Here is a 288,358-nt window from a genome sequence, read left to right on the forward strand (position 1 = left end):
AAGGCATTTGATATGGTTCCACATGGGGAATTATTAGCTAAATTGGAAAAGATGGGGATCAATATGAAAATTTAAAGATGGATAAGGAACTGGTTAAAGGGGAGACTACGATGGGTCATACTGAAAGGTGAACTATCAGGCTGAAGGGAGGTTACTAGTGGAGTTACTCAGGGATTGGTTTTGGGACCAATCTTATTTAATCTTTTTATTACTGACCTTGGCACAAAAAGTGGGAGTGTGCTAATAAAGTTTGTGGATGACACAAAGCTGGGAGGTATTGCCAATACAGAGAAGGACCGGGATATCATACAGGAAGATCTGGATGACCTTGTAAACTGAAGTAATAGTAATAGGATGCAATTTAATAGTGAAAAGTGCAAAGTCATGCATTTAGGGATTAATAACAAGAATAATGCATCAGTTGGAAGTAACAGAGGAGGAGAAGGACCTCAGAGTATTGGTTGATCACAGGATGACTATGAGCCGCAAATGTGATATGGCTGTGAAAAAAGCTAATGCGGTCTTGGGATGCATCAGGCGAGGTATTTCCAGTAGAGATAAGGAGGTGTTAGTACCATTATACAAGGCACTGGTGAGACCTCATCTGGAATATTGTGTGCAGTTCTGGTCTCCCACGTTTAAGAAGGATGAATTCAAACTGGAACAGGTACAGAGAAGGGCTACTAGGATGAGCCAAGAAATGGAAAACCTGTCTTATGAAAGGAGACTCAAAGATCTTGGCTTGTTTAGTCTAATCAAAAGAAGGCTGAGGGGAGATATGATTGCTCTCTATAAATATATCAAAGGAATAAATACCAGGGAGGGAGAGGAATTATTTAAGCTCATATCAATGTGGACACAAGAGCAAATGGATATAAACTGGGCACCAGGAAGTTTAGACTTGAAATTAGATGAAGGTTCCTAATCATCAGAGGAGTGAAGTTCTGGAACAGCCTTCCGAGGGGAGCAGTGGGGGCAAAAGACATATCTGGCTTCAAGACTGAGCTTGATAAGTTTATGGAGAGGATGGTATGATGGGATAGTCTAATTTTGGCAATTAATTGATCTTTGACTATTAGCAGTAAATATGCCCAATGGCCTGTGATGGGATGTTAGATGGGGTGGGATCTGAGTTACTGCAGAGAATTATTTTCTGGGTATCTGCCTCGTGAGTCTTGCCCACATGCTCAGGGTTTACTGATCGCCATATTAGAGGTCAGGAAGGAATTTTCCTCCAGGGCAGATTGGCAGAGGCCCTGGGGTTTTTTCACCTTCCTCTGCAGCATAGGGCACGGGGGTCACTTGCTGGAGGATTCTCTGCACCTTGAAGTCTTTAAACCATGATTTGAGGATTTCAATAGCTCAGACATAGGTTAGGGGTTTGAACCAGGAGTGGGTGGGTGAGATTCTGTGGCCTGCATTGTGCAGGAGGTCAGACTAGACAATCATAATGGTCTCTTCTGACCTTAAAGTCTATGATTCTATGTGGCGGGATACCCCACAGATCCCAGCGGCCGCAGGCTGTGGGGGCCCCTGGAGCTGCCAGTGGTAGGGGAACCCCGCAGCTCCTGGCCATTGTGGGTGATGGAAAACCCCCAGGGCTTCCAGCTGCCATGGGCAGCAGGGGAACTGCACAGCTCCCAGCTGCTGCAGGCAGCTCTTAGCCCCTGCGCAGCTGCCCCACTTCACTTGGGTCACGGCTTCCATTAATTTTTCTTTTTTGCCCAGGAGCTACCCGTGACTTTTACTAAAAATATCTGTGATAAAATCTTAGCCTTAATTATAAATTATTCCTTATGCCTTCTCTCTACTTTTCAACTTGTTGGATGGAAGTCATTAAAAAGTGTTTGCAATGAACCCCTATTGTGAACAAAGAAAGTGTCAGTCCCTGTCAATTTCTTCTGACTTTGAATAGTGATTATTGAGATCAGCTATTTGAATGTCAATCTTTTGTGCTCCAGACTGTCTGGTGCTGAGTACAGCAATACAGCCACAGCATGAAAGAAAACTGCCATTCCTCACTACATTAAAATCTGATTGATCCAAACATTCTGGGCTAGCAGCGAATTTGAATAGCCTAGCCTTTTTTTTCCCCACCTGATATCTATATACACAATAGATGGCTATTACTAATTCTTATTCTTTTTCCTTCTTTATTTATTACAGGCCTTGAAGCCCTGACTGAGACTGGAGCCCCACTATGCTATGTACTCTAAACACATAATAGACAATGTAGCCTGTGATACAGTATATACGTATGACGTATCCATGTTTGGAGAGCAAAATAAAATTAAAGAATTCAGTTCTGCTCCTGGCTTCATCTGTGTAAATCTGGAGTAATTCCAGTGATGCCAAAATGTATGTACAGGAGATACATGCGAGCAGAAAACTGTTGGGATGTGTTTTTCTGATCCACGATTTCCTTGCGTGTATTACGTTCAATATTCTGCTCACAGATCCTAATGACAGATCTTGACTATGATATTCTGCTCTCTGTACAAAAGAGCTTGTTTTTATCAAGTAAAATATCATAGTCAAGATCTTCCATGCAGATCTGAGAATAGCCTTTTGCCCTTAGGTACCATTATTCTACTAGATTCTTTGGGCTATTTGTTAATCAGAAAAAAATGGGAGAGAATTAGAGCATAGCCAGGTATCTAAGAGCCAACAACATTGGTATTTTTGTAATCAAATATACTGTGCAATAGTTATTACAGAAACTAATATTAATAATACCTCAGATATTCCCTTGCTGCAAGCTGTTTTAGAAACTGAGACCAATGGGAATTTGTTTCAAAAGTGTAGGGTTTTTGCTTCTGGCTTCATGCTTAACTGCTGGAGTCTAGTCAATGAACTGTTGGTTTCATGAAGTTTAAGATATATACTCGATGGAAAAATTAACAAGATTAAGGTGAAGCACTGATATATATTTTATTGATTTATGGTTCCCCCTTCACTCATTTTATCTGTACAATATCGAGATTACAGAATAACAGTTGAATTATTTTAGTGCCATGGGATTAAGACAGTCTTCTGGGATTCTAAATCTTGTGTGTGTTTAAACTAAATGATTTTTGTAGTAGATTAGTCCAATATATGTTAAAGTGTTAATAACAAATTGCACCTGTGGTAAAAGGGATAGCAGTATTTGTCTCATATGATCACTGCATGTTTTCTTATCTAGAATTTTTCCCTTATGTATCTGGATACTTATTAATCCTTTATCTACTTATTCATAATAAATTAACAAATAATTGAAAATATATCAAAGATTATATATACACATACAAAAAAAAATACTGACAAATACTGTAGCTCTGATGATTTATTGCATATTAATTAAGGCTGTCAAGCGATTAAAATAATTAATCGCAATTAATCGTGCTATTAAAAATAACAGAATACCATTTATTTAAATATTTTTGGATGTTTTCTACATTTTCAAATATATTGATTTCAATTACAACACAGAATACAAAGTATACAGTGCTCACTTGATTGATTACAAATATTTGCACTGTAAAAAACGAAATATTTTTCAATTCACCTAATACAAGTAATGTAGTGCAATCTCTTTATCATGAAAGTGCAATTTATATATATACTAATATATTTGAAAATGTAGAAAATCATCCAAAAATATTTAATAAATTTCAATTGGAATTCTATTATTTAACAGTGTGATTAAAATTTTAATTAATCATGATTAATTTTTTTAGTTAATCTCATGAGTTAATTGTGATTAATCAACAGCCCTAATATTAATTACATTTGAATGAGACATATGTTCTTATGTGTCACTTAACTCATGTCTGTTTTAATCTTATTGTATATTTGTTGTTTTAGTTGTAAATATAACAAAGTGGGGTTTTTTTTAAGTAAATAAATATCAAAAAGCCCACTGGAAGGCAGCCACAAAACCGTTGAAAAACCAGAAAAACAATTTATTCCAATTCACAGGCTGTTTGAGTCATTATTGTAATTAAGGGGCCAGTCTGGCAAAGCCCCACATTATATGAGAGAAATAGTATATATGGAAATACAGATATAGCTCAATTATTTCTTAAACTGGCTCTATTTTGAGAGAGTTTCAAGTAACTTCTCTATCAAGCTGAACTTTCAAAGATAAGCTGCTTGACTTAGGCCTAATTACTAAATATAAAGATTACTAAATTGTCTTGCTTGTGCAAATAATGAAGACATCTGGTCATAAGATGTTCAAATTTATCTTTCATCTTGCTGATGGATGAGTGGTTGGTTGTCTCTAGGTCTTTTCAAACAGTTAGTTATTTTTATAGGATTTTTGTTGAACTTTCCATAAACTGGTGATATAACGTCATCACAAGACCTTTTCTCCCAGATAAGGCCATGCCAGCTTCCTCAAAAAAGTATTTTGTGCTTTGTATATTTTGAGCATCACAAGTTTACAGTCTCTGCGGTATGCAAATACCAAATATGTTTTTAATTGCTGGCTTAAGCGAGACCCTTCCAAGTTGACACTAGCTAAGGATATTCTGATTTGAACCTGATTGGATCTGCATGGCTCCAGGGCAGGTCTCGCACACTAGTCAGCTAAAGGCCTTGCAAGATGGAGTAAATGAAGTTTGCAAATCATTAGAATCAAGAGTAAGGCCAGAAGCCTTGTCCTCTGAGTCCATGAGCCATCTGACATTTCAGAACTCTACGGCTCATCATCTCAAAGAGGGGAAGTTATGATATAAATGAATAAAATATGCCAGTTTTGGCCCAGTCTCTCTCTGCACCCAAAGGAAGTTTGGATTGTACACAGGAGCCTTTCTTGGTTATAGACTGGAAGAAGAGTCAGAGAATGCTTTGCTACATAAATTATATTTTCTATTGTGCAAAATAGCCACATACTCCCTCCAAAAAATCAACATTTTGGTGAGTTTTTCCTGCTGTATACTGAATTTGGAAGGCATACAGCTGGAGGGATAGATACCTTTCTAAAGACTATGCAAACCGGATGGTGCCATCTGGCTTTAAGACCAGTACAACAGGACTTTGCCAGCTGCTGCGGGACTCTTCAATGACCCCTAATTCCAACATCACATGGGCTTCTTGCTTCAGGGTCTCCCGCATGATTTTGGGGCATAGCTGTAAATTCTCCTGGACAAGTTGACCAGCTTCTGTTTGGATACAGTGTTGCATGAAGTGAGTCCACCCCAGGTGAGACACAAACACCATCAAGAAGGCTTTTATTAGCTTCTCACCTGGGCCCTCTGTTCCAGGCAAAGATGTTCTTCCATCTGTGTAGGGTTTGGGTCTGGTGAGATGGGCACTTGGGGTCCCAGCCCTGGCTCAGGGAGAGAAGGAGCAATAAATAAGCTCTCCCACTCCTTCCATAGCTTCAGAAGGTTAATATGATAGACCTATGTTAGCTTCCTCTTGTTGGGCTGTCTAATTTCATATTTTTCTGACTTAACTTGGTGGACTACTTTGTACGGTCTTTGCCATTTAGTGAGTCGCTTAGAAGTACCCGATTGTCTGGTTTGAATATGCCCATATGTGTCCCTTTGTTATAGGCTCACTCCTGGGTCTGCTGAGCACTGGCAAAGGACTCTAGGGTTTAGAGTCTCTCCTGGAGCTTCAGTGCGTACACCCAATAACAGTCTTCATCTTAGAAGTCTGTTATTCCCACATCTCATGGATGAGGTCAAGAATTCCCTGGGGTTGTCTCTCATATAACAGTTCAAATGGGGAGAATCCAGTAGTTGACTAGAGAACATCTCAAAACAGCAAATAACAGGAGAGCGATCATCTCATCTCAATGATGGGTGTCTTCAGAAATACATTTTTTAACCTTCCTTTTCAGGGTCTGGTTGAATCATTCAACCAGACCATCCATTTGCAGATGACAGACACACATACAGAGTTTTTATTTTTATCAAATCACACACCTCCTTCACTAACTAACATAAAGTTGGTGACTTGATCAGTGAGGATCTCCTTAGTTACCCTTAATCCAACAAAGACTTTTAGAAGTACTGCTGCAACAGTCTTTGCATTGGTGGTGTGCGGTGGGATTGCCTCAGGATAATAGAGGGCATAATCAACTATCACTATCACTAATATCCAGCTACACTTTTTTCTAAGTGCCCAATGAGGTCCATCCCGATTCTTTCAAACAATATGCCTACTACAGGGAATGGACCAGAGGAGCTTTTTGTCACTCCTTTAGATCCTACTGTTAGCTTGAAAATGGGCTAATCACAAGTCCGTTCCCCCACCATCTGCATCTGTTCAACGGTGTTTAAATTAGTGATATAAAACTTAACAATTGGATAGGGTGCAAACAAACGGGATTTATTGAACAGACAGGTAAGCAAATAATATACTAAGCAAGGATCCCAACCAAAATGTGAACAACAATGAAACCACAGAACAGCTCAGTTCTTAACATATATAATGTGGGCATAAAGCCCAGAGCCCCCAAAACCTTTTACATACATTAGGGAAAATGACCAGAACAATAAAGGATTATTACAATACCATATCTCATAGGATGAGAAGACACACTGATGCCGAAGGGAACGAGGAGTAGAACCACAGGACATGGTATCAGGAACACAGGACACTAGAACACGTGAGGATGTTACACAGGTAAGTGGCCAGTCTTTGTATCTTCTTTCTTTGATACTGGACACACTGTCCTGAGTGTAATATATGGGCTGATGGAATTATTGATGTGTGCAAGTAGACGTAGGTAGGGAACCAGATGGAATAAGATGGCATACCACGAGTCCGGGTCTGCTCTGGGGCTAGCAGCTGTGCATGTGGGCAACTGACTGCAACTTTGACGGACAGCACTGAGGGATGGGTGAACGCCCTTAAGTAATCTTCTGTTGCCAGGCAGATTACTGGTCACCTAACCTTCTCCTTTCTTGCTTTTTTGGGGGAAAAGGTGCCAAACGCTCCATGAAGGAGGGTACTCAGTATGGAGGCCAACAACAACCTGGTGAAAACAAAATGGCCAAAGAGGAGATAACATGGTAAAATAAAAATCTCCCTAATACTACGAGTTGGCATTCAGGGCAGGAGCTGATGAAGTCTTTAACTTCTTGGTGAAACCCAGGCCATAAAAAGCAATCCAGATTCCTGGCCAAGCTCTTCTGGTGACTGAAGTGACCTGCAGACGAGATAATCTGAGCCAGTCACATAACCTCGCACCTGTGAGGCTGAGAAACAAGGAGTTCTGACCGAACTTCACCCATCAGTCAATCTCTCTAGCTGCTACAGTCTCTCTGCTCAAAATGGCAGTACTACTCGTTTGGGGATCAATCACCTCCCCATTAAGCACCGACAGTTAGTCATAAGCTCAGCTCAAAGTCTGTCTTCCCTCTGATCCTTGATGAAGTCAGTTCCTCTAGTTATAATGTCCCTCTCCTGTAGGAGGCCACCATTGCTTCATTGTTAGGTGGCTCTTCTGGGGAAGCTGCCCCTTGGCCGAATCCTCCCTTCTCAAGGGTCTAGCTCCTCATCTACCCCTGCTAACATGACAGGTTTCAAGATCCCATCTTCCAAGGCCCCTCAGTTACTCCTTCTGGTGCTGGTTTAAATACTTAGAACGTCAGAGAAATGCTCCCAATCCCAACCCATGATAATGGGATAGGCTAGTGTCGAGGCTAGCCCCAGTACAAGAGACTTCATGTTTTCCCCTACAGTCAACTGCATGCATACACTAGAATAATATTCAATGTCTCTCTGAATATACTGTAGAAACACAGTCTCCTCAGTGGCCTCAGGGTTTGGGACCAAGTTGTTCTGGACCAGGATCTGCCCACATCTGGAATGCACCAGGCCATCACCTCTGTCTGTTTATCTGACCAAGGACTGTCACTTTAGCTGGGTTTGCTTATGGGTGTGGCTGTCTATCATTCACACCTGTCCATAACCACACTCCATATAGGGGCACTCATGATACTGATGACCTGGACACCCACATGAAAAGAAACCCCCCACTGCTGGCTGAGTGGGCATCAGCCCTGAGCCTAATGTTTTAGGTAGCCCTTTCCTCTGTGGCTCGTCAGCTTTCCCCCTCTCCTCCCGGCTTTCCTGTGGAGGAGCCTGCAGGAGTCCCAGGGGCTTTTGTCTGGGCTGGGGCCTGAGATGGTGAGGTTTCTCAACAAGGGCCAGTCCAGGTCCCGCAGCCTGCTGGACCTCTTAGAGGGCTTGTGCTTCTGAGACCACACTGTCTGACTGCCATTTCCCCAAGTTTGGTTCTTCCTTGGAATCTAGGAGCCTCCTTGGCCTCCAGCAGTTGCTCATGTGATGCTGCCACTGTCATTTCAGCAACTCCTTTTCCATCAGCCAGACAGCATCAGCTAGGGATTCTGGCTGGTGTTTATGCACCCAGTCCATATCCCTAGCAGAAGTATGTGGGCAAACTGCTCTGCCATGATGAGCTCAGCCACCTTGACTCCAGTCCAAATCTCCAACTCCAAATCTCCAACTCCAGGTCTCTTAATTTCTGGGTGACCATGTGGTGCTGGGCTCCCTGGGGATATTTCTCCCAATGGAGAATTTATTGCAAGGCCTCCTCTGTGATGTCAAAGTAATTGAGCATAGCAGCTTTCACTTGGGCATAGTCTTGAGCAGACTCTACACCTCAGTATACAGCCTGTGTTGGCCCTGTCAGGTAAGAAGTCAACAGGATGGCCCAGTGGTCAGGTGCCATCGCCACTCAGTCAAACATTACCAGGAAAGCCTCTGGGTCATCCTCAGGGCCCATCTTTTGAGTTTCACTGGCACAGGCTGGACCACCAGGCCAGGTCTACAGTCCCTGAAAAGGAAACCCTGGGGAGAACCTGAGACCATCAGAGCCTTTACTGCTGTTCTTGTTGTTGTGCCCTAAATCCCAAACTAGCAGTTGCTGCTGGACAGCTGTTTTCCTTGTGAGTTGCTGCTGCTGGGCTGCCTATTGCTGCTGGTGGTCCTTAGTAATCTACTTAAGAAGATGCTCTTGACTGTTTTACCAGCCCATGCCTTTAGGGTCAGTCAGTCCTCTGCCTTCTCCAGGGTTGGGAAGGATGCCTGCATTCTCCACCAGTTGTGAAGCGATTGACTCACCACTGGCACCTCCTTGTGGCTGGGCATCACACAGTAGCTCTCTCCCCTTTTAAGCTCCTCCTCCAGCCTGTGTATGACTTGTAGTTGTGGCAGGGAAGAGCTGCCTGAGCCAAGAGCAGCCCCTTACCTCCTTGTTGTCCAGAGTGGGGTTTATATACCCCATCATGCCCTACTCATAAACACTTATGAGATCAGAAGGAAAATTTTAAAATTTCATCTGACTTCTCAGATTTAATCACATCACAGAGTCATAGACTTTAAGGTCAGAAGGGACCATTATGATCGTCTAGTCTGACCTCCTGCACAACGCAGGCCACAGAAACTCACCTACCCACTCCTGTAATAAACCCCTATGTCTGAGCTATTGGAGTCCTCAAATCATGGTTTAAAGACTTCAAGGTGCAGAGAATCCTCCAGCAAGTGACCCCCATGCCCTACGCTGCAGAGGAAGGCGAAAAACCCCCAGGGTCTCTGCCAATCTGCCCTGGAGGAAAATTCCTTCCCGACCTCTAATATGGCGATCAGCTAAACCCTGAGCATGTGGGTAAGACTCACCAGCCAGACAACCAGGAATGAATTCTCTGAACTAACTCAGATCCCACTCCATCTAACATCCCATCACAGGGCATTGGGGATATTTACCGCTAATAGTCAAAGATCAATTAATTGCCAAAATTAGGCTATCCCATTATACCATCCCCTCCATATCAAGCTCAGTCTTGAAGTCAGATATGTCTTTTGCCCCCACTGCTCCCCTCGGAAGGCTGTTCCAGAACTTCACTCCTCTGATGATTAGGAACCTTCATCTAATTTCAAGTCTAAACTTCCTGGTGCCCAGTTTATATCCATTTGCTCTTGTGTCCACATTGATATGAGCTTAAATAATTCCTCTCCCTCTCTGGTATTTATCCCTCTGATATATTTATAGAGAGCAATCATATCTCCCCTCAGCCTTCTTTTGATTAGACTAAACAAGCCAAGCTCTTTGAGTCTCCTTTCATAAGACAGGTTTTCCATTTCTTGGCTCATCCTAGTAGCCCTTCTCTGTACCTGTTCCAGTTTTAATTCATCCTTCTTAAACGTGGGAGACCAGAACTGCACACAGTATTCCGGATGAGGTCTCACCAGTGCCTTGTATAACGGTACTAACACCTCCTTATCACTACTGGAAATACCTTGCCTGATGCATCCCAAGACCGCATTAGCTTCTTTCACAGCCATATCACATTTGCGGCTCATTGTCATCCTGTGATCAACCAATACTCTGAGGTCCTTCTCCTCCTCTGTTACTTCCAACTGATGAGTCCCAGTTTATAACAAAAATTCTTATTAATCCGTAAATGCATGACTTTGCACTTTTCACTAGTAAATTGCATCCTATTACTATTACTCCAGTTCACAAGGTCATCCAGATCTTCCTGTATGATATCCCGGTCCTTCTCTGTATTAGCAATACCTCCCAGCTTTGTATCATCCACAAACTTTATTAGCACACTCCCACTTTTTGTGCTAAGGTCAGTAATAAAAAGATTAAATAAGATTGGTCTCAAAACCGATCCCTGCAGAACTCCACTAGTAACCTCCCTCCAGCCTGACAGTTCACCTTTCAGTACGACCCGTTGTAGTCTCCCCTTTAACCAGTTCCTTATCCACCTTTCAATTTTCATACTAATCCAACTCTTTTCCAATTTAACTAATAATTCCCCATGTGGAACCGTATCAAATGCCTAGAAACTGAGGTAAATTAGATCCACTGAGTTTCCTTTGTCTAAAAAAATCTGTTACCTTCTCAAAGAAGGAGATCAGGTTTGTTTGGCATGATGTACCTTTTGTAAAACCATGTTGTATTTTGTCCCAATTACCATTGACCTCAATGTCCTTAACTACTTTCTCCTTCAAAAATTTTTCTAAGACCTTGCATAATACAGATGTCAAACTTACAGACCTGTACTTACCCGGATCACTTTTCCCCCCCTTTTCTTAAAAACAGGAACTATATTAGCAATTCTCCAGTCATATGGTACAACCCCTGAGTTTACAGATTCATTAAAAATTCTTGCTAATGGGCTTGCAATTTCATATGCCAGTTCCTTTAATATTCTTGGATGAAGATTATCTGGACTCTCCGATTTAGTCCCATTAAACTGTTCGAGTTTGGCTTCTACCTCGGATGTGGTAATATCTACCTCCATTTCCTCATTCCCATTTGTCAGCCCGCCATTATCCCTAAGCTCCTCATTAGCCTCATTAAAGACTGAGGCAAAGTATTTGTTTAGCTATTGAGCCATGCCTAGATGATCCTTAACCTCCACTCCATCCTCAGTGTTTAGCGGTCCCACTTCTTTGTTTTTTTCTTAATTATATGGCTATAGAACCTTTTACTATTGGTTTTAATTCCCTTTGCAAGGTCCAACTCTACATGGACTTTTGCCTTTCTCACTTTATCCCCACATGTTCTGACCTCAGAAAGGTAGCTTTCCTTGCTGATCCCTCGCATCTTCCACTCCTTGTAGGCTTTCTGCTTTTTTCTTAATCACCTCTGTGAGATGCTTGCTCATCCAGCTTGGTCTACAACTCCTGCCTATGCATTTTTCCCCTTTCTTGGGACGCAGGCTTCTGATAGTTTCTGCAACTATGACTTGAAGTAATTCCAGGCCTCCTCTGCCTTTAGATCCACAAGTTCTTAAGTTCAATCCACTTCCCATCTTTAGAAAGGAAAAATAATAAATGTGTTGACTACTAAGTACTTTACTTGGACTGGGCTTAGAATTTGTCTTGGCAATAGCACTATACTAAGCTTAAATTGGAATTCCACTGAGAAGTATTTAGAACATTTATAGGCTCATGATTACAGTTACTGGTATTATCTTTTCTCATCTTTTTTTCTTTTCATTTATGTAATGGTTTTGGATGTCTCTGGTATTGATTTTTAAGTTAGTGAAAAATGAAACTATTAATATAATTGTGCTGTATGATACACTGTGCGCTATCACGCCTCTTTAAAATCTAATAAAAAGACTTTTAAAAATGCAAACAACCAGAAAATGTGCTCTGAGAAAGGCTTGATATTGCAAAAACTCTCTTCATTATTTTCCAAAAACCTATTAGAAGAGAATATCTAACTGGCCATAGAGGTATCACTTTTTAAACTCCAAGGTGAACCTCATTAAATATTTTAAAAAGGCTTTTCTTTTATGAATCACTTAGGCCTAATCCAACTCTCATTAAAATCAGTCTATGTTTTTTAAGTGGGATCAAGCCCAGGTAGCGGTGTACATCTATTAGTGTCCTACCAACTCTGATCATTTTAACAACTGTTTTGTCATGTTAGTGCATGTAGTAGCAAAAAACTAATCCAGGTCACTCCAGACACAGAAGATAGCATCAGTCTCCATAGAGAAAAATATAAAATTGCTTACAGCAAAGAGAGTTATTTGAGCTAGAAAGATTCACTGCTTACGGAGCAAATGTTATAAATAGCACAAAATAATATAGCAGATGTAGCCTACAACAATCTAATCATGTAGTAACAAAAAGATAAAAATGTCTCAAGAGGATGAGTGATGAAGAAATGTGCACAACTTAGTCATTGTTAAAAGGAATAAAAGATTATCAGAACACAGAATTTAGATGTTTAAAAACAAAGTGAGATCTAGAATATCTCCTCAAACTCTATACAGTTATGTCAGAAATGATTTGGTGGATACCATCAAAAGCAGAGCAAGTAGAAAGAGACAAGAAATTATTATGCCTTTGCAATATTCTCTGAAAAAACTATAAGTCACTGGTAGTGAAGCAGTTTGTTAGGAATGAGAAAAGACTTCCTTTTCAATTGAAGCACAACTTTAATGCCAGACTATGTTCTTCTATGCCAGACTAGTAATAGACAGGACTCAGGGATACAAGAACCCCCTGTGACGGGTCCCTCCCAGGGTGCCACCTGGAACTGAGGTACAGCTGAGCCCTCTGTCTCACCAATCTGGGTTCCCTCTTGCACTATGATGTTGTGACAAGCTACAAATCCTTCCAAGCAAGCACCCATCACACCAACATCCACAGGCAGGGACCACATCCAGCTGTGTTCATGAATGCTCTGGCCAGCCACTCATGAACCCACAATAGAGAAGCTACAGCCAAAGTACTCCCAGCTTCCCATTCTAACACCCCAGAGCAGTACCGTCCTCTCCTGGTCAAAATCCAACTGGTATGAATGTATTACCCAGTCTGCTACTTTTACAAAGGAAAGTGAACGTGCACCAACTCTGGTTCATGAGCTGAGATTTATCTCCTTTGTACTTCCAACAACACACAGTGTTTTAGGTAAAATGTAAAATAGATTTATTAATGTAAGCAGAGTCAGGATGAGCCCCACCCTGACATCTGGTGGTAAATTATGGGGAGTGCGGAAATAAGTTTAAAGTGTTGCATTGGTATTTCAGTTATTTGCATCAGCACTCCCACTCCACTTAGCATACCGCAAAGCAGCATGGGATGGTTATTTTCACAGCTGTGGGAGCCCCAATTTCATTGTTATTGAGGCAGGAGCAATAAAATGTTGTCACCCCGATTAAGTGAATGAGGAACTACAAAACTGTCTTATGATAGAGGGTTTCATTATCAATTAAATAGCACTTGCTAGACAAGGGACATGGGTTCCAAAACCCAGTCGAGAGAGAGAGGGGCTGGGGACAGATATCTGTACAGGGTGGTGCAGGCTTCTTGTGTGAGCCAGAAGCACCAGTTCCACCTGTGCCTCTCTCCACTGTGGAATGTCAGAGTTAATTTTTGATTCCCTTAAGAATCTAGATACAGGTTACTGAGCTGAACTCACTGGCACTGGGGCTCCCCTACTATGAGCTGGAATCACTAAAGAGCTGAAATCACTGAAGAGCTGGACTTGCTGAGCTGAGAGCACTGAGTACTGTGCTTATGAGTGGGGGAGCCTGAAGCAATACCGTGGAGCAGAGCAGCTGGCAGAGCGGAGTGGAGCAGTTTGTGCCGCCCTGGGTGAGTGGAGCCAAGCAGCTCGCGAGGACGGCCGGAGCAGATCACAGGACAGCTGGTGGACCAGAGCAGCTGGCAGAGCGGAGCAGCCCACAGAGCCAGCGGAGCTGAGCGTTTGCGGGGACGACTGGTGGAAGCAGAACCCCACGAAGAGGCAGGGCAGTTGGCCCCGAACCACGTAAGGTGCCCCTTTTCTACCCAGGCTGGGGAGGGGGACCTCTGCAAAGAGACTCTTGCACCCTGGGGCTGCACTGACCCAGGACAGAGACTTTTGGATTGTGGGACTTTGGGACTGTGGGTGATTTGGGGGGTTGCTGGACTCAAGGGCCCAGAAAGAAGGACACGGCCCAATTTGCTGGGGTGGGTCTTTGCTCACGGTTTGACCTATGAACTCTAGCTGAGGTATTTTCCAAATTTAATGCTTGTTGTTGTTTATCTTATGTAATTAAACCTTTTCTGCTACACCAAGAGTCTGTGCTTGCGAGAGGGGAAGTATTGCCTCCTTGAGGTGCCCAGGGGTGTGTGTAAGATTTCCCCAGGTCACTGGGTGGGGGCTCGAGCTGGTTTGCATTACGTTGTGGGGAAGGGACCCCTAGGTATTGAACCTGGCCCTTGCTGCTATCGTTTCAGCCTGGCAGAGGGGTTACATTAACAACAGAAAGATACCTTTTAAGTGATTATAAGTAGTAGCAAACAAATCAAAGTACATTACCTAGTAAATAAACAAAACTGCAAACTAAGCCTAAGATACCAGAAAGACTGGATATGAATTAGCAATTTCTCACCTTGGCTGATGATACAAGCAGTCCACCAAGTTTCCATACATAGGCTAGAAATCAGTTTGGCCTGGGACTAGCACTCCCCACCACACCCCTGCTCACCCAGTTAAGTATTTTTCCTCCGGTACTTTCAGGTGTGTTGTTGTAGAGAGAGTGAGGCATAGTCATGATGTCATTTCTGCCTTTTATATCTTCTTCCAACTTGCTGGAAAGCTCTTTTGCTATGATCTGGGTCAAACAGCATTCTTTGGTGCTATCTCTGAGAGGTTTCTATTGTACACAGTTCCTGGGGTAATCCTTGTGCTTGTGTGAATTCCCTCAATAAGCCATTAACATTGTTTGACCTTTTTATTGTTGTACCTGAAAGGCTGCTTGTGGGTGTTCTCAACCTCACAATATGTTTTAGTAGCACATACATAGCCAAACTTCATAACTTCATATACAATGATAGCACATACAGTTCAATGAGATATTAAAGTCTAGCAGATCAAGAATTTTAGAATGATACCTCACAAGGCACACTCTGTACAAAACATATCATAATTATATGACAGTGGTGAATATAGAGGTACCAGGGTGTCACAACCCCATTACCTTCATTGCTGGAAACCATGAACTGCTGATTGGCCAAAAGCAAAATATTTGTGTCAGCCCTAAGTGGCAGAGTTCTAAAGATTCTAATCTTTAAAGGCAGAATACTTGTGGTACCATTAGAAAAGACAAAATACATGCATTTGGGACACTGGGAGTAGAAAATTGTAAGCATAGGGCCAGAGTTCTGCTGTTTTGGCCTTGTGTGAATTCACAAATTGAAAAAGAAGCACTAACTAGTGTGTCCACTAGTACTGCATGTCAAACTCTAAAAAGCTCATGATCCTTCATAATATGCCATTTCACCTCTGAGGTCATTTTCATAATAGATCATAAATACTATATGCTCAAAGTGAGCTAGTCAATTTTCTACTGAAATCAGTGGTGTTACAATAGTGACAACCTGTGTAAGCAATAGCACAATCAGGCCCAGTATTATGAAATGGAGAGACTAAGAAACATAAAAACTTCCATGTAATAGGTAAGCAATGATGGGTAATTCAACATGGAATATATGAGGAGCTGATATCCAACAATACACAAAAATTCCACCAGTTTGAATATAGTGGTGATTTTCTGTCACACAATTTATAGTTCCTGTATCTACAATCAAATGGGCAAACAGAAAAACACAGTCATTGTTCGTCTGACGAAGAGGGTATTCACCCACGAAAGCTTATGCTTCAATACGTCTGTTAATCTATAAGGTGCCACAGGACTCTTTGTCGATTTTTAGTCATTGTAAAACACCTTCTAGAAAAAAATCAAGTGGAGCAGACTCGGACTTCTCTTTGGTTGAGTGCAACAATATACTTATTACCAGGATGGGATCACCTGCTCCATTACTAATGTGTTATCATTCATTTGTATTTCATTTTGCATTTCATAGGTCAGAAGTTACCAGTCCTCCACAGCTCAAGAAACAGCTTAAAGCTAAACAGGTCAGCTAGTCCAGATCTCACAAAAGGATGTAATCAAAGACATTATCTCATTTTGCAGGAATGGACTGTGGTAGTGTTATGAAAGTTAAATAACAATTATTATTTGTTCCATTAGTCTTCGTAACTGAAAGTCTACCTGTCAGCAGGGGCTGACCCACAAAATTTTTATTCTTCAGAGATACTCACTGAGAACTGCCCTCTTTCAAAATTGGTACTATCTCCCATTTTTTCTCAAAGGCACTAAGGTTATAGGCCAGAGCTGGGCAAACTTTTTGGCCCGAGGGCCACATTGAGGTAGCGAAATGGCATGGAGGGACAGGTAGGGAAGGCTGTGCCTCCCCAAACAGCCTGGCCCCCACTCCCTATCAGCCTCTTCCCACTTCCCCCCCCGACTGCCCTCCTCCGAGCCCTCAACCCATCCAACCTCCCCTACTCCTTGTCCCCTGACCACCTCCTCCTGGGACTGCCCCCTGGGACTCCCACGCCTATCCAACCCCTCCGTTCCCTGTCCTGACACTCCCCCCCCAGAACCTTCACCGCATCCAACTGCCCCTGCTCCCTGTCCCCTGACTGCCCCACAGGACCCCTTATCCAACCCCACCACTCCCCACCCCCTTACCATGCTGTTCAGAGCAGCAGGACTGGATTATTGGAAAGCCTGGGAGGTGGGCGGGCGCAAGCCACGCAGCCCAGCAGGAGTAGCATGCCAGAGTGTTCTCTGTGCGGCAGCGTGGCTGTGGGGAAGGGGGGACAGCCGGGGAGGGGCCGGGGGCTAGCCTCCCCATCCCGGAGCTCAAGGGCCAGGCAGGACGGTCCCACGGGCCGGATGTGGCTCACAGGCCATAGTTTGCCCACCTCTGTTATGAGCTATTCTTAGAAAATATGGCCACTTCTTCTTACTGTTCCCAGTAGGCTGCCCTGAGAGAAGTAGGTGGCCTCCTTTGCTGCAGGGAGCAGAGGGATACCGTGACAAGCAGTATATATGTATAAGTATATATAGAGGGGTGGTAGATGATTCCTGCACAGGTGTGCACAGGGTCAGGGGGAAGCTGGAGGTTGTTGGTGTGTGTATAGTGTACAGCCACAGGATAGGGAATATGGGGGGGAAGGGTGCAGGTCAAAGGGGAAAAGATAGCAGTGTGGGTTAAAAGGTAAAAGGCAAGGGTATGTGTGCAGGGCAGAGGGGAACTGGAGGGGGTCTGAGTGGGCAGGACAGGGATGCATACTGGTGTCTGTGCAGGGCAAGGTTGAATTGGAGCGGATGTGTGAATGTGCAGACAGGGCAGGAAGGATCTGGAGGGTACCTGTGTTCAGAGTAGGGTGGGGAGATCTAGAGCAGGGGTGTGTGTGTAAGACAGGTGCTGGTATGTGTGAGCATTCAGGGCAGGGAGGGGCAGTAGAGTGTCTGAATGCATGGGGCAGGGCAGATCTGCTGGGGGTGTGTAGGGCGTGGCTGGGTACTGGTCGGTGGGAGTGAGGATGCAGTGCAGGGAGGACATGGAGGGGTGTAGCGCAGGGCTGGAGGCAGGGCAGGGAAGGTCTGGAGGGGTGCAGGGTAGGACTGGGGACAGGGCAGAGACGGTCTGCAGGGACATGGCAGGACTGGGTACTGAGGGTGCAGGGCAGGGCTTGGTACTGTGGGGGCAGGGAGGATTTGGAGCAGGTGTAGGGAGGACAGGGAGGGTCTGGAGAGGTGCAGACCAGGGCTGGGTACTGTGGGGGCAGGATAGGGAGGATCTGGAGAGAGCATAGGACAGGGAGGGCGTGGAGGGGGGCAGGGCAGACCAGGGCTGGGTACTGAGGGTGCAGGGCAGGGAGGATCTGGAGAGCATAGGGAGGGTCTGGAGGGGGGCAGGGCAGACCAGGGCTGGGTACTGAGGGTGCAGGGTGAGGGCAGAGAGGATTTGGAGAGAGCGTAGGGAGGATCTGGAAGGGAGCAGACCAGGGCTGGGTACTGTGGGGGCAGGGTAGACCAGGGCAGAGAGGATTTGGAGAGAGCATAGGGAGGACAGGGAGGGTGGCAGGGCAGACCAGGGCTGGGTACTGGGGGGGCAGGGCGGGTCTGGCGGGGGGCAGGGCAGGGCTAGGTACTGAGGGGACACAGCAGGAGCTACAGTGAGCCCAGTGGCGCTAGGCTCTGCAAGTAGCTGCGGGTCCAGGGCCGTGACGCAGCGGCAGCCACCTTGAACCGCCGACCACACCCGTGTCGGGATGCCAACGTATCACGAACGTAGCTGTGGCTGCGGAGCTCTTGGGAGCGCCGAGGAGGAGGCCGCACTCAACAGCGGGGAGGGGCACTAAGAGGCGACGGCCGCGGAGCAGAAGAACCCGGATGACAACAGCAACATTGGCACGTTCGCCGCCCTTGGTTGCGCGGTGACGTCACGCATAGCTTGTCGCGGGACGTCCAGCCAATGGGCGGAGGAAGCGGAGAATTTCGAACTAGGAAGATTCCGGAAGCGAGGAAGGAGCCAACGGTCTAAGCGCCGGAGTCCGTTAAGGTCAGGTTCGGAGATAAACGAGAGCGCGCGAGCGACCGAGAAGCGGCGGCCGCTTGCACAGGCTGCGGGCCGGGGTCAGTGGCGCTGCTGCGCGGCCCGAGCTGCCCAGTATGCGGGGGAAGGGCCGGTGGATGGGGCCCGATGGGGGAGGGGACTCACTTCCTGTCACCCCAGGGGCAGGCCGAAGCTCTAGTCTCCGCCCGGGCCGTGTAGGGCCCGTGGGGGAGGCGGGTTGGCGGGCGGGTTAAACTCGGCCCGGGCGCGGGGACAGGCCGTGATGGGCGCTTGCGGCGTGCGCCAGTTGTCTCGGGTTTGGTCTCTTCCAGAGCTGCCCCGAGAAGGGAGGGGTCACACGCTCCGAGCTGCTCTTAGATCAGGGGTCTCAAACTCAAACGGCCACCAGTACATTGACCTGAGGGCTGCATTACTGACACCTCCCCGCCGTCCTGCCCTGTCGGCCCCGCCCCCACTCCATCCCCTTCCATGAGGCCCCTGCCCCCCCTCCAACCCCTTCCCCGAAATCCCCACCCCAACTCTGCCCCCTCCCTGCCCCCCAGGGGCGGGTGCAGGAGGGGTGTGGCAGGGGCTCAGGGCAGGGAGTTGCGGTGTGGGGTGCAGGAGGGATGAGGGGTGCAGCAGAGGGCTCAGGGCAGTGGGTTGGGGTGCAGGAGGGGTGTGGCAGGTGGTCTGGGTGCAGAGTGCAGCAAGGGGCTCAGGGCAGGGGGTTGGGGTGCAGGAAGGGTGTAGCAGGTGGTCTGGGTGCAGGGTGCGGCAAGGGGCTCAGGGTAGGGGGTTGGGGTGCAGGAAGGGTGTAGCAGGTGGTCAGGGCGCAGCAGAGGGCTCAGGGCAGTGGGTTGGGGTGCAGGAAGGGTGTAGCAGGTGGTCTGGGTGCAGGGTGCGGCAAGGGGCTCAGGGCAGGGGGTTGGGGTGCAGGAAGGGTGTAGCAGGTGGTCAGGGTGCAGCAGAGGGCTCAGGGCAGGGGGTTGGGGTGCAGGAAAGGTGTAGCAGGTGGTCTGGGTGCAGGGTGCGGCAAGGGGCTCAGGGCAGGGGGTTGGGGTGCAGGAAGGGTGTAGCAGGTGGTCTGGGTGCAGGGTGCGGCAAGGGGCTCAGGGCAGGGGGTTCGGCTGTGGGAAGGGTTCGGGGGGCGGGCTCTGGCCCAGCGCACACCAGGGGCAGGGCAGGCTCCCTGCCTGCCTCCCCCACACCGCTCTGGGAAGTGGCTTGAATGTGGGGGAGCTGAGGCACAGGTGTGTGGCTGTTGCTTCAGGCTCCGCCCCCAGCATCTCCCATTGGCTGGGAACGGGGAACCGTGGCCAATGGGAGCTGCTTGGGGGTGGTGCCTAAAGTAACATCAACATACACCCCTGTGCCTCTCCTCTCCCGGGTTCTGTCTGCTTCCTGGAGTGGCCTGGGGGCAGGGCAGGCAGGTAGGGAGCCTGCTGTGCCCCTGGTGAGCGTCGGGCTGGAGCCACTGTAGGTAAACGCTGGGGGAGCTGCGAGGAGCTCGCGGGCCGCAGAAAATACAGCCCGCGTGTTTGAGACCCCTGTCTCAGATACATGGGGGCTGCTTCATGGGGACTCCAGGCTCCTCTTTCACTTTGGGGGTGGATATCCGGGGCGCTGTGCACTGAGCCCGGCTCTGACTAGCCCAAGCCCCCTCTTATCACGCACTTGAACTAGTTTGCCCTCATTTTTTAAATAAGAAAGTAAAGGTTTTTCTTCTCTCTCCCAAGACCATCACAAAATATGCTCAGTTTCACTGATCATAAGCACACTCCTCCTTTCAGTGCACAGAGCCATATGCTGCTTTTTCAGTTTTACCTTATCACTCTCTTTTAAGGGTACATCTACACTGGAAGAAAAAGACAAAACCTTGCCACAGCAGTGAGTCTAGAGCCCAGGTCAACAGGCTTGGGTTTGCACTCTGGCGCTAAAAATAGCAATGTTCCAGCTCTGGCCTCAGACCCATTCACTTTGCTGGGTTTTGGAGGCCAAGCAGGAACATCTACACTGCTATTTTTAATGCCAAAGTCTGTAGACCCAGTCTCTGAAGCTGACAGCCAGTGGGATTTTTTCAATATAAATGTACCCCTAGGGTACCCTTGAGGGGGGAGAGTCTCAGTCCTGAACATTTACACTGCAATTAAACAACCCCTTAGCACAATGGTCTCCAAACTTTTTACATTGTGCTTCGCCCTTACCTGTAATGTGATCTGTCTGCGTCCCCCACCCCCAGGAGCTTCAGTCAGGAGCCAGGGCTCACAGCAGGTCTGCCTCCTGAGGCTGGGGCCGGGACTCACGGCTGGAGGCTGAGGTTGGGGCTGTGGCTGGGAGCAGGGCCGCAGTCAGGTGCAGAGCCTAAGCCCAGAGCCAGAGGCTGGGGGCGAGGCTGGGAGTGGAACTATGGCCAGGAGCTGGAGGCAGAGCAGGGCTGGGAGATGCCCCCTCCCCACCTCCTGTGAGGGCTGGCCTGGGTCCTCAGGCCCCCTTCCTATCTCCTCCGAATGTTCCTCTGTGCTCCCACAGTTTGCGGACCACTGCCTTAGCCTGAGCCCCATGAACCTGAATTTAGCTGACCTGGACCAGCTGCAGGTGTTTAATTGCAGCATAGACATACCTTTAGAGTCTGGGGAAGAACACTCATGAGTAGAGAGGGGCAAAGCTTTTGGAACAAATAATTTATTTGATTAAAAGTGCTGTTTCAGTTGCCCCAGTACTATCCATGACTTTGATACTAATAGTTTGGACACCCCCACCCCAATTTTTTTTATTGATTGAGGGGTGGTTAGAATCAGAGGAGGAGTCTGGCCAGAGGAGGAAATGCTGTCTCCTATCACTTTTAGCCCCATGGTTAGGGAAACTCATCCAGTATGTGGGAGACCAAGATTTGTTTCCCCCTCTCCCTGATGTGAAGTAGGAACATGAACATGGGCCTCACAACTTTCAGGTGAATGTTCTAACCACCAGACTATCCTCATACTCTAATTCAATGGCTATTCAAGTCATCACTACTGCCTCCTCCTCTATTGTGAATCTAGCCCTTTAAAAATGCACAGAAATAAAATGTTTCAGGTTGAATAAAATGCTTAGTTCAATCAGGAATTACTTTGTCAATTTACCAAAAATTTTGGAATTTTTCAGTTTTGGTTCAACCCAAACTGATTTTTTTTTCAACTTTTCTGACCTGTCAGTTAACTGAAAAATCATTTATTTGAAGAGCTGTACTCTTGAGCTCCCCCAGAGCAGTTCATGAAAAATGTAATGGACCATCAACAAAATAGTAAAGTTGACTGTACACAACTGAGAAAGTAAATAAGGAAGTGTTATTTACTCCTTTTCGTAACACAAGAACTAGGGGACACCAAATGAAATTAATAGGCAGCAGGTTTAAAACAAACAAAAGGAAGTATTTTTTCACACAACATACAGTCAACCTGTGGAGCTCCTTGCCAGAGGATGTTGTGAAGGCCAAGACTATAACAGAGTTCCAAAAAAAGAACTAGATACAGTAACTCCTCACTTAACGTTGTAGTTATGTTCCTGAAAAATGCAACTTTAAGCGAAATGATGTTAAGCAAATCCAATTTTCCCATAAGAATTAATGTAAGTGGGGGGGTGTCATAAACAGATAGTTAAGGGTTAATATCTCTTTCACCTGTAAAGGGTTAACAAGCTCAGTGAACCTGGCTGACACCTGACCAAAGGACCAATCAGGGGACAAGATACTTTCAAATCTCGGTGGAGGGAAGTCTTTGTTTGTGCTTTTTGTGTTCTTGTCCGTTCTCTCTTGGATCTAAGAGGGGCCAGACGTGCAGCCAGGTTTCTCCAATCTTTCTGAAACAGTTTCTCATGTGCCAGATAGTAAGTACTAGCTAGAAGGCGGATTAGTCTTTTGTTTGTTTTCTTTATTGCAAATGTGTATTTTGCTGGAAGGATATTTTACCTCTGTTTGCTGTAACTTATATTTTGGCCAGGGGGGAAGGGAGTCCCTCTAGTTTATATATAAGCTGAACCCTATAAACATTTTTCCATCCTGATTTTACAGAGATAAATTTTACTTTTTCTTTCTTTAATTAAAAGCTTTTCTTTTTAAGAACCTGATTGATTTTTTCCCTTGTTTGAGACCCCAGGGGATTAGTCTGACTCACCAGGGATAGGTGGGGGGAAAAGAGGAGGGGAAGGTGAATCCCTCTTTGTTTTAGATCCAAGGAGTCTGAATCAGTGTAGTCTCTCCAGACGACCAAGGGAGGGGGAATGGTTAATTTCTCCTTGTGTTAAGATCCAAGGAGTTTGGATCTGTGTTCCCCAGGGAAGGTTTTGGGGAAACAGGGAGTGTGCCAGACACTGGAATTTCTGGCTGGTGGCAGCGCTATCAGATCTAAGCTAGGATTTAAGCATAGAAGGGTACATGCAGGTCCCCACTTTTGGACGCTAAAGTTCAAAGTGGGGAATAAACCTATGACAGGGGGTCAGGTTCCAGGGAAATTTTTTTCACCAGACAAAAGACTATATTATATATACATACACACACAGTATAAGTTTTAAACAAACAATTTAATACTGGTACACAGTGATGATGATTGTGAAGCTTGGTTGAGGTGGAGGAGTCAGGGTGGGATATTTCCCAGTGAATGCCTTACTGCTAAATGATGAACTAGCAATTTGCTGAGCCCTCGAAGGTTAACTCTCACACTCTACAAGGCAGCAGGAATGGAGGGAGGGGAGACAGCATCACAGACAGGGACATGCACCGTGTGTGTGAGAGAGAGATGCGCGTTTTCCCTTTAAGTATGCTGACCCTACTCCTAAGAACACTGCCTTATTAATTAGATCAGCTTGCTGAGATTGCAGCTGCTGCCAGCAAGCTCCCTCTGTCCTGAGCCCTGTCGTGTGTCCCCCCTGCTCTATGGAAGATGGTGTAAGTGGGGTGCAGGAGTAGGGGGGAGGGGGGACACCCTGACATTAGCCCCACTCGTTCTCCCTCCTCTGCACAGCAAGCAGGAGTCTCGGGGAGCAGCTCCAAGGCAGAGGGCAGGAGTAGCACATGGCAGTGGTGGGACGGACAGCTGAACTGCCGGCAATTGATAGCCTGCTGGGTAGCTGCTGCACAGGGAACTTAGGGGGGCGGGGGGCTGCCAGTCCACCCTGTTTCCAAGCCCCCACCAGCTAGCTGCAACGGGCTGCTCTTCCTGCAAGCAGTGGACAAAGCAGGTGGCTGCCAAACGATGTTAGAAGGGAGCATCACACAACTTTAAACGAGCATGTTCCCTAATTAATCAGCAATGAAACAATGTTAACCAGGATGACTTTAAGTGAGGAGTTACTGTATATTCATGGAGGATAGGTCCATCAATGGCTATTGGCCGGGATGGTGTCCCTAGCGTCTGTTTGCCAGAAGCTGGGAATGGATGACAGAAGATGGATCACTTGATGATTACCTGTTCTGTTTGTTCCCTCTGGGGCACCTGGCATTGGCCACTGTTGGAAAACGGGATACTGGGCTAGATGGACCTTGGGTCTGACCCAGTATGGCCGTTCTTATTGCTGTCAAATGCGAAAAGTGTAAAAAACAAACCAACAACAAGCATCAAAAAACCTCTATTACTCTCAGGCATTATTTGTAGCAATAGTAGGCACAACATTTTCAGATGGAAAGTTCTAGTTCAATCAAGCAACTGATAATGAAGCTAAAAGTCACTGTTTTTCAAGAATCTCCTAACGTCTGCTAACTATATTTAGATCTTAATAACAGTGCTAAATCTCACATCTTATAAATATAGCTGTGTCTGTGGTGAGGAATCTATTATCTGAACTCATTTGTAAAACTGGTTCAGCTAGAATGGATTTTTTCGTAGTGCAGGAGGTCATATAAACCGCTGCTTGCAAGTACATATTCTGAACTATTTAAATCGGTTCTTTGTATTTACCTTTCCTTAGGTAGAACATGGGTGGAGAAAAATGCTTGAAAAGGTCCTTTAAGGACAGTCTGGATGATATAAAAGAACGAATGAAAGAGAAAAGAAATCAAAAATGGGCAAAGTTGGGTAAAACAAACCAGGTCTTGCCTATAAAATGCAAAATAGCAAGTAAGATACTTTACTATTTTGTTTCACATTTTTTCCATAAGCTTGGTTTTTATCATTTCTAAGTATTGTTTATTTTCTTACAGCCAACAGTTCGGTGCAACTGAAAAGCTTGCAAGCAAACAATCGAGCACTAGCTCTAGCTTTGCAAGAGGAAAAAGCCAAAATGAAAGAAGCCCAAGATATCATTCTGCATTTAAAGAAAGAGTATCAGTCTCTGAAGTTTCAGATATTTGTTTTACAAAGAAAACTTAGCTCACAGCAAGCGAAAGAACCTGTTGAGGTATTTTCATTGCAATGACATCTTTCTATTCTAGTAAGAAATAGGTTGAACTTTGAAAGGCTGAATTGTGCCCACTGTGAAGGACTCTAGTTAAAATCAGTTGGAACCACATTTATTTATTAGATAGAATCTGGCTCCAAAGTGTGTACATCTGTGAAAGGATTTCAAAAACTAAGGTCAGGATTTTCAAAAATAGGTGCCTGAAATTAGGCTCATAAATCCTTATTTAGGCACCTATATAAATGGCCTGACTTTTTCAGAAGTGCTTAGCACCCTGCAACTCCAATTAAAGGTAACCCGTCCTTTTGATATTTCTCTCTCCTCTCTTTCCACACTTTGATACGTTGTTTATCACCACCCGTTTATGGTTACTTGGCTAACTTTCAATCCATGAGCTGGTTTTATACATCTAACTCAATTTGAATGAGTTATCAAAAACTATTGTTAAGGTTAAGATTTTGTCTCTGTTATTTTTAGTAAAAGTCATGGACAAGTTGCGGGCAATAAACAAAAATTCATGGATGCCCGTGACCTTCTGTGACTTTTACTAAAAATAACCCATGGGGGCTGACAGCTCCAGCCACAGCAGCTGGTGGCCATAGCAGGGGCTGAAATGGAAGACGTCTATGACTAAATTGTATCCTTAGCCATTGTAATTAGAAAACTTGTGACAAAACAGTTCAATTGGAAAACACTGATTCCTTGAACACAAAAGGTTTGCAAATATGGTACAGTATCAGTGAACTTTCATCAAATCACAGGCAGAGTTCCAATGGAACCCAGCTTAGCGGGATGGGGTCTGTGGCAGTCCTGTCATGTGGACTGCCCCTGGGTTTCTAGAGGATCCACAGCTCCAGGTCAGCCTTGCCATGCAGACTATCCAAGGGTCATGGACCTAAAGACTTCCAGGATCTGTGGCTCCAACGGAACCCCACCAATGTGGGCTGCCCCACGGTTGGGGACCTCAAGTTTCCAGGGTCCAAAGCTCTAGGGCAGCATGCCATGCCAGGATTTCAAGGCTACCTGTGATGGAGCTTGGATGTCCTGGGACTGGCTTCCATGGTCCACAGCTCTGGGACTGCTGTGGCATGTGGACTGCTCTGGCCAGGCAGCCCCACCACTTCCAAATTCTCTAGCTGGCCCAGGAATCTGGAAACCCTGGACTTCATGGTAGGGCTGCCCCAGAGCAGCAGACTCTGGGAGATGTTGACTGAAACTGTTCTTGGTAGTTTTACCAGCAAGGTGAAAACAACAAGAATCATGTCAATTTCAGGCAGCAGACCCTGGGTTCCAGGAACATACTCTGTTTCAGAAACACCATATGTATTGGTGTTTCTAAAATGAAATATTTTCTTAAATTTCTAGTTTGTGGATATTTCAAAAAAGAAAATTTTGTTCCAAAGAAAACCAGAAAAAAACAATTAAAAATTTCTACATTTCTCCCAAACCAGAAATTCACTTTCAGCCAGCTCTAATTGGTATAATGGTTTCAGGTATTTCTTAACTGTCTAAATATCTTTACTTTTCTGTTTTCCCCCTACCCTTTTAATACTATTCAACTTCATACATATTTATAAAAGTCTTTTTTACTTAACTTAGCACCGGCATTAATAGAGCAAGTCAGGACAAGTTTTCCCCCTGTGAAAAATTTTTGATTTTGGGTTTTTAGTGAAAATACTGTGAAACTAATTTTTTTGCATGAAAAAAATTTACTCTTCTTCTGCAAGCTGTAACTGATTCTCTGCTGTTTGGTTATTTTCTCTTTTCTTTGTATAGCATAGTACGCGCAGTACACTTAAAAAAGAGAGAAGTAACCTAATAGTACAAGAGAGAGTGCTACATTGCTTATTTTGAACGAATTAGAGTGAAATTGTTTGCTCTTCTCCTTCCATTAGACCAGATTGTCGATCTTGAGCAAGATTGTTTCTAAAGTTGCTCAAAACCTACTCGATACAGCTGATCTTCTTGGTCCAGCTCAGGATTTGTGTTCCACTGATCTTGTAAGTCCGGCCTGTATTTTTCTTAGATTTGCATGTCTTTTTGTGCATTGTAGTTTTATGGTTCTTGGATAGGTTTTTTAAAAGTGACTTTGCATAAGTCCCATTAGCTTTCAAGGGGACCTGTGTTCCTAAGTCACTTTTGGTGCTTACAAAAATCCCACCCTTTATTATTAATTCAACACCCACAGGATATTAGGTGTTTTTTAGACAGATAAGCTAGACAGTCATTGCCCTGCGGCGCTTACAGTGTAATTGTAGATATGAGGCAGAACTTATCATCTACAAACAAAATAATAATTCTTAACCCTTTATCAGCCCTTTTCACTTGTAGATCTCAAAATCCTTTGCAAAGAGAAACAGTGCAGAGGATAAGGTGATATGGAAGTACAGTAAATAAAGATATGTAATTACTTAAGACTGATATATGCATATTTTAATACATATTCAGTGTGTTTTTCTCCCTTTAGCCCATTTTAAGATAGATTTTGCCAAATACTTAAATCCTATTATCCAAGAGGATACGAACAGCTATTAAAAATGGATGGCAAGGTGTTATGACTATTTTTTACAAGTTTATAGAACTACAACCTATTACAATAACATAGCAGTCAAGATCTTATTCCCACATTTTCAGTTTGACATTTCTAAAATTGGTATGTGGAGGGATACTGCACATCTCTTTGGATTCTAGGTTTTTCTAAATCTTCATTCTCAGAAAATTTTCTCTTGTTAGGTAAATTTTAAACTTTCAGCTAAATTTTCCAAGTGAGATGCAGCATGTATGCTACAAATCCTTGGTTTTATATGTGCATGCATAGATATTAATCTGATTTCCAGTTTCAGAAAAAGTATATAGGCACAGACTATATGCACACTATTTTTTTTTCCCCTCACGGGTGCCTGTCTCCAACTTTGAAAACTTGCCCATCTGAATTTGCATTTTTTAACAGTTTAGTTTCTTTTTTATGACAAATTCTTCATCACTTTCCCTCCACAAACATCCTAAAGGCATGATCTGTTTAAAAAATCTAGTGCCACATTTGGCCCATCATGTTTGTAGCTTTCCTGTTGTCAAAAATCTGGAAGGAAAAGCATTGAAATCAGTCATCATTTGTTCTAATTACATCTCTACCCCGATATAACACGGATTCGGATATAATGCGGTAAAGCAGCGCTCCGGGGGGGCGGGGCTGCGCACTCCAGCGGATCAAAGCAAGTTCGATATAATGCGGTTTCACCTATAACGCGGTAAGATTTTTTTGGCTCCTGAGGATAGCGTTATATCAGGGTAGAGGTATACTTGATTACTAAAATACCATTTAACATTAAACTGTTTGTTGTTTAAAAATATACACTTCTAGGGTGACAGCTTGTATAACAAGCTTTAACAAAGGCGGTTTGTAAAAGATGGCACAATATTAAACCAAATTTATAATCAAAAAGAAAATTCTGTCTTAAAAGAACACAAACATAATTTTTTCAGAATTAATTTTGATATTCTAGTGTCATTTAAATCATGTATCCTAATTTTTTTAAAAGTTCTTATAAAAAAAATTAAAGGCTTCTCTGTTTTAAGTCTGAGTTTTTTTCAACAAGAGAAAAACAGTGAAACTAGTTATCCACAAGAAGCTGTCAAATGTGCAAAGCAAGGAAACTGAAAATTCTATGCTCACGTCTATCAATTATAGTAATGTGTGTTACATTTAACTATATGTACAACATTTTCAGGCAGAAATGTGATTTTTTTCAAGGTCGAGGTGTCCCTTTAACTCATAGGTCTGCTAGAGTTTTGTAACAATCTATATATTACCACTTCATCACAGTATGATTTGTTCTAGCTACAGAACAAGAGGATGTGTCCCTCAATTCTTGAAGACGATGACTCCAGTATTTTAAGACAAGCTGGTTCTCTGTAAGTGCTTTTTTTTTAATGCATTAATTTTTATCTTTGTAAAGCCTACTATAGTAACTACTTAATCAGCATCCTTCTGTTTGCTCATGAAATAATGATGAGGGATAAGCAGTGATGTTTGACAGAATATATCTGTACATTGCCATTAATGTCTGTTTTGAAGCAAAATCTTGGTTTTTGGAGTCCTGTTTGTATGTTTGGCCAATGAAAATGTCACTTTTTTGTGGGGGTGGAGAGTCTTTCCAGGATGCTCAGTGGATTTTCTCTTCAAAAACCATCTGCCCCAAATTTTCCCATTTCCACCCCCAAAAATCCAGATCTGAGGAAAACTACTCCTGGAACATCTAGAAGCATTTGCTCTACTCAACACTTAGCTCTTGGGAGACGGTCTTCTGCTTCTAAATGTACTCAATATCTGTTGTCCCAGGGCATGACATGAGCTCAGAAACTCTACCTGAATCCCTGCATAGCAACATAATGTACTACTAGTAGACCAGTTCATAATTACATCTTTATTACATTTCAGCACAGCTCCTTTCTCCTTCATCCACAAAAAATAGTTTCAATTTAAAAAATTGTTCAGTAGACATAGTAGTGTGCAAAGATGCAGCAGTCAGGTTTTCAAGAGCAATCTGAAATGTTTACAAATAGACTTTAGAATGAAGTTACCCACAATCCTGTACATATCACCAAGTTAGCACTCGAACTCCAGTCACCGCTCTTCCAGAAACATTTTCTAGAGATAAAGATACATTTTGCCAGTGTTAGTCATTGTAAAAAACTAATCACTTTTATAAGTAGATAAATTCTCGTATTGGTAGTAGAATACGATGGTAGAAATGGACTTAAAACTTTCAAGTTAAAGAATGTGCAAGAGTTTAATTTTAAATTTAAAGACATACCTCCTTGATGTAATTCTCAAATGAGAGGGCTGGTGTTTCATACAGAATTGCGGTGGGAAATACTTTTCCAGATTATTACAAAATATTTTTGTAGCAGGAATTAAGGGGAGGAAGCTGCTAAAATAATCAAATAAAATTAATTATCTTAAAATGTATGATTAATATATAAACTCCAACTCTTGTTCCTAGGGGACTTCCTACACATGTTCTTGTTGCAGATGCTAGCCTAGAAGGCGAAATGCTTGGAAATGAAATAGAGAATAATACTGATACAAACAATGCATCTTATTCTATGTCAGATGCCTGGCAGACCTTTAAAAATACCACTTCAGTTAAGAAAATGGCAACAAACACAGGTAACTAAACCTAGGTTTAAACTAGCGATGGTTCTTCCTCCTAAAATTGAAGTAGCAGATGAAAGTCACTTTCAAAAAAGTAAGGATTTTGAAAGTGATTCCTTAAACCATCATCTTTCTTTTCCTGCTTCTGATTTTCTCTTGCAAAATTCTGACCCTGATTGGGTACAGTTAAACTGGTATGCTGCTCAGGTCATATACAGTAACTCCTTGCTTAACATTGTAGTTATGTTCCTGAAAAATGCTACTTTAAGCAAAACGATGTTAAGTGAATCCAATTTCCCCATAGGAATTAATGTAAATGGGGGGGGAGGGGGTTCGGTTCCAAGGAAACTTTTTTCACCAGACAAAAGGCATTATATACATAGAGAGTATAAGTTTTAAACAGTTTTGAACAAACAATACTGTACACAGCAGTGATGATTGTGAAGCATGGTTGAGGTGGTGGAGTAAGAGGGTGGGATATTTCCCAGGGAATGCCTTCCTGCTAAATGATGAACTAGCACTCGGCTGAGCCCTCAAGGGTTAACACGTTCTTGTTAATGTAGCCTCATACTCTACAAGGCAGCAGGTGAGAGGAAACATAATAGATGTACAGCAGTGGCTGCAAACACTTCCCTACAGAAACTGAATGTGGTGATGAACCCACATTATCCCACTTGAGCGCACCACTCCCTGTTCCGGATGGTGCATGCACAGCTGCACAGGCACTGACCTTCCAAAGTGGTGCGTGTGTGTGTGTGTGTGTGTGTGACAGAGATGCGTGTTGCCCCTTTAAGTACGCTGCCCTTTAAAGTAGATCCAGCAAGTTCAGACACAGCAGCAGCTTCCAGCAAGCTCCCTCCATCCTGAGCCCTGTCATGTGTATCTCCCTGCCCCCACCTCCCCCCCCGGCACTCTGTGGACATGGGGTACAAGAGCGGGAGGAGGTGGACACCCTGACATCAGCACCCCTCTCCCCCCCACACTCTGCACAGCAAGCAGGAGGCTCCCTTGAGCAGCTCCAAAGCAGAGGGCAGGAGCAGCACACAGCAGTGGGGGGAGGGACGCCTGAACTGTGGCAATTTGATAGCTTGCTGGGCGGGAGTCCAGCCACACACCTAATTACAGGGAATTTAGGGGAGCTGATGGGGGCGGGGGGCTGCCGGCCCACCCTGGTTCTAAGCCCCCATGAGGACAGGCTGCTCTTCAGGAGAATCCTGCAAGCCATGGACAAAGCAGGTGGCCGAATGACTTATAAGGAAGCATTGCACAACTTTGAACAAGTCTGTTCTCTAATAGATCAGCAATGTAACAATGAAACAACATTATCCAGGATGACGTTAAGTGAGGAGATGCTGTGTATGGCAGGTTGGCAATTTTAAATAAAGTAAGACAATTAGTTTTCAGTATTGTCAACAACATTTTAAAATTCCTGCAACTAGACAGTAAAAAGCAGCAAATCACCAAAGGATTTTCCAAATTACCTTTTAAAAAATTCTTTCTGAGGTGGTGACCATCCCAATTTACAGCGTGTGCCTCCGTGGGAGGGTCTCACCACACATGTTAAAGCAAGGGTTATAACGCTTCTGTATGCACTCTTAACTAGAGCTTTCTCTCTTCCTCCATCACAAAAGCATATGTTAGATATACACAAATGCAGCATGCTTTCTGAAGGTAAAATGGGAAGTAACTACTTAAATACCTTCAATGTAGGATTCTGACTTCTAAAAATTTTGCAGAACTCCCCAACCCTAAAGGTTTTTTTCTGCTCATACGAGCAGTGATAGCATTTTGGAGTACGAGCCAACCTAGCCAGCAGTAGTGGTTATGTGTCCTTGGACTTCTAACTATGAACCATTGAATGTTCCAGTCAGTCCATGGTTGGCTTAACCCTGCCCAATCATCAAACATTTGACTGAAAAATATTATACTCAAAGGGAGTACCAAGAAACTTAACATGCAGATATAGTACCACCGGAAAAATGAAAGGCCACCAAACTCAGAGGTTCTGTGATAATCTTACAAGATGTTCTGAGAGAAGCAGAATAGCAGGTTAAGTATTTTCCCTTCTTTCAAGATTCCATATGTACAAAATTCTCATTCCTGGAGCGTGTAGAATCAGGGATGTCCTAATGTAAAAACCTAGTGATAACTGGTGAAAAGGACCTCAAAATGAAGGTAAATGCCAGGAAAGGACAATTCTTTTAAACAAAAGGGGAGGGATCAGAAGGCAGCATCTCTTAAACAACTGGGGTGTTCTGAGACACTAACTTTCACTACCTACTGAATGATTTGAAAGAATAAACTAACATACAGGCTAAGGGTTTTTTCGTTAGCATATAAACATAATTGTTAAAATGCAAACATTAAAAAAACAACCCTGACCTGACAAACAGGCATGAGCTGCTCCAAAAGCCCTCAGGAGGCAAAGTACTGAGTGAAAGCTATTTGTATCTTCCAAGACAAAACTAATTTTTCCTCACATGCTTGGAAAAAACCTCAGTAAGTCCAAGTCCAGCTATGAATTACGTTTTTTGAGGCTGTGTTCAAGGGATTACTTTGATTGTCCTTATGTCATGGGTCATACTTGCCTGTAGAAAATTCTAGATTGTTCATCTTTGTTAAAAGCCTAAAATTGCCAACAAATTAAACACCTCCAGGTCCAACAACATTTAATTTGACATGTATTATCTTCTTTATTCAGAAGGACAAATATCTGATTTTCATCTGGACAACCTAGAGGCCAATCTGGAAGATACTCTTTTAGATGACGAGGATAGGCAAGTTGGTAATATCTTACCAAAAACTGTATCTACTGGGCGTCGCTGTTCAAACAGGAAAATTCATGTGCATAATCTAGACCATTCAGAAAGGGCTTATTTGACCAGAGAATTTTGTAAACAGGATGAAACTAGACTTGAGAGAAGTCTAGAGAAAGGTAATATAGAAAATATAGAGCCAAATCTTTCTCAATTGAATGAAAACAAGATAAACATGAAGCCAATGTTGGATCAGGCAGATACATTGACTGAATTGAACTGCTCAGTTGCAGAACCTAAACTTAAACAAATTCAGCCTAAAAGCAGAGAAGACTCTCAAACAAAAAGAGAGAAAGTACAAAAAGGAAAATTGGAAGGAAGTAAAAAGACTTCCAGAACAAGATCAAAAAGAGACAGAAGCCAGGAGGAACAAACTTCCAAAGTGAAACTGGATTTATCAGTTGGCTCCAATAACGCTTATGATTTTCAGTTTGAGGAGAATGTCCATATCACACCTTTCCGACAAAACAAGATGAATGATTGTGACCGTGATGTGGATGAAAGAAAGGATACATCTGAATCCGAAACACACAGCAGTGAAGGAAGTGATTCAGAAGAGAATTCTGATGACAGCCTGTATGTGCCTTACAGGTGTCAATCAAAATACAGGAAGAGTTCACATTGCAAAAATGATGGAAGTCCAGTCCATACAAGACCACGCTCTAAAAGACCTGTGGTGTACCAGCAACAGAAAACCGGTAATGAAAAAGAGACTAAGCATACTACATCAAATGAAAAATCTCTCAGTAAGTGATCTTTTTGGAAAGCATCTTCCAATTTTTTTTTTCTATTTAATAGTGATTTTAGTCAATTAAACAAGCTAAATTTTTTAAAGCATTTAAAACTATTAAGTTACTGAAATAAATTTCATATGATGTATTTTTGTAAATGTCAACATTTTTCCCATGGGATAAGTTGTAGTTTTAATGTGCATTTCTTAATTTCCTTTTAAACTGAGTTAATGCATTTCTCGATGGCACTTAATTTTCCCCAAATGAAATGTATTTGAAGGCGTTTTGGGGATGAGGAAAATCAGGAGGCAATATTTTTTTTATAGAAAATTAAGACCATAACAGGATGCCATCAGCTTCTAAAAAATCACACTACTTTCTTTACCTACTGTTGTTACTATAATAGAGTAATTACAGTATTTTTCAATTAAGGAGAGCAGTAGCTCTGGTTTCACTTAAATGTGCATGTTGTTTTCTGTTTAAAAGAGGACTTGACTAAGTGCTAAAATCCACTTGCTTACCTGGATTCTCTTGAAATTTACTCTGCCTCATGTGGGTGCAGGGTAGGGTTAGTGGTCCAAATTTGAAGTCATTTGAGCAAGGGGTTCCTGAGATACAGGATCCTCTCCCCCTTTTTAAAGCATTTTTTAAAATCACCCTGGTTCTAATATTTTTTGCACACACACAGGGCTCCTCAAACTATGGCTCTAATCCTAGTTTAGCCACTCAGGATTTATCTCAGTTATTGCATGGCACGCACTGTCCTTTGGATGCGTTATTCTGAAGTTATTTAAAGTTAGGCTAGGAATTTTGAATTGGAGTGTGATTAGTGCGAAACAAAGAGAATGAAACATGCATGTGCAGGCAGACTAAACCTTTACCACCAATCAAAAAATTTCCAGGCAAATTATTGTCACAGTAATTGGGTGGCTCAAGAAGACATGCTGTGATCATTGAACCACAGCTATACCCAAGCACTGAGAGCCCTACCCATGGCAGCCTTTAGAGAATGTGGGTTGTGTATGTTCCTTGCTCACTGCCTCATTCTGCAGGGGCTCCTTTTGGAAATTTTTCCATGAGACCAAAATTTCTGGTTTGAGTGATATTTTAAAGTGCCACGTGTGGACTGTGATTATACTTTAGAAGTATTGTCAAGGAAATTAGCATTAATTAAATTGAGGTAATATGAAAGATTACAATAAGCAGTTAGCATAATGTAATCATCCTGGCCAGTGGACCTGAGTGTGATCAAAGGAAAGCAGCTGCAGGATTGCTTGGTAAAGAGGGTCCTGATACACAGCTCCTCTAATATGAACAGCTCATAACATTTCCAGATTCTCTTAAGATTTTTGGTGCAGATCTAGGGAATATGGGGGGTTCTGGAGAAAGTAAGAACATGTTGAAGGGGAAATGGAGCGAGTGTAGGGAGGGAAAGTGGATCAGGAGGAGCGGGGCTGTGGCGTTAAGGGAAGATGGGATAAGTGGGGATGGATGGTAGGGAAGGGGATTAAGAGGTTGGTCTTGGGCTGGAGGGGGAACAATGGGGATACAAAGGATTATGTTGTTGGCATGTTGGGGCATCTCTCAGGGACAGTGGAGTTAGGATTATGTTTCAGGGGTGGTATTTACTTTAACTTTGTATTTCCTTGCTTTCAGAATGTAGATGACTTGAGGTTTGGGACAGGCACAAGGCGCTACTAAGCAATCTTGAGTCTGCATTAAGGAAATTTTGGGGCACTTTGTTTTTTGTTTGTTTACTTTGTTTGACAGTATTGTCAAACTCAAATTGACAGGGAGATTCCAGAGTAGGGTATAGTAGCTGAAATTCCTTTTTTAAAATTGACTACACTAAATTTAGTGTCCCCTTTTACTCACTTCAGCTCCCCTTATAACAGTTAATCTAAATGCATGAAAAAATTTATTCTAATTTTATACATAAACAATATGTAATCTTTTACATACTTTACTGATGTAGGGGGATATGTGTACTGTCAAATTTTCCATATAAAAAACGATAAAGTGCACAACCCAGTGGGGGTTCTAAAAATCTGTTTAAAATTGCAGGCACTGTTGAAAATATTCCAGTGGATAGTACCTCCATGATCAGGAAAATTAACATTCAGTCAAACACTGTGATGAAAGTAGATGAAGTAAAATCATATTCTCTTCTATGTGCTATGGATACAGTACCAAAAGTAGATAAGAATTCTTCCTCTGGAAATATATATTGCGATTTTGCTAAAGGTACTTTTGTTTGTTTGGGTTTTATTTGTTTGTTGCTTGCTGCTTGCCATCTTTGACTAGTTTATGTCACAGTAGCACTCTGGTCACTGACTCCATTGAGTTAGGTGCTGTACAATCACAAAACAAAAATCTCTGGAGTTCCATTATTCTTTTTTAAAGGCAATGCTCTTGAACACCCCCACATCAGTTAGTAGTTGGTTCTGTGAGATCAAACTGAAGTTCTAAAACCCCTGATGTTGATTTTTAACAAATCGTTGCTTACTGTGGAAGTTCCAGAAGACTGGAAACAGGCAAACGTGTCAATATTTAAAAAAAATTAAAGGGATGACCTGGGTAGGTTAACCTGACATTGATCCTGGGCAAAGTCATGGAAAGGCTAATATGGAATGCAGTTAGTAAAGAATGGTAGCATAAATAATGCCAAGCAACATTGTGAGACAGGGCTTGTTTTCCATTTTCAATGAGTTTACAAGCTTGTTGATACCTTTATCTTTGATATAATATACTTAAGACTTCTGAAAGCCATTTTATATAGTCCTGTGTGACATTCTGATTAAAAATTAGTACTATATACAAAATCAGGTAATCTATATTAACTACTAGGTCTCAAAATGTAATTGTAACTGGCAAATCATCATCCAAAGGGAGCATTGCTAATAGTTTTCCGTGGCAATCTGTTATTGGCCCACTATCGTTCAATGTCTGTATGGATGATCTGAAAGAAGAATAAGACCATTGGTGGTAAAATTTGCAGATGACACACAAGTTGGTGGAGTGGTAAATAATGAGGGGGGCGGGTCAATTATGCAGAGTGATCTCGATTGCTTGGTAAGGTGGGCTCATTTGAACATGTGTTAATACCACCAAATGCAAGGTTATCCATCTAGGAAAAGAGACTAGGTCACACTTATGATGGGAAACTATATCCTAGAATGCAGTGACCCTGATAAGCATTTAGGGGTCATGTGATAGCCAGAAGAACATGAGCTTCCAGTGCAATGCTGTAGTTAAGAAGGCTACTGTGATCTTTAGTTGTTCAAGCAGGGACATATCAAGTAGAATGAGAGAAAGGTGGTATTATTTCTTAATATGGAATTAATGAGACCAACACTGGAATCCTGGGTTCAATTTTGGTGTCCACACTTCCAAAATGATGTTTAAAAACTGGAAAGGATTGAGAAAAGAGTTAAAAATTATTAGAGGTCTGGAAAACATGACTTACACTGAAAGACTTTAAGCTTTATCTGTTTAATATATCCAACAGAAGGTTGAAGTGACCTGTTCACTGTCTATAAGTACCTACTGCGGGGAAGAAGTTTCAGATAGATGGTTCTTTAATCTATCAGAAGAAGGCATAACAAGAGCCTACGGTTGGAAGCTGCAGCTAGACAAATTCAAATTAGAAATAAGGGTGAAGTTTTAATAGGATAACTGAATTGGAATAGGCCCTTCCAAATTCATGGCCATGAAAAAACATGTCACAGATCATGAAATCAAGCTATTAGAGGGGAGCCAGCCAGGAGCGCCAACTGTTCACTGGGCTTCAGCTGCTAGTCCACCAGGCTGGGGAGGGACAGGACGACTTCTTCCCCTGCACAGCTGCTCTCTGGGGGGAGAGATCAAACCCACCTCTAGGTATCTCCCCCCAGCTGCAAGAAGCTCCGTGGCTGCTGCCAGCTATGAAGGTTCCCAGCAGCACGGGGCAGATCAGACCCACCTACACCTTCAGAAATCTCCCCAGCTGCAGGAAGCTCCGTGGCTGCTGCCTTCAGAGCTGGACTCTGAAAGCAGCACAGCCCCAAAACTTGTGCAGCCAGGGGAGGTACCCAAAGGTGGGTCTGATCTTTCCCCACTCACCCCCCGAGAGTAGCTGTGCAGGGGAAGAGGAAGTCCTGTCTCTCCCCAGCTCAGCTGGGACTAGCAGCTAGGAGCCACCAGCAGGGGTGCTCCCAGCAGCACAGGGGAGATCAGGCTTATCCCACCTCCGAGAATTTCCCTCGGCTGCAGGAAACTCCATGGCTGCTGCCTTCAGAGCCCAACAGCGCAGAAGTGAGGGTGGTAATACCATGACCCTCTACATCAGTTTTGTGACCCCCTTTTGGGTTGGGAATCCCACAGTTACAACACTGTGAAATTTCAAATATAAACATCCAAAAATGTGAAATTGGCCAATTTTAAAACCCGCAGACCATGAAGTGGATCAAATTGGACTGTGAATTTGGTAGAGCCCTAGTGATAATGGTGGATGCTTTATACTTATGAGTTTTAAAGCAAGACTGGATACATTTTTTAAAGATATGGCATACCTCTTTATAAAGCAAAATTTCTAGTTTAACAAATATAAAGGTAACAAAGTGGGGTTTTAAAAATAAATGGCTATAAAGCTTGCATCATCAGTGAGGACCATGTACCTGCATATATTTGCACAGGGTTGGAGAAGCCTGTGGCGCTTGTAAACTCCAGACACATCTTAATTTTTGGTTGCTTTTTTTATAAGAATCTTTTCTGTGGAATTCTTTAGCTTTTCATAATTTGCCAAAGGCAGTATTCTGTGACAAGAATACACATAGCTGCTATACATAAATCACTCCTAGCTTTAGACCAATGCCTGGCAATATCAATCACAGAACACTGGAGCCTTTACTTTTCTAGGACAGTGATTAAAATGCAGCTCAGGTCAGTTGTGACCAAAAGTCATAGCTTTAGATGACTCTTGGAAGCTGGTGACACAAGTGGGTGTTGTCAGTTGAGTTTAGTGCAGCGTTTCTCAAACTGGGGTCTGTGGACCCCTGGGGGTCCCTGGGCCCTGCTGATCATCTTCTCCCCCTCCCTCCCAGCTCCTCCTGCACATTAAAAGTCCAGCAGCGTAGCGAGGCTAAGGCATGCTTCCTACCTGCCCTGGCTCCCTGCTGCTCCCAGAAGGGGCCAGCATGTCCTTGCAGCCCTCGGGGGGGAGGCAGTTCTTGCTTGCTGCCCCTGCCCCAAGCGCTGACTCCACAGTTCCCATTGGCCGGAAACTTTGGCCAATGGGAACTGCGGGAGCAGTGCCTGCAGGCAGGGGCAGCTCGCAGAGACCCCCTGACCCCCCCCCCACACTGCCTAGGAGCCACTGCCAGAGGGATGGGCCGGTCGCTTTCAGGAGCCTCCTGAGGTAAACGCCCAGCCGGAGCCTGCACCCCTGCCCCAGCCCAGAGCCTGAACCTAAACTCCCTCCCAGAGCCCTCACCCATCCTGTACCCAGACTCCCTCTCAGAGCCCACATCCCCTCCCATACCCAAACTCCTTCCCAGAGCCTGAACCCCAAACCCTGCCTGGTGAAAGTGAGTGAGGGTGGGGGAGAATGAGTGGTGGAAGGAGAGGGGATGGAGTGGGGCCTCAGGGAAGGCGGCGGGGAAGGGGAGAGTGAGGAGGCTTGGGGGTCCCTGAACATTTTTAAATCAAAATGGGGGGCCTGAAGTTCTAAAGTTTGAGAATCATTGGTTTAATTGATAGATGTCCCCAGAACTAACATGGTTTACTAGCAGCTAAGGCTAAGGTTTGAATGGGCATGGAAATGAAATTGCTCTCGGTTTTCCTTTAAAGGTAGTTCATCCTGGACAAGGTTTGAAGCACTTTGTGATGTTGGCAAGTTGGAACTTTGCTGCTCTCAAAGCAGAAGTTTTTCTTGAGAACAGATTAATTTGGTCTGCCCCACACGCATTCTGATTTACGGAATAAATCCCTTTATTAGACAAAACTACATTGATTTTTTTCTCCCCCGGGAAAACTTTTGATCCTTGTCTCAATAAGTACTGTGTTAATTAGTTTAAAACAAATAACAGGTAGCATAGCAATGCAAAAAAGTATCCATTCAATTCTTTCAGCAGGGAAACCTGAGGCTTCTCAAACATCTCGTCTTCATCTCTGTGATGTCACCAACATCTCTTCATCATCTGGTACAAAAAGTAGAATCTCTCATCCATTTTTAAGTATTGATGAAAAACCAGGAATTCCCAGCCACAAACGCAGGTGTACTATTAATGTGAATTACAAGGAACCAAGTATCAGCAGGTTAGTATCTTATTTTATTGTCCCAGTTCAATGTACTAAAATTTTTGTACAAGAAGGTAGATTTAGGATTTAATTTGATTGGAAATAAAGGCTTTGGTGAGAACTTTAGTAATTTGAATTGCTCAAGTAAGATTGTTAAATGTAACTTTTTAAGCTGAAAACTACATTGTGTTACAGCTAAAGCTGTGCAAGAATAACTTTTTTCTAAATTAATTTGACAGGAAGCTCAGAAGAGGAGATCCGTTTACGGATATGTGTTTTCTGAACTCTCCAATTTTCAAGCAGAAAAAAGATCCTAAACACAGTTCTGTTAAAAAGGAATCTCTGTCCCAATACAATGAGGCATTTGTTGGATGTCGTTGAGAAGCCCTTTTGCACCCCCTTGTGGAGCTCTGTGGCAAAGAACATTTGGTAAACAAATTTGCTATGTAACTTGACACTTATCAAAATGTCACATTACAGTTATGCCATAAGAATGTCTTGCTCAGTCTCTGTCCTGTGTACCAGGGAAATCTAACTATATTTGAGTAAGCAGTGATAACTATAGACTATTTTAAATTTAGATTCCATGGGAATTTCAATAGGGCTCAGATGAATACTTTAAGATCATGAATTTAATAGAGTAAGGAGTAACTGTTACTGTGCTTGTTTGTTATAAAAGCAGTCTTGCTACCCAGCAAGTGTTTCTATTTAAACTCTTTGATTCCTGAACTCCACTGTGAAGTCCATTATCTGAAGGCATGTTGAGAATCTCTGGTGTAAAAAGATAAGCACTGTGTGAATTATTTGACTGATTACTAGATTTGTCAGTCCCTTCTTATTGTAACCCCTCACTTGATGTAGCTGAATTATAGTAAATTTTGGGATTAGATTACAATTTTAAGTGAGCAAGTTTGTATAGCTATCTTGTTACTTACACAAACCTGTAGTCTACTAATGTTGAAATGTATAATAAAACTTTTAGATTTTATAAAGTCTTGTAGAGAACTTACATTCTAACTGCAATGGTTTCAGTCTAAGGGCAGGTCTACACTATGGGGAAAAGTCAAATTAAACTATGCAATTTGAGTTACGGTAGTAGCGTAACTCAAGTCATCGTAGCTTAGATCTACTTACTGCGGGGTCGATGAGAGAAACTCATTCCGGAGGAGTACTAGAGTCAATGGGAGAGTGATCAGCGGTCAATTTAGCAGGTCTTCACTAGACCCACTAAATCAACCCCTGGTGGATCGATCACTGCAGCGTCGATCCCACTGGTAGTGGAGACAAACCCTAAGTAAGGTTATGTCCGCACTACAGTTTGTCAGCATAATTTACGTTGCTCAGGGGGGTGAATAAATACCTCCCAGAACAACATAACTTACACTGACATAGCGCTGTTTACAATGTCAGTGAGAGAGCTTCTCCTGCCGACGTAGCTTCTGCTGCTCGTGGGGGCTGGAGAAGTTAAGCTGATGGGACAGCTTTCTCCTGGTGGCTTACAGCAGCTATATTAGAGAGCTTACAGAGGCACAGCTGCATCATGGCAGCTGGCACCGCTGTAAATTCTCTACTGTAGCTGTGCCCTGGCTTAGAGGTGGTAAAGAAAATGTTAAAGCTTCTTGCTCTGACTCCAGCTGTTGGCATTTTAAGTTCCATGTGAAAGAAGTAGAGTTAGTATATAGCTAAACTGTGCAAGTCAAACCAAAAATACCAGATAAGCTATATGAGTAACAATGTATCCTGAAGCAGTCTTCAGGTGCAATTTTTTTCCAATATTAAGCTCTATTTACATAGTCTAAAGAATAGTAAAACAATAGATATGAAAGTTGATAGGTAACACATGATTTTTAACCAAGCTGTAACACAGTTCAGCACAACTTGCACAGATGAGAGTAAACTGTAGTAGTCCATTTTGGCAGCTGCCATTGGTGGGAGCTAAAAGGAGGTTCCTTGCTTAGGAGGAATTTTTTTTTTTCTTAAATTTTAAATCGAGATGTAGACTGTGCAAAGCTTTTCTCATTATGCAGCTCCTGGGTTACCTATTGTTGGTTTTTTTTCTCCTGCAAAAGTTGCTGTTTTCCTTTTAATAGGGTTTTACAGAAAAATCTAGCCGAACAGAAACGTACTTTCCGACCTGCTCATTTCACTTTACTAAAAATTTGCAGCTGTCACTTTCTCCCAATACAGCTGTAGTTGGAAAGCTGCCACTAGCCAGGCAGAGGGATGGTCTTCCTCATCATGGAATTCTGATACCATAGGGGCAGGGTATTCACTTTTAAAAAGTTTGTCTGCCAAATCCACCAAGGAGGATGGGGCTAGTAGAACTTGAGACGTCTCACATTAAGTGGGCAAAGTATACACCAAGTATTAATTTTTAATGTGGAACTATGTGTATGTGAAAGCAATAGCAACTGAATTAAAACATCTATTCTAAGATATCTTTTGAATATAGGACCAGCTCTTGTAAATTTTCATTACTGGAGTAAGAAGCCCAGTTCTGCCCACACCCAGGATTGCCACTGTTTCTCTATAGGATTGTAGGGAGTTAAGCAGAATATGCTCATAGCCCCTACAGACGGATTTTTTATTTGTAAAAGGGATGCCTTTAGTTGGAGAAGATACAGTAAATGTAGACTTAGTAACTAAATAGCCAGCTTTTGGAGAGGCTTCTGGGTTCAATAGACATTAGAATTTGTAATCTAGCATCTTAGTGAGAAGCGGACCAAATAATGAAAAACTGTCACCCAGCATCTCCAACAATTCTTGACATAGCCACAGGACTTCCCATTTCTTAGAGGAATAGTTCTGATTGTCCACAGACAAGTCAGTCAGGGAAACAGTGAGCCAGGGATGCTTTCTCAAGCTGCCATCTCCATCCCATCTTTTTCATCAAATCATCCAGTTCCAATAACCCCATAAAACAATCTGATACAAACAGAAATCTCTCATCTTCTGGATAGGGGAGTGATAACATTGTCAGAAGAAAGGTTTTCAGGGCTTTCCTCCATCTTCATTGTACAGAAGTGCATGGGGGTTGGGAATATCAGAGCCATTTTTGACCCCCCAAGTCTCAATAAGTGGATGAAGAATATGAAGCATAGCTGGAGCCCCTGACCTTTACCATGCCATCCCCAGTACTAGACCTTCTCTACCTCAGTGGATGCATATTCTCAGCTGACAGTACCACCTTAGACTTATGACAATCACCTACAGCAGGAAACTATCACTACTGAACATTCCCATTTAGCCGGTCCTTGGCCCCTAGGATTTTTTACAGAGGTGATGGTGGTAGTAATAGCAAGACTCAGGTTCCAGGGAATTACCGGTAACCTGAACCCCTTCCTGGATGACATCTTGATCAGAGCTCAATCGCAGTCAATGGCGCACAGGGCCACATATCAGATGTTCAATCTCCTCCAGGTTCAGCTTCATCATGAGTGCAAAGAAAAGTTCTCTGGTTCCATCCAGTAATTTATTTTCTTTCTCCAGAACTGTAGGAACCATACCATAGTCCTATGTCTACAACTGCTAGGACTCCTGGTGTCATGCACTGGGATCATTCATGAGCATAATCACACATCAGAAGTCTTCAAGGCTTCACACCAAAGGTGTAGGACCACTCCCCAGAACACATGAAAGATCAAGTACGGGTTCCAGCACAGATGTTCAACTCTTTACAATGGCAGTCAGCCTACGACAAAGACATGTCCATCTGCTGTCAAGATTCTATAGTCCAATTTCTCGCAAAGAACATCAGCCTGGAGGGCAGCACAGAACCAAACAGCCCAGGGTCTCAGAAACAAGGAAGAAAGCGTTCACAGCATAAACCTCCCAGAGCTGACATAGTTCAAAGTAGGCCTGCAAAGGTTCCAGCCCACCTTAAGGAGAACCACATGCTGGTTCAAGCAGACAAGATGACTGCAGTCACATTTACTGAGTCAAGGGGAACAAGAAGTCCCACATCACATGCAGAAACAATGGCAATAATGAGGTGGGCAGAACAGTTCCTCTTTTCCCCCACTGAGCAATCCATATTATAGCAGAACTGAACCAAAAGCAGACTTGCTCAGCTGACACAGGGTCTGCAACTCAGAGTGGTGCCTGAAGGAGGAGGTGTTCAAGCTCATTGTTCAGACATTGTCTCCCTTCAACCGATCTAATTGGGAATCATATGAACACTAAGAGGCCAAAATACTTCACAAGGGCAGCAGACTCCAGCTGCATGATGACAGATGCCATATTGCACAGTTGGCTGCAGAGCCTACTTCACAAGTTTCTACCCTTTCCCGTACTGAGGAAGGTGGTTGAGAAAAAATGAGAACGGGCGATAGTGATAACTGACAACTCCCCATTGGTCGAGGAGACTGGCTCTCGGAATGGATAGAGCTGATATTGGAGCCCCAGTGGAAACAGGACATCCTTTCTCAAGGTCCTTTTCATCTGGACCCAAAGCGGCTTCAGCTAAGCCTGAATATTGAGAGGGAACCACTAGTGACTAGAAGGTCTTAGTCTGTCCTTCATAGTCATTAAGATATTTCTTTTGTCTAGGAGAATATAGATACTAAAAGTGTATTCCTCTGTCTGGTCCAGATTCAACAACTGGTGCCAAGAGCACAGTGCAAATTCCAGAAATCCATAATTCCAACCATTCTGGGTTTTCTCCAAGAAGGCTTAGACAAATGCCTTCAGCCCAGTACCATTATTTGTCAGGTGTCTGTTAGTAGTGTGCAATTGCAGGATCCTCTGTCTTGCTGGCAATCCACATCTAGCCAGATTCCTTCAAGCAGTCCAATTCTAGATCATCAATCAGATCACTCTTCCCAAAATGGGACCTTCCACTAGTTTTAAAGGTTCTGACAAGTCATCTCTTGGAGCCTCTGACTTCAGTGTTGGCCTATTTATCCATTGAGATTTGTTTCTTCATAGCCGTCATGTCCACCAAGCAAGTGGCAGCCTTATCTAGACAGGAGCCTTACTGCGTGATCCATGAGGACAAGGTGGTGCTCAGGACACCAGAATCCTTTCTTCCTAAAACATATACTTCCTTCGTTCTATCCAAAACCATAACATCCAATTGAAAAGGAGTGGCATATCTTAGAGGTCAGAAGAGTGTTGAACTCTCTCTCTCAGTTGTACAGAATCCACAAGATCAGGCTCCCTGGTTGTATCCTTTCACCTGAAATGCCAGGGAATCAGAACTTCCAAGTTCTCTGTTGCTAGGTGGACTATCTATTGTGAAAGCCTACAGATCATTAGAGGCTCCTGTCCCAGAAGGGATCAAGGCATGCTCCAAGACATTCTGAGCAACCTCATAGCTGAAACAAGCAAGTGTGTCACCATTGGAAATTTGCAAAGTGGCCACTTGGTCTACAGCTAACCTCTTCTTTAAGCACAAGATTGATCTTCTGTCTTCAGCAGAGGACCTGCAGGAAGGTGCTGCAGTTGCTGGCCCAGAGATAAGCGAGCTCACAAAAAGAGTTTTTTTCTTTTCTGACAAACTTTTGCTTCATAACCCTCCCTACATTTGTTCACTCACTTGTACCAGATACCCAGAATTGGGGGAGATGCTGGACTGCAGCATGGAAAATCTCTTTTCTGCTAGCAGTCTCTCCCACAATTCTATCCTCCCTGGATGGCTCATGAGTCAGGTATTAAGTGGAGTAGTTATCATGTGACTGTCTTCCTTGGTCTAATGTATAGAGTCATTTTGTTATCTCTGGAATATTTGTTAAGGATGTTATGCAAATTTTGCAGCTTGGTAATAACTCATGTGGCTAAAAGCAGGAGTGGGGGGGAGGGGTGACCAGACCATGCCATTCCAAAACACTGATCTGTCTCTGTGAGCTGCAGAGAGGGGAAAGCAACCCAGATGTCCAGAATTGAGGGAGATGCTGCTAGCAGAAAGGAAATCATGTATAAGTTTTCCATTCCTATGCATGGAGCAGGTAGGATTCACTGCAGGCAAGAGTCTGAACTTGGCCTTACTCTTTGCTCTGTTGCATCATTTCCAAAATTACCCAGATGATTGGTTAGGCTAGTCCTGAAAGGCACCTGCTTGCTCACTGGCTAATCTACTAAATTAAGTGCAGTGTAGATGTTTAGGTTTGAGCTGGAGACACCACCATTAAACACACCCTTAGCCTGAGCCAGCTGGCACAGGCCAGCTGTGGGTTTTTAATGGCAGTATAGGCATAACCTAAAGGGCTGACAGAGCTACAACTTACACACAGTGGCAGACAAAGTGTCACATAAGGGCAAGGCTAATTAGTTTCAACTCTCAACAGTGTGATTGTTTTGCTTTGGAAGTTATGCCTGTGTTTATCCATAATCTGCAGCTTGCACAGAGCACAGCAGAAGGATTGTACCTACCACCATCTGCTGCTTCACAGGTGGTGTCCAAGTGGAAGAGAATTAAAATCCAAAAACTAGGTACTCTAGTATCTAGACAAGGGATTTAACTGGACACACATCAAAAGCCAGGAGCTAATGAAGACAGCAAATGGCTCTTGCGAGGGCAAAAAATATCATGAACCACACAAGAGCAGATACCCAAGTAAAAATAATATAGACTGTCAACTTCACTAAACAGCTAAAGCCAATAAAGATTTATTCAAACCATTACAGGCACTTGTAGCATGAATGTTTCAGCTTGAATAGTGCATATACTGTATTTGCAGACTTATTGGAATTTTCATCGCTCTTCATGAAGAAGAGCCCAACTCTGCAGATTTTACACTTCAAATTAATTCATTGGCCTGCAGTGTTAACTTTAGAGCAGCTACCACAGTGCAACTTGGTAGATAAATGAATTGCATAGCTGGGCCTTGTAAATCTCTGTTCAATACAAGAAAATATAAACCACTTCAGTGTGTTTTTTTTAAATGTGAGAACTAATAAAATATTGTCTTCAAAGCAGTCATCTATTGAAATAAGAGACCAAAATAATTAGGTTTTATATATATGTGTGTGTGTGTGTGTATATAATTTAAAACTATTCTGTACCAGTACAATATATTAATTTTACAAATGTAAAATTTATCAGCTGTTAAAGCATTTGCAAAACCACACATCCTACTGTAGCTTTATTGCACAATATCTATGAAAATATTAATTTTTAAATTAGAAAACAAATGCTTTCAATATAGAAGAGACAATCTGATTTAAAGACAGTAAGAAAATCTACTCAGAAAATAACAAACTTTCACAGGATACCAAGCTCAACCAGGTGCATCTGTAGGCCCAGTTTACAATATAATTTATAGTCAGTAATGGATACTTTAATACAGTTCTAGTATTGTACCTTTATAGTTACAAATCTAAATGTAATTCAGACTGGTTTCAGATATTAAGCATTGAGGCAATTCTAATGTTAACATTTTGAATACCTTTAGTACCACAATAGCTACTTCCAACTAATTTCAGGCATCTACTTGTTGAATAGAATTGTGATTTAACACTGCACAGGTATTTTGCAAGAATATGTTTCGTCACAACTCAGTTATTTTCAACCTGATAACTACTGCACTTTACCATGTAATATCTGTACATATAAAAACACCAAGTTAAAGCTGAGGCTTCACAAAACCAGTTTATAAATTTAAATTATAAAATTAATGTCAAGTGACAATTTCTTTTTTGGCCTGTATTAATCTCTCTCTCTCTCTGTTAGAAAGGTCAGAGTACCTCCTATATGTAGTGTAAGCAGTAGTACACAGAAGTGCTTGATTTGATACCTAATGATGTATTAACATGAGCTGTGTAACTTTTTAAATATACTCCTGGGTCTAAATATTCTAAATATCATAATTAATAAAATGTTTACAGTAGAACTTGGTAGAAAATCTACTTTACCACATCGGCAAATACATAAACTAGAGGCGGTGATATGGTAACATTTTTGTATGTACTTAAGGAACAGTCTTCATGATCTGTGTCCGGAACTAAAGAAGTATCAATTAAATGACCAGGAAATGGAACGATTCACTGAAGTACATCAAAAACATCCCTACTAAAGTAAAGTATGTAACTATAGTATATGCCTACCACAATTTTTGAGTTATTTGGGGAACTTATGTCCTGCATAAGCAAAGTCAATATGATTTTTTTTTAAATAGTGGTTATGAAATCACAAATTATTTGCAAGTAGATATTTATCAAAAACAAAATCCATAGAAAAGTTTCCATCTATGTAGGATTTTTTCCTAAAGATTCAAAGCACTTCCTTTCCAGAATAAGTTGCTTTTCTCTCATAGTGTCTCAAGTAGCTGACTGTTTCTTTTAAAAAATAATATATATATATATATAAAGGACTCTACAATGAAACGTAGAGACAAAACATATTTCAGTGCCTCTTAAATTGTAATTTTCCCTTAATGTTTTTTTATTACTGGAAAAAAAATAAAACTTCTTCAAATATATACTGCATTAGATAAGCTAAAACATTCATTGTATGGGAATTTCTGATTCCAAATCCCCAAACATGTGCAAATTCCCATATGAAAGTTTTGGAGATATCCAATAAAAAGCCTATTCTTGACCATACCTGCAAATATGTATGCAAAAGAAGTTTTAAAGTAATGTTAAATACATTATAAAGCTTCATTTTAATAAAATAAACATTTTCTGTAACTTCAGTATAATACGTTTGCAAAACTGAAAGGGTTTTTAAAAGTGCTAGTTAAAATACACATAGGTTTTTTTGAACATACATGTATTAAGTCCCAAATCTACATGAAGGTGAATAGCATACTGTGCCTATAAGTTAGGCATACTGATTCGCTGAAAAACAACTGTCACTTGTCAATTAATCCAGCTTCTTTAATTTTTGTGTAGAAGAATTTCTCCAATATATTGGCACATTTGTAGTATTCACTCTCAGGGGGGTTGTACTCTCTGCAATTTGTAAAGACCCGCTGCAAGTCTGCCATGAATAATTTCTTAGACACGTAGTACCTATTCTTGAGTCGTTCACTCATGGTTTTCAGATCTGTACAGGAAAAAAAAGATTAGCAATCTGATTCCTATAATACTAAAGACAGAGTGCTTCGGATACACAATCTTTGCCATCAACTCATTTTTTTAAATGGAAAATTACTAATTCTTAATTACTTTTATTCCCTTAGGGCCTGATCCTGCTCTCACTGAAGTCAATAGCAAAACTGAACAGTAGTGCAGGATCAAGCCCTATGTCACATAAGCATCTTTTCCGCTAACAATGAATGCAATTCTGCATCACCTAAAATGTCTCAATTTAAAGGTTAAGGCATACTTGCTGTTCTCCTGATACTCTTGTTTGTCTCTATAAGGCTCTGATCCTATAAGGCGTTGAGTCTCCTCAACCTCAGAAGTTGAGCTCACCACCTTGAAGGATGAGTCCCTAGAGCAGGGGTCGGCAACCGGTGGCTCGCGGCTCGCCAGGGTAAGCACCCTGGCGGGCTGGCCCGGTTTATCTGCCGCGTCGGCAAGTTCGGCCGATCGCGGCTCCTACTGGCCGCGGTTCGCGGTCCCAGGCCAATGCGGGAGGCAGGAAGCCGCGGCCAGAACATCCCTCGGCTCGCGCCGCTTCCTGCCTCCCGCATTGGCCTGGGACCGCGAACCGCGGCCAGTGGGAGCCGCGATCGGCCGAACTTGCCGACGCGGCAGATAAACAAACCGGGCCGGCCCGCCAGGGTCCTTACCCTGGCGAGCCGCGAGCCACCGGTTGCCGACCCCTGCCCTAGAGTATGTGAATAAAAAGTTCAAACTGTCATGTAATTTCTAGCTATCTGCATTAACAAAAACAGCATCAGGTTAATCAACATATGCCATTCAGTTTGAATACAGCAAAGAATGCACATCTCTCTATTACATATGGTAAGTAAAAGTGCATGAAAGTAATATACTGTGCACAGAGTAAATCACTAACACTATTTTAATTAAGAGGAAAACCAAGTAAAATATATAGGGTTTTTATGAAACAAGATTTCTGTTTTTCAGCAATCTAATCAAGTGTATTTTACTGTCTACTGTTCAGCAGCTTTGAAACAAAGTGATGAAAGTCCTCCACTATTTTTGCTCACAAAACACATCAATGAACTCAACACACATCTAGACCTTACAATCCATAGTTCTGCACTAGGTCTTGTTAAAACCTTGTTTCTATTTTGGAGGTGCTAGTACTGGATATAAAAATCCTGAGGTAGTGACATGCTTTCTATGTGCATTGGCATAACCAGATAGCCAGAATGCTTTTCTAGTTCACAGCTATATCATAGCAGTGCTGGAGCCCAGGCTCTAGAAACATGAAAGAAAAAAATATATATTTTAATAAAATATTTAATCAGTGCACCAGAAAAATCTTACTCATTGCCAAGGACAACACATAATCCACTGCTCGCAGTGGAGATGCTGACACATTCACTGTAAAGCCATGAGATCCCTAAAGAAGAATGCACAGCTCCAAAAATGACATTCGTGACTCCGTTACAGTGGAGTGATAGAATCAGACCCTGCAGAAATAAAGATACTATGAGCTTTTTTCACCCATCCTTCTGCCATTGATCTGCCAAAAAAGATGATTCCCCAGACAAGAGACAAACCCTCCATAAATTACAACTAACATGAAATTTTTTCAGAAAAGAAGAATAGGTACGCTGAGTACCCAAAAATAGCCTGGAAATCTTAGCTGCATAATTCTGCCATTTGCTAGTCTTGTTGCACAGCATTCTACAAAAGAAAACAGCTAACAGACACTCATGCTTCCACCTATGAATAGCAATGAGGCAAAAAACTCAGTAACAGCTATTATAAAGGCAAAGGCTTATCCACTTCCTGTCATTTTGTACCTCCAACAATCTGGAACACTCTGCATTTATCTAGCACCTAACAACTGTGGGCTCTCTGTCCTGTGCTCATTTTGGGGGCCAATTCTTGAGATCCCGACTCAGTTCTCACAAAGGCAGGCTCCTACTGACTTTAGCAGGATGTAAATCAACCATACAGGTAAGTAAACTATTTGTCTCTCTGACAGTAATCCACTTTCGTCTCCGTTTTTACCATTGTTTTCTTCATTAAATGAGTAAATCTGATCAAAAATCATTAATTAATGGACATCTTCCATATATTAAAAATGGGTAAAGTCATTAAAACACTGGTTCTTTATCTGAGTATACAGTCAACATTTTCATCCCAATTCCTCAGAGGGTTTTTTTCCTCCCAATTAGGTATAACAGCATTTGTACAGTCTGCGTGTAACAAACACAAAGCAACCACTGAGCTGTTTCGTGTCTCTTTCTGGAGCAATCCACAAATAACTAAAGCACACATCGGTTTAGGGAGAAGTTTCAAAATGTTGCTAAACTTGATTTGTAAACTCCTTGTTCTGTATGTTTTATTTAGTTGAATATAATGACATATCCACTTAAATAAAACATATAAATCAAAGAGAAAAGAGAGAGAGGAATAAAAATTCCTGACACAGACTTCCTGGCTGCAAAAGAATCTCTGCTGAATCTCTATTTTAATTTTTACAAAATGCATTATTAAATCAATGGCACAAACATGTATTTAGATTGTAGAAAAAATTAATGTAGACACGTGTGAACAATACACACACACACCCCCTACACAAATTAGGTGTACCTTTCAGATTTCTGTCAAATTGCTATTTTGCCATAGTTCTGCCTATGTCAAAACAGAGCTGCATAGCATTTTAAAGTTCCAGCTAGATCCCCAAAGGCCCTTAAATCTAGTTTGTGAAGGAAGACCATGAATGTTATTGGCAGTGGGGAAAATACCAGTAGGATGATGTCAGACCTCAGCTTTCTACTACTGGAAAGAAACTCACATAAGGAAAAACCACTTTCTTAGTGGCAAATGTAGCGTAAGAAAAAAGAGAAAAACAGCCACTAGAATGTGTAAGTCATTGATTCTAGAAGCCAAAGCCACTGTCAAAAGTAATAAAACATCAGATACTGTGCACAATAAGTAGGAATATGCAAAAATGTAACACAAAAGTATGCCACTATGTTCGTTACACCAAACTGAGGACATTTCATCATGTAAACGGGTACGTGAGGGTGGGAAGGGAACTGAAGCATGAAAGCAATGTGTTACCACCACAGGAGTTTGGAGTAGTGTTAGGGCTCTTTTCTGGGCCTTGAATGAGGTACACGTCTTTGGAGAAATGAAGGGAACACCATGTTTCTTACATGGAATATTGGCAGCACTGAACCTTGAGTTCACAAAAACTAGGAATCGTGTAGTATACGCCAGCTGCATACAAGTCAAGCCCTTCCCACCCTGGAGACTCAGACCTTGTCAGACAAAAGTTGAACTGATTTATCAGTAAACGTGTTTAGAAACCGATTTAGTTAGATTAATGTAATCCTCTTCTGAGGGCACTCTTAAATCAGATTAAGAGTACCCTCTATCGATTTAGCTAAAGTTGATTGCTTGCTGACATTAGCTTAGGTTATGTCTACACTTAAACCATTACAGAAGAACAGCTGCAGCAGTGCTGTGTAGCCACTCACATCAGCAAACAGTGGGGTTCTCCTGTCACTGTTGTTAATCCACCTTCCCGAGAGGTGGCAGCTGGGTGAACGAAAGAATACTTCAGTTGACCTAGCGCTGTCTACACTGGGAGTTAGGTTGGCTTAACTACATTGCTCAGGGCTGTGTATTATTCACACCCGAGTGACGTAGTTAGGTCGACTTAACTTTTTTGTGTGGACCTGGCCTAAGACTACATATGACACTCTTAAGCCAATTTAAGAGGATCTAACACATGGCCTTGCACTGATGTAGCTAAATCTGTCTAAACTGATTTAGTTGAATCAGCGCAACTTGTGTGTGCAGGCCTGGCCATAGCACTGTGAAATGTAGGCCTCAAGCTAATTTCATGCTCAGCTCACATGGGGATGATTTGTACCTTTAGGATTCAGACTGATTTGGGGAAAAATATAAATGGTATTAATTCTACAAAGGATGCATATAGAAAAAGATTAACAGGTTGTACCAGTTTAACCATAATGTTCTTCTTTTATGGACTCAAACAGCATAATCTAGCTCCAACAGTTGTGTAGACTCTTCCCATTCATCTGACAGGGAAGTTATAATCAAAGCCTAGCTATGGCCAGCAAAACTAGAAGTGTCTTCCATTTAATCATGCACCCTGGACTACCATAGGTGAACAGGAAAAAAAAAATCACATGAACTAAGAAGGCACCATTTAGACATGATAAAGTTTAGAAAAATAAGTAGCTGCAAAAGCACTCGGAATATCAGTGGAAACCAGATAAACCCAGGCTACTTATCTATCTTTGGGACTACTTTCAGAGAAAATCTGCCTTTGGATGTAGTCAGAAAACCTATGGCTATACACCCATAAAATGTGTTGCAATTTAGGCTGCACAGGAACTTTTCAAAAATAAAACATTATGGGTGTTTTATGTTTGATAACGCAAGGACGGAGAAATCTGGCAAAACACATTCATCCCACACAAGAAAAACACAAAGCTGAGGGCTGTTTATCTTTTATCATTGTTGATATGTTCGATCACATGATTTTTTTTAAAGTGTCAGATATTGGCAGTCAGGAGGAGGACAATACAATGTGCAGGCTCATAAATCAAAAACTCTGAGCTTTCGGTTGTTTGGTGTTGGATGATCTAGTTGAGAAGATAAACTTATCTTCACCTTAAAATGAAGGCTGACACAGATTGTTTATTTTAGCCACAGCATGGAACATTTTAAAAAATGAAGGATAATATTTATATTTGGGGCTTGCCAATCCAGGCAGTAAGTGTTCTTTATAATCATAAAACTGTTCTGAGTAAATGGTAGCCTAAACTCTGTGCACAAAGCAGGTTCTTAATATTCAGCCATATGGCAATATGGCATTCTTTTTGTTCACTGGTAGAGAAGAGAAAATGAAATACCTTTGCTTTAAGAGGATACTGGAAGGTGATTATTATTTTATTGAAACACATATACTTCCTATATGGCAAGGATTAGTTACGTACAATAATCATTAAGGCAGATTGGTGGGTATGCTCCTAGTAACTAATTGAGGACCCCACAGAAAAGCTAGGTATTGCCATCTCTACTCTTTAGAATGACCACACCACACCTTAAGCGTGTGGTGGCAGGGGCATTGTCTGGCTTTCTGGGGGAAGCACTATACCTTTTTAAGGGCAGAGGCATGCTGCAGATTCAGAGCAGGTTAGCCTGGGCACGCTGACTCATCCCCCGCAGGTGACCAGAAGAGGGGGGAGAGTACATAGATGCAAGGCAACCAGGAAAAGCTCTCTTTTATCTGGATCAGGCAGAGCAGCACCCACCCTCCCAGCCATAAAAGTGGTGAAATACCAAGTTTGGTTAGGATCTATTGTGAGCAGGGGAGGGCTGGGAAAGAATTTTTTCCTCACCTCCAGACTGGCCAAGACAGAGTGTGTGTGTGGGGGGAGGTCACTTTCCCCACAGCACATTTTTGGGGGGGAGGGGAGGCTTAGGGTTGAAGCGAGCATAGAACAGGAGTTAGGCTGTGATGTTGCAATTCATTCTGTAAGCTTGGGGCGAATGTCCAGGGCACATACTCTGCAGGGAGGGAATACAGTGATCAGATCTATGGTTTGCTAAAGGATTTGAAGGAGGTGTTTGTTAAAGGAGCGGAAACGGGGGTGGAGCAGAAGGGAAGGAGCCCATGATTGTCATGGCAGGGAGCCAACACCTCCAACCCTTATAGCCCACTTTAACCCTCATTCGAGGTGGGAGGATGGTAAGGACCGAGCAGCCAGTTGGCTGGGGACCAGTATGAAAGGTGGGGGGTCTGACGGAAGCCCTCCTCCCCCACCCTATGTAGATATTAAAATGGTCATAGAGTTACCTGCACTGTACACTTTTATTTGCTGGGTGCACCTAGCCACTTAATAATAAAGTTGCAGCCTAAATTAAACCACATCCAGCGTTTCCTGTCCTTTCGGTGTAGCCGAACAGAGGGCTTTCTATGCCCTACAGACTGATTCACAGAGATACCAAGTGGTCTCAATGAAGTTGTGTTCTGTTCTCCGATCACAAGAGAAAATGCCATGACTGGAAGCAGTAAGAGAGGGAGGAACGATTGGTAAGGCATTGAATGCAGGGTTTGATTCAGTTGGAATCAACTGAATTTGCTTAGTTGTAAATCACTATCTATGATTTACAGCATAGCAGCCAAAGGCAGAGTAAAAATTCAATTTTTTTCTCATTAACAGTTGTGTTGCAATAGAAGCATGAACGATAGCTGGGCCACAACAAATGCACACACTAATTTTCAAGATCTCAAAATAAAAATGTTGTAAGACTGGTTATGATAATTAGCACATGTGCTGAGCTTAAACTGAAACAAGCACTTGATTTAAATTACAAGTTAAATGAGTGAGGAGGAGGGGCGGACAGGAGGGCAGGACATAGTTGGGGCCAAGTCAAGAGACTGTCACTCTGTTGCCCTCCCTGCTGACCAGAAAGTGCCAGGGGGGGAGGGGGATATTTATACCCAGCCAGTCGCAGAGAAGCCGGTGGGTTGGGTTTTTTGCCTTCCCCACAGCAGGTCTGGGACCCAGTAGGGCACAGGAGGTAGGTTATAATGTTGCAACCTGGTACATAAAACTTGCAGCAGATGTCCAGTGCAGGTAATCAGAATCGAAGGGACACAGTTACTGGATAAAATGGACTAGAAAAGGGTTTGAAGGAAAGCATCCCTTAAGGGAGCTGAGGAAGGGGGTTTGAGGCTCCTTTGTCTTGCATGTCTTGACCTCCCTCCTTTCATAACTCCCTTTCACCTCAGGTGAGGGGAGAGTGGAGAGATCCCAGCAGCATGATGCCTGGGACCAGACTGGGTATTATGTGGAAGCGACTAAGGAAAGAATGAGTGCACTGTACAATTTACTGCTGGGTATTCCCAGATATTTCAAAGTTTTGGCCTAATGGAACCACACCCATCGCTTCCTGTCTGTCTTCCAGCACAGCCAGGCAAAAGGACTAGCCTTCTGAGTCACTTAGGTGAGTCTAGAAATTTTGTCTCTGGGTTTTTTAACAAGTTAGATAGAAATATACAACAAAATATGCAATGGCAAATTACCCTTCATGTGAGATCATATCTTCACAGGTTTCTTAACCCATACAGTCAGCTAAAAGGTGCTGGGATAGACCCGGTTAAGAGGTTGCTGGGATCCTCTCAGGTACTGTAATATTTTGTGTTTTCTTACAGGAGTACATAATATAGATGCTTCACTGAGGTTACAAGCTATTCATACATTTCAACTGATAGCAATATATTTTTGCCACTGCTGAGTTGCAAACTATCGCACTGCAAGCTATACATTAGAAAATGTTTGTAACAATAAATCTTGATGATTATACTTGTCTCACATGTCTCCAGCTAGAGAGATCTTTAAGTTTATACTTTAAAAATGTTAATGGCATTACCCATGGGAAACCTTATAACTTCATAATATCCAGGAGCTTCTGTTCTCTTCACAGGTTCCATGAAGGGCCAAGCGCTTTGATGGCTCTTTGGTAAAGAAAAAAGTAAGGTATCTAATATGGAAACTCCATATTGGAAATCATTTCAAAATCTTTAAAGTAGGTAAACTAAAACTAATACCCACCTTCACCTGCTGCAGGATGGTTTTTAATGTGCTGTAAAGCTGATCTGGATCTTTGGGTTCTTTACTTGAAAGAAAATATTAACAAAGAAGATAAGCTTTATCTCTTATGTTCATTTTCTACAATGCTACACCTTACATCAGAGCAACTCACAAATTTAAAACATTTTATCATTAATGGAAAAATAAGACCCAAGAGCTATTCTACAACAGATTCCTTATCTCAGTTTTGTGATAGATGGAAAGAAATATTTCAAAGTTACTCAGTTTAGAGACGTTTGTTCTCAAAGGATTCCCTTTGTCCAAGCAGTACTTACCCTCTCTCTTTTCCACTTGGTTTCCAGCCAGTCTCTCCTGCACACCAACAAAAATAAACATTACATAAGAACTACTTCAGGTTGAAAGTTAATATGAATCTAAAAAGTTAATAAAATTATAGTACTCCTTCAATAAAAAGCTTTCTGAAGACTAATCCTAATAAAACTACAGCACTCTAGCTCCCACCCCATCTAATTTCCTACATACCATACTCGAGTATACTGTAACATGCTCTACAAGAAATGCACTGCTTTTTAAAAACTCTTTACCATCTTTTATCATTACATCCAGCCTCTTCTATGTAAAGAAAATAGATGTAAAAATGATTCAACACAATAATTTCCTATGGACATAAAATATATTACACAGACAACTGAAAAAATAATTGGTTGTAGCTTTGTTGTGCCCTGATTCAAATAAGTATCTTTTTAACACAGAACTGTACTGCGGTCTAGGATTGTAGACGTAAGATGGACTCAGAGGGAAAATGCCATCTGCACTGTGAAGCAAAACAAAGGGGGCAGAATTAAATAAATGTCTGTAGAGAAGCATTACAGTAGAATACCTTAGGGAAGTCTCTAAGCCAGAAGTGAATAATGGTACTAGAAACAGATCCAGCCTGTCTTATATCAGATTAACAAACCTAGATAATTGAATCCTATTAAAAAGACAATACTTGGCAAACTCAAATTTCTCTAATCTGTTTTGATGTAGCTCCGCATTAATAAAGAGAGGTTGGTACATACTAATTCCAGGAATGCTTTCTATAGGAATCTGTCGTACTCCATCTTTGAAGCAGGAAAGGCCAGGATAGACTTTTCGAATCTGCGCTTGTTTTCTTTCGATCAGCTTTTTAATGATCTGTAATAATATTGCAGAAAAGGTGGGGGAGACAGTTTTAGTTTTGATAGTCAAGGAAAGTAGTTGACTGGCTCAAAGGCAAAGTGGTAGGACATTAAAGAAAACTGTGGCAGTGAGAAACATAACAGGACCCTGATCTCACAGAGTCCCATTGAAATCAGTGAGCATTTTGAGTGCATAAAGAACACAGGATTGACCCCATCAACAAATGTTTTACTAAATGAGAATACTGTTTATACTCCAGTTTTTAGAAAAACCTGTTCCATTTCAAAATCTCAAACTGTGGAAGGTGCTTCTATGTTAATGAGAGCTGCCATTTTATTCATGTCCTCCCCTCCCCGCAAGGAAGTCCAGACTGATTATATAGATTGAGATACAAATTCAGTTCAAAATCTGAATGCATAAAAAGTCAGAAACTGACCCAATTGGAAGATAAATTCTATTATTTTCCCTTTGGTTACCTCAGTTCTAAGTAATTTGGTTTTCTGCTCTTGATGTACATTAAAATGCTTAGCTACGCTTTTTCTCTCAAACATGTCATTGTCAAGATGACTGCTTCCTGTTTAATTGGTCTTTTATACATTTAGGACACTTAATATTGGTTATTTACTTATCTTTTTAATTAGTTGGAAATCACAATATCTTTTACATTACAATAGTTTTCCTTTAATAATGGGGGGGAAGAGAATTTTCTTCAAAAACAAAACCACCAGCACCACCCTCCCTTCCCCCGGGATTTCTAAAGACTCATCCTTCACTACTTTTCTCTCAAAAAAATTCAAATTTTTGACACACCTGATAAAATGGCAAAGAACTACAGTACGGGCTACACCAGAGGCTTAGACCACCAGCATGTTGCAAAAGCCAAGTTAGAAGGAAGTGGTGATATCCTCACACTCCACCCACAATCCCAGAATTACTGGATGTTACAGAAGAAATGAATGGTGGAATAGTTAATGTTGACATTTAAGTCATGTTAATTAGACTTCAAAGACAACAAGTCATCAAGGTGATTTGGGATTTTTCATACCTCCCAGAACTATTGTTTTTCGTTTATTTACAGACTACGCCAGACAGCAGTGTGTTGGTTCACATTCAGAACCTTCTTCTTTGCAGCCACAGGAGTATAACCCAATTCTTTAAATGGATGCTTAAATTCTGTACAAGCTGATAGAACTAGAAAAATCTGGATATGGAGCATTTCAAACTATTTCAAACTGAGACACTTCAACTTCCTTTGAAACATTTTAAACAAAGGTGAGTAGTGAAAAACACACAAAACAACTAAGCAACCAGACCTGGGGTAAAATTTTCAAAAGAACTTAAATGACGCAAGTGTCTAAGTCACCTTTGAAAATAGGCTTAAGGGTGATTAACGGCTTGTCTACACACAAAAGTTGTATGCTTTAACAATACTGGTATAGATAAAGTAGTACAACTCCTGTAGTATGGCTACAATTATACCAGTATGAAGGTGCTTATACTGGAATAGTTTATTCCCATGTAGGAAGGGGAATAAACTATTCTGGCAGAAGGCATCTTTATACCATTGTAACTGCACTCACACCAGAGATGTTCAAGCATAACTACTCTGGGGGGGAAAAAGATCACACCTCTATCAGAAATCAGTACAAAATCTGTGTGCAGATCAGGTCACTTTTGAAAATGGTATTTAGGAGCTTTTGAAAATTTTATCCTTGGGCTCAATTTTCTGAGGGCAGGAAAAAAAGCATATAACCTACAGACACCTAAATTGAGAAGAAATCAGAAATTTCATCTGGCTGCCTGATTAGCTCAAAAATGTGTTTTGCAAGACACCGCATATATGTCAAATTCAAGCTGCCCTGAGATTCTGAAAGTTAGCTACTGCGCAGAAGAACTTTTTGCTCAGAAGGGCAAAACATGAGAGAAATCTAAATAGATACGGGTAGTTCAATGTCACGAAATATACTACCACAACCAGATGGGATGACTACAGTTATTCACATTATCTTTCCTTAAACTTAAATACACACATAAAGGAAGAAACAACGGTAAGAAAAAAACTATGATGTTTTCATGATTTAGATCTTAAATTTCCATTCATTTTGATCTATTATAGCTATATTACAAGCTTTAGTACTTGAAGAATCCCCAAATTAGCTATTAAGTACATATGAAACTTTAGTCAATTTTAGATTCTCGGACATCATTTAGAAACCAATGTGCTCAGAAAGACTGGATTTTTTACAAAAAGTTGTTTTACTTGGCATCAACTGTAGAAAGTAAAAGGAAGTGAGACAGAATGTGTGTGAGATTTAACACACACAGGCATCAGGAGAGATTTAAAAAAAAATTAAGGCTAGAATCAGTTGTTTTGACTCTCTGTTCTCTAAGAACAGACTGCATCTTCCATTCAGCTTTTAAAATAATTCTGCCTTTGAGGTAATGCAATTAATAGCAACTGGAACTTGGAAGGCTAATATGGGAAACAGCTTCTGTCAAATAGAGCAGGCTGTTGTTCAGTCAGGATGTTCTCCTTTTAAAAGGAAATGGCTACTTGACACAAAGGCTATTTTACAAAATAAAATTGAAATCACAAGATCTGACTCCATCACAGAAGGATCCAGTAGCATTGTGCTTTTTAAAGAAACGTATTTGTGAACATTTCTGTTTCATCAGCTACCCAGCTGGACCACATTTCAGAAAAGCATTTAAGCAAGTGCTTAACTGTCACTTTAATGTTAAAATGTTTTGTTGGACCAGGATCTTTGTGTGAAAAAATTGTGAACTAGTTAAAGGATATAAGTAAGAACTTTCCACTCAAAGTTACCATTAATGAATGCTGCAATAATGATTACGTAAAACATTTGAAAAATAATTAAAGCAACCCCACAACATTTCACACACCTGCTCACCTAGAATGAGTAATTTCATTTTGTGACATCAGTAATATATCAATAATTTTTTCAATGTTAACTGTAGGAAAGGAGAATTTATGCCTGAGAGATGGTAAATTTATGATAATTTTAAGGCCAGAATAAAATATAGGTTTTAATTAATTTTAAAAATGGCTTGTGTGATATTTTGAATACCAGATATGGGCATGAAAGGGGATAGATGTCTGAGTGCTGACTAAAGTGTTCTAGAAATATTTATATAAGCCATTTTAAATGTGTAGGGTTTTTAAAAACTGTGTTAATATTAAACTATCAGAGGGGTAGCCATGTTAGTCTGGGTGCATGCATGCATCCGACGAAGTGGGTATTCACCCACGAAAGCTCGTGCTCCAATACGTCTGTTAGTCTATAAAGTGCCACAGGACTCTTTGCTGCTGTTAATATTAAACAATATTTCGTTATTTACCTCTTTTTGTTTTTTAATTATGACAGAAAATTCAGTGTAGGGAATCCTTGGATTTAATTCACATCCCATTAGAGTGGCTCCTTCATAATCCTTGATATAGCCAACATATTTTGCTTTTGGTACTTTAATATCTTTGGAGAAACCCTAAGAAATGATAAACTCAAATTGATACAATGCAATTTTCTTTTTACATTCACATTACTTGAAAAACCAATTATGAATTACAATCAGATTCATTACATTGTCAAAAATATAAAGAAAGACTACAGACCATGGCCCTAGTTAGAAGATAAGTAGCTTTACACACGAGTAGTCAGTTACTCACGTGCAGGATCATGGCCCATATCAGGAGTAGAAACTAAACTCCAAAATGTAACCAGTTATGTTGTGGGGGAGACGGAGAGACAGTTTTATATTCAAAGTAAGATGTTTATAGATGAGTATGAAGGCAACTTTCAACTCTATTTCAACATTACATTAAAGGGTCTCAATCCTGCAGTCACTAGTCAGGCAAGGCTTCTGCTGAAGTCAATGAAAGTTTTCCCTAAGTAAGGCTGCTGCATTGTGCCCCAAAAGAACAAAACCAATCAGCTAACCTCTTTCCCCCCCTTAAAAATCAAGTGCAAAAAATAAATAAAAAACAAAATATAAAACCAAAGAAAGTTCCAGAGATTACAGCATACAGATCTCATAAAATCTGCATGTACTGGGGACAGAACACCCCACCACACCCACACATACTATAGGTGGGCAACCCCCACAATTCTCTGATGAAACAACGAGGGGGAAGTTTTCCTCCCCTTTGGCCACTTCCTTATGGATTTTCTTAGACTAGCGGAATCTGACTTATTTTGTTTTTGTTTAAATTTGCCAATATAGGGCCCCAATTCTGCATTTGAATCTGTTATCACAGACCCTCACACTCACATGGATTCACACTGAAGTTAACAGAACTCTGTATGGGTCCATGGTAGCAGACCCAAAACAGGACTGGTGCTTCAGTGCTGAACTGACCTCTTATTTAGTATCTATTTTAAAGAAGGATCAAAGTAAGATTAAAACACAAAGTCACCATACACTAGACTAAAATTTTCTGCTGGCATAACTCACTGATTTCAGTATGATTTGTGAGCACAAAAGAGATACAAAGTAGGCGCTAAATCTATTTCTGTTCAGTGTGGTAAGAATACTGTATTCCCACATACATCTGTCCTACCTCAAACTCCTTCTAAAAATAGTGGTTTATTAAGAGCATGGAACTGGTAACAGCTTTTTAACATACAATTAGGAAATCAGAAAGTCTGAATTTATCTTAAAAAAAATGTCACAGCTGAACTTGGTTAACACTTAATTGAGAGTATTATGTAATCTGCAAATATATTCAAATTTTTCCTTCAAAATACACTGTTCTATAAAGATAGTACCTTAACTTTGGCTAACACAGAACATATTTTGTACATTAAAATAAAAAAGACACTACACATTTTACACAGCTGCTAATACATTTTACTTAGGCCACACCTATACTAGCACTTATGTTGGCAAAATGTTTGTTACTCAGGGGATGCAAAAAAACCACTGCAGAGTGCCACAAGTTTTGCCAGCGTAAGTGCTCGTGTGCACAGGGATATGTCGGCAGCAGAAGCTCTCCCGCCAACACAGCTGCCACCACTTGTTGAGCTGGTTTTATAATGTCAATGGGAGAGCTCTCTGCCGTCAGCATAACGCAGCTACCCAAATCCTCTTACAGCTGTGTTGCTGTAAGCTTGTAACTGTAGACATGGCCGTAGTGTTTCTACATTTCAATGTCTTACACTGGCTGAAGACTTTTCTTGGGCTGACTTACTTGTTTCTTGAAGTAGCCAATTGCATATTCGTCTGCATACGTGAGGAAGTTGAGAATGTTATGTTTGATGTGATACTCTTTCAGATGATTCATTAGGTGAGTTCCATAACCCTATGTGGAAACAGTTAAGGAAATTCATCTCATGAGGAAAACCTTTTTGGTGTTACATGTATTACAAGCTATGGAGGGAGGGCTGTTCTTTGAAGGGAGTATTTCTCCAGAGCTGTACTCAAGGTTCGTAATTTAGACAGGATTAGCAAAGACTGAACTATTTAAAATACTTGGAAGGTCACATATGGGACCCAATGGAAGACACAGAATGTCATAGCTTCTAGTTATTGGTTCACTTTTGATCTAAAAGAAACAACCTCAACTCTCTTGGGGAGTAGAGTGTTGATCTAGAGGTAATTTTTTCAGGTAGTTGTAATTCAAGGTGAATATATCTCTATATATTGTATTTAAGTTAAATATCAAGTATACAGAGTCACAACCTTGGGGACTAACAAAGCTAAAGGTGTTCAGATGCTACAATGATGTATCTGAGAAACAGATTCTTCCTTAAGACTTACTTTGGTCATGTCACTTACAAAACACTTTGTAATGGCTAGGCAGTTGATGTACTAAGAATGCTCTTTATTACGGTAATCATGATTGTTTCGTTGTTACCTTGTCCTCTTACCCCTCTGCATGTTCGTTTTACCCACCTGTTTTTCATCACATGCTAAGATTGTGGGCTCTTTGGGGCAGGTGCCATCTTTTTATTATATGTGCAAAGCACCTGGCCCAGTGGAGGCCTGATCTCTGATTGGGGTCTCTAGGGACTACCACAATATAAATTAATAAATAATGAATAAAGATGTCCCCTGACTCCAGTCTCATTCAAAAATAGAAGAGAATTATGCAATAATGTAGCTAAAAGTGAATAATCCTACAGAAAATAAATATGCTCATTTACATTTCCAAAATGTCCTATTATTTTTCGCCTGTGATGAAAAGGAATTGATACACACTAAACCCACTAATGAGACAGAGTATTTTATGCTAACTGCACACAATGTAACTGAATTAATCATTCCTGCTTATGTTGCAATTATTGAGGCAATGGATAAAAAACTGGAGTATTTTAAAAAATGTCTGGGAAACATATCGGGGGTCTCCTTATTTCATTGGAAGATTGGGAGACTTCTTATGCTTTGACACAAGATAGAGCAATAAATTACAAAATGGAAAGTACAACATTACTTACGATTCACTATCTTTAATAGCCTCTGGCAAATGGCAACAAAATTATATCAGGAATAAATAAATACTGGAAACTGAATACAGAATACTTAATGATGACACATGCTTGAAAAGCCTGTCACTGTGGGGTGTAATACCTGTGCATCAACTTATTCTCAGTGGTTACCTTTTAAAAGTTTGGGGCCCTTTTACAGACTTCACATTTAAAATTACAACCTCAGATTATGTCCTAAATTGCATATTTCTGAAATTTAAGTAAACTACTAAGATACTTGTTTCACCCTTCCAAGAGTACGACAGGTATCAAATACATGATTTGACAACTGACGGACTGTTGAGGGGTCCCAAAAGTTCTTTAGAATTCTCCAATGTGCTCACCATAAAGGGATTTTCAGTGTTCAAATTCTAAATTCACAAGGGTTTAATTTAAATAGGAGAAACCATGATAAAAATGTAATGAAAAATCATTTTTACCTAAAAACTTGAGATGTAAGTGCTAGTCAAGCTTATTTCTCTGTAGCAGAGCAATCCAAACAGTAAGTTAGAGACTATGGGTATGTCTACACTGAAATTAGACACCCGCAACTGGCCCATGCCAGCTGACTCCGGCTTGCAAGGCTCAGGCTAAGGTGTTGTTTAACCACAGTGCAGACATTCAGACTCTGTCTGCAGCCCAAGCTCTGGGACCCTCTCACCTTGCTGGGTCCTAGAGCTCAGGCTGAAGCTTGAGCCCGAACATCTACACCACAATTAAACAGCCCCTTCACCCAAGCCAGCTGGCATGGGCCAGCCATGGATTTTTAAATGCAGTGTAGACATACACTATGACATTTTCAGTGCCCATGATTCTCTGGTCACAAGTTTAGTGACCCATTGCAAGAATTGTAAATTATTTTTTCTGACAGCCAACAAAAAGTCACATCTGAGGCTTTAAGGAATTTTTTTAAAGTAATTCTGATAATGACGGTGGCAATTACATATACCTGGAACATTCTGTCCTAGAGATGATTTTTAATTTAGCTATCTTATTTTATATAAATTTATTTCTTCATTTATTCAAATTTTATTCATTCTCATAAAAACTTCTGCAGCTGAATATTCATACAGAGAAATTAAGACATGCAAGCTACAATACACATTTTGTACATGGATGTCACATGCAGCTACTTCAAAACTGTTTCAACTTTCAAAAGCTAAATTAAAAAACTAATGTCCTCCATTTTACTTAGTCCAGCTATCTGAGAGTTTATAAAGATAGCCTCTTCTTGCTGAAAAGCACTTCCTAAGATCCATTTGTAAACATTTTCTGAGTTAGCTGCTGGCGGTGGCCACCTTCCACAGAAAGGAACACGGGAAGCCCAGTTTTCAGATGTAGTTATCTCAAATGTATATGTATGTTAACAGGCAGCCAGGAGTGTAAAATTGATACTTGTGCACCAAAGTGCTCATGCATGTATTGTTTAAGCAGCTACTTTTGACAGATGGCCTTTGTTAGTTTTATTTGATTGTTTATTTTTTTAAAGGATACCCCAGCAGAACTGTTACACAAAGTGTGTCAGCACAACTTTGTACTAAAACAGCAAAAGCCATTACACAGCGAACACACATTTTTCTAATTATTTAGTCTTAGAAATATACATGTCTGGACTGTTATATTTTATTGTTCAAATCTGCTGAAATGCTGGATGAATGCCCTTGTGACAGACCGCCAGCTAAGAGAGTGAGTGAATCTCACTCTCTAAATCTGGAGTTCAGTGAATCTAAGACTGAGGGAAGATACTTAAGGCCGTAAAAGCATTCAACTCCCACTCTGCTATTCCTCCACCCTGGCTCTTTGTTTCCAAGAGCCTGAATGCAGCACATAACTTCTGCCAACTCTGTGATGTGAACTCCAAATTAGTTTCATTCTCATCTATAACCACAGTTGACTGAATATACAGCTACAGCACCATCTAAAGGCAAGAGGTTGAAATCAAACAGCCATAATTTTGATTCACCTGAAATCCTCTGTTAAAAGGAAATCTGGTTCTGTACTTTTACACTCTTCATTCTTTAAGCAGAGAGGTTCATTCTTCAGGCATTTTAGGTCAATATAGCTTTGGTGCTCGGGGGCATCAAAAATTACTCCTGAGCTCCATAGCTGTGTTGACCTAACCCCGGTACAGACATAGCTAGGTCGATAGACGAATGCTTCCATCAATCTAGCTACTGTCGTTTGGGGAGGTGGAGTTTCTATGGCAATGGAAACTCCCCTTCTATCGCACTAGGAAGCATCTACACTATGGGTGCCACAGCAGCATAGTTATGGCATCCTAGCTGTGCCTCTATAATGCCCATAGTGTAGACATGGCCTAACATTTAAATACCCTTCAAGTACACACTAGTAGAGTTATACAGCCAGATGCAAGAATATGCCCACTTTTAAAAATTGTATTGTTAATTGAAGTGATTTAAGGCTGTGGTTCATAGCATTACTGCCTCACAAGCAGAATGCCCATTTTCATTCAACTATGAATGTTAAAATAAGCTGATATAAGGCCAGTCAGTGAAGACTACAGAGTAAAGAGCCCAATAATGGGAGCCAACAGATTAGTGTGTTGATGGAAGATGTTTTTAATTATTCTGAAGGGGGTGGCCCTCAGATCTATAACATTTTTAGGCAGTTGAATTGCTTTGTGTGTTAAATATATTGCCAAGTATGCCTGAACAGGAAAGGGAAGTGAGAAGACGGTGATTATGACTATGATCCATTAGTGAGTTCTGGCCCCACAGAACTCAAATAGACTTAATCAACTGTACAATAAATCCACTTCTAACATTCTCTTTACCTTGACTTGTTCATTAGAAGTCACAGCACAGAAAACAATCTCCGTAAATCCTTGAGATGGGAACATCCGGAAACAGATACCACCAATCACACGACCATCTTTTATTAATGCAAGGGTCTTGTGTTTTCTGAATGCATAAAATAATGACAGCCTTAATTCATGGGCATAGCACAGGTGCCATCTTTCCCTCAGAAATTTATTCTTTGCTTTCCAAAAGCAATTATAAATGTCTTCGTTAAACCAATTGCTTGTATTTATAGAACAGTTGCTGATTTAACTAACATCATGTTCTGCATCTACTATAAAAAGCCTCAAAGAGTTTTCTTGCCTTTGTCACTATAAGTTATACAGTTATGTTGCATTTCTTATCATGACTTTACCCTGGCTAAATAAGAGACTGAATGTCCTGAAGCTCTGTTAGCCTTTATTACCAGATGCCTGATTCCCTGTGTGCATTCTACATAGCTTAAGTGATCAATTTCCAGCATAGGTCATCAGGCAGTCAATTATTATAGGTATTTCTAAGCACCTATTCTCAAAAGCATGCAAAAACCAGACAAAATATCCATTTCAGCAGCACTTACACCATGTGCTAGCAGTTAAAAGGACAAGACTGCCATCAGTAAACCCTTCCTAGCTGTTTATGGCAAGGTTCACGAATTTTATTGCAAGGTCTGGGAAAATCTGCACTGCATCCATTCCCCGCACTAGCCAATAACCAGTGCTATTAATCTTTAACTTATATGACAGCAAAAATAAAGATTATTTCCAGATTTCTCACACCTTCTGAGGATATCTATATTCAGTAAATTTGGAAAGTAGCAACTGATATATTTGCCAGGCTCAATCTCTGTTTGAAATAATAAAGCAAGCATAGAACAGACATGCTTTCTGTCCTTTTTGTCCTGTAAATTGATCCTTTCCTCTCTATCTACCGCACATTACAGACTCTCATACATCAGAAAGAAGATACTAACGGATCAAAGACCAGGCGTGTAATGTACTCCTTTGGCATTCTGGGTAGCTGATGGGAGAATACATTCTGTAAGCCAACTAGCCACATCATAATCTTTTTGTTTGGCTTCTGGTTCAGGGAATTTCCAACTACATGAAATTCAATCACTCCCCGGCGCTCCTCTAGTCTTGCTGCTTCATCCCGGGCTGAATGTGCTGACAGAAAGTTAGTCTGTGTCATGCAAGAGGGGAACAAAAATACATTTGAGAGAGTCTGCGGAGATATTGTCTTAATTTCACATCTATCAACAGGACAATCATGAAATGTTCTAAATCTCCCATTCATCCTTTTTCAAACAGAGCTGCCTCTGTGTATTAAATAAAAAGTGACTCTGCCAAATAAGCCTGACAGAGTTTTGATTTTATTACTTTCCATGATTACACAGCTATCTTAAGAATTTGAAAACAACATTTCATTTCCTTCTAATTTTGCTTCTAAAATCTGGCACTTGTGTGTCTATATCTGAATAGAGTGGACATTAATACAGCCAATTTGTTTAGCAACTTCTACTTGTATAACACCTTACCATGCCCAAATGTTTTTGCTTTTACATTGGCATCTACTATGGAAGTCTGAAAATAGTATCTGTTAATTGCTACTCTAGCAATATTGGAAAAAATACTTTTTGTGGGTCCTATTAAAATTGTGGCTATATTTTGTGTTTAAATTTTTAGCTTTATCATGGTGAATTAAATGAACAGGTAATGAAAGCTCATCACAGTTACTCATAGTAAACAAGCCTGAGGTACTCCCAACCACCTATCCTTTAGAATGTGATAAAAAGAAAAGAAAAAAAGGTTAAAGATAGTTGTTGGATACTAAAATATTTCTAATGCTGTCTGGGAAAAGCCACATACTTGTTTGCATAGTTAGTTGGAACTAACACACTACAGAAATAGGATTGTCACCAATTATAGTGGTGCCCACAGTAACTTTTATTTTGCACTTGACCAGACTTCCATGCATTGTTTGCTTTCCAGAGCAAAGTTTAGCTGCTGAGCATCCAGTCACTGCCAGGCCCTGCGTCCTGATTGTCCCAACATTCACAATGAACATACCCATTAATCAGATTACAAAATTTGGGTAAGAACCTTGTAAAAGCTCCAAATCTTCTGCAGCCTCTGGCTGAAACTTGGCAAATATGAAAGACTGGCAAAACATAATCAGGAGGAGAGTGAAGAGAAGGAAGAGCTGGCAATGCAAACCAAAAATGTGTGCAATGTTGTGGTGTGTATGCTAATGTAGAAAATGGGTAGAATGCAATTCAGTCTCCCGTGCCCCCCCTCAGTTAAGGAAAAAGCTATAGGAGAAAAAGCAAAGAAGTTGTTTCATTTTTAAGCCTCAGCACATCTACATATTCACTAAAGAAAAATCGGCCCTGCTGTGATTGCAGAAGTTTCAAATCTGAATCTAATATTCTGCTACAATATTTGTACCAACTTCACCCATGTCTTAAAGTAACAAGAGAAAATATGAAACATCTGCAATTAACAATGAAGTATTATAGAACTGCCCTGTAGTAAAGTACCTTGTAAAACAAGCTGTGAGCAATCTGAGTAGCTGAAGCATTTCTTTGCTACCACCGGTACCAAAGTGTCTTTGTAAATGGTACATATTATATAACAGAAGATTTTTTTTGACTATTTATTGTTCTGTCAAATGCCTTTCACTTGAGAAACAGACCAAATATTTTCCTTCATTTTAAGTAAAGAGAAACAAGGCACGATAATTATAATGGATCCTTAAATTCTAGTAGTTTATATTATCCTATTTGCGTTGTAATGGTTACAAAAGTGAACCATCAATACTGCCAGGTCTACATTTCTCACCTCTGGCCCCAGCATCGCAGCTGGATCGGTAATTGTTGACATCACTTCATTGATCAATTCAATAGGAATATCTCCTACAACTCTGGGCCTTTTTGAATCTTCCTGAGAATAAGGTTCAGTGTTCTTTCTCTTCTCTCCTACACAGTCAAATCAGAACAAAAAGAAAGGATAATTTAAAGGCCAAACAGGTTGCCCCAGACACAGAACATATTCCATTTATAAGACAAAAGCAGCAAGAAATTAGCCTAGTGAATGCTGCAGTGGATCAGAGCAAGCACAAGTAGGCAGTTAATCACTTTCCTAATGTAACTGATGTCTGTAAATGAACTAGGATTTGAGGTGTTTTTTCAGCAATGCCAGAAGTGAATTTTACAATTCACAGTACTGACATGTGATCAATCTTTATGTTAACAAATCCGTACTAGGCATGAATCCATTGCTCAGAGCCCTAGGAAATCACTACAAGTCTTGCTAAAAAACCACACTATACACTTAAGTTGCAACTGAGCTACCACTGAACTAATGCAGGCAGCTCACATTCCCAAGATTTAAAAAATTAAAGACAAAGTTGGTTAGAGGGGGGTACCTGAGAAAAGAAACATTTATTTATTAAAAGCTGAAAAGTTTAGGATGAAAGAAAGCTCTATAAATGCAGAAAAATTATCAACAGAGATAGCACAGCAATGTACTGCCAAGGTGCAGGTCAGAGTTTGAATCTCAGACTCTATTCCTTGTTCAGTATGGACGGGGAACCACTACCCTAGTGCTCGCTCCTGGCTCTGCTGCTGGCAGCCAGGGAGCAGGGCAGGGCAAGCTGCTGGGCAGCCAACCAGCACCCCGGCATCCACACCGCAGAGAGCCAGGAGCCTGAGCAGGCCGGGCAGCTTCCAACACAGGCTCCTGGCAGGATCCAGCGTCCAATTCATTAGCTCCTGGAAGGAGCCGACTGTTTTCAAACTGGGCATGCCCCACAGTTTGAAAACCTGTGCGTTAAATAGATGGCAGAAATCGGGGGGGGGAGGGAGGAGGAGGGTGCCACATGACCCCATATGCTCCCTTGCGCATCACCGCTAGGGGCCGCAAATATGCTTGCTCACCCCAGTGCTAAAATGCCTAGTTATGGCTCTGAGTAATACTCACCTCAGGATGCCACTTTTACAAATAAAAGCACACAGCACTGAAAACAATTCTCTCTCCGCAAACCTGTCCCATAATGATTAAATCTCTTCCCACTGCTATTTAACATGTAATTATGGTATGAGGAGTGACTAAAAATGGCACCTTCTCTAACTCAACCTAGCTCCTCACTGCATTGCTTTACTGACCAAAACAAATTTTCACTCTAGTCTGCACTAGAGACAATATAGCTATTTAAGACAGAGCTGGATTCTTTTCTCACTTATGTACCATCCACAAATCTGGCAGCTAAATTCCAGCTGCATAATCTATTACTTGTGTAACAGACAGGAAGAAAAGAGCTTAGCTTTCAGGTCCCATGCTGCATTTGCAAGGCTGGCATTTAAAAAATAAACATATTTTGATTTGCAGTATTAACTGCTTAAATATGAAAGTCCTTGAGAGGATACCCCAACGATGTCAGTTTAATAACTGCTTGTTTGCCTTTATCTGCACTTTAATCTTCTCCTATTGTTGTTGGCAGCATGTTGTGTGTCTAAGCACTATGGGACTAGGTTATGAATCATCAACTTAGACCATGTTCTTGCTTTAGTTGGTCTGCATTCTAACATTAGTCCCAGATTTTGGTGCTTATATATAATTTCATTTTTTTTAAACCTAGAAATAGAAAAAATGTCACTGGTATGTTTGTTTATATCAAATTATCAGATGTAAACATTGCCTTTATGCTGGAATGTCAGCACTGACTTGAGGACATACATACATTTGCTTGCACTATTTTATCTCCATAAATTCACATTAAAACCATTTTGCCTCTCATCATCACAATATCCTCCTCAGAGATTTGTATTGCCATCATCTTGAAATCACATCAACCTCACAGACTTGCACTAACACTGTTATGTGCATTTGGGGATGACAAGAAACCCCAATAAAGTGAATGGTGAATTAGCACAATCACAGAAAAGTTCTGAAACGCTGCTCACGCTGAGGAGCCAATAGTTAGGGCCCTACCAAATTCATGGCCATGAAAAACGCATCACGGACCGTGAAATCTGGTCTCCCCCCATGAAATCTGGTGTTTTGTGTCCTTTCACCCTATACTCAGGGCCGGCTTTAGGCCGATTCGCCCGATTCTCTGGAATCGGGCCCCGTACCTAAGAGGGCCCCGCACCAGCACCTTTTTAATTTTTACTCACCCGGCGGCGCTCTGGGTCTTTGGTGGCATTTCGGCAGCGGGTCCTTGAGTACCGCCGAAGACCCAGAGCGAGTGAAGGACCTGCTGCTGAAGGGCCGCCAAAGACCCGGAATGCCGCCGGGTGAGTACAAATCGGGCCCTGCACTTGCTAGAGCCGGCCCTGCCTACACTGTACAGATTTCACGGGGGAGACCAGCATTTCTCAAATTGGGGGTCCTGGCCCAAAAGGGAGGTTAGAAGGTTATTTTAGGGGGGTAATAGTATTGCCACTCTCACTTCTGCGCTGCCTTCAGAGCTGGGCGGCCAGACAGCAACGGCTGTTAACTGGGTGCCCAGCTCTGAAGGCAGCGCTCCGCCAGCAGCAGCACAGAAGTAAGGGTGGCAATACTATATCATGCCATCCTTACTTCTGCACTGCAGCCTGCAAAGCTGGGCGGCCAGAGAGTGGCAAATGCTGACTGAGGGCCCAGCTCTGCACATAGCAGTGCAGTAAGGGTGGCAATACCATACCATGCCATCCTTAATTCTGCTCTGCTGCTGGCAGCAGCTCTGCCTTCATAGCTGGGCTCTTGGCCAGTAGCCGTCGCTCTCCAGCTGCCCTGCTCTGAAGGCTGCACCACCACAGTGCAGAAGTAAGGGTAGCAGTAACACAACCATCCCTACAATAACCCTGTGGCGCACACACACACACCCCACTCCTTTTTGGGTCAGGACCCCTACAATTACAACACTATGAAATTTCAGATTTAAATAGCTGAAATCATGACATTTATGATTTTTAAAATCCTATGACCGTGAAATTGACCAGAATGGATTGTGACTTTGGTAGGGCCCTACCAATACTACATATTTTTGCCATTTTCCTCAAAACATCAAAAGTTCACTAAATCCATTTCCCTTTAAAAAATTAACTCAAGTAATTTTATCCAAAACTTGATATAAAACTGAAGCTAGTTCTGTCTTACATATTGTGATATCTTAGAACTAAATATCCACTATTGATGTTTTTTAACTCATTGTGGGAACAAAAGTGCAGCTGGTCTGACAGTATATATATCATATTTCAACCATATGTAACTTTAAGAAACCAAGATATTAAAACTCCCAATCAAACTACAATAGAAACAACACTGGTGTTAATTATAGACTGAGATGTAATGTAGTAAAGGCAGACTGAAGACTGTTTTTAAGAATGAGTTAAATGCTGAATCTCCCAAATAGTATGGGGCAGAGATTATCCACTATATGACTAATTATAAATTTATCTTTTATTTGTGTTTGGAAGCCAGAGGACTGTGACCTCTCTGCTATGATGCCCCAATAAACATCACACTGAGATGTTACAGCTTTCAAGTAAACACTCTGGAGCACAAAGACAACATATGAAGGGAAGGGGTCTGGGTTAAGATTTTTTTTATTGCGTTGCAAATATTTTTGGTGGTTGTTTTTTTAATTGTCTCATTTTGTAACCCAAATAGCTTACGCTGATACATGCTGGAGCACAGCAGTGGAATGGAAGCCAGTAACATGACTTCAAAGGACTTTAAACTACAAGAAAAAAGCAAGTTCATAAACAGTTATGTGCTGATATCCCTCTGCTTCCTACTACTTGGAACATTACGCATGTGACCCTAAAACTGCCTCATTTTTTCAAAAAAGATTTTGGGGTCACCTTTGATTTTTTTCTTCTGGATAAACATGGGAGTTTTAAATCATATCTGTAAACAAAACAATGGTCTAGTAAATAACTGAGAGCTTGAACTAAATTGGGCATCATTTTGCTTTCCATTAGAGTAGATATATGCCCCAGAGTTCAACATGTGGTGAATGCTATGCTATAATTTGTCTACATTAGAAAGGACACCGATTCTTTAAAGTTGACTTGTTTTCTCCCATCCCCCAAGGAACAAGATCCCCCAAGGAGATTTCAGCTATGCCACAGCTATTAAAAACAAAGAAAACTATAGGTTTGACACAACATAAAACCATGTTGTGATAATTAGGCTGAACAGAAAACAAGATTAACTTCCTTTCAAGTTACCTAGAGCTGGATCATGGCAAGAAGAAACTTTGCAAGCAGGACTCATACTTCCGCTGTTGGGCTGTTCTAGAGATGAAGGACTTGCACTATACGAAACAGACCTTGCCACAGGGGGAGGACTGATAACTGCAACAATATAAAAGAGAAAGAATGTTCAAGACGTTAGAATTTACCACAACGCTGACTGGAAGAACAAACAAACAACTTCAAAGAGTTACACTGGTAGCGAGTATCCAATGGGTTTTCAACAGCACTCCATGTTAGGTAGTACAATCAAAACCCAGGGTAAAGAATGCTATTTGTATATATTTTTAGAAAGGGTTTTTTATTCTGATTTCTTTTATTGTATTTTAAAATTTGATACGGCACAGCAAGACACATTCCGTGGTGAGCAGATGGGGATTTACGAACTATATTTTCTAAAAGCTTCCAGGTAACAAATATAGCTCTAATACCTTTACATTGTATTACAGAGCTAATTTTACTCCACTGCCAATGTCAGGCTTTATTCCTCTGCAGTGTTGTGCACATGCTAGTAAAAATGGGCTTCCTCAACATACCTACCTAGCTAGCTGGCATTCTGCCATGTCAAGAAACGATTAGCAGCTAGTTCTCAAGGGTCTTCTAGGAAAAGATGTATGATTTCACTGAAGTGCACTCCACTTATACTACTTGGTCTTGCCTCAGCGCGTGGGGCTGGACTTGATGACTTGTTGACATCCCTTCCAGCCCTACATTGCTATGATTCTATGAACATGCTACCCAAACCAAATCCAATGAAAATGACTCTTGTGGCACCACTTAAAGCTATACAATTATTTTTCAAAACAAAACCCCCACACTTCTCCACCCCTTCTAAAATATATTTAATGCCACATGCTCAGATTTGTTTAGTGCCACTAATCATTTTCTGACAAGGAGGTTCCTTGGAAACTGGGCACATGCAGTCTCTCTCTTTGTAAACCCTTACTGTTATGTCCTCAAAAGCAACAGGCCCCCTTTTAATTGTTTTCTGAAGCATTCACATGGGAAGAACCTGGCTACTTTGACACCTGAGGAGTATAGGTCAAAATTTGAAGTTTACTGAAGATTAGCTGATGAAATGGCCTCTATAATCAAGATACATTTAGTGCTCTCTTATACTGTTCATAAACAGGATGGATTAGGTGAGGATGGGGGACAGCTTCGTCTAATTTTACTTGACACTTTAACAGTTTGCCTATTTTTACAGATATATTTTTCAACATGTGTCTTCCACCCCAACCTCGCAATGCCCATATATGATTGGATACTAGTTAGAAACTAGGAATTACTCAAAGTTACATGCCTGTCCCAATAGAAGGGTCCCTAATCTGTAGTAAGAGCCCCATTATCAGACACACACAATGCTTCCCCAGTTGACAGTCAGGAAAATCTACATCAGATGCTTCAATATCCCCAACCCTAACTTTGGTAGTCTAGTAGATAGACAGACTACTGAGCAGTATGAATGGATTTTAAATATTCTACAAACAGATACATCTTTTCCAGATTCCCCTGGAAATTTATAAGTGCTGCTTCTTTGATATAGCCATGAGTAGACTTCTGGGGAGCCGTGACTAGGAGAAAGCATTCCTCTGAACTGAGCTGATGAACAGCTGGTATAGGGCAGGATGTGTCAATGGACACCAGGCAATGCTTGAGGGAGCTCTAAAAAAACAAGACAGCTAAAGTACGTATTACAGCAACAAGATATAAAATGTTCTGAGGTAAGACACCAGTTGTATGCCTTTGCAGCGGAGAGTATTTCATCATTCCATGAGGAACCAGAGAGACTGCTTCCTGTGTACATCTGGACATGGACTGATATTCAGGCTACTGGTTTCAGCAGAAGCTGCCATATAAATCTGCATTTCCAGTACTGCCTGCTTACAATTACACCATTTTCTCTCAGTGGAAGATTTTGCAGCTGTATTGTGTTCTTTATACAGTCTCTCCCTGACCCTGTCCTAAATTCAGTTTACCTGTTTGGATTCCTAGCTGGCCAGTTCGAGAAGAGGAAACCATGAAATCCTGATCCCAAATAGGAGAATTCTGACTATACACCTCTTCCTCTAGCATGGATAGAAACCTAGATGTAGAAATATAGAGGCAATATTAAACACCAAAGAATTACTACTACCCAAAGGAAGATAGGCCTTCCTTCAGAATAATCATTTAAAACTCTCATTAAAATCTTTTGAATACAGAATGAAGAAACTGGAGAAGCTAGTGATTCTACAACTGAACATTGATGGATGGTTTTTTAATTTTTTTTTAATAAAATACCCATGATGAACATGTAAAACCTGAGGTTATATACCTTAACTAGATGCTAATGTTTCCTCTACTAAAACTTTTTTCAATCACAGGTGGCATACTACATTTACATAGCTAGCACAAGTGAGGGCATTAATAGGACAGCTGTGTGTTGACAAGCAAGAGTGTGTTGGTCTTATGCAACTGCAAGAAATTTATTTCTTATTAATTCTGAAAAATCTAGTATTTAGCATGAGTTTGCATTCTTACTTTCATGTTCATGCACAAAAATCCCAATAGCACTAGCCACTTACATCGGTTTTATGAAAACACTTCCATGTAACTGTGTAATTGCACCTAGTGCTTATATGGCATTTTAAAAATTAGTCTGTATGTTTAGAAAAAATGAATTTACTTTACACTCTTTTATTAAATGTCTCACAAGCATAACACGCCATGTTACACATCAGAACATCCAGCATGTCTTCATAGGACCACTACATCAATTCCCTTTCATAGCTCAGACAGCTGCACACCCTCTAGATAGGTCTACATTGAAGCTGGGCCGTGTAATTCCTAGCTCTTTTACACATACATGCAGAAGTTCTGACTGAACTAGCGTGCTAAAAATGGCAGTGAGATGACAATGGCACAGGCTAGACACCAGATTATGTAGCAAGTATCTCAGACAGCACTGTACTCAGGTGGCTGGCTTTAGCTGTTACCCATGCCTCCATGGCCACATTGTAACTTTTAGAGAGAGAGAGAGAGAGAGAGAGAGAGAGAGAGCGCGGGTGTGTGTGTGTGCGCGTGCGCCCACCCGCACACCCCCATCCTAGGAACAACAACGCCCCCTGCAGTGCAGTCATATCCTGAGGAACACGGAAGGGTTTTTAGAGGCCAGAAGCTTGACACCACACCATTTTACTCTCTAGACAAATCATTATTTATGTGAATTGTCCAACTGAAATCAAATGTGATCATTTGAGTGAGAAATCAGTTAAACTGACTCAGGATCCAGGGGTGAATTTCCCTGAGGCTTTAAAGGTCAAACCAGTAACCTAGGCAGTTTCAAAAGAGGATTTAAAGGAGTTGCAGGTGCTGTCCCAAGGTCCCCCTGCCACATTTTGTGGTTTTACCACCTCATTTTTTGTTTGTAAATGTTTTTCTCTGCCATATCCCGGTGTGAGAGACCTCACAAAACAATAGAGAAACTGACTTTGCAGGAGATTCAGTGATATTGACTATGTAAAGTGCTGCCAAGGGCACTAAGAAAAAAGGCTGTAGATGAGATTGTTAGTCCATGTCTTTCCTTCTTCAACCTCAACTACTCTCATCTCCCTATAACCCCCTATAACCACAGCAAGTACAAGATTTCAGAAGGTCTTTGGGGGTAAATGCAGCTAGACTGTTAATAGGTTTTAATGCTGGAAGACCATCTGATTGTATTAGTTTAAAACCCAAACCACCTTCCCCATCTCCCCTCCCCCCCCACACACACACACATATAGATATACATATGTACACAGTCCCAGACACTAGGCAGTGGACACAGACACACACACACAAACACCACTCAGTTCCCAAGTGATATCTCACTGAAATAAGAACCTAGATCTTCATGGCCAATTCAGTTCCCAGCTCTGCTTTCCCACCTCCTTTCCCATATCTGTGGCTCAGTTTCTCCACTGTAAAATAGGCGGATAATGAGACTAATTACCTTTGCACAGTGCTTTGCAAGTTCCAGATCAATAGCTGCTATAGAAGCACTGAGTATTAAAGGCTACTTATCCCTCCTGAAACCTCAGTCCAGTTTTAATCCTTATTATGGTCCTTCCTTTTTTCAGTAATAACAACAAACATTAATATTAATTCTAATGTATAACTATTATTTGTATTACATTAGCATCTGGAGGCCCCAAGTGATATCAGGATCCGCTGCGCTAGGTGCTGCACATACACATAATAAGAAACAGTCCCTGCTCCCAAGAGTTTATAAGCTAAATAGACAAGAGAGATGCGGGGGGGGAGAGACACAGAGGCCCAGAAAGGGAAAGTGACTGGCCCAAGATCACACAGCAAGTCAGAAGCAGAGCCAGAAACAGAACCCAGGAATTCTGGGAAGAAGATTGAGAAGTGACTTGATCGTGGTGTTTTAATGCCTGGATTGGATTTAAATAGCAGGTACATAAGGCTCTTTAACACAACAAGAACCAATGGCTGGACGCTGAAGCCAGACAAATTCCCATTAGAAATAAGGCCCACATTTTTAACAATGTGGGTGAATAACCATTGGAACAAAGCCCCAAGAGCTGTGATGGATTCACCATCTCTTGATGTCTTCAAATCCAGACTGGATGCCTTTCCGGACAATGTGCTTTGGTCAAACACGAATTATGGGGTTCAATCTAAGGATAACTGGGAGAAATTTAATGGCCTGTGCTACACAGGAGAGCAGGGTAGACAATCTAATGAGCGCTTCTGGCTTTAAAAAAAATAAACAAAAAACAAAAGTGATAAATCTATGAGTAAGGACTGCTCAAAAAGGGTTTGCAGGACTGAATTTTATACATACTACATTTATACACATATACGCCACATGGAGAGTCAACTGATATCCACTATAATTGAAAATGGCTATATAACGTTTTAAGCAGTTGAGACACCCCTCTGCCCTCAACCTTTTTCAGTCACACTGACAGTGAGCATAGCAACAAGTTAAAGTCTAGTTCAGGCTGTTTATAGGTGTCAGAAATATTGTATGTACATGCCCAGTACACAATGGTCCTTGTACTCCCCTCATTGCCTAGACACCCACAGATATAACATGTGTATACTTACATTGTGTCAAAAGGACTTTAAACTTGTACCACAGAAAATACTTCTGAATTAACCCTCCTAATTTTTTTTTTTAAATACTACAATTTTATCTTGGTTAAGAAAGCAATAACCTCTGGGTACATCTACACTGCAATAAGAAACCCATGGCGCTGAGTCTCAGAGCCTGAGTCAGCAGACTCTTGCTCGTGGGGCTCAGGCTGCAGAGCTAAAAATAGCAGTGTAGACATTTGGGCTGGGGCCCAAGGCTCTGAGACTCATCCCCTCACAGGGTCTCAGAGCCTGGACTTCAGCACAAGCCTGAATGTCTACACTGCCATTTTATAGCCCCACAGCCCAAGCCCTGGGATTCTCACAAGAAATTTTTTGGTGGCCTCAGAGTGCAGCTGGTGGCCACTCTGACAATTTTTTCCTAAAATACTTAATTAAGTTTAGGAAAAACAAAGAAATATGCACAGATACATGTCCAAATCATTGTAATTTATTTATGTAGGGCTTTTTCGCAGACAATAATAAAAATAATGTACAGTTTTCTCTGTTCTTTATTGGACCTAACCAGAATAGAAACAAAAAAATGTGTTTTGCATGTTCTTGTCCCTTTTTTTTTTTTTTTTGCTTTTTTTGGTTGCTTATTTTTTTAAGACTTGCTAGCTAGTAAGTCTGTTTGTGTGAAAGTGATATTTGTATTTTGTTAATATCACTTTTCACAGCAGCAGCCCGTGGCCAGGGGATGGAGCCCCCTGCCACACGGCTGGAGCCTGCCGCCCACCACGCCAGATCTGAAGCCCAAACCCCACCACCTGCCTGTTCCTCCAGCATTTGTGGCTCCAGAGGGGGACAGGACCCAACCCCTACTGGCAGCCCTCCCCCTCCCCCTCATCACCACCCAGGAGGCTGTGGTCACACAAAAAAACCCTGGTGGCCACATATAGCCATGGTGGCTACATTTGAGAAATGTTGCCCTTGAACACTTATGTTATAATTATAACTATATCACATTACAAATCCCTCAAAGATCACTTTTAAGGCACATGTGCTTACCCACCACATGTGGAGACACCGTTGAACAAAGGACAAGTGACCATACAAGGTTTGACTGCTGAGAACTTTGCTTTGAAAATAAGAATTCGCTCAGTATTCTAAACTGTAGCTTGCAGAAGGAACTAAGTCTAGGTAGCAAAGGAAGGCAGAGTAGAAAAATAATTCAGAGCAGGAGTACAGTGTATAAAAGGTTTACTATTCCATTCATACTTCTCACACATCTTTGTATATGCTTTTCTTAGAAAAATCAAGACGTTGCAGGGATAAAAGTGCTTTTCAAATTAAATTTCCACCAAGCCTAGTACAGTTTGGATTAGAACCATAACTGTGTAAACATGGCACCTTCTTGATCCAGAGATCTGCTCCCTATTTAGCATAATACCATCTTACTTTAGGGGCCAGATTGTGATCCTCTTTCCCTTCCTGAGAAATACCTTAACTCCACAAGCAGTTCCACTGACTTCAGTGTAATGAAAGGTCATATTCAATATGAATAAGGGGTATCACAATCTGGACCTTACTAACCGAGGAGGGTTTATATTGCTCTTTACTCCTGTTAGTGTTAATCCATGCTAGCATTTGACAGCTCTTTGCTGAGAGAGACAAGGTAGATGAGCCAGTATCTTTTATTTGACCAATTTCTGTCTGAGAGAGCATAGAAAGATGCAGAGCTAAACAAACTAATAGAGAACGAATCTATTGTACTACTTAGGGCTGGTCTACGCTACCGCTTAAGTCAATGTAACTTCTATCGCTCAGGGTTATGAAAACGACACCCCCCTTGAGCAACGCAAGTTACATCGACTTTCAGCGCTGTCGACACCACGCTATGTCAGTGGGAGATGCTCTCCCGCCAACATAGCTTCCAACTCACATGGAGGTGGGGTAATTATGCCGACAGGGGAGCACTCTCCCGTCGCCATAGCACGTCTTCACCAGACACGATGCAGCTGCACCAACGTAGCGCAGTAGTGTAGACTTGCCCTTTGATACTTATGTGGCCTAAAGAAAAGGAAAAAGAAACAGAAACAGTGTCCAACCATAAATTCCAGTATAAAGTGAGACTAACCCCTCTGGCAACAAAACCAGCCCCACGTATAAAACAAAACTCCATCTCAAAGAGATACAGCCACTGTATTAAATATAACTAGAAGGTAGGAATGTACTAAATGGCTACATGTAGTGCAAGTGACAGCAGAGGCCTGGTGTAACATCTGTGTGTCATTGAACATCGGAGTAAATAGTCTTTCTGTTGCAGATGTAACCAGTTAGTTGTTCTAACAAGCATTTTTACGTCTCAAGATTGCTAGTTAACAATCTCAAAGTTACTCCTTACTTTGGAAAATGGGTGAGGATTAGTGTTCGTTTCTCTTGAGGAAGCTTGTCTTTTTCCTGTCTAGCCTGCTCCAGGAGTTGCCGTCTCATAACAGTAAAGACAGAGCGTAGCAGAGTTCTCCCAAAAACCTGTGTGGTTTCGTATCGAGGTAGACTGTCACAGAACTGGGGAACATTGCAGTAACACAGCCACCTACAACAAAAAAGCCAGATAATTACCTCCACCTTGGAACCACTAGCAACAAAAGAAGATTAAATGACTATACAAATCCAGGTTAGGTCCCCTGCACATATAGCAAAGTAGCACTTGCATGGTCTGCCATTTCTCTGAAAATTGGGTAACTCCGTTCATGATCTTCCCAAACTCTCTCTAACCTTCAGACCCTGTAAAAAACACTCTTGCTGCTGAATGAGGGAGCATATCAGACATACCCTATCATAGCATATGTGCAGGAGGAATGGCACTTTTGTATTAGGACTAACCAAATCTATCTAAACTTTCCATCCCTCCCTTTCTCCAAATCACTTTCTCTCACTAAATCTCATCCTAATATTCTCCTTTTTTCCATTAACTTACAAGAGATTCATTCCATAAAGGGTTTTGTTATACTCTATTAGCAGACCAATATAAAAATACAGCATTTTGTGTTACATCTCTCCAGGGGATGGATTGTGGCACTGAAGGGGTTAAGCAGCAGTAAAGTTGACTATGTAGAGCAGTGTAACCGTTAATTTTATAATCAAGATTTAAGTCTGATGTGATATCATACCCGCCTCATTTACACACACTAATATGTGTCATCACAGATGGGGGAATAAGGACTACCAATATGGTGGTCTATTATGGTATCAATGATTCTTATTTACTTAGGAGTATTCATTTTTTATCTGAACACTTTTTGCCTTTCCTCTTTAATACAGCTGATGGAACTGAAGTTTTGTAAAAGTGAGAAAATTAAGATGATCAGTGTAAGGATGGAGAGCTCTGTTGATCTTGAACTGCAGTCCTTTGTAGCCCCCTCCTTGGAGCATTTGTTATTACAGAAAACTAAGTAGCACCTCTGCTGTTAATCCAAAAAGCAACTATACTACTTTTTAAGAAAAATAAGTTTACTGAAATTAAAATATATTAGTTTTTTCCAATAAGTCATTCTTTAGAATTCTGATGGAAGAAGTAAAAATATGCACATGAATTTTCATTTTAAGGAATCTAATAATGCCAGGTAACCAGTTGGCTCTCAAATCTTTAAAGATGGTATTAATTTGCACATTTCTCATACTTTAGTTTGAAACGGAGGCTTTGAGATTTCTAAATTTTTAAAAAGGTTTTTAAACAATAAGCTTCATGAACTTATAGTGCATGAAATGAAGCCCGACATTCCACTAAGCATCCAATCAGATTAAGAGTATTTATTAAATACGGCCCCAATTCTGTAAATAGAAGTGACAGCACGGGCCTCTTATGATAGCATTGAAGTCAGTAGGTCTACAGGTAAAGACAATGGTTGTAAGAAATCTCTGTTGGTGCATCTAGCTACAGAATCAGGGCCTATATTCTGAAAGGGAAAATTGAAGCGAAGCATAGTTACCTTGTATAGTTCACTTTATAGCCAGCAATGTCTTCATTAGGAGATCTCAATCTTCGCTGCAAAGGTGTCTCCAGATGCCAGTAATTGATGCGGTTTAGAAACATTTTAGCCAGTTCAACTATCGTTTGCCTTTCCTTTGATGGTAGGTGGCTAAATTTGTACTGTACAAAATTATTCACTCCCTTAAAACAGAGGGTGAAAGTGATGATTATTTAACAATTTAGGCATAATCTTTTCTCCTGTGAGCACTACTAGCTTTTTTTTTTTCTAATATAACAGAACTTGTATTACAACACAGAGAAAATACACATAGGGTCATTTGAAATATTTGCTCCTGCCAGAGGTGTAACTGAAGTATTGGTTCTGCTAAATGGAAAGTCATGCCTGCTCAAGTGTGTTTGATTCTATTTCCCTCTAGCGACTGGCCTATAATAAGGGGTATACACCGCTACATAAATCTCTTACATCACATGATATAGAACTTTTACCGGGGAAAGGTCATGCGCTTTTTCTTGGATGCCCCACATGTGCAGTTTTGTTGATGACCATGCTGTACTCTTTGTAAATTGACATTTACTTGTTAGAAATTAACTGCTCTGAGATTTAGGCCTGGGACTGAGAAAAGCATGGAACATACTAGCTAGGATGTTGCCATCTGAGAAGGACTAGGCAGATGACCACCTGTGATTACTGTTACTGACTGGCCAGAACTGCATGCAAACTTAGCAGAATGTTTTGGCACAATCTGTCTGCCACTGAGTTGTCCACTCTCAGCCCACTTACTGTTTGCTTCAACGACCTGTTATGTCTTGTCCTTTAGATTTTAAATTCTTTGCGGCAAGGGCTGTTATTAACTATATGTTTGTACTGCACCTAGCACAAGGGAGCCTTGCCCTGGCTCAGGCCTCTAGGTGTTATCACAATACAAATGTCAAATAATAGTAATATGTATGTGTAACACTGTTTTCTGCTGGAAGGAATTCAGATCTGATTAAATATTTGTGGTTGTGTCACTATCTTGTAGCATTAGCCTGCAAAGAGTATATACATCAACGTGTTAGCTGATGCGGTGGAAGTCTGCATTTCAGAAACAAAGTCTCTGGGTTGTATCCTCCAATTCTGCATGTGTGCCATGTAGTCGTGGATTCATTAAACTCACAGGGTCAGACCAACCCAATCATTGGTGAGTCATACCAACACTTTCCTGTTTCTGCAAAATTTAAGTTTTCACTTAAGAAAAAAAGTTTCTATTCCTTATGATTGAAAAGACATCCTTTTACGGCAATCCATTTCAGTTCTGCATTCTGGTGTCAGCAGACAGACTAAAGCAATAGCTCTAGGAGAGATGTTCCTGCAATCATCCCCATGAAAATGGTTTCTGCCCTCTGCTGATCTCTGAAACAACCCTTCCTTCCTCCTCCCCATCTCTGCAGAGGTCTGCCCTCATCCCAATCATCCAATGGTAGCAGGGGAGGGTGGGACAGGCTCAGAATTCACACACTGTTAGAGCCAAGCCACTCCCCTTGCCCCCAAGAGGGAAGAGAGGCACCAGTGGGAGCCTAAGTTCCTCCCTTCCCCTCCTCCTCACCCACATGGAGGGGAAAAGGGTGGCATGCATGTCCCCATCACTCCCAGACCCACTAATGACACACCTCACTAGCAGTGCCGATGAGCATTCGTGCTGATGACTACAGATGAAGATTTAAAGAGAAATATCGTTAACAATATTTAATTCCTGATCATGTAAGCAAAAACGTCCAACTACTTTTGAATTGTGGGAGGAGCTTGGAGTACTTCTATCTTACTCCTGTTTATACAGTGTGTTATTTCTTCGTGAATTGCCCGTACTGCGTATGCACATCACTTCACCGCACTCTTTATATTACCCCTTTAATAAACACTCAATTAAAGATAATTAAAATGTGTCATTAAAATAAACTGCCACAATTTATACTCTTACCAAAAAAAAGTAGCACTGCTGCCTTAGCAAATTTAATGTGTGATTTAGATTGTTTTATTTTATAGCAATCCAGAATTTACCAGAAAATATTGTTCATTTGACATGAAATCCTTTCTGAATAAACTGTAAAGGGAATTACCCCCTCATATCAACCTGTAGAGATTTCTTAACCCAATTAACCAAAAGGAAAACTTAAAATGCTTTACTACTAAAAAAAAGTTCTGTACAAAATGTATATTTTAGGGATTAGGAGTATATAACATTACGTGCACTAATTATTTTTTGAAATAAGAAATTTAGTACATAACATTATGTATACTCTAATTATTCCTAAAAAACAAGGAATGCCACTGTGAAGAGTGTTATTTTACTGAATTATGATAAGCTAAACTCAAAGAAACATCTACACAGTGTGCCAGTTTAAAATAGGCTATTTAATAAAAGAGTATACTTCCCATTAAGCCACAGATTGCTTGAAAGATATTCAGGCCCTGATTCAGCACAGTATTCAAGCAGTCTCATTGAAGTTAACAGAACTGCTCCTGTGTTTGCGGATAAGCACATGCTTATGCATCTTGCTGAATCAAAACCTCAGTTTCTGTGTATGTTATCTATCTACAGATGTATTAAAAAAGGCACCAACTACTGTTGGTTTTCTTTCAGTTGTTTCTGCTTTGTAATGCTGGGGTGAAGTCCTGCCCCACTGACGTCAAGGGCAAAACTCCCACTAATTTCAATAGCGCCAGGATTTCACCCCAGTGCTATATTCCTCAACTTCAAATGAGGCTTTGCCAAGTGTACCAAAATAAACAAAGATCTCCAGTGTAGACCAGCCCTAAGAAAGTCTACTATTTTAACCACAGCTGCTGACTTTAATTTTTCTTGGTGGATGCTCCACCACCGCTTCACCCCGAAGTCCTGCCACTACTCTGCCCCTTCCCCCAAGGCCTCAACCTCACTCCACCTCTTGCCATCCCTGCTCCACCCCTTCCCTGAACCATGCCCTCACTCTGCCTCACCCAAACCATCCACTCCCAGTCTTTATTCGGGCCTAATTTGATGGTGTCTAGTTTGCAAATTCATAAAGACTGGGAGTGGATGGGTCACTACAAAAAGTAATTTTCCCTCTGCTGATACTCACACCTTCTTGTTAACTGTTGGAAATGGCCGACATCCACCTTGATTGCATTGGCCTCATTAGAACCACAAAAGTAATTTTCCCTTTTTTGATATTCATCCCTTCTTGTCAACTGTTGAGAATAGGCCACTTCCACCTTAATTGAATTGGCCTCATTAGCAATGACCCCCCGCTTGGTAAGGCAACTCCCATCTTTTCATGTGCTGTATATATATATACACTGCTTATTGTATTTTTCACTCCATGCTTCTGATGAAGTGGGTTTTAGCCCACGAAAGCTTATACCCAAATAAATGTGTTAGTCTCTAAGGTGCCACAAGAGAGGCCTCGCTGCTTTTGCTGATATAGACTAACACGGCTACCACTCTGGAAAATAATTCGATAACTGAACCATAGTGCCCTTCCCAGGGGCTGGAGAGGAAATCATCTTCATGCAAACTTCAGATTCACCTTTGTTCAAAATGATACAGGGAACTAATATTCACACATTGCCCAAATCCACTTCAGCAGGGTCCTTGTTCACAGAAATTATCATGTTCTGTTTTACCTGTTCAATACTGGGCTTCTCGAAGGGGGGGCTTTCCAAAGACCCTTCTACCACAGGTTTTCCCATCTGTAAGATGCATTTCCGCAAAAGCTATCAAAAACAAACAATTTTATTTTTAAATGGTTAACATCTTTATATAAACATTTGACAGTCAGTGAAATTTGTACTGGTACAACATATTAATTATTATTATTATTGAAATATTTGCTAGTACATGTAATAAATTAAGTTTACAGCTAAATTAACTTCAGAGTTAATTGCTTCACCCTCTGAAATGCACCATGTGTATACAGCTAAAGTAGCTTCATTGTCAACTGGCTCTTCTTCTGACTTGTAATTTAGGAAGATGCTGTTGATGGCTGGAAAGAAAATACATACCAAATGGGTGCTGACTTGGGACCAGACTCTGAAATCACTGGGAAGACTTCAGAAGTTAGGTACTGTGCAACATAAGGGTAGCAGAATCTAGTCCAAAATTAAAAACCTTATTACTATCTTGGAAAAAGGAGAGCTTAACCTACAAATTGTCTAAGTCAATACAAATATAATGGTCCATTAGGACAATAAAATTAATGTAAGTACAAAAGAATGAAAGATATGACAAGATGCTACATGTGTATCTAAAGTTGCAGAAATACAATTGCATGATGTTGAATTTTGAGAAACATCTTCATCTTACCTTGAACAGGTAGAAGTAAACTTGTTTTGTATCTGCATCTTCTTCTTTGTGGACACAGGTGAAGAGATATTCCACATCCAACACTATCCCCAACAGCCTATTCATTTCTTCTTCAGACACATTCTCCAGGTGAGAAACATGAGCAGCTAAACAAAATAAAAATCCAAAAATTGTGGAAAAAAGCTAGGTGGTAGGATGGCATTCTATGGTCAATAAGACAAGACAACACAAAGGACGAACCTTGCAACCACGACCACCATTACCACTTAAACAGCACCTTTCATCAGAAGAACCTCAAGGCACAGGCTCCATATGGACAATTTTTATAACAGTTTACAGATGATACACTACGGCACAGAGATAAGTGACTTGTACAAACTCACACAAGTCTGTGGCCATGCTGAGAACAGAACCCACAAATCCTGTCTGCTACTGACTTACTCTACCAGCAGATTGTGCTTCCACTATTTATGTCACCCGCACTAACACAGCTTAGTGCTCCCTCTCGCTTTAGTGTCTAGGTTATGTAAAGAGATTATGAGTATGCTACTGACTCCAACCTAACGGATCTGGTCCTAGAGTCAAGTAGTAGTGGCTCATTATTTTTAACCCAGAGATCCCAGGTTCAATCCCCATAGTGGCAATTTAACCAGCAATGAGAGAAAAATTCCTGCTCACAAATGAAAATTTCTTGCTTTAAACTAGGCACTGGTATGTTTCATGACTATTTATACAGTATCAAGTTCCAATGATTCACAGTGTGGGTCACATTTACAATGCTCCTCCTGCTGCATGTTCTACATGCGCTTCCAAACAGAAGCTTTAGGGAAGTGTTTTTCAAATACAGGCCCAGATTTACAAAAGCCAGCCTTTCCTTTTAGCACCTGCAAAATGCAAGCATAATTTTGCACTTGCGATTTTTTTTTTTTGAGGCTGCAGTTTTGTAGGTGCAAAGAGGGAAATCCACTGAAAGGTGGTCTCAAAACTTGGCCTCAAAAGCACCTTCAGGAAGACAGAGAAGTTAAACCTGAAGAAAAGAAAACATTTTGGTTCACAAAAAATGGTAAGTGGTCTTAACTGGCTCTAAGCCAAGAGTCCCTCCTCATCCCTCCCCACAACTAGCGCAATGTCTTCTACAGGTCTCTCCTAGCCCCTAGAAACTGGCTAGGGTCTTCAGGGTTATATCCATGATAAGGATTTGAAAGATGCATTTTCAATGAACAAAGACAAAACAATGATAAGCATGATAAAAGCCAGTAGCTTCCATTCCATTAGATTAGTAAAATTAATCCAGAAAGACTGAAGAGATTTAAATTACTAAAGTTTCAAGTGGCCTCTCTCTCAAATCTTCTCACCTATTTCTAGGCTCAAAAACAGCCCATTGACTTCTGGACTGGACTGGTTCCCCGGTGTTTAATGATTTCCCCTCCCCTTTTATCAAAAATGATCTTTTGACAAAATATGAAGTGAACAGACTCCTGAAACATGCCAAACTGTCTGCATGACTACCGGTACTACTGCCTTTGTAGTCATCTCCTCAAAGGAGACTGTTCACATATTATATAATTCTAAATATTCAGTCTGCCCTTCACCTGTAATGTTAATTCTGGACTTTTTTTGTGAAAAAAGAATTTTACTATTTGTTAAGGCATGCCAATGTGACTGGCATTGTACTAGTCAAAGGAAATTGCAGTCCCTGCTCTGAGGAGCTTACAGCTTGAGAGCCCAATACTGCAAAAACTTAAGCACCTCAGTAATTCTACTCACTGAAGTAGTCCCACTGAACTCCATGGCATAACCCACATGCATAAGCACTTGCAGGATCGGGACCATTTGCACCTCTTCCTATGCAATGCTTTACCATAGTATTCTTTAGAAGTGGAAAAAAACAGATTTAAAAGTTTTAACAAAATAAACGTTAAACCTCTTAATATGAAGAAACTTGCTGTAAAATTATTCATCTTATCCTAGGAGTGAAATATGGTTGGGACTGAGAAGGTATTTCCATCATACACTCCCGTTCTCAAGCACTTATGATTTCAAAGGAGGAAATGCCCTTTGAGTTGAAATTCCTTATTTTTTGTCAGCTCAGAGGTGATGTTTTGTTTTGGAAAGTTTAATCAGTTCTTTGCAAATCCATTGACTTCAGTGGATTTGTATAGATGCAACTGAAAGCAGACTTTGGTGCAAGATATTTAAGAGTGCATCCACTCCTTTCTCCTTAAAGGAGTGTCTGCAATATGATCTCTTATGTCCCTAACATTCTCCAGCGGATAGTGAGATAATCATCATAAGCTATCTTCTTTAATTTAAAATATTTTGAGTTCCAGGCAGAGTAAAATGATTCCAATTTTGTCCTCCAACAAGATATGAAAGTTTAATACTTCCAGCTGTCAGTTCTTATTTTGCTAAAGTAATCAATTTTCACTTCTAGATCAGCAGCACATTAAAAATGGATGGCATTGTAAAAAACACATACACACACACGCGCACCTTGGAATCAACCAACAACTAGAGTGTATCAGCATTACAAGCCAGCTACATCCACTTCCTGTACAACTGCTATCACCATTGTATATATTATCTTGACTTGTGTGTGGTCATATGTCAACACAGAGTCGAACTAACCGCCATGTGGTGAACCCAACAGCAAATTGCTTCAAACGTATGAACAGTTTGTGTTTACCACAGATTGTCATTTCTGCATTATTGGTGTGAATACTTTTCTAAATCATCATATGAGCCTAGTGGACTGTTTAAAATTACGTTTTGGTCCCCCACCTCTAAAGGGCAAATACTAAAGCCCATCTATACAGAAATGCTTCCTTCCCTCCACTAGTACCAAATATGGAGTAACTCTGACCCAGAGCGGTGTAATCCCCATCACTTGCACTATCCAATCAGTACCAGCAAGAAGGCAATTCTCCACAAAAGCGTCACTGCTTACATCCTTCTGCAGCAGCCAGTGCTGACTAACCCACAAACATCAGTTGCCATAAAGGAGAGAGTCTACCAGCCAAGCAAGATGCATCAGGGAACTGTGACTATCCCCACATAGTAAAAAGATAACACTCATGCATAATACAGTAATTTGGTTCACAAGTGGCTAGATCAAAAGACTGAGTTGAGGACCCCAATGGAGAAATCCAAATTATTCCAGATTCGGTGTGTTCTTAATTAAAAACAACTGCAGCTGTTCTGATGCTGCAGAGAGTCTGTTTTGTAAGGAATATACCACAGTAGAATTTAGAAGAAGTGCTTCGCATAACATAAGCACTTTTTATCTACAGCCTCAGAGAAGTTCTAAATGTTGTATTTAATAGAGGGTTCAGTATTATTAATTATTATTATTACTGAGAAAACAGAACAAACAAATGAATTGTCTAACTAGGATCCCAATTTGTTACTCTCTAGCCTTTTAATATACCCAAGAATAAATCACAGGCACTCACACGCAATAAAATATACACAGCAGGGTTTAAGACATTACAGATTCTTCCATGAAGTTTCCCACTTTAACCCTGTGTACTTGACAAATTGAAATCTAAGAATCTGATTCTCCTCTCATTTACAATTGCTTTCACACCAGTGTGACTCACTTGATTTCAGTGGAATTACACCTGATTTACACTGGTGTAAGTGAGAAGGGTCTTTTAAATGAAGTAAAGCTTTAGCAATCATTTCTGGCTCTATCACCCTAAAAAGAGCAATACACTCAAGCTCCTAGGCATGCATACAAACACAATGCCTATAGTAGCTTGACAGAAACTGCAAATGCTTTCTTCAGCAATCTAACAGAAAAGAAATATGGATCAATATCGTAAGAATGTCTAGTAGCAAAACCAGAGGTGGTGATGAAAGTTACTCTGACTTTCCTTTGGTAGAGGAGAAGAACTGTTATTTCTGTTTCAGAATGTCCACACAGGTGTTTGCACCAATTTAACTAAATCAGTTTAAAGTCAAGCCTTGTTATTTCAGTGTAAATCTGTATGTGGATTGTTGTATTAATTTACATGGAATAAATGGGCTAAAGGTGTTAACACAATCCACTCACTGTCCAACATTAAACAGCACTAAACGAGGTTCAGAATTTGGTATATAGAGACCTCTGCCTTCTTAGTACCATGGCAAACACATCATTAAGGATTATTTTAAACCTTTTATTACAGATAAAGAAAGAAGAAAAACAGTTAAAGCATTTAAAATGTGCAGTATTAAATATGGCTTTAATTTTAACAACATACCTTGCTGCCTTTCCCTTTAGCTGGAGAGAGTCTTAAAAAGAAAAAAAAAACCTATTTGGCAGTCTCTGTTAGATGATGGTAACTGTCTTTTGGGGGAAAAAGTAGTAGTTAATTCAGATGAGTTGGAGACATTGCTGCTGTCGTTAAAGTCCAATCCTGTTTCATCTCAGGTGGCATTTGGGATTCAGCTGGAGCTGATAGGGGTAATGAGGTCATCTGGATCCCTCTCTCTGGCCTGATCTGGTCAAGTCATCGCTTAGGATTAGGACAAAGAAGGTCCAGGAGATGGCGGGGGATGGCAGATCTGATAGTGAAGCTCACTCCAGTAGCCAATGTCTGTTTTTCTCATTCCCCACACCCCCCGCCCAGCCTCTTTCTTTAAGGGTCCACAAAGAGAGATGGGTGAAATAGCCCATCCCCTCTTTATTTTATCCACCAATTAGGCCTAATATCCGGCACACCAATCTTCTCTGGTTCTACATCTTCTGTTTTTACCAAGCATGATTTTAATACAGTTCTCGAACCATATCAGTAGGCCCTTTTGTTTAGACTAATTTAGTCTGTTTGGTTCTATTGCACCTGTTTATAATATTCACTATCATAGGCGCCGACTTCCCCTTCACCCGGTGGGTGCTCAACCCCCCCACCTACCCCTGGCCCCGCTGCTGGCCCGCCTCTTCCAGCCCCTGCACTGCCCTCGCCCCACCCTTATTCCACCCCTTCCCCAAAATCCCTGCCCCACCCTGCCTTTTTCCACCCCAGCCCCACCCCCTTCCCACCCCCATTCCACCCCCATCCCCAAGTCCCCGCCCCTGCCCTGCCTCTTCTCCGCCTCCTCCCCTGAGCATGCCGCATCCCCGCTCCTCCCCCGCCCTCCTGGAAAGTCCTAAGCACCGCCAAACAACTGTTAGGCAGCGGGGGGGCGGGAAGCGCTGGGAGATGTGGCATGCTGGGGGGGGACGGGACAGAAGGAGGTGAGGAGGGGGGAGCTTGGCTGCCGATGGGTGAGGAGTTGGCGCCTATGTTCACTATTGAAAGTGACTTCACCTACTTTCCATCAACATTTGTTATTATAGGTTATTGTAACATCTTAAGAACTTTCATATACTTTTTACAATTGAGTGTTTAATTAGGGTAAATTTGTAGGCCCAATTATCACAACACGACACTCTTAGTTCAGATTATGCTAAATCCATTTAAGGAACAATCTAAAATAAGAAAATCCACACATGGACTTTCACCAAAATAACAAAAAGTGTGAATTTATGTCACTGTAGTTATTTCTGTGAAAGTGCATGTAGACAAACCCATAAAATAAACAGGAAATAAGCCTAATTTAAGATGATATAAGCATCCACAGTCTTTTGCATCTGATTAACTGAACCTTTAATTAAGCCAGTGAAACTGAATATAGACAAGTCCTGAGTGGGGAAGAGCCTACCTGTGCATTGATGCCTATGCAACATTGCTGAAAAAAAATAAGCACAAAAAGCCAACACCACATTTCCTAGAATAGTAGAGAAATTTCTGCATACAGAAGCTCCCCGACTTACGCAAGCGTTCTGTTCCGGAGCGCCTTGCATAAGTCGAATTTTGCATATAGTCAGGAACGTATCTCCGACAATTACACCAAAAAAACCCCCAAAGCCCACACCTTATGGAATTTACGGAACTTTTTCCATACGTCCGGATTTCCGTAAATTGGGTTTGCGTAATCCGGAAAGCGTCTGTGGTTATTTTTCAGAACTCACTTAGAAATAGAGAATGTAGTGCTGGGGAAGCAGGGAAGCAGCTGAAATAGGGATCCCTCATGACCTTTCAGGTTTTAAAAGGTATTCAAGAGGGAAACATGCTGATCAGGGTGAGAATAATAGGAAAAATGTCTTGAGAAGTATTTCTGAACAATGTTCACTTTTCCACATTAGGTACAACTGAGTGGTAGGTGGCACTCGTTATTCCGAACAAAGCATCATCCTTGTTAGTTGAAGCTGGGAAGATGACAGGGCTTCATCTTCTTTCACTGTGGCAGTAATGAAATAGAAACACTGCACCAGATTTGGTCCGTAACGTTTATTCAAAATAACAATGTACTGCTATTCCTGATTCCCGAAGTTAATGAGTGACCGAAGATTTTCACCAAGAGTCAGATCCTCAGAAGTGCTGAGCTCTTCTGAAAGGAGGTGAGCACCTTCAAATCCTACCGATGATGCAACGTTAAGGGCTCAGCACCTAACAGGATTAGGCAGCAGTGAAGAAATGCCTTCAGTATCCAAGGGCACAGTAAGAAAGGGTTTCATAACATAGATTAATCTAACTGCATATCCCAGAGGTAGCAAAAGTATGCTACACGTTGAGAAGTTAAATGAACTGCCTCGCTAAACATACTGAACTCGTGCTGCTATACATTTGTTATTCCTCTCTTGCATGAAAGAAGATATTTTGAACATAAATGATAACAATGAATAAAGAAATGCCCAGAAATAGGTTAAACAACAACAGAACACACAAAAAGGAGAGCAGAGAAGTAAATAAATCCTCTACAGCAATACTGTAGTGAACAATCCCTCAAAAGGTACACTGTTTACTTTGTTTTAAATAACCTATTGTGATGATTTTACATAATTTAACAAAATTGCTGATTTTACCGATTTGTAATTTCAGGCCATATCTACACAACCAAAACAAGTTTCATTTTAAACAGTTCTGAAATTTGTTGTGGCCCAACTGTTATTAGCACAGTTTCTTCTTGACTTCATGGTCAGAAAAACTACGCTATAAGTAATCATGTTAAGTAATCATGCTTTAGCTTAGGTAGCCGCAAAGTTTAAAACTGTCCCTGACACATGGTGGGTTTTTTCTGACCACACTGGTAAAGAATCATTATGTTGTAACCTGGCTGGGATACAACCATGTTTCACAATGGACTTAAACTGTCCTTTCTGTAGCGCAGAGGTTGTTTATATAATAACTTTAACCATACAGGAAGACTGGTTCCAACACAGTTTCGCGCAACATGGTACAAGCATAGTTCCATTTTGTAGTGTACATGGACTCTTACCTTTAGCACTGTCCAGAGACAGTCACAGTCTCATCTATACTACAAAAATAAGCATGTTCTGAGACAACCATGCTGTAACTAGGTCACTTGACAGAGGTGAAAGTATAGCATAGACAGACCCCAAATGAGGCTGTAGTTTCAGAAGAACCACAACACAGATATCAGCCACAATATTGACAACGGAGGATGGAAGTGGCAGGGTCTAAATCTGTTTTTAAAAATCTAATCTAGGACTACAAACACTAAAATGCCTTAATCTTAGTCATATGATTATTGCATAGTCTCACTATAGGTCATCAGTGAAGGTAGGCTACCGAAGATATGGCGTACCACAAAAGTCATTGGCCTCCTAAAGCCCAGAAAGGACTCAAGTCAAGCATCAAGCTATGGTCCCATATCATTATTGTCGGTGTGCTTCAAACTCTGGAGTGCTTGGTCCTACAGTGCATATTACCCGACATGGAGAGAATTTTGAGCCCTTACCAAGCTGGCTTTCGCCAAGGCCGTAGCACATGCAACCAAGTACTTGCGCTGACCACATTTGTTGAAAATGGCTTCAAGAGAAACTTGAAAACAGGCGCTGTTTTCATCACTCTAACAGTGGCGTATGATACGGTATGGTCCTGCTCCTTTGGGTCACAGGCGTCGTTGAACTGTTCCTCCACGATAGGCAGTTCAGAGTCCATATGGGGGAGGAGACGAGTGCTTGGAGATGACAGAGCAACGGGTTACCCCAGGGCTCTATGCTTTCACCAACCCTGTTCAACCTTTACATCAATGACCTGCCAATAACGGAGTCACGAAAGTTTATTTACGCAGATGACATATGTTGTGATGCCCAGGCCTGGATGTTTCACAAGTTTGATGCCACCTTAAACCAGGACATGATAAAGTTAGCTGACTACTGTAAGACTTGGCGCCTCCAGCCAAGGGTCATAAAAACAGTTTCGTTTGTTCAATCTTCACCATGCCAGCACAACCCGAGAAATGAACGTTTATTTGAATGGTCAGAAGGTGAAGCATGAAGTAGAACCGGTCTATCTAGGTGTGACCTTAGACCGCACACTGAGTTACCATGTCCGTCTGAAGAAGACAGCAGCTAAAGTTAAGATGCACAACAATCTTCTTAGCAAACTGGCAGGTTCGTCATGGGGTGCTCATGCTCCAACTTTGTGGACATCAGCTCTTGCCACCTCATATTTGGTGACGGAGTCCTGCACACCAGTTTGGAGTCTATCGTCACACACCAAACTGGTGGATATGCGGTTACATGCCGCCATGCGTATCATCTCTGGCACCCTGCGTCCGACTCCACCCCCTGGCTTCCAGTTTTGAGCAATATTGCTCCTCCTCCTATCAGGCAAGAGGTTGCCACTGGCAAGTTACTGGAGAAAGTATGCGCCAACTCAAGCCTACCGCTGCACAATGACCTTTTTAAACCACCAGCTGTACGTTTACCGTCACATCACCCATTATGGTCTTATCCGCCATGCCAGGATGTTAGAGTGGAAACACTCTGGCAAGAGGAATGGAATCTGTTATAATCCCCAACGAGTCCCTCGTCTCCAACCCCACAATCTGCGTGCCTGGTTTTGACCTGCCCCATCGCCAATGGTCCCTGTTGAACAGCTTCCGGACCAGAAAAGGTCTCTGTGCAGCCAACAAGTATTGCTGGGGCCTTTGTGACAGCCCTTTGTGCAGCTGTGGCACAACACAGACGATGAGGCACACTGTCGATGAATGCCTGCTGACTAGGTTCAGTGGTGGCCTACAAGAACTGCATCACGCCACTGAAGATGCTATCGCTTGGCTAGACGACTATGCACAGGCTAAATAAATAACTATAGGGCAAAGTTAAAGTTGTTTGGTGAACTAATTGTACATATCCATACCTTAAAATATCTAGATTTTTTTAAAGTTTCACCTTTATTCTGGATTTCCTGGTTTGTAGCACTTGTTTTTAAGATTACTTCAACATATCTACCGTATTTTACTCTAAATTCCTGATGCGTACATAACCATAACTCCATAACCCAACCATAACTCCATCTTAACATAGTTTTTGTCTGGGAATAACAGAACATGTCATATTATGACCTAGGGTCTAAAAACATGGATTGCAAATCCAGGAGAAGCTAAATACTTACCTAGTGAATGACTACAGCTGCGACATGGTTCAGTAAGACTGACAATTGTCTGCTGCAAATCTGCCCTGGGAGGAGTAGGAGGTGGGTTAGGGTTTTTCCAGCCATTACATTTGCAAGATTCCTCAGCCTGAAATAAAAATAGACAGTTAATATATCTACCACACAACTAATGTATTTCATATTTTCTAGAAATGCACCAAAAAAAGTAGCACTTATTACTTAAAAGCAGAGAATTCACAATGATCTGTGGCAGCCCATTACTGCTACCAGCTGGTCAAAAGATACCAGCTGAGAAAACAGGCAAGCACTCCAAACCACAGGCTAACTTCTCTACAGCAGGTCCTCACTCCAACTTTTGTGCAAAAGCAGCATTCATCTATTTGATGTGCTGGCTCCTATTGCTATATCATCAAGACACTTTTACAATTAAAACAATAAAATAAATAGGTCACCCATCTGGTAGCATCCACATCACTGCCCTGTCTTCTATACTGCTGACCAGGAACCATACAACAGACATGTGAAGCAAAACAAAATAAACAATACATCATGCAATAGAGGCATCAAAACCAAAGGTCTGAGCAAACCACCAGAACGAGGGAATTCCAGAGGCACTGGCCTTTACTAAGGAAATGCTACTGCTTATCTTGGAAGGTTTAGATCCAAATATTGATGGCAAAAGATGCCCAGTAAATCTTAACTAACAGGACTGGTAACATAATAAGGTAGGCTGTGGGGCCTCCGGTAGCCGGGTTGAAGTGGCAATGTTCCACTGGAATGCTGGCACTTCAGAAGCAAAGTACTTGGTACAAGAGCAGCGCTGAAGGTATTTTTTTCTTCTGAGTACCAGCATCAAAGCAATTAAAGAACTTCTGGATTTTCCTAACTGAAGTCATATTCGAATCTGAAGACATACCTACAAGAAAAGCATCTCCTATCTGCTCTACATTTAGAAACATTTGTGTACTTCACTGTAACAAGATAAACAATAATTTGCTGTTCTCGGTTCTTAGTAATGAAATTACTGCAAAAATGCAGCTTAATACTTGACAGTAACTTAAAAATAAGTGTAGTATCTCAGTTTGTGGTGTTCATGTCTATCTTGTGTGTGTCATTATGTTCAGAAAAGGTATGAAAAATAAATATTTAACGTAGCTTATTCCACAAAATCTTCATTGTCTTTTGTTTTGAATTGCCTTATAGCTAAGGTACCAGTGCCCAACAGAGGCTGCGGCTTTTCAGGTACCAGAACTGAAAATATTAGTCAACTGTGTTGAAGTAGTTCTTCAACTCCATCGTTTCAAATCATGTAACCTGTGCACTAAATATTGCAATAACAGATGCTGCCTCTTTGCTGGACAACATACAACATGTTTACTCTCCATAACATCTGAGCAATTTCCATTCACTGGATATATTTGGAAGGGCTCATGGCACCACCAGTCTATCCCTGAGACACCATATGCATGCCATAGTTTGCACCCGATGTAGGCAAGCACATTAGAAGGGATGCAAAAGGTCCATGCAGCAGCTGAAGTCAACAGCCTGACATAGAATTGCCCCTAGAGATTCCCAGGAAGCATATACCAACACACCACCCTTGGAAAGAGGAAGTATGCTTCTCCCTCCCCTTACACACACACATGAAATGGTTGGCAGAAACATGAGCGGCTATCTGCAGCTGAGAGGTGTATGCAGGTAGGGGAGGGAGCCACTAAGCTCCCAGGTAGGGTTGCCAGGAGCCCAGTCGAAAAGGGGACCTGGCAGGGGTGCCAGAACAGGGGGCCAAGGGGCCATGGCTCCATCACTTAAAAGCATAGCTCTCCAGTGATTTCCCTACACCCCCCCCAGGGGGGGTGTACACCCCCCCTGAATTTTCCCAACACCCCCCCAAGTTTTGTGAGCTAGTTACATACCAATTTAGTGACTGGTTGGAAATCTGAATTTAAACTGAAACATTAATACACACTTTAAAAGCGTATACAGTGTATGATAAAATATGTCAAGTATCAGAGGGGTAGCCGTGTTAGTCTGGATCTGTAAAAGCAGCAACGAATCCTGTGGCACCTTATAGACTAACAGACGTTTTGCAGCATGAGCTTTCGTGGGTGAATACCCACTTCTTCGGATGCAAGTAGTGGAAATTTCCAGGGGCAGGTATATATATGCAAGCAAGAAGCAAGCTAGAGATAACGAGGTTAGTTCAATCAGGGAGGATGAGGCCCTGTTCTAGCAGTAGAGGTTTGAAAACCAAGGGAGGAGAAACTGGTTCTGTAGTTGGCAAGCCATTCAGTCTTTGTTTAATCCTGAGCTGATGGTGTCAAATTTGCAGATGAACTGAAGCTCAGCAGTTTCTCTTTGAAGTCTGGTCCTGAAGTTTTTGCTGCAGGATGGCCACCTTAAGATCTGCTATTGTGTGGCCAGGGAGGTTGAAGTGTTCTCCTACAGGTTTTTGTATATTGCCATTCCTAATATCTGATTTGGGTCCATTTATCCTTTTCCTTAGAGACTGTCCAGTTTGGCCGATGTACATAGCAGAGGGGCATTGCTGGCATATGATGGCGTATATTACATTGGTGGATGTGCAGGTGAATGAACCGGTGATGGTGTGGCTGATCTGGTTAGGTCCTGTGATGGTGTCGCTGGTGTAGATATGTGGGCAGAGTTGGCATCGAGGTTTGTTGCATGGATTGGTTCCTGAGCTAGAGTTACTATGGTGCGGTGTGCAGTTACTGATGAGAATATGCTTCAGGTTGGCAGGTTGTCTCTGGGCGAGGACTGGCCTGCCACCCAAGGCCTGTGAAAGTGTGGGATCATTGTCCAGGATGGGTTGTAGATCCCGGATGATGCGTTGGAGGGGTTTTAGCTGGGGACTGTATGTGATGGCCAGTGGAGTCCTGTGGTTTCTTTCTTGGGTTTGTCTTGCAGTAGGAGGCTTCTGGGTACACGTCTGGCTCTGTTGATCTGTTTCCTTATTTCCTCGTGTGGGTACTGTAGTTTTGAGAATGCTTGATGGAGATTTTGTAGGTGTTGGTCTCTGTCTGAGGGGTTAGAGCAGATGCGGTTGTACCTCAGTGCTTGGCTGTAGACAATGGATCTTGTGGTGTGTCCGGGATGGAAGCTGGAGGCATCAAGGTAGGCATAGCGGTCGGTAGGTTTTCGGTATAGGGTGGTGTTAATGTGACCATCACTTATTTGCACCGTGGTGTCTAGGAAGTGGACCTCCCGTGTAGATTGGTGCAGGCTGAGGTTGATGGTGGGATGGAAGCTGTTGAAATCTTGGTGGAATTTTTCCAGAGTCTCCTTCCCATGGGTCCAGATGATGAAGATGTCATCAATGTAGCATAGGTAGAGAAGGGGCGTGAGTGGACGGGAGCTGAGGAAGCGTTGTTCCAGGTCGGCCATAAAAATATTGGCATATTGTGGGGCCATGCAGGTGCCCATAGCAGTGCCACTGATCTGGAGATATATATTGTCATCGAATTTGAAATAGTTGTGTGTGAGGATAAAGGCACAGAGCTCAGCAACCAGTTGTGCTGTGGCATCATCAGGGATACTGTTCCTGACAGCTTGTATTCCATCAGTGTGTGGGATGTTTGTGTAGAGAGCCTCTACATCCATGGTGGCTAGGATGGTGTTTTCTGGAAGGTCACCAATGCATTGTAGTTTCCTGAGGAAATCAGTGGTGTCACGGAGATAGCTGGGAGTGCTGGTAGCATAGGGTCTGAGTAGAGAGTCCACATATCCAGACAGTCCTTCAGTGAGAGTGCCAATGCCCGAGATGATGGGGCGTCCAGGATTTCCGGGTTTGTGGATCTTGGGTAGTAGATAGAATAACCCTGGTCGGGGCTCTAAGGGTATGTTGATTTGTTCTGGTGTTAGTGTAGGGAGTGTCCTGAGTAGATGATGCAGTTTCTTAGTGTATTCCTCAGTGGGATCTGAGGGAAGTGGCCTGTAGAATTTGGTATTGGAGAGTTGTCTGGCGGCCTCCTTTTGGTAGTCATACCTGTTCATGATGACTACAGCACCTCCTTTATCAGCCTCTTTGATTATAATGTCAGGATGGTTTCTGAGGCTGTGGATGGCATTGCGTTCTGCACGACTTAGGTTATGAGGCAAGCGATGTTGTTTTTCCACAATTTCTGCCTGTGCACGTCAGCAGAAGCATTCAATGTATAGGTCCAGACTGTCATTTCGACCCTCAGGAGGAGTCCATGTGGAGTTCTTCTTCTTGTGCTGTTGGTGGGAGGGTGGGAGGGTAACTGTGTATCAGTGCACTGTTCAGTGTTGTTCTGAAAGTATTCTTTGAGTCGGAGACGGCGAAAGTAGGCTTCCAGATCACCGCAGAACTGTATCATGTTGGTGGGGGTGGCAGGGCAGAAAGAGAGTCCCCGAGATAGGACAGACTTTTCTTCTGGGCTGAGTGTGTGGTTGGATAGATTGACGATGTTACTGGGTGGGTTAGGGGTACCACGGTTGTGGCCCCATGTAGCAGGTAGGAGTTTAGACAGCTTACAGTCCTTTTTCCTTTGTAGAGAGGTGAAGTGAGTAATGTAGATCTCCTGTCTTATTTTAGTGAAGTCCGTTTGTATGGAAGTTTGGTTATTAATGAGAGTCTCCAGGTTAGAGAGCTCTTTTTTGATGTTTTCCTGTTTGCTGTATAGGATGCTGATCAGGTAGTTCCTCAGTTTCTTTGATAGAGTATGGCATAATCTCTCACTGTGGTCTGTGTAGTATGTAGATAGCAGTGGATTTTTTACCTTTAGTCCATTTGGTATGATGTCCATCCGTTTGCATTTGGAAAGGAAGATGATATTTGTGCAAGTTTCTTCATGAGGTTGATGGATTTCCACTCCATACGGCTAAATGCAGTGCCTTGCATGGTGTCAAGTATCAGAGAGGTAGCCGTGTTAGTCTGGATCTGTAAAAGCAGCAACGAATCCTGTGGCACCTTATAGACTAACAGACGTTTTGCAGCATGAGCTTTCGTGGGTGAATACCCACTTCTTCGGATGCAAGTAGTGGAAATTTCCAGGGGCAGGTATATATATGCAAGCAAGAAGCAAGCTAGAGATAACGAGGTTAGTTCAATCAGGGAGGATGAGGCTGTGAATGGCTTGCCAACTACAGAACCAGTTTCTCCTCCCTTGGTTTTCACACCTCTACTGCTAGAACAGGGCCTCATCCTCCCTGATTGAACTAAACTCGATATCTCTATCTTGCTTCTTGCTTGCATATATATACCTGCCCCTGGAAATTTCCACTACTTGCATCCAAAGAAGTGGGTATTCACCCACGAAAGCTCATGCTGCAAAAGTCTGTTAGTCTATAAGGTGCCACAGGATTCTTTGCTGATAAAATGTGTATCTGAAAAAGTATAATAGATTTGAAAAGTATGAACATAGACTAGCTTCCTTGCTTCCTTATACAGCTGTTTTTTATGATGTCGGTGCATTCATTTAGTTGATGTTGGCCAACCTAATAATTTCAAATGATGATTGTAAGCAAAGTCTAAATGAGTTCTCCCTGACAGCTAGTGATGATCTGGGGGCTAAGGCTTCAGGGCCAGAATATATTTTCATTCACACCTAATCTACATAGGTATCCAGCAAACAGAGCTGTGTTGTCCAAGTGATAGATTTTGGCTGGGGTTGGGTTACAAACCACTTGACTGTGGGGGAAATGTTGTTCTTATTGTATGAGTAAAGGGCAGTAGAACTGTACTTAGTCTGTGATGATTTGAAGGCATCAAGAGAGAGGGTGGGGACCTGTCCCTCTCCACTGTTTAAAGACAGAGCTGATTAGGCTCCATAGATAGTCTTTTGTTCTGTTAAGTGACCACTGCAGCTGAAATCACTGACAATCAGGTCTAAGTGCTTAGTCCTGTTGTGGGGACAGTGTTCCTGTGGGTACAGTGTTTTTGTGTAAGAGACAGCCCAGACTGCACTAGCAGCAAGGTTCCCGCACTGAGAGCTCAGCTGAAATCACTGAGAGCTGGTGGAACCTCAAGAGACCAACTCGCAGAGGTCACAGTGGTAGGTGACAGCAGAAGGTGACTGTGCAGGGCCATTGGCAACAGAATGGTGGAGTGAACCATGGCACAACGAACAGCCGTGGCCAGAGCAAACTGTGCCTTTTTGTCCCCTACCTGGAAGGTGTACTCACGTGAAAGCACCTCTGAACTCTGAGTCTCCATTGACCAAGGACAACACCGGTGAGTGGAGTGCGGTGGAGGGAAAAGTGAGGGGCATGTTAAATAAACATTTGTTTGTTGGACTATATTTTAGTCACTTTGCTCCAGAATGCTAGATTTGTGACTGGGAATGGAAACTTATATAAATATGTTTCCCAGTAGGCCAAGATTTTTAAAATGCAGTATTTGCCAAGGTTGTTATCTCACATTGTTGCTATCTTGAGAGGTCATTATGTTGGGGAGTTTCTGTACTAAACATTTTTATTATAATTAATTTTTACATAAGAATGGTCATACTGGGTCAGACCCATGGTCCATATAGCCCAGTACCCTGTCTTACACCAGTGGTCAAGGCCAGGTGCTTCAGAGGGAATGAATAGAACAGGGAATCATCAAGTGATCCATCCCCTGTTGCCCATTCCCAGCTTCTGGCAAACAGGCTAGGGACACTCAGAGCATGGCGTTGCATCCCTCTCATCCTGGCTAATAGCCACAGATGGACCTGTTCTCCAGGAATTTATCTAGTTCTTTTTAAAATCCTGTTATAGTTTTGGTCTTCACAGCATCCCCTGGCAAAGAGTTCCCTGGGTTGACTTTATATTGTGTGAAGAAATACTTCCTTTTGTTTTTTTAAAATCTGCTGCCTATTAATTTCATTGGGTGACTGCTAGTTCTTGTGTTATGTGAAGGATTAAATAAAATTTCCTTATTCACTTTCTTCGCACCAGTCAAGATTTTGTAGACCTCTATCATATCCCCATTAGTCATCTCTTTTCTAAGCTGAAAATTCCCAGTCACTTTAATCTCTCCTCCTGTTTCATACCCCTCATCATTTTAGTTGCCCATCTCTGTACCTTTTCCAATTCCAATATATATATTTTTAGGATGGGTGACCAAATCTACACACACTATTCAAGGTGTGCACGTACCATGGATTTATATAGAGGCAATATGATATTTTCTGTCTTATTATCTATCCCTTTCTTAATGATTCCCAACATTGTTTGCTTTTGTGACTGTTGCTGCACATGGAGTGGATGTTTTCAGAGATCTATCCACAATGATTCCAAGATCTCTTCCTTGAGTGTTAACAGCTAATTCAGATGCCATCATTTTGTATGTATAGTTGAGATTGCTTTCCAATGTGCATTACTTTGCATTTATCAGCATTGAATTTAATTTGCCATTTTGTTGCCCAGTCACCCAGTTTTGTGAGATCCCTTTGTAGATCTTCGCAGTCTGCCTGGGACTTAACTATCTTGAATAGTTTTGTATCATCTGCAAATTTTGCCACCTCACTGTTTACCCATTTTTCCAGATCATTTATGAATATGTTGAACAGCACTGGTCCCAGTACCGACCCCTCAGGGATACCACTATTTATCTCTCTCCATTCTGAAAACTGATAATTTATTCCTACCCTTTGTTTCCCATCTTTTAACCAGTTACTGATCCATGAGAGGATCTTCCCTCTTGCCCCATGATGGCTTACTTTTCAAAAGTCAATTTAAATTAAATACTTTTTTTAAAATGTATATATTTTTTAGAAATCTAGACCTGTTATGTGTTTTGGTGTAACTTGCATTATTCTTATGTTAAATTTGCATAATCCTAACAAAACATTTACTTTATTCATATCTCTTTTACATATCTCATTGGTCCTGACACCCCCCCTGTAAATTCGAACACCCCCCCTAATTTCAATTCCTGGGGAAACCACTGTAGCTCTCCCACTTTTTACCAGTCATAAGGGCGAGCGACAGTGGGAAAGGGGTGGAGAGGAGTGAGCGGGGAGTGCAGCCTTGGAGGAAGGGGTGGCACGGGGGTGCGGCCTCACGGGAAGGGGCAGCACGGGGGCCAGGCCACAGTTCGGGCGCCGGTGGCCCCTCCAATTTTAGAGAACTTCTGCCGCTTCTGGACCTGGCAGTGTCCAGTCAGTACTGCTGACCAAACATTAAAAGTCCAGTTATTGGAGTAATCACAAATCAGCCTCCCTGCTGAGAGGGCAGGAAGAGCAGCTGCTGCTGCCTGGAGGAGCTTCCCAGCTGCTGATGGAGAGAACTGGCTCTCGGACCCACAGCTCAAGCCTTCAGTGGAGAAGTAGATTCCAGCACCGCTTCCCAGGGAGGATCCTATTCACCCCACCAGCCTGTGCCCTCATTGCCCCTGCTTCATCCCCTTGCTCTGGGGACCAACCCCCCCTTCTTCCCCACCATGCCCCTATTGCCCCCACCCCAGCCCCTCGCTCCTTTTCTGAGCTAAAACCTGACCGCCGTGTCCCAATTGGACAGGCTCCGCATCAGCTCCTCCCAGCCTGGCTCTGTAGGTGGCAGAGAGGGAGGGGGAAGTGAGCAACAGAGGGAGAGAAGTGAGCAGGGGTGGGGTCTCGGAGGAAAGAGGAGGGGCTGGGGCAGGGCCTTAGAAGAGGCAGGGCAGGGGAGTCCGGTTTTCAGATATTAGAAAGTTGGCAACCCTGCTCCCAGGAGAGGAGTCTGTATGTGGCAAAAAGGAGGGTCAGTTTTGGAGTTGGGGATCTATGGGAGCGACTTATAGGAACAATTTTTTCCAAGATTTTTTTTTTTCAAATAAGCAGAGGTCTGGAGAGATTTATGTTAATTCTAGTGAATTTTAGGCTATACTTCTGTGCTGTTTTCTCTAGCATTCTAAGGCCAGGTCTACACTAGGGAGGCGATCGATTTAAGTTACACAACTTCAGCTACACAAATAACATAGCTGAAGTTGATCTACCCATAGCTGAAGTTCATACTTAGATCTACCCATCGCGGGGTCCACACTACACAATGTTGACTGGAGACACTCTCCCGTCAACTCCCCTTGCACTTCTCGTTCAGGTGGAGTACAAGAGTCGACGGGAGAGCAAACTGCGGTCGATTTAGCGGGGTCTTCACTAGACCCGCTAAATCAACCACCAATGCATCAATCACCACACGTCGAACCCCCGGTAAGTGTAGACAAGGCCTAAGAAAAATACCCAAATATACACCAGTATCTAGAAGACCACAGATATCCAGCTTATCTGGAGAAGCACTCATATTTTTCACATACTGACAAGCACGGGTCCTATTTTTGTTTTAGTCACTCAATGGCTGTAGAACCTGTTTATGTTTAGTTACTAGGAAGAAAAGGCAGAGGTTTGAGTGATGCCTGGAAAGGTTTACAACAAAGAGTATCTTTTTGAATATGTCTACACTACAATACCAAGTCTCAGATCCCGGATCAGGTGACTCAGGCTCTCTGGGCTTGGGCTATAAAACTGCAGTGTAGACAATGGGCTCGAGCTGGGCCTTGGGCTCCGAGATCCTTCCCCCTTGCGGAGTCTCTGAGGCTGGGCCACAGCCTGAGCCCAAACACCTAGATTGCAATTGTACAGCCCTGTAGTCCAACTCAGCTGACTTGAGCCAGCCACGGCTGGGCCGCGAGTCTTTTATTGCAGTGTAGACATACCCTTTGAGATTGTTTGATACCATATTTTTTCTTAGGATGCAGAGAAAGACAAAACCTGATGCCACCCAGATTGCCCATACATGCTTTGTGAAAAAGTCAGCATTGCCATGAAACTGCTAATTTTCGCAATTCCTAATTTATTACTGTAAATGTGGAACCTTAGCATTGTACTAATGCAAGTTATTTGTGAAAGAAAGAAAGAAAGAAAGAAAGAAAGAAAGAAAGAAAGAAAGAAAGAAAGAAAGAAAGAAAGAAAGAAAGAAAGAACAGCCTGGACTATAACAAAGCATCATTAAGGAAAATTCAAAAGAAAAAGGTAATATAGAAGCTCTGAAAAACAGAAACCAGAATATTTTTTTAAAAGGGACTTGGATTTGATCCAACCATTTTATCCCTCTGTGTCTGTCAGAACTGTTTTTTTTCCCACTCAGACCCAAGCATGTCTCTAACAAAAGGCAATGTTTAAAGCTATAAAAAACCACTCCAATATTACGCTTATAGTTGTGTCAATCATATCTAATAAAAATAGTACGAAAAGCTGGGCTAAAGAATTCTAAGACAATTTCTTATGAGCATCAGTGAACATTTCACATAAGCACACAACACAATGTTTACTCCAAATCCTTAAATCCACAAACAGCGAGTAACTACACAAACTTTAGCATCACACAATAATTAACACCAAAGATGCAAACAAACAGATGTATGAATAGTGATAACAGCTCAGTTAAACTGCCAGATTTAAATATCAGCCCTCCCACAGAACATAAAATGTGTTCAGTGGCAGATTTTTTTCTGCCCTCAGTTGTACTTCCTAACCTAGCCAGATCTTTTGAAAAAGATGTTCAATTCTTTTGTTCCAATATTCCAGAGATCTCTCTCTCTCAAACAAACATTAACATTTAAAAACTCAGCATAAAGCACCAGATACAGCATAAAAGCTCGGTCACAACACAGCAGCACAACCTGAACAAGGTCCTCTTGATAACTAAGCCTTCATTATGGACCCTGACAGTGCAAATATTTTACATTGAATACTCAGTGCGCATTCCTTAGTGGCTTAAATTACATCCCGTTGAGTTGTTTTGAGTCTTCCACCATGTTTTGTTCACTCATTTCTTTCTCTGACTCTCTCATGACAGTTTCTTCTTTTTACATGTCACTCATCTGCTTTTTGTTAAAAAGGAAAGTATGAAATTATCTCCTCCAAAACTTAATTTAGCTTCAAAAGCAGTCTTGGGGGGGAGGTGTCTGGGGGGAGTATCTGACCTAGTACAACCAGTTCTTGTACTGATTTTTCTAGGCCATCTGCAAGGCTCTAATAAAGGACAGTTAAGATACTTTCATTTTCCCCTGCCTTACCACAGCCTTCAAGAACTTTGGTTTTGAGCCTGATCCTTCCAACCCAGGGGACATTAACACTGTTCCTTAAATGGCCACAATAGGTGATTGTGTACGCTATCTCAGAAGCATCCCCAACCCATGCTGGAAAGAACTGGATTACAGGGCTGCCCGGGGGGTGGGGGGTACAAGTGGGGCAATTTGCCCCAGGCCCTGGGCCCCGCAAGCCCTGGTCCGGCGGCAGTCCGGGTCTTCAGCGGCATTTCAGCGGCGGGGGAGGTCCTTCACTGCTGCCAAAGACACGGAGCGACTGAAGGGCCCCCCACTGCCGAAATGCTGCCGAAGACCTGGACCGCCGCCGGGTGAGTACAAGCGCCGCAGTTCCTCCGCTTTGCCCCAGGTCCCCTGAATCCTCTGGGCGGCCCTGCTGGATTAGTACAAAACTTAGCAATTACAATGCACTTTACTTGGTAAAATCAATGTAAAAAATATGAACATTTGAATCCTCATGATACCTCTACATTATGTGTAATTAAAGTATTAAGACTAGGAAAGTATGTTGTCCAGGAACCAAGAATAACCAAAAACAACTTTAGACATTTAATATTATTTGCTGTCCAACAGAGAAACGGCTGATCTGAACTTTAGAACCTTGTACACTGACACTATGTCCAAAATAGCATGCTTCAGGTACTCTATCACTAACTACATGGTTGTTTGTTTTAACTGTGGAATTACAATGTTAAGATTACAAAATGAAGCATTCAAAAGTCAGGAAATGACAAACTTAAGGTGGCACATGCAACCTCTCATATAAGGTTCTAAAAATGCTTAAAGAAGATTAATGAGTGATGTTTCACAATACTATTTCTTAGCAAGTGAGGTATCCCCAATTTCAAGATGGTGAAATGAGCACAGATAGGTACAAATTCTGAGCTAGATTAGCTGTAAATTAAAAGACCCTAGGACTCTTAGAATTAGCTCTTTGAGATACGCATTGTACTTGGCTCTTTGAAGAGGACTGGCCTATTTAGCAATTAAAGGGGGAGCAGGATGTAATAGGTTTATTGCTAAATTCCAGGGGGTGGAACAAAAACCTTACACAACATTATCCAACATTGTACAAGTCTGTTTAGGGTGTTTAAATTTAGCGGTCAGCTCTCTCCAGCAAGCAGCAACCTCAGATCGATGATAAACTCTTACACAAGAAGCTTCATGCAGACGAAAACAAAAATTTGATAACTTTGCAAAAGTTATTCCTAATTGTTCCTACTGAAATTTAAAGTATTCTCCATGAAAATATATCACATTGAGAAGAATCACACAGATATTAAGAGGGGAATAGATCCATTTGACTAAAGAGTTCTGTAGAGCCCTTAGAGTTCCGAAGACAAATTTTAGAATCTGATTTATTCCTATTTTGCTGTTACTTTTATAGTAGTTGTAGGCTAATATGGACCTGTTTCCTCCCTCCCCCGATGCACATTTAAGTCAGTGTCTGATTTTTTTTAATTTACTTTAATGGAAGTTGGATTGGGCTCAAGAAACCTTGTTAGACGGGTTTGCACCAGCTTTTAAACTGATATTGAGAAAGCATTAAACATCTGAGCCTATGGAACTATACCTAGTCCAGAGAACAACTCTAATCCTTTTTCACCCACTAATTTATCATTCAGACAAGCTTTCAAAAGTTACACTTCCAGAGTACAAAGCTAAGCAAAAGGTAGGACAGTCAAGGGTCATCTCAGTCAGTCCTATAAAGCAGGTAACATTAACCAAGACAGAAATATTACACTAAATAGATATGTCATTAGCTCCTCTTTTCACATGCAATGGGACTCCACCTGAGCCCAGGGGTCCACCCTCACTGGACTCACCGCAGGATCTGAAGTAGTGCACAACTAGAACCTGATGAGAAGCAACGTGGTCCAGCGGATAGAGCACTGAGCTGGGGCTCAGGGGAGCTGGGTTCTACTCTGGCTCTTATTTTCTTGTGACACACTTCACCTCTTCATTCCCCCTCCCACCTTTTGTCTGTCTCATTTATTTAGACTAAGCTCTTCAGGGAAGGGACTGTTTCCTACTATGGCCTGGTCTGCACTTAAAATTTAGGGTGACATATCTACGACACTCAGGGATGTGAAAAATCACACACCTGAGCCTCACAGCTAAACTAATCCAATCCCCCGTGTATACACCGCCAGGAAAAATCTCTTTGTCGACCTAGCTACTGTCACTTTAGAAGGTGGTGTTCTTACAGCAATGGAAAAACCCTTTCTGTCTCTACAGGCTGCATTTACACTAACGTGCTGCTTTAATACCCACAGTACAAACATGGTCAAGTGTTTGTACAATGCCAGACTCCATGGGGCTCCAGTCACAGTTGTGACCTCTAGGCATTACTGTACTATATATAAATAAGAATAAAAAATAATCCTGTTTTAATATATAGAAAATGTACGAGTACAAAAATATTACATACTTAAAGACATTGACAGAGCTCCCAATGAGACTTGGTTTACATCACATGAAAGAACATGTATAAAAAGCCAAAGATTTTTCCTCCTACAATCTTCACTAAATGCATTTGAGTGTAAGTCCCACAGTGCTATTTTCATACCAACGATTGCCAAGCTTGCATTCAAATGATCAAATCGCATGCTGGGCAAAATAAATATTTATGAATTAATTCATATTTATAATAGTGTTCATTTCAGTGCACTACAAAGCATATCAATGTAAAGGGGGGTTTTAATTCATTTTAATTGTATACTATTTTGCCTTCCTAAAGTAAATTGTGCACTTTAACTTGAGATTTTAGAGCTGAGGTGGGCAAACTATGTCCCGCGGGCCACATACAGCTCGCAGGACCCTCCTGCCCGGCCCCTGCGCTCCTGGCCCAGGAGGCTAGCCCCGTCCCCCGCAGCCTCAGCTCAGTGCGCCACCGGCACAATGCTCTGGGCGGCTGTGAGCTCTTACCGGGCAGTGCAGCTGCGGAGCTGCGGCCTGACCTGGTGCTCTGTGCTGCGCGGTGGCATGGCTAGCTACAGCTGGGCAGCGCAGCTGCCTGCCCTGGTGCTCTGGGCAGCACGGCTGTGTGCTCCAGACAGCATGGTAAGGGGGCAGGGAATGGGGGGGGGGTTGGATATAGGGCACAGGAGTTCAGGGTGGTGGTCAGGGGGCGAGGGTGTGGATAAGGGTCGGGGCAGTCAGAGGGCAGAGAACAGGGGGGTTGAATGGGAGATGGGGTCCTGGGAGGGGCAGTTAGGAAGAAGGAGGGGTTGGATGGGGCGGCAGGGGGCAGTCAGGGGCAGGGGTTCAGGGGCGCAATCAGGGAGAAGGGGTGGGTGGATGGGGCAGGGGTCCCGGGGGGCAGTCAGGAATGAGAGGAGGGGTTGGATGGGGCGGTGGGGGGCAGTCAAGGGAAGGAGGTCCGGGAGTGGTCAGAGGATAGGGAGGGGTGGATGGGGCAGGAGTCCCAGGGGGGACGTCAGATGGTGAGAAGCGGGGTGGGGCAGATAGGGGGCGGGGGCCGCGCCATGCCACGCCTGGCTGTTTGGGGAGACACAGCCTCCCCTAACCGGCCCTCCATATAATTTCAGAAACTCGATGTGGACCTCAGGCCAAAAAGTTTGCCTGCTTTTTTTAAAAAGTACGTCACATAGAAAAGTGTATTAAAATTAATGAAGACCGTTTTTGTAGAAAACATTTGTAGTGCTGAGTATATGGTTATTTTTATCATCTTGTTTTCTAGTAATAGTGCTTTGTCTTTCTCATGCCCTGCCTCTCCTTTGTATTCTCCTTAAGGGATAGTCCTATCTTTCCTTTTTTCTCTCCACCAAAGGCCCTGCACACTGCATCATAGACACTCTCCCTGCAGAGTTTGCCAGTGCCTCTCAAAGATGAGCCAGAAGGCATCATTAGACAGCAATAGCAGTAAGGTATGAACAGCCTACTTCCAGAGAAGCAAAGGGTGGAAATAGAGCATTGTGGAAGTCTTATCTCTAGCAAAGCAACATTTGCTACCAGATAGGCCCATGCTCTAGTCTTCCTCCATTCAATGTTCTCACTTTCTCTGATCCTTCCTGTGTTGTCATGTCTCTTCAGACCTAATCAATGTTCTCTCTTCCTTTGCTACTTACAGCACCTCAAAGGTTAAGATTCTAATAAATTCCATCTTGCTGACTGCTGTGATGCACGCTGGAGTGGGAGAAGAGAAAAATACAAGGACTAGAGAATGCCAAACATGCTGAGTGACAGGCACATTCCCTGCGCTCTCTAAGGTGAACAACTATACATAGATTTACTCTTTTGTTATAGGATTCACATGTGCGTACTGCATGAATGGGAACACTAATTACATACTTCAGTGATCTGAGAGCTTGTGAAATCAAACACAAACATGAATCAAAAGTTGAGACATAAAGCACGAAAATTCAAAGTTGACCTCTTCACTGTTGCAACCTCCTGCAAATACTATTTATTTTATAGCCCCATCACTGTGGTACCTGAACACCTGCCAAATATTTAGAAATAGCAATCTCTCCCTTTCTTCCTTCCCTCCCAGCCTACTGGAGAAAAAGCTTAATTTGTTCATAGGAAACATATTATTTGTTTGCCTGCTTATGTTTGTGGGTAGGAGGAGTGTTGTGTCAACAAATTGTTATGGGAGAGCTAAATCAAAGCAATTATTTTCACATTTAATTCTGACAGTGGTCATTCTGTGTTCATTCTTATGGGAGTGAGTTCCATCATCAATTTCAGCCCCCATAAAGGTTCTGTCTCCTGCATTTAGAAGCCTCTTGCTCCTACTACCAGTCAACATTTTCACTGGGCTGGTGAAACGCAGGTGTTATGAACAGCCGTGGCTATAGAAGAAGCAATCTCTCAGGTAACTAGAGCCAATCTCACTGAGGCTTTGACTAGACATGCTGCTCTTTTAAATTCTACTTGACCCATGCAATAAGGTGGTCTGCTTTATAACTGCTCCACGTGTTCTCAGTTTTCTTTTTCATGTTCACCTCAATACTTCTAATAATGCTTTTCAGTACTGAAAATAATTTACATGAATTAAGTGCTCATCAGAGGTGCTGGATTAATGACCCCAGAGACTTCCCCATAGAAGCAAAGGCAACAGCAGCATCAACTTCCCCAATATGCCTAAATCACGACCAGTAGGGCTAAGCTTGTGGGAGTTAAGAGGCTGCATTCACTCATTTACTTCTCTCCCAAGACTGTGGAGGAGAGTGCCAATTCTAGCAGAGGCTTTTGTGATGCCAACAGCTCCCCACTGGGAACCAAGCTAAAACCATCAAACAGCCATCACTGCTCCCTAGGTAACAAGTGTTTTGAAAAGATTAATAAAATCAAGAGTTTCAAGACCCAGTCTCTAACAGTGTTTAAATGAATGTGCATAGCTTGGCCTCTTTTCTCTAGAACAGGAGAGCAGAGGAACTTTAGGATGAGCCCTGGGAAAACTCCTCACCACTGGCTGCTGGGCTCTGACCTCCTCACATTACTGATAATCCAGTAATACAATGTTTTTGTCAGCCAGAGGCCGCAGAAGCAACAAGGCGAAGTCCCCGCCTCCTTCAGCTGTCATCCTGTCAAAACAAAGGCGCTGCTGCCAAGCTCAGGGCCCCGGCGGCCAAGAGTGCAGCTGCAGATCCCAACACCCACCCTGGCCCTGCACCCGTCTCCCCTGTGCAGGGGCCACTGCAGGCATCGGGATCTGTCAGGGCAGCACGTCTTGCAAACATAGGGGGAGGACAAGGGGGGGGGGGACTTAAAATAACAAGGCAACAGCGTTCAAAGCTGGGGGCTTGTCCCGCTGCCAAATCCTGTGTTTACAAGGCAAGCAGCTGCAGCAGCATTTCACCAAACAAATAATGCAGTAATGACAGGGGATGGTGTGTGCTGCTGGCCTAAATCGCCTTCCCGTCAGACACGTGCACCGTCTTCCGCACACATACCTTTAGATACCCCCACCCCACTAGCCTCTAATTCTTCAGAAACGGGCAATATTCTCCGATGTCCCGCCCCCACTCTCCTACGGCCAAGTTCACTCTTCCTGCTGTTCAGGAGAAAGGGAGGGGCTCTCCTCTCGGTCTGATCCTCCATGCAAATGTCACACCACCACCCCACAAAGTGCAAGGGGCACGGGAGGGGGTCTGCAAAGAGGGGGGGGGGTCGCATGGGGGCTCTTCCAGGGGGTGAAGGTGGCAAAGAGGTGGAAAGGGGTGTAGTGGCAGGGAAGAGATTGCACAGAGCCAAAGGGGGCTCGTTGCAGGGGGTGCAGTGGCTGGGAGGGAATTGCACAAGGGAGCAGTGGGAAGGTGGGGGTTGCTGCAGGGGAGTGTCTGTGCCCGGGGGGTGAGGGTGGCAGGGAGGGGGTTGCACAGGGGAGAAGTGGGCAGGCGGGGGGTTCCGAGGTTGATGCAGGGGGTGAAGGTGCCTGGGGGGGTGTTGCGGGGGACGCACGCGGGAGAAGGTAGCTGGCCGGCGGGTGTTGGGGGGAGTGGCAGACTGGGACGGGGGGCCCGGGGCACTGCGGAAGGGGGGGGCGGGTGGCTCCCACATACACCATTCCCCAGCTCCATTTTAGGGGCCTCCCCGTTTGCGCCTGGTTTCAAACCGAAGCCAAACAACCAGGGCGCAGCCGCTTCCGCGCTCCCCAGGCGGCAGGGGCCGGAGCCGCCCGCTCCCCCCGGCGCCCCGCGGCCCGGCCCGGTACCTTGCAGGCGGAGTAGACGCCCAGCTTCTCCAGCTTCTTGGCCCGGGGAGCGGAGCGGAGCTGCGCCTTCTTCCCCGCGCCGCGGGCCGAGCCGGGCTCCCCGCCGCCCCCGGGGCTCTCGGCGGCGGCACAGGCAGCGCGGGCCGGTCCGCAGGCAGCCAGCCCCCCCGCGGCCGGGGAGCCCTGCTGCAGCCCCCCCGCCCCGCCGCCTCCTGCCGCTCCCGTCCCGGCCCCGCCAGCCTCGGCCATGCCGCCGCCGCCGGCCCGGAACCCGGCAGGAGCCGCCCGTCCGGCAGCTCCCTCCGTGCCCGGCTCGGTGCGCCGAGCGCTAGACCCTCCCCTTCCCCGCTCCGCCGCCGGCTGCTTCCCCGGGGGGAGGGACTGGCCGCGCCGAGCCGCACCGCGGGCGGCCCCTCTGGAGCCGGGAGGCGGGGAGCAGCGGCAGCCCGGTAGCGCCGGGAGGGCCGCCCCTTGTGCTCCCGGCCCCGCACCTCCCAGCCCACAGGGCGCCCCCAGCTCAAGGAGGGAGGCACCGACCTGCTAGCGGGGCGGGGGGGGACTTGCCCTACCCGCCGGGAGCATCGCCAGCCGTTCAGTCCAGCCCCCGTCCTTCGGGCACAAGCAGGGTGCGTGCAATATCGGCTTTGTTGTGTTCCCGCCCCCCAGAAAAAAACAATACAGCCCCAACCCGCACGGAGCGGAGACTTAAGATTGCTGCTGCGGTGTTTTTCGTGCATGGCAAAAAGTATAAAGGAAGGAAAGCAATTCCCCCCCCCTCCCCCCATGAGCTACTGCCAGCAGCCACACTGCTGCTCTCAAGCGCTCCCTTCCAATTCACCAACACCCTACCGGCAGGGCAGGGCCGGCTCTAGGGGTTTTGCCGCCCCAAGCAGCCAAAAAAAAAAAAAAAGAAAGCCCCGATCGCGATCTGCGGCAATTCAGTGGGAGGTCCTTCGCTCTGAGCAGGAGTGAGGGACCCTCCGCCGAATTGCCGCGGAATCCTTGAAAGTGCCACCCCACTCTGGAGTGGCCACCCCAAACTCCCGCTTGATAAGCTGGTGCCTGGAGCCGGCCTTGCCGCACGGGACAGTCCGCCGCCTCAAACTCCACTCTCAGCCCAACTCCTAAAGCGACAGGGAACAATGTACGCCCTCCAGAGAAAGAAGGCACTATTTATTAGTCAACCTTTCTCACCCTTCCAGTGGTTTTCAACCTGGGGTCTGCAGACTATGTCTAAGATTTCCAAAGGGTTTTGCACCTCCATCTGAAATGTTTTAGGCAGTCAGCAAAAGCAAAATGGTTGAAAACCACTGCTCTACCAAAAACACTAAGTTCTACTCTATGTCTACGTTATGTCTTTCCAATAATAGTCAATACATACTACTAAACCTCCCACACAAATAGACTTAATCGATACATATATGCAGGGCCGGCTCCAGCTTTTTTGCCACCCCAAGCGGCGAAGCGGGGAAAAAAAAAAAAGATAAAGCTGATCAGCGGCACTTCGGCAGCAGTGCAATCTCACTGCTTCAGCCTTCGGTAGCAATTTGGCAGCGAGTCCTTTGTTCCCTGAAGGACCCGCCGCTGAATTGCCCCTGAAGACCTGGACGTGCCGCCCCTTTCCATTGGCCGCCTCACCTGCTTCCTTTGCTGGTGCCTGGAGCCGGCCCTGTATATATGCTATTCCGAAACCAGACAAAACCTATATTAAAATAAAGTTAAGAGTGAGTGCATATCTGTAAATTAACAGTAAACAACATCAGAGGCATAATATTGTGATTATCCCCAAAACAAGCATCACAAACCCTGGAAATGGAGGATTAAGTTTAAATTTAAAAGAAATGCAAATATTTTAAGGGGTGGAACTACCTAAGCACCCCTGACCTTAACTCTGTTAGCTTAACTCTAGCTAATGACACCAGGCAATAGCCACATAATTGTGACTGGCGCATAAGTGGTTGTACTCCTAGGCTAAATTAAACTAATATTTAGCCAGGCTTGCAAGGCCTTGCGCTCAACTCGGTAGCATTTCTGTCTGTAACATACCTTCTGAACACCACATCGGATCAATTCCAAGATTTCAGGGAATGTTCTAGGCATCAGTAGGTACAACCTTACTGATTTGGGGGAAAACAAGAAAGGGGAACATGGGGGACACATGGAGATTCTGTCATCTGTGTAGCAGAGTCACAGCCTCAGGCACCTCTGTGAGTGTCTGTAGATCAAAGAGCTGGTTCCACCATAACCATACCCCTAACTCATCCCTGCCCCTCCTCTCAATAGGGTCTAATGTTATGAGTAAGGCTAGGAGTATGTCACAGAGGTTGCGGGAGTCTTGGAATCCCTGACTTTCAGAGACCTCCCTAACATAGGGGCCGCGCAGCAGCCCAGCCACCACTGGCAGTGGGGAACCCTCTGGCAGCAGCCCAGTGCCCCCCCCCAGCCCCCTGCCAGCGGCAGGGGAATCCCCTGGAGCTCTCCAGACCCCACTGGAGGTAGGGGAATTCCCCGGAGTGCCCCAGCCACCAGCGGGGTATCCCCTGAACGCCACAGCCTCCATGGGTGGTGAGGGATGCCCTGGAGCGGCCAAGCCCCCGCCGGCAGACCCCGCAGCTCCCAGCCCACCGGTCAAGGGTCCCTCCATGCTCCTAGCCACTGGGCAGGGGCAGGGGCTGCTGCTTCCTGCCGCTGCATGTAGTGGTGCAAGGTGCTGGACCGCCTCCCTCCCCATTTTGTCAAGGATATTATTAGTAAAAGTCAGGAACAGATCACGGCTTCCGTGAATTTTTATTCATTGCCCGGGACCTGTCCATGACTTTTACAAAAAATATCCATGACAAAATCATAGCCTTATTTATGAGCTAAGGTTAAATCGTTGTGTTGAGCTAGTGTTGAGCTAGGTTGAAACTGATGTGTAAATGCAGAGGCAGTGCTAGCTCATATTCCTCCAACACACATACAGAGAGAGAGAGAGAGAGAGAGTTGAACCTCAGAGTTACGGACACCTCGGGAATGGAGGTTGTCCTTAACTCTGCACAAAGCACCGTTCGGGCTCCAACTCCAGCAGCTGATACTCCAGGCCAGGCTTCAACAGCAGCTGAGCTCCCTCCTCAGCACTGGCAGCTTCCTTGCAGGCAGCTTCTTTCCCTGGATTGGACTGACTTTGCAAACTTGTCCCCCTCCCGGCAGGGTGTGTGTGTGTGTATGTGTATGAAAACAGCGTGTCCCCCTCCGAGATGGAGGCAGGGGGGAACAGCACGTCCCCCTCATGGGGCGGTGGGGGTGGGGAGATGAAAGCGAAGCAGACCCCAGCCAGGGGCGGCTCTACAAATTTGGCCGCCCCAAGCAGTCATGCACGGGAGGCGCCCCCGAGCCGCGGGAGTAGCGGACCTCCCGCGGGCATGACTGCGGAGGGTCCGCTGGTCGCGTGGCTCGGCTGGACCTCCCGCAGCTGCGGGCGGTTCGCTGGTCCGGCGGCTCCGCTTGAGCTGCCGCAGTCATGCCTGCGGGAGGTCCACTGGAGCCGCCGGCCGAGCGTCCCCTCCGCAGTCATCGCAAGCATGACTGCGGCAGGTCCGCCGGCCCCCCCTGCCGCCCCCCCGGGAAAGGGCCGCCCCAGGCGGGTGCTTGCCCCGCTGGGCTCTGGAGCCGGCCCTGACCCCAGCTGCCTTGGGCTGGCAGCCCCAGCATCTTCACCACCTAGCTGTAAATGGCTGCCCCGCACGTGGGGTTGGGAGCGAGGTGGGGACAGTACAGTATTTGCTTCTTTTTGGTGATGGTGTGGGATGTCTCCGTTGCTGCCTGATTGATTACTTCCGGTTTCATATGGTGTCCGGTTAACCAGTCAGTCCATAACTCTGGTGTTTGTATCTTTGAGGTTCTGCTGTACTAAAAAAGCTAATAGGGGGCCTCCTTGAGCTGCTCTGGGCACTAAGCAATTGCTTAGTCTGATTATGCCTAGTGCTGGCTCCCTGTGAATGTGATCTTCTCTTAAAATAGATAGTGTTAAGGGACCACACCTAAAGCAAGGCCTACTAGAGTTTGTCCAGAAACTAGCACCAGGGGCATGGAAGTGTCCATTGGATATTGTTCTGACCAGGTGAGTGGGTGTAAAAACACAATCTGGGGTACAAATGAGAAACAGGGAGAGACTGAAGCAGAGCAAGCCAAGCAGGATCCCGTAAACAGGGTGTGATACTGGCAGAAGCCAAGAGCAGAGAGCTTTTGGGTCTGGTGCAGTCTGGAGAGGCTTGTTGCTGTAATCAAAGAAGCTGTCTCTTGTTTTTGATTCCTCCTACATTCAGAGAAGCAGGACTTTGTACATTCCTTGTAGAGAAACAAGCTTGCATCAAAGAAAATACCAGACTCCATCCTTGATTTCTATTCCCAACTAGAATATCCGCAGAGCCTCAAACTTTGACTAGCTGCTTATGTCAAAAAGAGCTAACACTAACATGTTGGCCCCATGAATGACTCATCTTTCAGACAAGAAGACACATAACAATGGGATGGGGGCATGCACAAAGCCCCTGGCATAGGGGTAAATGGGGGGGTCCTGGTATGGGCAGGGGTGGCTCCAGGCTCCAGGCCCCAGGCCCCAGCACGCCAAGCACGTGCTTGGGGCGGCATGCCACGGGAGGCGCTCTGTCGGTTGCCGGGAGGGTGGCAGGCAGGCAGGCAGGCAGGCAGCCTTCGGCGGCATGCCTGCGGAGGGTCTGCTGGTCCCGCGGCTTCGGCAGAGCGCCCCCTGCGGCATGCCGCCGTGCTTGGGACAGCGAAATGTATAGAGCCGCCCCTGGGTATGGGGGAGGGACAAATGGAGGGCAGAGAGACCCTGGCATGGGGGAGTGGGCCACACAGCCCCGGCATGGGGGGAAGAATGGATGACCCTGGTACAGGAGGAGGGAGAATGGGGGTACACAAAATCCCTAGCAGAGGGAGATTGGGGAACTCTGGTATATGGGAGAAGGGGGAAAGGGGAATATGGAGAGAAGGGAAAATGGGGGTGAGCCCCAGGGGTGGGGGTAGAGAATCTGGGACCCTGGTATGAGGGAAGCGGTGGGGACACAAAGCCCAAGGCATGAGGGAGGGGATGGGGGGGGTGATACACAGGAACTTGTAGGAGGAAAAGAGGGATAAAGTGTGCAATGAAGTCAGCCTACACAACCTACTAAGGTTACGTCTACACTACAAACCTTACAGAGGCACCGCTGTACCTCTGCAGCTGCGCCGCTGTAAGGTCTCCCGTATAGCTGCTCTATGGTGGTGGGAGAGAGGTCTCCTGCTGGCATAATTAAACCACCCCACAATAAGCGGCAGTAACTATGTTACCGGGACAGCATCTCCCCCAGACATAGCACTGTCCACACCAGCTCTTTTGTCCATGAAATTTATGTCGGTCAGGGATGTGCTTTTTCACTACAAAAGTGCTAGTGTAGACAAAGCCTAAGTGTACAATTCCAAAAAACAACTTCTAGGGGACTTCTAGTTAAAGGCATATTAGGTTGTTTTTTTTCCTCCTTCATGGTGTCACTACAGGGCAGAGTTAAGGTTGTTTGGCTGCCTTAACTGTGTATTTTCAAACCTTAAAATGTTTGGATTTCTTTTATGACTTGTTTGAAAAATAAAATGTCAAAAGTAGCCAATGCATGAAATAGCAATCAGTTTTAACTATATGGGAAGTTTGAAGAGTCTGTTTATTAAGATCATTCCAGATCCCAAACCAACCAACCAAACAAACAAAAAAAGCAAATACAAAAACAACAACAACAACAACAAACAAGCAGCTTGACACTAGGTGCTAAATTTCTTAATGGACCTATTTTTAATTAAATTTAACCTTAAAACTAATTAAATGATTTACTTGTGAATTCTCAGAATATTCATTCTGTGCCCAAATAGTGATTTGGGGCAGGATATGCTGTACTCTTCATAGAAAGCAAAGTGGTTGAAACCCAGCTTGAACTGCAAAACTTAGACTCAGCTATGAGGAACCACGAACGGCAGTTGCATAATAACAAAATCACAATTTAAAAGGTTGGAGTTAAGGCTGTGCGCATTTAAGTATGGTTTGTAATTCCTCAATGTGTGCACTGAAGGTAATAGTTGTTGGTTCAGGGCCTAACAGATTATTACACAGGGTAAAGTAAAATTGACTATGCACAAAATGTACAAAATAAACAACGGGGAAAAATTCCAACTTCTTTCAATTCTTGTAATTATAAGTGGTACTTGTAACTATAAGCGATACAACATTTTCTGACAAATATGTGATGTTCAAGTTAACGGTGTCCTATTAAGATGGCAGGTGACAGCCTTTTTTTTTTTTTTTTAAGACAGGTGGCCTAGTCATTCAGTACCACGTAATGCAGAATACCAATAGATAATGTGGACATCAGTTAAAGTTGTTTGTGAAAATTGAACCTCATATTAGCTTACAAATTTAGTCTTTTTAAAAATTCAATTGTTATAATTTTAGTGTTTTATTTCTTTGATGGATTAAACATAATAATAATTCTTATCTACTGTATGTTATAAACACCATGTTAGATCATTAAAAGGTCATTTTTAAGCACATTTACTTTTGCCTTTTTTTGTTTTCCTCTCAACTACATTAGTCAATTTCACTTTAAGGTTCTCTACTGCACGGTGTAGGTTGCAAACACTATAGTGAAATGTTTATTTTTTTTAAATAATATTTTTCCATTGGACTCTTAACATTCCTGAGCACATTTCTCTTGGACTTAGGCTTTGTTGAAGTGCCTTTCCCCCCCCCTCAAATATGAGCTTCTCTTCAAGATCAGTCATCTTTAGTTTATGCTCAGTCTGCAAATCGAGGTTGAAAAGTGCATTGTCTGGCCTCATCCTGCAAACATATATACACTTAATTTTACACACGTGTGTAGTCTCACTGACTTCAACGGGACTACTCATGCATAAAGTTAAGCCCATGTTCAAGCACTTGCAGGATCACAGCCTATGTGAATAACTGCTTCAGTCTATCCTCCAAGGTCCTAAAAAGCCTTAAGTGATTTTATTTCCATTTAAAATAAAAGCAAAGATGAAAAATGTTATGAGACACTGCTTTTTATGAAGTGGTTGTTACTTTGTCTAGCATGGTTTATATTCTGTATATGACATTATTCATGTAAGTTTTGTGAAAGGAAAATTTGTTATATTTCAATGTCATAAGTAAATAAAATATGATAGGATATTGGGTATTATGGTTTGAAAGAACACTTTTATTGTCCTTCCATCTTCTATCCCCAAGAGTGTGGTTATCTTGCAGCACCCATATCTTTTTACTTTATTGCTTAATAGACAACGCAAACAATAAATGTAGCAGCCTGTGGTTAGGGAGACAGTTACTATAGTAACAGTTGCAAACACCAGTGTCACTATAAATGCAGAAGTACTACTTAGTGTTACAGAGAGGAATGGCTGCAAAAGAAAACTCTTTTTAGCGGTAATAGGTAAGCTTTACAATTTTTCATTCAATAACAAAAACAGGAAATGTGGTATTACATTCCTTATCCTCATTCAAATCCTCTGCTAAAATATTCAGTAAATAAATCAGCCTGACACAAATTTGTATTAAACTGCATTGGTGACAGCCAAAATATGCCCACCTGTCTCCATCCCTTACACTGGCATCTGTAAAATATAAGGGGGCTTCACTTCTTGGAAACTTTGGGCTAGATCATCAGTTGGTGTTACTTGTCATAGCTCTGATGAAGTCAGTATTGCTATGATATTATGAAGTTCCCTGTTTAGTGTGTCTCACTGATACACTGGTATCAAGTGTGCTTAATCTATAAGTATAAAAATCGCTTTTCTAACTGAAGTCCATAAACTCAATTTGGGGACTGTAAGTCACACTAGTTAATTGAGTCATATTTTCCAAGCCTAGAATCATAGAAATGTAGGACCGGAAGGATCTCAATAGGTCACCTAGTCCATTCCCCTGTATTGAGGCAAGACTAAGAAAGGACCATTGTGATACTCTGACCTCATGTGTAACACAGGCCATAGAACTTCCCCAAAATAATTCATGGAGCAGATCTTTTAGAGACACATCCAATCATGATTTTAAAATAGTCATTGATGGAGAATCTGCCCAGACCCTTGATAAATTGTTCCAAAGGTTAATTACTCTCACCATTAACATTTTGGGCCTTATTTCCAGTCTGAATTTGTCTAGCTTCAACTTCCAGCCATTGGACCGTGTTACACCTTTTTCTGCTAGACTGAAGAGCCTATTATTAAATATTTGTTTCCTATGTAGGTATTTATTGACTGTAATCAAGTCACCTCTAAATAGATTGAGCTCCTGGGTCTATCACTATAAGGCATGTTTTCTAATCCTGTAATCGTTCTTGTGGCTCTTTTCTCTTTACTAACATCCTTCTTGAACTGTGGACAGCAGCGCTGGACACACTATTCCAGCAGCGATCGCACCAGTGCCAAATACAGAGGCAAAACAATATCTCTATCTCTACTTGAGATTCCCCTGGTCATGCATCCAAGGATTGCAATAGACCTTTTTGGTCACAATGTCACACTGGGAGCTCACGTTCAGCTGATTATCCACTACGGCACCCAAATCTTTTTCAGAATCACCATTTCCTAGGATAGAGTCCCCCATCATATAAATATGGCCTGCGTTCTTTTTTCCGAGATGTATACATTTACAATTAGCCCTTTTAAAATGCACATTGTTTGCTTGTGCCCAGCTTACCAAAAGATCTGGATCCCTTTGTATCAGTGACCTGTCCTCATTATATGCCACTCTGCCAAATTGCGTGTCATCTGCAAACCTTATCAGTGATGATTGTATGTTTTCTTCCAGACCATTAATAAAAACCAATAGCATAGGGCCAAGAACCAATCCCTGCGGAACCCCACAGGGGCTTCTTTTCTTCTTATTCATCATCAATAAAAAAGACGCTGCAAGGTAAATTATACCCCAAGTAACATCTGTGAAACCCCACTGTCTTCAAATTCTGCCCTCAGTGACATTTCACTTGGCTTACATAGGTGTGACTAATTGGCACTAACCAGAAATTAGTGAACAATTCTATTGATGAAACGCAGAAAGGAGTAGAATCCAGCTCATTCGCTTCTAGCTATAATTCTTATCCTACAAACACAAGCATATGTGTAACTTTACTCATGTGGCTAGCCCCCTTTACCCCCGTGAGGCCACATATATGCGTTAAGTTAAGCACAGGTGTAAGCATTTGAAGTACCAGGGCTTATGTTAGTCCTGCAGAGCTAGCAGAAGTAAAAAAGCAATATCAACTTATTTTTGTCACTCATGTAAGAAGATAAAACTCTGAATAGACCCAGGGATTAGATCTGAAGAACAGGAATGTTGTTACATAGTCACTTGTCAGACGAGAACCCCATTTTTGCCCTGCTTGCCCTGCCTAGGAGCCCAAGTTGATAATAAGAGCTGGAGATATTTTTATTTACTGACCTTCCTGCTAGATTTGCTTTTTCCCAAATATACTAAATTTTTAAAGTAAGAACTGATAAATGGAAGAGCGAGAGAAAGGATCATTACAATATTCCTGGGCAATTTTAGTAACACAAACTACTGGGCAATTATGTAGTTTGTTTTCAGTGCTTACGAAGAACACTGGCTTACTGACTTCAGTGAGAGTTTTGACTTATCAAAAACTAAGTGCGTTAGCAGTTGGCCCTAGAAGCACAGGACATTATGCTACTCTCACCTACAAACTGCTTATAAAATCAGCGACTGTGTACAGGTTTTAAGTTCAGACGCTCATTTTAGGAGCTATTTAGCTACACACAATGAGAATTTAAGGACCTGCTCAATGTCTTACTATGTATTGTATAGGCCTATATTGTAGTATTTTACAGGATTCAAAGATGTAGGCGGCCACATGCATTGTTTTGTCCTTCCCCTTTCTCCTCTACTACCCCTCCCATTGTATCCTGCCCACTCTAGTGCCCTTTCCAATACCCTTGTCTCTCCTATTCCTGCCACTATTGTTCTATGAAAAGCCCATTATTAGGTGGTAGCATTGTCATAGCTCCCGTCTTCTTCAGCTGCTGCTGCTCTGAACAGCTCATGGTTGGCTATATCTCTTAAGTGTCCTGCATCATGCAGGACATCCCACTTCTCAGCACTTTTCTTGGCCCCATCTCAACAGGCTACTTGTTGGCACTGATGTTTTTCTTTCTTAATATCACCCAGCATATACTACCACCAGGGCAGGTCCATGGGTGCTAGTGATGGTGGGAGAGTTAGTATAGTGGGAGAGCTAGTGATGGTGGGAGAGTTAGCATTTTACCAGAGTCAGATAACAGGGAGTTAAAAATGCAGTAGCTAGACTATTCTGGTGCTGCTTCTATTGTTGCCAGCATTGGAACTGCACTGTTGGTATTACAGTGCTGTGAGAGAAAGCAAAATGCTAAGGTAGATACAGCCGCTTACTTCCATCAGGTGCATGCAGCTACATTAGGAAAACTTGTATGCCTTTTTCTGCAACTGTCCAGGAAAAGGCTTAAAGGTTTTCCTGTTGTGGTCACCTCATACCAGTGGTGCAGAAGCCCTTCTGATTTGCTTCAATATCTATGGATCAAATTAACACCACTGCAACCTGCACTGGTGCAAACAAACCAGTGCAAGCTGCAACCATTCAGTATGTACCTACGAAGCATTCTGCGTGCACCATGTCCATGGCATAGCTGTTACTGGAAGGATTACAGGTTTGTAGGTTGTTGCATCTAACCTACAATGGCTAGCACAGCTCCCGGAATCAGGTGCATAATATAATACATAAGTGTATATTTGCAGCAGTTTGGGTTGGTTCCATTGCCCACTTTGAATAGTTCTGCTCTTCACAAAGAACTGCATGTCCATCCTAAGGGACTGAGATGACACCCTTTTACACCCTCACGCTTGCAAATGTGATGATGGAAACTTAGTAGCAACCACTGAATTTGCTGTCCTAAAGACAGTGGCATGAAGTCTCAGGCAATATTATGCTGAGCACCATCAGCACTGAGTGTCTATACTCAAGGAGGGAAGTAAGGAGCTTAATTATGTTCATTCATTTATTCTATAATTATTCTAATTATGTTTGAATTTTCTTCTTTTGCTTTGTAGCTAGACTAACAGCTTCTGTCTCTTGTGTTTTTTTCAAGTTCTTCTGGGCCCTCCCCGTCTATGTGGCCAGCCAAATTCCCCTGACCCCCTTCCCATATGTCCTGCAGTGGGAGCCCAGTGAGGCTGTATCATTGCTCTGGGATATATCATGGGTGGGTGCTGATCAGAGGGTGCTAGAGCATTATGGTGAGATATGTTGATTCACTTGGGGAAGACACAGTGGAGTGTTCCTGTCCAGCCCCTAACTAACGTCCCTTTTGCTATTGTCCCTTTTTTAGATGCTTTGAGGTTGTGCATAGTCTCTGAGTCCACCCCCCAATGATGTAAGTGCCCTGGTAGAAGGTTTATGATGTGGTTGCTATGCTGACTAACAAGGGAGTTTTGTCTTTCAGGTAGAGTTTTTATATAGGTTTTAGAAGTATTCAATACAGCGCATATACTTTTTATTTTACAGTAAACTTGTGGGTCTTCAATGCTGCTTTTGGAGTTGGGGTTTTGAGATAAGGGGCTGGGTAGCACTGAGACCAGATAAATATTGCCTTGAGTGCTCTTGGGCCTGCATGCAGCTGATAAGAGGATATCTTGACAAGTGACAGAGCCATGCTCTGGGCAGTCAGAGCTGTCACTGAGGGGTAGGGCCAGAGCACTGTGGAATTGCACTAAGGGACCAATTGCACCACTGCAGCCACTATGCCTGCCCTTGTGGTCTACACTGGCACTACGGTGGAGCAGGGAAACACAGAGCTTTTCAATGCTCAGAGGAAGAGCTGTACCTGGGATGCTGCGAATACTAGTTCCCATTGGAAGCATTTGTGTGGCTGCCAGGTGTGTGAAATGCCTGCTAGAAGGTTGTAATGGTAGTGGGAACATCAACATTCTCTAGTGCAAGCAATTCCCTTTTGATCCACCTCCAACCTGTCCATGTATTACATGCCGAAAGAACAGAGCACAAGTCAGAAGGAGAGGAGAAGACCTGATAGCATAGAGATAGCATGTGCAGCATTTCCACACCATTGGCAAGGAGGGACAGATAGGGACAAGCAAGCTTGGGGAAGAAATGGGGGATAGAGAAGGAAGGGATGATTGAGAAAGAAGGGAGGAGAGAGGGAGACAAGAGGGAAGGGAAGGAGATAAAAACAATGCGGGGTATGGATGATCCTTGTTCAGGGAGAACTTCCCACACTGGGGCCTTGGGAGGATGAAAAATATGTTGTTGGCTGATATTGTGATGACATTTTCAGGGAGACTATGACCTCAGAGACACATCATCTTTTCCTTCTCCTCCTCCTCCTATATATGCTAGACTGCAAAGGTAAGTCAGCCAACCACCTTACCTGCATCTATCTTATTAATATTTGTAGTAGTGATTACCTTGTAGTGCCCACACCTACAGAAGGGGTTTCAGAGAAAGCTCAAGGAAGAAGGTCCTGTGCCTCCAAAGAGTTTACAGTTGAGGTGATGGCCATGATAGGTACATGAGGAAGGAGCACATCCTGGAGAAGGGAGAGGAATGATGTGGGTAAGGAAAGATGTTTACATAGCTCTTTCATTTGGATACTGTATTCTTAATGGTTACACAATGGTAATATTTTTACATTTTACTTTTCATTACACATCAGATTTTTGATGCTCAGTTTAATTAGTGGCAGGTACACAAATTAAAAACCATGCGATTCAAATGTCACCTCACTAGACTGCATTATAGCCAGACTGTAGCAGTAGCAGATACAGACTAATATTGACCAGCTCAGAGTGCAATAGCAGTAAATCAATGCCCAGAACTAAAATATTTACTGAGACTGTGGTGCATTGTGCAATATTAGCCTGTGGCCCACAATCCTTTGGCCTGATAGCCTGCAACACATACATGTGTAAGTAGCTTTGCTCATATGAGTAGTCCGACAGAAGCCAAGTAGCCTACATTTTATAGTAATAACATTTTAACAAAGATTTAATGCATAGGCTCTCAGATGCAAACTGCTTAGCAAATATTATATTTTTGGTGCCCTTTTACTGCTCTTTAATAAGGTGACCTGATATTTTTTTCTCACCATTTAAGGTGTGGTTTTTCTCAGCATTTAAGGTGTGGTTTTTCTCAGCTTTTCTCAGCAGTACCAAGTCTTGGCTTCCTTTTTCTTACTGGAGTTGTACAGGGATATCGCAATAGGCTGGAACCTTAAGTCTTCTCATTCCTCTCCCACTCAATTTAGGGCTCAGAAAGCAGTGACTCAGTTTCAGTATATTGTGATGTCACTATTTCCCTGCAGTTCTCCCGTCCTCTAGCAGAAATAGGGAAGTCAAGACCTTATATCTCTGATGTGGAAAAAACAAGCAGGGGAAAAAATGAGTCAATCTTCATACATCATAAAGATGTTATAACACCTACCAGTGCCATGTGGACACTTATTCTGGTATAAGAGTGTCCACACGAGGATTTATACCAGTATAACTATCCTCGTTTAATTATACCAGTGTAATTAGTACAATTTTCCTGTGTAGACAAACCCTAAGAGTGTCCACCAGTGGGAAAGCACTGATTTAAGTAAATTAATTTAAAAACTGATTTTAGTTAAACCAGACAACTTTTGTGCAGAACCAAGACTGTAAAAACTCTACCCCCTCTTTAGTCTGGAGATGCACCCACTTACATCAGGCCTTTTTGATGCCACCACTTTTTTGATCCTTCAGTTCAAAATTTAAAATATGCAGAATGCAACAAAACCATGCAGAGAGCACCATAATCACAGAATCTGCAACCTTTTTTTCATGTGTGTGTATTGCTGAGCCTCACATGGGTGTCGGCAGCGGGGATCAAACCTGGGAATTCTGGAGCTAAATGCATGAGCTGCTTGTGCATGAGCTAAAAGACACCTCTCTATTAGCCGAGGCCAGTGATTCTCAGCCAATTAACCATTGTGAGCCACATATGCCGCTACGTGCACTGCATCCACACAATATATATACTACCTGTATGGCCCTGAGGATGTCACATGGATCGAGCTGTGCTGATTGGGCCGTGGGTGGAGAACCACCGGCCAAGACTGTAGCAGGCTTATGAATCTATAAGGGGCCTAGCCACCACCAGAGGGGGACAGAGTACCACTTCCAGCAAACAGGGGTTACGTGTGCAATTATTTCATCTGCATTGTTAAGGCAGTACAGCATTTTAAGAGACTCTTGCTGTACGTATTTCAGCAAGACATCACCTCCCTCATACAAATAGCCCCTGCAGCTTGAGAGCAATAGCTACCTGTCTGGGCAGGGAGAATACACACTATGGTGTTACAATGGTTTTAATAAGGGTTTGCTAGTATTGTAGCAGATGCTACTGATGCTAGTATTGTAGCAGATGCTACTGACCACAGAAGGGGGGAGTCCACGTATAACTCTTTAAATGATTTTTCCTGCCTCAAACTAATTAGGCATTAGGTTCAATAAGGCATCTTAAACATATCACAGGCTTTTTACAATAGCAAAAATATTTTTTTAACTCTCCTTTGACTAAAAAAAATCAATGGAAGGAATTTTGTTTGACCAACCCACTGCCATCAGAAAATATCCCTGTCTTTCAGAAACCAAGTAGGATAATTACCAGCTCGGCAACCGGGAACTACAGGCAGCAGTGCTAATCGCCAAGCAGACACCTTAGGCCTGCAGCTGCTTGGCTCTACCACATTTAAAGGGCCAGCCCCAAGAAAGGCACTTTGGGGAAGAATTCCTACAGCAGGGAAGACCTGCATTAGGGAGTAAGAAAATGTTGACAAAGACAGTGCCTTGCTAGTGGGTCTCTCCTCACTGTATTGCAAGAGTATATTGGGAAATTTTGTCTGTGACTAGAAGTTATAGTGAAAACTATTTTGCAGTCTTACCTATAACAAACACTAATTTCTCTCTCATATTTATACATATGTACTCATACATACAAACACAGCACATATGTGTATTTGCTAGATAGAATGCTGTATACTGTAGGTAGCTGTGCCACACACAACACTTCTAGGTTCTTATACTATACCTATCATTGTCGTATCTGAGGACCTATGTACACACACTAGTTACTCTAGATAAATAGATTGAGGCAATGCTATACACGGAGTTGTGATTTTTATACATATCATATCACATTACAGTAATATAAGCACAGGAGAGAGTTTATGTGCTTCATAATATCATCTGCATGATTTCTTAGCCACTACATATTATAAACAGAGCTGGTAGTGCCACCTATTGATAAGGTTGTCTGACACTTCCCATTATAAAACCTTCTTTTCACTTACAGCTTTAACTGTTTGAGTGGATTTTTTCCATGCTTCAGACTGATTTAATTTTATTTTAATTTATTTATTTTTAATTTTTGTTTGTTTCCAAGAATAAGACTAGGGAAAACACATTGTTTTGCCCACATTAAACAAATTATAACTGAGACACTCTTATGCCCCCATGCTCTAAAGCAGGGATTAGGAATTTGGCTGAGGGTTTCATCCTGGTGCCAGTTGTGTGCTTTATGCCACCCCTAGGCAAATCCTCCCAAATATGTCACGTTATAAGGCCCTGGAAAAATCTCAGTTCACACATGCTCCATAGAGACTTTATTAGTGGTTGATAGCTAAATTCCCTGACAATTCCATCTGCACTGAGCATGGTACATGCTGGAGCTGCAGTGGTTGAACAAGACTTTCTCTGCACTTGCTGCTCCGGGAGTGTCAGGCCTAATTGCTGAGAACAGGGAAACTCTCTCTCCTGTGATTTCAGTGTTTCCCCTGCTGGTCCACAGGCAGCGTGGAGGAGTAGGACTGAAATGAAGAGAGGACAAGAGCTGGACCTGGGGCTGAGATGGGATGGAAAGAGCAGACTAAAATAAGGAATTGGTGGTGGTGGCAGGGGGGAGGGGGAAGGATGATACTGGGACTGGCTCAGCAAGGGCATTCACTGGGAGCTAAGAGTGGGAAGAGACTGGGATCATATGAGGAGCCAGGGATATGGGGAAATTGGGACTGGCTGGGCAAGGAGACATGGAGCCAGTGTGGGGGAAGACTGGGATTGGACAAACAGCCAGGTGGGGACTAGAACAAGTTGCTTAGATGGGAAACTGGGAGACAGGGTTGGGGAAAGATTGGGACTTGGATGGGGAGTCTGGGGGATTGGAGAGTGGGACAAGGAGCATGGAGAGTAGAGACTTGGACAAGGAATTTAGAGACAGGGAGAGAAAGGACCAGCAAAAGGGGTTAGGTTTGGGAGGCACAGGGTCAGAAGGATCTATGCCTACTAGAGAATACTGCCCTGCAGAAACTGAAATGGAACCCAAGATCTCAGAGTCCCACCATTCCTCTGTTGTCAGCAAATATCTGTGAAATCCACTGGAAAAGCATGCATCTCATCCCCTTCTAGTGCTGCTTCACACAGAGGGTGACAACCTCCTATTAGTATCAGTTGTTCCCTTAGCTCAAGTGACAGAGGTCTGTGCTGTGGATCTAAAGGTTGCAACCCTGCTTATGAGCCATGAAGGGGTCAATATGAAGCCATAGCATGGCAGTGTTGTTTTTTCAGTTTGCTTTTTTTAAAAGCTAGGAAATTACACACAAAAAAACTATATTAAAGAACATAAGGTTGCAAAGTCAAACACTCAAAAGTTAGGAAAAGGCCAGAATTAAGGTCGCCTGTGCAATGTTAATTCAGTCCCTTTGTGCATATGCGTTATGGTAGTCTTAATTACATAAACACATACTATTTTTCCACTTGAGACCTTAGGGCTGAGTTTTTACAGCTAAAATTATTGTCAATAGGAGATGCATTTTGAACATATAAAAGACAGTTACCTTTTCCATAACTGGTGTTCTTCGAGATGTGTTGCTCATGTCTATTCCACAATAGGTGTGCGTGCTCGCCACGTGCACCGGTGTCCAAAGTTTTTCCCCTAGCAGTACCCGTAGGGGAGCGCCCCTAGCGACCCTTGAAGTGGCGCCTCCATGGCGCGGTATAAGGGGCGCTGTGCACTCCGCCCCTCATCCTCAGTTCCTTCTTGCCAGACAACTCCAACAGAGGGGAAGGAGAGTAGGATGTGGAATAGACATGAGCAACACATCTCGAAGAACACCAGTTATGGAAAGGTAACTGTCTTTTCTTCTTTGAGTGATTGCTCATGTGTATTCCACAATAGGTGATTCCAAGCGATATCTGTTGGAGGTGGGTAGGAGTTCAAAAATTCTCGGGACAGAGCACAGCCCTGCTGAACCCGGCGTCATCCCTGGTCTGGGAGATGATCGCATAGTGCGAGGTGAAAGTATGAACTGAAGACCACGTGGCAGCCCTGCAAGTGTCCTGGATGGGAACATGGGCCAAAAAGGCAGCCGACGAGGCCTGCACTCGAGTTGAGTGTGCCCTCACAATTGACAGCGGAGGGATTCCCACCAGGTCATAACAGGTACGGATGCATGAGGTGATCCAGTTGGAGAACCACTGAGTGGAGATTGACCGACCCCTCATGCATTCAGCCAAGGCGATGAACAGCTGCGAAGACTTCCTGAATGGCTTAGTCTGCTCCAGGTAAAAAGCCAGAGCCCGTCTCACATCCAGCATGTGGAGGCGGCACTTCTCACTGGACGCATGGGGCTTGGGGCAGAGGACCAGACGGAAAATATCCTGACCCATATGGTAGGTGGAGACCACCTTCAGGAGGAATGAAGGATGTGGGCGGAGCTGGACCTTATCCTTATGGAACACTGTGTATGGGGGCTCAAAGGTCAGGGCCCTGAGTTCTGAGACCCACCTAGCTGACATGATCGCTACCAGGAAGGCTACCTTCCATGAGAGGTGCGACCAGGAGCACGTAGCTAGCGGCTCAAACAGGGGACCCGTCAGCTGGGCCAGCACCAAGTTCAGGTCCCACTGTGGGACCGGCGGCCTAACGTATGGGAAGAGACGATTCAATCCCTTAAGGAACCGGCCAGTCATGGCATGGGAGAATACCATGTGCACCTGCACCGGCGGGTGGAAGGCCGATATGGCCGCCAAGTGTACCTTGACAGATGAGGGCGCCAAGCCCTGGGCTCTAAGGTGAAGGAGGTAGTCCAAAATGAGCTGGATCGGTGCTGCCATGGGGGAGATGCCCCACTCAACTGCCCATCGGGAAAACCGAGACCACTTTGCCAAGTAGGCTCAGTGTGTGGAGGGTCACCTGCTTTCCAAGAGGACACAGTGAACCCCTTCCAAGTAGGTCCTTTCCTCCCAGCCTAACCATTGAGCAGCCACGCTGTGGGTGGAGTGCTGCTAAGTTGGGGTGGAGAAGGCGGCCCTGGTCCTGGAAGATCAGGTCCAAGCGAGACAGTAACAGCCATGGTGGAGCAACCACAAGGCTCGTGAGGGTCTCATATCAATACTGCCTCGGCCACACCAGGGCAATCAGGAGGACCCGGGCCCTGTCCGTCTTTATCTTTTTCAGGACCTTGCCGATCAGCAGGAATGGGGGGAAGGCAGAGAGCAACTGGCCTGACCAGGATAGGAGGAAGGCATCAGAGATAGCGCCCCATCCCAGCCCACCTGGATCAGAACTGGGGACAGCGATGGTTCTGTTAAGTCACAAATAGGTCCACCTGGGGAGTTCCCCACTGTTGGAAAAGTCTGTGCACCACCTATGGGTGAAGAGACCACTCGTGCTGAGAGGAGAAGTCCCTGATCAAGTGATCTGCCCACGAATTCTGGGCACCCAGTAGGTAGTAGGCCTGTAGGCAAATGTCATGAGCTCTACAGAAGTCTCACAGCTTGAGGGCTTCCAGGCAGAGGGAAGAGGATAGGGCCCTGCATTGCCTGTTGATGTAAAACATTGAGGTTGTGTTTTCCATGAAAACCCTGACCACATGGCCCTCCAGGTGTGAACAGAAGGCCATACACACCAGCCAGACCACCCTGAGCTCCTTGATGTTTATGTGGAGAGCCAGGTCCTGTGCTGACCACAGCCCTTGGGTCTGAACGTCTCCCACATGGGCTCCCCACCCCAGGTCTGATGCGTCGGACACCAGTTCCATCGACAGTGGCCTGCCTCTGAACGGGACCCTGCAGAGCATGTTCCCTGGGGAGGACCACCATCGAAGGGAGGCGATCACCGGTTCTGGCACAGTGAGGACCTTGTCCATCATGTCTCTGGCCTGGGAGAGCACGAGGCCAACCAGAGCTAGGGGGGCCTCATTCTGAGTCTGGCGTGACAAACCACAAAAGTGCACACCGACACGTGACCCAAGAGCTGGAGACACACTCTGGCTGTTGTCACTGGAAACCTCCTGACTGTGTCGATGAGCCCTTTTAGGGTCTCGAACCCATCCGGTGGGAGGGAGGCTCTGGCTGACATGGCGTCCAGGACTGCCCCAATAAACTCTGTGCATTGAACTGGGTCTAATGTGGACTTGGTGTTGTTTACCAACAGGCCCAGAGTGGTGCACGTGGACAGAAGGAGCTGCCCTTGACCAGCCAGTTGTCCAGATAGGGGAAAATCTGGACCCCACAGTGCCTGAAGTAGGCCACCACCACATACATACACTTTGCAAATATCCCGGGGGCAGTGGATGCAGGCCAAATGGGAGGACCGTAAATTGGTAGTGAAACGGAGGAAGTGCCTGTGCCCCTCAAATATATGGATGTGGAAGTACGCGTCCTGCAGATCGAGAGCGGTGTACCAGTCCCCAGGATCCAGGGAGGGAATGATGGAGGCCAGAGAGACCATGCGGAACTTGAGCTTCACCATGTACTGGTTCAGGGTTCGCGGGTCCAGGATGGGCTGAGCCCCTCCCTTTGGCCTTCGGGATAAGGAAATAGCGGGAGTAGTACCCCTTGTGTTTGAACTCCACTGGCACCACTTCCACTGCTCCTAAGCCCAGGAGCTGCCTCACCTCCTGCTTGAGCAGAGCCTCGTGAGAGGTGTCCCCCAGGGGCAATGGGAGGATGGGTGGGGTAGAGGTAAACTGGAGGATGTAGCCCCAGGGGATGGTGCTGAGGACCCATCGGTCCGAGGTCAGCCATGACCACTCCGGGAGGAAAGCACACAACTGGTTGGAGAAGGGAAGCTTTATTGAGGGTGGATTCCTGATGTGAACTGATAGGTCGCCCCCGGGCATACAGTCAAAACTGCTGTTTCCCTGTCTGTTTGTCCTTGGAGGACCCAGGCTGGGGGGCAGACCAACACTGCCTCTGCAGGCATTTCTTATAGTCCCACGACTTTTTATAAGGGGGCTCGTATTTAGAGTGGGTGGCCTGGGCAGGAGCCTGCTGCAGCTTAAACTTAGGTCTAGCCAGAGCTGGAACATAGAGGCCAACAGCCATAAGCGTAGTGTGGGAGTCTTTCAGGCCATGCAGTTTTACGTCCGTCTGTTCCGCAAACAGAGCTTTGCCATCAAACGGGAGGTCCTGAAAGGAGGTCTGTGCCTCACTGGACAGTCCAGACAGCAGGAGCCATGACGCCCTTCTCAAGGACACCGTGGAGGCCGCGGACCGTGCAGCCATGTCTGCTGCATCCGATGCTGCCCGCAGGGTTTCCCTGGCAGCCACTGTACCCTATTCCACTAATGCTTCAAACTCCTTCCTATCATGCTCCTGAAGGGAGTCCTCGAACTTGGGCAGAGAGTCCCACAGATTGAACTCATACTGGCCCAGGAGAGAGCCTGATTGTTTGCCACCCGTAACTGGAAGCTCGAGGAGGAATAGATTTTTCTGCCAAATGAATTCAGCTTCTTTGAATCTTTATTTTTTGGAGTGGGGGCTGGTTGGCCCTGCCGCTCCCTGTGGTTGACCGACTCGACCACCAGGGAGGTAGGAGCAGGGTGAGTGTAAAAATATTCATGCCCCTTGGCTCAAAATACTTGCGTTCCACTTCTGAAAGGTTGCCGACCCCTGGTCTAGACCCAAAGCCTTTCATAGACAGGATCCCTTCATTCTGACTTCAGCACAGATAAATTGAAGGCCACTGATGTGGAGTACCTAATTGACAAAAATCCCCAACCTCAATCCAATCCTAATTAGTATAAATCCACACAAAACTGAATTAGAGTGAATAAATGAAGACTTGGCACACCACTTCTGAAAGGTTGCCGACCCCATGTCTATCTTCTCCCCTGGTCTTGCTCTGGTGCCATGGCGGAGGAGGCCTCTTCTTACCCTTCTTAGCATGTCCCGTGGACAGGGAGCGGTGCCGACTAGTAGATGGTGACAGGGGGTCACTGCACACCGACACTGCAGTACCCGGTGCCGACTCGGAGCGGTGCACTGAAGTCAGGATCAACGCTGACTCCATCAGGATGGCCTGGAGCCTAATGTCTCTCTCTCTCTCGGTCCGAGGCTTGAACAACTTGCAAATCTTGCAGCTATCACTGAGATGGGTTTCACCCAAACAGCGTAAACAGCCTGTGTGCAGATGACTCACTGGCATCCATCACCTACAAGTGTTGCACAACTTAAACCCGGGGCAAGGGGCATGCCCTGGCATGGGCGCACTAACTAAACCAGGGGTAGATAACCTATGGCACGTGTGCCGAAGGCAGCACGTGAGCTGATTTTCAATGGCACTCACACTGCCCAGGTCCTGGCCACCGGTCCGGGGAGCTCTGCATTTTAATTTTAAATGAAGCTTCTTAAACATTTTAAAAACCTAATTTACTTTACATACAACAATAGTTTAGTTATATATTATAGACTTATAGAAAGAGACCTTCTAAAAACATTAAAATGTATTACTGGCATGCGAAAGCTTAAATTAGAGTGAATAAATGAAGACTCGGCACAGCACTTCTGAAAGGTTGCTGACGACCCCTGAACTAAACTAAACTACTAACTACAGGTCACATACACTGAACGAACAAGAGCTCTGGGGACAAGCTACAGCAAAGCTGGAGCAAAGCAGTTCCAAAGCATCTTCACTGGCAGCAAGAAGGAACTGAGGGTGGGGGGAGCGAGCAGCTCCCCTTATACCGCGCCATGGAGGTGCCAATAGGGGTGCTCCCCTACGGGTACTGCTAGGGGAAAAACTTCCGACACCAGTGCATGTGGCAAGCACGCCCATCTATTGTGGAATACACATAAGCAATCACTCAAAGAAAGTGCTATTTACATATATTTCTTTGATGCAAGAAGTCTCAAATTAGGCATCCAAAATTACTTTGATTTCTCTGTGCTTCTCTTCCACATCTGTAAAATGGGGATAGTGCCCTATTACCAGGGTGTTGTGGAAATAAAGTTCGTGAAGCATTCAGCTACAAAAGTGATGAGACCCATACAAAAGCCCATGAAGAAATTAATTCTGTATTCAGAGAAGTGTTTTAATAGTGTGCTGTAAATAAGGAGTGGGACCTTATACATTGGACAAAGATAAAATAAAACACTGAATAAGCTGCTTATGCAGTGTGAGTGCTGTTCAGCCCGTGCCCTGAATTCTGGCATTTCCTAACTTGAGTGCTTGGCTTTGTAACCTTAGTTAGTAATTTTATATACCACATGCATTCAGCTTAAATCTTCCAGCTTCTTGGACATATACACGAATATAAAATAATGCTAATAATTTTGAGATTAAAAGAGGGCATGCATGAAGGCTAGATTATTGTAGTTGTATTGGATATTAAAAGGGGATTTTAATAAAATTCAACTCCTTTTGCAGAATGACATGGGAACCAAATTTACAAAGTACCTCAAAAACAGCTGACTTTGAACTCTACAGACATGAGGAAGATCAGGCTGAGAAGGACGGTTTTGTGCCCAGGAAAGTAGGTTCTGGGCCCAGGAAAGTAGGTTCTGGGGATATTCCAGTTCTTTGTTCAATATGTCAACAAACAATAGACCCACATCAACTTTTTTATCATAAGAAAGAGCACAAGGCCCTAGCTCTACTGGGTTATCATCGTCCATGGATTGAAACGGACACCAACAAACTTTTACTTCAGCGACAGAAAGTAATTTCAAGACTGATCAACCTTTCTAAATACACTGAAAGAGACAAACAGAAGATTGATTGTTCATTAGAGCTACTTAAGAATAAATCAAAGGGCACCTCATATTTTAATGTTGATAATATTGTTGACAGTTCTGGATACCTCAAGAAAGTAAGCAATTCTCTAATAAAAGCACTAGCAATTTGCCAAGACAAAAATTCAACATGGCGAGCAGATATGGAAGATACATTCATTGTGCTAGATAATTTTGGAAATAGGTCAGATACGTGTTTTTTGGGCTTATTTGATGGCTATCATGGTGTGTTTGCTGCTGAGACAGTTTCAGCAGAGCTTCCACTTTTATTTCTTGATCACCTGTCTCAGACTGATTCCTCTTACAAAGTGAGTAGAAATGAGGAACAGATCCTAGATTCTTTTGTCACAGTAATCAAGGGAAATTACAGGGATCAGGAAAAGGTTTTCTCTGGTAAAACAGACACTGATAAGACAACCAAGCCAAACATGTATGAATGGATTCACAAAGCATATGCAAAGTCCTTTTGGAGAATGGACAGACTTTTACGACTTGGAAGGAATGAGGTTTCCAAAGTTCGCTGGAGTAGCTGTACAGCTGTTACCTGTTTAGTGGAAAGGATCAGTAATGAAAAGAGCATCAAGGAACAAGAGGAGACAATGCTGCTTGAAAACACCAATAATTCAGCAAATCCATCCGAAAGCAGTCCCGGGATACTGCATATTGCTAACATTGGTATGTAAGTTATTGACATGGAATGGTTGTTTTTTGGGGCTGGGGGTGTTGGGTGTTTTTTTGGTGCACTCCCCCCTCTCCCAATTACAATGGGGGAAAAAAAATCTAAGGCAAGTTTAGTGGTAAGAGGTTTTATTTGACATTCTGGAGGGTACAAGATGAAACCTTGTGCAATGGATGCTAATGTCAGATAATAAGTATCAAGCTTATTCTATAAGACAGTTCATCCATATATCTGATAGTATGTTTGATTTACAGCTGTAAATTAAGCAAACATTTAGGATCACTGGTATAATTACAAGACTTTGAGGGATGCAGGAAAAGTGACCAGCATAGAAAGGTGGAAGAAACAGTTAAGGAAGGAAAACTGAAGGTTTAGTGTGGGACATGGCACAAAAATCCAAAGTCTTCCCTTTCTCCAAGTCTCATTCATTTTAACTTTGGTGAAAACTTAAGCCAAGTATGGGTCAAACTTAAGTAGAGACACATACACAATGTCTACACTAGGGAATGTTACCCCCCGCACACCCCAACAAAACATTGGCATTAGTAGCAGCTCAGGTGCATGGGTGTAGACAAGGATCTGCTGTTTATAGTACTGTGTGGAAGCCTACTGAGAGTAATCTCCTCCTCTTTTATTCTGTTGTTACAGGGGGAGGAGAGCTAGTGCTACTCTTGAAATGTAATGTTGAAGGGTAATTTATGCAGATTCTTTTCTCCTTTGGGAGTATTTTAGGTGGAAGCTCTGCTCAGATCTGATTCTGTTTTCAATAGAATCCTGCTTTTGCCTGGCTATAGCTGCAATAGCCACAATTAAGTCCATTGACAATTATAATAGGGAATATTACCAATAAATTCTCACTACTGCTATCCACAGTTCAGATGCACAGTGGTAGCCCTATTCTAAACAAGGCGCTGTTAGCTTTCACTAATTATCTCTGTTCATTAAATCTCCCTGGGGAATTTTGGGGGTAAAATTCACTAGTGTACACAAGGTCCTTGTGGGATTTGAAGCAAAGTATTCAACTGCTTTGCAGATGTGTCACAGGTCTCAAAACAGAACAAAAGTAGGACCATTCCCAGCCTAAGCCAAATTCTACAGCTGAGTAGAAAGACCCAGGATAAATAGAAACAAAAAAAGTGTCTTTTGTTTTGGCATGGAAATAATCTCTGATCATTACATTTTGAGACTTTGTAGCACTAGTGCCTTCTGATTAAGAACATCTAAAGATATCACTCTCCATTGCCCCAAACAAGTATCTGACAATGGCTGGTTAGATCAGCATGTACAATTATTATGAGCATTTTAACTGCTCCTATCCCACTAGTACTTGGAAACCAGCTGTGAGACTATGAATTGCACTTAATGTGGGAGAAATGGGAACTGCATTCAGACCTATTTGTTTGGGTCATTGGTTACTGTTAGGTTCCAACATTTTCCAGACTGTCACTTCATGTAGTAAGGGAAAGCCTGTATAGTTCAATGGGATGGTAACATGGTCCAAATTCAGCAAGTTTGGGATGATTCTTCAGCCCCCTCATATCTACAATGCTCTGCCCTATGCCCCACTCCCAACCCAAGCTTCACCTTAGGCTCTATTAACCACATGGTCCAGGTCAAACATAGGTAATGAAATAGGGCTTGGAGTTAGTTTGAGGTACTTTGGGCCAATCTTTTAAAAAAGATTAAAAAAACCCACAATCCATCATTTGATATTTTATTCAATTACATTGAATAAAAATGAAGTCTAACTACCCAATGAACCATTTGTTTTAAATGCATTAGATTCATACACCGTTAAGATGATGCTTGATTCCCCCTGCCCTTCCTCTCTCCCCCATTCCAAGGGAGAGCTGGTGCATCATCTTACGAGTGCTGAGTGCTAGATTCAATTTTACAGTAGCAGACAAGAAAATGTGGTAGTCTCTTAAGGCTAAACTGAAAACAAGACAGTTGGGTCATAAAACCACCATGTAATAATTCTCAGAAGCAACCCTTTTCTGCAATAAAGAGAGATTGTTGGTCTGGACTGTGAGGTTAGCAAAAATCATGCTAGAACTCATTCAGTATCACTAAATTTTAATACAATGTAGCATCTCTGCATTATATAATGATCTGCCACCAGAAGCTTCTCATACTCGTGTCCCCATAAGTATGGTACAGTCTAATACAATCACCAAGAACTCCGCTGGTTACAGGAAAGGTTCCTTTAGCATAAAACCCACCCATGCAAACCACTGGGGTAGAGGGTAGGGGAGGAAGTATCCAATTAAGGGAACCTCATTTAACATATCACACCTAGAAATCAATTAACAAATCATGCTAATAGTCTGATTCCAAATCACGTGCTTCTAGTGTGCACGTGCAAAAACACCATGCTCATACTTTCTCTATTTACATATATTTGGGCCATGCACACATTTGCAGTCACCCAGTAACTGCTGAGGTCAGCACACAAAGGCTTTATAAGGAGTGTTTTAGGAATTGTGTATGCAGTGTTTCTTGATGAAAGGGGAACTGGAGTTTCTGGAGCATATGGTGAGCAACCGAAATGGGATGCCTGCAGATTTGTGGAGTAGGGAAAGAGAATATTGTAGATTTTGGGGGACCATCTAAACTGTTTTCATTTCCCCCACGTTAATCAGCCACCCAGCTCTTGGGGACATCTGTGGACTCCATGCCCCAATTCTTGGTTTGGCAAACTTCCTTTGGTTCATCAGAGTGGGACTCTTACCTGCCTTCATTGGACTTGCATAGGTGTAATTGATTTCAATTTAGCAAACAATTTTGTTGACACAAAGAATAGAATCCAGCTCACTACTGGCTGTGCAATGCTAATAAGAAAAAAAGTAAACAGTAATAAAAAGAGTTAGGTCTCGTAAGCAAGAACCTAGGTCTCCAAATCCACAAAGGGACCGCTGTTGTATAAGAGGATGCCTTTTTTACACTATTCAGAGTAGAATTGTCTCAGACACTGCCAGAGGACACAGGACATCTGGGAAAGAGCTACTCAAAAAACTTTCAACGTGATCCTAGGCATGGTTGCTGGAACCTTTCCCTCCCTTTATAGGTAGGTTGAGGATAACAGGAACTCCAAACAATGTATCCATTCCCTTCTTTAGGGGATGCGCGCCCCTAATACTGCTTCCAATTCTGGTGTATAATTGGAAGCAGGACCAAATACCTGCACTAGACACCCAACAAGCTGTAACTAGATAAACACCTCCCAGCCTCACCTATCCTAACTTCTGGGTCTTCCTAGGCTGCAGCAGGAAAGCTGAAAAAACTCAACCTGCCAGGGCCAATCTAGCAGCAAGGGAAAAATTCCTTCTGAGGTCCAGAAACCTGATCCTACTCTATCTCAAAACAAGAGGGAAGGAACCATTGCTGCCATATGCAGTATGCCATTCCAGGCAGGGGAAAGAATGGAAGACCCACCACCCTCTGGCTGTGCCACAGTCAGTGGTCTTCCACTGCATTCTTTAGGAAATCCACTATGGAGTCCCTCTTCCCTAAACCCACTCAAAGGTGAAATGCCATTCTTAGAAGGACCCAAGCATTTTCTTTCCCCTGCTGGCTCAGACAAAGGTTCTCCACCTCAGGCTGCAGAGGGGCATTGTACTTTTAATCTTCAGAATAGATTAATGCTATTGTCAAATTAGTTGATATAGCATGGAATTAGTCAATTTAATGGCCTTTCATATGAGGTTACAACAGCTCATCATGCAACTTCAGAAAAAAATTAAGACTACCTTATTCCAGAGAACAGCCAGTTATAGCTGGCATGTCCTAATTTGCGCTGTGTTACCATGTGTACCTTGTATTGAGACTTAAGCATTTTCCATTTCAGAGATCATACCAGCATAAGTCTTTTGGATCTTGCAAAAGCATGAACTTTTTAAATAAGCAATTCACTGTAATTGAGGAGCTACTCTGTCTACAGCATGGTGACAGGAAAACTAAGCAGAATATTTTAATGTAAATGGCAATACATACTATGCATAATCAGTTACAGCTATCCCATTGCTTAGATTACAACCACCACGGCAGATCATGGCATAAATTATAAATTTACATGAAAACCAAGTCGTAAAAAATTAATGTATGTTTCTCTTCTTTACAGAAGACACAAGTACTAAATATTTAGACCCTATGTTAGTGAAAGACTACAGACTACACTGTGAAAGACTAACTAATAACCAGAAGAAATGCTAAACTGTTTATTTTCTTTCCGGAACTATACAAGATTTAAAAAATGTATACATTTTAAATAGCTACTTAAGAAAGGTGTTTAAGCCTTTAGGCCAACACTGTCTGCAAGCACTGAACTATGTTTGAAATTCATTATCAGCTGCTGGAATTTACACAATATTACATTCTTAGCCTGATATTTTGAATTTCAATTACAACCCATCAAAAGTTTTGAAAATGAATGCTACAGTGACATTTTAGAAAGTACAGATACTCCTTCAGTCAAAGATTTGTGAGACCAGTGACCAGCAGAACAGCATAAGGGTGGATGTCAGCATGCAAATGTGTCAAAAGTTAAGTGAAAGGGACAATAGAAGATTTCACCTGTCAAAATGGCTCATTACTGTGAATAACCTAATAGTGTTTAGTTAAAAAAAAATAAAAAAAAAATCAGTCGCACTATGAAATGCAAAATGTACTTATTTTATTTTAGGTAATATACATGCAGTCTTATGCAAAAATGGAAAAAGCTACTGCCTTACCCAAGAACACAGCACTTCTAATTCAAAGGAAAGAGACCGTATACTTCAGAATGGTGGAAACATCAGCACAAATGAACCAAAAGGACTAGTTGAAGGGCTCATCAGAGCTACTCGTGGCCTTGGACATCATGGAGATCCAAAGTTGAAAAAATCTGTTATTCCTGTACCACATACCATATCTGTCCCTACAGATGATTCATGTCAATTCCTTATTTTAGCTTCTAATGGGCTTTGGGAAGTTCTGGATAAAAATGAAGTGGTTATATTAACTCTAAGAATGTTCACCTCTTATTTGGAAATGTATGCCCAGCGAGAAGAGATTTCTATGCACAGATATCAGTATTCAATAGTTCCCTATAAAGACTATTTATGTAGTTCAATGGATATTAATGACTTAGAAGACAGAATCCAATTATGGTATTTTAATAAAGAAGCTTTCCTCCAGAATCAACGTGAAGGCAGTCTGAAACAAAATAATAATAAATTATGCTCATGTAACAGAAGAGATTCGCAAAATGAAAACAGGATGCAGCCAGGCTCTAACAAAGAGAGTTCTGAAGAAGTGCAGCAGTTAGAGGATCACGTAAAACAAGCTGATACCAAAGCTTGTCTGTCTAATAATCATGGAACATGTTCACAACACACACAGATAATCCAGTCAGCCTCTGGCAGTCAACAAGGTTCTAAAGAATTGAAACAGTTTGACGATGATACAAAAGCATATCTGTCTAATAATCGTGGATCACATTCACAAATTGCCAGCAAAGGAGAAATAAATTCGGCAACATTCTATGACAGTGCAGCACATTACATTACTAAACAACTTGTAAAAACTGCATTAGCAGCAGGTTCTCGAGATAATATTACTATTTTGGTTGCACTTCTAAATGGATGTGATAAGATACCTAATTATATTCAAAATGTGTAATGTGCTTACCGGACAGAGTACCAGAGTGTGTACAATATACCCTAGATTTAGGCAAGTCAAGTTACATGAGTCTTAAAGTGTCACCCTCACCTGGTCAACCCATTTTGGGGCAAAAGTCATTTTTTTGTAACTGTGTGATAGCACTAACTGCTAAAATTCAATAAAGATTTCTTGTTGAATTCATGGTAAGAACAGACACTAATCACAATGCCTTCCTGTTTTATAACCACTTTATTCAAACCTGAGCACCTCAATATAAAACTAAACACTGGTGAACTGTCATTTTCCTTGCTACGCCCAAATTACTGCAAATTTACAATCTGCACAAGTTTCTGCTAGCAGTTCAACATTTAAATAGATTAAATCGTCTTCTGACACACTTGGTAAATTTCATATAATGAAAATAACAAAGAATTAGTGCAATAGACTGGACAGATCAAAATAAAATGGACTTTGGAAAACAAGGTTGCAGAGTTCATTACTGACAGACAGCAGTACTTATGTTACAGGTACAGGAGCATCATTTATTACTGTTCTAGCCATAAAGGAAGAACTCAGAACCCCTTTAGATTAGGGGAAGAGAAAAGTTAGCTTTAAGTAACTGTACATTTTGTATACCTTTAAGCAACTCTTAAATATTACAGAAAGTATTAAACAAATGTAGACTACAATGCAGTACCCTATTTACAGTACATTAATATCCAAATTTAAAATCAAGTTGAATGTACATAATTATTAGTGCACTGACTATTTTTTTCCTTTGGGGAAAAACATAAGAAACTGTGTAATGGCCAGCAATGATCAAAAACAACAAAAAAAATCACAGACACCTAGTTTGTCTTTGTTTTACTTGGAGAGCTCTTATGGTTTGTGAAGAAAAATCCTGTAAAGTTGAATTCATTGGTTTGTGCCTTTATAAACAGATAAATATGGAGTTAAACTTGATTTTTAATCACTATTTTCTTTAAACCACTGGGCTGACTATAATTTACATACAGTGTAACAACTAAAATCCATTTTTCTGCAAGCACAGAATTCTTAAAACGCTGCAAGTATTGTTTGCAGTTAAATTATGAAAATGTGGAATGCATATTTAAATGGTAGATACTTGCAGAAACAACTGGTTGCATGAATACTGCAAAAAAAGCTTAAAGTATCGGTAGACCCTGTTTCTAGAAAGATTTTTTTTTTTTAAAAGCACAAATGGAAACGTTTGAAGAGTCCCAATTCTACCAATTACAACAGTAACCAATACCCGGATATAGAGGACTAGCTGGTTAGATCAATAAATGTAATTCTTCTATATCCCTAATGGCAAGTGATTTTTAAAACCTTTCAACTGAAGCAAGTTTATTCAGTTTCCACTTCCCCTCTATTGCTGAAATATGACAGCCAGTGATACATGCATGTTAAAAATTAAGATAAAAACAAAATAATTCTGTATTAGAAACTTGACTATGTCATTAGTCTCTTCTGTTTTGGAAGCTGCATTGGACCAGATTAAACACTCCAATTCCATTGTTATTAACAGTTAGGAAGCAGAAGAATATTCAAGACAGTTTAAAGCAACTGAAGGTTTAGTTACTACAACACTGAGCCTTGGGTGGTTGTGTGGGTTCAGTAAGGTCTACGCCTCTTCCTCTGGCAGAGTTGGCTCCTGCAGTCTGTGGTTCACTCTTTGGCAACTTTTTAGCTACAAGATTAACAAGAAACATGAGCAAAAATTAGTGCCAAGATTGTATTAAGTTTTAAATACCTACTGAGTCCAAGACAGCTATTCGAATATTTCCTTTTAAGATATGTAGCAACAAAATAGTAATTCCACAATCTGTCTGCCTTAGGCTTTCAGAATATGTCATTCAGAAAATGTACGGTTAAGACAGTGGTTCTCAAACTTTTGTACTGGTGACCCCTTTCACATAGCAAGCCTCTGGGTACTACAGTTGGTTAGCAGAAAATCAAGAGACTGAATTTCTCCTACAGGATTCAAACGGGCAGTATGAATGGGAAATATAAAATTTAAACCCCTCCCCCCCAAAAAAACCACACCTTATCTGTGACCACACAGAACCAGCTCCTTCCACAGTGCCTTAATTTGTGATTGTATGGTCCCTATGAAGCTTTCTACGTTGCCCTTTTAGAGAACTTTTTCTCCAGCATTTCTGGAAATGTCCGTTTAAATTTAGCAGAGTCAAGTAGCAACAGGTCTAAAAAGGCCATTTTGCAAATGCCTGCTACATGCCACGTCTCCCTCTTTTCTGTCTGGCAAGTATTTTAACTTCTGTTATTTTGCTTTTCCATTTTCTCATTCTTGAGGCGGCGGCGGCTCTGGAATGCAGTTCTCACATGGGATTAAATGCATCCCTGCATAGGGGGACATCACGAGTCTCATGCACCACTTTAAGTCTTAATTGCATAGGCCTTGTTCTGGCACTGTGCACAGGGTGAATTTCATGATTGAATGCGTGAACATGAGAGAGAAAGTGTATAAATTAAGCTGACAAAGACACCAAAGTGGCGGGTACTATGGAAAACTGTACACAAATTGGGTTAAATAAAGTTTATATACTTCACTAAAATACTCAGGGGGTACCATAAAGATTAAAGTACTATTTAAATCAGGGGTTCGGGACCCCTGAGGGGGTCAAGAGGTTATTACATGGGTGGTCGCGAGCTATCAGCTTCTGCTCCAAACCCTGCTTTGTCTCCAGCATTTATAATGGTGTTAAATATATAAAAAAGTTTATAATTTATAAAAGGGGGAGGGGGAGTCCACCAGTACAAAAGTTTGAGAACCACTGATTTTAATATTAAACCAAAAAAAAAATCACATTTCTAGGCCTACTTAAAAGGTACAGCAGAAAGGCAGTGTATGAGGATTCAAGAGTGGCCCATTAAAAGTTAAGTTGGTTTTAAATTTAAATAGGGACATAGAGATACAGGTTGGCATTTTTTTAACATCAAAATCCAGGACTCCTGCATATTTATCATAAAGATACAGACTTTTTCCTTCCCCCACATATTTGTTAGACCTTTAAACACTCTGAACTGATGCACATTAAGCGCTCTTTTAATATCACCACAGCATATTTACTAAATTTTCCTTATTTTTATACCTGAAAAATGTATGTATTAGATCACAAGTGTACCCTTGTTTAATACGAACAAAGAAGGGAGCACAATATATGAAACATTTGGTTTTAAGAAATTACAATGCTTCCATTTATTTTACATGATGAAGTGTAATACCGCTTAGCCAAATAGACTATATGGACCTATCATGGTGAAAATGCAACACTTACGATCTATGTGGCCATTTGATACTTTTTGTTCGAGTTTTACACCTATTCCTGTGATTATCTCTAGATTGCTGAGTGGGACATTCTGCACATCTTGAAGACATGCTTGCTTTGCTTCCCGCTTCAATAGTTCTCATGGAGTAATAATAGTTTTATTTCCATGGATGAAATTCAAAACACTATTTTCATTTTAAAGTTTTCAGCAGTTTGAAAGTGTCATAAAACAAATATGGTAAGTCCCCTTATCTCTTGGGGATTTTCCCTTTTTTTCCCCCCCACAAAATGAAACTTAAGCATGACCACAGGATGTGGGATCTGTATACTTTTGGGCTAAACAACTATCGGCAGACCTTTAGTAAATTTGTATTTTGTTTATAATCTGTAATTATTTCATTTTAAAGAGACCACAAGATCAAAGTACACTTACAGTCAAAATTATACTTAAGGGATAAAAATTATAAATAAGGGCCTACTTCATTTGTGATATTGTGAAAATTGCAGATCCCGCAATATTAGGCCTCCACTGAAATTCTGATTTTAATGAGCTTACTTTGCAGTGTCCACAATTTTACATACATTTTGAGTATGCAACTAGTACTGCACTAACATTCAATGCCTGTAAAATGTAAAAGGCTAACGTGACTGGGGCTCGCCGGCAATTTAAAGGGCCTGGGGCTCCCCGCAGCGGCTGGAGCCCGGAGCTCTTTAAATCACCACCTGAGCCCTGCCACTCCTACCCCGATATAATGGGGTTTCAGCTATAACGGGATAGGGATTTTTGGTTCCCCACTACCGTGTTATAGCGGGGTAGAGGTGTATTTGAGTGTTTGTTAATATCACTTCTCACAGCACACTTAGTAGCTAGCAAAAGACCAAAAAAACAAAAAAGCAAAAGGAACAATAAGAAAAAAAGACAAGACCATTCAAAGCACATTATTTGTGTTTTTATTCTGTTTAGGTCCAATAAAGAAGAGAGACAACTGCACACTATTTTTATTACTGAGTCTGCAAAGCAAAAAAACCCTACATAGATAGATTACAATTTGTTTTTATTTGTTTTTCCTAAAGTTAATGAAGTATTTTAGGAAAAATTGTCAGAGCAGCCACCAGCAAGAGTTGGTGGCTGCACTTTGAGGCCACCAAAAAATTTGTTGTGAGAACCTGATTTAGAGTCTCCATGAAAAGTGTTCACAAAATTGAAGCGTTCTACACATTTCAACTCAGTATTTATAAAAACATTGCTCCCCATGCTCCTTTAAAAAAAATCATTTTTCAATATTAATTATAATCATTATTTATCTCTGGTAAAGCCTATAAAAAGTTCTAGACCCTACATGAACACGGCACAACTCCGGCCTCAAAGAGTGTAGAATCGTATAGAGCAGTTCTCAAAGCCGGTCTGCCACTTGTTCAGAGAAAGCCCCTGGCAGGCCGGGTCAGTTTGTTTACCTGCTGCATCCGCAGATTGGCCGTGGTTCGCCGCTCCAGGCCAATAGGGGCTGCGGGAACGGCGGCCAGCACATCCCTTTGCCCATGATGCTTCCCGCAGCCCACACTGGCCTGGAGTGGTGAACCGTGGCCAGTGGGAGCTGCAATCGGCCGAACCTGCGGACATGGCAGGTAAACAAACCGGCCCGGCCCGCCAGGGGCTTTCCCTGAACAAGCAGCGAACCGGCTTTGAGAACCACTGGTATAGAGTATCAATATCCTTTTCACTTGCACACCTTTAGATTGTTTTAAAAGAAGAATTCCAAGCCTTTCCCTAAAAGCAAAATTTTTGCAAGTCAAACATTTCCTACTTACCTGCATCACAAGATATATATAGTTTGATAAATAGTGAAGTGTGTGTCTTTGCTCATTCTGTTAGAAGCTCAGACAAAATGGACCATTGACCCTAAACAACTACACTGTGATAGCAAGTTCAACTTGCTAAACAGAAGTTTTGGGTTCAGAAGTGATGCAAGGATTCTTGTTCTCTAACAGTATGAGGGGATATGCTTGGTGCATGGGATGAGGCCGGAGCCAGACTGTTCTTAAGTGACTGATGTTTAGAACCTTAAAAAGGACTGCTTCTCTAGCATCTTTTCTGAAGACTGCCACAGAGAGGGAAATCCAATTAAGAAGGAGGGAAAAGTTGGGTAATATTCCACTCAGAGGCTAGGATAGAATGAACTTCAGAAAAGGACTACATACAAACCAGTTGCCTGAAAACATAGCTTCTATTTAAAAGTACTTACCAATTGCCATGAATATTTCATTTACATTCATTGATGTTTTAGCCGATGTCTCCATAAACAATAAACTGTTGTCATCTGCATAAGACTGCGCTTCCTATAAGTTACATATTATAATAAGAATTTTAGTTTTTAATTATGCAACTTAGTACTTAAGTCCATTGGTTAGTAGTGATAAAATACATATCATGTAATCTGTATGAAAGAATGCTCACTGAAACTTCATCAGCCTGATGATCTAGGTGTTATACAGCATCTGTAAGAAACGTCTACATAGGTCTCCTACAGTAATTAAAACCCGTACAGAATTCAAATCTTAGGAAATTCCTACACTTTTTGGTTGGCCTAAAATATCCATAAACAAAAGCCTAAACAAATAAAAAAAATTAAAATAAATTCCTTGATCTGAAACTCTGGCTCTGATAGTAAGGGGAAACAAGTTCCAAAAGGTGGGGTCTGCAACTAACATTGACCTCCGAAAGCTAAGTTCTAAGCTGACAGCTGAGTTTTCCTAGCAGCCCAAGTGTGTTTCAATAGCACACAGGGAAAGAGGCAATTTCTGGTGCTCCTCTGAATCTATCTGCCTTTGAAGACAGATTATCGAAACAAATTTGTCACTCAGAAAGAGTTCACTATTATAAGAAACATGACAGGACAATAATATTCAATACCACCTTTTAATTTTTTTGTTAGCCTGAATTTATTCTAAAAGTCTCTCCTTTAGTGCCACTACCTACCGGCCAGTATTACAGACTCCAGCCTCTAACTGGGAACTTAAATCTCCCTTTAAATCACATACATTTTATTCATTCCACATGTGGAACTCCCTTTCAACAGAAGTTCTGCACGAAGACAGATGAGAATATAATTGTGAAGAGCAAACTACATCACTAAGACCATGTCTATACTACAGCTTATGTTAACATAATTTATGTCACTCAAGGGTGTGAATAACCCACCCCCCTGAGCGACATAAGTTATGCTGACATAAGCACCAGTGTGGACAGCACTATGTCAGTGGGGGGGGGGGGAAGGGGAGGAGGAGGAGGCCTGCTTCTGCTGACGTAGCCATTGTCACTCTCGGGGGCTGGAGTAGTTAAGCTGATGGTTTAGCCCAGTGGTTCTCAAACTTTTGGACTGGTGACCCCCTTTCACACAGCAAGCCTCTGAGTGCGATGCCCCTTATACATTAAAAACACTTTTTATATATTTAACACCATTATAAATGCTGGAGGCAAAGCAGAGTTTGGGGTGGGGGCTGACAGCTCTTGACACCCCCCCCCCATGTAATAACCTTGTGACCCCCTGAGGGGTCCTGATCCCCAGTTTGAGAACCCCTGGTTTAGCCCATTGGCTTAGAGTGGCTACATTAGAGAGCTTGCAGCCATGCCCTCACTTTCATTACTAAGCAGCATCATTTGCTAATCATATGCTATGTTACATTAGTTATTAACGAGATAGTGAAATTTGCAATGATATATCTATACAAGTTATCATTCCAAATATAGTTACACCATGTACACAGACCCCCTAAGGTATGCTGCAAAGATAGAAACTGAAAGTCAAGCCCCCGAGGAACGTATGTATCCATTTTAGCCATATTTTTTGAAGTGCTATTGATTGTTAAAAAGTTATTTATATTTGGTCCAAAAACCTGGCAATTAAATTCTGTCCTATGCAATTCTAGGGACAACAAATTCCAAGTATACATGTAACAATCACCATTTTCCATACTATCTTTTGTACAAAAAGTATTTCTAAACACTTTACAAAGTTATTCTAACACAATTAAACAGTTAATAATTGGCAAATGTCAAGAAATAGAGTGAAAAATCAGGGAAGGTAAAAATGAATGTGTTGAATTCTAGAGAGCAGAAACTTTAAAAGCCACTGAGAAAGGAATCAAAAGAGTCAATATATGGAGATTAAGACATGGGAAAGGAACTCAGATGGAACTAAGGTACTGGCATACACAGCAATATTCTAGATAAGTCAAAACACATTTGCAGGCAAAGATGATGTTAGAGAAAAAGGAAAGTTAATGACCAAAGATGATCCTAAGATTACAGAATATGAAAACAAACATAGAAGCCTGAGTTCTATTGGGTCATAAGCAAGCCTACAATCATAGTTTGCCACTGATTGGCTTTGGGGCTTTTTCTGTACTTTGATTTGATTTTATTAAGATTTTTTTTATTAAGTGAGCCACCAAAAGCCTCTGGGCACAGGTACATCAGTTTAAAAAAAAAAAATAGCAAGAACACAGTCAAAATGTCAGCTAAAACTTAACTCACTCAACTTACATTGCTCAGACCAGGCCATAAAGTAGCCAGATCAGCTGTGCATCATATCCTGAATGTCAACAAGTGAATTCCAAACCTCTCACTGAGAATGGCCTGTGTTCAGAACCACACCTACCCCTAAGATTGATTAACTATTGTTAGTGAAGTTGTCCCTAATAACTGTTAGGGAGGCATACAGGAAAAAGCAGTTTCTCAGAATACAAATTTAATTTACTGATAGATCTGACATATCTGGGAAAAAAAAATAGCTGTACCTCAAAGTAAAATTTAATTAGAAAAGCTCTCTTTTTGGACAGCTGTCACTTTGTATCACATTTATACCCCTCCCCCCAAAAAAATTCTCACTAGAATATCATATTTTCAGATATACTATAAATTCATGTTTGCAATTATCAACAGAATTCTATTACATGTGCAATCCTACAATGAAGGATTAATCATCAGAAAATAGTATGATCCCTTCTGAGGATAGTATGATCCCTTTTGAGAAGGCTATTTATGTTACAGACTAGCATTCCAACAAAAACACACTATTTCTTGTGAATAAAAAAAATATGTACGACTTACCTGGAAATCCACAGCTCTTTTATTAGCTAGATCAGCTTTGTTTCCTGCTAAAGCTATTACAATATTAGGACTTGCTTGCCGCTGAAGTTCTTTGACCCAATTTTTTGCTCTTGCAAAGGACTCCTGTTAATGATTGAAAAATAAAGAAACTCAGTTCTATTGTCCTTTTATCCCTATTACCCAAATTTATCTTATCTGTCCTGTGAGCAAGAAACCTATCAGTGTATTCATTCTCCAAAGCTACATTCCAACTGGCTGACTAGGCCTTTTTAATGAACCCTCCCCTCTTTAATTCCCAAAGATGCATAGTTGGGACCACATTACTGAAAAAGTAAGATCCCCTTTGTCAATTATGTTAAATGGATGAAAAAGTGACAAAAATGACTCTCTTGGATTGAGTGAAAACAGAGCAAGCACTGGAAGAGAAAGAGTGACAATTTTAAACTATTCTCTCCCCTAAAAGTGCTGAAACGGTCTCAAGCCACTCAACCACAGTGGACCAAAGTCCTGAAGTCCTTACCCATTTTCTCCCAGTCATCAAGAAAAATCCCACCGATGATAATGGGTAGTTTGCCTAAGGACTGGATAAAAACTGAGTGAAGACCTCAGGATTAAATCTTAAATTTCTTTTTGCAAATTTTTCAGTTATTTTCTTATTTATAGCTACAAGCAACATCTAAGTCATTACATTTATGTTTTCCAATGTGCCCTTTCTGTTGGAAAGTAAGCCAAGGCCATTAGGCCAAAAGCTTCTGAATAAATGGAATCAGAGGCCCCTGGAAATGGAAAGGAGAAAAACCCAAATGATTATTTTTAATTTTTTTTTAAAGTTAATTAAAAAAAAAAATCAAAAATCTCCAAAAGAGTACTCTTCTACATTAATTTCTTCTATCCTCTCAGTAGCTATTAATTTTCACAGTGAAATGATATATTGCTTAAAAACTTGAAAACCTCTTTTAAAGAATTCTTAAGCTAATGAAATGTAAAAATTAGGAGCCATACTCTAACAGTAAAGCCAAATCAAAGTGAAATGTGTTGCCTACTGCTTCATTTCTTGGGTGATGTGAAGTACTTTGCCTCTGACCTCACACTGCAGAAACAGGCACCAATAGTCTACTAATGTATTGAGGATTTTTGTTATATTAGTACATATGATATAGTCCAACCTATTGTGATGGGGTACACTTCCATACTTAGAAAGAAGAGTAATTTTTGCTGTAGGTAATAGCATTCTGAATTATTTTTATTTAAACATTCAGTGGAAGGGAAAATATTCTCCTTTAATTCCTCCATTTGTGATTGGTCTAGCTCCTGGGTGGCCACAACACACTTTGTGCATCCTATAACTGGCAATGGTTACACAGAAGCGAAGAGATGATGATATGAGCTCATTGTATATCTAAAGAGGGTGTCTGGAGAGTATTATAAAGCCTCACTTTTCTTCAGTAAAAGATAAAAGCAGTTTTAAGTGCTAAACCTGCCAAGTCCTCTTGTCAATTTGTGGTTAAAAAAAAAAGTTAAAAAAAAATCACATTTTCCTATTCGTATGAAAGTGACATACTGGAGTAACTGACTTACCATTTACAGACCAGTGAAAATGATAAAGTGTTGTCAAATGCACAACAGAAAAAGAGTGTTTTTTGCTAACTTTTCAGTTAGAAGTTTTCAGTTACTTGTAATAATAATAGTAAATAAAACATTAAATTACCTGCTCAAATTCACATCAATTAATGGAAGAATGAGGAAAAGGAATCAGGTCTCAACTCCCATGCTCAATCCATTAGCCCACAGATTCCCCCCTTCTGTATATATTGTACTTACCTCATTTGTAATGTCGTATACAACTATAGCTGCTTGTGCTCCTCTGTAGTACATTGGTGCTAAACTGTGGTATCGTTCTTGACCAGCTGTATCCCAAATTTCAAATTTTACTGTTGTGTCATCAAGACACACAGTCTGGGTTAGAAAAGCAGCTACAAAAAGATAAAAAAGCTGAAATCAAAGGTCTATAGTTCTGGTTTTACACATTCATATATGTACCCACAGCTATACCACATCTGAGTTTCCTTAGCAGAATGCATCATCAGTTGGCAAAACACAATAGGTTTGAAGAGGATATTAGGAGCAGTCTTATACTGCTTCAACAAAATGAAATTACTTAAGACAACCTGCTTCCCCTTGTAGTAATTAAGACATGAAAGGACAATTGGTATAGGAAGAAAATCCATTAAGTTAACTTCAGTTTTATAATACTGAAATGGAGTTCTTACAAAACCATCACCACTCAGTCTTCCAAAAGTGTTTCACTCTGATGCACTAGAAGGCACGACGACCAACATTAATGATATATTCTATCACACTATACATCATTAGTTCATTCCTATATACAGTTTTGAACTATTCTCTACATTCCAGCAAACAGCTGTAGATGATTCTGAAACCACTGTATGATACAACATGGTTCAGTCTTAGGCACCTGGGAACTAGAAACAAACAGAACAGTTCATAAATAAATAGCCCCTTGTAAGAAGTGCATTAGACAAATTTTTCATTTCGTAAATGACTGAACACCTCTGAACCGCCATAGCATCACTTTTCATCATTTCCACTCTCAGGAGGAGCTACATCAACTTCAACTGCGACTGAAGACACTGGTATGCCAAAAAGCAGGTTTGTCACCATCATGAAAGGCTGTAAAGCTGAAGTGAACTGATTGAGTAGTCTTGTTGATGGGGTCAGAATGGATGCAGAGCCACAATATGATAAAAAACCCACAGTAGCTGACTCTGGCTCGTGGAGCTGTAAGACTGCAGCATAGACATTTGGAGTCAGGCTAGAGCCTGGGCTCTAAGACCGACCCCCTTGCAGCATCTCAGAGCTCAGGCTCTAGCCAGAGCCCACACTGCAATTTTATAGCCCTGCAGCCCAGGCTCCACCAGCCCAAGTCAGCTGATCCAGGCCAGTAGTGGCTATGCTGCACATCTTTTATTGTGGCGTTGATGTACCCAAAGCCATTATGAAAAGGCAAGCTTCTTGCATCTTCTATAGCCAGGTGAATGAAATTTGCTGCCTCATAAGTCCAATGTTAATACAACTACGTTAATTATCTAAAGATTATCATTCTTCTTAGAAGTCATACTTCCTCCTAACTCACAGTAGACTTGTTTCAGTAGACTGTGGAGAGAAAGCTCTAAGGTTATTTTTGAACGTAGGTCTTCCACACAACAGCACTACACTGTCAATGTGCCTACTCCATCTAACTGCATTTTCTTTTACGAGTGCCATTATTCAGTTTCGTAGTGCACATAAGCTCCCCTTTGTTTAAAGGCCTTTCTGTACACAAACAACAACAACAAAACTATAATTTAAACATACAAAGACTACACAGTAACAGGCTATATTCCCCAAAGAAAAATGGGGTTTTGAATCCTGTAACTGGCATCCAGTAACATTCCCAGCTGAGCTATGTAAAGTATATATTTTTCTCCCTCTACTTAATACAGTAAAGAGGCATATATTAATATCCTCTATTTAGTATAGTTTATGTTTCAATTCGCACTTCTGTGGCTTCTTGTTCCTAATTTCAATGCTGTTTTCAAATATTCTTTCATTCTTGTTAGGTGAGTAAAACCGAAACCAACCTGGGTAAATGTAAAAGTGCAACTATAAGATTCAAAGACCACTGAACTCTTCATGTGTAACAGGGTGGGGGTGGAGGGAGGTATGTGTTTGTGTACATAAACTAGGAATTTGGTTCTGTAGAACTGTCCTCGGGACCTGTGTTACACTATCAAAAGCAAACAGCTAAGATAATTGTTTAATATACAATGTCTTTCACATCAGCAATTCTAGATGCCAGACATACACATCAATAAAAAAAAAAACATACCAGACTTCTGGAACAGAAAACAGAAACCCACTTATGTCGGACTCTTAAAGAGATCAGAAGAAGCAGTCTCAGACCCACAGAACCTACAATAACTAAATACAGAGCAATAAACGGATGTAGTAAGCTTTAATTTGGAATTTTCTTACTTTTGTCAGCTCTGTCAGTCTTTAATGTGTGTGTGAAACCCAACTCATCTATAGAAGCATCAAAATGTAGATTAGATTCACACAGTGGAGCAGCAGGGGCAGGGTGTACTACAGAGATGTTATGGATCTGAGGGCACAGCTTACATCAGTCTATGTGCAAATAAGTGATTGTGGAGAATCACTTCAGTCTTGAAATAAGTTGTTCAGATTTAGCCAAAGGAGGAGTACAGTTCAGAGAGCATAAGCAGCTGCTTCATTGTAGGTGGTGCAGAAAAAACTGTTTCATGGGGAAAAGTAAAATCCACTCAGACTATTATAAAATCCTTGTTTCCCCACATAGTACCCAAGAGTCAGCTTCGATTGAAGTCAGGTGGGGATGGAGAAGAAAGCACATACAATCCTAAAGAAAAGTGAAAAATACAAATACAGCAAGTGTCTTCCTTTACAATCAAAGCCAGGCTGTTTAAATGGCGAGAAGTTTGCAAAAAGTTGTATGTTTTGCTGTACAGCAACCAAGGTTGTTTTTGCTAAGCAGCTTAACTGTATGCATTAAATATGTGAATTGTTAGAATAGCTATATATTGCCTTAACGAATTACCAGACACCAATTCCAGTTTTAAAAACTGACTACCCAAACTTACATTGTGCCACTCTATCCCCATCAAGCAGCACATGTAGGTTTACAAGTCTGCAACAGCCTTGAAGTAACAACACTAATCTTTTAGCTCAGGCAGTAGAGGCTCATGGTTTAAGATCCAGAGGTCCCGGATTTGATCACTACTGCAGATAGCTTACCATAGGGTATCACATTACATTTATGAAGACAATCATTGGCAAAGAGGGTATATACTCAATACAAAGCAAGAGAAAATGTAACACTATTTCTCACCTCCAATGGTGCTCTCTTGAAACTCATGAAACTGGCCCTTTACAAAACGAAGCACCAAACTTGATTTGCCAACTGCAGACTCTCCCAGAAGTACTAGTTTGAACTGGCATATTTTATTCCCAGCATTTGGCCCATTGGGTCTTGTTGCTCCTCGATTAGCCATGTCCAATTTAGAAAGAAGTCCTTTGTTTCAAATTCTTGAGAGGAAAGAATTCAGGATGTGAACCGAGATGTTCTTACTGCTTGTAGCAACCTGTTTATCAAAAAGGTATATGCTATTAGAGTCGCAACTGTACCATAATTATATGAAACTAGTTCTAGTAATCATCCAATTAAGGGCCCAGGGCTTTCTGAGAACACAGTTATTTTCATTGTTTTAGGTGAAATAAGCCAGTGAATTCTACCAGCGCATCTCTAAGCCATTGTTATTATATACTATTGTGAAAGTCTTTGCCATTGATATTAAAAAGTACTAGAGATTTTGGATGTACACCTGAGTAACCTTAAAAGGCCAATTTGCAGCAAAGGGGTACTCAGGGTTTTCTGAAATCAGGCCCCTTCCCCTGTAAAGTCTCAAACTGGATACCAAAAATGCTAGTCACTTGACCTATTACCCTGCATTTTCTGTGTTCCCTATGAGACTTCAGTTCACATTGTGTATCTCAGGCTAATATTTAAGAATGCAACAGATCCAGACCTGCATATTTCCATTCCATTTTCTGTCATGTTAAGAACATCTTAATAATCAAAAGTTCCTCTTTCATGATTTAGCTGATGCCAAGCAATTCTTGGCTACTCAAGTCGGAATTAGTAAAAACAAATGGAAGGGCTTAATTAGGATGAAGAATTACTGGAAAACTCAATTACACCAGCATTTCAAATTTAATCAATTTACAGTAGTTTTCTACACTTTATCCCTATATTGCATATGAACTGCAATTTCTTCAAACAGAAAAAGCATACATTCAAAAGTGAATGTGACCCCTGATTTGAACAGCTTCTCTGATTTAACATACATGTCTGGAGGAACTAAGGGACTGGTAATCTGATATGGTGGAGCCTTTCACTTTTAAGTCAATCGGAACCCCAAATCATCACCATTTGATGAATGTCTGGTGTCTTATGTAAAATGAATTGTTAGTCTTAATCCAGGATGTAGCATACAAGTGTTCACATAACACAAACCACAACTGGAACCCTTTGTCAGTAGTATCTACAGATAGGTCAAAGATCAGAGACTAGACTAGCCGCAATCAATTTGGAAGCTGTCTTTTCAGACAAAAGTTAAAATACACTGGTTCAGCAGTGTGAGGTAGCTTGCACAGCCTCTGCCCATGCTTCATTTGATCTCCTGATAGAGCACTTTAGTCTCCAGAGATTTTTTTTAATAACTAGCTTCACTTTCAAAGTTTTTATTAGCAAACAAAACAAAAAAACAAACATAGGGAAGTTTGAGAACAGAAATCTGTTTTTCTTAACTACTTTAATAGTTTAGATTAAGCAGCGTTTTTCCAGGAAAACAGTGCCCGCAGGAAGAGTGGTGCAACACTTAAGTCTAGCTCAGGGGTCTCAAACTCAAATGACCACGAGGGCCACATGAGGACTAGTGCATTGAAGCGAGGGCCGCATCACAGACACCCCCCCCTCGCTGCCTCTGGCCCCGCCCCCACTCCACCCCTTCCATTAGGCCCCACCCCTTCCCCACCTCTTCCCTGCCACAATCCAACCCCTTCCCGGAAGTCTCCACCCCAACGCTGCCCCCAGGGGGTGCAGGTGGTGTGCAGGGTATGGTGGGGGCTCAGGGCAGGGCATTGGTGGGTGGGGTGCAAGAGGGTGAGGGGTGCGGCAGGTGGCTCAGGGTAGGAAATTGGGGTGCAGGAGGGGTGTGGGATGTGGCAGGGAGCTCAGGGCAGGGGGTTGGGTGCGGGATGCGGCGGGGCCTCAGGGCAGAGAGTTGGGGTGCAGGAGGGGTTCAGGGTGCGAGCTCCAGCCCGGTGCCGCTTACTTAGAGTGGCTCCGGGGTGGCAGCAGCGTGCTCCCTGCCTGCCTGCCCTGGCCCCCGGCCCCGTGCTGCTCCGTTCCAGGAAGCAGCTAGAACCATGTCCCTGCAGCCCCAGGGGGAGGGGCTCAGGGTTCTGTGCATGCGCTGCTCTTGCCCCTCCTCTAGGTACCTCCCATGAAGCTCCCATTGGCCGCAGTTCCCTGTTCCCAGCCAATGGGAGCTGCGGGGGGCGGTGCCTGGAAGGAGGCAATGCAGGAGCCCTCTGCCTCCTTCTCCTTCCCCCTCCCCCCCAGCCCAAAGGGGCATGCTGCCAGCTGCTTCAAACAGTGGCGCGGGGCTCATGACGCCACAGGGGGCAATCCCACGGGTAGGCAGAGGGACGGGGGTGGCGCGGAGAGCTTGGCGGCCCACATGCAAGAGCCCTGCGGGCTGCATGCGGCCCACAGGCCGCGTGTTTGAGACCCCTGATCTAGCCCTTCTCAATTACATTCTAAAAATGAATGTCAGAAGACCACATGGGAGAGAGATGTCTACACTGGCCATTCCATTCTCTCATCAGGTAAAGGACAGTACTCCTATGTTTATTGTCAATTCACAATATAACAGCTTGCCATATCTACCTAGGTTCTTTTCCTCCTGAGTTGTTTGTGAGTAATAAGTCTACACAGCCTGCCAGAGTGAGCATCCCAGCCCAAATCAACAGACTCAGGCTTGTGGGGCATGTTAGTTAACCTGTTAAAAATGCATTTATTTTTTAGTGTAGATATAACCTTAGTGTATGCACGGGAAACATAATAAGAAACAGCACTGAACTGTCTGACAATAAGACTGTTCTTGTCTAATGGAGTGGTTCTCAAACTGTGGGTAAGGACCCCAAAGTGGGTTGCAACCCTGTTTTAATGGTGTCACCAAGGCTGGCGTTAAACTTGCTGGGCCCAGGGCTGAGGCCAATGCCCGACCCCCACGTGGGCCTCAGGCTTCGGCCCCCCTGCCCAGAGTCGTGTAGTAATTTTTGTTGTCAGAAGGGGGTCATGATGCAATGAAGTTTGAGAACCCCTAGTTTAAAGTAAAGCAAGTACATTTGAATCCAGCAACATTTTCAGTCATTACCAACCTGGTCCAGATTCAAACCAATGGCCAAGTTCTACATTCATTACCATTTCTGAGCTGTCCAGTTCACTACCAATCCACAGCATGCCTAACACACGTTTAGCCTTCACCTAACTTTATAACTTCTGTTTCGTGAATTTAAATTCACACTGCAGCTAAAAGCACCTAAAACAATAATCTCCCTTCCCCAGTCTGCTGGCAGATGCCTTCTGAATCCTACACCACTAGTTTTACCCTCCCACCTATCTTACATCCATGAAACCACACAAGACTCCATAACAATGCGCCTTGACCAACACAACAATTGATGAACATTAGCATCCCTTCCCCAGTGATTCCAGACCAGGGAGTGAGACTGTGAGCAGAATGTGGATTCTGGTCCTTTATATAGTAGTACAGATCAATATCTGAATCCTTTTATAATGAAGTTGTCACTTCCCATAACCTTGCCCCCCTCCCAGAGGGCTGCACCTACCTAACATAGCACACCAAAGGTCCTGCTGCCAGAACATCCCAATTCTTCATACACAGGCCTGCGTGGTAGTAACTGTCATATTCTGTCAATTCTCATAGTTGAGGATATTTTTAGTAAAAGTCATGGACAGGTCACAGGCAGTAAACAAAAATTCACGACCCATGACCTGTCCATGACTTTTATTATATACCCCTAACTAAAACTTGGGTGGTGGGCTGTGGGCAAGAGGTGCCGTGGGTGCTGGAAGGGGGGAAGGTTGGAGGGGCTGGCAGGCTCCCTACCCGGCTCCGACGAGCATATCCCTGCAGCTCCTAGGAAGAGGGGCAGCCAGGGGGCTCCGTGCGCTGCTCCAGCCACAAACGCCAGCTCTGCAGCTCCCATTGGCTGGGAACCGCAGCCAACGGGAGCATCGGGGGCGGTGCACAGAGCCCCCTGATCCCTCCGCTTAGGAGATGCAGGGACATGTTGGTGGAGGCTAGAGAGCCCCCCCCCCCGATAAACACCACTCTGCACCCCAACCCTCTCCCCCACACCCAATCTGCTGGTACTGGCCCAGGGACTTCCGTGACAGACAGGCAGCCTTCCTCATAGTCACACATGATGAATCAAAAAGGGTTTCAAATTATGATACCACAACCCACCCAGAATTAAATATATTGCCTCTTGTGTTCTTACAAGGTACGTCTACGCATCCCGCAGAAGTGAGCCTCCCACTGCAGGTCAATAGACTCATGTTAGTGGGGTTTGTGCTAGCACTCTAAAAATAGTTGTGTAGACAGCACTTTGAAGTTGTGGCTCGGGCTGGAGCACAGGCTTTGAAGCCTACAAAAATGGGTGGGCTTCAGAGCCTAAGCCACAACTTCAGTGCATTGTCTACACAGCTATTTTTGGAGCATTAGACCCACAAGCCCGAAGCTGTTGATTTGGGCAGGGATGCTTGCTCCAGCAGGCTGTATAGACATACAACACCTCTACCCCAATATAAAGCTGTCCTCGGGAGCCAAAAAATCTTACTGTGTTATAGGTGAAACTGCATTATATTGATCTTGCTTTGATCTGAGTGCAGCCCACCCCGGAGCACTGCTTTACCACGTTATATCCGAATTCATGTTATATCGGGGTAGAGGCGTACTTACAAACAACTCAGGAGGGAAAGAACCTACCCACACTGAAACCCAATTTCCGCCACTAGGCAAAAAACAAAAAAAAGCTATCACAGTAATATCAGAACCACCATAAACTGCATACCACAATTAAACACACATTCAGATCAAGAATGTTGCATCACATTATTAATTTGAGTGAATCCTCCTGAAAATGAGCTGTTCTGTTAGCCTAAAATGCACTTTTGGTCTTACTTATGATATAGAAATGGATCTAGTAATTTAAAAGCAATTAGGGATTCTTCTTCGCCTTAAAGTCAATTAAAAAAATTGTAAATGAATTGTGTATCAGCTATAGATAGCTATTGCTTTGTTTCAACAGAACGATGTACAAGTAATATATCTGGACAGACTGCAAAGCAACTCATAACAATGGATGAACTTAACATATTTAATCACTCCCTAGTTATATTGCAAAAAAGTGACACAAATTATCTGTGAAACAAGTTAAATCACGGGTGGCGTCAGCATACATATGATCTTAATTTCTGATCTTAAGTTAAAAAGTGTCAGATATCGGCTTCTTACTCCCGATTTAGAAAAGTTTAAATAATTGAGATAGTAAGTTTTTAAGACCTTTCTTTTGAATATATTACTCTAGTTTGCATGGCGGGGGGGCAGCTCAGTGGTTTGAGTATTGGCCTGCTAAACCCAGGGTTGTGAGCTCAATCCTTTAGGGGGGGCCATTTGGGGATTTAGTTGGGGATTGGTCCTGCTTTGAGCAGGGGGTTGGACTAGATGACTTCCTGGGGTCCCTTCCAACCTTGATATTCTATGATTCAGTAAGTATGTCAGGCAATTAGAGTACAATTTTTATTTATTTTTTTTTAAACTTCTGACACACACACGGTACATCTCAATTCTGCCAGCTATTCTGCACTCTGTAGCATTATTTTAGGCTCAAGTAAAAGCCAAATCCTGTACCATATGCATGAGGTTACTCTTCAGGACCAAGTCATTTGCTCAAAATCCCTGAAAGGAAGTCTGCTACTCAATGGAACTATTCCACATTCTTTACTTCATCACTCAGGACTTGCTCACTATCCCTCTGCTACATCCTGGGTAGCAGGAAAAGGATGTGATCCACAACTGTAGGTGTGGCAAGGCTTCAGATGTTATTCCACCTGTAGTTACTTCACTCAACTGGCCATTTACACATATAATTGCTCTTTACAGAGGTCCTGTCAGACTCCCAACAGTTTTTCAGTACTAGTTGAAACAGGCTATCAAGACAATACCCCAGATCAGAGTTGGGAAGAATGTCCACCCTATTGAAAAAAATGCAGAACTGTTGGACGTATTTTAAAATCAATAGGTTTTTGTGGCCCTCATTCATGACAGGCCACCCCCAATGTGCTCAGACACTATGGATGGAAGGCACTCATATAGGAGAAAAATATTTTGTCAGCTAGATGGATCACCAAATAAATGTCTTTGAAGGAGACTCAAAATGCTACTACAAGTCATGAGGAACCCCTGCAACTTCAAAACAAGTCTTCAGAGAGCATGAAAGAAAATATCTGGCAATGTGAGGTGTTGCTGTAGCCTTGGACGCTTGTCCTAATTATCTCTGTAACAGTGATGTTTTCTAATATTGCAGATTGGGTTTCAGCTGTTACATTTGTCATGTTTCTAGCATTTAGTAATTATTTTCCAGAAGACAGAAAGAAAACTTCCCCAAGCTGCCAGCTTATGCCAAACACATTTAATAATGTCATATAAGAAAACCCACTACAACCATGCCACCCACTTATTACCAGCCCATGGGGACTGTAAGGCTTCTTTCAGCCTGAAAAGCCAGAAATTGTAATGCATATCTGGTTGTTTTGCAGATTGCAGAGCAGCAGCATCACCACCCTCCCTAAGAGCAGCAAAGAATCCTGTGGCACCTTATAGACTAACAGACGTTTTGGAGCATGAGCTTTCGTGGGTGAATACCCACTTCGTCGGATGCAAGTAGTCTACTTGCATCCGACGAAGTGGGTATTCACCCACGAAAGCTCATGCTCCAAAACGTCTGTTAGTCTATAAGGTGCCACAGGATTCTTTGCTGCTTTTACAGATCCAGACTAACACGGCTACCCCTCTGATACTTGACACCCTCCCTAAGCATAGGTAGAAACCCTCACATTTTCTGAAGCAGAAGGGTCAAGCCTTAAGTTTTTGTATTTCCTCATTTCTTCTAGTAGATGGTTCAAATACTCAGTATTCTTTTCACAGGCTCGCTTTCAAACTCAATTATGAACTATTAATATTTTTCAGATTGGTTAAAAAAATCAAACTCCTTGATATGCTCAATGAAAAACATCACCAAATCTCTTTAAAGAGCTATATTTCCATATCAGCACCTAACAGGGATTTAAAAAATGGGCTCAAGATCTCTCCCGAGATTCAGGCCACATTTGTACACCACTTTCTTAATTCATATGTACAATACTAGTTTTGGGAACCAGAGAAAGCGTGATAGAAGAAGATAACCGGAAGAGGCAAGAATCCGTGTTTAAGTACACACAGAATACATTCAAAAATTTGCAGGATGATTTCCCATCAATTCCAGACACTCATTTTAGCAGCTGTAGCTATTCCTAACCCTGCAGTCTTGATAATGATGTCCCAGATTGGTTAACATGACGTACAGGTCCTAGGCAAAAAAGCAATGCAAATAAATACACAGTTTAAAAAAAATCAGCTATTTATTTGTACTCTGAGTAAACTTTTCATTGTGCAGATGCATTTTAGGATGGTAAATACGTGAAATAAAGCTAGCTGGAGAATTGGAAATTCACAAATCTTGTTTCAACTTAACCATCAGAGACTTGATTTTTGAGGATGATCATAAATGAGTTGTAAAATTTGGTCTACACTGAAACTCAAGTTTAATGTTTTGACCTCAAATCAAGCTTTTAAATAAAAAGACATTAAGGAAATATATGGGCTATACAAGAAGAGAAAGTAAATGTTTCCTAAACATTTTATTTAGTTCCCCCACTTCACCCACGATATAGTTAACCACCTGGGAAAGGTTATGAAGCATCTTGTATTTTCTTACTCCAATAGTTTAAGAAAAAGGCAGTGAGAAAATACTGTGAAAGAGCCATCATGAATTATGGTAGGTACACATGAGGCTTTAATAGGTCTTTTCCATCTCTAGTGTCTGATTGTTTTTTTACGGGCACACTAAGCCATAGCAGCTCCAGGTCAGTATGTCAGCAGAAGAACAAAGATCAGATATATATTAGGAAAGGACGTCTGTAAATCCCATCAGGTAATTTGCCAACTCCTGGTTTTAGTTTGCTCTCTCATTCTCCTTAAATACCAAAACAGTCTATAAACACACATGCTGCTTTATCTTGTATTATAAAATATTGAGTCAAGTTAGTCCATTACATGAATAAGGCTTCTGATAATTGTTTAAATAACTTATGCTGTGACACCAATTACTATAACAATTTCACATGAAAACAAGTTTTCTAAAAGGTCTTAAAAGGATGTTACAGTACTTGAAATAATTCCGTTTAAATCAGTTTTGCCAACACTTACGCTTATCCTTAATTTCATGCTTGCCTGTAGTCTAAATTCTCCAGGACTACTCACCAGCATAGCTGAAATGTTGGCAAGAATAGGGCTTACTATTCTAAAAAGTACCATCAATACAAAAGATCATGTATCAAAGTAACACTGACAATCTAAAGTAGTAAACACAAAGTAGTAAGGAGATTAAAGAAAACTAATACTCCCACCTCTAGTATAGTAGTGGGACACATTTATGTAAATTGGAGTAGATGCAGAATGGATTTATAAATTTAAGAAGTTCTCATTTTACATATACAATATTCTGATATTTCATATTACACAAATTTTTAATTATATAAATTACATGGTTCTTTAAAAATTAATTATGGATCAATACTGATTAGCCAGACATCACAAGGATCACCACATTTATGGTTATTTAGCATTTTGGATAAAGAAAGGTGCTTCTAGACAAATTCTGGATTTGGGGACAAAATGCAGATAATCTGAAATTTAGATGATCATGGTTCATCTGTATTAGTGAGTTAGAGCTCAAGAGTGAATAACTACCGCTCACTGAGTGCTTATAACTTAACATGACATTATTTACAATACGAGTATAGACCCCTTGAGATAATGATCATCACCTGCTTTAATTCTGGTTTACAAACCTATTATACATGGTTATGTTAATATTTTTAACAACCCATCATTCTAGGTATTGTTGCCAGCTTTATTTTCTTGTTGTTCCTATCCACCTTAAATAAAAATCTTAGTAACTTTAATAGAATTAGCATACTTTAATATGGAATTTTCTCACCACAGTGTTTGTGTTAGTTTTCAATATCATACATCAACCAATTTATACTGAAAAGTATTGAGCAAACATACCAACCAAGTAAATCACACAGGTAGTCTATGAAATTTACATCCTTCCAATTAAAGATAATAAGCCTGGTGTGACTACATATGTATGATGCATGTGACTTATTGACTGTTTTGATATCAATTTCCGGTGTGATTGATGCGCCAGTGTAGGTAAAGGGTCACCTATTACCAAAATCTCCAATCACTTAATTCGACAACAACAAATTTGAGTTATCCAGAAAGGGGACTCATTACTCAAGAGATTTAGAACATAAGCAGTTCAAACATTTGTTAATCTCCTTGAAGGTTCACCTATCCCCACCCATTAAATCTGAAAGGGCCCACAGTCTAAGATGTTTCTGAGCTGCTTCAAATGTCACTCGGGAGGGCATAGTTAAATTTTAATCGAGTGATCGTTCAATCTCTCCTCCGTCCAGATTTTGAGAGGGAAGAGAGAGCACAAGATGACCATGGCAGAACCTGGCTGTGTGTTTTAACTCTCTCTCCTAGGCCCAGCCTTCTCGTACGGAAGTTTCATGTTAACTTTTTACCAGTCTGCTTCCCCTCCTGAAGACGGGCTATTTTATAGCATCAACCCAAGGTGCTGTGTGCACGCTGTTAAGCGTGTAACGACCCCCTCTCCGCCCTTTCACCCCGACCGAGGTCGGGGAGCAACTGCAGGGGGAGGGCTGTGCGCTCTGCTCCGATGGTTTCCCTTCCCCGTTCCCACGCCCCTCCAGGGCACCCTCGCTGTCCCAACAGCAGCTGTGGGGGAAGAGGACGCAGCACCCCCGCGGGCCGCGTCACACAGCAGGATGGGGAGCAGCCGCTCCCCACACGGGGGAGCAAAGCGAGGGACCGCGGGGAGACGGGCCCGCCCCCGCCTCCTTCCATCCCCCCGCAGCCACAGACAGAATATGGGGAAGTGGGAGACTCGGGGGCGCCATTTTGAGGCGGGGGAGACACAGACCAGCCGCTCCACGGTCCCCGCCCCGGGGTCCGGCGCCAGGGCCCGGCGGCGCCAGGAGAAGCCGCCTTCGGGGGAGGGTTCCCCGGGGCGGCTCTATAACCCCCCCCCCGCCCCCCGCCGGCGGGGCTCGGCCAGTGCCGCCCGCCGCTGTCTCCTCACCTGGCGGTGCCGGGCAGCCGGGCGCGCGGGCGGTGCGGGAGGCGCAGCGGCTTCTCTAGCTCCCGCGGCTGTGAGGGGAGGCGGCTCCTCCGCCGGGTGCAGGGGTGAGGGGCGGGGGCGCTGCCGTATCTCACCCGGGCCGCCGCCAACTTCCGCCTCCTCCGGCCGGACCAAAACACACACACGCACTTCCGCCGCCTCCGCCACGTCACGGCCCCCATCTTCCATTCAGTTCCGGGAGCGGCCCGGCGCTGTGTTGGGGGTGGCACCTCACGTGGTTCTCCCTCCCGACACTGTGACCGAGGCAACCCAGGGACAGCCGAGCAGCCCCAGTGGAAGAAGTCACTTACGGCACCGCGCGCAAAGGATTATGGGATACATAGCGGGGCGCGAGGAGCTTTTTGTCTGGTGGCCTCTCTGCTGTAGGCGCTTCCGCCTCGGTAACTGGCATGGCGGTCGCTGCTAAACGTTCACGTGACCTGCTACAGCCTCGCTCTCTGGAATGATGCGGGCGAACCAACCCGACTACGCCCAAGGCCTCTTAAAGGGCCAGCCTTGTGATTTTGACTGGGGTGCTTTCCTGCGTGCTGAGAGGCTTAAGTGACCCCGACCTGTTGTAGGCTGGTGAGCTGCAGTCTAGGGTGCAGCATCTGAGAGGCAGCCACAGTTATTGCCACCCTCAAGCACTCAAAAATCATGAATGGACATTCCCATTACCCCTGAAAATCACAAGATTAAAAAAAAGTCACAATATTTAAGCCAACGAACCAATAGATTTTAGGTTGCTTTCATTCGCCGCCTGGGTTTTAGCATCTGTAAGGGTCATGTTTTCAAGCTTTTCTCCAAACACATGAGGGCTAGCAATGTACCTTCAAAACAAAATGTGATGTGACAGTGGACATTCTCCATAATTCCGAGTCCAGGAGCTGGAGCTTTATGGAAATCTTCAAATGTCATAGGACGTGTGATCCAATCACCAAAGCTGGCAACACTTCAGAGTCTAGAAGTTCCGTTTCAATGATGCAATGCAAAACCAGCTTGAGCCCCTATCCAGTGACCTGGGACAATTACATACCACCCCTCTGGTGCCTCTAAGAGGCAATACTTCCCCTCTCGCAAGCACGGAGTCTGAGTGTAGCAAAATCCTTTTAATAAAGGAGGGAAACAATGTGGTATTATGTTGGGGAAACACCACAAACAGGATTCATAACACAAACCGTGAGCAAAAGACCCACCCCCAAGTAAGTTTGGCAGTATCCTTTTCCTCTCAGGGTCTTAAGTCCAGCAACCCAAAATATCACCCAAAGTCCCAAAAGTCCAATACCCCAAAAGTCTCTAGAGTCCAGCAACCCAAAAATCACCCCAAAGTCTCTGTCCCTGGTCAGTGCAGCCCCAGAGTTCAAAAGTTTATCTGCAGAGTTTTACCACCCCCACCAGCCTGGGTGGAAATGAAGGGGGGGGAAGGGGGTGCACGGGGTGTTAAGGGGCACCTTACATGGTCCGAGACCGACTGCCCCGCCTCTCTGTGGGGTTCTGCTGCAGCCTTCACCACGAGCCACTCCACTCCACCAGTCGTCCCATGAGCCACTCCAGCCATCGCACAAACTGCTCTGCTCCACTCCACCAGCCATCCTGTGGGCCGCTCCAACCATTCCACAAACTCCTCACCTCTGCTTCACTGCACTCATGGTCCCATGGGCCACTCCAACCATCTCACAAACTGCTCCGCTCTGCCAGCTGCTTAGCAATATATCTTCAGGCTCCCCAACTTGTTAACACAGCACTCAGTGATCTCAGCTCCTAGTAATTTTAGCTTTTTAGTGATTTCAGCTTGTAGTAGGGGAACCCCAGTACTAGCGCATCATGGGCCCAAAGTGAATTCAGCACAGCCACTTGTAACTAGACTCTTAATGAAATCAAATTTAGCTCTTCTATTCAACAGCAGAGGGTGGATATAGTGGTTCCAGCCCTACAAAGGGGGGCCACACCACCCAGTACAAATACCTACCCCCAACCTCTCTCAAGTCAGTGGGTTTTGGAACCCATATCCCTTGTCTAGCAAGTGCTATTTACTTGATGGTGAGTCCTTCTGTCATAAAACAGTTCCACTGGCCTTGATTCACATAATCAGGGTAATAACACTTTATTCTTCCTGCCCCAATAACAGAGAAACTGGGGATCCCACAGCAGCCAAAGTGACCATTTAGGCAGCTGTGGGCTCATGCTAGTCGGGATGGGTGTGCCTATGCAAACAAGACCAGCCCCTGAAGTTGTTTTGCACAACTCGCCACAATTCACCACCAGATGTCAGGGTAGAGCTCATCCTGATTCCGCTTACACTAGTTTTGACTAGAAACTTGCTGATTGCAGACACAGCTAGGGTCGCCAACTTTCTAATGCACAAAATGCTTTAGCCCAGTAGCACCACCGACCAGACTTTTAACGGCCCGGTCGGCAGTGCTGACCGGAGCCACCAGGGTCCCTTTTTGACTGGGCGTTCTGATCGAAAACTGGACACCTGGCAGCCCTAGACACAGCTCTGGTCTGCCTACTCTGAGGCTCTTTGGGGAATTTCTTATCATAGACTTCAAGTAATGTGGTGTGGGTGCCATATCCATGCAGCGTCATGGGGGCCATAGCTACTACAACAGAGAAAGTGACATTGGAAGAGGATTAAATCCAAAGAAATCCACGGAGAAGATGATTCTTGAAGTCATGACAGCCACAACTGCCCATGTTCACATAAAGTAGGAAGTGTATTATTGGGCTCATCATTAATAAAAATAAATTTATAAAATAAATGTAGTTGATGGTTTGTTTGTTTGTTTGTTTGTTTTGAAAACAGGACGTTTCTGGTGTGGAATGAGGGGGATCCATCAGCAGTGAGGCATTTCAGTTTCCCAATTTTGGAAGGTATGGTAGAGAGTGACCAGGTTATTTTTCTATTCTAAAAATCATCCATTATTTGGTGCTTATATCTAAGAGCCACAAAATCAATTTAAAATATGTTTTCAAGAAATAATCATGTTAAGCACAACACTTTATGATGTGGCTGTTTATTTCAAAGTGATCATGGCTCAATTACATTTATGTACAAACAAAATAATGTCCAAACTATTAACATATATAGGTGTTTTAAAAGACAAAATTTCACAAAGCTGAAAACAATTGTGAGCCAAATCAGGTGGGAGAAAGAATTTAAATAGAAAAATGTGAATGGTAATTGCATAATGATTATGAACATTTTACTACATGCGCAAAAAGCCACAATCCAGAAATAAATCTACGCTAGTTAAAAACCAACCTGTCTTACCAGAGAAGTGAAAGTAGCTATTTTATGTATAGTGAAAGTAGCTATTTTATAATATACACACACAAATGAGAAAAAGGAAGCTAGGAATTATAGAAAATTTATAAGGGAAGCAAAAGGACATAAGGAGGAATCTATGGCCAGGAGAGTTAAGGACAATAAGGAGGAGGGTTTTTTTTTAAAGTATATTAAGAACAAAAGGAATTGTAATAATGGTATTGGTCCCTTTCTAAATGGAAATGATAAAAATGTCAATGACAATGCAAAAGGGTTCAATAAATATTTCTGTTCTGCATTTGGAAAAAAGCCAAAAGATGTATTCATGTCATATGATGATGATGACTGATGATGAAATACTTCCCCTTCCAACAGCAACTAAAGAGGACATTAAACAGCAGCTAATAAAGTTGCATATTTTTTAAGTCACCAGGTCTGGATAACTTGCATCCAAGAGTTCTAAAAAAGAGCTGTCTGAGGAGTTCTCTGGACTATTAACGTTGATTTTCAATAAACACTGGAGCACTGGGAAAGTTCCAGGGGACTGAAAGACCGCTAATCTTGTGCTAATATTTCACAAGGGTAAACAGGAAGACATGGGTAACTATGGGCCTGTCAGCCTGATGCTGATCTCAGGCAAAATAATGAGACAGTTGATACTGACCTTGATTATTAAAGAATTAAAGGAGAATAATAGTAATGCTAATCAATGCTAGACTTCTGTATGCCATATAATTTTGATTGAGAAACTAGAAGGATACAAAATTAACATGATGCACATTAAATAGATTAAAAACTGGCTAACCTGATAGGTCTCAAAATGTAACTATAAATAAGGAATAGAATGGATGTTTTTCTAGTGGAGTCCCACAGGGATCAGTTCTTGGCCCTATACTATTTAACATTTTTATCAATGGTCTGTTTGAATCACTTCAATGAATAAAGGAGTAGTTCATTCTCCATGCCCATTCTTTATGTGGTTTCTTGAGCAGTGGAACATGTTCTGCTTTATGTGCAAGTAGTCTCAGGTTCAAACCCCATTAGGTGGCCTCATGGTTGAACCTGCTAGCAAGAATGCCAGTTGTGATAGTGGTTCTTTTGTTGTAGTCTGAACATTTATTCACTATGCAGTGGTCTGAGATCACCAGTTTATTTCATATAGGTCAGTGCTCTGCTATGAGATGATAATATTTCTGAATACCACAAACCTGGGCCAGATCCCATAACTAAATTCAGTGGGTGAAATCCTGACCTAATCCAAGTTAGTGGCAAAACTCCCATTGATTTCATGATGGTCAGGATTTCACCCAGTGCACTTCCTCTTTATTTAAAATGGTAGTTCTCAAACTGTTGTACTGGTGACCCTTTTCACATAGCAAGCCTCTGAGTGCAACCCCCTGTTATAAATTAAAAAAAACCTTTAAAATATATTTAACACCATTATAAATCCTGGAGGCAAAGTGGGTTTTGGGGGGAGGCTGACAGCTTGCAACCCCCCATGTAATAACCCCATGACCCCCAGTTTGAGAGCCCCTGATTTAAAATTTTCCTCCAAGAGTTTAAAGTTTGTGTTGCCAATTTTTTCCCCTTAGGATCTGATCCAACTCCCACTGTAGTTAATGGGTAGACTTTCATTGACTTCCATGAAGGTTGGATTGAGCCTTTTGCACTTTTCATTATCCTGTAAGTTTTTTCTTCTTTATTTCATTTTCCCACTTCTTTCATTTGTCTCCTTTTTCTCTCTCCATTTTTTTCTCTCTTCTCTGTAAACTCTTTGCTGAAGGCAATGAGTTCAGCTACTTCCCAACATGCAGTTTTTGTTTTGCTTAGGAAGCAACATTTCTATCTTTTCATAAAGATACTGAATAAATAATAAATAATAAAACAATAATAAAATAATAAATAATAATAAACCCCTAAGCCATTGTGTAAGAACACAAAATTGCCTCCCCCAAGAGTATCACCTTCTACACAAATTACTAATTTACCCACTCTAGCTCCCAAGAGGCTACTATTTAAAATAAACCCTCGGCAAATGTTTAAATGCTTCCTGAAGGTTATACTCAGCAAGTGCTTGAATCACATCTACCCCAGCACCACAGTCAAGAGTGAGAGCTGAGCTGTAAAACTCAGCAGTCATGCTGGATCAGGGAAGTGAAAGGCAGGATTTTAGGCAGTTTCACTTCCTTGATTTTAGCCCTTGTAAGAGGCGTCAAACTGTGGGATTGGGGATTTAATGAGTAAGTGGTAACGTCAAATGCCAAACACTTGCTAAGGGCAGTTTTAGCTACAAAGACCCTGCTGTAACAAAGAACGTCTAGCTCCCAGGCGCTCCTGGACCACGTATGGTCCTTCCCAGGACGCTTCCATCTTATGGGCCTGTTGCGCCTTCAAGACCACGACCTGGTCTCCAACCTTGAAGGAACGCTCTCTGGTGTGTCTATCATACCAGACCTTTTGCTCCGCTTGAGCATCCTTTAAGTTCTCTCGAGCAAGGGCCCACGAGTCTCGGAGGGTGTTTTGAAGGTTGCTTACAAAGTCCAGAATGTTAGTTCCTGGAGGAGGCGTAAACCCCTCCCATTGCTGTTTCACCAGCTGTAATGGCCCCTTAACCTCATGGCCATACACCAGCTCGAATGGTGAGAAACCTAAACTGGGATGTGGAACAGCCCTGTAGGCAAACAGCAATTGCTGTAACACTAGATCCCAATTATTGGAATGTTCATGTACGAATTTACGGATCATGGCCCCCAAAGTTCCATTAAACCTTTTCACTAGGCCATTAGTTTGGTGATGGTACGGGGTGGCCACCAAGTGATGCACCCCATGAGTTTCCCACAGGTCTTTCATGGTCCCTGATAGGAAATTTGCTCCCGAATCTGTAAGAATTTCAGAGGGCCAACCCACCCTGGTAAAAATGTCAGTTAAGGCCTGGCACACAGTGTTAGCCCTGGTGTTGCCTAGAGTGACTGCTTCCGGCCATCTGGTAGCAAAGTCCACAAAGGTCAGTATGTACTGCTTTCCTCTGGGGGTCTTCTTTGGGAAAGGACCCATAATATCCACAGCTACTCGCTGAAATGGGACCTCAATTATGGGAAGTGGTTGGAGAGGGGCCTTGACTTGGTCTTGGGGTTTTCCTATCGTTTGGCATACCTTACAAGACCGGACGTAAGTGGCTACCGCCTTGCCCATCCCCTCCCAGTCAAAGGACCTTCCCAACCTGTCTTTGCTTCGCTTCACCCCAGAATGGCCACTAGGGTGATCATGGGATAAGCTTAAGAGCTTTTCCCGGTACTTGGTCGGGACTAGCAACCGTTTTTGAGGATGCCAGCCCTCCTGGTGTCCACCAGAAAGAAATTCCTTGTATAAAAGTCCTTGGTCCACAACGAACCGGGATCGGTTAGTAGAGCTGAGAGGCGGTGGGTTGCTGCGTGCCGCCGCCCATGCTTTCTTGAGGCTGTCATCGGCTTCCTGCTCTGTCTGGAACTGTTCTCTTGAGGCGGGAGACACCAGTTCCTCTGGGAGCGATGTAGGTGATGAGGTTGTTTCCGTTGACTGTGAACCGCTCCCCGCTGGTGCACAAGGTGTCATTTCAGGCTCCGGCTGAGCCTCTTGGGTAGGGTTGTCTGCTGGTTTTTCCAGTTCAGGTCCGTTGTCGCCCTCTGGCGGTGGAGTTGTAATCGCTGGCGCCGGTGCTGGCGCTGGTTGCTCTTCCAGTTCCGGTTCTGGGACTGGATGTACTATGGCTGCTGTAGGTGTTGGTCTGGGATCCGGTTCCACCACCTCTGTCTGGGTCTCTGGTAACACAGACGGGGGGTCCCGGTGGATGGCTCAGGAACAGGGATGGGTCCGGCAGCTCGTCTGGCTTGGCTGCGTGTAACCACTCCCTCTGTTTTTTGCTGTTCAACGTGTCGGGCCAAGTCGTTCCCCAGTAGCATGGGAATCGAATGGTTGTCATAGACAGCAAAAGTCCACTTCCCTGACCAGCCCTTGTACTGGACAGGTAAACGCACTGTAGGTAATGTTACAGGTTTTGACATGAAGGGTCGAATTGTCACTTTGGTTTTCTGGTTGATGAATTTGGGGTCCACGAAGGTTCGGTGAATAGCTGACACATGTGCTGCAGTGACTCTCCATGCGATGATCTCCTTTCCGTCCACTCTCAAAGTTTCCCTATGTTCTAAGGGTATTTGAGATACATCTAGGTCCGGCTTTCCTTGGTGTGAAGGTGCAAGGAGTTGCACTCGGTTTAGGTTCTTTGGGCATTTGGCTTTGATATGCCCCAGTTCATTGCATTGAAAACATCGCCCACTTGATGGGTCACCGTTTTGTGTTGGTCTACTGGAGACTGTTGGGGTAGAAGAAGAGGTAGGGTGTGACTGTCCTTGGGTTGTAGGTGTGGGCTTGATTGGCCCTCGATGGTAGGGTTTAGTCTCGGTGGGTACCTTATGGGATTCGCTCCCCATGGCAGTAGCTTTCGTGTTGTCTACCGATGCCATCCATCTGGCTCCAATCTCCCCTGCCTCAGTGAGAGATTTTGGTTTACCATCTTGTATGTAGCGTCTAATGTTCTCCGGAACACCATCTAGGAACTGCTCCATCAATATCAGGAGGTGTAAGTCGTCTATGTCCTTAACCTTGGATCCTGTTATCCAGGACAAATAGTGTTTTTCAAGGTAAGCAGCATGCTGTGGAAATGACATCTGTGGTGTCCATTTCTGGTCTCTGAACTGCTGACGAGCGTGATCAGGGGTGATGCCCATTCTGAGTCTGGCCTTGGTTAGGAATAGTTGAAAGTTGTTCATTTGGCCCCTAGGCATTTCAGCTGCCACCAGGGCTAATTGTCCGCAGAGCTGTGGCCTCAGCTCTACCATGTATTCTGATTCATGAAGTTTGTATCCAATACAGGCCCTTTCAAAGTTTTCTAAGAAGGCCTCAACATCTTCACCTGCCCTGTAGGCGGGAAATTTTCTCCGAGAAGGTTGATCAGTAGGTTGAAGAGGGGTTGGATTGGTTGGATCCTGCTGCTTAGTCTTTGCTAATTCCAGGGCCTGTGCCTGGATTTGTAGCTCTAACTCTTTGGTTTTGTGTTCTGCCTCTAGTTTTTCCATTTCTCTCTTGTGATCAGCCTCTTTGGCTTTTTCTTTCATTTCAATCTCCTTGAGTTTTAATTGTAATTCCATGTCTTGTAATTGCAGTTCTTTTTGTCTTGTTTCCAGTTTACATGCGGCCTTGGCACTCATTGTGTCTGTGTCCTGGTGCTGGCCACACCCCTCTGCAGTCAGGGTATGTGCTGTTTTGCTTGCTTCAGTTGCTTGGGTTACCGTTTCTAACCCTGCCTATCCTGACTAAACAAAGAGAAATCGATCCTTTGTATAGCAAATTGTGGTTTGTGTAATGTTACTGTTTTGTACTGAGAAAGAGGGAAAGATTAAAAAAAAATTTCTCTGTCTCCCTCTCCTTCTGAGCTGCTGACTCAATACCTGTGAGAAAAGCCTGGTCTATTTCCCTCAGGGATCTGTGTTCTCCTGCCTTTTGAGCATTTCAAAAGACCCAGGAGAAAAAAAAAACCTGGCAGGAGGGTTTCTCTCTCCTCACCAAACCCTTCCTGCCTTCTGCATTCCAAAAGTCACAGGAAAAAAAAAACGGCTTCAGGATCTTTCTCTCCTCACCAAACCTGTTTTCCCTGTTGGACGGGATGAGCTCCGAGGAGCACCTCCCCCCACCCAAGGAATCCTGAGTGGTACCTCGTATCACAATGGACGATAGCACCGCTCCGCAGGAGGGCTTTGTAACAGAAAGCCCTGCAAAAAACTGAAAATACTTCTAACCCTGAAAACTGCTTCAAAACTGCCTTTTCCTCAAGCTGCCTGTTCAAGCAACAAGAAAGAAAAACTGCTTCCAACAAAGCCTGCTGGAAAACTTAATTCCCTCTAGCCAACCTGGCTGAAACTGCTTCTAACAATACCAGTTAGAAAAGGAATACTTGTAAACTCCCTCTTCTCTCAGGTTGCTTTCCTGCTCTAGAAGAAGAGAATAGCTCCCTTCAGCGTAGCCCAGCTGAAAAAAACTCCTTTTAACAATGGGTTCGAATCCCACCCCTGCCACCATGTCCTGGTCTGCACCCTCACTTGAAACTGGGGGGTTTCAAAGTGAGGACCAGCATGTCTTCCCCCACCCCAAAAATCCTAGGGTAGGTCCCCTTTGCTGCCACCACCGCGGTCAATACGTGGGCCGGGACACCCTGTTTTCCCCCTGTCTCCCTTCAAAGACGTTCCCTGGGGAAATACAGATCCACTCACAGGAGGGAAACCTCCCCCCCGCCCCCTCTCTCCTAGCCACTGGAAAGAGATACCTGATTCAAACTGCTTGAATCAAACCCAGGAGAAATTCTCCCTTCCCCCTCCCCTCTCTGCCCGGAGATAAGCTGTCTCACCACTGAGAGAGTGTGTCTTAGCCCCTTCCCCTATCCACAGTAGAAGGGATTTAATCAAATCTTTATAGAAAGAATTTATTAAAAGAAAAACAAGAAAATACAGAATCTCTATGAGTCCAAGCTGGACACTCATAGGGTATAACCTTGCTAAGTTCTGGAGAGAATCCTCTCTCTTCTCAGTACAACCAGTACAGGCAGAATTAAGAATAATCAATAACAAACACACAGAATTGCAAACATAGGATTATTAGATAATGACACAAAGTATCTTTCTAATACTCACTATCTTGGCTAGAAGAAATTAGTTCAGAAAGTTGGAACTTGAGAGACTTGATTAAATCATCTGGACTCTTGTAACTCCAGACGGCTAAAGACAAAACACACAGGATCAGAGGGAAAAAGTTCCCTCCTAGAAATTTCAAATTCTCTTCCCTGATTGGTCCTCAGGTCAGGTGCCTACCAGGTACTATTTTTAACCCTTTACTAACTATTCATGACACCCCTGAAATGAAATATGTTCCAATTTTCTACTGCAGGAGACAAACTCCCACTGAAGTTAATTTGACTCAGCAAATACTTGGCATTAACTCTAAAACGTCATTTTAAGTTTGTTTATGTTGCCACCAAATCCGTAGTTTGTCGAAGTTACTCAGGGCATTGGGTTGTTTCCCTGTTCTCTTTACATTAGATGTAACAGAAGTGTTATCAGGGAGAGATAGGAACTAGATCCCCCTCCGGTTAGTATGCCTTATAATTATAATAAAAGTCACAAGGTTTGAAGGACTAATTAAAAAGAAAAGTTTATTACTATTTCTACCATCATGGGCAAAATAAAAAAGGAAGAGTAAGAAATATATACACGTAAACAAAAAAACCCCGATTATGACTTATTTTCTGTAAATAAATGCTTCTTCGGCCTTACTGAAACCTTTCTATACGAAGAAAAGATATTAGACTAATAGTTTATCAGCTCACAATAGAGCCCGCCTCTTCTAAGGTGTTTGCACAGATGATTTGGAAATGCCATGGGGGGGGGCGGTGCTGAAGGGGGCAGTGCCCGGGGGGGCGGGCGGTGGGCTCAATACGGGCACAGAGGGATGGTCCCCGCCCGCAGCCTGCAGGGGGCGATGCTGGGCCAAGCGCGTTACCAGGTAACCGGAGTAAACATCCCGCCGGGGCCGCCGCCGCCGCCGCCTCTCAGCCTGCCCGGCCCGGCGCCGCCATGGTCGGGGAGCTGCGGCCCGTGTACCGGGGGCGGTTCTTTGACAGGTTTCCCGAGCTGCCAACAGTGAGTCCGTCTGTGTCCGCGTCCATGTGTCGGTCCGTGTGTCCCGTGTCCAGGTGTCTGTCTGTGTCTCTCTCCCCGTGTCTGTCTGTGTCCATGTGTCTGTCTGTGCCTTTCTCCATGTGTCCCTCTGCCTGTGGGCGCTCTGTGTGTGTCCGTCCTTCTGTCCCTGTCTGTCTGTCTGTCTCCTTTCTCCCCTCCCCCCCGTAGTTAATCTATAACCCCCCTCCCCCCACTCTCCAGCACCCCGGGGTTCTCAGGGTGTCCCCCGAGCCAGAGCTCTGCTCACATTTTGGGGACTCTGGGGTCTGTGAGAGGGACTCCCAGCGAGTGATAGTTCCTAGGGCAGAGACGCTGGGTTTGTATATTCATTTTATTTCTATTTTTTCCCCTTTATTCAAATATGGTTTTGTCATAATGTTGCTAGGGCAAGACCAGGCAAAATTCCCTGCAAGGTTTAAAATGCTGATCCTGCTGGCCAGCCCCTACTGCTGATATGTTCTGTGGTCTCTGCATTATTTTTTGTTTTCATTGTTTAGGCAGGAAAACTGATCCCAATTGGAGATACAGCTGCCAGTTGTCTGACTGAAGTTTTTCCCAGGGTGAGTGTACAGTATTAGGTTTGTTGGGACAGTATTTCAGGCACCAAATCACATCTCCTAGCAGAGACATTGAGACATAAGTATAATAAACCAGTTAAGTCTCTGCCCACAGGTTAGCCTGGTTCTCCTCTCAGACTGTCTATGCTAGGGATTTTATGTAACAATTTCCCACTGTTGCTAAAACTGGGTCAGCTGGTCTGGTGTTAGCAATATTGGCAGCCCTAGCATAGATCAGGTTCTGCAGCCACTGCTAATTTTAACACGGGGGTGTCATGTAGCCCCGCTCAGAGCTACAGATAAAAGATAAGAATGCTGACAGCCATAGTAGTGACCACCATTGGTAGAACTGAACTGCTAGTAACAACAGGGGGAAATAATTTAAAGTGTAAATAAGGCCTCACTTATACCTGTTTTAAACCAGTGTAAATCAATACATGTTACTCCTGATACATAGCAGCGTAACCGAGAGGAGAATCAGGCCTAAGGGATTTTTGCCCGTCTCTTCTTTTTTTGAAATGCAAGAACTTAAATAATTTTCCGTGTAGTTCAATACACTGTGTCCCATGTGGTCTCAGAGATTAGTTGATGCCCTCACAAAACACTGTGCACATTTCTATTTTGGTCATGTCTTCTCTATAAAATCCACCATGTTTAAACACCTTTTCCATCCATGGTATAATGTGATTTGGTCTTGCCTGTATGGAGTAGGACCAAACTGTGTTATAAACAGGTTAGGGTACTGTAGGGCTGGCTTTAGGAAGTGCGGGGCCCAATTCGAACAGTTTCGACAGGGCCACGGCAGGGATGACTAAAAAAAAAAAAACACATGTAAAACACCATGTGGGGCTTGTACTCACCGGGCGGTGCTCCGAGTCTTCGGCGGCACTTCAGCGGCAGGTCCTTTACTCGCTTCAGGTCTTCGGCGGCACTGAAGGACCCGCCACCGAAGTGCCGTTGAAGACCCAGGCAAGCGAAGGACCCACCACCAAAGTGCCGCCAAAGACCCGGAGTGAGTGAAGGACCCACCGTCGAAGTGCCGCTGAAGACCCGGAGTGCCGCCAAGTGAGTAAAAATTAAAAAGGCGCCTCTAGCCAGGGACGGGATTCTCACTGGATGCGGGGCCCTCTTAGGCGCGGGGCCCGATTTGGGGGAATTGGTGGAATAGGCCTAAAGCCGGCCTGTCCTCTATTGCTTATAGAGATACTATTACTCCCCTTGAGGAAGATCATTCTTCCCTTTGAAAAAACTGCTTTTGGTTGATGATCCTGCAAGTGAAGAGGATGGTGAGCAGGCTGTACAGGAAAATACCATGAAACAGATTAGCTGACATATTCTTCTGATGACAAGCATGTCTCTAATGGGAAGAACAAAGAAAAAGCTAAGAAGTCACTATTTCCTGTAAAATTGTTTTTCCGTTGTCTTTCAGCCTATTACACCCCCAGTTGTGAGAAAGTTTCTCAATTCTACAAGTCCAGCTCCTGGTGCTGAAAGAATATTCTATGGCAGAGCAAACGATCCTGATATTGCAGTTCATTTGACACATGGCATTAGCTCCCGGTCTTCACTAAGTGTAAGAATCTGAATCTTTTGTGTGTTTAAAAATAGTCCCCAATAGCTTGTATTGATCTGTAACTTGGTTCTGCCCAGCCATAAATGAGCGTATATAGCTGGTGTATGAGAGGGTACACATTCCTAATGCACAGGAGAGATGCTGCTAAACCCCCAAGAGGGGAAGGAAGAACCAAATCAGGATCCAAAAGGAGAGAAATACCAGGAAGATAAGAAAATAATGAGGGGAAGGGAGCAAGAAAAGTGAAGGAGAAGAGACTCCATTTTCCTCAGTGACAAATATCCCACCCCCCTTCCACTAAATCCACTTGCCAATGACAAATGCTCTAAACATCCTCTCGGCTGCTAACATGTACCTATGACCAACACCTCAATCCCCATATAAAGAATAGAGACAATTCTCCCACTCAGTGGCACAATCTACCCGCCCATACCTTTCAGTTGTTCAACCCTCTTGCTCCCTCCAAGCCCCCCTACAATTAATATTATTGTTATCTATGTACACCTCTACCCCGATATAACGCAACCCGATAGAACGTGGGTTCGCATACAACATGGTAAAGCTCTGACACACTGCTCTGAGCAGCGTGTTAAGGGTGTCGGGCCTGGCCGGGGCTAAGGGGTTTGATAAGGGGCAGAGGGTCTCAAGGGCAGTCCGGGGCTCCCCACCAGGGTCTGGGGGGCAGGAGTGGTGGGAGGGCACTTTTGGGGGCCCCGCAGTCCTAGAGTGGCCCGGGGGATTAGCGGGGGACCAGGAGCAGCCCGCTCTGCTTCCCTCGCCCCGGCCCCAGCCGTGTCGCTCGGGGGAGGGGGTTTGGGGGAAGGGATCCTCCCTGCACTCACCAGCAGCAGCGGAAGTGGAGCAGCCCGGCCCCAGCCCGCTCCACTCCGCCAGCTCGCAGCCCCAGCACTCTGCTTCCCGCCACAGGTGAGTACGGGGGGCATCCTTTCCCCAACCTCCCTGCACTCACCTGCGGTGGGAAGCGGAGCGCCACGGCTGGATGCTGGCAGAGTGAAGCGGGCTAGGCCCGTGTCGCTCCACTTCCCGCCGCAGGTGAGTGCGGAGGGCGTCCATTCCCCAACCTCCCTGCACTCACTGGCAGTGGGAAGCGGAGCAGCCCAGACCCAGCCAGCTCCACTCTGCCAGCTTCCAGCCGTGGCGCTTCGCTTCCCGCCACAGATGAGTGCAGGACCTTTCCCCAGCCGCCCCCCAGCGACAGAGCTGGGGCCGGGGCAAGGAAAACGGAGCAGGCTGAAGTCAATCAAAGGAATTTTAATTGTGAAATAAATAGAAAGACATTTAAAAAACAGAGATTTTTATTGAATTACATTTTACAGTAACAATCTTCATTATTCATTCCAATTTCTAGTTCTTTAACTCCCCCCCTAACCTCTCCACACACAACATTTTTACTGCTGTCTCTCTGACTGGTTTCAGAGATAAAATATTGAAGCTGTTAATGAACTGATTTAATACCTCAGAACACTGTTTAGGAGCACTGTTAAATTTGCTAATTTTCTTTTCTTGCTTTTGGTCTTTAAATGATTTTGCTAACTAAAAGTGATACTTTTGGTATCCTAGTGTACTCAAGGTGTACACTTAATTTCAGAAATAATGTTTGTGGTATTACATTTTAGAAACTAAGGGCAAAATTCTGTGAATTTTGCAAATTAACAAGTGAAGAACTCACATATAAAAAGAGAATTCTGCATAAAAAAATCTATCTAACCTGTAGCTTGGCATTAATTGCTGATGCTAAGTATCAGTAAATGTATAAGTACGTCAGTGTACTAGTGTTTTATAGTATATTTGGTGAAAGTAATGCTCATTAAAGCACTCCTACTATTAAATCTTTGCTGAGCAGTGGGGAGAGACAATTTTTTTTTTTTTGGTTCTGAATTAGAGAGATTATGCTGTGTCTCTGCCACTCATACTATGTGTGATTTCTTCAGGCTGGCTTCTTGACAAATCCACCTAGAAAAACTCGGTTTCAACAAAAAATTGAAGAGAGAAAAGAAGCCCTGTATTTAAGAAATCGCCAAGCACCTCTGGGGAGGTCATATGATCAAACTTCAATGTTACCTAAAGGCATGGATGTGACTGCCACCACTTTTGGAACAACAACCATCAGAGGTAACACACTTAGTGTTAAAACGTATTGCTGTTGAATACATGGTAATTTATCATTTAACATGGGATTCAGAAAGTTACATAATTAATAAGCATTATTCTTTAAAACAATTCCTGTGAAGTAGAAAAGAAATACTAATTACAACTGCTAATTACAAAAAACAGCATATAAGTAATAAAAGTGTATTAACTAAAATACTCAAACATCAAGAACACACAGGAAGGATAGGGATTTCTGTCCCTCCCTAAACTTAGATTTTCTGAGATTGGTGCAGATTTCAGGGATCCACTAGAGGCCAGGGTTGATCATATAGAGCAGTGGTTCTCAAAGTTTTTTTTTCGTGGGCCACTTGAAAATTGCTGAGGGTCTTGCAGATCACTTAATGATCTTTCCAAATGTTGTTTGTACCATTAGCTAACTATTGTAAAGTGCTTTGGATAAAAGCACTATATAAAAAAACCTTAATAATAATTAACGGTTTTTGTTGTACAAATAAAAGCACACAACTCCTTTTTTAATATCAGTAGTCTTACCTTTCTAATGCGATGGATGTGACCTCTCTCCCACTGGCGCAGCAGCCCCCGAGCTGGGGCTGGGAAGGTGGGGGGTCTCTCCCTCTCTCCCCTGCTGCGGCAGCCCCCAAGCTGGGGCTGGGAAGGAGGGGGTCTCTCCCCCGCCAATGCAACCACAGAGCTGATGCTGGGAAGGAGGGCCATGTCTCCCCAGCAGCCGCAGCCCTGGAGCTCCCCTAATTTGGTGGGTGGCCCTTCATTCTCTCGTGTGCAACAGCCCAGGCGTGCACCTTACTATCTGAATTGAGCTTGTGGTCCGCGGACCACAGGTTGAGAACCTCTGATATAGAGGCCTAGGACCTTGAAGTCCCATCTCAGCCCCCTGCAGCTCTCCCCCATCCCATTTCATCATGGCTGTGTTGATGGAAAGCAGTCTGACTGAAACTTTGATAGTAAATATTATATTGCCAAAGTATTCATTCCAGTAAGATACTGTTAAAATAAGACTTTTCCTGCATATTGAACTTTTAAAAGAGATTTTATTACCATATTGATTAGTATTTGTTCACTTTGCAGACACACCTGGTGGAGAGCTTATAAATCCACCAAAAACCTTTGAGGTAGTGGATAATGAAGCAAAAGAAGGACACGAGTTGTATGTTGTGACACACAATGATTACAATGTAGGTGAGTAAGATCAAGGGTTGGTGATCAGTAATACAAAAAGTCTAAATATGTATAAAGCTACTTATAGCTTTTTGATCTTTACAACACATAACATACCATATTTATTCATTCAGCTATAAATTAATATGAAGCTAAAAAGTTACAGTACTTTTGAAAAATCATTTTTGGGAAGGGGATTCTGTCATGGAGATACTAATATATATGTACAAATAAGACAACAAAATAAATTTGTAAAACTAGTTCCTTTAATTTTGGGTCATAATGAGCAAGTATTAGAGCTTAGAAAAGGAGGTTAGGAGTCGGGACATCTGGGTTCTGTTCTCAATTCTGTGATTTATGCTCTGAGCTTCAATTTACCTGTGTATAAAGCAGATAGAATAAATAATGTTTTGTATTCCACTGGCATCCACATTTTCCTAGATGCTGGCCAAACATATAAGAAGGCACAGGCACTGTCTAAGAAGATAAGTGACATATATAGGGAGGTGGAGAGGGATAAAAGTGCAAAGCAAGATTCTCTATTTCCTTTCAGACACATTTGCACTTCCCATATTCTGGCTCCAGCCAGGGACCAGCTTTAAATTGTGCTAGTTTGTAATGGCACGCACTCTGTTTACCTCTATGTTGGAGGTTGTGATGGGGATAGCAGAGAGCCATTCTAGTACCACTTTGCTGTTGGAAGTATTCACTGGGATCTGTTTTCATCCCCTTTACAACCTCTCTACACCACCAGAGCAGCATAAAAAGTCAACAGCACAAGAGAGAATCTGTCCCATTCAGACGGAATGTATGTACTTTTAAAAACAATAAATGTCAACTATCCCCATCAATCTTGATGGATTATATAGAATTTGTATGCTATAATATAGCCAGATGAAACTTTTAATGTAAAGCAAGCAGTGGAAAATCTTTTCCTGAAAATATCAGATGAGGTTCTTTCAAAAGCAGATTGAAGAGAGGTGCAATAAACCAGATGAAATCAGAATTTCAAAGGTTTTGTTGTTGTTTTTTCATAGAATTGCAGGAGGAAAGATATTTATTCCAGTATATTTTCCCAGTCAATGTATTTCACACAGAGTAAAGGAAAACATTTGCTTCCACAGGGGAAGCAATAAACAGGAAATATGAGCCATCAACATTCAACAAATATCATGTTTATGGAAAAGAAACACCTCACTTTAATGATGGACGAAATGTATCCAAATCTTTACGCTGGCTTTACAATCTCCAATTGTAAGTTAGAATGGATAGTAATAGATTGGGGGCCTGATTTGCCAAGCCAGGTCTTTATGATTGAATGTAGTTTTACATCTGCAATGAATCACATGCAAAATTCCTTTATTTTTTTCCCCTGGAAATTCATTATAGCTAAGAAATTTTGCCTACCCATACATAGGCTTCTACTCTTTTGTGGAGGGCATGGTTCTGTGACCCTGGTGTCTTCTCCAACTAGCATGATGAGTAGAAGATGCTGAGCTGCTATTCTCTTGTTTTGTAGCCTGTGGAGAAAGATTTTCACTTAGGTGCACAAATAACTGATTTATGCCAGTGTGGGATTTTGGAAGGGCAAATGAGACATGTTATGGATGCCCCTGCTGCTCTCCCATTTGCAAATTAACTCTAAATGTTAATATATTTTAAAAGTTGGGAAAAAGTACTATGAAAATATACATTAAAATTAGGTTTCTAAATACAAACCAAATAAATCTTTGTTTTCAAAACAGGAAGGTTGTAGGTTGTGGAGTGCATTCTTATTTCTTATTTCTATTTCCTTCAAATTATAATGCCATCATTTAGCAACCATATCTGACAATTATTTTCCAATTTTGTAGAAAGAAAGCAGCAAAAATAGTGTCCAAAAGAAGTGATGATTTCAAGGAAAAATTTCAGCCTCAGCTTGGAAAAGTCCTTGATCCGTAAGTGAAGAGAGATTTTCTAAGGATGGAATTATCCAGACCCTGTGCAAGGCTCTCAGCATTCTCAAGTCCTCTATTGCCCCATTGTGGGGCTAGGGAAACCTGGTTTTGTGGCTGGGCATGGGTGCCACTGCACCCCTATATGCTGGAGAGAGGGGCTTTTCACCAGCCCTAAAGAAACTGGTATGAGTTATTGGTGGAGGACCTAGGATGGGGCTAAAAGATTTGCATTTATGGGAATGCAGCTTTTATTTAATCCATTAGGCTTTAATAATGGTCGCTGGGGGGCTGCATTGCAGCCTTGCCTCCTGTTGATAGGTTTGGAGCTGGATTCCATGCCTCCCCAAATCCCAAAATTCTCCACAAAAAGCCAGGTTAATTGGGATTTGTACATGGGAGGAAGAGGAGAGAAGGGTGAATTTCACTTTAAATGATCAATGATTTTTCACTGAATTGAAAAAGTAAATAGGTGTCAGTACCTGCAAAAACACTTCCTCTTCTGTCTGTATAGAATATATACAATATTAATCTAAAAAGGCCTAAATCCACTCATTTGGAGCTCATTTGAACAATGCTCTACAGAAATTTACTATCCCTCTTTTTAAGGGACTTTTAAAAAATTTAGGCCCTGATTCAGGCTGATTTGAGAAATTAAGGCCCTAAAACATGCACTTAACTTTAAATATAGGCTTAAGTGTTTTGCTGAATTGGGGCCTAAATGTGTATCTTAAAAATAAATGTATTTCAGATTAGTGTGTGCCACTTCCTATGTGTGGTGGTGTCTGATATGTCTGGCTTCTGCAGCCTTGCCTGAGCTTCTAAAGTTTGAGGAAACTGACATTCCTAGTCTGTAAATGCAGGGATGAGAAGGTGAGTTAACTGCTTGTTAGTACCTCCACTGACACTAGTTTTGATGATCTGTTTGCATCACCAATATTCCCCTTTTCCCTCCATATAAAACCCAGCTGACTGTCTGCATGGGAAAAGGTTGTGTGGCCAGGCAATGGAGGAGTTGAGGGCAAATTGTTTAGCAGCATGTTCTCCTCTACCAGGGATTAAAATCCACTGAGTTGATGCTGCTTGAAGCACCATTAACTACTCTTAAACTCTCCAAGCCCCATTGTAGGGGTTACAGAATGGATCACTTGAACATTCAGCTAATGGCAGCATGGCCTGGAGCCGCTGTGTTGTTATTTCTGGAGGGCCCTGAAGGAATGTAAAGACTGTCCATGCAGCTGCCTGGGGTTTTGCAGGGTTGGCACCAGGAATTCTCCGTCTCCACTTGTTTTTGTAGACCTCCTCTTACTCTACCCATATTCCACCACTAATGCATAAAAGGTGAGAGGGTGAGGATGCAGCCAAATAGATACACATCAAATACCTTGGGGCTGTTGATTATTGTGTTCCCATGTGTGGAAGGGGAACATAGGTACCTTTCTTGTTTATGATGGAGATTTGTGGTTCATATGATAAATATATAGCTGTTAAACTAAGAGTTAAAGAAGAATATTGATTTGTTTTTACATTTTTAAGGAATATGTTGAAGCAGCTATTTATGTTAAAAAATCCTAAACAAATAAATATTTAGTATCATCAATAATTGTTAGTTTTAGTTAATAAAATATGGTCACGTTTTCCAGATGGATGTTGCCTTGGCTTCTGTTGCAGAATTGCAAAAATCAGAAAAAAATTGAAAATCTTATCTGTCACGTGATGAATATCCTTTCTCTAGTTAATAATTGTTTAATTGTAGGTGTTATTTTGACTAGAGATCAGATTCAACATAGATATGAAGTGTTATTTGACAGATACACTAAAAAGACTTTTCACTTGCATTCCTTTTGTCTGAAAAATAGAAAAATAACTTGTTTGGGTCACAAGACTTTTTCTCTCAGGAAATATAAACATCAAATTCAAAGACATTAAAAGTCTGCTATACAGTATTTTTGACAGTTGGTATTTTACACTAAAACAAGGTTTGTAAAAGAAAGGAATCATCAGTAGTGGCAGCTTTGATTCATGTAAAAAAGTACCAATGAACAAGTTTCAGGTGAAGTCTGTTGAATGGAGCTTTCCTTATTCTTTGGTTATAGTATGGGTAGAGAGATGATAGATTAATTTTTCACAGGTAGAATGTAGCATGCATTTTGGTCAGTAATAACACACTTAACTAGCACACTTCTTCTCATTGACAGCATAGCAGAAACTATGAATGTTCCACCAGACCATACATTTGGAATGTTTCTTCGTCCTGATGAGTTCGGTAAATATACCAGTGGCCTGTTTAAAAACTTATTTAGTTAGTAGGATTATTTTGAAGTGATGACTACAAGCTTTGTAATGCAGTGATTTTCTAAGAGCTTTTACGCAGTTAAAAAACTACCATGAGAAAGGCTTAGCGACACTAAATTTTAGAAAGGGATTTCAGGCATTAATAAAAAAGACCCTAGAGTCAGAAGTGAATCCTTAGATTTGAGGTGGATGCTACTTAAATAAATAATAATAGTCTCAGAAAGCATGCATATCTCAGTCTAAACAAAAGGGAAGCAGAAAGGAAACCAGGAAATCAGAAGGTATGGCTAAATGACAAGGTTCAAAAGGTTGCTCAACACAAATAGACATCCTTCAGAAAATGGAAATCCAGCCCAAGTGAAACCAACAAAAAGGAGCATGAGCTACAGCAAGTTATATGTAAGAAGGAAATTAGGAGGAATTTGACAAGAAAATAGTTGAATGTGTGAAAAAAAATTAAGACATTCTTTAAATGTACCAGAGACAGGCAGCTAGCAAAAGAATTGGTGGATCCTTTGGATCACCCATGGAGCAATTAAGGAAGCAATTAAGAAAAATAAGAACATTGCTAAAAAGTAATGGATTTCTGTTCATCAGTCTCCACCCCAGAAGATGTAGGAGAGATTCCTACCTTGGACGTGCTTTTTTTTCTGGTAATAAAAATGAGGTATTATTAGTAATCAAGGGGTAAAAAGAAGAGGTGCTGGATGAGATAGATAAATTGAAAAGCAACAAGCCCCAGATGGTATACATCTAAGAGTTTTGAAGTAAATAAAGAATGAGTTTCTGAGCTGCTAGCAAAAATATGCACTCTGATTAAAAGTAGCTACTCTGCTGGAGAACTGGAGGGTAGCAAATGTCATATCTATAATTTAAAGGGGTGCTAGAGATTATACAACAGTTTACAGACCTATAAGCTTTACTTCTGTACCTGATAATTGGTTGAAATGATAATTTAAAATAGAATTATGAAATGCAAAGAAGATCATGATGTGATAGAGTGGAAGGAAGGAAAAGAAGTGGTGAGCAAAGGAGAGTGCAGCTTCTGCAAAGGAAAATTGTGCCTCACTAATGTATTAGAATTCTTTGAACATGTTAATAAAACAGTGAAAAAAAGGAGAACTGGTTAACATAGTTTATTTGGATTTTCAAAAGGCCTTTGGCAAAGTCCCTCAGGAGAGTTTATTAAAGAAACTAAGTTGTCATGGTGTGAGGGGTAAGGTATTGTCATGGATCAGAAAATGGCAAAGAGAGAGAAAACAATTTTTATCATGGCAAAAAGTTAACAGCAAGGTGCTTCTAAATTCCATACTTAATATATTTATTAATAATCTGGAATAGGGGGTGAACACTGAGGTGGCAACATTTTCAAATAACACAGAATTATTTAGAATAGTCAAGCCCAGAGAATATTGGCCCCAGTTTTGCAAACACTTAATCACAAGCTTAACTTTACTACCTTGAGTAGTCCATTGAAGTCAAGTGCATAAGTGTTCGTAGTGTGTTTGTATTGTGAGGAACTTCAGAGGGATCTAAACAAGCTAAATTACAGGGCAACACAATGGCAGATGAAATTCAGTCTTGGCAAATGGAAAGTAATGGATATTTGAAGGGATAATTTGAACAACTCATACATTATAATGGATTCTAAATTTCTCTATCAACTTAGGAAAATGACTTGAGTATCACTGTGGACAGTTCATTGAAGACCTCTGCTCCATGTTCAGCAGTGGTCAAGAAAGCAAACAAATGCTAGGATGCCTAAGGAATGGGATGGAAAATAATACAGAAAATATTATGGTGCCATTATAGAAATTAATGTTGCATCCTCACCTGGAATACTGTGTTCAATTTTCCATAGTTCTTAATAATATTTTTGCCCCTTTGGAACAGAATGGGCTGGAGATAGGGCATCCATAGTAGATGTCCCTTGACACTGGCAATTCATGTTCCCCATTTGTGCAACTTATCCTGAATCTATTAACTTTCAGTGCATCATGTAATGCTCATCTTTTTTTTTTTAGGTATTTTTGGAGGTTCTGGATAGAGTTGTGAGAGTCTAGTTCAGGAATATACAAACCTTTTCATGGCATGGACCACATGTAAATAAGGAGAGAATCTTGAGGGCCAGCTGTATTCCCATTTGCAATTATATGAGTCAAACAGAGTTGTTGGTGCTCAGCAACTCTGAAAACCAGGCCCTTGGAGTCTCAAGTTGAGCATACCTCAGCAGAGGCCCCAAAAATTAGAATCAATTTTTGAAAATTTTAGCTTACTATAAATGTGTAACTAAACAGGAGTTTATTTATTTTGTAGGAGTTGGTGATCTTCTTCACAATCGGGTTCCGAGTGAGTTCCTCCGTGGTAAAGACAGAGAGCGAGCTGTCTTCACTGCAGTTCGACAGAATTTGAAGAAAGCTAACTACCACAATTTTGGCACATTACTAGAAGCATTCAGGCATTATGACAAGGTCAGTGTTCTGAGAAAATACAAATTTACGTACACATAATTTGTGTGCATATGTGTGTGTGATACATATTAACTTTCCAAGGTTATAGATATGTGCATGAGTGTATATAGAATAGTAATAAAAGAATTAAATATAAGTTGAAAATATGATAGGACAACATGACAGACAAACCTTTCTACTGTGCACTCTATAGACAATGGTGTGTCATGGCATGTAGGTTTTATTGCAGAAGTGTTGGTTGCAACTCTAAAGTTGATGTTGCAATCTGAAACGGTATTAAAATAGAGCATACATTTCTGTTTTTCTGTACTTGTAGGTGATCTTCCTGTGAAGCTTTCACATTAGTTTTATGCCCTTTGCATTTTCTGTGTAATTTAGATTTTGTTTCTTTTCAGACATTTTGAATAGAATCTGTTTGAAATTGACTCTGGCTGTAATTTATCTGAGGAAATCTCACTTTTTTGTTATTGTGTATTTTTAAAATAATATTATATAACACACAAACATACTAGAAAGCTGAATTTTCAATAAATCTTATACAATGGGTAGTTAAAACAATTTTTGTCATTATTCGTCATAAAGAAAAACTTCAGGCAGCTAACATATAAAATCTTATGACAAAATCTTCTCTATTTTTAACATATCTTCTGCATAGGACACATCTCTGGCAACAGCTACACTTTTCTGGCAGATTTTATTCTACGATGGAGAAGGTTTTATATGCAGCTGCTGACATAATATTTCACATGCAACTGAGGACATGAAGATTTTATATACAGAAAATCTAAAAAGGATGATGATAATAATTCCTATATCAGTTTTTGTCAATAGATCTCAAAGCGCTTTACAAATGAGTTAAGGATCATTATTCCTATTTCAAAGTTAGAGAAACAGAGGCACAGAGCAGCAAAGTGACTTGCCAAGGTGTTGCAGCAGGCCAGTGGAAGCGCCAGGAATAAAACCTAGGTCTCCTACGTCTCAGTCCAGTGCTGTATCCACTGGGCAACATTGCCTCCACTTCACCAGCATCAGCTATGCTTCTACCAACACCCAATGTCCCTCACTCCCAAGCAAAGTACCTAATCTACCTCTACTTTTGATTTGAAAAAAAAACAACAACCCAGAGAAAATGAATACACACAAACTTAATTAAGGTTGCTGCACATATAACATACCTTACACAAAACCACAAGAGTGAGGTAATGAAAAGTTAAGCCACCTAACAGTACCTGCTCTCTGCTCCTGCACCCACAGGTATACACCTTACTACTAACAAAACTACTATACACCACAAATCACATACCACAGCCATAACTCTGTGTGACCGGGGTCCCAGTGGGGGCCAGCTGAGGTCACTCAATTAGGGTAAACTGCAAAGAATGGGGTAGACAATCCCTAAAAAGCTGGTGGATATTCCAATACTTAGATTTACCATGCCAGCATAAAACAGCTGCTTTATTACCTCACTTGTTGCTCAGAAGTCCAAACAACACAGTTCTCTTAAAGTGATCCAGCCTCAGGCCTCCATCCGGGTACCTAAATCAAATAAGATGAAGATTCCTGAAAATTTTATTTCATCATATAAAAGAAAAGGTTCTACCAATCCCAAAGGATTGGACACACTACCTCCCAGGTTACTGAATATTTCAGATCTTACACAAATACACGCAACAGCCAATTCTTATTAACTAAACTAATATTTATTAAAAAACAAAAGAGAGAGAGTATGGTTAAAATATCATTATACATACAGACATGCATTCAATTCATTGAGGTTCAGATTCATAGCAGAGATGGTGAGCTTTGTAGTTGCAAAGAGTTCTTTCAGAAATAGTTCATAGGTTATAGTCCAATGTCCAAATATCATATTCAGGGCATACCAGCATAGCTGGGACCTCAGTCTTGCAACTTAAACTCCCCCCGATGAAGTTTAAGCAGATCTGAGATGACAGAATCAGGACCCAAGGATCTTTTATACAATGTTATGTTCTTCGACAAGTTGGAGTTCCTGGGGGAACAAAAGGAAATTAGGATGACTTTGAAGGAGGTCCATCACCGGTACTTAGCTATACGAATTAACATAAGGCAATTTGCTTGTTCCTTCACCATTCATAGTACATTTCAAAGAGATATGAATACAGAGATATCCCGTGTTTACAATTCATTTAAATGCTAGGATGTTCTTTTGATCTCTGAACTATCAGAATACACCATAAACTAGGATTGTTGATTTCATTGTTGACCCTGCTCATATATATTTAAATACACAAAAACACAAACATTATCTCCCCACATGTCTTCTGAGGGTTATTTATTTTGCAGGATGTTTAACCCTTTCTAGCCATGTGTCACACTCTGTCTCAACTAAGGATACTAGCCTTCCAGCAACCACTTTCCCAAACTACTATCTGCCAGCACACCTAACTACTGCAACAACCATTCACAACTAATAGTGTTAGTAGGGGCAGAGTAGTTTGGTGAATGGGTGTGTGCAGAAAGGAGAGCTGCATAATATTGTAGAATTTGAACAAAATTTGTAGAGTGGTGCAGGTGGCAGAACTAGGGTGGGGCAGGAGGGGCTAGCTCCCCTGTAATGGAAATATTATGGTGGCTCTGCTGGTGTGTAAACTTGTGCATGCCAGGGGGTGGGGAGCGGAGGTAAGAACAGGACTAGTGGGCCCGGGTTTGGGCCGAGGAGTAAAGAGCAGGATCTGGAGGGATGGAACAGGCGCTGGAGAAAGTAGGAATCCCCAAGACCCTCCTTTCCAGCCTGGAGCTGGCTGGCCCCGCACCCAGTCACAGTACCTCCCCTTTCTGCCCCTCCTGTCTTTCCGTCTCCTGCACCCCCAATTAAAGTTTGCTTCTACCCCCAATTATAGTTTGCTTCTACTGGAGTAACTCTAAAATCATAGGATATATGATATTTTGTGAAGCTATGATTTTCTCCACTTCCTGATGTTAAGGCTCTTTGCTGAAAGGAATTGCTATGCATATTTCACTGACACAACTGCAGTTCCTCTATATCCAAATTATCACAACATCCTGAAAACAGCTCCACTCCTTGCCTGGGTCACTAGGCTGTTTGTAACTGGAAGGTTTTACTGGAAACCGTGACATGACTGGAAACCATGGACATATTCAGAAGCAATTTCTCAACCAAATAAATATTTTAATATATTTGTTTTCAAGCTTAGCTAAGAGACTAGCTACATGCCAGATTTGAAATTTTGTTGTTCCATTGTTTTTAAGATATCAGCAAGCAAAGGAAATCAGTGAGCAGAAGTAATCTTAACTTTTTTAAGCTAGAAAAGTATATTTTTGTCAGTCTTTCAAATTTCAAAAATGTTTGAATGATTTTCCTCAAACTTTTCTCCAAATTTTACTTCTTCAGAGACTGAGCTTGAAAAATTTTAGGTCCAAGAGAAAAAAACATGGGAGTTATATTGGAATTCCCTGTGGAACCTTAACTATAGTGTTCACTCCGGATTGACACCTTATTTGAAAAGAAGTCTTATCTTTGCCTCAGCATTTATTATTAGACTCTCATCTTGTCACACTACACCGTTACATTGACATTAGCTCTTAATTTCAAGTTCCCTTATTATCTAAGTAAAAAGTTATTTCATTGATGCTTGTGAATTCAGGTTGTGAGTTCCCAAACTGCTCTGGATTTTTGGATTCTGTCTTTGGGAATGATGTGGCTAAATTGGAGAGAGTTGAGAGGAAAAGAACAAAAATGATAAAAGGCTTAGGAAACCTGACCTATAAAGACAGGTTAAAAAAACTTGGCATGTTTAGTCTGAGGAAAAGAAGACTGAGGGGGACCTGATGACAGTCTTTAAATATGTTAAGGGCTGTTATAAAGAGGATGGTGATTAATTGTTTTCCATGTCCACTGGTAGGACAAGAAGTAATGGACTTAATCTTCAGCAAGCGAGATTTAAGTTAGTTATTAGGAAAAACTAACTTTGAGGGTAGTTAAGTTCTGGCATAGGTTTCCAAGGGAGGTTGTGGAATCCTCATCTTTGGAGGTTTTTAAGAACAGTTTGGACAAACACTTGTCTTGGATGGTCTAGGTTTTTATCAGTCCTACCTCAGCACAGGGGGCTCAACTTGATCACCTCTTGTGGTCCCTCCCCAATCATACATGTCTATGATTCCAAGATTCTGCAATTTGAATATTCTTAAATGATATGATTGGCTACATATTTATGACCTATTGTCTGTATCTGGACCATGGGCCATAGTTTGAACACCTGTTATGCAGTGTTTGTGATGATAACTGTTGTGTGTTATTTGTCACAGAACGGTGATGGGAAGATAGACAAAGAAGAACTGAGGAAGTCTTGTTTTCAGCTAAATCTCGATCTAGATGAGGAACTGTTGAATGCTTTATTTGATTTCTGTGATTTGGATAAAGATGGCTTGATTGACTATCTGGAGTTTGTAAACTTTCTTAACTGGAAAGACAAAATGTCTATTGAAGAATTTGAAAAAAACATAATTACAAAAGGTATGTGATTTAGTACTAGAAAGCACTTACGGGATAATCCTGTCTGTTCCTCAGCCACTGGAAAAGGCCCTTGCATAACACATATTGCACAGGAGGCATAGAAATTGGAAGCCCATGCAAATGCTTCCAGGCCCCCAGTACATTGTGGAGTATGGCTACAAAGAGGCTGCTCTGATCTGTGTTCTGGATGAATGGATTCCCCACTGGGAATTACCAAGCCCGTTTGCTAAAGTTTGGGAAGGGAGTTAGATTGGAAAACAAAAAAGAAATGACTAGAGAAAAATGTTAAAAGTTAGCTTTTGCTAGCAGAAACCTGGATTCATCTGTAATGTTTCCATTTGAACATTGAGCTCTTGATAATTTTTTTTGAAATTACGGTAGCTGGCAATGTGTCCTTTAGATATTAGATTCTCCAGTCCATTCCGCTCCCTTTATATTACCTGAGCAGAGTAAAAAAAGCACAAACTACCCACAGGCGCCTACTTGGGAGTTCCCCAGTTGGCATAATACAGTGTACATGGCTCATCATCTTCCGCTTTGCTGTCTCTGGTCAACACAGGGACAGAAAGAGAGTGGTGGTGTAGAAGGAGTCAGTGTGTCCTATACAATGCACTTCAGCTGCCCTCAGATGGCATGTGTTCTGTACAGCCCTCAGATTGCTCTGAGCCTGTAGCTCTCAACCTTTCCAAACTACTGTACTCCTTTCAGGAGTCTGATTTGTCTTGTGTACCCCCAAGTTTCACCTCACCTAAAAACTATACAAAATCAGACAGAAAATACAAAAGTGTCACAGCCACAGTATTACTGAAAAATTGCTCACTTTCTCATTTTTAAAATAAGTCAATTGAAATATAAATATTGTACTTACATTTCAGTGTATAGTATATAGAGCAGTATAAACAAGTCATTGTCTGTACGAAATTTTAGTTTGTACTGACTTTGCTAGTGCTTTCTATGTAGCCTGTTGTAAAACAAATATCTAGATGAGTTGATGTACCCCCCGAAGACCTCTGTGTACCCCCAGGTGTACACGTACCCCTGGTTGAGAACCATGGCTCTAAGCTGTGCTGAAGCAAAGAATCAGGGAGCCATAACCAACATGAGAGAACAAATAATATGTGACAAATGTGTAGTCATGTTGCTTAATGCTCTATTGGATGGTGCTCAGAAACTATGATGATAAATGCAGTATAAGAACCTCTACAGAAGAAAATAGTTCCATGACCACCACTGCCTCATTGTGCTGTAACAAGGTAAAGTACAATAACTGAATTTTAATCTGCCAGACATGAGAAGTAACACCTTTTTATTTTCTTTTTTCTTATACGTGCACTTTACTATTTAAGCTGGTTGCACCAAAGATCTCTCTCTCTCTTTGCAATCTGGAGAAATCCTTGGAGAAAGTTTTGTTTTTATTTTTCCTTGAAGTGATCCACTGGAGATTTTAAAAGTCCAGGGATTCTGATTTTATCATAAGTACTTTTTAAAGTTGGGTTAATATTAGAGCCTATTAGGTGCAAATCTCAGTCAGAACAGTAGTGCTTTTTCTTTGGTGAAGAGTTTATTTTTCTATGCAAATGTATCCCATAAAGCAGGAGAGATTAAAAATCTCTCAGAACCATTTGAAAATGTGTAATCTATATATTAAATCTTTTTTACTCAATAATAATGTAGGTTTCAGTCACTGTTTTTACTACTAAAAATATTTACTATGTTGTGTGCATCTAATAATTTTGGCTATTTTATAACCTTCACATTTTATAGGGAAAAAGCCAGATGGTTCTGAGCCTTCCCTACCTGAAGATGCAGAAATCAAAATAAACAATGGATCGCTCTTAAAAGATGAAGATCTTGTACCAAAGGAACCTGGTACCTCAGAAAAGACACCAAAAACTCTTACAAGACCAACAGATCGTGTATTTGCTGATTATCGCACAACTTCTTCTCAGTACAATGCAACTGTAGGAGGTCTCCCTGCAACTTGTAAGTACAGTGAATGCTAGTGAAGACAAAATCAGAAGCAATTTTAGAAAGTATTGGCAAATGTGCTAATTACATAGAATAGCCCACTACCTAAATCTAATTTATCCAACAGTATTAAACCAAATTTGATTCAGATGCTTAAGATTAAGGTTTGGAGGTTCATTTAGGATAAGAACCCAAAAGTTTGGATGTTAATCAAAACTCTTTGGTCTAGAAGTTATACTGAAAGTCTCAGAAGAACCAGTTTTTTTATGATATTTCTAATAAAATCCTGTTTTTGGCTTGGTTGGAAATAAAGCAACAATAACCTTCCTTACAGTATTTAAATATTTATGCTTCTGGTTGTAGCTGAAACCATGAAGTGTAGAAGAAAGTAAAAACTGGATGGGAGGAAAATTAAATAATCACTTTTTTAAAACCCCATTAAAAAAAGATTTGAGTTGAGTTTCAGGCAGAATTTCAGGTCAGTTCTTATTTTATCCAAAGTAGTTCACCCTTCCCTAGTTTTGGGGAATACTGTATGACACAACTGCTATTTCTGTGTGAGCTACTGCTGCAAACATAGTTCTTTCATTTATTTATGTTACGTATTGATTATTTTTCCACAGGTTACCCATTATACGGCGTTCCAACCATTCGTTCAGACATTCCTGCCCCTCGTATTCGCCGCATCAGTGACAGAACTAATTATGGTGATGAAGCCAATGCTTATGCATTATTATGTCCATCTGTCTTCAGCCAGAAAGGAGTGTATGAAAAAGATTTTTTTAAGACAAGACCAAAGGCAGAGGTACTGTACCTTGCTTCTGAAGATTTTCTCTAGATACCAATGGTACACCTGCAGAATGGGTCTGGGAGGTTATGTGGTCGAGCAGTTAGGGCACCACACTGAAAGTCAAAAGACATGGGTTAAATTCCCAGATTTATGATTGACTTATTTTGTAATTTGGTGAGTCATGTTACCTTTCTGCACCTCAGTTTTGCTATCTGTAAAATGGGGTTAATAATGATTTGTAAAGCACTGAGATCTGTGGATGAAATATTTGGCATTTTACAAGTGCCCAATATTAATATTCCCAGACAGAAAATCAGGTTAAATTGATATTGTTATTAACAGTACATACCAATAATTTAAGGATGAAAAAATCATAAGAATGTTTTAATTATTACAAAAACAAGCATTATGAACCCAGAAAATTCAGAACCTAAGTTAATCTTAAGAGATCCAAACATGTGAAGGCAAAGAAATTCACTGCTAAGGCACCCATTTCATAGATTCCAAGGCCAGAAGAGTAAATTGTGATCATCTAGTCCAGGGGTAGGCAACCTATGGCACGTGTGCCGAAGGCGGCATGCGAGCTGATTTTCAGTGGCACTCTCACTGCCTGGGTCCTGGCCACCGGTCTGGGGTCCTCTGCATTTTAATTTAATTTTAAATGAAGCTTCTTAAACATTTTAAAAACCTTATTTATTTTACATACAACAATAGTTTAGTTATATATTATAGACTTATAGAAAGAGACCTTCTAAAAACGTTAAAATGTATTACTGGCACGTGAAACCTTAAATTAGAGTGAATAAATGAAGACTCAGCACACCTCTTCTGAAAGGTTGCTGACCCCTGATATAGTCTGACCCCGTGTGTAACATAGGCCACAGAACTTCCTAAAAATTATTCCTAGAGCATATATTTTAGAAAAACATTCAGTCTTGATTTCAAAAATTTCTGTGATGGAGAATCCACTGTGATCCTTGGGAAAGTGTTCCAATGATTAATTACTCTGACTGTTAAAAATTTATACCTTACTTCCAGTCTGAATTTGTCTAGCTTCAGCTTCCAGCCATTGGATCATGTTATGCCTTCCTCTGCTAGACTGAAGAGCCCATTATTAAATATTTGTTCCCCATGTAGGTATTTGTAGATTACAATCAAGTCACCCCTTAACCTTCTCTTTGTTAAGCTAAATAGATGGAACTCCTTGATTCTATCGCTGTAACACAGCATTTTACATTACATTTACATTCTTTCATGTTTGGTGAGTTACATAGTTACAGAGTATCAGAGGGGTAGCCGTGTTAGTCTGGTTCTGTAGAAGCAGCAAAGAATCCTGTGGCACCTTATAGACTAACAGACGTTTTGCAGCATGAGCTTTCGTGGGTGAATACCCACTTCTTCGGATGCAAGTGTCTTGCATCCGAAGAAGTGGGTATTCACCCACAAAAGCTCATGCTGCAAAACGTCTGTTAGTCTATAAGGTGCCACAGGATTCTTTGCTGCTTCTATAGTTACAGAGGTTTACAATGCAAACACTAGATATAACCTTATAATATGGGGTACAGATATTATAAGTGAGATTACTATATGCAGCATCCTACAAGCATTTCACAAAGCCTAAACGCTAAACACATTCTTATAAATATAACCTCTATTTTAACAATATTAACACATAGGTGAGCCAGACTGTTTTCTAGCTCTGTATTGGCCAATGTTCTGTTGAGGCCGAGGGGCCTTGGCATGAGCTGGTGCCTGGTCTGCCAGAGTCACACTGGCCATGGAGGAAAATGGACTCAGATTGTCTAGTCAACTCTTCAGATTCACTCTGCAGCTGGATAAAGGTGTAAACTCTTCTGCTACCGAACATGGCGCTTCTATCTGCAGCTGCCAGAACAAAAAATCTAGCTGAAAGAGGGGTTATAGGGGAAAAAGGGAGAAGAGGAAGCAGAGGTTGGGAGAGAATCAACTATGTGGCAGATTCACTTGGGTTCCATTAGTGGTACTGAGGTCACCTGAGGGTGGGAAGTCTGCCTGGCCATGATGACCCTGGAGCCAGCCAGCATATCTCCCAAAATGGGTAGAACTGGATCACTCCAAGACAAGTCAGATGAAGCTGTAGTGTGTGTTTGTGACGTTTCCCTCTGGTGTTATCTGGACCAGTGATCTACTAGGCCTCTCCAATCCTTGACTCTGGGAGCGAGCCTTACCCTACTATGCTGTGCGAACCCCAACTCCTGGGCTGTTCACATACAGCCTCTGGCATGTAAGCTGCTCCCAGCTACTTGCAAGCAAATGACACTAGCCAATATCTCCAGTCCCAAACACGACCCTAGGAACCTCCATCTTGCAGTGTCCAGTTATGGCCGCTAGATGCTGCAAGCTTATTTAAGTTAATCAGTTTAACAAAGAAATTGATATGTACCAGGCTTGTTCTCCCAAGGGGAGTCTCTGACACATTGCAAACCAAATGCACTGCTTCAGGTAGAATAAACAAACAGATTTATTAACTATAGAGGTAGATTTTAAGTGATTATAAGTCGAAGACCAAGTCAGATTTGGTCAAATGAAATAAAAGCAAAATGCATTCTAAGCTGACCTTAACACTTTCAGTGTCCATAGATGCTTCTCACCACAGGCTGGCTGGTTACTTTTCAGTCAGGCTCTCCCCTTTGATCAGCATTTCAGTCGCTTGGTGGTGGTGGTGGTGTCTGTAGATGAAGGTGGAAGTGAGAGAGCATGTTGCTACATAAGCCAAGTATCAGAGGGGTAGCCATGTTAGTCTGGATCTGTAAAAGCAACAAAAAGTCTTGTGGCACCTTATAGACTAACAGACGTTTTGGAGCATGAGCTTTCGTGGGTGAATACCCACTTCGTCAGATGCATGTAGTGGAAATTTCCAGGGGCAGGAAAGCAAGCAAGAAGCAGGCTAGAGATAATGAGGTTAGTTCAATCAAGAAGGATGAGGCCCTCTTCTAGCAGCTGAGGTGTGAAAACCAAGAGAGGAGAAACTGGTTTTGTAGTTGGCAAGCCATTCACAGTCTTTGTTTAATCCTGAGCTGATGGTGTCAAATTTGCAGATGAACTGAAGCTCAGCAGTTTCTCTTTGAAGTCTGGTCCTGAAGTTTTTTTGCAAGAAGAAGAACTCCACATGGACTCCTGCAGTTCATCTGCAAATTTGACACCATCAGCTCATTTACCTTATTCCTTTCCTCCCTCCCCTATTGTGACCCCCAAAGTTTCCCTCTACTTTTCAGGGTGCTGCAATTAAGGTGCAATACTGTTAATCCAGATTTAATTTATTATGTCTCTGGAAGTCCCTTTAAGTTTGTTGCCCTTTTCACCTGAATGTAATTCATACAAAAGCATTTTTATAGTGCAATTATAGAATGATAGTTCTACTCTGACTGGCTCTACTCTTTTAGCTGATTTTAGACAGAAATATGGCAGGATTTCTTCCTTGAAGTTGTGAGCTTTGATTGCTGATGCACTTGCTCCCATTACACAAATACTGCTCTCAAATGTTTACCCCTTATACATCTCATTTGAGCATATGTCATTGCTATAACAGAAGAAAAATCAGCATGTCAAGTACTTTGTTACCTTGGCATTCTATTATATAAATGATAAGAACTTTATCACATTTATATCACCCTAAAACATTTGTCAAATGACAAATATCCTAATTACGCTGGCACCTAACTTTACTTCAGGTAGTTTTATGATTTTGCTAGATGTCACCCATTACTCACAGAGGGCCAAATTCTAAACTTTTTTGCAAAGCCCACATTAATAGGCAGTCTCTGTGAGTGATGGGGGGACAGTTTCCCCCAGGCATGGAACACTGGCATAGCTGGTGCTATCGTCCATGGATGCAATAACGTCTGCACTGCTGTACTCCTTCCCCCTTGTGGAGGTTTAAACCAGATTATCCACATAGTCATAGATCTACTGGCCTGGCCCCATCCCAAATCACCCTGTCTGTGCTGCTGTGGAGAAAGATGTCACAGAATGGTGCAGTGGTTTTGTACAGGGGTTGCACAATTCTCATATCTAGAACTTCAGGGCATGTCTACACTGCAATTGAACACCTGCAGCTGGCCTGTGTCAGCTGATTCAGATTCGTGGGGCTTGGTCTAAGAGGCTGCTTATTTGCAGTGTAGACATTTGGGCTTGGGCTGGAGCACAAGCTTTGGGACTCTTCCCCAATGTGGGCTCCCAGAGCCCGGGCTTCAGCCCAAACCTAAACATCTACACCACAATTAAATAGCTCCCTAGCCCAAGCCCTGCAAACCCAGGTCAGCTGACACAGGTCAGCTGCGGGTGTATAACTGCAGTGTAGACATACCCTTAGAGCCCCCCCACCCCCCATTATAATAGAATTGAGGCAGTTCAGCTGTGTTTTGGGTCTCTTGCACCTGCAGAGGAATGGGGCAGGAACTGGTTGTGATAGGATATGTTGTATGTGTTTTATAAAACCAAATGATTGGAATAGGCTGGTTATTTTTGAAAATATATCAATATGTGTCAGCATTTTTAATGAATTCCTCACATTTAATGCAAAGGGTATGAAGGAACAGACATTTCTTAATTTACATTTTTGTCCTGGCAATGAGAAAAGAGAGAAAATCATTAATTCTGGCAGGACTCCCATCCCTCTCTCACACACACACAAACATTTCAGTGTGAAAATCTAATTTATCAATGACTTGTGTATCTTCCATTATTCCTTCTATAATATCTGGTATTGTTTCACTGTTTTATTACTGAATACTACTTTTCTTGTATTTTCTAATGCCAGCAATGTTACAAATTAAGAGCTGATTTTATTACTTTAAACAGATGCCTATTAAAGTTCTAAGATAATACTAACTCAAAACATAAAATTCAAATCTAAAATTAGAAAAGGGGACTCGATAACCTCCTTCCCTCCCTTGGTCATTTTATTATATAAAGTATTCAGTCATGCTTGAAAGTGCACTTGGAGCATGGTTAGGTACTTTACAGTAAGGTATACTGCTAATTAGAGGCCTCAGATATAAAAGATGACTTGTCAGAATTCCTCAGAATGACTTGCACATGAGCGTATTAACATTTTATAATCTGTCTGAAGCAGGAAATCCATGTGGACAGAATATAGCAAACAGCAAATAGAATTTATGCTTCATTGATAAGCCCATTATACTTATCATGCATTAGACAAAACTGTTCTTTGAAGTTATAATGTGGTCTGAAATGTCAAACTCCATTATAGACTATCCAGTTTATGCAGAACATAGTAGACAGCAATAGTGTTAAATCATCCTGTACTTATGCAGTGCATTGCATATTTCAATAATTCTGTTTAATTTTTAATTTATTTTGATATTGAGAATTGATTTTTCTCAAACATGCAATGGCTAATGAAATTATAATTTAAAAACCTGGGACTGTATCATGCCATCTGTTTTTGAGCAAAAAGCCCTATTGAAATCAATGAGGAGTTTGCCTAATAGTCAGTTACACAATATGACCCTCAATTCCAGCCTTCATTACAAGAAATCAAAGCAGACACAGGATTATTAACCATAAAACAGCATAGGTTAAGACTATACTGAAAAATTGTTCTCACTACGCCCCAATTCAAGAAAGCATCCCTATTCAGGAAAGCTCTTAAGCACATGTTTAACTTTATTGAACACAGTGGGACGTAAGCATGTGCTTTAGTGCTGTCCTGAATCAGAGCCTGTTCCAGTGCCCTTTGGAGTCAATGAGAGTCTTTTCATTGGGCTACAAATCAGGCCCCTAGAGTGAATGAGTTTAATTTGACTGGCAAATAACATGTCGTTCACTTATTCAATATCAACTTGACCATCACAGTAAAGGGTAGGTGAGCAGATATTGTGGCTGGGATGGTTTTCAAGATGGGAAGATGTCACAGGGTGACACTGGCTCTTTAAGAGTGAGCAGGGCCAATGCACCTGTGACCGTTGGTTCAGCTGACCCCTGTTGAGGTTTAAAAGAGGGCACCCGGGCTTAGAGAGACCTGGTGAGGGAGTAGCTGGGTGAGTCAGGCTGACTGCCAATCGGGAAAGGGGCAGAGTAGCATGGGGCTGTCACTGCCTGCTCCCTGGGAATATGAATTTCTGGAGAGTTAGGGCTGCCAGAATCTCCTGGGTTGGGAGGCAGGGAAACAGGAGAAGGAAGATGGCCAGAGTCCCTTGAGAGGGGAGGCAGAATGAACCTGGGAACTAAAGGGGGGGAAATCACTGGAAGCTATAGCCCAGGGTGAGTTGAGGAATTGTGTTTTTGTTGATTTGACCTAAGTTTGGTCAATAAAACCGCATAAAAGAGACTGTGGGTGTGGCAGTGAGTCCTTCGCATGCGGGGGAAAAGCCCTGCCTTGTTACACATGGTGGAGAATGCAGGCAATTTGAATGGGCCCTGATACAACGAGAGAGTGAGGCCAGTCCTGAGTGGGCTTTTTTTTTTAAAGGAAGAGGGAAAAGAGGGAGACAAAAGGCCGTGAGGGAGTGTCACAGGATAATACTTTGAGCTTTAAAAGGGGACACCAGAGCTTAAAGAGAAGGGAGAGGAGCCTCGATGAGAGGTGAGGGGGAGCCTTGATGGTGAGCTGAGGGCTAGTCAGGAAGGGCTCTCACTGCCTCCTCCTTGGGAATAGGGAGCCTACCTGGGAGAATTAGGACTACCAGAGTCCCGGGGACAGGAGGCAGAAGTCCCTGAGAAGTACAGAAGGAAAATCTCTTATGAACTACATCTCAGGGTGAGTTGAGGAATAGTGTTTTTGTTGATTTGACCTAAGTTTGGACAATAAACATGCATAAAAGAGACTGTGAATGTGGTAGTTGAGTCAGATAAATTGACCCTTGATGATTTGTGAATTTGTCAGGTGAGTATTTTATATCTGTTCATATATTTTTTCACATTTAATTTTTATAATTTTTTATACTATGCCTTTTGAAAATGAAATGCTGAGGCTACATAATGACCCAGTATAGAGGTACATGTGGTAGTTTTAAACTTGGTTAATGGGGCTCAGAATGTTTTATAATCCCTATGGGGGTGTTGATAAAAGTGTCCTAGAACAGTATACTTAAATGGCATTATAGTATTGTTTTTAGTGTAGGAAGCTATGAATGTTAAAGGTTAAAGATTTAGCAGGCCAAATATTGTTCATCTTTATCCCATGAGTCATCCCATTGACTTCTATGGGATTGTAAGAAAAATAAGATTTAGTCTGTTTTTATCAATAAGGGGTGCAATTAAAAGTATAAATGTTGTGGACATAAAATTCATGAATTATTTAATATTCATTTAGGATTATGTACAAACTATGAGCTGGATTTTTAGCTAGTGTAAGTCGGAATTGCGTCATTAGTGTTGATGGAGCTACAGGGGTTTACTTTGCTTAGTATCTGGTGCTATGGATTTATAAAACCCTTTCATTTGTAAGTGACCCAGTGGATTGGAGGAGGTTGGCAATGCTGATCCAGTTGTGTTTTAGAGATTAACGTGGGCAGATTAATGTGATTTAATAATATGGCAGTTGTCTATCAAGAAAGATAATGGTATAAGCACCGAAGTAGTTGAGTTACTATGCGCCATGCTGCAGCATCATGATTGACTAAAAAGTCCAATTCTTGAGTGACAGTCCTTGCCACATATAGTGCTGGTATAAGTCGCAGGGCCAGAGGATGAACCCAGCAAATGACTAGTATTTGAGGCCTGCTGTGCTTTCCTCTTCACCTCTCTGCAGCCACTTTGACTGCCTCGTGCAGCACAGCCCTTCAATGTGGCCTGTTGCTAGCTGCATCTTGCTAGCTTGCAGCATCCATGTTGAGAGTTTAAGTCCCTCTTGTAAATGTCCTTGAAACTGAGCCTAGGTTGGCCCAATGGCCTTGGAGGATCCACAAGTTCTTCATACAGGAGATTATTTGGAATGCATCTATCATTCATCCAGTGCAGATGACCAAGCCGATGGAGACATCTATGTTTGAGAGTTGTCATTAGACTTGGGAATTTTGCTTTCTCAAGGATGTTGGTGTCAGAAACTTGATTTCCCACTTGATATTTAGAACATGGCAAAGACGGCAGGTATCAAAGGTATTTAGCCTTATTTTATGGCTGCTCTAGGTAGTGTCCAAATCTCACTACCATACAGCAGCATGCTCAGAATGCATGTTGGTGGACCTTGGCATTCAGTGTTAGTTTCCTGTTATCCCACACATGCTTGGTTAGTTGACCTAATGTGGTGGCTGCCTTTTTTATGGAAGAATTAAGCTTCTTATCTAGAGATAAGTTATCTGATACAGTTGATCCTAGATAGCAGAGCTTGTGCAGGTCTTCTAGCACAGTGTTAACTATTGAAGCTTGTGGTGCCGTCAACACACCTTGTGCCATAAATCATTGTCTTTGTTAGTCCAAATTCATCACAAGCTAGTACAAAGGTTGGGTGGTTGGCAACTAAACTGGAAATTCCACCACTCATTAAATGGTGGAGGGCATACCAAAAAGCCACTGGAATGAACAACAATATCCATAAAGAAGTAACTCTGTCTGGTGCAGCTGCCTTCCAGCCAGTTCTTGGCTGAACAAAGATTAGGGGAGAAATCCCTGAATTAATAGTAAAGATCAGAAAAAATGTGAAACAAATATGCACAAAATAAAATATACTAAAATAAAGACAAGCAGTGAAAAAGAACAAATGTGTATGGAATGGCAATATTCCACCCACAGTCTGCTGTACCTGTTAGGCAAGTACTACAACACCACAGCTTGATGTAGTCTGTTACGCAGAGTAAATATGTATGTGAGAAACTTAAAAAAAAACCTAAGGGGCTTGATCCTCTGTTCCATTACATTGGTGTAAAATCAATCTTGGTGTAAATTGGGGTAGCTTCATTGAAATCAGCCTTGCTATGCTGATGTACACAACCTGAGGATCTGGCTCATAGCATTTTCAAGACATGTTTTCCTTGTTAAATGTAGAGTTTAATATAATATTTATGTTGATAAATGTAAAGAATAAAAGGTAATGTATTAGTAGCATGGTTTTATTAGGCTTCTTTGGAAACCTTAACTTATAAATTTCCTGAACTCTGTATGATTGCTTTCTGAACCTTTAAATTGCATTAACCTAGTGTATACATTTAGGGCCAAATCTTGCAGTCCTTAGCCTTTCCTTAGATAAAACTCACATTAACTTTAATTGGAGTTGGCTTGCTTAAACACACCAGGATTTGGTCTGTGGTCTTCATTAATGGTGAAATTCACTCCTAGACAAATTAAGATTCCTCATGTAAATAATGGATGCAAGATCAGCCCCTATATTAATTAAAGTAAATGCTGACCAAAATTAATTCCATCACATATTACTTTACAGATTGCACGAATTCTCCGTAACATCGGAGTGAGCATTTCAGATCAAAACTTTGAAGAAATATGGAAGCAGGCTTGCATGAAAAATCACAGAGGAGAGGTCTGTGTAGAATCCATCAGAAATATACTAGATGAGATACAAGCATCGCATACAAAATGCAGTTGAGGTTTTCTATTCTTTATGGTATTTTATTTAAAATAAAATCTGCCATAACTTTGGTTTTGACTAGAACAAACGTTTAAATGTATTGTGTTTACAGAATTAGAATCCAATCTATAGTCCTTCTGTAAGGACTATGGGAGACCGCATATATATGAATCTGTTCTTATCCCCCATTAAAGTCTGGGAATTGGGCCACTGATTTCAGTGGGAACAGGACTAGGTATGTTATTTGCTTATAAATTGAATTCAGCTGTTTCTCTATATATTATTATATGACTTAATGTGTCTAAGTTTTCAATATTACATTTTAAGCCTGAACACTTTTCCATCTTGTCTTTGTTTACAAAAACAGAAACCATTGCATAAATATTTGAAATGTTTTTACATACTGAGAATAATTAAATAACAAGAATTTGTCTGATTAAGAATTTTTTTTTAAAGCCAGTATTTCTGTGTAAAGGAAAATCGTCCCTCTGCTCTTCTAGAATTCATTGTTGGTGTCAACAAAACAGTGGCTAAAGATGAGCTGGTTGCCAAAATCTATTTATATTCTCAAAAAAACTCTTTGATGAGGCCCCTCACAGGAGGATACTAAGGAAATAAAATAATTATGGATTGAGATGTAAAGTATTGACTAAGACAGCAAACAAAGCGGGAATAAATAGACAGTTTTCAACATGGCAAAAGGCTAACAGCCTGATACACAGAACATTATGATACAAGAAACCAGTATTTAATATATACGATCTGGAAAAATGGGTGAACACTCAGATTCAAAATTTACAGATCACACAAAATTATATAGGTTAGAAAAGACTAGAGAAGACCATGAGGAATTTCAGAGGGACTTAACCTTCAGTTCATCAATAATAAATAAAATTCATTGTTGACAAATGCAAGGTAATACACATTGGAAAGAATGATCTGAACTATGGAGATGCTCTGTTGGATTCTAAATCTAATTGTAACCACACAAGAAAATTATCTGACTGTGGACATCTGTGACAGGGAGCTGTCAGCAACATCTTGGTCACTGACATTGCTGCAGCCTAGAGAAGTCGGCAGGCCCAGCTGAGGGCAATTACACACTTTCTGGTGGGGGATTATGAGCACATGAGTGACAATCACTGGGATAACAAGGTAATTGGGGAGAATATAAGGGGAGGAAATAGGGATCAAGGCGCAGCTCAGAAGAATTCAGGAGGAAGCTCAGAGCATGAGCCAGGTCAGGCAGGGCTGCAGGGAAGCCAGTCCTTCCTATAAGCCCGTGTTGCATGGTATTGTTATGTAATAAATAGCCTGGTGTGCGTTTGTGACTGCAAAACCATCTTAACTGGCCAGGCAGTGAGGTTCACTGGGTAACAATGAAGGTGCCCTGTGACAACATTTTTATGAAAATCTTTGCTCAGCATGCAAATAAAATGTTAGGATGAATAAAAAAAAATGGGATTGAAAATAATGTTCTTTTCTGAATCAATATTATGCCCTTGTCCTAGAATATTATGTTCAGTTCTGTTCACTTTATTTAAAAAAGGATATAGAAACAATAGAGAGAGTTCAGAGATAGGCATTCAAAATGACTACAGATATAAAAAGACTTCTATTTAAAAAAATAAATATGAAAAGATTGGGATTATTTAGTTGAGAGACAGGAAGAATAGGAAGGGACTTGATAGAGGTATACCAAATAATAATGTAGTCAGGGTAAACAGGAGTGCCTGATTTTCCCTTTCTCAGAATACATACACAAAGCTATTGAAAAACAAATTTAAAATTGATTAAATTAAATACTTTCTTATGCAATGAAAGATTAGCTTGTAGAACTCACTCCCATAGATATCGAGTCCAAGATCTTACTAAGGTTAACATAATAGACATATAGGCCCAGACAAAAACATCACTTAGGAATTAAGATATAGAATTGAGAGTACATATCAATCTCTGTAATGTCTCTTACCCTGAATTATATTAATTATTCCAAAACAAAGTGCCATCAACCCAAGAAATTCAGAGTTAAGTATGGAAGTTCACAGTCCAGGTTGTTAGAGATGCTCTAACTCTTACCTTTAGTGAAAATATGCCATATTAATACAATTTATGAAAAAGGCATTTAAATTTTTGCATTCCCAGATTAAATTAAAAAAATAATTAAATAGATTAAAATACATGACACATTTCTTGCCCCCCTCCTTAGGTTGTTGTTTTTAGGATACTTACATCATCTCTGTGATGTATTTGATCCTAAATTATTGACACGTACTCTCAGCCTTAACTCCATTTTAATGTAGTTTTGTTTGGGAAGATCCTTGTTTGTTTATTTTTTAACTAGTGTTCATGAATGACATTTTTAAACAAAAAGAACAGGAGTACTTGTGGCACCTTAAAGACTAACAAATTTATTGTAGCATGAGCTTTCGTGAGCTACAGCTCATGCTACAATAAATTTGTTAGTCTTTAAGGTGCCACAAGTACTCCTGTTCTTTTTGCGGATACAGACTAACACGGCTGCTACTCTGAAACCTGTCATTTTTAAACAAGAGACTCACCAAAAATGTTACCAAGTGACATCTTCAAATCATTAGAAATATCCTATCAAGTCTTACATCTTTTTAAAAATTATCTTGTATGGTGAGATTAACTGGCACACTCTGGCTGCTTTGTGCCATTCTGAAGCAACACAAAGTACCCAGAGCATACTGGCTAGTTAAACTGTGATTACAGATGTTGTTTTATTTTGTTTTTTTACCAGAACAGTGCAAAACAGCCAAAGTGTACATCTCCATTTCCTCCAATCTTTTGTCTTCCAAATTCCCCTTGCCTTTTGGACCACCCTTCATTCCCTTGCGCGCACAGACAGAGTCCCTAGTTTCCTACCACCTCCTGCAACTCCCAGATTTCACTGCACGCATGTGCACAGATATGTGTGTGCTCACATCCCCCAGGTTCCTCTCCCTCTTGCCTCTCTGGGGACCAGACCTGGTGCAATGGGTAGTTTTTGAAAAGAAATAGGGTATTGGCTTCTCTTGTGGTTATTTTTCATAACTGAAAGTTTGTTAGCAAAGGCTGGCCATAACATTTTCTTCTTCAGAGAGAGATTCACAGAATTGCTCTCTTTCTAAATGGCTGCCATCCCCTACTGTTCTTAGTGACTGTGTCTACACTGCAGCTGGGAGGTTTAGTAGTAGTATTTTGAAGGCTAAATCATGCCTGTTAGGAAAAATTATGTATTGGAGGTGGTGTGGAACCACTCTATTCCAGGGAGATCATCAAGAAGAATTCTATCATTTGGATGCCTCCTGGAGCTCCCCAGCAAGCAGGAAGTGCACATCTGCTGTTACCTCCTTTTATGGGGGGCAGTTTGCTCCCCTGTGTGAACCAGTCCTATTCTGTGGGTTAGTGGGGAGTGGGTGGCAGTGTCATGGCCCTGCTCTCCCCATCCACTTCGGGATATCCTTGGGGAAACAGGGAGGGAGCAATCCCTGAAGATCCTGGTGAAATCCTGACCTTATTGAAGTCAATGGCTGTTTTGCCATTGACTTCAGTGGGGCCAGAATTACACCACCTGAGTTAAGTTATGCCTGATCCTTATGCTGTTGACAGGAGCTTGTGTCATCTCTGTGGCTCCACAAGTACCAGCCAGGATCTGGTCCTAAAAAGGGTGGGTTGTTTTTTTTTGGGGGGGGTTGGTTGGTTGGTTATTGCTTTGTTTCCAATGGAAATTTTGAGATGAAAGAAAGATTTAGTGATTTTTTCCCTATAAGAACCAAGTTACCAGATGCATATATTCATAGAAGATATTCATTGTGTTTTTGCAGCAACTGAAATAGCACAGACACTCACTTTCATATTTTTTCTTTCAATAACATAATCTTAATTTTTTCCCCTGCCAGTGGAATGGAATGAAACATTATTCTTGGACTGTCTGCTAAATAAGCACAAAATAAAAAAGACTGATAAATCCTGTTTGAATCTTTTGCCAATATGTTCTTAACCACAAACTAAAGGTTTTCTTTTGAGGTGGAATTTGCAATGAACTTGAAGCAATGCTCACCTAACCTATTCATGTCTTCCAAAGCTTTAAAGGATTAATCACTGAACAGGCCTATAAATTCTGCTTGCATTTACTTGCTTTGGATCAGAATATACACACAGACTTTTAAAAAATGTAATCACTGGTCACATAGCAGCCAATGAATTTTGGAGAGTTTCACAATCCTTTCATTTTTCTCTTTTTGTGAAAAGGTTTATAGAACACATATAAAATCATTTTGCAAAAATCTTTCTGTTCTTATTTGGTAGTCAGTCCAACATTTGTGGATTCAGTGATATAGTTTTAGGCTTCAGAACTGTAAATTGTATTCAATGACTTTAAAGTTCTCTTGACTTATACCCAGCTGATAGAAATGGAAAAACATATTTCTCTTTTCTCTGTTGTAGTATGTCCAGTCTTCAGAATTGGTTCAAGCAGAAAAGGAGGCTGCTTTGAAGTAAAACGTGTTATATATCCAACACCCAAGTTGTCAAAAGGGATCAACTAAAAAACTTTCAGCAGCCCTTAGATGCTGCTTGTAGTGTAAACAATCAAACAGTGAGTGGGTGGGCTATAACAAAAATATGAGTACCTTTCCATACAACATTTAACAGTTACAATAATTGGTAACATTAATGAATTTTCTTAATCAATGTTAGGTACTTACAGAGTATCAATCACAGAGGGTATTCAATACTCAGACTTTATAGATCAGACTACTGCAGCAGTTCTCAAACTGTGGGTTGGGACCCCAAAGTGGGTTCCAACTCTGTTTTAATGGGGTCGCCAGGACTGTCTTAGACTTGCTAGGGCTAGGGGCTGAAGGCAAAGCCTGAGCCCCACTGTCTGGGGCCAAAGCCTGAGGGCTTCAGCCTTGGGCAGTGGGGTTCAGATTACAGGTTCCTGGGCTTGGGTTTTAGATCCCTCTCACCCCCCGGGGCAGTGGGGCAGTGGGGCTTTGGCTTTGACATCCTGCCTCCCCCCCACACCAGGGTGGCAGGGCTTGAGCCAGCTCAGGCTTTAGTCTCCCCTCCTGGGGTCATGTAGCAATTTTTGTTGTCAGAAGGGGGTCGTGGTGCAATGAAGTTTGAGAATCCCGGACTACTATTCAAAATGCCTAGAAATGTGAAAACTTTTGTCAAAATTGAAGGATTCAAAACTTGTTGAGCCAAATTAATTCTGGTGTAACGCCATTGGGAATCATTTGGTCCATTGTTACTTTACAGTGTTTTCTTGGAAAGGGGTATTAGCTGAAATACAAAGCACACATATAGCTCCAATGTCTCTTTTTCTCCCTGCACTTATTTTTATCTCTGTCTTTCCACAAAATACTCTGAAGAATAGCTTATTTAATAATTTATCTATTTTAATTGGCTCCGTCAAGTATCTTGCTCTCCTCTTGAATTTTAAAACAGATTAAATGGTCTGAACTTACAGCGTGGGAGGTAAAACAACTTGCGTACTCTTTCTGTTGAAAAAAAGAAATACACCTCTACCTTGATATAACGCTGTCCTCAGGAGCCAAAAAATCTTACCGTGTTATAGGTGAAACCGTGTTAAATCGAACTTGCTTTGATCCACCGGCGTGCGCAGCCCCCCCTCCCGGAGCACTGCTTTACCACATTATATCCGAACTTGTGTTATACTGGGTCGCATTATATTGAGGTAGAGGTGTACAAAGAGTATTAGCCTCTTATTCTCCAGCATATTAAACTGTGAACAATTGGTGCTGAAGATGAAAATTTTGAAAAACGAAAAATAGTGAGGTGAAGTGTCTCAGTTACAAAAGTATTTTATATACTTGTTCTGGCTCAGTTAATATCACAGTGTCCCAAACTTGTGGACATATGTAGTAGGCCTATAGATTGGGGGCCAAATTTGGGAGTAATTTACATCCTGTGCAAATCCATAGGACCTGATTCTCCTCTCACACCAGTTTTATAGTAGTGAAATTCCACTGGAATAAACAGCTACTTCTGATTTCAGAGATTCATAGAATTTAGGGCCAGTTGAAACACTATATGAGAATTTGAACACTAATAAGACTGGAGAATCAGGCCTCTTTAAGAACGGCCATACTGGGACAGACCAAAGGTCCATCTAGCCCAGTATTCTTTCTTCCAACAGTGGCCAATGCCAGGTACCCCAGAGGGAATGAACAGGACAGGTAATCATCAAGTGATCCATCCCCTGTTACCCATTCCCAGCTTCTGACAAACAGAGGGACACCATCCCTTCCTATCCTGGCTAATAGCCATTGATGGACCTATCCTCCATGAATTTATCTAGCTCTTTTTTTGAACCCTGTTATTGTCTTGGCCTTCACAACATCCTCTGGCAAGGAGTTCCACAAGTTGACTGTGCGTTGTATGAAAAAATACTTTCTTTTGTTTGTTTTAAACCTGTTGCCTATTAATTTCATTTGGTGACCCCTAGTTCTTGTGTTATGAGAAGAAGTAAATAACACTTCCTTATTTGCTTTCTCCATACTAGTCATGATTTTATAGACCTCTATCATATCTCCCCTTAATCATCTCTTTTCCAAGCTGAAAAGTCCCAGTCTTATTAATCTCTTCTCATATGGAAGCCGTTCCATACCCATAATCATTTTTGTTGCCCTTTAGTGAATCTTTTCCAATTCCAATATATTTTTTTTAGATGGGGCAACCAGATCTGCACGCAGTATTCAAGATGTGGGCATACTATTGATTTATATAGAGGCAATATGATGTTTTCTGTCTTATTATCTATCCCTTTCTTAATGATTCCCAACATTCTGTTCACTTTTTTGACTGCTGCTGCACATTGAGTGGATGTTTTCAGAAAACCATCAACAATGACTCCAAGATCTCCATCTTCAGTGGTAACAGCTAATTTAGACCCCATCATTTTATATATATAGTTGGGATTATGTTTTCCAATGTGCATTACTTTGCATTTATCAACATTGAATTTCATCTGCCATTTTGTTGCCCAGTCACCCAGTTTTGTGAGATCCTTTAGTAGCTCTTGTGAAGTCAGGCTTTCCAGCCCGTAATTGCCAGGATAACCTCTGGAGCCCTTTTTAAAAATTGGCATCACGTTAGCTATCTTCCAGTCATTTGGTACAGAAGCTGATTTAAATGGGGTTACAGACTACAGTTAGTAGTTCTGAAATTTCACATTTGAGTTCCTTCAGAACTCTTGGGTGAATACTATCTGGTCCTGTTTAGTTTATCAGTTTGTTCCAAAATCTCTTCTAATGACACCTCAATCTGGGACAGTTCCTCAGATTTGTCACCTAGAAAGAATGGTTCAGGTTTGGGAATCTCCCTCACATCCTCAGCTGTGAAGACCGATGCAAAGAATTCATTTAGTTTCTCCGCAATGGCCTTATCGTCCTTGAGTGCTCCTTTAGCATCTCGATTGTCCAGTGGCCCCACTGTTGTTTAGCAGGCTTCCTGCTTCTGATGTACTTAAAACATTTTTTTCTATTACTTTTTGAGTCTTTGGCTAGTTGTTCTTCAAATTCTTTTTTGGCCTTCCTAATTATATTCATTTGCCAGAGTTTATGCCCCTTTCTATTTTCCTCACTAGGGTTTAACTTCTACTTTTTAAAGAATGCCTTTTTTTGCCTCTCACTGCTTCTTTTCCTTTGTTGTTTAGTCATGGTGGCACTTTTTTGATTCTCTGACTGTTTTTTAATTTGGGGTATACATTTAAGTTGAGCCTCTATTATGGTGTCTTTAAAAAGTTTTGTGCACTTGCAGGGATTTCACTTTTGGCACTGTTCCTTTAATTTCAGTTTAACTAACTTACTCATTTTTGTATAGTCCCTCTTTCTGAAATTAAATGCTACCATGTTGGGCAGCTGTGGTATTTTCCCTGCCACAGGGATGTTAAATTTAATTATATTATGGTCACTATTACCAAGCCGTCCAGCTATAATCACTTCTTGGTCCAGATCCTGTGCTCCACTTAGGATTAAATCAAGAATTGCCTCTCCTCTTGTGGATTCCAGAACTAGCTGCTCCAAGAAGCATCCCGTCCTGAGGTGACACGTACCCTGTCAATATGGGGATAGTTGAAATCCCCGATTATTATTGAGTTTTTTATTTTTATAGCCTCTCTAATCTCCCTGAGTATTTCACAGTCACCGTCCTGGTCACGTGGTCGATAATATAGCCATACTGCTATATTCTTATTATTAGAGCATGGAATTACTATCCGTAGAGATTCTATGGTACAGTTTGGCTCATTTAAGATTTGTACTTCATTTGATTCTGCACTTCCTTTCACATATAGTGCCACTCCCCCACCAGCACGACCTGTTCTGTCCTTGTGATATATTTTATACCCTGGTATTACTGTGTCCCATTGACTCTCCTCTCCTTTGTTTAACAGGAATGTATTTATTATAAGTCAGTGTCAAATTTGGCCCTGTATTACTATTGCGTTGTCTCATTCTATAATGCCATCAGTGTCTTTTATTTTTCTAAAAACTTTTGCTTAGATTTTTTTCAACAAAAGTGTCCAAGAAGTTTCATTTAACTGCCATTATAAGACAAGACAGCGTGGGTGCACACATGCATATACCATTGTGATTCTCCAGTCCTGCCCTCTTAAGAAAATTATTTCCCAGCCTGCCTTTCAGAGGTTGACCCTTAACATTTTGCAGAGACAAGCCCTAAACTTGCCATTTAACAATAAGCTTCTCCTAAATTTTGTAGCTGGTAACTTCTGTCGTATTATCCCCTAGTTTTTCTGTTCTGATTCCTGACCAGCTGTTGCACTCTCACCAAAACACAAACAAGGTATACTGCTCAGTGAAGATGTCAGATAAACCATACAATGCATATGAAGGAAAAAGAGATGAAAGAGCAAAAACAACTGAAAAAAAGCTTCTGATAAGTTTTACTGCATTTTTACAAGGGTATAGATTCAACACACAGTTGCTTAATGAAAGTACTGGGGGGAAGAGAGAGCTTCTGAGTCTCTTGTTCCACAGCTTTTCAGGGAAATATGTAAGATCGGTCTGTTTCATTGCTGTTCAACAAACTACATGCATCAGCTATGACACTGACTGGAGTCAGGTAAATTTCACAGTACTCATCCACTCACCATTGGTGAATAGCCAAGTTCATTTTTCAGCCACTGTGTATAATTATTTGGGTGCAATTCCCACAGTGCTAGTAGCCCTTTATGAGAGATGAAATACATGAAATGGATGCATAAGTGTCTGGGTAAAGTGCGCCAGAAATAGGATTTAATCTGTTTGGGTACGTCTACACTACCCGCTGGATTGGCGGGTAGTGATTGAGTCCCGATCACTCTCCTGTTGACTGCTGAACTCCAGCTCGGCGAGAGGCGGAAGCAAAGTCAACGAGGGAGTGGCGGCCATTGATCCCGCGCTGCGAGGACGCAAAGTAAGTGATTATAAGTCGATCTAAGATACGTCAACTTCAGCTATGCTATTCTTGTAGCTATAGTTGCATATCTTAGATCGATCCCCACCCCCCCAGTGTAGATCAGGCCTTTGTTTTGACCACAGACATGAATGCTTTTGTGATTAATCACGTGGCCCTAATTTGGTGGTGTTTGTCACTAGGAGGAATCTGTTCAGGAAGCTTCCACTTGCATTATACAGACGATTTTTTTATTGATGGTTGTTGCCATCTGCTCAAATGGCATATCACCTTATTGAATGGGCACAATGCTTTTCTGCCAGATGGGCATGAGTTTAGGCATGCTAGAGAACCACTATGTCCAGTATGTGTCATTATTAAGGTAGGGTTCCAGTCTACAGGGTTGAAACCACAGTTGGCATATAACTTCTGTGCTTAACTTTAAGCTCATATTTAATTATTTCTCCTTATATTTTGAAAATGCCATAATAGATTACACAGCTATGAATGGAAAGATTTTGGCTGTTGTGAGTCAGGATTAATGTATGTGGGAGACTGTTACAATAAAGTCTTCACACTTTGATTTTCTGGGGGAAACATTTGTTGATCTTTGCTGAAGTAATATGCGTGGCTCATTTGAGCAACCTGGTGCATAGCTCAGTTGGATGTACACATCAGGTCTGCAACCTTTGCTAGATTTCACATAGCTCTGTATCATTTCCACTAAAAAATGTGCTTTATATCATTCAAAAGTATCTATATTTTTGCTATTGAAAATACATGTAGGTTTATTGGTGGTAAATTCTGCTAATGTCTAGATATCAGCTCTCTTGGTTTGCTCCTGGGTGCTCAGTATGTCTTAAAACTTTCAGTGCCTAAACATATAGTTAGGTGGCAAAAAAAAGAGGGACCTAATTCTGAAAATGTTGACCCAAATGAATATCAATGTGAGATTATTTTTCATGCTGTATTCACAAAGTAGATATTTCTTCTGTTGTTTTTTTAGCAACAGGGGGTTGCCCTTTCTTCATTTTAGAAAGAATAATCTTCCTTGTGCTATGCACTTATTAGATCAGATTTTATCACACAATTTAGAGTCAAAACCAGGTCAGCCTGAATAGCTAAAGTATACTCATTTCTAAAAATACATTTTCTTTAAGCCTTGAAATCTTCTGGACAGTCTAGGTTTTGTGAAAGATCCTGCTTCTGATTGGATTTGAGGTGGAAGAAAGAGTTGAAATCAGAGCGCAAAGGCTTTTAAATGACATGGATTAGTCATTGGGTGACTTTGTTTTGCAGTTATAAAAGAATTTGAAGGAGTGGAAACAAAACATTAATTAAATCTCACAATAAAAATATGCAAAAAAAAAAAAAGTATTCCTGCAAAGAATGATGAGATTGAAAATATAACAAAATTGAGGACTAAGTTCTGCTAATAAGCATTAGCGTAAAGCATGATAGTATTAATCTTTTATATTTTAATGTGGACTCCAGGGCAAACATTGCATCAATTCAGGGTGGATAGTATGGACACAATTAATCGTGTTTCAGTTAGTCCAGTGCACCTATTGAAGAATAAATCAGCTGAGTGCTCTGAGGTACATAAAGCCTCAGATTATGATCTGTTACACTAGTATAAATCTGGAGTAGGACCATTAAATCAAATGAAGCTACTCCAGATTTACATTTGTATGAGATCAGAATGTACCTCAATGTATACAACTGCATAGTCTGTTTTATTTTGTAAAGTACTTTGATTTTTGTTGGATGGAAGGGACAATGTAAGTACAAAATATTATTATTTTAATATACAGGTTACTGCTGCATCTGCAGATTGTTTTACTCCCACAATTGTGTCTCAGCTGTGTTGCACATATATGACTAGTAGTTAAACTTCTATGAAGAAGGGACCTTTGTTTTATTGGCGTTAAATCACCCCCAGGCAAAGAGCTAGCACAAGGTCTATGTTCCGCATAAGCCCTCAGAATAGGCCGTAAGTGGAGCTTAAGTAATACATAGAACCAGAAGTCCAATTATATATGTTTAAAGTGAAACAAAAATAAATAGTAGATCTCAGAAACCTCTAAGAGTTATGGATAACTTGCCTATATGTAATAATGTGATGATTTTAAGTTCTGTTGTCTTGTGGCTTCTATGCCTAAAAGCAAGTGTTAAATCCCATTGTCACAGCTGGGGGAATCTTCCTTTTAAAATAGAAAGCTCTCACTCCTAGCCCAGAAGGTTCAGAAATATCTAGACCTTCAATTTATCACTGGAGCAACAATGGATATTGTCTGTCCTGTTCTTTGACACAGTGAACCATTTGAGGGGGAGAGGGAGAAAGGGGAAAGAGTTAATGTCTATAGAATTCTATTTAGTTTCTATTGATGATATAAATCATTTTCCACTATTAAATTCTATAAGACTTTTCCATAAGGGATGATCTCTGTTATTCACCAAAGTGGTTATTGGTTAAAAAAAGTATTTAAGGGAGCCTTTTCCCTTGTGGGCAAGTGAGGCAGCCACTAATGGTCTCTGCCCCCAGGTGTCTCATACTTTCTTCTGGTAGGCTGATGGCAGACTGTCTCAGGACCCACAGTCCTTCTTACTTATCACTCTCATTAGGAGCTAAAAAGATCAAAATAAAGAATTAGCTGAATAGACCAGCTATGGAAATATGCATATAAATCACTGTTCTGCCTTCCACTGCTAGACAGAAAATAGAAATATGGTATTAAGTTAATCTCTTTAGTTCCACTGGCAATTGTAGGTTTATGCATAATTTTCACTTTGTTTGATGACTGATGGTAGGGTTATGTATAAAATATAACCCTTTAAATGTTCTGTAGTGATATATGCAGGTGGGAGAACGTATTTTTTCAGCTTCATTTTCTTGATGTCACTGGGAGTTGGAGCTGCTCTCAGCACCTTTGAAAATCAGACTATTTATTTCTGGATATGGATTTAGACACCTAATTTCAGGCCCCTAGATCTGAAAATTTTGGTCTAAAATTCTAACTGCTCTGATTGTTTTAACAAGTTTTGTGACAGAAATCCTGATATTCTGATATACAGCAGCTCTTGCTGTTTTAAGTCACATAACCAATTTTTGCTATGATGCAATTCGGTACATGCACAGTACAATTATTTATATAATATCACACACACAAAAGTTTAACATGATTAAGGTTGCAAACTCAAGCATGCAAAATTTAGGAAAAGCAAGACTTAAGGTTGTCTATGCTATCTTAATTCAACCTCCTTATGCGTATGCATTACCATCTTTAATTACATGATGACATACTTTTTTAACATAGGACCCTGTAGTGGGGAGGCCAGGGCCAGCTCTAGGTTTTTTGCCGCCCCAAGCAAAAAATTTTTTGGCTGTCCCCCATCCCAGAATGGATGATGTTGTTTATATGCAGCTGTTCAACATTTTGTTTGAACAATGAGGAGAAATGTCTGGCCCATGTCATATTTACTGCACACTATTCAAACCCTGCTCTGAAGAGAGAGTTATTAATTTCCTTATGCGCTTATCTATGACACTTATAACTATAGTACCTGAGCAGTTCACAAATATGAATTTATTTTCACAACACCTTGTGAGGTGACAGGGTGGGATTACCTCCATTTTAAAAATGGGGAACTGAGGCATAGAGAGATTAAGGTCAAATTATCCACTAATTTTGCATGCTCAATTTGAAATACCTAGGGCCAGATGTGCAAACCATAGCTCCCACTGACTTCAGTGAGTGCTCAGCACTTCTGCAAATCAGACCCCAGGCAACCAGAAAATGATGAATACACAATTAATGACCATGGGTGAAAAGTTTACTTTAAGTGACTTGCCAGGCATTGTGGAGTGAGGGATAGAATCAAATTTTCCAGGGCACCATTCAACTCCCTTAAACAGTAGCCCTTCTCTTGGCTTCTGTAGCCACCTACCTTATTCTCTACACACCTTCTAAATTCTGCAACAAATGAAGCAGGAAATCCTACAGACAAATGTCTCACTACACTAACTTAGTTCACCCCCAGAGCAAGTCCATCATGTGCACTGACTGAGGCAGGGGTCCTGTGGACCCACAGTCCTTCTTACATATCACTCTCATTATTAGCTAAAAAGATCAACATAAAGAATTAACTGAATATGGAAATATGCATATAAATCACTGTTCTGCCTTCCACTGCTAGACAGAAAGTAGAAATAAGGTATTAAATTAATCTATTTAGTTCCACTGGCAATTGTAGGTTTATGCATAATTTTCACTTTGGAAAGAGGAGTATGTGATCATGTAATTAAAGACTATATCATAATGAAAACTCACAACGTGGCTGAATTAAGAGTGCACAAACAACCTTAACTCTGGCATTTTAACTTGTGAGTGCTTGACTATGCAAACTTACTTTTTGGAGTGTAATATTATGTACCGAATTACATTGTGCATATACAGAATTGCAACGTGGCAGAAGTTTGTTTAGAAAATGTTAATTTTAGAGAAAGTTAGTTTTAAAAATGTCAAACCTGTGCAGCCTGGCCCCCAGCAGTCCAAAGCTGTAATCACGGGGGAAATTATCCTTAGCCCTGGGCTGAAGCTCAGCCCAATGCAGATGAACTTGGGGAATTTAGCTGGAAAACTCTTAAAAAAAAAAAGAAAAAAAAGGTCTCTACTAGCATGTGCAAACGTATCTTTTCAGAGGCTTATTACTCAGCCAAATTTGGGCAGATTTTCATGTGGGTGGCAAAAGGCACATCTCTGATGCAAAGGCCACCTCCTGCCAAATTTCAAGTCCCTGCACCAAAGCACAGGGTCTCTAGAGCTGTTCAAAGGAAAGGGGGAGAGGGTACTAGAATGTTTTACCATGGGCAAAACACATTTTTCTTAGCATTGTTTTCAGAAACAGTTGAATTATTTTGGCTGGTGAGGAAGTGAGGGGAGAAACAGCCTGGGTCAGACCACTGGCATTGAAAATTACAGCCCAAATGGTTAGTGTCTGGCAAAGTTTTAAGCAACTGAAAACAGTGCCTGGTATTGGGAAGCATTGAGCATCCTTCCTAATAGGTGGTGCTACCTGCCTGGCCTATAATTATCTTTTCAGAACAAAGTTTTGCAGGTGAAATGATGAACAGTTGAGGATCGCTGGTAGGGTGACCAGATAACAAGTGTGAAAAATCGGGACAGGGGCTGGGGGGTAATAGGCATCTATATAAGAAAAAGCCCCAAATATTGGGACTGTCCCTATAAAATTGGGGCATCTGGTCACCCTAATAGCTGGTGTGATTGCCCAGAGTTTATAAGCGGCAGTGCTCACTATATGGAATATTTGCAAGCTTTGTAAATGGCATTATGTATCTATGTTAAAAAGTTCTCCAGTTAGCAGAGTCCTAAGACCTCCGCCCTCTCATCTATGCCTCTTTCTAGTTTCTTTTCTTTACAGAAAGAATGAAAAAATAACAAAAATTATGTTGCTGCAATGTTAGGATAGAGATTTAAACTCCCAAAAGCCAAGAAATATTGTGCTTCATTTGGCTCTTCCTATTCCTGTCCCAATCTACCCTCCTCTTTAACTCCCTTGTGCATATTCATTATGTGTATTAGGACAGTCTGACATGGAATTGCTCCAGTGTCCATATACTTGCAGAATCTGATATTTTACTGCCACCAGTGATGGAATATTTGTACCTTGGCCCTAGTAAAAGCATATGTACAAAATAAATATTTGTGCAATATTATGTCTCGGTGCTCTGTGTTATGGTAAAGAATGAAAGACACTACTTACAATGTCTGTATTCTATTGCGTAGAGATAAGGGCTGGCATTAGAAGGAAGGGGAAGAGCGTGAGTAATTCACTGACTACAGATTTCAATTTCAGCCTTAATATTCAATCTCTGTGGCTTTTTGGACTGACCCATAGCTTCAGTTAAAATACTGTTATTTTTCAGCAGCCTTCCCCCTTTGTATTTTGCTTTCTGAATTTAGCACTACTAAACAGCAGCTACTAAAAGTTTTATTTTTATTTCAACAATAGGGGGCATCCTAGCATTTCCACACTAGGAGAGAAATATAAAACTCTAACAGTAAAACCATATATGACAGTCTGCACAGCAGTACCCGTCCAGCACAGCAAGTTATCAAAACAAAAATAGTAGCTGTTAACTGAAGGAGGGAGTTTGCTTAACACTGCACTTTCCAAAATGAAGAGCATCAGGTGATATATGCATATTTAAGTCATAATACAGAGTGGAGAAAATTCTGTGCGAGAGTCATAGTTCAAAGGGAAAGGAACCATACATTCTAAATATAGTATCAGAGGGGTAGCCGTGTTAGTCTGGTTCTGTAGAAGCAGCAAAGAATCCTGTGGCACCTTATAGACTAACAGACGTTTTGCAGCATGAGCTTTTGTGGGTGAATACCCACTTCTTCGGATGCAAGACACTTGCATCCGAAGAAGTGGGTATTCACCCACGAAAGCTCATGCTGCAAAACGTCTGTTAGTCTATAAGGTGCCACAGGATTCTTTGCTGATTCTAAATATAGGTAGCTTAAAACTGTTGTTTAGGCCATATGCTGTTATTCTGGGGGGGGGGGGGGAGGGGGAAGGAGATTAAATTCAGTAGCTTTATATATTCATGTAATGTATAGAAATCCAAATACATTCACATTTTCTTACCTACTGTACATACAATATTGTTTTTCCAATATTTTTGGATGTGTTTCATACAGAAAAATACTGATCCCTTAACTGTTTAAGGAGCTCATTATTTTCTGGTCACATTAAACAAACATTTGGCCCTGTTCCTGCAAATGCTTATACGCATGCTCAACTTTAGGCAGGTGACACAGTGTGTACTACCTTTACTTGTGTATAAAGGTAAGCACGTATGTAAATGTTTGTAGGAGCGGGACCTTCGTTTTCATCTCAAAGGTATTCAGGAAGCTTCATGTCTCAAACTTGATGTTACAAATAAAGGAAACATTTATATTTGATACAAATCCCTTTAAGAAGCATATTTGTGACTTGATGTAAATTAATGGTTAATACAGCTAGCAAAAATGGCAAAACAAATATAGCCCAGCCTGCTCCGCAAAAATCAGTGTCTGAATTTGATGGTAGTATTGCAATTATATAGCTGTTACAAAAAAGGCTCTTCTAAAAATTGCGTTTCTACTTGAAAATAATTCATGTCCTGGCTGTTAAAATACATTTTTTTCCCTAATAACCAAACGGCCAAAAGTTCTTTTTTAAATAGCAGGCATAAAGTAAAATTCCTTTTTATTAAAACTAAGAACTGACTTTAAAAGAGAAACAAGCTGATCATATTTTCCCATCTGTACTGCTGGTGTTAATGTTTTACATTAAGCATTCATTCATGCAAAAAGCTTTCCATTTAAGTACAGTTTATGTCCCACATCTCTTGAAAATTAAATATATTTTCTCAGTATTTCATGAGTTAATATATTATCTGAATACATATTGAAATGATGTACAAATCAATATTACATATTATAGTAATTCTGGGCCTGTTAGCCAAGCTGTCTAGACATTTCTGGGCTATCTTATTTCTCAGATGTCTTCTCAATGCTAAACTTAATTAATGAACATTAATTAAAAATGTGAGGTTGCTGTGAGTAAATTGTGGTTGGAGTTTTGTATTCACAAACAGAGGGTGATGAGTAGGGGAGCATGGTCTCATAATGTCATGTTTCCAATTCTTGAGTTCCCAGAAATCTCTCACAATAAGAAAATATCACCTTGGAGTAGAGATCAGTGAACCAGTTTACATATTAAGCAAAGCAGCAAGTTTTGTCTTGTGTGTAAGTGTAAAAAAAAAAAAAGCCCCAAACAAATCTATTTTGGCTCATATACAACATAAGATGTATTCATCCACCCCTCGCCAGTCCACACAAATATTCCTGATGTGGGAATGGTTTTAATCTTGCCTTCTATTTTGAATTGTGGTAGTGAAATGTTTGTTTATAGGCACAATGAGTATGTGTCTGAAAATGCACACTCACCCTTGCTGTACTGAAACCCGCACAGGATGTGAAGTGGAAAATAAATGGACTGAGAGCTGGCCTTTATTATATTGGAGAAAATCTCTTAAAATGTGGATACTGGCAAAGGAAAAGGGTCATCAAAGGAATAAATCCAGTGTCATGCTAAGGGTGTTCCAGGCCCACTTTGAATACTGAAATCTGCCCCCACTCTGGCTGCAATGAACAAAAAAACCCAAAAACAAGCAAACAAACTACCTCTTCCTCCCCCCCGCCAAATATCACCAAGTATTTTTACAAAGGGACCTTCTTAGACTTCTCTGGAGCAATCTCATTAATTATTTCATCCCAGTCTATCTGCTTTGCTTCAGAGTTCTCTAGAGCAGTGTTTCCCAAACTTGAGATGCTGCTTGTGTAGGGAAAGCCCTTGGTGGGCTGGGTCGGTGTGTGTACCTGCCACGTCTGCAGGTCCAGCTGATCGCGGCTCCCACTGGCTGCAGTTCGCTACTCCGGGCCAACGGGAGCTGCTGGAAGCGGCGGTCAGTACGTCCCTCGGCCTGCGCTGCTTCCAGCAGCTCCCATTGGCCTGGAACAGCGAACCGTGGCCAGTGGGAGCCGCAATCGGCCGGACCCGCGGACATGGCAGGTAAACACACCGGCCCGGCCCGCCAGGGGCTTTCCCTACACAAGCAGCGTCCCAAGTTTGGGAAACACTGCTCTAGAGAAATAACTGCCAGATACCTTAACCTTTCTTGTCCCACGGCCATTCTTAGATAGGTCTTAAATTTTACGTTGCTGAAACTCCTTTCATTAGCAGCCATGGTTGCAGAAAGATAGCAAAAAATACACAGTGCTGTTTCTGTGCTAGAGAAACTCACATCTAAAGACCTTTTGTGAATGCAGCTAAGGAAATCAATGGGAGCCTTTATTTCCAAGTCATCTGTAAGGACTTGCTTGCAAAAGCTGGTGAAGAGCTCAATCTCATTCTCAAAATTCTCAAGTTTAAATCCTTGGGTAGCTGATTGAGTCAGAAAAAATGTTTGCTTTTTGGATGACCAAGAAACCAAAAAATGTCAGTAGTACTGACTTAAAGGCACTTGGGAAATTGAGCAATCATACACATGTATCCTATTTTTCAATTGTGTTAATAGTATATCAAATTGGGTTGAAAACCTTGCTTTCAACAACTTTTGGGGGATCTGATGACCTTTTGTCCTTTGCAGATTTGTCAGATATTACTTATCATCTTTGAGATAATTTCTCTTTGTACTGCGTGGATAGCCCTAACATTTCAGCCTGTGAGGCAGCTGCTTCCTTACATTCAATGAATTCACAATACTATAATTCTGATAAAGCATGTCAAAGGCTGCCAAGTAAACCATGAGCTGTTTGAATGTCAAGATCTGTATTCAGCAATTTTTTGCTGACATCATTAATTTTTTTATAAGATAGGGCAGGGTTAGGCAATCTTCGGCAAGTGAGCTGATTTTCAGTAGCACTCACACTGCCCGGGTCCTGGTCACCGGTCGGGGCGGGGGGAGGTTGCATTTTAATTTAATTTTAAATGAAGCTTCTTACTTATTTACTTTACATACAACAATAGTTTAGTTATATATTATAGACTTATAGAAAGAGACCTTCTAAAAACTTTAAAATGTATTACTGGCACGTGAAACTTTAAATTAGAGTGAATAACTCCTGAAAGGTTGCTGACCTCTGAGATAGGGTATGCTATCACAGACAAAGCAAGTAATAAAAACTTTGAAATGTTCACTTGCAAGCTATCAGCTTCCAACTTAAATTCTGGCATAAGATCTCGATCTCATCTAAAGTGTCAAGATCTCCTGATTTCACAGTGGATGGGTAGCCTCTGCCCTTGCTGACAATCTTGTCCTGCTTTGGCACTTTAATGTAATGTAAATATGCTTTTTCAAAACCTTCCAATAGCTAGTAGAAGCAGAGAACAGGATATACCATCTTTGAACAATTCCAAAAAGTAGAAAAACTCGAGGAACAAACATGGCAGCAGCTTCTCCGATGAATTTCACTGCCCATTCTCTGAATCTTAATTTTCAACTCCTTTGTGTGCTGCTGTCATTAGCTCTGTCATAGCTTTGTCCTCTGCAATTAGTCATATCTAAGCCATTTTGTTTTTTTCAGCTTCTCTAAAATAACCTCCCTCATACCCATCCCTGTTTTGGTGTGGATATCAATGAAGTCTTTCAAATCATTAAATGGTGCCCTGAACAAACCACTCAGGACTCTACAAATATCTCACTCATGGCCCCTGAGGCGGCTAGGGGATTATGCTGGAAGAAATGAGTGAGATATTTTACAAAAAATAAACCCAAACCTGGGCCTGGGCCCATGAAGGGCCCTGTGGTTCTACTGGAAGTATTTGAACTCCCTTTCGCACAGCCCTAAATGAACCTGTTTGATAACTTGGGGGAGGTCAGAAAATGAATGCCAACAAAGTCTACACTGGACACATTTTTCTCTAATCAAAATGTAGCAGGAGTTAAGCCAAAAATACATTCTGTGATGGGCAGAGCAGGAATAGCAACTCTTTAGTGCTCTAAAGTACATAGTGTCACTGCGTAACACTGGCCTTTTAAGAGTGAGCATGGCCAGTGCACCTGTGACTGCACAGCTGACGCCAATGAGCTTTAAAAGAGGGCACCTGGAGAGGAAGGGGAACAGAAATCAGGAAAAGGGCAGTAAGAGCAGACATGGAGCTCTCACTGCCTGCTTCCTGGGAATAGGGAGTCCTGGCGAGCTAGGACTACCTTAGTCCCCTGGGAGGGGAGGCAGGGAAGCAGGAGCAGCAGAGCTGCCAATCTCCTGAGAGGGGAGGTGGAAGGAACCTGAGAACTAGAGGTGGGGAAACCCCGAGGAGCAGTAGCCCAGGGTGAGTTGAGGAATTGTGTTTTCATTGATTTCACCTAAGTTTAGTCAATAAAACTACATAAAAGACTGTGGGCATGAAAGTGAGCCCTTAGCCCACTGGGGAGAAGCCCTGCCTTATTGCATGTGGCTTACATTTTTCAAAAGTGACCAGTTATTTGGACTGCCTCAATTTTTGTGTGGCCAACTTGAGACTCCATAAAGGGACCTAATTTTCAGGAGGTGGGCAATCAACACTTCCTGACAATCAAGCCCTTTATGTTATCACAGAAGGTAACCAAAAATTGAGGCACACCAAACCACTAGTCATCTTTGAAAATGTGAGGCCATTGTGTGAGTTTACTAGAGCCTGCAGCAGGTATACCTCCCCAGCATGAGAGAGAAACGGGTGCATGCTCTGGCCTTGCTGCTGGGGCCTCAAAGTAGTTGCTTGTGTTTGTAGGAAGTGAGGAGGAAGTTAGTCTAAAGTTAGTTTTAATAGTGTAACCCTTCTGCCCCTCTGAGTTGGCAGCAACAAGGGCTGGGTTCAGTATCCAGGGGTTCCGTTTCAATAACACAATGCAAAACCGCCTCGAGCCCCCACCCAGTGACCTGGGACAATTACATACCACCCCCTTGGGCGCCTCTAGGAGGCAATACTTCCCCACTCGCAAGCACAGAGTCCGAGTGTAGCAAAATCCTTTTAATAAAGGAGGGAAACAATGCGGCATCACCACTGGAGAAACACCACAAACCGGATTATAACACAAACCATAAGCAAAAAACAAACAAACAATCCACCTCCAAGTACGTTTGGCAATGTCCTTTCCCCCTTAGGGTCTTAAGTCCAATCACCCCAAAGTCCAACAACCCAAAAGTCTCTGTCTCTGGTCAGTGCCACCCCAGAGTTCAAAAGTTTATCTGCAGAGTTTTACCCCCCCAGCCTGGGTGGAAATGGGGGGGGGGCGCACACAGGGTGTTAAGGGGCACCTTACGTGGGCCGGGGCCAACTGCTCTGCCTCTCCGTGGAGTTCTGCTGCAGCCTTCACCACGACTGGCTCCACTCCACCAGCTGTGCTGCTCCTTCAGCCGACCCGTGAGCCGCTCCAGCCATCCCCGCAAACCGCTCCACTCCGCTCACTGTTCCATGGGCTGCTCCAACATGCTGCAAACTGCTCCGCTCTGTCAGACGCTTAGCGATAGATCTTCAGGCTCACCCACTAGTTAACACAGCACTCAGTGATCTCAGCTCAGTAAGCTTAGCTCTTTTAGTGATTTCAGCTTGTAGTAGGGGAGCCCCAGTGCTGGTGCACCTTTGGCCCAACATGAATTCAGGTCAGCAGCCTCTAGATGGACTCCTAAAGGATTCAAAATTAGCACTGCTCTTCAACAGTGGAGAGAGGAGGATGTGCAATTGGTGTTCCAGGCCGCAAAAGGGGCCCATACCATCAGGTAAACATACCAGTCCCCAACCTCTCTCAATTCACTGGGTTTTGGCACCCATGTCCCTTGTCTTAATGGATAGTGAGACATCTCTGTCCTAACGCAGTCTCATAGTTCCTCATTCACATAATCAGGGTGACAACACTTTATTCCTCCTGCCCCAATAATCAAAGAAATTGGGGATCCCAGAGCTGTCAAAATAACCATCCCAGGCTGCCGTGGGCTATGGTAGGTGGGATGGGTATGCCAACGCAAATACCTGAAATTCCTTTCCACACTCCCCATACTTCACCACCAGATGTCAGGGTAGAGCTCATCCTGACTCTGCTTACAATAGCAAAGAAACAGTAGGTCCATCATCCCCATTCTCTTCACTGTGAAAGCGCCACTTAAAAATGTGTCAATGTATATAACAGAGAGCGAAGTTCTGGTCCTAAGCATTCGTACCAGGAATATTCTGGTTTGTTTAGGACTCAGTATGCAGTTTTCTAAAAGGTCCATGCGAATTCTAAAATTTCATATTAAAGAGCAACAGCCACCCCTGGGGTGTCTTGGCATAGTCTGTGTCTACTCCTAGGGCTTGAGCAGGAGTCAGACTACTTCAAACAGTGTATCCTCTTCCCTCCAACAGCAAAGCATTGCAACCTTTGAAAGGAATCTGCACTGCTGCAGAAAGTGATGGTAGTGACAGAGATGATGCTGACAGAGTGACACTGCACATTAGTCTGTGAGAAACTGGCTCATGCAGCCATACCATTTTGCAAAGCGACCTGAGCATGTTCCCTACTTCTCTGCAATGGGTGGGCAGATGTATACATGGAATTACCCACAGTTAGTGCTTGCTCAGTTTTCTGTTTTTGTTATGTTAGTTTGATTAAAAATGTTTCAGACCATCCAAGGGTTATTAATTAGTAACTTAAGTGACAGTTATTTTATTGGCACCAGCATATATTCTTCTCTTCACCAGGAGAGACTGTAATGGATGAACTCATCCATTCCCAGGGGTTTCACAATCCATCTGACGGATGATAACACCCAATTCTGCCTTTTCATCTGAACGTCTCAGTTTCTTCCCCTCCCTGCAGACTCTCATCTCTGACATCGTCTCCTGGATGTAATGCTGGCATCTCATGGTGAAAATGGGATGGATTAAATCTTCCTTCCCAACCTTCACTTTTCCTTTTCCTTCTTAGACAGCTCCACTTTCCTTTCTCCCCTGTGCTCACAACCTGGGTGTCCTATTGAACTCAGTTCTCCCCATAAACCAGACCAACAAGATTTGGTGAAAAATCTTCCTCTGAAAATATTCTAAAACCTGTCCTCTTCCTCTTCATAAACTCGTGTCTCCATTCCTTGTCATCAAGTAGGTCAACTACTTTAAACTTAGGGTGACCAGACAGCAAGTGTAAAGAATTGGAACAGAGTGTGGGCGTTCATAGGCGCCTATATAAGACAAATCCTCAAACATTGGGACTGTCCCTATAAAATCGGGACATCTGGTCACCCTATTTAAACTTCTCATCTTTGTTCTCTCCACATCCCAATTTGCCCCCCTCCCCCCACTATTTAACCTGCTGCTGATAAAATCATCTTCCCAGCCCATTGCTCTATATCACTCCTATCTTTGAATCCTTTCAGTGGTTTCATCTTACTTTCTCTATGAAGTTTGTTTTTCATCCTTTAAGGCTATGCACAACTCCAGCCCTGATTTTATCTTTTCTCTCATTTCCTCCCTACTCTACTCTTTCCTATGCGCCCTCTAAGCCTCTTCCCAACTGTCCCTGTTGCATTTTGCTCCCGTTCTCATCTTTATGCCTCTTCCCCCATGATGCTCCTAAGTTTGCAACTCTCTCTCCATGCATCAAATGATTTCCGTCTCCACATTCAAATCTCCTCTAAAAACACACTTCTTCCATCAGTCCTGGCACAGACTGACTGGCCTCTTAAAAGAGAGGAGGGTCCAGTACACCTGTGACTCATCAGCTGGTTCCTGAGAAGGCACTGGAGCCCTATAAAGGAGAGAACATATGGGGAGGTGGCTACTGCCTAAAACCAGACTGATGGAATCAGGAAGGCCAGGAAGTGAGAACTGAATGAGAACAAAGGAGAGACAGAAGGAGCAGCAGAGGGTTGCCTGAGTGGAAGCTGCAGGACACCTGAAGGAGAGCAGGAACTAGATGCTGCTGGTGTGGAGCTTGGAGGAAATCTGTTGGGAGGACTGGCTAGAGCTGGGGAGCCCTGCCAAGTTGCAGGAAATCTTGTGCAGAAGCCCATAGAAATGAGAGGAAGAACGAGCTTGGTCAATATAAGCTGGGCCTAGAATCTAGGGGTTGACTGTGAAGGGAGGTCCCCAGTGTTGAGACTCCTGAGCAAGGAGGCAGAGAGAACACTGCAAGGAGCCATCTGGTAGAAGAGCCAAGTGGAAGGCTGTAGGAGGAGTCCAGTAACAAGAGACTGATCCTGGAGGGAGGTTCCCTTGAGCAGGGGTAGAACTAACAGGTGAGGAGGCCCAAGGGAGGGAAATATTACAAGGAACCCTCTCATGGGAGACCTAACCTGGGGCTACAGGAGACGACTCGTGGGAGAGAAGCAGGTTTTGGAACCCTCAGGTAGAGGGCCTGGAGAGTGGGGCCCTGGAATAGAGGCTAAAGGAACTGAGACAGAGTGGTTAATGACTCTCCTATGGGTGACCTGGGAATGGTGAGCTTTGAATAGGATTGAAGAGCTGCTGCATTACAACCTTGGAGAGTTGGGAGCAACTGCTTTGATTCTGAGGGGTCGGTGGACTGCGGCACTTATGAAGAAATGTTTTTGAATTTGCCACTGAGAGAGACAGTATTCTGTTGTGCTGTGCCTGTTCTGCCAAATGTGCCCATGTCAGGGTACCTGTAACAGTCTGGCACAAGCCATGGGATTCCAAACCCTTTCCATAACAGAGCACTGCCAGGGCTGCCCCCACCCCAGGTGGCGCACCCAGGGGATCTGCCATAGGGTGGCCTCCAGACGATTCTGGCATTGCTTCAAGATTGCCTGTCATTCCATGGATCATGTCTGAACTGGATTGTTTGTCTGATGAAGGGCATCCCTACACTTCAAGCTGGGGGGGTGTAATTCCCAGCTCAAGGAGAGGTTCCAGCGCTAGCTCTCATTGAGTTAGTGCACTGAAAATAGAGCATAGCCGCGCTGGTGTGAGCAATGTGAGGGTTTAGCATCCCCAAGTAAGTCTCCATCTGAGGCCGTAGGCACCTACTCAGGGCAGATAACCCCTCACACTGCTGCACCTATATGTCTATTTTTAGCACACTAGCTCCATCTGAAAAAGTAGGAATAATGCTTCATAATGCTCAGCTTGTTGCCAGTGTTACTACAGTGAGGGACATGGTATAAGAACTGATATAGAATAGAAATGTTAAAAATAAGGCTACATCGGACAGGCTCAGGTAACGCTAAAGAGCAGAACCGTGTGTTAAAAGCTATAGGGATCATTGGGTATTTATCTAGAAATTCTTCTGAATTCAACAGCATTTCCTCCTGATGGCCCAAGACAGTGAACGCTCTGGGTATGGCTGCACTACAACTGGGAGAGAGTCTCCCAACCTGGGTAGACAGATTCATGCTAGCAGAGCTCGAAAATAGCCATGTGGGCGCTGTGGCTCCGGGGGAGACTCAGGCTAGCCACTTGAGCTCAGACCTGGTGGGGTCAGGTGGATGTGAGAGCCTGAGCTACCACCTGAGTTGCAACATCCCCACTGCTATTTCTAGCATGCTAGCTCAAGCCCTGCTAGCATGAGTTTGTCTACCCAGGCTGGGAGGCTCATTCCCAGCTGCAGTATATGCCTATCCTTAGGGACAGACTTTTTAAACTTTTCTTTTTACACTCTCTGGCCCTGTGTAATCATTATTCCTGTCACCTGCTGCTTCCAGCAACTTCAGTCTTTGAATTCAAAGCAGGGCTGATCCAGAAAAGATACTTTCATTGCCCACAAACTCCCCCAGTGAGGTAATTCAGAATCAAAGTCTTCCTGTCAGAAGGAGAGCAAAGATAATTTGTTTTATGTAGTACAGGGGCCTCTCTTCCTGGGTTACTTGATCACTGTAAAATACTGATTATCTGAAAAAGTTTTTGTAAAGCACAAGTCCCCTCTCCCGCCACCACCCACTTTTCAGCCTTAATGGAATAGTTCAGAGACAGGAGCAAACTATCCCTCCTACAAACGCTCAGGTCTTCTCGCATCTGACTGCTGAAGCATCTATGCTAGCTTGCTAAGGACATTTTCTATGAAGACCTGCAGTAACTGATCCTATGGGTAGTGGCAGTTTTGCCACTGGGGCACTGCCCCACTGAGAAGTGAGACCTGTTACATTCATGTAAATCAGGAGGCAATGGAGGCACAGTAGTATGCATCTGGCATAAATGAGAGGAGAATCAGGCCCTCTATACAAAGCTTCATCAAGGACAAGGAAAAACTATCAGATCACTGGCTGCCTTATGATGTGTTCAAATCAAGATAAGCACCCCCAAAAGGTAGAGAACTTTTGATCCTACACTAAACTGTCTGGCCATAAATGTGATATGTTCAGATCTTTTTTCATAAACTATAGTGCAAATCATTTTAACAATGACGTGACACTGAGCTTGGTGCTGCTGGAAATTGTTATGTGGCTCCACATGATGAGCAGCTCTGAAAAAGGAAATGGCTCCTGGGAAATCTTTCTCTTAACCATCTTAAAAGGTTCTAGTTTGTTAAACATCAACAACATTACTTTTTAATAGTTCCTAAACTCAGGAGAGTTTTGTGTTATCTTTAGAAGAAAGTACTTAAAATGTTGATCTGCTCCCGTATCGTAAGTTTAACCAGGGAGAGGCAATCAAGCATGTGAGAAAAGCAGGGAACACTTTAGCTATTCAGGTCTAGGTTAATTTACAGTTGCAGCTGGTTTAGGGCCCAGTCTAGGGTTACCTTAGGGTTGGAGTCAGATCAGGGCCCTGGCCTGGTGTTAGGCTTGGGGCCAATTCATTGACTTAGGTGAGTGTTAGTGCTGGAACCAATTAGTACTGGAACCAATTAACCAATGCTTAGAACCATTAGCAATTATCTCTGAGAACCCATGGAGGACTGGTGAGGTCTCAGAGGACTGGAGAAGGGCAAACATAGTACCTGTCTTTTAGGAAAGGAGGGCCTAGGGGAATTATAGACCAATCAGCTTAACTTCAATATCTGTAAAGATACTGGATCAAACTATTAATCAATTTGTTCAAACCTGGAGGATAATGGGGTTATAAGTAATAGCCAACATGGATTTGTCAAGAACTAATTATGCCAAATCAATCTAATTTTCTTTTGACACAGTTCCACATGACATTCTCCCAATCAAATAGGGAACTGATGGTTTTGCTTAAATTACTATAATGTTTTGCTGTCAAACTGGTGGTGGTGGAGGGGGGAGATTTAGTGGGGTCCTGCAAAGGTCTGTCCTGGCTCTGGTACTATTCAACATTTTCATTAATGAGTTGAATAATGGAGTGGAGAATATGCTTATGAAATTTGTCGACTATACCAAATTGAGATGGCACCAAGTTGCAAGGACTTTGGAGGACAGGATTTGAATTCAAAATGACCTTGACAAATTGGAGAATTGGTTTGAAGTCAAGATGAAATTCAATAAAGACAGGTCCTACACTTAGGAAGGAAAAATCAAATGCCCAACTACAAAATGGAGAATGACTGGCTAGACAGTGATCTTGCAGAAAAGGATCTGGGAGTTATTTGAATATGAGCCATCCAAGTAATTCAGCTGTAAAAGGGGCTAATATCATTATGAGGGATATTAACAGGAGTATGTAAAACACTGGAGGTAACTGTCCTGCTCTACGTGGCACTGGTGAGGCCTCAGATGGAGTATTGGGTAACCCACTTTAAGAAAGATGTGACCAAATTAGAGAGCTCAAAGGAGAGCAACCAAAACAATGAAAGTTTTAGAAAACCTGACCTATGAAGTTAAGTACTTGGGAGGTTAAGTGCCTGACAGAGATTTTGAAGAACAAGTTAGACAAACACCTGTCAGGGATAGTCAAGATTTACTTAATCCTTTATGAACACAGGGGAAATGGACTAGATAACCTTATGACTCTGGCAAACCAGGTGCCAGTTCTTGCCCAGGCTGCAGGCATTAGCTAAGAACTGACAACCTCATAACTGGAGACCACACCAGTTCACCTGGTTAGTTTTGCTCAAAGTAGTTATTAGTCTTATAAGAAAGTATTTAGTGTTTAGACTCTATGAAATGCATGTAAGTTGCTGCATGCATTAATCTCACTTGTAATATCTGATTTTCTTATAGCATGGAATAATGTTTTGCTTTATAATTTTGAAAATGTTTGCGCTGAACTTGTGAACCCAGGCATGGGAATTGTCCCTTTTCCCCTGCACATCCAGAAGGACTATCAAAATCAGAGGGGCCATCAAGGAATATTGCAATACAAAGGTCCCCCTGTGCTATACGAATATATAATATACTCTTTGGGACAGAGTAACACAGTCTAAAAAACAATGTGATAGTCTAAGTGTGTACATGTGGCCATATGATGCCAGAAATGAATTGATGGTATCCATGCAATGTAAGAATGAATACCATGTCTAGCTGCAGATAAAGCCAATAGGACTCCAGTAAGGCAAAAAGCTTTGAAGGATTTGGGTTAGATTAAGCATAGTTTCTTTACAAAACATATTTGTTTGTTTAATGAATTACTAAATAACTGTCTCTCTGGGTAACTAATATAGTGGTAAGTAGGCAATACAATATGTAAGCACACTTTGAGGGAAATACATTGAAGTCTTTGCTATTAATGTCAATGGGGCCGGGATTTCACCACTTGAGTTTAGACATTTGTACCTAAAACTTGGAAGTTTCTTGGGTGGCTGGGTGCAATTATGTCACTGGGCCAAATCCTTCAAGTTGGGTGTCTAAAATTAGGCATCTAATAACTGAGCTGATTTTCAGAAATGCTGAGCACCCACACAACTCCCACTGAAGTCATGTGTATAATGAAACTACACTGCCACAGGCCTCCTACGTCTCAAGGAAGATAATGGAGCAGAAGATGCCTCTTTTGACCCGTCCTCATGATGAATGTAGTTTGCTTTTTCTGATAGATACACTAGTGTGTATTTTGCATGCTTTTTAGCAGGCAATGAATACTGAAAAATCAGCCATCTGTGCACAAGTCATGAAGGGAATAAATGATTATTTTTCAAAGTGATTTGTTGCTAATTTCCCCAAAGAAAAAAACAATAAAAGCTCACATTTTTTTTTCAGCTTCATCCCCATTAAAATGCTTTTAAGCAACATCTGCTGTTGGGATTCCTGCGTGGTATTTTCCTTAGGCTTTAACCACATAAATACAGCAAAGCAGCATCAACAGAGGCAGCGGATATTGGTGATGAGAGCTGTTGTGCACTAAGATTAGTATTAATCCACAAGGGCAAATACTATTCCTCAGACAACTCCTGGAAGCTATTTTTAATGCGGTCTCTTTAGTGGCCATCCTGTTTCATTTGTAACTGCTCTGATCTTTCTCCGTATTTGTTCTCTCTAGTCAACTTTTCTTTTCCCTATTTTCCATTGGAAATTCATCATTAAAGAAAATGTGTTCAGATTCATCATGGCTATCAACAGAGCTCTTCCGTGGGACTTAATGCTCCGTGTTCACTCTGCCTAGCTAGCTGGATTGTTACTGCACAATATTCTTCACCTCCTCACTTTTGCATAGCTACATATTTTAACTCATATACAACATGGTTTTTGAAACTCCTGATACAATAAATTGACTGCCAAGGAGAAAAGGCTGGGAATGAGTGTGCATGGCTAGGGCAATTCTTTAAAAAATTAGCCATTGATTTAAAAAAATGTTGTTTTGGATAAAAATAAAGCCCCATGGCTTGCTGTGGATTTTAAGCATAGGAACCATGTACTAGTTCATCACTCTCTCTCTCTCTCTCCATATGTTCCAAGACCAAAAAAACTGTTAAACCACACTTAAGGCTGATACTGTATATCAATTATTAAAGTGTCAGTTACAAGAATGACATTATCTGAAACCCAAGTATTATGAACCCAGGAAGTTCAGAATAAAGGTTTAAATTTAAAAGACATCCCACTTTGCTAAGGCATGGAAATGCACACTTAAGGCACCCAGAAAACCTTAATTCTACCATGTAATGATGTCATGCAATAAAAATATGATTTTGACAAAGATATTTTAGGTTTTGTGGTCCCAGCTTTGATTAAACTGATTTCTAAAGACAAAGGGTTTTTCTCCCTTATTTTTTCCCTTCTTGGTGTCACTATAGGCCATGTAAATTCTCCCAGAATCATTCTGTGCTCAGCTGTAAGTTTTGGGAGGATACTCTGTATTTTTCATATAAAACAAAGGGACTGAATCCTTACTTTAGGTGCAAAATCAAACAATCTTACCAATGGAGTTGTGATCAGCGGCTTCCATAATATTCTAAAACATTCTTTCAAAAGTCGTATAATACACTCATTGCATGATAATGGATTAATATACAAATAGACACATTAATTATATGTTCATACATATATTTATGATGGTGGCATGGAATATTATGACATGACTTTAAGCCTAGAATTGAAGCTACAATAGATTAGTGCTAACTAGTAAAGCTGGGACTGAAAGAAATAATAGCCAAATCCTCAGCTGTACCAGAGGTCTCTATTCAGTAAAGCTGGGATGGGAGAGAGGGACAAAAGTGACTTTAAATTACCTTTGGACTTTCCCCTCGGTCCCTGGGATTGTTGGGACTGGTTCAGCTGCCAGCATAAGTTGTAACAGTCTCAGGGGTAGTGAGGCTGCCTATTATGCCAGCCACGTACCAGGGGAATGAGCATGTAGTGGCTGTGTCCCCTCCTGTTTCAGGAACAATGTGCAACCAGCTCTACCAGGTGGGGATTTATTTCTCTTTGCCTTGCCTATAGAATTCCCCGCTGACCAGGTAGGGAAGCTTGGAGGTTGGTTTGCGTCACTCCAGCAATGCCTCCCAGCATTATTGGAGGCCAGGATCTGGCCCAGTAATTGTTCTTTAACCATTAGCATTTGCTGATATCTTTTTGCACCATATCTTGCTGAATTTCTTTTACCCTATTCCCTGCCAATCTCTTTTCACCTTGCAAGCTTGCTGTGTACACTTAAAATCCAGTGTGTTGCTGTGGTGGGTTGTGGAGCCCCTGTCCCTGGGTTGGCAGTTTAAGAGTTAACATCCTTCACCTGGAAGGGCCACAGCTGCTTGCACAGTTTGCAAAAAAATACTCAGAAGATGGTAGAAACAGCTGGAGAAGAGAGACCGGCTCCTCTTCACTCACACTGTATAAAGAGTTCAGTCAGAGGGGGAAAGAAGGTATGTAATGTGTTATGTGGTGTTTTCCTTAAAACCCCAGCACCTGGAGTTAAGTGATTATGTGAGAATTTCAGCTTTCACTTAAAAAAAGAAAATAGAGTTTCTAATCTTGCGGTTTCAGAGAAAAGCTTGAAAATGTGACTCGAGTGCATCATGACATACGGGCTCAGAAATCAGCAGGTAAATACTCTACCCAGCTTCCCATCTATTATGGTAAAAAACTCTCCTGACTTTTGAAAGTTTGGAGTTGGTAGTACATTGGGAAGAGTCCTCTAGGTCTCTCCAGGGGGCTGACCCTCCTGATCTCTCTTGCTTCAGAATCCTTTCAACCCTGTGGAGGGTTGCAAGAAAGAAACAGCTTGAGGAGTATATTCCTTTCTATTTTCTTTGAGAGTTTTCTACACAGTTACAATAGCTGGAGACTGGAAAGTGACCAGAAGGAGTAGTAGGCTCTTCTCTTTGACATTGGCTAAGGTAAGAACTGAGGTGGTGTCTTTGTTTGGGACTGGCCTTAGGAGAGCAAAGAACAGTGTTGTTTCAACCTTTTTTTTTGCCCTGAAAGGAGGAACTTTCTGTGGTTTAGCTGGAGCGCTAAACCTTTTCAGATCTCCAACCAGCCTGTGGGGAATCGCCTCTTGTGGAGAAACTGAAGTACAGGCCTGATGAGGTTACCTTTCCACAGTGACCTTGACAATAAAGGCCTGTCACTATTACTATGTTCCCTTTCTTGTGAATTCCTTTTCTGCAGAGGTTCGCCTTCATAGGCTGAATTCTTCCTCATGTAACAGCATTAGTAAATCTGAGGTACCTACATTGAAGCATATAAGTGAGATCAAAATGGTCCTAAGAGTTTCTGAGGTGGGAGTTAATTACATCATGTATTGAGTTATCCTCAGTGGAATGCAGGTTATATACTACTGTCTCTAACTTACCAGAGAGAAATGTTAAAGTGCATAGAAATAAAGTGGCCACTGGCAATTCTAAAGAAGGTTTTGATGCTCATGAAAGTTACCAGAGAGAGTCCTCAACTTTAATAAATGTAATTAATATAGTGATAGCGTTATTATAGCATTCCTTTCTGGTGTTGTGATAGCAACCAAAGGCACCTATTGGGATCAGAGCATTGGACTTGGCTAGGTAGTATACAAGCCTACAAAATTACATTGTCTCTGTCCTGAAGAGCTTGCAATCTACTCTTAGTCAAGATGCAACAAGTGAGTATAACAAACTATAGGAGGGAATTGGGGATGGTACACTAAGTCAAATTCTCCTTTTAAATATTTACCATTCTAACACATTTTGTATAATAAAGGGGGAAATGATAAAAGAAAAAACAAGTATGCAGTCAGTGGGTCAAGACTGATACTCCACTGCCTTATCCCTTAGCCTGTGCAAAATGGACATGAAATGTTTCCATTCAGGTTTGGAAGCATTTTCCACCCATTGTGTATAGCTCTGATCACCTGTGTGAAAAATTCTACTATGTTCAGTGTAAAACTGGGCCCTTTATGCCTAAAATGTCAGTTAAGCCCCAAGCTACAGGAGCCAATAGAAGAAAACTTCCGATATGTGTTTCCAGTTAACAAGTAATGCCGACAATGATATCTCTCTAGAGATGAGCCTGAGATGCAGCCATTCAAACACTCCACAGTCTAGTAGTATGCAAATCTGGAGCATGATTCTGTTTACACTGACAAAGTTTTAAAGTAGGCATAAATGAGCTTCTGTCAGTCAAGTTGAAAATGGTGTAAATGAGATTAGAATCAGGCTTCTGGAATTCTGAACTGGATCCATCTATAAAACAAAAGTATAAAAAGGATGAGGTGGAACAGATTTGATCCATAGCAACTCTGTCTTCAGTGGAATTGCCCTAGCTATAATACCCAGTGCTGCAAGGTGCTGGGCACCATCGTCTCCCAGTGATATGCATTGAAGTTGAAGGTGCACAGCAACTGGCAACACCTGCCAAGTGCACCCGAGATCAGAATCTAGACCCTCATGTTTAGGAAGATTTGAGGCCAGGTCTTCACACTCAGGGTTAATTAAAAACAAACCAAACCCAACTATAATCCTTGCAAAAATAGGAGCAGAAAAATCAAAGTGGCTTGTTAGGAAACTGACAGCATGTGAGTAAGAAAAGCTATCAGCCTGTCATGGGTGAATGGATGTGGATCACAAGATGGTCAAAGACTGTTACAGCTGATAAGTAATCACGAGAACTTTTGCAAACACTTTCTTTTTAAACTACCAGACATGTTGAGGCTGGTTGCAAAACCTTGGCTGGCATGTTGTCTAATTGCTTGATCTCTTTATACTGACAGTAGCACCTGCTTGTCACCAAGGAGAGCTGGTGTAGCTAATGCTGCAAACCATCTAAAGAGTGAAATCCACACATACTCGGATGGGGAAAATCATGTGGAAGAAAGAGTTTTATTGCTATTGACTTCTTTAAACCAGAAAACTCTAACTAAACAGGTCTCTCACTAGCAAAAAATCTACTCTGAGCAAAAGTAGTGTTTAACTAATTTCTAACAAGCATGCTATGGGTTTTATAAAGGACTTCACAGGATAATAATCTTTGTTTCAGGGGGTAAGTAATGTGAGGGGGTAGAAAAGATTCCCTTTCCCCATTATCTAGCTTCCATGAGATTCTGTGTGTTGCTTTTTGTCTGAAGCATCAAGTAAAAACAACGGTCAGAGGCATGTTACAGGTGTAGATGGACCAATGATCTACTTTGACTTGGCAACTGATGTTCTTCAGTTTCATAGGAACACAGGATTATGATAAGATTATAGCCTGCCCCATATGTGCAAAGCTGAGAACCAAGGCAATCTTTGTGCTGTTGCATTAGAGCTACTGTTAGAACTAGCTTCTCCAAAGTGGGTGGTGGAGAGGGGCCTGCCTCCCCAGGTGTTTGGGCACAAAGGGAGCAGACACTGTATTCTGCTGGAAGGTGCTACAGTCCTTGGAGCTCCATACTATGCATCAGCCAGGCTCAGTGCCTCCTGTGAATCCTCCTGGGGCAATATACCTCTCAGCTATATGACCCAATCCAACCCTTACTGAAGTGGAATATAATGTGATAATAGGCACCAAAGAAAGACCACATATTTTTTAGACGCTGACAACAGAAATGATTGCAGAACTGAGATTACCCCAAAAGGGAATGTCATTGTTTTCTTTCTTGAAAGAGATTGTAAAAGGTGCATAAAAGTTCTATGGTGGAAATGGTTGTAAATAATAAAATAGTCTTGGGAATTGCAACAGAATGGTTACAGCACTAATTAAAATGCTGCTAAAAAAGCATACTGAGCAGATCCTCTGCACTGTACTGCATTACTTTCCTTATCTGATCATGATGTACCCTATGGAGACTTTAACAAGTATGTGGAGTTTTCAAAATAATCATTCAGGTAATTAATCAAGTACACTCAAGGCACTGATCTCTCTCTCTCTCCATTCTGAAGATCTCTGCATTCATAATGCAGCAAAAGAAAAGTAGACGAATAGTATGAATCTGATACAAATGATTGGTTTTGTATATTGCAGTTGCCAAGAACCCAGCAAAAGAAAACTCTCCCACAATCCTATAATCAATCCCACATAAACTACTATTGCCCTAAAGTATGGAAAGAAAACTATAGATTAGGTAATTGTAGTTTACAAGTCTGCAAGTCAGTGCAGTCAGGGAGCCCAATTTTCAGATTGCCTACAAAAGACATCAGAATCTCATATGAGCACTGAGATCAGCACTAGGGATCAACTTAGTTTAGTGATTAGTGTGGCTAGATGTTGATTTAAAGTCTAAAATACTGGATTTGGACAGCCTGTTTAGGCACTTCTTTAATAAAGAAAAACTGTACCCATTGTAAATATATGTACTATACTTCAGAAGAACTAGAAGTATTTGAACTTTCATGGTCAGATCTTGAATGTCTCAATTTTGTTTCTACTCTAGATATTGTATTAAATGTTGGTTTTATATCTTTTCTCAATATATTGCTTCAAAATGCTCTGAATGTGTGGTAAGGTGGCTGCTGTTTGGATATTATTTTTATATACATATAAATATAAATCACCCAAAGTGAGTTTGGAGCATTATAGACAACTAAGATGACAAGGTCATTGCCTGAATAGCTTACACTCTAAATAGGCAAGTGTGATGGGAGTGTCCACCCTAGACAAGGCCTGGAGGAGTTAAATGGGCTAGGCAGGCCAATTAACTGCTAAGGCTGCACCTGGAGAAGGAGACAGGGAGCAGGGATTTAAGTAGAACAGGCTCAGCTAGGCAGGAACAGGAGCAGCTTGCAGGAACTTAGAGCAGAGGGAGGAAGTCTGCAGTCACTCTCTGGGAGAAGAGAGGTGTATTTGGGCTATTAGAAACAAGAGGCCCACAGTCATTCCCTGGGAGGAGGGTTTATGGTTTGGCAAGCCCAGAGAAAAGAGAGAGCCAGAGAGGTCGGCAAGGCTCAGGGACAAGCAGCGAGATATGGGGTAGATCAAACCTTGATGGTCGATAAGAAGGCCCCTGAGCTGTTACCCAGAGTAGAGAGTCAGCCTGCGTCCCCTTACCAGCTGCTGACAAAGTGGCATCAGCAGGGCAGTGAGAGGAAGACTGCCTGAGCCCATTGTCAAGAGGCACTTTGATACCCCAGAAGCTGGGTCATGAAGAGGAGGCTGTGGTTCTTGGAGCGAGAGGGGTCTGCAGAGTGAGAGGATGATGGGAGAGAGACTGCTGGAGGACGGTGTAACATCTAGCCAGACCTAATCCCCAGGACAGCCAGGAAGAGGCATGACCAACTGTGAGTGGGATCCTGTGACCACAAGAAACAGACAAGACATGGGAACTAACAAAGGCAAGTGATTGAGGAGCTCTGATGGTTAGCAGATGTCCTGTTAGTTCCATTTTTTGTCATTGTTCTTTTCATGGATGCACTCTGCTTGGGTGGGTCAGGATTAAGAGGCTTTGAGATTTATTTATCTATCAGAGACTGGGGATCAGACAAATACAGCCCCAGAGGGTGGAGTATGAGGTGTGAGTTACAGTGTGGGTTGAAGTGCTGTGCTGAAACTACCCCGTGTAGTCCCTGCTAGTGTGAACTAAAAGGTACCTCTTCCAACTTGGTGGTGAGTGGGGTCAGTGGTGGTACCAGGCTCCTCCCCCTTTTCATGGTGGTAGCAGAGATCCCTTCAACTGTCACTTTCAGAGACACGGATGACATCAGAATAACTCCAGAGTTAGGCTCCCCTTTGTTGAATTATTCCCCTTTTTCAGCTGGAATGAAGACTCCACTGGGACAGTCCAGGGTACCTGTCATGAAGATATCACTGCATTCTGGAAGTCACAATCATGCTTAACTGCCTACTCCTCAAAATCAAGCAGTGCCTTCAAATGCAGCTCCCCACTCTGAGGACTCTTCATTATCATCTGCAATTATCTTCCCAAGCACCTAGTAGAGACTTCACTCATCTCATCCACTCACAAGGGTTATGATAAGAGAATTTATCTTGAGGACTCTACCTTTAGACCCCATTACATGAATCAGCTTTCATTCCCAGAGGACAACCTCCTTGGGCCCATATGCAACCATGGCTTTATTGGTCTTACCACTTATTGGCCACTACCTCATTATTCAGCCACCCAGGAACCTCCTTGAGTAATCCATCAAAACCCTATTTCTCTACCAGTACCTCAACTGACTACAGAATTGCAACACTCTTTGAGGAAGAGGATGGAGATGTTCAAGATACCCCTTCTTCACCTAGACCCCTCTATTCCTACTCAGGGATGCCCAGAGGATTCAGGGGGCCTGGGGCAAAGCAATTTTGGGGGCCCCTTCCATAAAATAGTTGCAAGACTATAGAATATTATATCCTCAGGGTGGGCCCTGCGGCAAATGCCCTCCCCCCCTCTGGGCAGCCCTGCTCCTACTCAGGATAAAACCTCCATGACTTCTTTGGGGGATGATTTTAAGACTTATCAAGAACTTTTAGAGAGAATGCCAGATGTCCTAGAGCTTCCTTTGGAGCTGATTCAGAAGAAGACAAAGTTATTTGCAATCTTACTACCACGTTGCTCAGAACAGACAGGGCCGGCTCCAGACCCCAGCGTGCTAAGTGCGCGCTTGGGGCAGTGTCCCGCGGGAGGGCGGCAGGCGGCTCCGGTGGACCTCCCTCAGGCATGCCTGTGGATGGTCCGCTGGTCCCGCGGCTCCGGTGGAGCATCCGCAGGCATGCCTGCGGGAGGTCCATTGGAGCCGCGGGACCAGCGGACCCTCCGCAGGCACGTCTGCAGGAGGTCCACCAGAGCCGCGGGACCGGCGACCGCCAGAGCGCCCCCTGCGGCGTGCCGCCCTGCTTGGGGCGGCGCAAATCCTAGAGCTGCCCCTGAAAACAGAATAGCCCTTCCAATTAATACAGAAATTCTTGATCCTGCTGAGGAATTGTGGGCAACCCTATCATACCACATTTGAAAAGGACTGAATAAAAAGATCAAGTCCCTCCTCAAGGATTTGAATAATTTTATTCACATCCACCACTGTCATCACTTGTAGTCACAGCAATAAATGAAAGAGACAAAGAAGTCTACAAATCTGCCATTTTTTAAAAACCTTTATATCATGTTTATTCTTCATCTGTTCAGATCAGTATAGTGAACTACTAAACTATGTTGGCTAGATATACATTGACACAGTAGGACAAGATCATTCAGAAAATCTTCTAGACTCTTCATAGTTCATTGGTGTATCAATCTCCTCTCAGATTATCCAAATGGATTGTGGACTGTATCAAGATTTCTTACATCATGAATAAGTAACAGCTACTAAATTGAGTGACTGCTCATTCTATTAGGACTCAAGCTATGCTGGCAGCATGTTTCAGCAGAGTTCCAGTCATTGAAATTAGTAGAGCAGTGACACTTACGCACATTTACTAACCATTACTCTGTAGTATCAGTATCTAGCGCAGATGTTCAATTTGGAAGAGCAGTTCTGCAGTACTTTCCAGAAGAACAACAGTTACCACGTGGTAAGTAAATGTTGCTTCATGCTGTGATAAGTGAAGGGGGGAGCCCCCTTTTATGGACACCCACCCAGCCAGTTAGCTATAAAGTCCCTCTTGGTGGCTGCTTGCTTTACCTTTAAAGGGTTAAAGAATCTCCCAGGTAAAGAAAAGGGAGTGGACACCTGACCAAAAGAGCCAAAGGGAAGGCTAGAACTTTTTTTAAATGTGGGGGGGGAAGCTTTCCCTTTGTCTCTCTGTTGTTCTCTATGGGCTGAAGAGACGGGGGCAGTGTATAGTTTGGACCAGGTATGACAATTCATCGTCCATACCTAGAAGGATTCACTGGGACAGGGAATGTTTAGATAGATGTGATTTAGGTTTATTTCTTTTATTTTCTGTAGGACTTGTGGACTCCTCTGTGCTAACCCCAGATGCCTTTGTTTGCTTGTAACCTTTAAGCTGAACCCCCAAGAAAGCTATTTTGGATGCTTAATTTTTGGAATTGCTCTTTTAAAATCTAGCAAAAGCCTAAGTCACAGATGTATATTCTTTCTTTTTTTGTTTTTAATAAAATTTACCTTTTTTAAAAGAACCTGATTGGTTTTGTGTCTTAAAAGGTCTCTACATATGTGGTTTTTTTTTTCCAATTAGCTGGTGGCAACAGCTGGATTTCCCTTTTGTCTGTTTTCTTTCTCAGGCTTCCCCAAGAGTCTGCATGGGGGAGTTACAGTGCAACACTTCAATGTGCGCTGCAACTCACATCACTGAAGTCCACACTGGGGGGCTGTGTAGACGAGCTCTTTGTTGTTTTGCCTATTTTGTGTTCATTTACACCTCTAACACCTGTGTGTAAAATGTCACTAAATTGGAATAGAGAAACTGGCCTGATGTAGATCTGAATTACCCTCTCTAGTCCAATAACTTCAGAAGTATTGCTTAACTGAAAAATTTCTGGTATTCACGCTAATCACTAGAAAAGGTAGGTAGATATAGTCAATAAATATTTATGTTCCTTATTTGGAAAGAAGCAGGATAATGTATTCCTAACTTACAGTGATAATGAAATACTTTCTATTATATGAGTAACTAGGGAGGAAGTTAAAGAGCACCCAACAGTATATAAATTGACTGAGGAGCGATCTGAATAATTTTAATAATTTACTTATTTTTTTTTAAACAAATCTTGAAACACTGGGGAAGTTCCAGAGGATGGAAAAAAGCTAATGTTGTATAAATAGCTAAAAAGGATGAATGGGATGACCTGGTAAACTAAAGGCAAATTAGCCTGACATGCTTTCTGGTAAAACCATTGAAAAGCTGATATGGGATTCAATTAGTAAAGAATTAAAAGACGGTTCTGTGGAAAATAAGTCTTGTCAAGCAAACTTGTTTTTGGAATAGATCACAAGTTTAATGTCACAGTTACTCTATTAGCTATATACAGAAGTCTAATTTGTTTTAGTCCCCCAAGATCATAAGTTTTTGTATAGTACTTTTTAAAAATTCAGAAGTCCATATTAAATGGAATAAAAACTGATTAACAAATTTTTAAAAAGTATTCTTAAATCATCCCCCTATGGGAGAGTTTGTAGTGAGGAGCAGTAGTAACCTGTTCTTGGCCCATTGCTATTTAATATCTTCATCAATGGTCCTGAAGAAAATCATTTTTAGTGAAATCTGCTTATATTACAAATTAATGGTGGTAAATAATGATAGGGAAAGGAATCATACAGGGCAACCTGGATCACTTGGTGAGGTGGCTCAGTTGAACAAGTGCTTTAATATGGCCAAATGCAGGGTCATACATCTAGGAATAAAGAATGTAGACCATGCTTACAAGATGTATACTGGACTGCAAATGACACTGAAAAGGACTAGGGGTCATGTATAACCTGATGAATACAAGCTCCCATTGTGATGCTATAGCTAAGTATGTGAACATGATGCCCAGATTAAACAGGAGACTATCAAGTAGAAGTAGGAGGATGGTCACTGTGTATGCATGTGTCATTAGTGAGACTGTTACTGGAATGTTGTATCTAGTTCTGGTGCCAAACTTTCAAACAGATATTGGAAAAACTGGAAAAGGTCAGAAAAGAGCTACGACAATGATTTCAGGTGGGGAAAGCATGCCTCTATGGTGAGAGGCTTAAGAAATTCAATCTACTTAGTTTATCTAAGAGTAGGTTAAGAGGTGAATTAATCATCTACAAGTGTCTAAATGGGGAATAGGTTTCTGATATTAGATGTCTCTTTAATCCATCTGGGACCATGTCTACACTACATGTTCATAGAATATCAGGGTTGGAAGGGACTTCAGGAGGTCATCTAGTCCAATCCCCTGCTCAAAGCAGGACCGACACCAACTAAATCATCCCAGCCAGGGCTTCATCAAGCCTGACCTTAAAAAACCTCTAAGGAAGAAGATTCCACCACCTCCCTAGGTAACCCATTCCAGTGCTTCACCACCCTCCTAGTGAAAAAGTTTTTTTCCTAATATCCAACCTAAACCTCCCCCAATGCAACTTGAGACCATTACTCCTTGTTCTGTCATCTGGTACCACTGAGGACAGTCTAGATCCATCCTCTTTGGAATCCACATTCAGGTAGTTGAAAGCAGCTGTCAAATCCCCCCTCATTCTTCTCTTCTGCAGACTAAATAATCCCGGTTCCCTCAGCCTCTCCTCATAAATCATGTGCTCCAGACCCCTAATCATTTTTGTTGCCCTCCACTGGACTCTTTCCAATTTTTCCACATCCTTCTTGTAGTGTGGGGCCCAAAACTGGACATAGTACTCCAGTGCCGAATAGAGGGGAATGATCACGTCCCTTGAGCTGCTGGCAATGCTTCTACTTATACAGCCCAAAATATCGTTAGCCTCCTTGGCAACAAGGGCACACTGACTCGTATCCAGCTTCTTGTCCACTGTAACCCCCTAGGCCCTTTTCTGTAGAACTGCTGCCTAGCCACTAGGTCCTTGGTCTGTAGCAGTGCATGGAATTCTTCAGTCCTAAGTGCAGGACTCTGCACTTGTCCTTGTTGAACCTCATCTGATTTCTTTTGGCCCAATCCTATAATTTTGTCTGGATCCCTCTGGATCCTATCCCTACCCTCCAGCGTTTCTACCACTCCTCCCAGTTTAGTGTCAACAGCAAACTTGCTGAGGGTGCAGTCCATGCAATCCTCCAGATAATTAACGAAGATATTAAAGGTCAGTCCTGGGGCCTGTTTTGTTCGAGTCTGGCTGCCAACTAGACATGGAGCCATTGATCACTACCCATTGAGCTCAATGATCTAGCCAGCTTTCTATCCTCCATATAGTCCATTCATCCAGCCCATACTACTTTAATTTGCTGGCAAGAATACTGTGGGACACCATATCAAAAGCTTTGCTAAAGTCAAGGAATAACATGTCCACTGCTTTACCCTCATCGACAGAGCCAATTATCTCATAATAGAAGGCAATTAGGTTAGCCAGGCATGACTTGCCCTTGGTGAATCCATGCTGACTGTTCCTGATCACTTTCCTCTCCTCTAAGTGCTTCAAAATTGATTCCTTGAGGACCTGCTCCATGATTTTTCAGGGACTGAGGTGAGGCTGACTGGCCTGTAGTTCCCCGGATCCTCCTACTTCCCTTTTTTAAAGATGGGCACTACATTAGCCTTTTTCCAGTCATCTGGGACCCATACTGCCGGCTAAAGAGAATTCTAGCTCTTCTGCAGACTTTAAAGTAAAAGTGTTGTTCTGGAAGTAGTATTCAATTATTGTCCATGAACTTATGAGAGACATATGTAGCCCTAAATGCCCTTTACATTTATTTTATTGTAGGTTTACACATTTGGTAATTTTACAAAATGCACACACTTGCCAGAAGATCTTTTTGGTGGGTGAACTTGGGTTTTTTCCTCTAGACTTCTGTGGAATAGTTTTAATTCTACATTACCTGTGAAATGAGATTTTTTTTTTCAGACATCACACTGCTTCTGCTGCCTGCAGAAAGGTTAAATAATAAAACTCCTATATATTACTGGGAACATTTTTGTTAGTTGGTTTCTAGCAATAAATAAATAGATATGAATGCCACTATGATTTCCAACAGTTTATGTTGACCTTAGGTTGTAGAGTTTTTTATTACAAAATTGCATTTTGTTTACATTCAGGTCAGAGTTGTGTGATCACATGATCAAATGCCCCCCAAACCCTTTAAGAAGAACAAGGAATGCTTTCAGAAATCAAAGTATAATTGGCCTAGAGTCGCTGTAAGGGAACACTCTGTTCAGTAGATTTTTTTTTTAAATACATTCTGCCCCAGGTCATAAAATCCCTCCCATACAGAGAGTTAGAAGTTACCTCAGTAGGGAAGGAGTTGAAATAGGAAATTCCTTGTAAGAGAATAATTTAATGTAACTCCAAAAAGTGGCTATCTGTTGCTGCTGACCAAACTTTAAGGGCATTTTGTTTACGAAAGAAGAGAGCTGGAGAAAGAGCACAGGGAAAGGAGAGAGAAGGCCTGATTCTTCTCTCACTGCCACTGCTTTTACACTAGTATAATTCCACTTATTGCAGTTACTCCTATACGTACTACTAGCATGAGAAGAGAATGACAATGTTTGCAAGTGATTTTTTTTCATGCACAAGTTTATAGAAATAAATAACCTTTAAATAGGTAATTTTGATAAATAATCTCCAGCAATTTTACACTGATGTGTGCTTGACTAACTAAAGTGTTATTGTTTGATTTAAAGTAAGGGTTAGAGCAGCAGTTCTCAAATTGTGGGTTGGGACCCCAAAGTGGGTTGCAACCTGCTTTGAATGGGGTTGCCAGGGCTGGCTTAGACTTGCTGGGGCCCAGGGCTGAAGTCTGAGCCCCACTGCCCAGGACCAAAGCCAGAGGGTTTCAGCCCTTGGCAACGGGGCTCAGGTTTGAACATCTTAATCACCAGAGTCTCAATGTCAACGTGTAGGGTATTGCTAGCATGTTTCATGGCATTGTGCACAACATGGGCAGGGCAGTTTGCTGGCAAGATATTTTCATTTTGTTTTTTAAAATTCTGGTACGCTGATTGTTGCTTTCCATAATTCACGTTTGCATTATCAGCACAGTAGGAAGACACTTTGTTTAGGTCTAGTTTGTGTGTCACAAGTTTTTCAAGTAATGTGTTGCTTATTGCCTCTGCAGTCTCTTTGCTTTGCTCATAGAAGTCTAACAGTTTATCTTGGACCCCATGTTCAGGTGTTCAGTATCTCAGTGATAAGGAGAAAGTTTTCACATTGTCCTTGTTAGATGCATCTGTGGCAACAGAGAAATAGGGACCATCTGGCTTGCTGAGGTCCTTTAAAAATTCTGTTGAGAGTGATGACAGCACATCTTTGATCAATGCCTCCGCTTTAGTCTGGCCACAGCTGACGTGCTTCGCAGTCGTTGAATCTGGATACAAGGTAGGCACCAGTTTAAGTTCACAGTCAGATGAGTGATAGGAGTGTTGATGGACTACTGTGTGGTAAACTTGAGTTAGCTCAGTAGTGATAACCTTGTTACTGAAGGATTCATTTGGCTTGCTGAAAAAATGTGAGACCGGGGTATTGCTCTTGTGAGTCTGGGTGTTTTATCCATGATTTTTTGATTCAGCATGATGCTTATCAGACTCACTGCCATGGCAAATGCTAAATTCCTTCTTGCATGCTTTTCAAAAGGCTTTTGAATCACACTCTTACGATTTCCGAATCCAGGTGTAAGTGGCTTCCCATTCTGTCCTGTATCTCCACTGTCTTTTTTTGTTTTTTGGTAGTTGGCTCCTCCCTTGCCATTGACATTTCAGCTGGGGTTTTCAGCTGAAGACCATTAGCTAGATAGCTAGCCACTGAAAAGAACTGCACAGTCTCTGCTTCTTATGTGTTATTACGTGCCCACTGTAGTTTGTCCTACGGTATGCACTGTGGTTCAGAACTGTAAACTACATATTCCTACTGTAAATTTGCGTTACACTGGAAAACAACCTGAAAAACCAAAATTGCCAGTAGATAACCGATCACAATCAGGTTTAATGGGACATTCCCAATCAACTAATTTTCTATTTCACTACCAAATGTAAAATTTTACCTGAATATTGGGACAAATGGCATCCCAATTGTACATCAAGCAGATGTACGCTGCCAGGTACAATCCCTGCTTGCTAATGTGGGTAAGTGAACTGGGCAGCAGCTTAGCAGTACTCAGCCCCAGCCTGCCCTGCGTAGAATCAGCATGTGCAGAGGCAGGTGCCTCCTTTCCTTGACTCTGCCATGAGCAAGGTGGACCAGTCTGCACACACTGTGCTGGGAAGGAGGATGCAGCCTCTGACACTTACCTCAGGGACCTGCCGGCTGCTTCCTGGGAGCCACCTCAAGTAAGCACTGCCGGGGACCTACCCCTGCCTTCAGTTGAGGAGGTGAGCAGCAGGAAGGGCAGGGCCGGCCAGGGGAAATGGGGCATGCATGGCTTGGCCAGAGGCACACTGGTCTGGCTGGCCCTGTGCTACCAGTGTACCCCTTCCTTTTAGGGGTGGGCCCATGCTGCTGCCCAGTGCCCCCTGGATCCTTATGCCTTGTGCCTCCTGAACCCACTATGCCCAGAGCTCCCCCACAACAAACGCAGTTGTGCACACCACCATCCCTACCCAACCCCCCCACAGCCGCCCAGCACCCCACACAACACCCCCACTTGCTAGTTTCCCAATACATACAGATCACCCCTCCCTGTGCCCTTCCCCACAGCCCCACCACCATAACTACACAATGCCCCACACAGACCCCCAGTGCCCTGACGCACACAGATCTCCCCCACTTCCTAGCACTCCCCCAACAGGCCCCCATTGCCTAGCACCCCAAAACACAAACCTCCCCCACTACCCAGCACCCTCCACACCCTCACAGCCCAGCACCCCCCCACACACACCTCCCAGACACTCACCATCACACCCTGCCCCCTTCCTTGGCCACACTCACCAGCCCTGCTGGGAGGTCTCTGGCTCCTAGGGTGAGAGCAGCGAGGGGAGTCTCCAGACACTCCACGTGCTGTGCACGCCACAAGCACGAGCTCCTTAGCTGGTGGCTCCCATTGGCCGGGAAAGGCGCCAATGGAAGCTTTCAGAGCCATGGAGCAAGGCTTGCAGGCACCGGCAGCATGCAGAACACACACACCCCTCCCCACCCCAGCCAGAGGGACTCGCCAGGAGGCGAGGTGAGTCCCAGTGGTGCTTACCTGGAGTGGCTCCTGGGAAGCATCCGGCAGGCAGGCAGGTCCCTCTGGCTCCTAGAGTTGCAGGTTGGGTTGAGGAGGGAGGGCGGGGGGCTCTCTGCCTGCTGTCAATGTTTGCAAGCCCCACCCCTGCAGCACGTGGCAGAGACCTCCTCACTGCCTCTGTGCCTGGGGTTGCACTGCAGGCTCCTGCCCCAGGAAGAAGAGGTGAGCGGCGCCAGCAGCAGCTTGCAGACGGTTCTAACCAGACGGTCCTGATATCGGGACCAAGTGCGTCCCGACTGATGTAAGGTCGGGACGCGGGACAAGTCCCCTAAAATCAGGACTGTCCCGATAATATCAGGATGTCTGGTCACCCTAGCATAAGCCCAAGAACCGATCCCTGCGGGACCCCTAGAAACACATCCTCTTGATGATGATTATTTTAATTTTATATTCTAGTTTTTAATCAAAATGTCATGTGGTATCAAAGGTCTTACAGAATTCTAAGTATCTAACATCAATACTATTACCTTTATCAACCAAACATAATCTTATTGAAAAAGATACATTATTTTGACATGATGTATTTTCTATAAACCCATGTTGATTGGCATTAATTATATTATTGTACTTTAGTTACATTACCCTCCTTTAATTCTTCACACAGTATGTGTGAGATTTGTCATAGAGGGAGATACAGGGGGATGGTCACAAGCAGTAGCGCCCCACGTGGAAGCTCTTATTAACCAAGCAAGTGTATAATTTGTTAGCAGTTGCTGTGTAACACAGCAGAGAGGCAACTGGCAGGCAACATACAACAGACTGTACAGTTACTATAGCACATGTCTTCCTACAAACGGAGTCTGTCACCCTTTCCAAAAAAGTCCAGAGTCACAGGCCAGTGTGTAACTGCTCACAACACAGCAGTACTGAGAGTGGCAGGACAGTACAAGATTTTTCTTTCCTCTGTTCTTTACTAAAAAAGACTGAGTCCCGTAAGCTCAATAACTTTTGCTTCCCTCTCTATCAACAGAGCTTATCTCGCAAGGCTAACTGGTTTTGAGAAAGATCTAAACATATACAACACCAAGTCACCTGGAAAATATAAACAACATTTTATTGCCCCCCTCCCCGAAAAGCCTCATAGGTTTGCATCCTGCTTTTTAAATAAAAACTAAATAATAAAATAAAAACCAGTTGGTTCATACCTAAATGATAGAGAATCCTATAAAATTACTAAAATAGATACTACTTCTAGAAACGCAAGGACTCCAGCAACAAAAGGACTAAATTAACATCAGAGGCCATACTCACCACAGGAGTAAAGAAGACGGCTCCATTGGAATCAATGAAGTTATTCCCTCTTACACCAGGAGTGAATTTATCCACAAGAGGTTGGAGTTTGCTGACTCCTTATCCCACCACCGTAATATGAAATATCTGTATCATTCTAGGATTACAGCTGATGTGGTGTGGATATTTTGAACAGCCTGTATGTTCTGGACTGAGGAAAAAAACTTTGCCTTTAAGTATGTTGTTCAGAACTTCTATGATGGTAGTTTCATTTAATCTTCTTTGTTACCTAATAGACCACACAGATATTTTCCATGTGCTGACATTTATTTTTATTTCTATTCATTAGGATGACTTAAAACATCCATTTTTCCAGGATTTCAAATTTTTTTTTTTTTTAAATGAAGTCATGAAAAGCTACGAGATTTGCCATTTTCTGTGACGGGTAACCTTTAAATCTGTCATCCATGTTCAGGATTTGCTCAGCAATCTGATTGTGAGGGGTGAAACTTCCGGGACCTGTAAAGGAAAGGACTCTGGAAAGCTATTTATTCAAATAAAATATAGGAATTTATAAGTACTAATTATCCTTCCACTGCAATTATACATAAGCTTTGAAGAACCTCTGCCAGAACTTTCCTGCTTCTCCCTGACATTAGGGTACTCAGCATGTTCAGTACCATCCCACAAAGTAATGCACTGGGGTTTTAAAGTTGCCTTTTCCTTTTAATGACCGTGTAACATTTTTGGATCTATTCTAGTTAATCATTGCTTGATTAGATCAAGCCCATGACTTAATTATCCAAATGTCTCTGGCCCAATATGAGGAATTTGCTGAAGTCGGACATGACCCAACAATAACAAAAAAAGAGGTCAAAGTTTTAAAAAAGATACACGCTCCAAATGTTTTCCTAAGTTTGATTTAATGAATTTGGCTATTCCCTATCCTTCTAGATAAGTCCCAAATGACTTTTCAAGAAGCACTCTTTCGTGTCTTTAAATGATGTTTGCAAAGCACAGTACTGCCCATGCCACACATTGAAAAACATGAGTTGGGCCTCAAACATCATGAGATTGGCTTAAACCATGGGATTTTTTTTGGCTTAATAATAAAACATAAAATTATTACCACTGAATTTTATCTTATTTAAAAAGCAGTCTGACACATGGTTATTTATCCCTGTAAGGGGGGGTTCAGTTCCGTGCAGGCCGTGTTATTTGGGTCCTGTGACTTAGAGCCAAACCTGCTGGGAAATATAGGAGGCAGTTTGTGCTCTGTATAGAGAAACGATAAGAATAAGAGGGTGCTAGGAGGATGGGAGATGGTTCCTTACTGAGAGAGAGCTGAATGATCTGGGAGGCCTAACTGCAGAATCCAGGACTAGAACAATAGGGGCTGGGGGAAGCTCACCTAGGAAAGGAGACTATGAGGGGCTTTGCTAGAAAGGCCTATTTCATTATTGCCAACCCCATGCATTCAAAAATCATGAGTCAGATCCCCAGAAGTCCTGGCTAGCTTAAAAATCACGAGATTTTTCTAAAAGAAATGTGTGGGGTTTTTAAAACCTGCCTTCTGGATTTTGAAGCTTTAGGGGGAAGCTGCCTGCTTGAGCTTTGAAGGCTCAAAATCCAGCCTTAAATACACATGCAACAGTGTGTCCTTCTCACTAACTGCTGAGAGGGGACTCCAGCAACTCCCTCACCAGTGAGTAATGGGGAGTAAGGGTTCTCTCACTTTGTAATGTGGCACACACAGTGCCCCTTCGGTTTGGCCCTTCTCCCCCTCTTCTCAGAGACTCAGGGACACTTCAGGCCAGTGCAACACCCCTGCTCTTTATTTGTGATCAAGTCCCCACCACCAGTTTCCAACTATATACAGGCTTTTTACAACAGCTTTGCCTTCTACAGGCCTGGCCAGCAACAGATTAGGTGACACCCACCTCCATCTGAATCTAATCTTCCCCTCCTGGTCCTTTCCACTTCCTCCCACCCTTATAGCTCCTGCTAAGGAGGCTGGCAGGTGTGGTCAGCTACCATTCAAGATCAGGCTAGCTACCCAGCTCCAGTCACGGGGACTGGAGTGGCAGGAGCTGATTAAGACCTCTCTAGCAGCACCCCACCACACACTTCTATCCCCCATGCCTTCACTTTCCTCCTGTACCACTTCAGTCTCTCTCCTATCCCCCACTTTCCCCTTTCTGCCACCTGCTGCCTCCATGCTTCTTTTACAGGGTCTCTGTTGCTCCTCACTGACCCTATGCCCTAACAGCATCTTGTCTAGCCCCCTGAACCAGACTGGCAGCTATTTTGCTGGTGGGCATGGCTTCAGTCTCACCAAAAACAGTGGGAGATGGCAGCTATCTTTCACGGGGCAACTTCACTTCCAAATGCAAATAGGTTTCAGGGAAATGACAGCCATCTTGCTTGCTTCACCCCCATTAATGGTAAGGGGACAGGGTGGCCATTTTGAATAAGAGAAAATTGGCAAGTTGGTTGCCTTTTTACCCATCTCATGAAAATGTGAAGATCCTTTCCCCTTACCCCCAGGTTGCGAGAGGTGTGATAACATCATGCGGGTTGTTAGGGAGTGACCTGCAGAAAAGAAAGGTATGTGTTGTTTTGAGTGAAGGATCCAACTGCTTCATAATTCATGGTTTCCAGGCTGGAACCTAGAGTAGAGGGTGGTCATCAGGCTCAGCTACACCACCTGGAGGAAACAATAATTAATTGCCCCTTGCTCCTTCTGGCTGGGGTTACTGAGCCAGAGAGCCCAGAGAAAGAGTTGTGCAGAGACTACTGATGCTGGAAGATTGTTTTGTGTAGTTAGGCTTCTGTTTTGTCTAGGAAAGGGAGGACTCTGCTTTGGCCAGAGACCCACAATTTCCAACTCGCACTATACGCCAAGGGAAAACTCCAGCAAGAATGAAACTGAGGTACGATGGCTTTGGACTTCAGAGATGTAGGCCATGACCTTATTCACTCTTTGTAAGCTTTTGAACTGCAAGTGACTTGGGCAGAGAAAGGTAGGAGATATCTCACTGTTTTAAAATGTGTAGAATCTGAGGCTGGGAGTCCTCTGAACAGGTGAATGCAGGCCACCTGTGGGCCTGAGTTTCTGTAAGGGGAACTCAATGAGCTCCTCTTCCCAGGACAAACGGAGGCCAGAGACCTGGATTTTCCCCATGGTCTTGCACCTTATGTAGTTATTTAGCTGTGCGTAGTAGAGATAAAATGCTATCCTTCTGATCTGATACTGTTTGACACTCCCTTTGCACATGTATAAATGACCACAGAAGTGATGGTTTAGGTTTCACAAGAGTTTGTTAGGCACTGAATTTGCCAGCCACTGCATTTTGAGATTATGGATATTATCTAAGGAAAGATTGAACACTGAAAATAACAAGCATTTTTTCTATGTAGCTGTGTTAGTCCCAGGATATTAGAGAGACAAGATGGGTGAAATAATATTTTTTTATTGGACCAACTTCTGTTGGTGAGAGAGACAAACTTTCGAGCTACTCAGAGCCCTTCTTTGGGTCTGAAAGCATCTCTCTCACCAACAGAAGTTGGTCCAATAAAAGATATTATCTCACCCACCTTGTGTCTCTAAGCATTTTTTCTTTGATTATAGCTAAAGACTCTAGTCTCTTTTTCCTCATGGTGGGTGAAAACCAACATGGGGGTGGAGAAGTTTGCAACATGCTATATTCTATAAAAATATTTTTGATTCTGTAAGAAGTTAGAGTTCTCTCAGCATTTCCTTAGTAAATATTTTCAAAGGTCTTATAATGAAGCAGTTTTAATGTCCTTTTGTCTAAAAGTTGGTTTACATAAGCACACCACTATTAATAAACTCTAAAGCCTGTATTTTTATGCAGTCCTTACTTGGTCAAACATCCACTGAAAAATATCAGAATTTGCCTGATTAAAAAATTAAGGATTTAACTCCTAAGTCTTACAGAATCTTAGCCAGTAGCTTTTAAACCTACTTGACAAAATTCAGAGGGGCACATGACCAAATTTAGAGGTGGAATAAATGATGGTGGTGGCTTCCCCTCAGTGAGAGTGAGTATGAGTGTAAAGTAGGGTGCTGTTACTCCTGTGGGGGACAGAAGAGTGGGTTGTAGAAGGAAAAGCAAAAGATTGTTGTACTGTATGATGAGTTAAATTTGGAACTGTGCACCATAAAGCGTTACAGGGCCAAGTTCCCTGATGCAGTTGATTTGCCCAGTCCTGGGGAGGGTGGAGGCCAAGTGTCTGAAAAGCACCTTCATATTGCTCCAGTGCAGGCTGAGGGCTTCCTTAAATTACATGCGGTGGACTGCAGCCTTGTATGGGCCCGTCGAGTAACTGGGCTATACTGGAGCGTAGGGACACTCTGATCATGCTGACTCTTGCTTGTGCTGAGGGTAATGGGAAGGGTGACATAGAAGTCACTATGGCGATTCTCCTGCATAGAGAGAATCTAAAGGTAGGCAGCTAAACTGGTTGCTTTGGATTGCCGCAGTAATGCAAAGCAAGTATGATGGGAGCCAGAATCTGTCTCATAGTGCCCCCCCCATTGCCTTTTCTTGGTTAGTTCAGTAGCTGAACTCTCAGCATGCGTGTAAATTTAATCTCTCCTATCATTACAATTTAAGCCTCAGCTGGCTCAGTAAGGAGTCAAGCTGTGAAAAGACTGTGTCCTGACTGAAGACCAGGATCCTCCAGGGAACAGTGTGTTTCCACAATCTATTTCCATTCAAAGGTTTCTCTGCAACGAAGGCTGCTGAGTTTGCTAAATGTGCAGTATGCCTTTGTTTTTTGCTGTGTGGATAGCAGCTCCTAGCATTAGAGGGTGATACTCACACAAGGCCAATCAATGTTGATTTGTTGATTTCTGTTCATTCTCCTAACTCATAGTTCAGACTGGAGAGAGAAAAGGTTGATGACTCATGTGTTCAGCTCTCCAGTCCCTCTTTTACCCATTCTCTTTACAACTCCTAATACATTGTAAAGATTTGTTGACACATCTAATACAGCAACAGAATGCTGCTTTCCAAAACCAGATTCCTGTAACTCTCCGAATAAGCATTTGTTTTGTCATACCTGCTAGGCATTAATAACTGATTTGGATTTAACACTTCTCAGGTGCACAATTGCATCCTCATTACTTTTGTATAGGATTTCCTGGTTGAATAACCATCATTTTATTGGTTAAATTATTAACATTGTTTGAGTTAAATGGCAATTAAGCACCAAGGACAGTTCCATAGGGATAAAATCCAACCAATCTCTTTAACTTCATGAGAAAAGAGCACCTGTGTGCTGCTAATGAACGTTCAAATGACTTTTAAACCACACACAATAACAACATTCATTATAACTTAATTGAAAGTTCACCAAAATGAATGCAGTTAAAGGCAGTGATTTAAATTAATTCCTGATATAATTCCATTGAACTCAGTGGAATGATGTTGAAGATGGCCTTGGCAGGTTTTCTATGTATTCTTGGGGCATACGTGGGGTTAGAGCTGATATGATTTCAAATAATACAGATTGGAGGGAAAGGAGTAGATTTACAGAATTCATAGCAATTTAAAGAATCAATGTATGCATCCCGTTGGGTCAGTTTCCTAAATGAGGGCTTGCATGGAACAAAGATTCTGCAGAGCTATGGAATAAACATGAATGGGGATGCCGTTGTTTAGAGGCTGCACATACCTTTTGGTATTGGTTTTAGAAGGCTTAGTCTTTTTATTTATGTTAACAAGGGCATTGTAGAGGAAAGTGATATTTTAAAGGCCAAGAAACTATTGTATTCTTAAAAATAGTGAGGCCTGCTATGCATAACCTTTGAAAGGTGTAATGACCATTACATGCAAAACATTGTGGGCCTGATTCTCATTTACACTGTGTGTAAATGCCAAAGGGCAGTGTAAAGAGGCCTTAGTATAAATGAGAGAGAGAGATTGCAGTGCACCGTGTATATCTATTCCACTGTGCAACTCGCCACCATCTAGCGCCGAGCGTCTTGGGAAGTTTTTTCAATGCCTCGGGGCTAAAATGAGTTGCAGAGGCGTACCTGGGAGATGGGTTCAACTTCCCATAGTGCAGTGTTCTCCATCCCATAATTTCATCTTCATACCATATTTTGAGCCTCTTTTCAAAATCCCCACAAATCCATGCGTCCCTCCTTGCTGTTTGCCATCCATGACAGAAGCATGGGGCCTACACAGCTCTGCACTATTGTCATGAGTGTTGCGAGGATGGGTGCCTGGTCCTGAAGTATTTGCAGAGCCACAGGGAACAGAATGATTCCTTGGAAGCTGCATTGCTGTGGGAGATAGACAGGGCTGTCCCTAGCTGTTCTGGGGTCCTATGCAGCCCCCCTGCAGGGGGTGTGTGTGGGACCCCAGGCCTATGGAGGGGGCAGGCCCCAGGCCTCTGTAGGGGAGGAGTGTGGGGGTGTGTGGGGCTGGCTTGGGGGGGCAGGGGGAACAAGCCCACAGCACTCACCAGCAGCACGGCTGGGACTGGGTCGCTGCAGTCCTCAGGGGTGTGAGAGTGGGGCTGGACAGAGGCAGGGAAGAGGCAGGACATGGGCTGGATCAGCACGCAGCTGCATAGGGCACCAAATTTTCTGGTGCCCTACGCAGTTGTGTGGTTTGTGTATGGGTAAGGACGGCCCTGGAGATGGACAGAATCAATTCAAAATTGTTGACAGCATTCACGGAGCAGATGGAGATGATGGAGCACGAGTTCTGGGCCTGAGAAACAAGCAGCGATTGGTGGGATCGCATTGCCATGCAGGTTTGGGATGATGAGCAGTGGCTGCAGAACTTTTGAATGCACGAGGTCACATTCCTCGATCGGTGTGCTGAACTCAGCCCAGCCCTCCAGCACAGGGACACCAAAATGAGAGTCACACTGACAGTTGAGAAGCAAGTGGCATTGTACTGTGGAAACTTCCAATGCCAAATTGCTACTGGTCAATCAGGAATCAATTTGGAGTTGGGAAATCCACTGCAGGTGTGGTTGTGATGCAAGTGTGCAGGGCCATTAATCTCCTGCTACACTGGACTGCGACTCTGGCCAATGTGAAAAACATAGTGGATAGTTTTTCAGCAATTGTTTCCTGAACTGCAGTGGGGTGATAGATGGAATGGTGTATGCATATTTTAGTGCCACACCACCTTGCCACAGACTATGTCAACAGAAAGGGCTATATTTCTATGGTATTACAAGAATTGGTGGATCACTGGGGAAGCTTTACTGACATCAGTGTGGGCTGGTCAGGGAAGGTGCATGATGCATGCATCTTCAAGAACACAGGACTGTTCAGAAATCTGCAAGCAGAGACATTCTTTCCCAACCGGCAGATTACCATTGGGAATGTTGAAATGCCAATAGTGATCCTGGGAGACCCAGCCTACCCCCTTGATCCCATGGCACATGAAGCCATATACTGGCTACTCAACAGCACCAAGGAGCGCTTCAGCTACAGCTTCAGCAGGTGCAGAATGATAGTTGAATTTGCCTTTGTTTTGAAGGGTTGGTGGCGTTATTTGCTTATGAGATTGGATCTCAGTGGAAAAAAAATCCCAATAGTTATAGCTGTTTGCTGTGTCCTGCATAATATCTGTGAAACAAAGAAGAACAAGTTTCCACCTTCAGGGAGGGTGGAAGTAGAGTGGCTGTCTGCTGAATTTGACCAGCCAGATACCAGGGCTATAAGAAGATGTCAGCATGCAGCTATACTGCTCAGGGAGGCTTTGAAAGACCATTTTAATAGTGAGCCAGAGTAGTGCATTTTACCTGGCCTTGCTCTTTTGCAGCCTGGTATGAACCTTGTAGTGAGTGCTGTGTGTATGGGAATATAACACCACAAGTGCACCTATTAATATTGTCTGTGAATGGTGTTAAGGGTTCTGTGACAAATGGAAGCAGCAGGACATGCTCAGCACCAACCAGTATATGAGTGACCTAATAAAGATGAATTATGTTCCAAAAATATAATTTTATTCTGTAGCAAGGCAAATAAAAACTGAATAAAACTTAATAAATTAAGGAAAAAGAATTTATGAAGGGGAAAGAGCAGTCATTTCTATTTCAGGTATACATACACCAACTGTGTCTTTCACAGGTCAGTATATGTGAAGCTGTTGTTTTCTTTAATGTGCCCCCAGGTGGAGTGGCAAGGGGAGCGGACAACCCTGATGCCAAGTGGAATGTTGGGGGGGTGGGTGTAGGGACGTCCCAATATAGAGTTCTGTATGGGCTGAAGAGGGAGGCCAGCACAGGATGGTTGCATGTACAAGTCCACCGGAGTCTGCAGAATCTGTTTGCTATGTGAGAAGTGTAGACATCTCCTGCTGCACATCTGTCTTTGTCTTTCTCCTCTCCATTTTATCCTTGTCCATGCTGTTTGCCAGGGTAATCATCTAGGCCCTCGGCTCATTCTCTGATGCAGCACGGGTTTGCAGGATCTCCTGGAACATGTCATCCCAAGTCCTCTTCTTTCTCCTCCTTATCTGGCTCAAGTGTTCCATGGGTGTGGAGGGGGAGACCCTCATGACCACAATTGTAGCAGCTGAAGATACAATGGTACCTCTGTGTGTTGTCAGTGTATTCACAACAGAAATCAAAACTTAGGATATTGAACTTATTCCCCTCAATCCCTACAAGGTGTAAGCACTACATTCTCACATCTCCTTGGGATTGATACAGCAAGGAGCCATTCACAGCACCAGCCATGGTTTGTATGGCCTGGTGGGTGGGTGGATTAGCTCACAGGCATGAGTATATGTGTGTAGGGCAATGGAAGTGAAAATTGGCACTGTTTTCCATAGGTGGTGGTGGTGGTGGTGGTCTGCAGCGTGTATCTGGCATGCTCAGCTGGGCTATTGCATTCAACAGTGGAGAGCTGCTAGGTGTACTCGCCAAGCCAGGCAACCAGCAAAAGGAATTCCCAAAATTCTCAGAGCTTTAAAGGACAGGGGCAGCTTCCTGTCTCCTGAGTAGTGGAGTTCACAATGGTTACCAGAGCGATCAGGTTGGGGCATTGTGGGACAACTCCTGGAGGCCAGTAACCCTCGATGTAAGCAACACAGTATCTATACTGACACTGTGGTGACCTAACTTCATCAATCTTGACTCTATGATGCTTGGGGAGGTGGTGTTATTAAGTCAGCATAGCGGGGCAGTTACGTTGGTGGGAGCAAAATGTAAGTATAGACACATCCACTGCTGTGTCCACATAAACTGCCTTACATTGACCTAATCCCTGTGTACACCACACCTAAGGAAAATAATTCTATGCCCTTCCCACCCGCATGAGCCAGGCAGCTGGCAAAGTGGAGCCTGCAGAAACAAACACTATGCTACTCTCAACAGTCTGTGCCCCCAAAACACCCGACAAACTCCCTTTTTAGAACTCTTTAAAAGAAACCTTTCTCGCTGTAAGTCTTGAACGTGTGTTTATATTATTTTGTAGAATATATCAGACTCATAAATACCTTGTCCTGACCTCCTTCATTCTCTCATCCCCTCTCCTGCTGTCTCTGGAATACCTGCTCCACTTAAAACAAATTCACCACTAGTCATGATGTCTTTATCTCTCATCTCCCTTCAGATCTTTGCACTGACTGAAATCACTCTCCCATTGTACCCTGCCTCCTCCCGCCTCAATAGTCTCTGTCAGGCTTTCGACTCCCCTTTCTCTCCATCAAGCTGTTATTGCTGCACCCTGGATGACCCCATTTGCTTCTCTTCTCCCAATCCTGCACCCTATTCTTTGGCAATTCTGGTGTGATGGAGCAGCAAAACAGAAGACTACAACTCCCATCAGCCACATCCCCTTCCTCCTGGCTGAGCTGGGACTACATTTCCCATCAGTCCCCTCCCCTTTGCACGTCCCTTTCCCCTGGACAGGTAAGAGGAAAGGTTCTGAGCCAGGAAGTGGCTGGGCTCTGTTTGGGGAGTGGGAGCCACATGGCAGCAGGGAGCTGGAGAGATGCCCCAAGAACTGTGAACATTGCTGCATGTGCAACAGACTGTGACTGCTGGACATCACAGCTGGGTGCAGGTCTGTGTCGGTTTAAGGGGGAACAGCAGTGGCCGGAAAAGAAGCCAGTGCAAAGGGGCCCCTGTGAGATACAGTAACTGAGCCTGGCTTCGAAATGCTTATTTGCTGGGAATAGAGAATGGGCAGGTGAGCGCTCCCCAGGCACTAGGCCTGAAGTGCGCTGGCTCTTGATTGGACTGCCCCAGGACCCAAACAAGAACTGCTGTTGCTCACTTTAAACGGTGACTGTTCAAACCTCTGCCCTAGGGTATTTGCAACCTTTCCCTCAGCACTAGTAAAAACCTTTCCCTCAGCCATGTTTCTGAGGTATGTTTACCCAGCTCGCAGCAGCGAGCCTTGAGCCCGCATCACGATACTCGGGCTTGCAGGGTTCACACTACCGTGCTAAAAATAACTGTGTAGACACTGCAGCTTGGGCTGGAACTCAGGCTCTGAATTGCATCTGCTTTCCTTAGCTTCAGCTATTTGTAGTGCCATAGCTGAAGCCCAAGTCGGTGGACCTGGGCTTGGAGGCTCACTGGCACTGGCTATGTGGACATACCCTGGGTAGTCATTGAGACCCACCAGGGCCAGTGGTTATAAGGCTAGCTGCCATGATGCAGTAAACTGGGTATGCTACTGGCACCCTATGGATTTGGGGTACCAAGTAGCACCAATAATTACACTGGCCTTGACATTGATAGTTCCTTAGTGTGCTTCTTCACCCTTAGCTTCCACTTGTGGTCACATTCATTCTCTGGCCACTGTCTTTACTAAGCACTGATCTCTCTGGTTTCTCACTCACAGAGTTCTCTCTTTCCTATCGACACCTTATTTCCTTCAATATTGCTCATTCTCTCCCTTACACCTGGCCATTCTCTCTCACTTCTCTAGTCTGTCAATATCTCTGCAGCAATTTACTTCATTGGGAGCTTTTCAGCAGGATATATTATTGCATTTGAGCTGTAGGATGGATGCTATCTAATGAGAAATAATTCCCCTACCCTTCTGCCTTTTCTAGTCTGACAGTAAACTTGACACACATCCAGTGTTCATATCAGAAATGATCAAAGCCATCATCATCTTTCTCTAATGACAAGGCAGAGTATTTACAAGTTCGCCACAGATCTTTATATAAGTGGCCACACTCTTGACAGTTTCCCTCTCATTAAATAGGTTTCACAAGTTAGCGGTTGTCAGAATAAGTAAGACTATTTGTTGGCACCATTTGTCAAATGTCTTATTTTAGAGCAACAGTACAGCTATTCATAGTACCCTTGGCAGCTGCTTGTGCTGAACTGAAAACTGTGCCTTTGAAGTTGAGGGGGTTGGAGGAGGGACCCTGCTCCTGCAGTTCTGTAACAGTTGGAAGTCCCTTACTGAGCCCAGGATGAGCAATCTTACCACACACCCTCCCATCCCTGGTGGAGATCCTGTGCATGGGTGACAGGAGGAGAATGTGTTTGGGAGAGCAGTAGGGCATTATGGGGCTAGGCTTAGAGTTCCCCAGACTTTTAATTTACTTATAATCAATAATCGTGGAGGAAAAGACCTTGTTGATTACAAGTTTGCTGAGTTGTTCAACCATCTTACAGTGAGATAAGGACTTTTGGTCATGGATGCCTTTGAAGTTGTGCCATGTTCAACCACTGTACATATAAACTAACTTTTTCTGTTCAAGAGATTGTTGGCCAATATATAAAATCACACTTGGAATTACAAAGTGAGACTTCATAGCGCTTGGTTAAGGATCTCAATGGTGGCAGAGAGAACCTGATTCTGATCTTGCCCTGATATAAGTCAGGTTTAATTCCATTAAAATCCCCAGCATTCTAATGGTGTAAAATCAGTCTGTGGGATCAGAATCTGGCTCTGGAGTAGCAGGTGAGAGACCATGCTTATTTGCTCGTAAAACAGAATTGCTATTGCATTGAGATGAGCTGGATAGTTGGCTAGACTGAAAGACAATGGAGTAAGGATTCATTCTCACATTGAATGAGGTCCTTTGTCTGTTTTTCTTGAATTTTAATGTGTATGTCTATGTAATCCCAATAAATAATGGAAAGTGATTAATGTAGGGCTCTCAAGGGTGAAGGAAAGACATGTTGATATTAATGCTTTACGTGGTTTTGAGTATTGCATCCTACATACTTGACTCTCAACTCACTGACATTTGTTTTAAATCTGACAACTCCATTGACTTTAGAGTAAAAGTATTGAAAGATCAGGACTGTCCTATTTTTCTGGGTTTCACCTTATATTGCAGATATTTATGAACATTTCTAAATTTTAGGTTACCCTCCCCTAAAGCATAATCTTACTGTATAATTATACTACACAAATACAATTGTTAACACTGACTTATTCCATATTATTTTCCAAAATATACAATGTGGAGAAAGGGAAAATGCTATAGTTGCAAAAATGAGCAGTAGCTATAATATGGTTTCAGAATAATATAGCCACTCAAGGGTTTTTGAGCATAAGCTAACATCTTAAGTGGTGGGAAGCTTTCAATTTTCAATGCACTTGAAGGCAAGTTTGTTGTCTTTATATATACACTGTCATGTCTCTTGGCTTAATCATGAGTGAAAACTGCACCACTCCTGCTTCTTATTGTGCATGATGGATTCTTTTGAGATAGAGCTACCTGGCACATACTACAAAAAAGCCATTATTGCCCAACTGACTTTGTAAAAGCAATAAAAAAAATGAAGTCACGACTTGACAATTCAGGTTTAGTACTGATAAGATAACGGTAATGAATGTTAGAGCAGAGTCTATTTATAGATGTATGTCAGAGCCATAGTGCATTGAACAGTAGAGGAAATCCTTGGACTGATACCATGCACACAGTGACAGCTATATACAGGGGCAGCTCCAGGCACCAGTACGCCAAGCGTGTGCCTGGGGTGGCAAGACACGGGGGGTGCTCTACCGGTCGCTGCGAGGGCGGCAGGCAGGCTGCCTTTGGCGGCATGCCTGCAGAGGGTCCGCTGGTCCTGCGGCTTCGGCGGACCTCTCGCAGGCATGCCGCCAAATCCACGGGACCGGGGACCTCCCGCAGGCAAGCTGACGAAGGCAGACTGCCTGCCGTGTTTGGGGCGGCAAAATACCTAGAGCCGCCCCTGGCTATATATAGCTTAGCCACTCCACTGGGTATTTTTTTCTTTGCTTTTTAAATTTTTTAGTGACTCTAGTGGTTGTGAAAGATGGTAGAATGGCAGCTCTGGAGGCAGGCGACCTGTAGTTATCCACAGAACAGGGGAAAGCATATAATGGCAGTGTAAGCTTCCCTCTGCTCCTTTGTCCATGTCTGTCAGTCCCAACCTGGAGAGGACTACCTGCATGGTGGAACTCTGTGAAAATCCCAGAATCTAGAGTCCACCTAAAATTTGGATAGATTTGGGTTCTATTCTTGCTCTAAACTCAGGGCAGGAAAGAGCCCCGAAATCAGTGGCTCTGTCACGTGGCCCTTCCCAGTACCTCTGCTGTCCCCATTTTTTCCTAAAGCCCAGTGACCCCCAGTTTAACTTAAACGTCTTCAGATATCCCCAATCCTTATTCTGTTTTTAACAAGACTCTAGGTTTTGTATTCATTCTTGTAGTTGTGTATAGTACATTTATTTGCCTTTCCTGGCCTTGATCTTCCTCAGGTAGATTTCCAGTTCCTTGCCTTCCAGAATAGAGCCATCTGCTCAGCCACACTGTGCAGCTCTGGAGATGATGCAAGCAAGTAGCTTTCCCTGCTGGAATTGCTTCTCCAGGTTGCCGCTGATCTTGGCATTCTTCCACTCATCATATTTCTTCTGGGTCTTCTTTGAATGCTTCTTATTTAAGATTTCCTCCTCCTCAGGAGTCAGTGTAGTGCTCTTCTTGCATCTGACGATCAAGGTGTAGTGGGTTTCAAGCCATTGTCGGTACAGGGTTCTCTCAGTGAGAATGATGCAGGCTACGCCAGCTCATTGTTGCAAGCATTGTAGACCACCTCAGTGAATCTGATCTTGCAGATGCAGCACTTAGATACACAAGAGAAGTTGCCAAAGTCCAGCTGCAGAGCACGATATTTCTTGTTACCACCATGAACCCTCCTTGTGTGAGTTGGGCGCGGGCCAATCTTGGTGTTGCAGTCGGTTGCCTTATCTCCCCTGGACGATCAAGATACAAAAGGAGCACTTAGACAATAAAGTAATTGCAGAGAAATTTAAATGAATTCTTTGCTTCAGTCTTCATGGCTTAGGATGTTAGGGAGATTCCCAAACCTGAGCTGTCCTTTGTAGGTGACAAATCTGAGGAATTGTCAGAGACTGAGGTGTCACTAGAGGAGGTTTTAGAATTAATTGATAAACTTAACAGTAACAAGTCTCCGGGACCAGATGGCATTCACCCAAGAGTTCTGAAAGAACTCAAATGTGAAACTGCAGAACTATTAACTATGGTTTGTAACCTGTCCTTTAAATCAGCTTCTGTACCCAATGACTGGAAGATAGCTAATGTAACACCAATATTTAAAAAGGGCTCTAGAGGTGATCCCGACAATTACAGACTGGTAAGTCTAATGTCGGTACTGGGCAAATTAGTTGAAACAATAGTAAAGAATAAAATTGTCAGACACATAGAAGAACATAAATTGTTGGGCAAAAGTCAACATGGTTTCTCTAAAGCAGTGGTCCCCAACGTGGTGCCTGCGGGCGCAATGGCGCCCACGGGGGCATCTTAATGCGCCCGCGTCCTGGACCCCAGGAGAGCACCCACCAAAATGCCGCCGAATTTCAGCGGCATTTCGTCGGGGATGCCTCTCGATGATGACGCTTGTCGCCAACAAGTGATGTCATCAAGAGGCGTCACCCCCGAATTTCGGCAGGGATGCCTCTCGATGACGCCGCTTGCTGTCAGGTGTCTCTAGAGATACATCCCCCCCAGAAGTTTTCCTGAGTCCAGATGCCTCCTACGCTTTCATGTGGTAACTGGTTCTCTCCCTCTTGCTTCCCTGGGGCCACTGATTATGTTCTCTTTTCCACCCTGTTTCCTGCATCCTAACAAGTTAATTGAGGTCTAATAGGCAGTCAGAGCATGAAAACATGCTTATTAACAGTGCCAGCCACAAGTTCTAATGAGCAATTAATTCAGATGCCCCATATTCCCTGGAGTGTAAACTAGGAAACCCCTCCAAGTAACACATGAAAGGAAAGAAGCAGCCCCATTTCTTAACTGGAGCAGTAGGCATTTCCTAGGTAAACTGCTAGGGATTATGGGGCATGTGTGCCACTGACACTTGGAAGACAGTGACCAGTGTGGGAGCAGAATTGTTCCCTCCTTATGCCACTTTTCTGCTCCAAAAGACAGTCTGGGGACTTGGGGAAGCAAAAGACAATGCTAGGCTAGGTATCTTTCCTCAACGACTCTCCTGAGGGGCAAGCCACCATCCTATGCTCCTTAAAGATATTAGCAGGCTCAGAGGGGATATGCTACCTGCAGAAATGCTGCTTGAGAGGGGGAAGATCTCCAGAGCTCACTCAAAAATCCTAAGGTCTGTATGATCTATGGGAGATTTCTAGGAGGTTTGAGTTAATATAGAACTTAGTCTTTCCAGTGCACTCTGATTGATACCAGCTGCCAACTAGACATAGAGCCATTGATCACTACCTTTTGATCCCAATGATCTAGCCAACTTTCTATCCACTGTATAGTCCATTCATCCAGCCCAGTCCATTCTTTAACTTCCTGGCAAGAATACTGTGGGAGACCGTATCAAAAGCTTTGCTAAAGGCAAGGTATATCACGTCCACCACTTTCCCCATATCCATCATAGAAGGTAATTAGGTTAGTCAGGAATGTCTTGCCCTTTGGGTAACTATGGCTGCTAGCAGAGTGATAAACAAACCAAAGAGAGACTTTCATTCACTAAAGTACTGTCGGCTAAACATTTTTTAATTGATTATTTAAAGCAGTCTGTCTTTTGTCTGTCATCTTCTAAGCCTGCCTAGAAGGAGAAAATTGTAAAAGCAGCCAAGAAAAGCACAGCCTCTGTGAAGGCAGAGGCAAAGGTAGAAGTGGCTGAGCACAACGGTTCCAAGTGAATCAGTTCACGATTCCTTTGAGAGATTCAATGCGAGAGACAGAGCAGCAGTGCCTGCTGTGCTTTATTCAGGCAATCTTACTCCCTTACTCCAAGACATTTTATTGAGATTAATGGGCTGGTGTTTGAAATTGCAAATGACTGGACCGAACCAATACCTGCCAAAGCAAAGCTAGATTTACAATGAATTCAAAGACCATTGGATTCAAAAATGGATTGACTACATTGTACTTGCATAGGGAGTATTTTTGTATTGCATTCAAAATATCCATAGTTAAGAAAAGCCGCAATGTAAATATTACATGCAGAAAAAAATACTTTAATGGAACATTATTAAAGTTGCGAAGTCAAACACTCAAGTTAGGAAATGCCAGATTTAAGGCTGCCTGTGCAACCTGAATTTGGCCGTCCTGTGCATATGCATTATGCTACAGTCTTTAATTACATGACCACATACTGATTTTTCCACAGGACTCCTGCCTCATCAGTGCACAGGATGGACCTGTTCTGAGGATGGCCTTCTAACCCTCTAGACTTGAGTGCTTGAGCTGCAGTGTCCACATAACTATTTTAGCACACTAGTTCAAGCTCTGCTAGTGCCAGTCTGTGTACCTGAGCTGGGAGGCTCACTCCCAGCTGCAGTGTAGACACCCCAGAGTCTATTAGAGCTGCCAGCTGGAGGGTCTAGGCTAGGGGCTGATCTAAAGCCCATTAAAGTCAATGGTAGTCTGTTTGATTACAATAAGTTTGGGCTCAAACTCATCATCCTTTAGCTTAAGTGGTAGAGGCTCATGCTTCTAGCACTGAGGGTTCACATTGCAAACCCTGCTTTTGGCTCAAGCAGGGGTCAATTACACCAGCTGTCCATGGCCTCAACAGTGGTCCAGAGGCTACAGTTTGGGCTCCTCTGTTTTAGAGTTTAGGCTATGTATGTCTGAAAGGAAACTCCTGGGCCCAGTGATTCTCTACTGTCCACTCACTGACACCTGTCTTCAAGTCAGTGATGATATGCAAAGTCTCCATAAGCCTGTGTTTTCAACCTCAAATCTCTCCTTTGTTAGCATACGGGGGAGTGAGGGGTTATAGAATGACTTCATTAAAACATTCTAGATCAAGGAATGAGGCAACCACAGTTGCCAACAGACTTCATTGGGAATGTTGCTTCCTGAATAATACTCACAATTTTCCTCAGTATCCAAGTTGTTTGGCAAAGGCCTCATATGGGATCTCTGCCCTGGGACATCTTTCAAAAATACTTGCCATTTGGAGCACTGTGGTGCATTTCAAAGCAAGAGGAGCAGTGCTCTTCAGAAATATTTTTACATGCCTGATAGGAAAGTAATATCTGGGAGGGAGGACTTAGCAGTGTCCAGCACGGGCATGAACACTGAAAGAAGCTGAGTAACTACTCTCAGAGCCCAGTCCAGTACATTGCTGTATCAAGATAAGCCTTAGATACACATATTAAATGGGGCAATATATATTTTTTCTATCATGCTACTGGATCCGTTTGTTTTTAAAACAATATGATTATTATGTTATGGAACTTATTTCCTAGCCTGTCACATGTAGGTAATCAGACTCTATGGGTGGCGAAGTGATTTATGATGTGATGAAATAATGAATCATTAGTGGTGATGAAAGGTGCTAGACTGACAGCCTAGAAAATGAAATTATTTATCTGCAGCAAGAATAGAAGTGCAAAAGTCCCGCATTCTGCTGTGTGGATGTGCCTTATATCTGTTCTGTTCCTCAGGGTCTCATTCCATCCTTGGCTTCTCTGCTGAGGGTGCAAGTGTGGTAATAGCTTTTTATGAAACAAACCTGTCTGCTAGGAAATGGTCTGAGACAACCAACTCCTTTCTTACAGGTTCTGGGAAAGCTGAACTAAAGCAATCAGGGGCTATAGATGTATCCTCTCAGGAGGGCATCCTTTGGCCCTGTATCACACCAGGGCCATACGTTATGGCCTTACACTTCCTTGGGGTGGCAGTGACAGGGTTCTCCAAGCAAAAGGAGTCTGCTGGAGTCTCCTCTGAGGGCATACTGGGCTTCCTCCTCACCAGTCCACCACTCATTATCTTTAGATGGATTGGGTGCTTTCCAGAGGACTCACCCTCATTCATCCAAGCACAGGACTCAGGAGCCATGGTGGCAGCAAGGGCCTTTCCTCCCAAAGTCCTCTGCTCAATGGTGTTGGTGAGAGCCTGTAGAGCAGCGAATTGAGTTAACACTCCAGTAAGATGAACCATTCTCAGAGCTATTGTTTCAGGCTATCTGCAGACTCAGGCAAATATTGCTGCTTCAGTTCACATTTTCAAGCTTGTCTTTTCAACCAGGAGGACTAGAAACATACTTTTGTAAAAGGAAGGCTGAAATTCTGAGGTAGTCATTATGAGCAGCTAAAAGTATTTGTTGAGTTTATGCCCCTTATCTGGCCCTGGGCTCTGCTAGTAAGGAGTGCTGGGGAGCGCAAACCAAAAGGATGGTGCAGCTTGTGCATTCCTCCTGCGCATTGAAGAGCGGGAAGGTGGGATTGTGTGAGTTTACCCTGGGAACATGCAGCTCTGTACCTCTCTCTTCAAAGGGGTGGCAATCTAGCCTTACATAGTACACTTGCATCTGAAGAAGTGGGTATTCACCCACGAAAGCTCATGCTGCAAAACGTCTGTTAGTCTATAAGGTGCCACAGGATTCTTTGCTGCATAGTACGCAATGAAAAAGCTGGTAAAGTTGGGGAATTTTAAATGGAGCCTGGGCAGGAAAAGAGATGTAAACACTAACTGAAAGAACAAAAACCAAAACAATGTAGAAAGAAGGAGAGGACAAATGAAGATACAAAACTGTACATAAGCTTCTTGCAGAAAAAAAAAGAGAGCGAGCGAGAGGGAAAGAGAAGCAGTAAGAACTACATTTACTCAGTGCACTAAAGAGCCAGACTGGGGTAGGTAAGGCAGTCATTACTGAGTATGGTGAGCTCCGCTCCTAGATAATGCCAAACTATGTATACAGTCATAATGCTAGATATCCAGCCCCAATAAGAGGCGGCAAGGAGAAAAGGAGGTACGCTATCTGAGTACTTAATGACAATGGTACAGAACCCTTTGGAGAAAACACTACAGTGGGGAGTGCTTTATGAGGAAATGCCAACCCCACAGTGCTGCTAATTATTCCTAGCACCTTCTTACTTTACTGGGAAGGAGGCAATGAGATCTGATATTTACAGTGCCCACCATAGCCTTTTTGTATCTCTGACAGGCAAATTTATGAGCCTGCTGTATTTCATGTGTCTTGCAGATTGCAAAATCTGTATCATACGCCAGGGAAGAAGGAGGACGTAGCCTTGAGCACCATTGTCAAGCTGGTGGTAAGTAGAATTCCTTGACCACATTACTCTCCCGTGCTCTGTATAACTTGACAATGTACGTATCTAAAGAGTTGCATAAGATACCAAAACCACCCCCTTGGACAAGCAGTGGGAGGGTGCTGCGGACTAGAAACACACAAGATAACAAGCTGTACTATAAATGCTATTTTTTCAATGTTATTCTTTGCTGATAATTTAATAAAAAGTGACCTGTTCTGTGACTATTGATAACAGGAGTACATCTTACACAACTGTAACTTTGAAACTAGATTGCTCGGCGATATTGCTTTCCCTCTGAATGGGCACAGTCCTGAAGTTCTCACTTGGGGCCATGCTACAAACCCTTACATGCTACTGACTTGTATGTAAGGAGTCCATTGATGCCAGTGGACTTCTGGTGGAGTGGGCTCTCAGTTTTCATAATGCAAACTCCCACTAAAGTCATTGGAAGTTCACTGGAGTAAAGGATGTCAGGATCTGACTCGGTAGAAAGCCTTGACTGTTGCATATTATGGCCAAATTGGAATAGAACCAGTTTTTATAAAAGCCACCGTGGTCACTGCATATTTCTGGGCTTGTGTATATTCAGTAATGTGCTGCTTTCAAAACCACATTTTGATATAAAGTGTCATCCTGGCTGGGAGCAGCCAAAATGCCACTTTTGAATGAGTTTCTATTGAGAGTTCTAGTTGCTAAGAAAAAAAGCATTTGATAAAAAAAAAATGGTGCTTCTGCTCTGCCCCATTCCATTGCATGATTATGTGCAAACAGCTCTCATTTTCAGACCATTAGAGGATAATTAGGTAAGAGAATATTTATGCTTGCAAAACATAAGGAGCTAAGTCAGTCTTGGGAGCAGATTACGGAAGATTTGAATGGAGTAAATTAAGAAGCATATTTGGCTTGATTTAAATTGAAGATTTTTCTATCAATTTACTTTGAATAAGAAAGGGAACAAAAATTAAAAGGCAAATGTTACAGATGTTTGGAATTAGCACTTTATGCTATCATTTGAAGTGAAAGAACCAGCTCTAAAGTGAGACAAGAAATAAATTACTGGTAGCATCAAGTGCAGTTGCTCTTGGGATGTAAAATCACTCATTCTGAAGTTGTTGGATTTTTGTATTGTGGTAGTGCCTAACGGCCCCTAATAAGGATCAGGGCTACAGGTATGTGCAGTGCCTACCACATGTAATAAGATGGCCCCTGTGTCAAAGAATTTACAGTCTTGGTTTATGACTTAAAAGGTAGAGTAAAACAATTGGAGCACAAGGTAACAGCTAGTGATGCCAGATAATCGTTTCACAGTTTAATGCTCCCAATTGCAAAGGCAAAATTAGCTGCTTTCTTTTTATCTACTTCATTGCCTAGGGAAGTAGCTGCTGTATATGATTTTTTAGCTGCACATAATTTTACTTTAGTAATGAGTTAAATACTTCACAGCTGATATTTGCCCTTTGATATCATGGGTTTCCAAGTGGAGCCATGAACTGACCCACTGATACCACTGAAGCAAATGAGGGCAGAATGTATGCATCAAAGGGCAGAATTTGGCTCTTTATATCTCTGGCGAGTGACTGATGCTTTGTGGAGATTTGTGAAGGAGGAAAACAGTTATGCCATAAAAAGAAGGTGGTTTGGAAGTATATTATTCAGGTCCAGAGAATGGAGGCTACATAATATCCTGATTTAAAATAAATATCTATCTTTATTGCCATAACCATAGCCACATATACTAGCAGTCCCTTAAGAATAAAATTTGAATATAAATTCATTGAATGGCTTTCGTGACACTTTTCTTTTACAATATAATTGCAAAGGGGATAACATAGTCTGAATTGGAATAGGAACATTTTCGTAGAGGGGTCTGATGCATTGGTGGTATTGAAACTTTAAGCAGGTGATCCAAAAAGGCAATCTCAATGGGGGATGCATTTTGTTGAAATTCTGTAGCCCTGATATTAAATGTTTTAATTGACTTAGCGTGTCCATTTCAATGTGTGTTACCAGTTGTCAGCGATGACACCAGGTTTGAATCAGAAGACATTTTGTGGCATCAAAGCACATTTTGTGGCTGGCAAAAGCACTGTATACAAATCTTCCATAAAATCACTGGGACTTTGGTGCCTGTAGTGGATGAAACTTTGGGACCTGTGTCTGTGAGACACATTCTATGCCATGTCTGTCTTTACCATTGATTGTAAAAAGTTACAATAGACTATAGATTAACAAGACTCTTAACTCATGTTTACTACCAAACTACGGCAGTTGTCCCATTGATTTCAATGCCACTTTTCAAGTAGCAAGGTACTAAACATGTATGAGGTGTGACAGATATGACAACTTCCTGAAATATCCTTGACAAGCCTTATTGAATTAAAGTGAAGTATCTTTGGAGTCCATTGTATTAAATGCAAAGATTATGCATGATTGTGGGCTGGGATTATATGTAACCTCTCAAGGGCGGACATGTGATGCAAACTTTGGGAAGTGTTATGAACTTCAAAGGACTGTACTGAACAATGTGCCAGACAAGGATGGACTCCTGGGACAAACAGTGTCAAGTGGTTTGCCTGGGGAATCTCTAGGGGGAGATGAATGCAAATTCCCCACTTCCAGTTCTACAAAAAGCCAGCCTTTTGAAGCTACACCTTGAGAAGCTGTGACCTGTTCCTGGAACCTCAAGATCAAAGGTTCAAAGAAATAAAGGCCCAATCAAATCAAAGACCCATAAAGGAAAGACTAACTATGCAAGTTCTAAGCAAAGGTGGTTATGAATTTGTAACCACAGAAAACCCCCTTTTGAGGGGGTTGAAGGATTGACTCTTACCAGATCCCTTGTTGGAGGTGATCTCTGGTAATCTTATTAGCATGCATGTTGGTTCTTTTATCATCTTCAATCTGTTTGCTCTGTAATGCTTTCACCTTAAGAATAAATGTGCTCACTTAGAGAGAGCTGTGTGGTGACTTGTAACTGCTGGCAATTACAGCTGTGTATAGCCCTCAGGGAGAAAGCAAGGCAACTACTCTGGCCTGTTGAGGCAGTCTGGCTTGCTGAGAATATCACAGTGTAGGCAGGGATCTGTGAAGCCTGGAAAAGGCCAGATCATGAGGGAGAGGGATGTGATGATGGCCAAGGAAACAGAAGCGTAGAGTGGGTGCCCTTGAGGGATCGCAGAGGGAGAATACAGGTGCAGTTGCTCTGAACTGTGACATGAGGATTGCAAAATCTTTCTAGAAATGGTGAGATAAACACAATGTTAAGATTTGTGGCCATGTAGTTTAATAGTTTACCTACGTAATTATAGCTGGCTCACATGGGACTGTTACTGGGGAAGGTGAGAAGAATTAGCATGGTGCATGTTCAGTTTGATAGAATTTACTCACATAATGAAAACGTCTCAATCTGATTCAAATTCCCCTTTCTGTAAGAAGTGAAATTGTCTTAGTGGCTTCTGGAGTGCACATAGAAATCATGAAATGTTGAGGGTAATCAAACTTCCTGATAATACAATTGTTCCATGACCTGCTCTAGTGCTGCTTTAATAAAATGGAACTGTGGTCATAAATCATGACAATGACATGAGGGAACTAATAAGTTTGTTGCTGCTCAGCCTTGGAAAGATGCAAACAAACCAGAGAGGGCAAAATTCACCCATTTACAGTACTAAAGCAGTGTATCACTTGTGTCCTGCTAAGTCCCTCAGGCACTTAAGTGGTATATAGGTTTTGTATTGGCCCTATGCTTAGCAATGAATCTCACCCAAGGGGATGAAATTCAAGGAAAGAGTTTTTATAAGAGAACTTGGGGAAAACATTACAGTATTGTTTCTTGTCAGCGCGTGCTTAGCAGGGAACAGGATAGAGTAATTAATCTTTTCTTTCCAAACTGTATAACTCCGGCCTTCTTTTCTTCTGCTTATAACCTTCCAAAGGATTTTCCTTTAGGGCTGAAACTTTGGTTCATCTCAGCCAAAAAGTGACTTTTTTTTTTTAAAGGGGAAGGGAATGGGGACCTCCTATTGGCTATTTTTGACACAGGCAGACAATTCACAAGCAGAAACAACTGCTTATACTTCCTCTCCTCACTGCACCATTTTCTGCTCAGGATGTATCTTATGTTGTACCATGATATCTATAGTCATACAGTGACTGCTCTACTTTCTGGGAATGATGAGATAACATACTTGATGAATAATGACATATTGGCTCTTTTATTCTGTTTTCACTACAAAAATTAGCAATTCTCTCTCCCTTGGTATATTGCTGGCTTCTTTATGGGATATGCATCTCACATATTAGTGCTGATGCAGTTTCCATTTTTGATTAAACTACTGCTGCAGTTGGCTTCATAACTTCGGGATCAATAGGTGGAAACAATTGTTTATTCTTGAAAAATACATTTAAATAAGGGGGGTAAAAAGGGAACCAGCCGGAATTAAAATTGCTGGAGTGCTGCAACATGTTCACCCTTGTAGAATACCTAATTAAAATCTGCCTTATTACTATATTATGTTGCATTACTTGTTGAATTGTGTCCTTGTCTATTCTTTACTGTATTACCTGCCATTGATACTTAAAGAGGATCTATCCTGATCAGCAATGTGTTGTGGCTTTAAGAAAATTCATAGTTACAATACCTGGCTATTGCAAATTAACATAGCCTGAAAGTGAGTGTTGTTCATACTAGCAAAATCAGATGTAGGCCAAAACTTGTAAAGGTAGATGCATAAAGTTAAGCACCTAAATAATTGGCCTATTTTTCATAGAATCATAGAATGTAGGGTTGGAAGGGACCTTGAGAGGTGCTCTAGTCTAGTACCCTGCGCTGAGGCAGGACCAAGGTTTGTGCAATACAATTAATAGGAACTGTGGCTGCTCACAAGCTTTGAAGAGTGGGTGATCTTTAGGTGCTGTCAGATGGATTTGAGGGCCTAAATTTAGCTACCTACGTTTGAAAACTTTGGCCAGAATTAATGTTTTTTCATCCAATGCATTTTACATGTAGCACCCATGAGAAACAGAAATCGAATGGTATGTATATTATCCTGCACAAACAGGGGCTGGAGAGTGGAAATTGTTGGCCAAGTACATTAAAGTAAATCCATTCTCTTAACAGTTAAAAGTGCCTTGCAATTAATATCCACACAAAGGAGCTAGAACCTCTAGTTTTCACTGAAGAGCTCTCACCTGTTAAGCTGAATGTCACTCAGTTTATCCAGTTTAGAAAGATAAAGGGCTAGTCAAGGCTGGCGGGATTTGAACCTACGGAACAGTGTGAAACAAAGGAGTGTTTGAGGGATGCTTTGTCTTTTATTTGTGGTGGTGCTCCTCATCCTGGACTAGATTTTCCTAAGGTCAGAGCTGGCTAGCTGCACAGGACGGGGGAGTAAGCTACGCCTCACAGAGGGTGTAGAAGTGAGTGTACAGCCTGTGCTCCACCAGGGAGGGATTGCAGCTCCATTTCACCCTGATATGTGCCTAAATGGCATAGTGCAGCCCGTAATGAATAGCTCCTTTGCAACAATTTGAAGTAATGTAGCCCATATCAGACTTCTCAGCTTCACACTGAAGTCAGATTAAAAATAGAGAGCATGATAGATAGTAATTTCATTTGCTTTCAGTGGTATCGCCAGTTCTTTAATGATTCTCTAATTCTTAAAAGTTCCTGAACTTCGCAGCTTGAAGCCCTCCAGTTATTGGCTCTTGCAGTGCTTTTCATCCTCAGCAGTGGTTTCACCAGACATTTTTTTAAATGAGAATAAAAGGTCATTTGGCTAGTGACTAACAAAATAGGGCTATTTAAAGTCCTCATCTCAATTCAGGCTTTGTTTCTTTTGACCTAATGAACAACTACAGAACACATTAGATCACAGCTTCCGGAGCTCTCGCAATAACACTGTTACAATGTAATACAATTTCTTTGTTTTACACATAACTGTTTTAATGTTAAGAAGAGACATTTGTGACTTCTTGTACACAGATACAGGTCTATCTTGTGCTTAACATTTGAAGAACTCCCATTGGACTTCAGTGGGTAGTTCTGTGTTTTAAAACAATGTAATTATATGGCCCTGAGAAGGGCCACGTTGGTATAATTATATACGTTTATATTTAATTTTAAAGGAAGTGACTCATTTTGTGTTATAGGAGAAACTGGGCAGGAAGTACAGACAGCTTGCATGTAATTTCACCTGTCAATCTCTTACTGTGTTAGTTAAATAATTCTTTTTAAATTTAGCTTTATATTTCTAGGTCTGGTTTCATAGTTTATGGTTTATATTTAAAGTCTCTAGTTCCTGAGAGTAATGAGGAATGCTGCATTAGCCTTAGTTTTCAATTTTTTAGAGTTCTACGCTTGTCTCAGATCATCCATCCGAGAACGTCAGGTAGTTTACATACAAAGATTAGAACTATTCTGTTCATCACTTGCTGGAGAAGTGGGGTGACAAATATAAATGTTTAATACTTCCAAAGATGCTGAAAATAAGGCTTTTGCCAAGAGGAAAACTAAATTCTTGTGCAAATTGAACGTTGAGATGCACTATCAGAAAATTTCACCGTTTGGATAATTTAAAGTAACAGATGTCAAGTTTTCATTTTTTAAAAATTAATATAAAATAGGGCTTAACCTGTTGGGATCGATTTTATTTCTTCCTGTAAGCATCAGCAAAAAAGTTTTTAATATATCTTAACACAATCATATATTCTCAAGGTCTTATCCCATGCAACTGATTTTTTGTTTCTTTCTTTGTCCTACTGTCAAACTAATATTCCTTCTACTAGAATTGTATGATTGTAATGGTTGCATAGGAAGACCAATGGTTGCATTGGAAGACCTCAGTCTATTAAAAGGGATTTCTCCTGTCGTTATGTACCTGTACGTAAATGGAACTTCACTCATAGATGCATTTTTAAATAGCAACTTCTTGTTAAAGTTCCTGAAATGAAGGTGTAGCTTGATACCATAGCCATGTACCTAAATTCCATTTTTTTAGGTAGTTCGTTATAGCTGGACCCAGCAGAGAAGAAGATACAGACACAGAAGAGCTCATTTAAGCACAACTAGCTGCCCTGAAAACCTTTATAGTTCTGTAGCAACTGAAACTAACACAAAAGTGAGGCTTTGCATTGGTGCTGGAGGGTGTGCTCAAACATTTAAAGGGGTCAGGACATCACAATTGAGAAGTAGCTTTTCTAATGTAAGGAGTAGGGGGATGAAATTAAAACAAGGAAAATGTAGGCAGACTATCAAGAGTTTTTTCTAACACTGGAGCCAATCCTGCAATCTTTTTAATAAGTCAGAATTCCTACAGAACTGTGGAATTGGGCTCTGAGATCTATTAGACTGTGACACAGATTGCCAAAGGAAGAGGTAGAAATTGTATTGCTTGGATCCCATAGAACCAGAATGCGTAATGCAGGAAACAGTCTTGCATTGGCACTGTCGAAGAAAAACTCAGTTCTCGCTTTTATGTTTGGGTGCAGCAAAAACAAATACTTTATTATAATACTCTAGTGAACACAAGAGGGAGAGAGTGTCAGGAACTGGGTTGCCCCTTGTCCTGGACGGATCTCTCTCAATTAGTAAACAATCATAATAATTTTTATACCTTCTTAACAGACAGTGGCTAGCAAACCTGGAGACAGTAAAAGTAAACATTTGCATTTGTTTATACATAAGCCTATTCGTTATCTTATTTGTCTGCAATACTAGAACAGAAAACAAGACTGCAATTCACAAGGTCGTAACGACTTTTCACACAATTCACTCTGCACCAGATACAGGGTAACATCTTAACCTCTGCTAATTAGCTAACATACATTAAGATCCCTTCAAACCTTTATTAATTAATTCTTGGCCTCCACAGCACGACAATGGAACAGGCAACCTAGCAGGCTAAACTTTCATAACATGGCCCGAATTTGTGTGCATGGTAATGTGTGCATTTAGTTATTGCACTGTATCACTTTTTTATTTCGCATAGAAATGTAGTGCAAGTAGGCTTTGTGTATGTACATGAACTCAGCTGCATGCACATACAATTAAACTCATGCCTGCACAGACAGCTAGCATGAGGGACATGTACCGCTGAGTTCCCACTTAAATCATATTTTGAGGTTTGTGGCAGTAATTTGAGTGGTGAATTGGCTTTGAGCTGGCCCTCTGGGCAGGGATGAGCTTCATTCAGTCTGCAAAAAATGTATACAAATGATTTGTATGTGCAATGTGATGGGCTCTGTTTAAACCCAGATTTAGGCACCGTTGCAAATTAGGCTGTGATTGAATATGGGGGTTTCTCAATGTATATTGTGAACCCCAAAATATGGTCTTCGATTTCTGAGACGGTGCATTGGAGGAAGCAAATGGTTTCAGCAGATGCCCCCACAGACATAAGACTGTGATTGCAAGCCATTGCAACCATCATGGAGCATGTTCTTTAGCCACACTGGCAAATTGAGGAAAAAACCAGCCTGACCCTGCCTGAATGAGCTTTAGGGTAGGGAAGGCTGTGCCTCCCAAACAGCCTGACCTTGCCCCCTATCTGACCACCACCCATTTCATGCCCCCCAACTGCCTGCCCCCCTCAGAATCCCCGACCCATCCTGCTCCTTGTCCCCTCACCGTCCCCCAGAGACCCCCCCACCACCCCGGGACCCCACCCCTGCTCCCTGTCCCCTGACTGCCCCGACCCCTATCCACCTCCCCCGCTGAGTCCTGACAGACCCCCGGAACGCCCACAATCCAACCCCCCCATTCCCTGTCCCCTGACCGCCCCCCAACCTCTGCCCCCTCCCTGTCCCCTGACTGTACTTGGGACTTCGGGCCCCTTAGCCAACCCTCTGGTCCCTTACCGCCGGCTCCCCCGTCACCTGGAGCCTCAGCCCATCCAGGAGCGTCCCTGGACAGCTGCAGCGTAGCTCCGGCGGGGCCCCTGAGCTCTGCCCCGCTCAGAGCCACGTTGCAGCGCTGTCCAGGGACGCTCCTGGATGGGCTGAGGCTCCGAGAGAGGGGCGGAGACGGGGTCGGGTCGGGCTGGGGCCGGGAAGAGAGCCTCAGCCATTCTCGTGGGGGCCCCTGCGGAGCCCGGGGCCTGGGGCAAATTGCCCCACTTGCCCCCCCCCCGGGCGGCCCTGAAGAGGCACAGGGCAACACAGTGTCAGTGTAGGTACTGCATTACTTACATCGCCTGTTGGCTGTCAGTCCTGCCCGAGGCTCACAGCTGGAGCTGTCACGCACCCCCCGGGACTGATAGCCTGAGCTTTGAAAATAGAACTAATAGGCTTATCCTATACTATCCCTGGTAGTGGTCCTCAGCTGTCAGTCCATTTCTGTAGGTAACATCAATTAAAGAAGAAGAAATCAGCAGACAATGTTTTTCTTCTAGTGCCATCTCATACCATCTTTCATTGTACTGCTCTGTAAGAATGTACTGCTTTTGTTCTAGTACTGGTAAATAGAGCTGGCCAAAATTTGAACCAAAACACCCCGCCTCCCCCCAAAATAACAAACAAAAATTTCCAGCAAAATTGAAATTCCACAACAGCTTCACTTTGGAAACATTGATGCATGGTGTTTCTGAAACAAAAATATGCACCCACAAGACCATGCAAATAGTGACTGAAATGCACCTCATTCTTGTTAGTTTCACTGTTGCACAGAGTGAATAGCAGGGTGAAACTGGGGCCTGGGAGTGAAGGAGGAGGTCAAGTGTCTACTCAGCAAAAGGACTGTTGAACCCACTGTGCTTTTTTTAGTGAGAATTCCTGGTACACAGAATGTGTTTTAGCTGTATGGTACTGCTCCTTTAACTGAAACAGTGGATAATATTTGATAATATCTATGAATATTTCCATGCAGTGATTTTAATTCTAAATTAACTAGAGAACTGACAGGAAATGTAGATTTTTAGAAGCAGATCCAGTGTGAAATAGTTTCCTGCTTTGAGCTGCATAGGTTTAAGAGATGATTGGTGCTTTTTGTTTCTCTAATGATGCATCCCTATAAAGCCAGTTTATAGTCCTAACATAAGACCTGCAGCACTGTTGAGTCAGGCTAGTGCGAGAGTTGTTAAGAGTGTAGAGGGCAGACTGCTGGAGCTGCTCTCATAAAATAACATTAACCTTTGTGCCTGCCTGGATTTACTTCCACATGATCCTCCAGTTTCAAAAACTGAGATTCTTATTACCACACAAATTAATTCTGTCCTTTGTTTTTTTTGTTCTGCATTTGATGGGCTGTAATTGGGTTCTTGGTATTCACCGTGAAGCACATTAATTTTGCTTTAAAATCTTTTGAAATTGAATAGCAAAAAAAAATATGCAAATCCTGCATGAAAAAGTGTATAATTCAGAAGCTGCACTAAGTGTGGCTCTCCTAACTGAAAGAATAGAAGCTGCATTATCTTTTAAAGATTGCTTGCCTCCTCAAGGTAAACTGAAAGCCCTATTGCCTCCCTAGTCTTGACAAGTGTTCTTGCAGCATGCTGTTCAGATTCTGGAGGTTTTTCTAATCTCCTTAGCTCCGCAGATGCCTTTATGATAGGAAGGACTCTTTTCCCCCAATGGATTTAATTTAAAAAACCACAGTATTGGCTGGTTCACAGCTAGCAATGCAGGAACTAAGTGAAGTCTCTACTATTAAATTCTCTTCACGAATAAATCTGCCAATAAACTCTTTATTCAGGACATCAGTGGCTTGAGAATGCAGTCTGACTAACCTATGATCAAATATGTCTTGCAGAAAATAGCTTCAGGAAGTGACACTGCCTTCATTATAGTCTAGGAAGGAATCAACTGCCTGTCAAGCCATGTAACCCAATCACCTTGACAAGCTTAGAGAAATCCCCTCGGGAAGAAAGGCAGTGTTAATCATTTGTCTTTTATTTACATATCATCAGAACATGCTGATTCTAGTTGAAAAAAAAGGATAAATTGCTGGCTGTGAAATGTCCACCAACGGTTTACATTTTTGTTTCTAATAAGGGCTTCAGCTACCTCTGCTTGCAGAAAGCACTCTCTTGTGCCCAAACCCCCGGCCCTAATTAAAGCCTGCCTGGTGTTCCTCACATGCCACATTACAATCAAGGTGGAGATGCAGTAGTGTAGCAGTCTGTCACTTTTAAAAACATCCATTCCTTTTATTCTGGATAACTTGTGTATGTTTAACCCCTCTGTGCTTTGTTAGGGTTGCAGTGGCTAGGATTTGCAGCTACTTTGCTTCCTAATTATTTGGTCTATTCTGTATCCTCCAGAGTTTTTCCTTCAAGTTGTACAGGCAACTGGGTTATGGGAGATTTGGTCACATGAGGTCGCTGCTATTGTAAGGAGAGAGAGACTGACTCTAGAAGAGCTTTCTGGCTATTGTCAGTACAATTCATGATGGTAAAGTAGGGGAAGACTTTTGTTTTGAGGTGAGTGTAACTTTAGCGCCCTCATGACCAAGATGGAGCCTGCTCTGCAGGCAGCTCTGGCCAAGAGAAGGCACGCGCAGGAATGCAGCAGGAGAAATCCCTTCCACCCCAGGGACACCTGTTCCAAACCCTCCAGAGGGAACACATCCACCCACAGGAAAAGTACAATGGATATAAGAAAGGGAGATATTTATTTACAGAGGGATGAGAGGAGAAAAACAACAAGGGGAAATATAGGGGGAGCAGTAGAACAAGGTTGCATCCAAACCAAGGCCCCACAGGCCCAGTGGTAGCACAGTCTGGAAGGGCAGACACTGAGCAATGTGTCTGCACACACAGTTCAGGAGTCCTGAGCAAAGTTCCAGTCCAGTGGTGAGTCTTGGGTGCTCCTGGTCGTCTTCAGCGCCAGTGAACTCTCCCCAGCAAACCCTTCCGGTGCCCTCTTCTGCCACTCTCTGCAAAGCCCCACAGAGCGACCCCCTCCCCACTTAACTAGCTACAACCTCCCTCCTTGTTCCCAATGCAGAGTCATAAGCCCCAGTACTCACAGCCCCGTGCAGCTCTGGGAAGAAATGATACTGGGTCCAGCTCCAGCCTGTCCTCCTCAGGCGATTCCTTCCTGGCACAGTGCTCCTCTTGGCTCCTGTCCTGGGGTGTCCCCGATCGGCCGCCCTGTCCTTCCCAGGCTTCAGGCATGTTCTCTGCTGCTTCACTTTGTGAGGGACTGCAAAATTTGTCGAAGGTGGAATTGCCGATAATTGGAAAAAGGTTTACGAGAAAATCAAAAATCATGAAGAAAACGCTTTACATTTGAGCAATTACATTAAGTGGAAGGAATTATTTCAGACACTCAGTGATAAAAAAGGCATTGATACAGCATTACAGCATAGTATTAAACAGGAAGAGGAAAAATGGCATAAAATATTAACTGCCGTTGTTGACGTAATTCTTTTCCTAGCAAAGAATAATCTGCCATTTCGTGGTAGCCATTCTACTGTTGATTATGACGATTGTGGGCTTTTCTTGTCAACACTGAAGCTTGTGGGCAGGTACAATACTGAGGTGAAACAACATCTAGATAAGGTAGCTCAATGCAGAGAGTCTGGTCGAAGAATGCAGGCTCACTACCTGTCGTGGCATAGTCAGAATGAGTTCTTGAAACTGTGTGGGGAGAAAGTTTTAAACTCTATTCTTGAAGAGGTAAGAAAAGCCCGATATTTCAGCATTGTTGTTGGTGGTACACCTGATGTTTCACACACAGAGCAGTTAGTTTTTATGCAAAAAACCAGAAATTGGGATGTGCGTCAAAGATTAAACTAGTAGATTTTGAAAAGAAGACTGGCGCAGATATAGCAGAATAGATAAAGAGGTTTTTAAAAGAATGTGACTTAGAACTATCTTGGTGCAGAGGGCAGGGATATGACAATGCCTCTAACATGTCAGGAAAATTTCAGGGAGTAAAGACAATAATTTTGGAAGAAAATGCCCAAGCCTATTTTTCTCCACGCAGTGCTCACACGCTGAACCTCTGTGGCACCCACGCTATGGAAATCAGTGTAGAAGTAAAAACATATTTTGGAAATGTTCAGAAACTCTATAAAGTATTTGCTCTTAGCCCTGCGAGATGGAAAACTTTGCAGAACACTGCGAATATATCTCTTCATTCTGTATCTAAAACTAGGTGGAGCGCAGGAGTTGATGCTGTTCACCCCTGTAAGGGTGTGGACTCACCCCTGTGGCACCTCCTGCTGGTCGTCAGAGGGAATTAGTTCGTTCCAGCTTCAGAGCGCCCTCTGCAGGCCTTACCTCACTCTGCCCCCCCGTGTCCTTCCCAGGACCCACAGTTCTGGGTCTCCCCCTCCCAGGGGAACCCCCCCCACTTTGCCTCAGTCTTGGCTACAGCCAGTTATCACTTAGCCCCCATTCACTGGGGCAGACTGCAGTGTATCAGCCACTCATCACAGGCAAAGGGGTGTGGACCTGCTGCCTCTGCCTACCCTTTGCAACCCCAGTACCCAGCTGGCCTTACCCTAGGCCTGCAGCCTGGGGGGTTTCCAGGCCGGAGCTCCCCAGCTCCTCTTGCCTTCCCTCAGCCCTGCTACACCTTAAGTACCCAGGTACGCTCCCTAGCAGCCAGGCCCTTCTCCCTCTAAAGGCAGAGAGAGAGTATTTGCTTTTGGCTTCCCTGGCCTTTATAGGGCCAGCTGGGTCTGTCTGGGGCATGGCCACAGCTGAGGCTGTTTTCTGCCAATCAGCCCAGCTTTTCCCCTGCCACTGCCCTCTCGAAGGGCTGTTTTAAGCCCTTCTGGGCAGGAGCGAGTGATCACCCCGCTACAGCCCCCCAATAAAAAATCACACAGGTGTGCTGGAAAGTTTAATTAAAACTGTATAAATGAAGAGGAACTTCATTTACCTCCCGAAATCCAGGAAGATGTTGACTGTTTGATTAAGTGGCTTAAGTCATTTGAATTTGTACTTCTTACTACAATATGGTTTAAAGTGCTTCAGTGTATTGATGATAAGAACAAGGTCCTACAAAGCGCCTAATTAACAATGGAAGAGGGAGCTAAACACGTGAGCAACTT

General features: G+C 42.3%; 5 protein-coding genes, 1 long non-coding RNA gene and 1 pseudogene across 16 annotated transcripts; 4 read left to right on the forward strand and 3 right to left on the reverse strand.

Moving 5' to 3' along the window:
- The first annotated feature begins 18,499 nt into the window (after positions 1-18,499).
- On the forward strand, positions 18,500-41,235 carry SGO1 (shugoshin 1). Of its 6 annotated transcripts, none has more exons than XM_045004986.1 (10): positions 18,500-18,903; positions 24,841-24,989; positions 25,073-25,269; positions 27,165-27,269; positions 29,108-29,181; positions 30,273-30,439; positions 33,126-33,986; positions 36,036-36,215; positions 40,079-40,265; positions 40,487-41,235. In XM_045004986.1, the coding sequence occupies exons 2-10, from the start codon at positions 24,848-24,850 to the stop codon at positions 40,626-40,628; spliced, it is 2,055 nt and encodes a 684-aa protein (XP_044860921.1). In that variant the 5' UTR covers positions 18,500-18,903; positions 24,841-24,847; the 3' UTR covers positions 40,629-41,235. The 6 variants fall into 6 exon arrangements, with proteins under 6 accessions (XP_044860921.1, XP_044860925.1, XP_044860926.1 ...); XM_045004987.1 differs by having other exon boundaries at positions 18,886-18,977; XM_045004989.1 differs by lacking the exon at positions 18,500-18,903 and adding an exon at positions 21,310-21,850.
- A 5,602-nt stretch (positions 41,236-46,837) lies between these two features.
- On the reverse strand, positions 46,838-128,451 carry KAT2B (lysine acetyltransferase 2B). Of its 2 annotated transcripts, XM_045004985.1 has the most exons (19): positions 128,306-128,451; positions 127,626-127,747; positions 97,386-97,512; positions 87,937-88,082; positions 87,258-87,347; positions 83,613-83,794; positions 82,025-82,216; positions 76,536-76,642; positions 74,533-74,658; positions 70,157-70,293; positions 68,290-68,498; positions 67,313-67,439; positions 63,243-63,353; positions 61,397-61,540; positions 57,937-58,051; positions 57,190-57,226; positions 56,876-56,939; positions 56,694-56,778; positions 46,838-49,233 (listed from the first exon to the last, which is right to left on the reverse strand). In XM_045004985.1, the coding sequence occupies exons 4-19, from the start codon at positions 88,039-88,041 to the stop codon at positions 49,040-49,042; spliced, it is 2,025 nt and encodes a 674-aa protein (XP_044860920.1). In that variant the 5' UTR covers positions 88,042-88,082; positions 97,386-97,512; positions 127,626-127,747; positions 128,306-128,451; the 3' UTR covers positions 46,838-49,039. The 2 variants fall into 2 exon arrangements, with proteins under 2 accessions (XP_044860920.1, XP_044860919.1); XM_045004984.1 differs by lacking the exons at positions 127,626-127,747; positions 128,306-128,451 and adding an exon at positions 115,118-115,366.
- LOC123363707 lies at positions 80,798-88,377 on the forward strand. Its single transcript, XR_006576869.1, has 4 exons — positions 80,798-80,878; positions 82,089-82,297; positions 84,637-84,795; positions 87,600-88,377. It is a non-coding gene; the product is annotated as an uncharacterized LOC123363707 (long non-coding RNA).
- On the forward strand, positions 127,496-144,645 carry PP2D1 (protein phosphatase 2C like domain containing 1). Of its 4 annotated transcripts, none has more exons than XM_045004993.1 (3): positions 127,496-127,566; positions 137,887-138,926; positions 143,612-144,645. In XM_045004993.1, exons 2-3 carry the CDS (start codon positions 137,888-137,890, stop codon positions 144,586-144,588), a joined length of 2,016 nt encoding a protein of 671 aa, XP_044860928.1. In that variant the 5' UTR covers positions 127,496-127,566; position 137,887; the 3' UTR covers positions 144,589-144,645. The 4 variants fall into 4 exon arrangements, with proteins under 4 accessions (XP_044860928.1, XP_044860930.1, XP_044860927.1 ...); XM_045004995.1 differs by lacking the exon at positions 127,496-127,566 and adding an exon at positions 127,577-127,773; XM_045004992.1 differs by lacking the exon at positions 127,496-127,566 and adding an exon at positions 127,577-127,769.
- Positions 144,646-144,800: 155 nt separating this feature from the next.
- Positions 144,801-168,369, reverse strand: RAB5A (RAB5A, member RAS oncogene family). Its single transcript, XM_045004997.1, has 6 exons — positions 168,175-168,369; positions 157,916-158,168; positions 154,813-154,964; positions 152,992-153,114; positions 150,125-150,218; positions 144,801-146,281 (listed from the first exon to the last, which is right to left on the reverse strand). Exons 2-6 carry the CDS (start codon positions 158,076-158,078, stop codon positions 146,166-146,168), a joined length of 648 nt encoding a protein of 215 aa, XP_044860932.1. The 5' UTR covers positions 158,079-158,168; positions 168,175-168,369; the 3' UTR covers positions 144,801-146,165.
- Positions 168,370-179,045: 10,676 nt separating this feature from the next.
- Positions 179,046-208,544, forward strand: EFHB (EF-hand domain family member B). 2 transcript variants are annotated; one of them, XM_045003263.1, is made up of 13 exons: positions 179,046-179,068; positions 179,742-179,804; positions 181,231-181,374; positions 183,327-183,507; positions 184,594-184,704; positions 185,808-185,937; positions 186,537-186,620; positions 188,816-188,883; positions 191,229-191,383; positions 195,689-195,896; positions 197,661-197,879; positions 198,488-198,669; positions 208,034-208,544. In XM_045003263.1, exons 4-13 carry the CDS (start codon positions 183,450-183,452, stop codon positions 208,193-208,195), a joined length of 1,377 nt encoding a protein of 458 aa, XP_044859198.1. In that variant the 5' UTR covers positions 179,046-179,068; positions 179,742-179,804; positions 181,231-181,374; positions 183,327-183,449; the 3' UTR covers positions 208,196-208,544. The 2 variants fall into 2 exon arrangements, with proteins under 2 accessions (XP_044859198.1, XP_044859197.1); XM_045003262.1 differs by lacking the exon at positions 179,046-179,068 and adding an exon at positions 179,075-179,205 and having other exon boundaries at positions 208,034-208,543.
- A 59,992-nt stretch (positions 208,545-268,536) lies between these two features.
- On the reverse strand, positions 268,537-277,236 carry LOC123363262 (annotated as a pseudogene).
- Between the last annotated feature and the right edge of the window lie 11,122 nt (positions 277,237-288,358).

This window comes from Mauremys mutica, chromosome 2 (genome assembly GCF_020497125.1).
Source record: "Mauremys mutica isolate MM-2020 ecotype Southern chromosome 2, ASM2049712v1, whole genome shotgun sequence".
NCBI lineage: Eukaryota > Metazoa > Chordata > Testudines > Geoemydidae > Mauremys > Mauremys mutica.

Excerpts from the sequence above, each read along its gene's own strand:
- SGO1 (XM_045004986.1), top strand. The coding sequence starts at position 24,848 with ATGGGTGGAGAAAAATGCTTGAAAAGGTCCTTTAAGGACAGTCTGGAT. Across the intron at positions 29,182-30,272 it reads TTAAGACAAGCTGGTTCTCT|GGGACTTCCTACACATGTTC; the intron begins GTAAGTGCTTTT and ends TCTTGTTCCTAG. Across the intron at positions 36,216-40,078 it reads ATATTGCGATTTTGCTAAAG|CAGGGAAACCTGAGGCTTCT; the intron begins GTACTTTTGTTT and ends CAATTCTTTCAG.
- KAT2B (XM_045004984.1), bottom strand. The coding sequence starts at position 115,366 with ATGGCCGAGGCTGGCGGGGCCGGGACGGGAGCGGCAGGAGGCGGCGGG. Across the intron at positions 76,643-82,024 it reads ATCCTCACCCATTTTCCAAA|GTTTCTATCCATGCTAGAGG; the intron begins GTAAGGAGTAAC and ends TTCTACATCTAG. Across the intron at positions 56,779-56,875 it reads CCATCCTGCAGCAGGTGAAG|AGCCATCAAAGCGCTTGGCC; the intron begins GTGGGTATTAGT and ends TCTTTACCAAAG.
- PP2D1 (XM_045004992.1), top strand. Across the intron at positions 138,927-143,611 it reads ACTGCATATTGCTAACATTG|GTAATATACATGCAGTCTTA; the intron begins GTATGTAAGTTA and ends ATTTTATTTTAG.
- RAB5A (XM_045004997.1), bottom strand. The coding sequence starts at position 158,078 with ATGGCTAATCGAGGAGCAACAAGACCCAATGGGCCAAATGCTGGGAAT. Across the intron at positions 153,115-154,812 it reads TATACGACATTACAAATGAG|GAGTCCTTTGCAAGAGCAAA; the intron begins GTAAGTACAATA and ends AATCATTAACAG. Across the intron at positions 146,282-150,124 it reads TGAAATATTCATGGCAATTG|CTAAAAAGTTGCCAAAGAGT; the intron begins GTAAGTACTTTT and ends TTAATCTTGTAG.
- EFHB (XM_045003262.1), top strand. The coding sequence starts at position 179,140 with ATGGTCGGGGAGCTGCGGCCCGTGTACCGGGGGCGGTTCTTTGACAGG. Across the intron at positions 181,375-183,326 it reads GCTCCCGGTCTTCACTAAGT|GCTGGCTTCTTGACAAATCC; the intron begins GTAAGAATCTGA and ends TGATTTCTTCAG. Across the intron at positions 186,621-188,815 it reads CTTGGAAAAGTCCTTGATCC|CATAGCAGAAACTATGAATG; the intron begins GTAAGTGAAGAG and ends TCTCATTGACAG.